Source organism: Bos grunniens, chromosome 21 (genome assembly GCF_055505025.1).
Source record: "Bos grunniens cultivar Pamir isolate PY7600 chromosome 21, Bosgru_T2T1.0, whole genome shotgun sequence".
Classification (NCBI taxonomy): domain Eukaryota; kingdom Metazoa; phylum Chordata; class Mammalia; order Artiodactyla; family Bovidae; genus Bos; species Bos grunniens.
The window spans coordinates 16,403,666-16,657,602 of NC_141185.1; the positions used below are offsets into that span (position 1 = coordinate 16,403,666).

Genomic DNA, 253,937 nt, shown 5'->3' on the forward strand with positions numbered 1-253,937 from the left:
AGACTGCCATTGGAAGCACAGCCCATGGATATAAGCCAAGACCCACAGGCTACATCTAGACAGGGTGACTGCTTGTTAAATAAAAGATTTAAATAGGACTCAGAGTCTCCTAACAAAGCAGAGAATATGTCCAAGATAAGTATCAAATCATAACTCGAATGAGAAAAGACAGTTAATCCATTAATGTCAGCACCAAGATGAATCAGTTATCGGAAATATCTGACAATGATTTTAAAACAGCTATTAAGAAAATGTGTTGACAATCAACTAAAAATTCTCTTGAGACAAATTAAAAATGTAGAAAATCACAGCCAAGATGTAAACTTATAAAAGAGAACAAAATGGAAATTATAGAACTGAATGACACAATAATTGAAATTATAAAAACTCACTGGATGAACTCAATACTTAATTAAGCATAGATAATTGATAGAGGATTATACATTCATTTTTAAAATAGTCACTGAGAATTTACAAAGTGTGAAACAGTCAGATCTATTACCTGTAAAGACCTTCAGTGAAATAGAGGAGATGGGTATTAAATAAATCATTGCAGCAATAATTACAATTGTGACAAGTGCTATGGAGGAAATGCTACAAATAAGAAGTACACACAATCATTCTCAAGGGTGTGGGATTTGAAGAGAAGATGAGGCGAACAGAAGATGATTCTTAAGGAGAGAGTTTTCTCTTTGAAGGGAATTCAGTGAGTTTCCTGCCGAGTTCCTCCTGCCTTGACCAGCTCACGATTGCCTCAGGCATCTGTTGCCAGTTCTCTTGTTAAGGCAGAGACTATCTGAAATCCTTATGCTTCTTCTTAACCTTAAGATTGTGATGAGCGGAGTTATGGGTGACTTGTAGGTTTCTGGTATGGATGATGGGGTGAATATGGCAACATTATTAAGACTGGTTGCAGAAGAAGTAGAAACAGAAATGAGGTCACTTTTGCATGCACTGAGATGGAGATGCCCAGTTATCTGTTACACCCTCTGGCAGATTTGTGGTTTGGAGGTTGGCAGAGATTGAAGTTAGTGATATGGATTTACCAGTCTTTAGCATAGATGGAGGAGAAGGCGATGGCACACCACTCCCGTACTCTTGCCTGGAAAATCCCATGGACAGAGGAGCCTGGTAGGCTGCAGTCCATGTGGTTGCTGAGAGTTGGACACGACTGAACAACTTCACTTTCACTTTTCACTTTGATGCATTGGAGAAGGAAATGGCAACCCATTCCAGTGTTCTTGCCTGGAGAATCCCAGGGACGGGAGCCTGGTGGGCTGCCGTCTGTGGGGTCACACAGAGTTGGACACGACTGAAGCGACTTAGCAGCAGCAGCAGCAGCATAGATGGAAGTTAATGCAAGGAAGAAATGAGGTCACAGGAAGAGAGTATGAGAAAATGGTCTAGGACATAAATGTAGGAATTTGGAGAAGAGAGCCTGCAAAGAAGATGAATACAGAGAAAACAGAGAGGAAATAGAAGCCAGATAATGTTAAAGAAGGAAGGAAAGGTTAATGTCAAATGCTGCATAAATGTCAAGGAGGTAGAAGGACAAAAGCAGTTTGCAATGAGAACACTCAGTGCCCTTGGCAGGAGCAGTTTCAATAATTTTTAAATGGAAAAAATGGGAACAGGACATGTAGACTCTGTTTCTGGGAATTTGGCATAGAGAGAAAAAGAAAAAGGGAGAGGGTCAAGTTAAAGATTTTGTTTTTGATTTTGCTATGAGAGCAGCAACTGGAATGTTTCCAGGTTAGGTAGAGAAGGCAAATCAGAAGGAAGAGGTTGGGACCCCAGTAAGAAAGGAAGTGACAGATGAGGTAATGGTCTTAAGTGGCCGTGAGAGCTGGGATGATGGAGCACAGGAAGGGACATTATTCTTCATGGGACGGGGAGGGAGATTCCTTTTCCAATGAGGGGAGGGTTATTCATAAAGGGGACAGGGATTGAAGTGTTATTACTTAAGCCACTTGAAGCTTCTTGTCAGGTGGAAACATTGTGTCCTGCTAAAAATAAAAGGAGAAGCCATGGCTGGTGAAAGTTTGGAAAAAATATTGGAAATCCTAAGAGGAATAAGGAAAAGGAAATGAGACATTTTCTGGGACTCACTGACTTACTAGTTGAGGTTAGAGGCATGCATGTGATGAATGCTTTTGAATATTTCTTCAGCAGGTAGTTTTGATTGTGAATGTCAGCTAATCAATTTTGGAATGGGAGTTTAAGGAAGTGTTGGCACCTAACCAAAGTTTTCAGAAACAAAGTGGAGTATTTTGTAGCATTGTTACTGTCAGTGTTTACTTCCTGGCAAACCCTGTCAGTTTACTAAATGTATCTCTAATTAGTTGATTAAAAACATGTTTTTCTTTTATTTATTGTCCTGTAGGCCCTAATCCATTGACTACGGTGTGTACAGTACTTGGTCTGTCCCAGCAGGGAAGCCTAGAAAAGTTGCATTTCCTGCTTGCTATAAATTATGTTTATTTGGAAGGAAATGATAAATAGTGCAACAATCAGGGAAGATAAGCAAAAATGAAAAGACAACTGTTATTTGTGTTAAGGCTTACTGCATATCAGACGTTGTTTTACAGAGGCAATATCGGGTAATGATTCAGACTGTGGCCTCTGGAACCAGATTCTAAACGCCTAATACATGATGGCGATTATTATCATCTGATTGATTTCACAATAAATACAGGGAATAGACATTATTATTCCCATTGTATAAACAAGAAAAGTGAAGCTAGAGGGGTTGGAGAATCTTGCCCAAGATCACGATTGAGGTAGATTAAGATTCTGATTTCTGATTGTGCCTGCATTTATTTCCACGGACTCTGTTGTCACTCAGTTCATGTATAAAGTTGCACAAGTTGTATTGTCCTTAGAACTTTTGCTTGCAATGTAGGAGGTATGCTCAGCATGTGGTGACACTAATCACAAAAATGTGATGAAAATGAGTCTTATGGAGGGATTTGTGTGTTTTAATTAGAGAAACAAAGTTAGAAAGACATTCCAGAAAGAGGAAATAATGTAAATCAAGCAACGGCCATGGGAATTACTTTCTTTTTTAAGGTCTGGAAAATGATAGGGAGGTAATTCTACTGGAGTTGACCTCCATGCATTATGAGATGAGAGGGCAAGTAACTATATGACTGTCCTAAAAATTATGTGATTTGTGAGCTTTGTTTTACTTGCCTGCCCTTTTGATATTATTGCATTGTAAGAAAAATTGTAAATAATAATTTCTTCTCCTTTCAATTTAGATCAGTCCAGTGGGCCTACCCAGTTACATGGCCGTTCTTTCCCTGTGAATCACTAACACTGAACACAATACTTGTGTACAGCAAAATTTGTACATTACTACTTTTCTTATGGATTGCCTCTTAAATACTAGGTATATTCCATCTGAATGGCTTTTGTTTCTAGGATTTCCTAACTGGCTTCTTCATTTCCATTTTGACCCCTCTACAGTAAAGGCTCTTCCCACAGCCATGGTGATTCTTGGAAAATGTAAGTCCAGTCACGTGTGGACTGCTCAACATTTCCAATGACTTTTCTATTTTCTCAAAATGAAATTAAGTGTTCTTACTCTTGCCTATACAACCCTATAGACCTTGTCTCAGGCTAGCAACCTCTCTGACATTGCTGCTGCTGTTTCTCTCTCTATCCACATTGCCTGGTTCATCATTTCCTTCAGCTTTCTGATCACATGCCATCTAATCACTGGGGTCTTTCCTGACTACTTTCTCTAAAATAATCCAGTTCTTTTCACCTCTCCTCACATCTATCCTGGCAACTTCTATTCTTCTTTACTTTGACTTTGTTAATATTGCTCATCACCACCCAAAGTATTATATATTAATTTGTTTATTGCCTTTCTCTTTTCATTTGAGATAAGCCCCATGAAAATGGGAACTTTGTTTGGTTTACAGTTCTTGGTATACTATAAAAAACAATGACATTTTTTTGTTCAGTCACTAAGTTGTATCCATCTCTTTTCAATCCCATGGATGGCAGCATATCAGGGTTCCCTGTCCTCCACTATCTCCTAAGTTTGCTCAAACTCGTGTCCATTGAGTCAGCAATGCCATCCAACCATCTCATCCTCTGTGTCCTCTTCTCCTCCTGTCCTCAATCTTTCCTAGCTTCAGGGTCTTTTCCAATGAGTAGGCTCTTTGCATCAGGTAGCCAAAGTATTGGAGCTTCAGATTCAGCATCAGTCCTTCCAATGAATATTCAGGGTTTATTTCCTTTAGGACTGACTGGTTTGATCTCCTTGCTGTCAAGGGGACTCTCAAGAGTCTTCTCCAGCACCACAATTCGAAAGCACCAATTCTTAGGCACTTAGCCTTTTTTAACTCAGTCAATAAAGAATCTGCCTGCAATGCAGGAGACCTGGGTTCAATCCCTGGGTCAGGAAGATCCCCTGGAGAAGTAAATGGCAACTGACTCCAGTATCCTTGCCAGGAAAATCCTACAGTCCATGGGGTCACAATAGGACACGACTTAGCGACTAAACCACCCATCATCACAGCCTTCTTTGTGATTCAACTCTTATATCCATACATGACTATTGAAAAATCCATAGCTTTGACTATACGGATGTTTGTCAGCAACGTGATATATTTGCTTTTTAATATGCTGTCTAAGTTTGTTATAGCTTTTCTTATAAGGAGCAAGTGTCTTTTAATTTCATGGCTACAGTCACCATCCACAGTGATTTTGGAGCCTGAGAAGGTAAAAACCTGTCACAATTTCCTTTTTTTCCCTTTTTACTTGCCATGAAGTGATGGGACCAAATATCATGATCTTAGTTTTTTGAATGTTGAGTCTTAAGCCAGCTTTTTTACTTTCCTCTTTCACCGTTATCAAAAGGCTTTTTAATTCTTTACTTTCTGACATTAGGGTGGTATCATTTGCATATCTGAGGTTGTTGATATTTCTCCTGGCAGTCTTGATTCTAGCTTGTGACTCATTCAGCCTGGTTAACTGTTCTTGATATAATACCAAGAGCATTGGCATGTAGTAGACTCTAAACTAATATACATATGTATATGCTTAGTCCCTCAGTTGTGTCCGACTCTTGTGACCCCATGGACTATAGCCCATCAGGCTCCTCTGTTCATGGGATTCTCCAGGCAAGAATATTGCAGTGGGTAGCCATTCCATTCTCCAGGGGATCTTCCTGACCCAGGGCTTGAACCTGGGTCTCCTGCACTGCAGGTGGATTCTTTACTGTCTGAACCACCAGGGAAGCCTAAACAAATGCTTATTGAATAAATGGAAAGAATGAATAAAACTATTTGTACCAGTGCTAGTATATTTAATATTTTAAATGTATATTGGGGAGAAACATGTCTCTAATACAGGAGCTATGCTGTACTAAAGTACTTCTCAAAATCATTGACTAAAACTTGTCATGCAATGCCAGAATTTGTGCCAGCAGGGCTATTTTCCTTATCTAAATACTATTTAGTACAGTGAAAGCATTTCCTAAAACAGTCATGAATATCTTTTTTAAAAAATTGAAAACCATTAATGTACACTGGATATATGTCAACCCCAATCTCCCATTTCATCCCATTACCTCCCCTTCCTCCTTGGTAACTGAAAATTTGTTCTCTACATCTGTGTCTCTATTTCAAATAAGTTGATCTTTACCATTTTTTTTCTAGATTCCACATGTAAGTGTTAATATACAGTATTTCTTTTTCTCTTTCCATGCATAAAATAAGTAGCTAATGAGAATCTACTGTATAGCACAGAGAACTCTACTCAGTGTTTTATGATGACCTAAATGGGAAGTAAATTTAAAAAAGAAGAGATACACATATAACTGATTCATTTGGCTATACAGAAGAAGCTAAAACAGTATGTACAGCAACTATATGCAGATAAAAACTAATATAAAGTTTGGATGGGGTTAACAATCCAGGGATATGAACAAACCAGCAACAACAACAGCAACAAAATTTGCATTTTTCTTTTGGCAGAGTGGTGATATTGTTGTGGAAAATCTGGGAGGGGTTATGAATGAGAAATCGAACATGAAAGTAAGTTGTACTTCAAGCCTCTCTGCTTGAGAGAATCTGAGAAAGGCTAGAGTGGTTTGTCTATATTTGAGATACAGTAGGAGAAAGAGAGTTATGAAATCCTCCTCAAACATCAACACAGTTTATGAACTTGGGTGGGTTCCCAACAAGCACTCAAGATCTGCCATTTCCCTTTGGGAATGAACCAGACTGTCTCTCCTTTTTCAGGAAGGAGTCAGGGCTTGCTGTTTACTCATCATAGTGACCTCTGGAGATGGAAGGGTAGACTATAGAACCCTCTGGGGCAAGTCAGCATCCAGGTTTGTGTCTTTCTAGGTGTCCTTGATCTAATCAGTTTAACCTATTTATCTATCTCCTGGAGTCAAATGAAAACTGGCAAACAAGAGAGTATTGTTACTAACCTCGAATTCGTGTCTTCTGAGTTTTTCATGTTTTACTTCATTGATTTACAGATGCCTAGTAGCTTAGTCAAGGCTGAGAAAAACACAGTTGTGTACTAATAATAAATTACCAAAGACAACCAGGCCAACCAGCCCTCTAGAATTTTGTGTTGAAGAGACTGGCAAATTGGCAAACAGTAGGTTTGTGGGTTGTCTCTGGCTTTTTATGTGTTGCCCATGCCCCCAAATTTCTTGTTTTGGCATGGCTGTCTTTTATAATGGTTCTATTACAAGTGAAGTTTTCAAATTTAGTATCAAGTGTATTATAGTAGAAATGATAGCTGCATGGGTTTGGTTGTCTACAAGACAAAAACATTAGTTAGAAGTTAGACCTTCTTCCCTGACACCTACGTTCTCTTGCAATCATGTAAACACAGTGTGTTGTACGGTCACAGTGGTGATATTCCTTTTTATATTTATGTTCTTAAAGAAATCTCCCTGATGGTAGAGTATATGTCAAATTCCAGCAAACTTCCAGGTTGAGAATGGGAGAGGAATTCCTGGCCCAGCATTATTGGTCAACATAGAACTCATTATGTTAAATTGGGTCATATGTATTGCCTCCAATACTTGCCAGGTTTTTTCATTCAATAATGCCAACATTGCCACTTCATCATGCAAACAAACAATCGAAGCCTCAAATATTCTTCTGCAGATACTAATGACAGCAATCTCAGAGGGGGCCTAGTTTTTGTTTCAGCACTGCTGTCCTTCAGAGCATCATGTGGCACTCTGCAAATAATGAGTTTTAAATGAAAAGTGGTCAGCTGTCTCAGTGACTGCAATTGAAGTCTTGGGATCTGGCCTGTGAGTGTCATCACTAGGATATCCGAATTCACCAGTACATTGGACGCTTGGAGAAGAGCCCTGCCTGTTACCATCTGTTCACTCATCCCATGCCATCCTCTTTTTTCCATGGGGCTCAAAAGACTTCCTTCCCAATAAGGAGAAACTAGAAGTTCAAATGTGAATAATGTTATCATGGTTAGTCATCCACTCACAGATATTTACATTTTCTGGGACCCCACTGGTGTGTGGCACAGCTCCTGCATCTTCTGTATCCTTGGCCATTACGTTCTAGTCAGAAGGCTTGCTGCTGCTATCAGAGGAGATGTCTGTACCCAAGATGCCCCTTGGGTAACTCCGTTTAACCTGTTCTCTATCTTTAAAATCTTTTACCCTGGGACAAGTAGCATGGATTTATCTCATAGGTGTGGGCGTGTAGCAGTGTTGTAGGTATATCATTGTTTTAATTTGCAGTTAAAAGATGATCAATGGTGATAGCATCTTTTCCTTTGTTTATTTTTCATCTGTATATCTTCTTTCATGAGATACTTATTCAGATTTTTTTGCTTCTTTAAAAAAGTTGGATTGTTTTTATTTTTATGCTTGAGTTTTAAGTGCTTTTTAAATATTTTGGATACCAGTGCTCTATCAGGGAAGTCTTTTGAAAACATTTTCCCTAAGTTTATCACTTATATTTGATACAACAAGCCCCCTACCTATGAACTTTCAGGTTGTGAGCTTTCAAAGAGGCGAAATACGTTCCCATGTCCAGTCATGTAAGTTCGTGTGTCTGGTGTACATTGTCACACATGTGCCTCCTCTACAGGAGGTTGTGATTTTCTGCACTTTACTGTACAGCACTGTTGTGCAACACGAGGTGCTTGCTAATGAAGACCTGATGGAACTGGAGGCCCAGAGAACGGGCGAAGAGAGACAAGAGGAAGAAAAAAGAACCAAAGAGTCTCAACACAACATGGTGAGGGGGCTTTCTTGATTTGACGAGGCACAGTTAGCTTTTGAGGCCCTGGACCCAAATGTAGAATGGTACATGGAGGTTGCAGCAGCCGTTCAGAATGTAATCCAGCGACCGTGATGAGCAGAAAAGAAGAGCTACTACCCAGATATCACTGGATTATTTTTTCAAGAGGGTAGAATGAATTGAATCCAGCAAGGAACCAGAACATGTGCCATCAATGTCAGGCGTGAGTGAAACTGTAGCCTGCTCCCTTTCTCCTATTGCTGAAATCCTTCAGCTCTACCATCTCCCACCTCTTCTTCTTCCTCCAGTCAGTAGCTCTTCTTGCTTGTTCACTCGATGGCAGCCCCTTTTATGCCAGCCATTGTACTGTACTTCTCAAGGTACTATACTGTAAGATTAAAAATGTTTTATTTTTTATGTTTACTTCTTTTTATTTATTGTTTGTATAAAAAGTATAAATCTATTACAGTATAGCACTATATATCTGATGGTGTTAGTTGGGTACCTAGGCTAACTTGGTTGGACTTATGAATCAACTGGGCTTACAAATGGGCTCTTGAAATGGAACTCATTCATATGTAGGGGACTTACTGTACTTTTAACAATGTATTTTGGAGAGCAGAGGTTTCTAATTTTAATAGAGTCTAACATCAAATTTTCTTTAAAATTCATGGATAATGCTTTTTAAGTTGTATCTATAATCTCATCACTAAACTCAAGCTTGTCTAGATTTTGTTCTGTTTCCTTCTAGATATTTTGTAGTATTTAATTTTATATTAAATCTATGACTCATTTGAAGGTAGTTTTTGTGAACGGTATGAGATATGAAGGTGTTTATACATTTATTGTATCAGTTCAGTTTAATTCAGTCGCTCAGTCGTGTCTGACTCTTTGAGACCCCATGAATCGCAGCACGCCAGGCCTCCCGGTCCATCACCAACTCCCGGAGTTCACTCAGACTCACATCCATCGAGTCAGTGATGCCATCCAGCCATCTCATCCTCTGTCATCCCCTTCTCCTCCTGCCCCCAATCCCTCCCAGCATCAGTCTTCTCCAATGAGTCAACTCTTCACATGAGGTGGCCAAAGTACTGGAGTTTCAGCTTTAGCATCAGTCCTTCCAAAGAAATCCCAGGGCTGATCTCCTTCAGAATGGACTGGTTGGATCTCCTTGCAGTCCAAGGGACTCTCAAGAGTCTTCTCCAACACCACAGTTCAAAAGCATCAATTCTTCCGTGCTCAGCCTTCTTCACAGTCCAACTCTCACATCCATACATGACCACAGGAAAAACCATAGCCTTGACTAGACGAACCTGTGTTGGCAAAGTAGCGTCTCTGCTTTTGAATATGCTATCTAGGTTGGGCATAACTTTCCTTCTAAGGAGTAAGCGTCTTTTAATTTCATGGCTGCAGTCACCATCTGCAGTGATTTTGGAGCCCCCAAAAATAAAATCTGACACTGTTTCCCTATTTATTTCCCATGAAGTGATGGGATCGGATGCCATGATCTTCGTTTTCTGAATGTTGAGCTTTAAGCCAACTTTTTCACTCTCCTCTTTCACCTTCATCAAGACGCTTTTGAGTTCCTCTTCACTTTCTGCCATAAGGGTGGTGTCATCTGCATATCTGAGGTTATTGATATTTCTCCTAGCAATCTTGATTCCAGCTTGTGTTTCTTCCAGTCCAGCATTTCTCATGATGTACTCTGCATAGAAGTTAAATAAGCAGGGTGACAATATACAGCCTTGACGAACCCCTTTTCCTATTTGGAACCAGTCTGTTGTTCCATGTCCAGTTTTCTCAATAGGTTTCTCAAGAGGCAGGTCAGGTGGTCTGGTATTCCCATCTCTTTCAGAATTTCCCACATGTATATGGGCATCCAATTGTTTCAGCACCATTTACTGAGAAGTCCATCCTTTCTACATTGTATTTTCTTCGGTCCTTTGTTAAAGAAGTTGTCTTTATTTGCATGGGTCTGTTTCTGGCTTTCTATTTTGTTCTACTGAACTATTTGTTTTCTTTTACCAACACCACACTGTCTTGTTACATTGAGTCTTGAAGTTAGCTTTAATAGTATATGTCTTCCAGTTTTGTTCTTCTTTCGTATTGTGCTGACTACTTCATGTTTCCATATAAAACTCTTAAAACTAGATTTTACAAAATAACTTGTTAGAATTTTGGGAGAAGACTGTGTTGAATCTATAGATCAAGTTGGGAATAAATTACATCTGAGCAATGTTGTCTTCCTATACATGAATATCAAGTATCTTTTCATTTATTTAGATCTTCTTTGATTTCTTTCAACAGAGTTTTGTAGTTTTTCTCATATAGAGCTTATAATATTTTGTTAGATTTTTACATGATTTTCCTGTAAATGGCATTATATTTTTAACTGAAAAATTCAACTGTTTATTGCTGCTATATAGGAATCAACTAACTTCTGTATTAAACTTTGTATCCTGAAACCTTGATATTATCACTTATATGTTTCAGGAGTTTCTTGGTCTGTTATTTGGGATTTGGTATAGACACTCATATCATCTGTGAGCTAAAGCCATTTTATTTCTTCCTTTTCAATCTGTATATCCTTTCTTATTATACTAAATAAAACTTTCAGTTAATGTCTCTTGTTTCCTATTTTAGGGGAAAGAATTCAATTTCTCTCTGTTAAGAACAATATTGGCTGTAGATTTTTGTGAATGTTCTTAAGTTGAGGAAGGTCCTCTCTATTCCTAATTGATGAGAATTTTTATCATGAATGGGTATTGGGTTTTATCAAATGTTTTTTCTTTTTCAGCCTGTTAATGTGATAGATTACATTAGCTCATTTTTAAATGTTGAACAAGCTTTGCATACCTGTAATAAATCCTTTTTTGGTCATGGTGCATAGTTCTTTTTATACATTTTTGGACTCAGTTTATTAATATTTTGTTGAGGAATTTTGCCAACAGGCAAATATCTTTGATTCCCTTTCCTATGTGAATGATATCTTGGCTGAATATTTGATTTTGGGGTGGTATAGTCTTTGCCTCTTTGGAGAATAAAGGCGAGAGATGGCAGGTTGTCAGGCTCCTTTGAAACCACTCAGTTTCCAGTTCTCCTTAGCTGCAAAGTCTAGAGTTCTTCTAAACTTTGAAGTAGGAAGTATAAGAAAGAACCATCTTTTCAGGGGTAAGTTTCCTCAGCCAAGCTTTCTCCATTAGTGCAGAGCTTTGATATTTCCCCTGAGAGCCTGCATCATTGGTCCTCAGACTGTTGTCAAGAACAATGCACAAGAGAGTTGCTAAGGGCTTCTCTCTCTCTCTCTCTCTTTCACTCTCTCATTTTCTTTCTCAGGAGAGCCTAAAGCCTGAATCCTTATTCATACTCTCCAGTCTCTCTGCCTGCTAAATCTCATCACTGCAAAACACAAAACTAAGGAAAATTAATTGGCAATTAGCGTCCAATGAAAGAGGAAGAGAACAAAGACTTATAGTTAACGCAATAACTTCCCATAATCCCTGCCACACTGTAATCTATTTACTCCTCTTTCTCTGCTTCCCAGTGTATAATAAATTTCATTTAATATCTTTTAAATGAAATAGTACATTGCATCAGACAAGCCACCATTTTTGGTGTCAGCTTCTCACCCTACCCCACTCCCATATACCTCCTAACATCAGCTGTCTTGTTTCATCACTTCTCTGGGGTTCAGTGTGCAGTGAGCAATTTTTGTGTCAGAAATCCCGTCATAACAAATGGATTTAACAAACTCAACTTACATAAAGCTGCCTGTGTTCTCTTCATATATCTGTAAAACAATGTCCCTAATTGACTATGTAGTGTAAGAATAGTTGAAGATAGACCAGAAAGACCATCCGTGGATTAATTATCCTGCCTATGTAGAAGAACAGTGATCACTGAAGAAAACTGATTAGTTGTTACTATCCAGTTTAACTTATTCAAAGCCTCTGTTATTTTATTGTATAATAAACTTGTGAATTAGTTGGAGAAGGCAATGGCACCCCACTCCAGTACTCTTGCCTGGAAAATCCCATGGACGGAGGAGCCTGGTGGGCTGCAGTCCATGGGGTCGCTAGAATTCGGACATGACTGAGCGACTTCACTTTGACTTTTCACTTTCATGCATTGGAGTAGGAAATGGCAACCCACTCCAGTGTTCTTGCCTGGAGAATCCCACGGACAGAGGAGCCTGGTGGGCTGCTATCTATGGGGTCGCAGAGAGTTGGACACGACTGAAGCGACTTAGCAGCAGCATACATAAACTTTAAACTTAGAAAAAGTATGTTACATATAGCATGGGATTCAATTTAAGCCTGAACTTTACCGATACAGACAGTACAGACAGAAGTAAAATGACTTCATGCAGCTTAATCAGCAACAGGGGCCTTGGCAGAAGTGGCTGGAAGTGAGCTGTCGTTGAAGTGGACAAGTAGAAGAGGAGGAAATGACAGAGTCAAGTGGTAATAGGCAGGACCAGTTCAGGAATACAAGTGAGACCAGTTCAGGAATACAAGTGAGACCACTCTCAATATCTCCAAAAAGAGTTCACGGTATTTTACACAAAACTGGAGATCTTATGGGGATGGGAATTTAGTAGCAAAACTAGCAAAATTCAATCACGACTTATAATATGATACCCTTTATTAATGAACACCCAAGTGTGGCTTAGGTTACTCAGGTTACCCAGTATTAGAATGTGAAGAATAACTTTCTTAACAATTATATTTAACAAGCAAGTAGATCTACTTTATCTTTTAACCCATGTTCTTTGGTCTTCAGTATCTTTTCTTTGTGTGATTTAAAGAGGAAAATTAATTAACATGTTTTAATAAACATCTCATTATTTACTTGGGGAATATGACTTTATAAAGTATGCAGGATCGCTTGATCAAGGGAAAGGAATCTTTAGATGGTCAACAGCTGCCAGTGTTCATTTATAAGGAGGCAAAACCTTTTCCTCTGTTATTTTTGCTGTCTTCCTGACACATTCAGCAGACCTTGACAAGTACAGCACATAAAGCTTATTTCTGTAGTGATAGGAGTAGTACTCCCCTCCTGCCTAAGAAACCTTTACAGGCAAGGCTTCATTCAGTTCCATGAAAATGAGCTGAGACAATCTTACAGCTTGCAAAACGTAGCTCGCTAGCCTTGCTTCATTTCACTGGGTTTCTGAAAGCAGTCCTGAACCACTGTTGCACCGAGTTATCTCTTTAATTCATCCATCAGTTTGGGGTACCATTTTTTTCTTTTTTTTGATGGAGATCGGATTGCTTAGGAACCAAGATAGAAATATTTGAAATCCAGGTCTTTGGTGCTTGGGAAGGAGTTCTTTGTGCTTTTCCTACCTGTAAACTCTTAATTTGTACATTTACAGTGTTTTAGTTTCTTATACACAAAGAATGGATTTTCCACAGTTGATGAGAAAAGTGAAGAGGAGTGTGAATTTTTGCTGAGCTTAGAGCTAACCTGCTTGAGTTACTAGGAGCATCTTAGAAATACACACTGTCAAGTTTAAGAATGTGATGTAATCTTTGGGGGAATATTGTTTGGGTTCTAGAAAGAAGGGATTTGTTTCATTTGATTTGGTAGATAGCATTATATATCTGACAGATAGTAGAGTTGGAAAAAATACAGTTTCTTCTCCTTTCCCTTGCCTTGCATAAAGAAAAGATTAAGATAAAAATAAATAATTTTAAATACTTTAAAATAACACTCTTTCCTTTAATTATATAGAATTGGAATTGAGAATGTGAACTTCATTTGGCATTTGACAACTGAGTTGGAAAATCATTGTAACTTTACTAAGATTGGTGCAAAACAGTGTTTCTCAATGTTCTGATCAGCATCATTTGGGAAATTGTTAGAAATGCAAATTCTTAGACTTCATCCCAGATCTACTCAATCAGAAGCCCTGGGGTAGATGCCCAGCCATCTGTATTTTAATAAGTCCTCTGAATGATTATGATGTAGGATAAAGGAAATCACTGGTGTAGAACACAGGTCTTTCTTAATGCCCTTGCAGATCATTTATTGCTAGGAGCCTGGAAGAAGGTGCTATCGTTCCATTTCACACATGACATGCTAATGAGATGTATATTTCCAAGATCAGTTTGATAGATAATGCTGTATCTAATTAATTCCTGCTTAGATCTTAAGTGCTAAGAGAGCCTGCTTTTGTGGAAGGGTAGATTAGAGTCAAATCTTGTGTATTGAAGGGGGAAACATAGTCACTTTATTAATAGAGAATATACATGGTGAACTGGGGTATGATATATCAGTGGAGATTAAGGGTAAACATAAGAGATGTTTTTTATGCCAGTGTCAGTCACGTTCTCAATCTGACCACCATAGGTGAAATAGCAAATGCTTTCAACCCTGTTCTGGCTATTCCTTCTCCCCCTAATCATCTCTGCTTTTTTTCTCTTCCACTTGTTACTTCTATTCTATTAATTTTCTCATTTATTATTGTTGGTGTTTATTGTCTCCCCGCCACAACTGAAGAATGCAAACTTCTCAAGGGATGGTATATTTTTCACTCTCTTGATATCAGTGATAATGAGAGAAAGATAAATAAAACAGCGCCTGACACATAGTCGCTGTTGTTTAGTCACTAAGTCGTGTCTGCCTCTGCAACCCCGCCAGGGAGAGTAAGTACTCAATAAATATTTGTACATGACTAGAATATGTAGTGTTTATATTCCCGCCACTGTAAGAGTGAAGAGTTGTGGGAATATAAGCAAGTGAAGGAGATAATTCACCTGAGGTTGATGTGGGGAAGCACTATGCTATTAGTCCAAGTTATGGGGTTTCCTTATTGCACTAATGATGTTACAATGAACCATGTCACAGGCAAATAATGTGAATCTTAATTAGGAATGGAGTAGAAAGTGTGCCAGCACGCTTGTACACTAGAGGAGGGTTAAAGCGGGAAGTTTGGGAGGATCTTTTATTGTGGACAAAGAGGTCCCAAGGACTTTTAATGAAAATAATAGGTGTATACATAAAAAGACTGTCTTATAAATAAAAGATTGTATTGGATTGTAAATTCATGAGTTTGGGGGGTCATGCATATCTGGAGGCTCACTAAGGAATCAAGACTGGAAGGTAGTGGCTTTCATGAATGATTGTTATTTTGACCTGTCTTGACTGTTTTTCTTACTCCTTGCTGCACCCAGCAGCTCACCTGAAGGGATTAGGGTGCTTAGAAGGTGAAGATAAGCACAGAGTATATTGGATTAAGATTCTATTATTACAATCTTTAACTGATGGAAAATACTTTTTAAAATAATTTTCTTCACTATATTTTTGTCCTAGGTGGTAAATGTAAGAATGTTACAGAATGCTGAGAAAGGTGGATAAATTAAATAGTTAAACACAGTTCTATAGTATCGTGTGTGTGCTCTGTTGTGTCCAACCCTGTGACTCCATGGACTGTAGCCCGCCAGGCTCCTCTGTCAATGGAATTTTCCAGGCAAGAATACTGGAGAGGGTTTCCATTTCCTCCTCCAGGGGATGTTCCTCCTGACCCAAGGATTGAACCCTTGTCTCCTGAGTCTCCTGCATTGGCAGGTGGATACCTCTAAATTACACTCCTGTCCCATCAGTAACACAAGGAATACTTTTTTTTTTTTTTAAGTTATGATTTCAAATATTTTCTTTTACTGAAGAGAATGCTAATTATTGAAAGGATGCAGTTAACTTCAGTCATATTTGTAGCCTGAGACTCACTTAGGTTGTTGTGAAGTTGCTTCAGTAACTAAAGCTAATTCTGTTAACAGTGTTTAACACAATTCACCATGGTAGATTCTGAAAAAATTAAATGAACAGCGAGCCAACATTTTTAAAACTGTTTTATGTTTATCCCTGGGCTTTTCCTGTTCACAGCCCAGTAACAATTAAGAAACATAACCATTTCCCTAAGCTGTGGCTATTCATTTCAGCTGTCACCGACACCCACTCTGGTAAACAAGAATGCCCATGAAAAGAGCCATGTTGGCTTCTGTTCTTTGGGAGACTCCAGAGACAACTTAGTACCTGGCAGATGGAAAATAAAAATAGTGGCTGTGTGCTTTACTAATTATAGACTTCTAAAACAATAGCTATGTCAGGAAAACACATGTTGAAAAAATGAAAAGCAAAGCATAACTATCCACCAGTTTCTTCAGAGGAACATTCTCGCGTTAGGTGTTAAACTTGAGTGCTTGCTAAAAAAGTCATTTTTAGCAGAAGGAAAGAAAACTGCGTCCACAAACAGTCTCTGTGTGTGCCCATGTGTATGAGTGAGGTGAGAGGTAAAGAGCAGAAGAGAGGGAACAGGAGGCAGGCCAAGAGGCCGAGAGAGGAGAAGGGGAGAGAGACTGATGGATTTCCTTGCAGGAGATGTTGATTACACTTGTTTTCCTGAAAGCAGAGGCCCACGTAGCTGGGGAGCAAAGGTTTGGGACCCATAGATCTTGAGTGACAATTTCAGTAAGAAGGGGATGCTCCAATTTTCTTTGTTGAAAGAGTAGAAGTGGGAAATTTATGCATGGGTTCAACTGTTTGCTTCAGATACCTGTTTGCTTTGAATATCTGTGTGCCCTAGAACTTGGGAAATGCCTGGATGCAAAATATTAATATATGTGGAGATGAAAGAGATGTCCAGAATTTTGCAGAACATTTGTAAATTATGAGGGGCTTTCTGTCTCCAGATAACCGTAAACTTGATCTGTATCCATGAGTTAGCTGAATCTTCAAGGAGCTAGACTGTATTTGTAACTGACAGTATAAACACACTCGATTCTATTTCAAGGTTGCATATTTTTCTGGCCAAAGTTAACTCAATGTTGAGTAAAGCAAATTAACAGTGTAAAATAGTTATTTTTCAGAAATTTATATTTTAAAATGTGACATCATTAACATTATTCTTTTAACTCTTCTATGGTATAACTTGAGGACTTGATACACATTTCATTAACAGCAGCAACCGTTGTATCTAGCTAATGGTTCTGGTAAATTTAACCTTTAGTGGAGTAAGGGAGAGGAGGTCATTAACAAAATTAGTAACAATTGCCCTTGTAGACAAAGGCCTCTAAACACACGCTGTGGATGTGGTCTGCTCTAGGGGACAAAGAACGAGTGACATGTCTTGTCTGTAGAGGGTTTTAAAAACAATTATCAAATTAGGTGAAAGTCTCTTATTTATTATCATAAAACACTCAGACAATTCTAAATTTCAATTCATTTAAGACGTTAATTTTCCTAAATAGTAGAATCAATCAGGTGGTGTGTGAGGATTACACTCATAATCAATATGCCTGAAGGCTTTCCTAAAACAGTTTGGATATTAAACTGCATCAACTTCCCCTTGGCCCCACAATACTTTTTTTCCTACTAAGTCAGGTAAAGGAAATCTGATGAGTTCATAGATTAATTTCTTTCAGATAACTCTGGACTAGAAATTTTTCCATCCTCTGTAAAGCCTTGTAGCAGCACTTGTGAACAGGAATCAAGCTTCAGATTTTTACTCTCAGAAGGAAAAATGACTCATACATCTTATACTGATTTTATTAGATCCTTGTCAGATGTGGTCTTGAATCAAAAGCAGGCATTATAGAGAAAATGCAGTAGTCTGCAATTCTTCTCCGGAGTTAAATTGGGTGGTTAGAGATTGCACTGGTCAATCACCGATAAGAAAAGGAGCTTTGTGGATTTTACACATAAGGATAGTTCAGTTCAGTCACTCAGTTGTGTCTGACTCTGCGGCCCCATGAACTGCAGCATGCCAGGCCTCCCTGTCCATCACCAACTCCCAGAGTTTACTCAAACTCATGTCCATCAAGTCAGTGATGCTATCCAATTATCTCATCCTCTATCATCCCCTTCTCCTCCTGCCTTCAATCTTTCCCAGCATCAGGGTCTTTTCAAATGAGTCAGTTCTTCTCATGAGGTGGTCAAAGTATTGGAGTTTCAGCTTTAACATTAGTCCTTCCAATGAATATTCAGGATTGATTTCCTTCAGAATGGACTGGTTGGATCTCCTTGCTGTCCAAGGGACTCTCAAGAGTCTTCTCCAACACCACTGTTCAAAGCATCAATTCTGCAGTGCTCAGCTTTCTTTATAGTCCAACTCACATCCATACATGACTCCTGGAAAAACCATAGCCTTGACTAGATGGACCTTTGTTGGCAAAGTAATGTCTCTGCTTTTTAATATGCTGTCTAGGTTGGTCATAACTTTTCTTCCAAGGAGCAAGTGTTCTTTAATTTCATGGCTGCAGTCACCATCTGCAGTGATTTTGAAGCCCCCCAAAATAAGGTCTGTCACTGTTTCCATTGCTTCCCCATCTATTTGCCATGAAGTGATGGGACCAGATGCTGTGATCTTAGTTTTCTGAATGTTGAGTTTTAAGCCAACTTTTTCATTCTCCTCTTTCACTTTGAACAAGAGGCTCCTTAGTCTTCTTCACTTTCTGCCCTAAGGGTGGTGTCATCTGCATATCTGAGGTTATTGATATTTCTTCTAGCAATCTTGATTCCAGCTTGTGATTCATCCATACCAGCTTTGCTTATGATGTACTCTGCATATAAGTTAAATAAGCAGGGTGACAATATACAGCCTTGACATACTCCTTTCCCGATTTGGAACCAATCTGTTGTTCCATGTCCAGTTCTAACTGTTGCTTCCTGACCTGCATACAGATTTCTCAAGAGGTAGGTCAGGTGGTCTGGTATTTCCATCTCTTGAAGAATTTTCCACAGTTTGTTGTGATCCACAGAGTCAAAGGCTTTGGCGTAGTCAATAGAGCAGAAGTAGATGCTTTTCTGGAACTCTCTTGCTTTTTCTATGATCCAGTGGATGTTGACAATTTGATCTCTGGTTCCTCTGCCTTTTCTAAATCCAGCTTAAACATCTGTTCATGGTTCATGTCCTGTTGAAGCCTGGCTTGGAGAATTTTGAGCATTACTTTGCTAGCGTGTGAGATGAGTGCAATTGTGCAATAGTTTGAACATTCTTTGGCATTGCCTTTCTTTGGGATTGGAATAAAATCTGACCTTTTCCAGTCCTGTGGCCACTGCTGAGTTTTCCAAATTTGTTGGCATATTGAGTGCATTATTTTCACAGCATCATCTTTTAGGATTTGAAAGAGCTCAACTGAAATTCCATCACCTCCACTAGCTTTGTTTGTATTGATGCTTCCAAAGGCCCACTTGACTTCACATTCCAGGATGTCTGCAATAGTGGTAGATATCTAGGAGATCTAAGTGGAGAGTTTTGAGGACACATGAGTATGTGTTTGTGTGTGTGTGTGTGCACATGTGTACACACATATGCATAGGGATACACAAGTGAGTAAGCATGAAATGAGAGGACTTGAGAAGCAAGTTCCATGTAGTATAATAAACTCTGAGTAACTTGTGGTTTGTGTTAGTAACCTAGGAGTCCAGGCCCAAAGAATAGGATGTGGATGAAGGGACCTGTATTCAGAACAGGGAAGGTAGAGGAAAATCCAGCCAGAAAACCAGAACCTGGTGGAGTTCCACCTTGGCAAAAGGAAAACAGGATTCCTGCTAGTGTGGAAGTGGGCCAGGACTCAGACTGCTATCACATCCATTGTGTCTTCCAGCATAAAAACACAAAACAGTTGGGAGATCAAATACATGTGGACATTTTTAGCCTTTTTTTAACTAAATATCTCTTCCATTTCCCATAAATTTCTTTTCCATGCTTTTGAAACTCCTGCTCTTATTGCCTTTCCCTTCAGAATAAAAATATAATTCCTAGTTTTTAATGAACATAAAAGTTACAGAGGGGATCTCCTTCAACTTTCAACCAACAAACACAGATTTGGCTCAGTCTACACTGACTTTAAAAAATTTCTTTCTTTCTGTTACAGTGAAATATACCTAGGAATCTCCTAATATTCTTCCAAGTTTTGCTTTTGAGCTCATCTCCTCCCTCCTCAGGGATCTTAATGTACTGATCATTTCCTCTTTATTGTGTCTTCAATTTCTCCCTACTTTCTTCTTCCCAGAAGAATTGAAAAACTCAAGTCTCTTCTATCACAAAACAAACACAAAACATCTGCTTTCTTTACCCGCCCAGTACTCTGTAACTTGCTGTAATCTGGCTTCTGTGTCCACTCAGTTACTGAAATTATTTTCACCAAGATCACCAAATGTCATTATTAAATCTAATAGATATTTTTCAACTTTTTCTAAATGGAACCACTGTCACTCTCTCTCTCCTTTAAATACTCCTTGCTTTATCTTCTAAGTTACCCACTGCTTTTTTTTTTTTTCATATTTTTCTGATAGCCACTATACATCTGCTTTGCATGGTCTTCTGCTTCTTCTACCAGCAATTTCAGCTCCACCTCTTTCCCTGCCTTCTTACTTGCACTCTTGCCTTATCCACATCACCCCTACTCTTCCTAAAATCAGTTTTGTTCTTACACACTCCAAGAAGTTTTTCCTGAATTTTGAAATGTGTGTTCTGTTCAAGTTTGTATGCTTTCATAGCACATTTTCTCAAATAGCGCTCACCATGTGGTATTGTAATCGCCTGTATACACACCTGTTTTCCTCATGTTATTGCTGCTCAAATTATGGCTCAGAAATGCTCAGCATCAGCTTTGCCTGAGAACTCCTTAGAAATGCAGAATTGTGGGCACCACCTCAGACCTACTAAATCAGAACCTGCCTTTAAACAACATCCCAGGGGATTCATATCCACATTAAAATTGGGAATCTTGGTATGGTCATAGTAGGCATTTGATAAAGATTTGTTCAGTGAAATAGAAAAATCCCTATGTACCCAAAAAATCTGGACAGAATAAAGCAAATGGGATGGATTGTCTTAAGGTTAAAGTGATATATTTAGATGGAGAAGAAAATGGCAACCCACTCCAGTGTTCTTGCCTGGAGAATCCCAGGGATGGGGGAGCCTGGTGGGCTGCCGTCTATGGGGTCGCACAGGGTTGGACACGACTAAAGTGACTTGGCGGCAGCAGCAGCAGCATGTATTTAGAAAGACACAACTTAAAAATACCGCTGAATTGAGAAGGCTCTTTTGCTCAGGTTCAGAAGACAATTGCACACAGCTGCTCTGCATCTACTTAATGCAAAGACGAGGGGGTGTGAGTGAGTGAGTGCACGTGTAACAGAGAGAGGGAAAGAGAAAGAAAGAAACAGAAAGAAGACGGAAAATAAATGTAGTTTAGCTAGTGAGCTTTGGAAATCTTCACTGGTTAAATTTCCTCTGACTGCAGAGCCCCATGGAGTCACTGTCTCAATGGAAACTGCTAGAAGATGCTGAATTCAGAAGCTCCTCCTAAGGCAACACCAGGTCTGTTGATTTTATTCCATTTAAAAAATTATCAGAACAGGTTCTGCATTTGGCTAATATTTACTGCTACACAACTTACATAACTTGCAACATGCTTTGCCATCTAATGAGAATTCAAAGGAGGGTCAGCAAACTAGGCCCCACGGCCCAAGTTCAGCCTTAGCCTGTTACTGAATAGCCAAAAAACTAAGAATGGTTTTCACTTCTTTAAAGGGTTTTTAAGAAAACAAAGAATAAAATATGACAGACCCAAGTAGCCCTCCAATCCTAAAATGCTTACTGTCTGTGTCTTTACAGAAAATGTATGATAGTCCTAACTCAAAAATTAACACCAAGATCCATAACACTATCAGAACCATTTTAGGGCACAATCACACAAGGGAAATATTCAGTAACAAGAAAAGATCTTTAAGTCACCATCTGCCATATCTCTGGTGTGAATGTACACACACCGCCCACCCCACCTCTTTCTCTTTCTCTAATATCAACCAGAAACTCCTGGATAATTATTGTTTATTTTTTGGCACAATCATTATCACAGAAAATAAGGAGAATAGAGCTCTTCTTAACAATTCCTTGCTTCTTCTTAAGAGGTAGTATTTAACAAAATTTATTTTGTTTGAAAAATACTCTTCCGTTTTCACTTAAATTTTAGAAAGAAATCATTACTCTGCCAGAAAAAACTAACTTTTCAAAAAGTAGGTGCAGTCATTTCAGAGTCTTGCACTTGTATGTCAGTTTGGGTATGTTAGTTTACAACAGCTTCTGGCTTCACTTATGCACACAGTGGTAGCAGTGCTTAGGAAAATACTTTATTCCTGTTGAGAAAGTGGATTCTCATTATGATTTGATGTAAAGATGGCAGTTTGTGCAAAAGATCCCAGATTTGACTGGGTGGAAAGGTCTCTCTATCCCTGTTCACAGTATGTAAAGAAATTTGTTTTAAAATTTGTCAATAGTTTGATCATGGGATATGTGCGCATATGAGTGTAATTTTTGACACATTGCCTATTTTTGATTAATGAAGTAAAAAATACTTTCTCAAAAGGTAAAGTGATTTTATACTATTTTTTTTTTTTTCTGTTTAGTCTGGGAATTATGACCTTGTACTGCAGTCATGAAATTAAAAGACTCTTACTCCTTAGAAGAAAGGTTATGACCAACCTAGATAGCATGTTCAAAAGCAGAGACACTACTTTGCCAACAAAGGTCCATCTAGTCAAGGCTATGGTTTTTCCTGTGGTCATGTATGGAGGTGAGAGTTGGACTGTGAAGAAGGCTGAGCGCCGAAGAATTGATGCTTTTGAACTGTGGTGTTGGAGAAGACTCTTGAGAGTCCCTTGGACTGCAAGGAGATCCAACCAGTCCATTCTGAAGGAGATCAGCCCTGGGATTTCTTTGGAAGGAATGATGCTGAAGCTGAAACTCCAGTACTTTGGCCACCTCATGCAAAGAGTTGACTCACTGGAAAAGACTCTGATGCTGGGAGGGATTGGGGGCAGGAGGAGAAGGGGATGACAGAAGATGAGATGGCTGGATGGCATCACTGACTCGATGGACATGAGTCTGAGTGAACTCCGGGAGTTGGTGATGGACAGGGAGGCCTGGCGTGCTGCGATTCATGGGGTCGCAAAGAGTCGGACACGACTAAGCGACTGATCTGATCTGATCTAATCTAATACATGTAAAATGTAAAATTATCTCTTATCACATTTGTGAAGTGATATTTTGGAAGCACCTATTGGTATTCATAATTTCTTAGGCCTGCCCAAGCTAGATATTCCAAAATTAAGTGAAAGTGATTTTTAGGGAGCTTTTGTGTATGATCATATGCAAGTTTCCCTGGGTTTCCCTGATAGCTCAGTTGGTAAAGAATCTGCCCGCAATGCAGGAGACCCTGGTTCGATTCCTGTGTCAGGACATGCTGGAGACGGGATAGGCTACCCACTCCAGTATTCTTGAGCTTCCCTTGTGGCTCAGCTGGAAAAGACTTTGCCTGCAATGCAGGAGACCTGGGTTCAACCCCTGGGTTGGGAAGATCCCCTGGAGAAGGGAAAAGGAAAGGCTAACCACTCCAGTATTCTGGCCTAGAGAATTTCATGGACTTGTATAGTCCATGGTGTCACAAAGAGTCAGACATGACTGAGTGACTTTCACTCACTCATATGCAAGTTATGGAGGGAGGAAATACTCATGACAATGGAAATTATCCCCTAACTTAGATTTCCAGATATTTGTCTTTATTTCCACTTGAATGCTGAGTGCTTATGCTTGGAAAAATAACTTTACAAAGTACATGTGTCTGTGAAATTATTTGAAAATAATTTTAATTGTTAGGGTTTCTATGATTAGACTTGAATAGAACTTATCCCCCTTCTGTTTTATACAACATATAATGTGACCCAGAGGGTGCTTTATAAAACTTAATATGTTTAAGGAATCATTAATGATGTTAATTAAGTTTGAGCTTGCCTGTAGGGTAGAACAATCTTGAAAAAATTAAAAAAAAAATTAGTTTGTGTAACATTCCAGGCTAATTTTCTCCATATTACATAGCATCCCCAAAGTTAAGGTTAGTCATTACTTTTACTGTATCAGTTTTAGAGAGGAGCATTGACTTCACATCAGGTATTAACGGTTTTTACATAACATACAAAACTGTCAGCTACCTCTCTTATTTTTTGTTTATTATCAACACTCGAGTTGTAATGACTTAAATTATACAAATACCTGTTTTATGACTAATATTTGCACAATAGCATTCAAAGCATGAATGGTAGGAAAAAATGAGTGGGTCATGCTTTCAAAGTAAATTTTATGAGGCCAGGGTAATATCATATTCATCTTTATTGAGTCAGATCATGGTACATAGTCTGTACACAGAGAATACTCATTCGATGTACATGTTGAATACGAATGAATTTGTAATGAATGTAACAGGAAGTGGATCTAAGAAAAATGCAGAATTAATCGTAAGATAATAGAAGCATGAGAATATAAGTACCTTAGGAAAGGTTCAAAGTGATGTGAGAGTTTCAGGAAGACAGTAATTACATCAGGTTACATACAAACAGACAGGAGAAGAAATGTAGGAAGAATGAATGTCAAAGGAATTCTTCAGATGCCACGGGAGGGCGGAATGGTGAGAAACGGTTAAGGGGCAATCCAGCCAGAGAGAACTCACATGAGAAAGGCCCAGAGATGGGAACACACGGCAGGTGTTAAGGGATTGCTGACTCCTTTGGATGGGCTCTACTGTGAGGTACAGATGGGGAGGACATGGGAAGATTGGGATTTAACATGCTCTGCTAGAACTGGAGAAAAAAGAGTAATTTATATCATCTAATCTGTAGGATTGTCAAAATGCTTTACAATAAAGTATTTAAACAAATCTCCTCAAGTTGACAGCAAAAATTATACATCAGCTTTAGGTAAATTGTTTGAGTTTTTAAAAGGCAGAGTTATCAAGTAAGCACCTTAAGTTAAGCCCAAATTTGCTTCAGAAGTAGAAGATGTAACTTTGATAATCCTTTTAGCAAATACATTCTAGAATTCTCTTTTGTATTAGTTTTACCTTTAGTGAATGGAATGAGATATTTTTACATCCTCTTAAAGGTAAAATTATCTTACTACTTCTTTGCTTGCTTATTAGAGCATCAAAATACTGGGCAATAAATTTGGTTATAAGACATCTTGCATTTAGTATACATGGTAAAGAATCTGTCTGCCAATGCAGGAGGTGCAAGAGATAATAGTCATGGTCTGGTTCCTCAGTCAAGAAGATCCCCTGGAGTAGGAAATGGCAATCTAGCCTGAAAATTCTGGGCTAGAAGAGGAAGCTGGTAGGCTACAGTCCATGAGGTCACAGAGTCAGACACGACTGAGGGACTAAGCACCACACAAAATATACATTTAAATCTTGATTCCTTATATTTGTTTATTCTTTGCTTTTCATATATCATTAAAAATTATTTCTTGATTATACTTTCATAGGGAGCATTTGAGAATATTTCTTGAACATTTGCATTTCCAGTATATGGCAATGCTGTCATATGGCTGTTTGAAATTGTAACAACAATCATAATGAAAGGAAGCAGATGTTCATTGCTGAGGAGGAATCCTATGTGATGCTACTACCAAAATATACATCTTCCATCTCAAAAAGATATTTTTCATTTCTCCTTTCTCGGAATTTCCTATGTATATTATTCACTGCAGGAAATAAAATGTTAGAGGGAATATCATAATAAAATTTAAGTGTCATACAAAAGAAGAGTTTTTGGAAATTAACTTCAGAGATTTGAACAACTGCTTATTTCTTCTTTTTATTTCTAGAAGGTGAAACTTTTAAACTAGATTTTCCTGAGATGGTTTTTGGGTGGCTCATATACTAGGGAATATAGAAAGGTGCAGGAATCTAGGGAGAAGAAAATATGTGTGTCTAAAAAATATGTTTAAAATTATTTCTAGTGAAATATTGTCTTCACATCTTAGTGAATTTTATTGAGATATTTTGATGTAATATTACTTTATTGAGATGTTTTTCTCAAAACTCACTGAAATAAGAATAGTTTTTTAGTACACATAGAGCATTTATTTGGAGTCAGTTTTGACTCTGAAATGCAGTACTTGGATGCAATCTCAAAAACAACAGAATAATCTCAGTTTGTTTCCAAGGCAAACCATTCAGTATCACAGTAATCCAAATCTATGTCCCAATCAGTAATGCTGAAGAAGCTGAAGTTGAATGGTTTTATGAAGACCAACAAGACCTTCTAGAACTAGCACACAAAAAAGATGTCCTTTTCATTATAGGGGACTGGAATGCAAAAGTAGGAAGTTAAGAAACACCTGGAGTAACAGGCAAATTTGGCATTGGAGTACGGAATGAAGCAGGGCAAAGGCAAATGGAGTTTTGCCAAAAGAACACACTGGTCATAGCAAACACCTTCTTCCAACAACACAAGAGAAGACTCTACACATGGACATCACCAGTTGGTTAATACCAAAATCAGAATGATTATATTCTTTGCAGCTAAAAATGGAGAAGCTCTATAGAGTCAACAAAAACAAGACCAGGAGCTGACTGTGGCTAACATCATGAACTCCTTATAGCCAAATTCAGACTTGAATTGAAGAAACTAGGGAAAAGCACTAGACCATTCAGGTATGACCTAATCAAATCCCTTATGATTTTACAGTGGAAGTGAGAATTAGATTCAAGGGATTAGATCTGATACATACAGTGCCTGAAGAACTATGGACAGAGGTTCATGACATTGTACAGGAGGCAGAGATCAAGACCATCCCCATGAAAAAGAAGTGCAAAAAGGCAAAATGGTTGTCTGAGGAGGCCTTACAAACAGCTGTGAAGAGAAGAGAAGCAAAAGGCAAAGGAGAAAAGGAAAGATATACCCAGTTGAATGCAGTGTTCCAAAGAATAGCAAGGGCAGATAAGAAAGCCTTCCTCAGTGATCAATGCAAAGAAATAGAGGAAAAAAATAGAATGGGAAAGACTAGAGATCTCTTAAAAAAAATTAGAGATACCAAGGAAATCTTTCATGGAAAGATGGGCACAATAAAGGACAGAAAGGGTATGAACCAAACAAAAGCAGAAGATATTAAGAAGAGGTGGCCAAAAATACACAGAAGAACTATACAAAAAAAATCTTCATGACCCAGATAATCACGATGGTTTGATCCCTCACCTAGATCCAGACATCCTGGAATGCGAAGTTGAGTGGGCCTTAGGAAGCACCACTACGAGCAAAGCTAGTGGAGGTGATGGAATTCCAGTTGAGCTATTTCAAATCCTGAAAGATGATGCTGTGAAAGTGCTGCACTCAATATGCCAGCAAATTTGGAAAACTCAGCAGTGGCCACAGGACTGGAAAAGGTCAGTTTTCACTCCAATCCCAAAGAAAGGCAATGCCAAAGAATGCTGAAACTACCATACAATTACACTCATCTCACACGCTAGTAAAGTAATGCTCAAAATTCTCCAAGCCAGGCTTCAACAGTATGAGATGTTCAACATGGATTTAGAAAAGGCAGAGGAACCAGAAATGAAACTGCCAACATCTATTGGATCATCAAAAAAGCAAGAGAGGTTCAGAAAAACATCTATTTTTGCTTTATTGACTATGCTAAAGCCTTTCACAGCAAACGGTGGAAAATGCTTCAAGAGATGGGAATACCAGAAAACCTGACCTGCCTCTTGAGAAACCTATATTCAGGTCAGGAAGCAACAGATAGAACTGGACATGGAACAACAGACTGGTTCCAAATAGGAAAAAGAGTACGTCAAGGCTGTATATTGTCACCCTGCTTATTTAACTTATATGCAGAGTACGTCATGAGAAACGCTGGGCTGGATGAAGCACAAGCTAGAATTAAGATTGCCGGGAGAAATATCAATAACCTCAGATATGCAGATGACACCACCCTTATGGTAGAAAGCGAAGAAGAACTAAAAAGCCTCTTGTTGAAAGTGAAAGAAGAGAGTGAAAAAGTTTTAAAACTCAACATTCAGAAAACTAAGATCATGGCATCTGGTTCTATCACTTCATGGCAAATAGATGGGGAAACTGTGGAAACATCAACAGACTTTATTTTTTTGGGCTCCAAAATCATTGCAGATGATGGTGACTGCAGCCATGAAATTAAAAGACACTTGCTCCTTAGAAGAAAAGCTATGACCAACCTAGACAGCATATTAAAAAGCAGAGACATTACTTTGCCAACAAAGGTTTGTCTAGTCAAAGCTGTGGTTTTTCCAGTAGTCATATATGGATGTGAGAGTTGGACTATAAAGAAAGCTGAGCACCAAAGAATTGATGCTTTTAAACTGTTGGTGTTGGAGAAGACTCTTGAAAGTCCCTTGGACTGCAAGGAGATCCAATCAGTCCATCCTAAAGGAAGTCAGCCCTGAATATTCATTGGAGGGACTGATGTTGAAGCTGAAACTCGAATACTTTGGCCACCTGATACGAAGAACTGACTCATCTGAAAAGAGTCTGGTGCTGGGACAGATTGAAGGGGCAAGGAGAAGGAGAGGACAGAGGATGAGATGGTTGAATTGCATCACTGACTCGATGAACATGAGTTTGTGTAAGCTCTGGTGTTGGTGATGGACATGGAAGCCTGGCGTGCTGTAGTCCATGGGGTTGCAAAGAGTCAGACAGGACTGAGTGAAATGAACTGAACTGAATTTTAATTATTTTATGATTCTTATTTGATAAGATGGGATCAAGGATCTTCTCAGTACCATCTCCTGGTGCCTTGTGTGTTGTCTTGGGTGCATCACCACATATGGGCACAAAGTTCCAATAATGTAATAACGATAAAAATATTTATTAAAAGTCAAAAATAAGAATATTGCTTATATTTGATTCTCCAATCAAAGATCAGTTGCTCTGATCTTAGCCTAGCAGAGACAATAACTAAATGATGATAATACTTTAGATTTAGACTAACATTTGCAGGTAACAATATTATTTACATTAACAATGTAACTAACAAGTAGGAATAAAAATAATATTTATATTAATGATAACTAATTATAGGTAACAGTTGTTTTAATTTGTGCATTAGGAAAGTGCTTAAGTTCTTAATCTCAGTGAGTCTCAGTTTTTCCAACTGTAAAACAGGCTTTAGTAATCATTCTCACTTGTTTTGAGTTTACGCAGCTAATGAGTATGAGAGCTGGGACTCTAATTTAGGACTGCTGAATCTGAAATGATCGCACTTTCTCTTTCGTAAAAGGTTAGTTGTCCTAAGACATGACTTTATCTTACCTATTCAAAGGCTGTTGACTCCAGCTTTCACGTTATTTTTATTGTATCATATATTTGAGCTAATTCCATGGTAGCAAACATTCAAAAATGAAAACGTTCAGTTAAGAATGCAGACGTTTTTGACTCTCTGATATTCACCACATGGTAGATGTAAAAACTCAGAATCAAGAAAATTTTGAACTAACAATTTCAAGAATATATGATCCAATATCCTCGTTCTGCTGAGGACAACAGTGGATTGATGGCTCTCTGTACAAAACACAGCAGGACTCTTCATGAACCCAACAAAAACTAAAAATGATATTACAGTAATGGTATTTTTGGAGGAAATGGTTTGCTCTTTTGGATTTTTCATTTAGATAGTCCTTTTTATATTTGGAGAAAGACGGCACTCTGTCAAACTCTTAAGTAAAGGAAAAGCAATCCAGACCATTTGTGTACACTGGAAGGCACATAAGGGCGTTAGCAATCTTGAAGGAAATTGCCGTTTGAATTCTTTTGCTCACTTTTATTACCAGATGGTTTAAGATATTTAATAGACGTGACAATGCTGATGTTATGGCCTGACAATACAAGAATATTCTATAGAAACCAGACAGTAAAAAGATAATTGGCTTTATTCTTTGTAATATATGAGTTCTCCACAATCTGGCGGGACTAAAGCATTATCACTTTAGCTCATGAGCTATGCCAGAGCCTGAGTCACTGCTCACAGAGAGGTAAGAAATGTTCCGAAATGACATCAACAGAGTTTGTGACTCATTGACAATGAAAGGTGTGGGGAGTTTCATTTTACCATATTTAAGATTTTCCCCTTTAATTTACCATATTTCACTGAATCTAAGATGTTACAATGATGCACATTACAGTTTAATGGTGTTAGCTGAAACCCAGGTTGCATTCTCTCAACTTAAATCTGTATTATCCTGAGCTGAATGAATTCTCTCCATAATAATAAAATAAAAATAATCTAGGACAGCAGAATTATTTTTCCAGTTTATGTTAGTTTATCAACCCTCAAAATATAATTGAGTGCCTCTTTCTGCTTGAGAAAGTGCTAGATATGACGACCTGGGACTTGACCTCAGAGAGCTTACAGTTATATGTGCATTTGTGAAGCAATGTGATAAGTGCAGTTAATAGTCATATACACAAGAAATTATAGCACCTGTCAGAGCATAAGTAGGGTGTGTGGGCTAAGAACAGGGTTCTTAAGTTCTTAATTACAGTAATTATTAATAATTGCTAATGACAATGTTGCAACATATACTCTTGCTATTATATAATGAATGGTTTTCTGCCCCTTTAGTTGGTATCAGCAATCAAGAATTCTCTCTTTAAAAGTAACATTTACTAGTATATTAGGTTGAATAATGTGACATTGTTGTTTCTATAGGTTAAAAATAGCTGAATTGTGGCAATTCATGTGACTCAACCTATTCATCTTGCTGAATAGAAATTTCCAAGTGAGTCTTTCATGCTGTTTTGTGCCTTCTTTTTGCAGTTGCTTAGATCTTATGAGAAATACAGAATCAGTACTTTTCAGTTTTGATGAATCTATTCCTCTTACCAAATAGCAAAATTTATATACATATTTTTTTGTAACATGTGGTTGGGAACTAGAAGAAAGAAATTTTGAATTAAAGTAGTAGATTTCTTTCCTTTAATTTAATTATCGGCCTCTAAGACAACTCTCAAAATTACCAAGAAGACATGAGATACTACCAGATCCCGTAAATAAACTTGTCCAAGTTAAGTAACTGTTCTTGGACATGAAAAACCGTCGACTTGTTCAGCATACAGTCAAAAGCAAAGTTCATACCATTTTTTGGAAGTGGCCCCCCACTCCTGTCTTAAATTCTGAGTTCTTTATGGTCATCTTTTTATTCAATTCCAGTTGGTATCGAGACTTGTATCCATAAGAAGTAACCCTACCTATTCAGCTAAAATGTTCTGAAACTTTCTCTAAGAGATGGGATAATGGAAATACTATACATATGGATCATTAGCAATTTGACTCTTAGAATTGTTTCCACTCCACTTTCTACTGTATTGCAGGATCAATAATCAAGCAATCTTCTTTCTGCTGGAAAGAAATGAAACATGATGACTTAAATTTTTTTAAATGTTTGAATCTTTGAGAGTTGTTTTGCCTTTAGAGAGTGGTTTAGAAAACTACTAAGTCTTTTGAAGCTAAAGCAGAATGATACAAAATTTTTTAAAAAATGAAAAAAATAGAAATTTTCAAAATGTATATTTTTAAATTTCAGTATGTGATAAGATTTCTTTCATTTATTTCTGGTGGGAATGTAAATTGCTACCATATTTTACAGAGGGTCATAGATAATTAGGTATAGTACCATGCAAAAAGTCAAGATATAAAATTATATACTAAGTCTCAGTTATTAAAACACTAGGAAAATTAAAATTTTCAAGAAGAAAGTATGTCAAAATATAAATAGTGATTATTCTTGGAAAGTGGGGAATGGGTTATTGAGTGGGGGAAAAAAACAACTCAGAATGTGAGAGCTGTGAAGTTCAGTTTTATTTGGGGGCTTACTGGGGACAGGAGACAGCTTCTCAGATAGCTTCTGAGGAACTCCTGCCCAGGGGAGGAGTCAGTATACATATGATTTTTTTTTTTTCCTTTTTTTGGCCTGAAAATCAAATACACATCTTGGTAAAAAGTTACTGCTAGTCACAAGAATCATGTATCTCAGTTAATATTTTTAATGCTTATCAACATATGGAAGGTGCAAGAATCTGGGCCCCATGAAATTCTTCCTTAGATATACATTCTATCTAGGGGTCATATATACAACGCAGATATATCCTGCTTTATCCTGAACTCCTTTCAGGGTGTACTTGTACAGTGATTGCAGTGGCTAATGACTTGATCTTTGTGGAACCAAATGGTGGGCAACTTTCTTTTGTTTACAGGATGTAGATGAGGAACAATAATTTTCCTTCATCCTATGGTTTTGGCTGAGCGTCCCTGTAATTAAATGACAGATTAACATTAGAAAAACAAACAGAAGTTTAATAACATTTATACTTCCTGTATGGGCTTCGCAAGTGATTCAGTGAAGAATCTGCCTGCCAGTGCAGTAGATGCTGATTCGATCCCTGGGTCAGGAAGATGCTCTGGAGTAGGAAGTGGCAATCTGCTCCAGTATTTTTGCCTAGAAAATTCCATGGACAGAAGAGCCTGGTGGACTGCAGTCCATGGGATCACAAGAGTTGAGCACGACTGAGCCACTTATCACACACACGCATACCTCCTGTACATAGAGGAGATACCCAGGAAGACTGAGTAACTCCCTGAAGTGGCCCAAGTCACCATCTTAAACACTATTTTCAGGCAAAAGTAAAATAAAGATGTTGGGGCAGGGAGAGGCTGGTCATGGGAAATTACTAGGAAAAGCAAAAATGATAAATGGTATGATTATTATGCAGATTTATGTGCCTTCTCCATTTTTCTTTTTTTTTATTTTTTTTTTATTTTTCTTTTTTTTTTTTGTTTTTTTTTTTTATTTTTCTCTTATTTTTGAATTTTTCTGACTTCATTTAGCTAATTCAATCTTTTCCATCTTTGGGTTGACTAACTGGGGATCTTGGCTATGATTGTCTTTATTAGCTTGGTAATGGCTTTATTGGGTTTAGGGGTCATTAATCGCTTGTTAATGTGTGCATATTTGACAAACAGATGCAAAATACTCCCCTTCATCCAAAATTTGATCTAAAATTAATTATAGTACGCCTTTTGGCTTCAGGGTTTGTATCAAAAGGTACACTTTATTTTATTTTATTTTATTATTATTTTTTTTTAAATTTTATTTTTTAAAAATAAATCACATGCTCCCCATCCTGAACCCTCCTCCCTCCCAACCTCCCCATACCATCCCCCTGGGCCTTCCCAGCGCACCTATGTCCCCTGCATTGGCAGGCTGATTCTTAAACATGAGACCACAGGGAAGCCCCAAACATTTTATATTTTTTTTTTAAATGAGGGATAGTGATTTCAACAAATGATATTTTTAGGAACAGTGGCATAAAAGAGATTACAGCATAATACTAAATATTCTCTGAAGCTACGTATCGGCTCAGGTAGGATAAGTTTTAAATAATTTTAAATAAATTCATATTTATGGCTAAATGAAGTGTTCAATTTAATATTCAAAATTTCTTGAGCAGAACAAGGGTAAAGTTCAGGGAATGATGCTGTCTGGTTATTATTTCACTGTAGGAAATTTCCCTGTTCCTTTCCCTTTCTCTTCTCCTTCCTTTCCTTACATATTTGTCGAGCACTGACAATTGTGGGTGGCACTGTATTAGGTGCAGAGGATATAAAAAGAGTAAACAGTCCCTGTCTTTAAGGAGTTTGCAATTAAGGGTATAAACATTCTTGAAAATTTAACTGCTTTTGTAGAAAACAAACTCAAAGAGATTTAAAAGGAGACAAGCCTTTTGAGACAGCACACACTCAAGTTTAATTATTAAGAATCTCAGAAGCAAGAATACAACTGCATTCTTTATCTCAAGTACTTAAGAGGGACTTTACAATCTATTAGCTCAACTAGGAGAGCTGTCAAGTTGCTGGAATGAAACAGGTAATCTTGTTTCTTCCTGAATTATAGAGACAGCAAGTAGGATTGGAAGACCACAGGGGACACATCTTTGAAACTGTGTCTCTGATGTCACGTTAACAACCTCTTTCCTTTTCCTTCTGAAGTGAAAATAGAGCTAAAGCAGTAGAAAAGGGGGAAATAATAAAAACAGATTTATAGTCTCTCTATATCATGTAATTCAATAATTTCAGGAAGATATTTGAAGAATTTCTTTGTCTAGTCCATATGTATTTTTTCCAAGTCAAGAGAGTTTAGCAACATGACAACATAATGAGCAGTTCAAAAACACTCTTAGGTGACCAGTTTGCAATCAAAGCATACTTTATAAATTCCTATTATTATTCCCCCTTGCTTTATGGAAAAAATAAAAAAAGAAAGAAAACTTCTGTCTCATTCTGTTTAGAGGATTTCCTTCCTCAACAGCATGCCCTTTCAGCAGTTTATTTCTATAACATCAACTGCCAATGCTAATTGCAGAAGCATCATGCATAGGCATTGAGGGAGACCTCAGGGATAACATCTTTATCTTTAAGTTTTATAGAACCCAAGACTGCTTTTATCTTTTAATTCTCTCTGCAGCAGCTGCACTTATCTTTCAGGAACAGATTTGAAATGTGAAGAAAATGTTAACAAATTTGGGAGTATGTAACCTTTCCTTTCCAATATCATTAAGGATCAGGATGAGTGACTCATTTCTTTATATGATCCTTATGCAATTGTGGTCATTACTGATCCCTTAATTATAGCTGTTAGATGCCGTGAAATTTCAAAGCCCTTTGCAACCTTCCTATTATTTGCAAACCAAGCCTTTTATTTTGGGGATACCAATATTACTGTTTCAGTGTTCAAGCATATTTCTTTAATAGGTAAATTTTGTATCCTTCTACTTATAAAGGAAGATAATATTAATGAGGAATATCTCAAATGATCTCCCCACTCCCACGACCCTCACAAAATATTCATCTTTAATTAATAATAAATAATGTAAAGAAATATACATTTCTAAAATTAAATGCCTAGAAATCAAAGTCTGCTTTAGATACAGAAAAAAAATCATTGCTATGCCTGACTGAAAATCACCATTTTTTCTTCATTCAGATAGCAGATACGTTGTTGAACTCAAATTCATGTGCCCAATGTATAGTGAGGCCAAAAAAATGTTGGGGTATGGAGCAGAGAAAGGTTTATTGCAAGGGCCAAGCAAGATGCGTATGGGTGGCTCATTCTTAAAAGACCCAAACATGCTGGTAAATTTCACAAAAGCGTTTTTATTTTTTTTTAATTTATTTTTTTTATTTTTTATTTTATTTTATTTTTTAACTTTACAATATTGTATTGGTTTTGCCATATATCAACATGAATCCGCCACAGGTATACACGTGTTCCCCATCCTGAACCCTCCTCCCTCCTCCCTCCCCATACCATCCCTCTGGGTTGTCCCAGTGCACCAGCCCCGAGTATCCAGTATCGTGCATCGAACCTGGACTGGCGACTCGTTTCATATATGATATTATACATGTTTCAGTGCCATTCTCTCAAATCATCCCGCCTTCTCCCTCTCCCACAGAGTCCAAAAGACTGTTCTATACATCAGTGTCTCTTTTGCTGTCTCGTATACAGGGTTATTGTAACCATCTTTCTAAATTCCATATATATGCGTTAGTATACTGTATTGGTGTTTTTCTTTCTGGCTTACTTCACTCTGTATAATAGGCTCCAATTTCATCGACCTCATTAGAACTGATTCAAATGTATTCTTTTTAATGGCTGAGTAATACTCCATTGTGTATATGTACCACAGCTTTCTTATCCATTCATCTGCTGATGGACATCTATAGAACTGCCTTATGACCCAGCAATCCCACTGCTGGGCATACACACTGAGGAAACCAGAATTGAAAGAGACACGTGTACCCCATTGTTCATCGCAGCACTGTTTATAATACACAAAAGGGTTTTAAAGGCAAAGTGGAAGAGGGAGTCACAGGGTGTGTGATCAGCTGGTGCACAATGCCCTGGTTGATGGATGGTGAGGTAACAAGGTGTTGTCACAAGGGTTAATTAACATCAATTGTCAGGCTCCAGACCATCTGGGGGCTGTGTGTTCACAGTTGTGCAGTTTATTTCTACCATTTCGTGGGATATTCAGTATCTGCAAAACAACTCAGGAATGGGCATCAGACACTGTTATCTATGTCCTGTAGAAAGACCAAAGATTCTATGACTTTGCTATATGGCTCTTTTATTGTTTAAATTGTTACCAGTTCTCTTGGCCCAGTTGATATTTTTTGTTACTAAATTTCACATTTCTTTTGTCATTAATTCTTGAGCCAGTTTGTGAGACTCAGGTGAGGCCTGGGAGACTAAAGTTTTTCCTACAATCAAGAGGCAGGCAGCAAACATGGGGTGGGGTCTGTCACCGGAAGGTCCCAGTAGGGTCCTGCTCAGTTACAGTAGTAATAATGGTAACAATAGTGGTAGATGACATTTATTTTATGCTTCCTCTGTGACAGCCATTATGCTGCCTTGGAATATTTCACTCATTCACACAATAATTGTAGAATCCACATTTCATAGATGAGGTCTAAAACAGGTAGAAACTGACATAACTAAGATTTGAACTTTTGTCTTCTAGAACCAGCTGCTTCTGCCTCGACACGTTAGTCACTATAGTATAATTTGTTCATTGTTTACCTTGCTATCAGATGCTCATGAGGAATAGTGCAAACTCATTTATTTGGGATGTTTCAGAGATATATTTCACATGATCATGATTTTCTTTTTTCTGTCCCCTAAACTGTTACTTTATTTTCTATCCATAAGGTCTAATGCATTTTTATGTGATTTTTTTTTTCTTCTGAGAGCATGATTGCTTATTTCTGTATTCTTTGTTTACAGTGCAGTTAGTTATGGCAAACAGAAGACATTTAGTGAATATTTACTGACTGAGTAGATTTGCATATAATTTTTATTTAAAAAATGGATCAAACTATGCATAAATTTTGCTAAAATTTATTATCCGATAACAGTTTCAGAGCACCAATTAGTAACATTATCCTAAGTCAAAAAGTTCACTTTTGATACATTAAGTAACTGATTAATTATTTGAGAAATGGCATTACTAGGTCAAAGGGTTTGTACATTTTCAGGTTGAGGTAGACATTGATAAAATTCCAAAAAGGTACACCGCGTTACATTCTCATCAAAGAAGTAGAGGTAGAATAAAAGCATGATTGGATAAAACATGGATTTGATTTACTGCTACAACAGATTACTACAAAATTCTGAGCAAGTCACCTAAACTATGTATAAGAGTTTCTTGATAAGATCTTGGATGGAGATTTCATTGCCTGTTGTAATTACAATTCAGAAGGAGGCACCAGATGTATAAAAAACACTCAAAATTCAAAAATAAGAAAACAAGCCATTCATTTCAGAGTAGAAAAAATATCTGAACAGAGATTTTAGTAGAAAAGACATAAAGATAACAAATAAGCATATGAAAACATGCTCAATGTAATTTGTCACTGCTATTATGTCACTTCAGTCCTGTCAGACTTTGTGCAAACCCATAGACGGCAGCCCACCAGGCTCCCTCGTCCCTGGGATTCTCCAGGCAAGAACAGTGGAGTGGGTTGCCATTTCCTTCTCCAATGCACGAAAGTGAAAAGTGAAAGTGAAGTCGCTCAGTCGTGTCCAACTCCTAGCTACCCCATGAACTGCAGCCTATCAGACTCCTCCATCCATGGGATTTTCCAGGCAAGAGTACTGGAGTGGGTTACAATTGCCTTCTCCAATTTGTCACTAGGAAAACAAAAATTAAAATCACAGTGAGAATAGTTAAAACAATTAAAAAAAAAAAAAGCTGACATTAGCAATTCCTGATGAAGATTCAAGGAATTAGGTCTGATAGAGTGCCAGAAGAAGTACGCACCCAGGTTCATGACCTTGTACAGGAGGCAGGGATCCAGACCATCCCCAAGAAAAAGAAACGCAAAAAGGCAAAATGGTTGTCTGAGGAGGCCTTACAAGTAGCTGTGAAAAGAAGAGAAGCAAACGTCAAAGGACAAAACAAAAGATAAACCCATCTGAATGCAGAGTTCCAAAGAATAGCAAGGAGAGATAAGAAAACCTTCATCAGCGATCAATACAAAGAAATAGAGGAAAACAATAGAATGGGAAAGACTAGAGATCTCTTCAAGAAAATCAGAGATACCAAGGGAACATTTCATGCAAAGATCAGCAAAATAAAGGACAGAAATTGTATGGACCTAACAGAAGCAGAAGATATTAAGAAGAGATGGCAAGAATATACAGAAGAACTATACAAAAAAGATCTTCATGACCCAGATAATCACGATGGTATGATCACTCACCTAGAGGCAGACATCCTGGAATGTGAAGTCAAGTGGGCCTTAGGAAGATCACTATGAACAAAGCTAGTGGAGGTGATGGAATTCCAGTTGAGCTATTCCAAATCCTAAAAGATGATGCTGTGAAAGTGCTGCACTCAATATGCCAGCAAATTTGGAAAACTCAGCAGTGGCCACAGGACTGGAAAAGGTCAGTTTTCATTCCAATCCCAAAGAAAGGCAATGCCAAAGAATGCTGAAACTACCGCACAATTGCACTCATCTCACATGCTAGCAAAGTAACGCTCAAAATTCTCCAAGCCAGGCTTCAGCAGTACGTGAACCGTGAACTTCCTGATGTTCAAGCTGGATTTAGAAAAGGCAGAGGAACCAGAGATCAAATTGCCAACATTTGCTGGATCATCAAAAAAGCAAGAGAGTTCCAGGAAAACATCTACTTCCGCTTTATTGACTACACTAAAGCGTTTGACTATGTGGATCACAGCAAACTGTGGAAAAGAGATGGGAATACCAGACCACCTGACCTGCCTCTTAAGAAATCTGTATGCAGGTCAGGAAGCAACAGTTAGAACTGGACATGGAACAACACTGGTTCCAAATTGGGAAAGGAGTACGTCAAGGCTGTATATCGTCACCCTGCTTATTTAACTTATATGCAGAGTACATCATGAGAAACGCTGGGCTGGATGAAACACAAGCTGGAATCAAGATTGCCAGGAGAAATATCAATAACGTCAGATATGCAGATGGCAGCATCCTTATGGCATAAAGTGAAGAAGAACTAACGAGTCTCTTGATGAAAGTCAAAACGGAAAGTGAAAATGTTGCCTTAAAACTCAACATTCTGAAAACCAAGATCATGGAATCTGGTCCCATCACTTCATGGCAAGTAGATGGGGAAACAGTGGAAACAGTGTCAGACTTTATTTTTTTGGGCTCCAAAATCACTGCAGATGGTAACTGCAGTCATGGAATTAAAAGACACTTGCTCCTTGGAAGCAAAGCTATGACCAACCTAGACAGCATATTGAAAAACAGAGACATTACTTTACCAAAAAGGTCCATCTAGTCAAAGCCATTGTTTTTCCAGTAGTCATGTATGGATGTGAGAGTTGGGCCATAAGGAAAGCTGAATCCCAAAGAATTGATGCTTTTGAACTGTGGTGTTGGAGAAGCCTCTTGAGAGTCCCTTGGACAACAAGGAGATCCAATCAGTCCATCCAAAACGAAATCAGTCCTAAATATTCATTGGAAGGACTGATGCTGAAGCTGAAACTCCAATATTTTGGCCACCTAATGTGAAGAACTGACTCATTGGAAAAGACCCTGATGCTGGGCAAGACTGAAGGTGAGAGAAGGGGATGACAGCGGATGAAATGGTTGAATGGCATTACCAATTCAGTGGACATGAGTTTGAGTGAATTCTGGGAGTTGGCGAAGGATGAGGAGGCCTGCCATGCTGCAGTTCATGGGGTCACAAAGAGTCAGACACAACTGAGCGACTGACCCGAACTGATGAGGATGTGAGATGACTGGAATGCTTCTTAATTGCTGATGCAAAATGGTGCAACTACTTTGGAAAACAGTTGGACAGTTTACTATATAGCTAAATGTATCGGTGCCAATAGTAGTGAGTAGTGATCGCACTACTATTTTCACAAGAGACACATAGTTTGTATGTATATCAAAACCTAAGAGTGAATGTTTATGGCAACATTATTTATAATTTCCCAATACAGAGATAATATCCTTCACCGTGGGAATGGATAAACCAACTATGATATATTCATACAATAAAGTAATGCTCATCAATAAAATGAAACAAACTATTGATACAAACCAATAATATGGATAAATCTCAAATGAATTATGCTAAGGGAAAGAAGTCAGTCACAAAAGACTATTGTATGATTTATTTTCTTGTCTCTCTCCCCCTGTATAGATATGAGATAAAGTTATTTTAAGGCTAGATAAGAGAATTTTGCATATAGAATTCTCTCTGCCCATTTGGGCCACTAACTCTTTTTAGTGTGCGGTGTGCATCTCTATTATACATCAACTAGACCTCCTTAGAAGATGCAAGAATACCTCCTCAACCAAAAAGAGCAATTTTCTTCTGGTGCCAGCAAGGTAACTCCTTAAGAGACAAGATTCCTTTCTAAATCCTGTCAGGAGTCATGATGACCCACTACTTGCCTTGTATGAGCAGATCTGGACCATGTAAACTGTCAGTCTGCTACTTTGATGTATGACCCTTTGTTTCGAAAACATGTACAGCTGTGCTTTGACTTATATCCAGCGGAACAGTCCTCAGAGCTTTCTGAAAGCCTATCTGCTGGGTTATAACCCTCAGATTGGCTCAAATAAAATTCTCTGTTTATTTCTTAGATTGACTATTAATTAATTTTTCATCAAAAATATAAACATTCTGGAAAAGGTAAAGCTAAAAGCACAGAAATCAGAAGGTTCTAGGGCTTGTGAGTGTGTGAGGTGTTGACCACAAGGGGGCAAGGTAGAAAAATTTTCTTTGACTAATAGAGTTGTTCTATATTTTAATCGTGGTGATCTAAGATTTTATCCATTCATCAAAACTCATAGACTTCTATACCAAAAACAGCAAATTTATTGTATATAAATTAATTTTAAAAAGACATAAAATTTCAAACAAATAAAAAATAGAGGAGTTTCAGAAGTGAATTTTGACACCTGCAAGGCATTGAGAAGGCATGGTGAAGTCTGGTGTGTGCAGGTGTGTGTGTGTGTGTGTGTGTGTATTTTTATTGTTAATATTATTATCGCTACCATTGCTTATAGTTTCCAGATTTCCTTAGGTAACAAGAGATGATTAGCCTTGTTTTCCTCTCTATTGTTTCCAGTTCAGACCCAGAGACAAAATAATTTAATTATTGCTAGATTTGGATTTTGTTTCTGGGAGAGTTTGTCTTGATTTATTATCCTTCTCATTTTATAAAGAGATGCTCATTTAGACTGACCAAGTAGACTCATAGAGTCTTCCAACTTACTTTGGGATCAGAATCTTTAATAGATCTAGCTTATTTATTTTCCCATTGAATCAATTTCCCTGTTTTAGCAAGGTTATATATTAATATAACTCCAAATGTATTAATGTTACTCAAAGCTTCAGTCTATGGAAATCTTTGTATTTCTTGTCATATACTTCTGAAAGTTAAAATTATCCTTCAGTTATAAAAAGACAAGGTTATCTAACTATAGCATTAATAAAATTGTATCTAGAAATTCTTTTAAGTTCCTCTGAAGAAAATACACTTTTAAATTAAGATAATATAATTACCATTTTATGCAGATCAAGTTAAACTTGATCAATTCGTGTAAGAAAACTGTTAGAAGTAAAACCATGCATCACTCTAATGTTTCTTACTTAGCTTTTGATTTTCGATTTGAATTTATATTTTGAAGTGTCATATGGCACATTTAAACTGTGGAGATTTATCAAAGTTGACCTAAAGGTTTACCAAAACCAGATTTTGTAGGTGAATGTCTGCTCATCACATGAAATGATAAGAGCCTGTTTCGGTGTGCAAATTGAGAAAACATTCTTGAGATAGAGACTTGGTTCAGGTGTTACCACAGCTAGACAAGGTACTTCCCTGGGCATTTATTAAATGCCCAGATACTGTGGAGAGGGCAAACCTCCATAACGGAACAGAAAAGTGGACGAGGCTTATTCAGTGTCATTAATGTTTAGGACAATACTCAGGTGACAGCAGAAGGAAGGGTGAGGACAGCATCACCAAAAGTGATGCTTTTTTCCCACCCTTAGAAAATGTTTTCCCTGTAGAAGCATTTTAGTAATTATTATTCCATTGCAATTTTGCTTTTTCCCTTTATTTTCTAGTTAAGAAATGAAATATAATGATAGTTTTTTTAAAATAATTTGAGGAGGTTTTAAGCTATGACATTGAGTCAGTTATTAAATCTCAAGTGTTACTGAAAAATAAAGAGATTTATCCCTCAAACTGAGCTTCCCTGTGGCTCAGTCGGTAAAGAATTTGTCTGCAATGCCAGAGACCTGGATTCAATCCCTGGGTTGGGAAGATCCCCTGGAGAAGGGAATAGCAACCCACTCTAGTATTCTTGCCTGGAGAATCCCCATGGGCCTAGGAGCCTGGCGGGCTACAGTGTATGGAGTTGCAAAGAGTTGGATACGACTAAGCAAGTAAGCACATTCCTCAAATTATACTTATTGCAATCATAGTTATTCCAACAGTTTGGATTATTTTACTTAATTTTTAGTTCAGTTCAGTTCAGTCACTCAGTCATGTCTGACTCTTTGAGACCCCATGGACTGCAGCATGCCAGGCTTCCCTGTCCATCAACAAATCTTGAAACTTGCTCAAACTAATGTCCATCAAGTCAATGATACTATCCAAACATCTCATCCTCTGTCATCCCCTTCTCCTCCTGCCTTCAGTCTTTTCCAGCATCAGGGTCTTTGCCAATGAATGATCTCTTTTCATCAGGTGGTATAGGAAGCATAGGAACTTCAGTGTATAGTATATCAAATAAATGAATGATCCAAAATAGCAAGAAGATATAGTATAGACCCTCTTTGTTGGTATGAGGAGTATCTAAAGGACATACCTTGTCAACATGATTTGATCAAAAGGAATTGTGAAAGTATATCCCTGGTCACCCAAAGACCACCTAATGTGGCACAAGAAAGCACAAAATCAAATGACATCTGGTTTCTAATGAGCGGGCCGTGGACCAAAACTGACTTCTGTGGTTTATACAAAATTTTCTACATTCTAAAAAGCTTTCCAGCCTCTTTCTACTTATATTTAGAGAGTTTTAAATTTATTAGGGTAGCTCTAGCTATGCTGAGGAGGAAAAAAAAAAAGAAACTCTTAACCTCAGTGTCTTTAAATAACAAAGGTGTACTTTCTGCTAAGGCAACAAGTTGTAGTTTGAGTTGCTGTCCCACGCAGCTCCTTTCCAGGTAGGGACTATGAGGCCCAAACATTTCCACCTTGAACTTAGTTACTTGTTCTTCACGTCCTCGGGCTAGAAGCAATGTGTCCCCAAGTACTCGCATTCTTTAGGTAAGAATTGTTCATATGATGATCTCTAGATTCAGGGAGGCTGGGAAGTGAAGCTTAGCTGTGCTTGAAAGAATATGAAATAATTGGGTGAATAAATAAGCATTGTCTCTGTTGTTAATTGTTTAGTCGCTATGTCTGACTCTTTGTGACCCTATGGACTGTAGCCTGTGAGTCTCCTCTGTCCATGGAATTTTCCAGGCAAGAATACTGGAGTGGGTTTCCATTTCTCCTTGAGGGCATCTTCTTGACCCAGGGATTGGACCTGGGATTGAACCCACGTTTCCTTCATTGACAGGTGGGTTCTTTACTGCTAAGCTACCTGGAAGCTAACTTCAGTTCAATCACTCAGTCAAGTTCGACTCTTTGAGACCCCATGGACTGCAGCACGCCAGGCTTCCCTGTCCATCATTAACTCCCGGAGCTTGCTCAAACTCGTGTCCATCCAGTCGGTGGTGCCATCCAACCATCTCATCCTCTGTTGTCCCCTTCTCCTCCTGCCTTCAATCTTTCCCAGCATCAGGGTCATTTCCAATGAGTCAGTTCTTCACATCAGGTGGCAAAAGTATAAGAGCTTCAGCTTCAGCATCAGTCCTTCCAATGAATATTCAGGACTGATTTCCTTTAGGATGGACTGGTTGGATCTCCTTGCAGTCCAAGGGACTCTCGAGAATCTTTTCCAACACCAGCGTTCAAAAGCATCAGTTCTCTGGCACTCAGCTTTCTTTATAGTCGAACTCTCACATCCATACATGAATACAGGAAAAACCATAGCTTTGACTAGAGGGACCCTTGTTTTTGTTGGCAAAGTAATGTCTCTACTTTTTAATATGATGTCTAGGTTGGTCATAGCTTTTCTTCCAAGGAGCAAGCGTCTTTTAATTTTATGGCTGCAGTTACCATCTGAAGTGATTTTGGAGCCCAAGAAAATAAAGTCTGTCACTGTTTCCACTGTTTTCCCATCTATTTGCCATGAATTGACGGGACTGTATGCCATAGTCTTAGTTTTTTGAATGTTGAGCTTTAAGCCAACTTTTTCACTCTCCTCTTTCATTTAAATCAAGAGGCTTCACTTTCTGCCATAAGGGTGGTGTCATCTGCATATCTGAGGTTATTGATCTTTCTCCTGGCAATCTTGATTCCAGCTTGTGCTTCATCCAGCCCAGCATTTTGCATGATTTACTTTGCATATAAGTTAAATAAGCAGGGTGACAATATACAGCCTTGACATACTCCTTTCCCAATTTGGAACCAGACTGTTTGTTGCCATCCAACCCAATTTGTTCCATGTCCGGTTCTAACTCTTGCTTCTTAACCTACATACAAATTTCTCAGAATGCAGGTAAGGTGGTTTGGTATCCCATCTCTTTAAGAATTTTCCATTCTGTGTGATCCACATAGTCAAAATCTTTGGTGTAGTCAATAAAGCAGAAGTATATGTTTTTCTGAAACTCTTTTCCTTTTTCCATGATCCAGCAGATGTTGGCAATTTGATCTCTGGTTCCTTAGCCTTTTCTAAATCCAGCTTCAACCTCTGGAAGTTCTCGGTTCATGTACTGTTGAAGCCTCACTTGGAGAATTTTTAGCATTACTTTGCTAGCATGTGAGATGTGTGCAATTGTGCAGTAGTGTGAACATTCTTTGGTATTGGAATGAAAACTGACCTTTTCCAGTCCTGTGGCCACTGCTGTGTTTTCCAGATTTGCTGGCATATTGAGTGCAGCACTTTAACAGCATCTCTTTACCAGGATCAGCATCATCTGGAAACTAAGCCATATATTTAAAAAATGTTCATGGCATCTTCTCATTCCTATTAAGATAAACAGATTTATTTATTTTGAAAACTGAGATAAGTTAAATGGATTGATTTTTTTATGTCCAACCTGTTTTCTAAGAATAGTCTCAGAGCTAAAATTTAGTTGTAGAATTTCAGACACCTTTGTCTTAGATCCAGTACCTTTTCACCATGGATAATTTAGGATTGAGTCATGAAATCAATTAGGAAGGAAGACATGAGTTCTGATTAACAGTATGTCTGAGATAATTAATTATTAATATATCATATAATCTATATTATTTCTAAACAGAAAATAAACTGTGAAAAACAGTATGCCTATATAAAAGAGATTTGACTGTTAGATTTCTGTGATGCCATAGAATATCTTCATTTGTATTAAATCTATTTACTATTTTGTTTATTCATCCTCTAATTCATTTATGAACTCAGTAAGATAGGTATTGAATCTCTAATAATAGGCCAGATACCCTCCCGAGTTTAAAGATAAAGATGAAAATAAATATGTTCCTTACCTTTAAAGAGGTTCTAATATTGTTAGAGTTATTTATCACTACTTAAAAAAAAAAGTAGTCTTAGTTTTTCGAATGTTGAATGTTTTTTGAATTTTGAAATAGAAAGACAAGTGTTCTGCAAAATGGGGAAATTTGCCACCCTTAAGTGTTGCCTGGTCACTGAACAGCAAGAACATGGTCCTACACTCCTTTAACTGTGTGTCAGGAAGTCACTTGATGAGCTTCTCTGGTCCTTTAACCTGGCCTCAGGTGGTCTTGTCTGAAGTGAAGAATGCTAGCATCTTCCATTTGTTGGGGGTTTTAATTCTGTAAGGAAGTCAAAGATGTTGTTTGATATGTATCCCCTGAGGTGGAGCCAGGACCCGCCCCAAGGCTGCACTAATTTTCCTTGGGGGATCCTCCCTTGTCTCTGCAGCCCTTCCTTCCCTGATTAACAACTGTCTGCATCTACCTACTGGGACTTAGGGTAGGTCATGGAGGCTGGAGTCTGCCTCCTACAAACAAGGAACGGTGCGGGGTGAGGTAAGGGGGTACACAGAAAGGCTTTCATTCCCAGGAGCCCCACAGGGTCCTACTTGGTTTCACTTACAAAAGATAACAAGTTATGCTAAATTATATTGTCTTCAGTTGAAAAACATTACTTTTCCCCTGAGGTTGTCTTCTAGTATCCTTTCTTCCTGCTTCCCTAAACTCTATGTGTTCTCTCTCAAAAGTAAAAGAATTCCTAATATCATTATATTTTATTGATGTTATCAAACATTTTACAGTCTAGCTAGGCTTATTTAGGTCAGGCTGTGGGGCAAAAGGGACAGGGCAGGTTGAGAAAACAGTGGTTCTGGGCAATGACAGACATAAGGGGAATGATACTTGTTCTTGGCTTCAGCAGTAGTCAGAGTGACGAATGCCTATTAATACGTGTTCTGAGAGCAAATGAAAAGTGAGGTGACAGAGTGTGGCATTAGATTGAAATGGACAGGACAAGTACGATACAGAGACCCCGGAGGAACAGGAGTTAGTACTAGGGCCTTCTGCTGCTGCTGCTAAGTCGCTTTAGTCGTGTCCGACTCTGTGCGACCCCATAGACGGCAGCCCACCAGGCTTCCCCGTCCCTGGGATTCTCCTGGCAAGAACACTGGAGTGGGTTGCCATTTCCTTCTCCAATGCATGAAAGTGAAAAGTGAAAGTGAAGTCGCTCAGTCGTGTCTGACTCCTAGCGACCCCATGGACTGCAGCCTACCAGGCTCCTCTGTCCATGGGATTTTCCAGGCAAGAGTACTGGAGTGGGGTGCCATTGCCTTCTCTGTCTAGGGCCTTAAGTGGAATGAAAAAAAAAAAAAGACACTACACGGTGAAAATAGTTATTTTTATTTTGTTCACTTATGTGTGTGTAAGTGTGTTGGGTGGGTGTGAATTTATTTCCTGACTTTATCAAGAAAGGATTCAAATTAATGCAACTGATAAAAATCCAACATGCCTGCTGATAAAGCTATCAGCTAACTGGGAATTGAAGGAAACTTACTTCAACTTGATAAAGACATCTACAAAAATCCTACTGCTAACATAATACATCCTGATGAAAGAAGGAAAGCTTTCCCCCAGTGATTAGGATGGAATGCTTTCCCCTATGACAGAAATCAAGGATGTTTGTCACTATTTCTATCCAGCTTTATATTAAAGCTAGTAAATATGTTTTCAGGAACAAGGTCAATTCATAAGAATAATTGTATTTTGATATCCTAGCAATAAATATTCACACACTGGAATAAGAAAAACTATGCCACTTATAGCATCAAAGTTATTCAATACTTAGAGATAAATCTGACAATGTGTAAGATATATACATTAAAACTATATAATGTTACTTAGAGAAATTAAAGAATTTTAAATTAAATAAAATGTTACTTAAAGAAAGCCTAAATAAATGGAAAGAGATATCATTTTCATGGCCAGAAAGATCAATATTGTCAACAAATTTACAGTTAAAATCTGAGCAGATTTGTTTTGGTAGAAACTGTCAATCTGATTTTAAAATTCATATTGTAATGCTAAGGAACTGTTATTCCAAGACGGGGTTTGCCTCTTTATGGATATTGAGTCAAGAGACAACTTAGTGAAAGATTATGAGAAGGGAGGCATTGTTATTTACAACAAACAAGGAGAACACCAGGGATCTTTCTCAAGTGTGTCTCCCTGAACAACAAAGTTGGTGAAGTTTTAAGCTAAAAGTACACATACATTCTGGCTTCCCAGGTAGCACAGTGGTAAAGAATCCATCTGCCAATGCAGGAAACATGGGTGTGAAACCTGGATTGGGATGATGCCCAGGAGTAGGACACAGCAACCCACTTCGGTATTCTTGCCTAGAAAATTCCATGGACTGAGGAGCCTGGTGGGCTACAGTTCATGGCATCACAGAGTTGGACATGATTGAGCACACACAAGCATACACATTCATGAAAACCAATACAATATTGTAAAGTTAAAAAAAATTAAACTATCCTACAAAATAAAAAAAAAGAAAAACATATTCAGAGTCTAAGCTTTAGTTTATTGAAATCATAAATTTCAGAAGGGTCAGAAGAGATCCCATCATCTTTCCTTCAGTTTCAGTTGTTTGGTGGTCGAGTACTTTAGGCTAACCTTTCCCAGAAACAGATCTGGGAGTCTTTACAACTGATATATTAATATTATCTTTACCATTATTAAGGCCTCCCTGGTGGCTCAGATGGTAAAGAATCCAATTACAAGGCAGGAGATCCAGTTTCGATCCCTGGGGCATGAAGATACCTTGGAGAACAAAATAGCAACCCACTCTTCCCTTGTAGTTCAGTTGGTAAAGAATCTGCCTGCAGTGCAGGAAATGCAGGTTTGATCCCTGGCTTGGGAAGATCCCCTGGAGAAGGAAATGGTAACTCAATCCAGTATCCTTGCCTGGAATGGACAGAGGAGCCTGGTGGGCTGCAGTCCATGGGGTCACAAAGAGTCAGGCACGACTGACTGACTAATACTTACTTACAAGTATTCTTGCCTCAAGAATCCCATGATCAGAGGAGCCTGGCAGGCTATAGTCCGTAGGGGTCACAAAGAGTGAGGCACAACTGAGTGAGTAACACTTTCAATATGATGATTTTTGTGTCTGAGTTCTGACAAAATGTGGTCCACTGGAGAAGGGAATTGCAAACCACTTCAGCATTCTTGCCTTGAAAGCCCCATGAACAATACGAAAGGCAAAAAGATGAATTGAAAGATGAACCATCCCCACCCCAACCCCTCCCCAGGTTGATAGGTATCCAATATGCTACTGGAGAAGAGCAGAGAAATAGCTCTGGAAGGAATGAAGAGGCTGAGATAATGTGGAAAAAACACCCAGTTGTGGGTGTGTCTGGTGGTGAAAGTAAAGTCCAATACTGTAAAGAACAATATTGCATAGGAAACTAGAATGTTAGGTCCATGAATCAAGGTAAATTGGAAGTGGTCAAACAAAAAGTGGCAAGAATGAACATAGACATTTTAGGAATCAGTGTCCTAAATCAGATATTTAGGAATCAGTGAACTAAAATGAACTAAAAGGAGAATTTAATTCAGATGGTCATTATGTATCTATTACTGTGGGCAAGAATCCCTTAGAAGAAATGGTGTAGCCCTCATAGTCAACAAGAGTCTGAAATGCAGTACTTGGGTGCAATCTCAAAAATGACAAAATGATCTCTGTTCATTTCCAAGGCCAACCATTCAATATCACAGTAATCCAAGTCTGTGCCCCAACCAGTAATGCTGAAGAACCTGAAGTTGAACAGTTCTGTGAAGACCTACAAGACATTCTAGAACTAACACCAAAAAAAAAAAAGAAAGAAAAAAAGATGTCCTTTTCATTATAGGGGACTGGAATACAAAAATAGGAAGGCAGGAGATACCTGGAATAACAGGCAAGGTTGGCCTTGGAGTACAGATTGAAGCAGGGCAAAGGCTAAAAGAATTTCACCAAGAGAACGCATAGGTCATAGCAAACACCCTCTTCCAACAACACAAGAGATGACTCTACATGTGGACATCACCAGATAGTCAATACTGAAATCAGATTGATTATATTCTTTGCAACCAAAGTTGGAGAAGCTCTATACAGTCAGCAAAAGCAAGACTGGGAGCTGAGTGTGGCTCAAATCATGAACTCTTTATTGCAAAATTCAGACTTTAATTGAAGACAGTAGGGAAGGCCACTAGGCCATTCTGGTATGACCTAAATCAAATTCTTTTTGATTATACAGTGGAAGTAACAAATAGATTCAAGGGATTAGATCTGAGAGAGTGCCTGGAGACTGAGGACAGAGGTTTATAACATTGTACAGGAGGCGGTGATTAAGACCATCCCCAAGAAAAAGAAATGCAAAAAGGCAAAATGCTTGTCCGAGGAGGACTTAACAAATAGCTGAGAAAAAAAAGAGAAGTGAAAGGCAAAGGTAAAAAGGAAAGATATACCCATCTGAATGCAGAGTTCCAAAGAATAGCAAGGAGAGATAGGACAAGGCTTCTTAAGTGAACAGTGCAAAGAAATAGAGGAAAACAACAGAATGGGAATGACTAGAGATCTCTTCAAGAAAATTGGAGATACCAAGGGAACATTTCATGGAAAGATGGGCACAAAAAAAGACAGAAATGGTATGTATCTATCAGAAACAGAAGACATTAAAAAGAGGTGGCAAGAATACACAGAAAAACTATACAAAAAAGGTCTTAAAGACCAGGATAACCATGGTGGTGTGATCACTCACCTATAGCCAGACATCCTGGAAAATGATGTGAAGAGGGCTTTAGGAAGCATCACTATGAGCAAAGCTGATGGAGGTGATGGAATTCTAGCTGTGTTATTTTGCATCCTAAAAAATAATGCTGTTAAGGTGCTACACTCAATAGACAGCAAATTTGAAAACTCAGCAGTGGCCACAGGACTAGAAAAGGTCAGTTTTCATTCCATCCCCAAAGAAGGGCAATGCCAAAGAATGTTCAAAATATCACACAATTGCACTCATTTCACATGCTAGCCAGGCTCCAACAGTACATGAACAAAGAGCTTCCAGATGTACAAGCTGGATTTAGAAAAGGGAGAGGAGCCAGAGATCAAATTGCCAACATCTGTTGGATCATAGAAAAAGCAAGGGAACTCCAGAAAAATGTCTTCATTGACTATGCTAAAGCCTTTGACTGTGTGGATCACTACAAACTGTGGAAAATGCTTAGAGCTGGGAATACCAGACCACTTTACCTGCCTCCTGAAAAACCTGTATGCAGGAAAAGAAGCAACAGTTAGAACCGGACATGGAACAATGAACTAGTTCAAAATTGGAAAGGAGTATGTCAAGGCTGTATATTATTATCATTCTACTTATTTAACTTATATGCAGAGTGAAAGAAAGTGAAAATGAAAGTCACTCAGTCATGTCTGACTCTTTGAGACCCCATGAACTATATATTCCATGGAATCCTACAGGCCAGAATACTGGAGTGGGTAGCATTTCCCTCCTCCAGGGGATCTTCCCAACCCAGGGATTGAACCCAGGTATCCCACATTGCAGGCGGATTCTTTACCAGCTGATCCACAAGGGAAGCCCAAGGCTATATATTATCACCCTGCTTATTTAACTTATATGCAGAGTACATCATGCAAAATGCTGGACTGGCTGAAGCTCAAGCTGGAATCAAGATTGCCAGGAGAAATATCAATAACCTCAGATATGCAGAAGATACCACCCTAATGGCAGTAAGTGAAGAGGAACCAATAGCCTCTTGATGTAGATGAAAGAGGACAGTGAAAAAGCTGCCTTAAAACTCAGCATTCAAAACAATGAAGTTCATGGCATCCAGTCCCAGCACTTCATGGCAAATAGATGGGGAAACAATGGAAATAGTGACAGACTTTATTTTCTTGGGCTCCAAAATCACTGCGGATGGTGACTGCAGAAATGAAATTAAAAGACACTTGCTCCTTTGAAGAAAAGTTATGACACATGTAGACAGCATATTAAAAAGCAGAGACATTACTTTTTACCGACAAAGTTACATCTAGTCAAAGCTATGGTTTTTCCAGTAGTCACATACAGATGTGAGAGTTGGATGATAAAGAGGACTGAGTACCAAAGAAAAGACTGAGTACCAAAGAAATGATGCTTTCGAACTGTGGTGTGGGAGAGCAAGGAGATCAAGCTAGTCAATCCTATAGGCAATCTATCCTGAATAATCACTGGAAGGACTGATGCTGAAACTGAAGCTCCAACACTTTGGCCACCTGATGGGAAAAGTCAACTATTGGAAAAGACTCTGATGCTGGAAAAGATTGAGGGCAGGAGGAGAAGGGGGCAACAGAGGATGAGTTGGTTGGATGGTATCCCCTAGTCAATGGACATGAGTTTGAGCAAACTCGGGGAGATAGTGAAGACAGGAAAGCCCGGTGCGCTGTAGTCCATGGGGTTGCAAAGAGTGGGACCAAGCTGAATGACTGGAGAACAACTTTCTTGTCTGAAAACAGGCAATGTTTCTGCACTCTTTTGTTCCCTTAGAGTCATTAGTTGCTGAGACCTGTTCAAGGACAAACGTTGTGACCACCTTTAGATCACAAAATGGCTTAGACCAAAAATGTCTTCTCATGTCTAGATAGCTTTGCTTTGTCCTCTTTCTCTGGGGACCTTAAGAAATACATGTCACCCCCAAATTTAAAGATGCTTAATAAAGAAAAGATGTGAATGGCTAATACAACCTGATTTCAAGGTTTATTGTAAAGCTACAACATCAAGACTGGGATATTGGCATAAAGTTAAGCAAATCAGTGGAAGTCTGATTTAAGGAGTCTAGAAATAGTCTCATAAATATGAAAAGTTGATAGATGACAAAAACACAAAGGCAATTAACTGGAGACAGGATCATCGCTTTCAAGAAGTAGCCTGGAATAATTGGATACTTCTGTGCCAAAAACAAGTCTAATCTTAAATTTGCATTATATAAAATATTAATACAAAGTGAATTATAGACCTAAATATAAAATCTAAAACCATAACACTTTTAAGAAAACAAATCAGTTACACTACAGGATTTGGACTTTGTTTTTCATTCTGCAACTCCATGTGTTTTTCTGAAGTACCTAGAAGAGGGAAAATGTACTCATTTTAGCTGCTGCTGCTGCTGCTAAGTCACTTCAGTTGTATCCGACTCTGTGTGGCCCTATAGACGGCAGCCCACCAGCTCCCCGTCCCTGGGATTCTCCAGGCAAGAACACTGGAGTGGGTTGCCATTTCCCTCTTTAATGCATGAAAGTGAAAAGTGAAAGTGAAGTCGTTCAGTTGTATCTGACTCCTAGCGACCCCATGGACTGCAGCCTACCAGGCCTCTCCATCCATTTTAGCTAGAGAAGGTAATAAAAAAAGAAGAATCTGAAAACACTGGAGCAAAACTTATTCTAAATGGTAGTCTTGATTAAGACCCTCTGTATTTACATTGAAATATAACCTCTAAGGGGGAACATTCATTTTGATAGTGCCCAAGATAGGACCTTGCAAATAGTTGGCAGTTAATGAACACATTTCTTGGATAAAGTGAAAAATTCTATAGACAATGTCAAAGAAAAATTATGCTGGACAGAGTTAAACAGGAAAGAAAGGTGTTATTCAAGGCTGTTGCAACAGGGTAGAGAGATTTAACCCAAACCTGGGAAATAGAGGCCAGAGGATTGTTAAGCGCTTTGCTGAGCTGATGGAAAAGTATTGGAGGACTTCAGAGGAGGTTGTTCAGTGTGTTAGGCCATCTGTGTTTGCTAATGGTGCTTATCAAAGATAGACTTCTATCTTCCCACAAAGACTGGGAGTTAGTATCCCTGTCCTTCTTGATGATTAAATTGCAAAGGAATGATTCCCAGGTTCTTGAGAAAGACATTCTTGAGTTGTAAAATGGGCAAAAGACTAAGAGAAAATTTATATCTCAAAGGGACAGATAAATAGTTTATGATGGAAAGCCTTCTAAAGTACTTGCTCTAAGGGAAATCAGGAGTTTATAGTCTAAACAGGGCTTAAACTGGGGGCTCCCCTAGTAGCTCAGCTGGTAAAGAATCTGCCTGCAATGTAGGAGACTCTGGTTTGATTCCTGATTTGGGAAGATCCACTGGAGAAGGGAAAGGCTACCCACTCCAGTATTCTGCCTGGAGAATTCCATGGACTGTATAGTTCATGGGGTCACAAAGAGTCAGACACGACTGAGTGACTTTCACTTACCTTACTTATCATCATGATACAAAGCAAAAACTTAATAACTTACAGGAAGAGTCTGTGATGTCTGTTTATATGAAAATACATGCAATTTTATTTGTTTTAAGGAGAAATACTGCAGCATAATACAGTAAATTCTATTTGAGTCTCATTGTGATTTTTGATGATTTGGTTTTGTGATAATGATTCTTTTCTGGACAGCTAAATGGGCTTTTTTTGGTCTTTTTAATATATCTAACTTTAATCATTAACACAGTTGGCTTTACTAGAATAGGTTAAAAAAGTTATTAAATATTTTGTGCATTTTTAATGTATAAAACTACAAGTTACATGTTAATTTCAAATTGCTATGCCACATTTTGCTAAATTATCATGTTGAAATTATATATTTGAAAAGATTTAAGTTTTGCTTATTCTTCTAACATAGGGTAGTAAACCGCAGTGCCAGTTACTTTTAAGAAAAACATTCAGTTTTTTTGGAAAATTTTGCATTAATTAGGTGTTGACTAAAAAAAAAGGTGCACAACCTAAAACTTAAGAATTATGTTTTATTTAGCAGAGATACTGAGGACTTAAGCTCAGGAAAGGAGTCTCAGATAGCCCTGAGGGACTATTCTGAAGAAGTGAGGGAGGAGCCAGAATATACAAGAGTTTTGCCAAAAGAACAAATAAAACAGGTAGTCAGAACATGGAAAGATTATTGTTAAAGAAACACCAGGCATCTCAAGTTCATGAATTTAGTAGTTTATGATGCAGGAGAGATGCAAGAGTCTAAACTCATTGAAATCATTCCTTTGATTTGCACCTGAACTATCTAGGGCTAGTATCCTCCTTTCTCCAATCTGAATCCCCTTGGATGGTGGGGGCTGTTGCAGTGGCCAATGGCTTGATGGTTGTAACATCTATTGTTTACTGATGTAACAGGCAACATTCTTTGTCCGGCATAGGTAAATTTAAGAATTAAGCTATGTAGTTAATTAGAGACAATGCTAATACATAATTATACCTTTGTTGTATTATATACAACTGTTGTAACTACAGAAGTTTCAAGGATTTTTAAAAGAAAAATGTAGATAGAGAAAAAGCTGATTTTTATTCAAATACTGTACTTATGGTAACAGTGATTTAGAAGGAAGCAGAGACACCCAAGGCAGTCACCTGAATAACTAAGAATTATTTCCAAACTCTGTAAAAGGCTAGAGAATTTTACTGAAAAGGTTGGTGATGGGATAAATATTTATCATTTTCTGAGTTCAATTTCTGCAAGAGTTCATGGGTTCAGTTTGGAATTCTCTTCCACAAGGAAAAAGAAGCTGCTCTGGTGAATTTGTCAGGGGAGTGTATGCTCCTTGGTTTTTGTCTCATCACAACAAAGATTTGGAATGATGGACATTAGAGCCCCCTCGGCATGTCACAGCTCTCGGGTCTTGGACAGACTGTGTTATAGCGCACCGTGTTATAGCTCTTAGACAAATCAGTGTTACAGCTCTATTTTATTTAGAAGATAGCAGGAAAATTTGGAGAAGGCAATGGCACCCCACTCCAGTACTCTTGCCTGGAAAATCCCATGTGCGGAGGAGCCTGGTGGGCTGCAGTCCATGGGGTTGCTAAGAGTCGGACGACTGAGCGACTTCACTTTGACTTTTCACTTTCATGCATTGGAGAAGGAAATGGCAACCCACTCCAGTGTTCTTGCCTGGAGAATCCCAGGGACGGGGGAGCCTGGTGGGCTGCCGTCTCTGGGGTCGCACAGAGTCGGACGCGACTGAAGCGACTTAGCAGCAGCAGCAGCAGCAGCAGGAAAATCTGTCTTCGAGGCGTGAGGGCACATCTATCCAAAGACGCGAAGAGAAGAGCACCCCAGAGCCAGAGAGAGAGAGAGTGAGAGACAGAGAGAGCGAGCGAGAGAGAGAGAGAGCGAGAGCGAGAGAGAGAGCAAGAGCAAGAGAGCCAGAGAGAGCGAGAGAGACAGAGCGAGAGAGACAGAGCGAGAGAGCCAGAGAGCCCTTTGGCTCCTCTTTTTATATGTTTTTTCCTTCCCCCTGGACCTGCCCTATGCAAATTGGGCTTAGTCAGGAGTCCTCACTCCAGTCCTTGGACCTTCCTTTGACCTTCCTCTGTTCTATTTTTGCGGGCTTTTCTCTTTCTTGTCTTTTAGCCATCACTATTTTGGACTCCTTTTCCCTATTCTAACTACCTACCTAACAAACTGAAGGATGAGGACGTAATACAATTATTACTGCTTTCATATTTACTTTACTACAAATTGAAGATAGAATCTGTGAGTAGCAGGATCCAGGGACAATTTTAGCCTTGCCACTGCCAATGCTCAGAGATAGCAGAATCCCTCTCCATCCACTATGACCTACCTCTGGCTCAAACTTCCAGTCACTGTTGAAAATATACTGGTGCAAAAGTCAAACTGGGCAAGCAAGCTGAGTGATACGTTGACATGGCGGCCTTCATGAAGTCTGAACAAGAAGCTGAATTAATCTCTCAGTTGCTTATGAAAATGTTGCAGGAGCCCATAGATCATCTTGGAGGGTTGTCTCAAGTGCTGAGAAAATGAGGGAAGGTTCCAAGGGCTTGAGAAAACAAAGAGAAAGGCGACAGTGAGCTCTGAGATATCTGCAAGTGATTTACTGTCTCTTTTGAATAATGACAACAACAACAACAAAACCTTCATCCCTAGTGTTTCACAAGCCCAGACGAAGTCATTTACTTGAAAATGAAAGGAGACTACTACTGTTACTTGGTTCAGGTTACTGCTGGTGACAACAAGAAAGGATTATGGATCAGTCACAGCAAGCCTACAAAGAAGCTTTTCAAGTCAGAAAAAGAAAATGCAACCAAAAACATCCTATTGTATTGGGTCTGGGCTGTAAATTCTCTGTGTTCTATTGTGCAATTCTGAACTTCCTGGAGAAAGCCTGCTCTCTTGAAAAGAGAGCTATTTTTCCCTACAGCTTTATTGAAATATAATTGACATATTATACTCTATGTTAAGGTGTACAACATGAAGTTTTGAAAAATGCATATGCTACAAAATGATTACCACAATAAGCTGAGCAAACATTTATCACCTCACATAGTTACACTTTTTTCCCTTGTGATAAGAACTTTTAAGATTTCCTCTCTTACAGCTTTCAAATACACAATACAATATTAAGTCATCATGTTGTAGATTAGACAACATGTTAGAAAATAAATATATGTTATTTATCTTATAACTGGAGGTTTGTACCAATTAACTATCTTTACTCAATTACCCTCCCCCCAGCAACCACAAGTCTGACTCTGTTTATATGAATTTATTTTAATTTCACATGTAAGTGAGATATTTGTATATAAAGATATATATATATATGTATATAAACATCTTCAGAGGTCACTATGATGACTAAACAGCAATCCCTGACTTCAGATAGGTTTTGAACCTTTATCACTTTTTCCTAAGTATTTTATCATTTGGCTATTATCAATTAGATTTTTAAAATTGAGATATAATTGACATTAAACATTAGTTTCAAGGTGTACAACATAGCAATTTGATATGTGTATATATTGTAAAACATTTACCACAATAAATCTAGTAGACATCCCTCACCATATACAGTTAATTTTTTTTTTTCTTGTGTTGAGAACTTGTACTCTCTTAGTAATTTTCAAGTATACAATACAGGCATATCTTGGAGTTTTTGTCAGCTGAGTTCCAGACCACAACAACAAAGTGAACATTACCATATAGTGATGTGAATGACTGACTCCTTGGAAAAGACCTTGATGCTGGGAAAGATTGAAGGCAGGACGAGAAGGGGACGACAGAGGATGAGGTGATTTAATGGAATCACCAACTCAATGGATGACTGGATGGACATGAGTTTGAACAAGCTCTGGGAGCTGGTGATGGACAGGGAAGCCTGGCATGCTACAATCCATGGGGTCGCAAAGAGTCGGACATGACTGAGCAACTTAACTGACAGTATTGTGTCACACAAATTTTTTGGTTTCCCAGAGCATATAAAAGTTATGTTTATACTATACTTAGTAGAGTCTATTAAGTATGCAATAGCATTATGCGTAAAAAATAATGTATATACCTTAATTAAAACATACTTTATTGCTAAAAATGCTAACCATCATCTGAGAATGAAGGGTTGCAACAAACCTTCATTCTTATAAAAAAATGTAACATCACTAGATGGTCAGTACCAAAATCAGATTGATTATTCTTTGCAGCCAAAGATGGAGAAACTCTATACAGCAAAAACAAAACCAGGAGCTGACTGTGGCTCAGATCATGACCTCTTTATTGCAATATTCAGGCTTATATTGAAGAAGGTAAGAAAAACCACTAGACCATTCAGGTATGACCTAAATCAAATCCCTTAACGATTATACAGTGGAAGGGAGAAATAGATTCAAGGGATTAGATCAGATAGACAGAGTGCCTGAAGAAATATGGATGGAGGTTTGTGACATTGTACAGGAGGCAGGAATCAAGATCATCCCCAAGAAAAAGAAATGCAAAAAGGCAAATGGTTGTCTGAGGAGGCCTTATAATAGCTGAGAAAGGCAAAGGGGAAAGGAAAGATACATCCATTTGAATGCAGAGCTCCAAAGAATAGCAAGGAGTGATAAGAAAGCCTTCCTCAGTGATCAATGCAAAGAAATAGAGGAAAACAATAGAATGGGAATCACTAGACATCTTTTCAAGAAAATTAGGGATACCAAGGGAATATTTCATGCAAAGTTGGGCACAATAAAGGACAGAAATGGTATGGACCTAACAGAAGCAGAATATATTAAGAAGAGGTGACAAGAATACACAGAACTATACAAGCAAGATAATGACCCAGATAATCACGATGGTGTGATCATCCACCTAGAGCCAGACATCCTGGAATGCAAAGTCAAGTGGGCCCTAGGAAGGCTGAACTGACTGAACTGAACTGAACTGATTTTCCCCTAAACTCCCCTCCTATCCAGGCTGCCACATAACATTGGGCAGAATTTCCTATGTTGTATAGTATGTCCTTGTTGGTAATCCATTTAAATATCAGATCAGATCAGATCGGTCGCTTAGTCGTGTCCGACTCTTTGCGACCCCGTGAATCGCAGCACGCCAGGCCTCCCTGTCCATCACCAACTCCCGGAGTTCACTCAGACTCACGTCCATCGAGTCAGTGATGCCATCCAGCCATCTCATCCTCTGTCGTCCCCTTCTCCTCTTGCCCCCAATCCCTCTCAGCATCAGAGTCTTTTCCAATGAGTCAACTCTTCGCATGAGGAGGCCAAAGTACTGGAGTTTCAGCTTTAGCATCATTCCTTCCAAAGAAATCCCAGGGCTGATCTCCTTCAGAATGGACTGGTTGGATCTCCTTGCAGTCCAAGGGACTCTCAAGAGTCTTCTCCAACACCACAGTTCAAAAGCATCAATTCTTTGGCGCTCAGCCTTCTTCAAATCTCACATCCATACATGACCACAGGAAAAACCATAGCCTTGACTAGACGAACCTTTGTTGGCAAAGTAATGTCTCTGCTTTTGAATATGCTATCTAGGTTGGTCATAGCTTTCCTTCCAAGGAGTAAGCGTCTTTTAATTTCATGGCTGCAGTCACCATCTGCAGTGTTTTGGAGCTCAGAAAAATAAAGTCTGACACTGTTTCCACCGTTTCCCCATCTATTTCCCATGAAGTGATGGGACCAGATGCCATGATCTTCGTTTTCTGAGTGTTGAGCTTTAAGCCAACTTTTTCACTCTCCACTTTCACTTTCTTTTTTTTTTTTTTAATTTTATTTAATTTTTAAACTTTACATAATTGTATTAGTTTTGCCAAATATCAAAATGAATCCACCACAGGTATACATGATCAAGAGGCTTTTGAGTTCCTCTTCACTTTCTGCCATAAGGGTGGTGTCATCTGCATATCTGAGGTTATTGATATTTCTCCCGGCAATCTTGATTACAGCTTGTGCTTCTTCTAGTCCAGCGTTTCTCACGATGTACTCTGCACTAATTTGTTTTAAATAAGGTGCTTAATATCTAAGGTATTTAATTAAAGTATTTAATATCTTATGAAATCTTTATGAACAATCCAAGCACAATTATTAAGAATGTGTATATTAAATTGGTATAGGTGGAATGAAAGAAACCCTAGGAACATGAACTCTCAATTTTTTATTTTTTACTTTTTCCTAAGTTTAATTTTAATATTAAGGAAGTATATTTATGCTTTTTGGTGTCAGCAGTTAGCTTAGAAAATACTTTCATCAAATTTTTTCTCGTGAAAATGCTTTCATCAAGTTTTTCTCATGCTTTCAGGAAATGCTTTTGAAATGAGACTGATTGTAAGATATACTTTTCACCACTCTTTGCTTTGTTGTATTTATTGATTTACAATGCTTTGAAATTTTAGTTATTCTAACAAAATAACTTTAGTACAGCTCATATAGAATCCAAAAATTGTCTTATTCATTGGTAAGGAAATAAACATGTGAGTATCCTAGAATATCTTTAAGAAATAAATACTAGACAATAAAGCCAGTAGAATTTTTAGGTCTTTATAGGATACACGGGCCTTTTTTGCTAAAGCCAGGATGTTGGTAGTAATCGCAGCAGTCAGAGAAGACCAAGAGTCTAGTAGGTCAGTTATCTCATTGGGGTCACAGAGTGTTCTAATCTGGTGTCAGAGCAGAATATGAAGAATCCTGTCCTACACATATGGATTTGTAACCAGGCTATGTTGCAAAGAATGACTAATTAGGGGCTATATGGATGATAACTTTCTGAACCATGTTTTAAATGTTTAGTTTTTTAATTGTACTTTGCTTTATTATGCTTCACATATACTCATTTTTTACAAATTGAAAGTTTGTGGCAATCCTGAGTTGTCAGATAATGTTTAGCATCTTTTAGCCATATAGTATTTTTAAATTAAGGTCTGTGCACTGCTATTTAGACAAATTACTATAGCACACTTAATAGACTACAGTATAGTGTAGACATAACTTTTTTATGCACTGGGAAATAAAAAAATTTGTGTGACTTGCTTTACTGCAATATCTACTTTATTGTGGCAGTCTGGAACTGAACATGCAATGTTTCTGAGGTATGCCTGTATTTATTGAGTGATTAACAGCCTTAGCTTTTTATATTATGAAATGTTGGGGGAAAATCTCTGACATGCCTTTGAAGATTTGATCTATGAAAATTCATACCTTGCATTACATTTTAATTGGTAGATGAGATATAAATAAATATCAGAGAGTTTTAATAAATTAAAGGACAGCTTTTTACTACAGATTAATATTGGACTTTATAGTAGAAATAATTTTATAATAAAATATGTTTATATTTGTGAGGTATTGAATATGTGAATGAAATACAGCCAGGCTATAAACAAAACATAGAATTTTGATCCACATCCTCCTAGGCAACCAGGAAAGGAAGCCAAATGGAACCCTCTGTAGCAATCAGCCCCAAAAGACAAACCTTGATCAATAACTGCCACTTCTCTGATTTTAGCCCTGCTTCTAACTTCAGATCAACCAGAGAAAACCAAACACGCTTCACAAACCAGTCACATATGGTGCCCTTCTAAGCTGACCTGTCTCCAGATTCTTCATGCTGACAACTTCCCATCAGGGTATAGCAGAAGGCGTCTCTTTTTTCCACGTTAAAGTTTTTATCCTTCCTTGACTGCCTTGAAATCTCTGCCAATGCAAGTGATGTTGGTAGACTAATTCTGAATAAAAGGCTTTTGCTTGTTCACATATAGGTGGTCTTAATTTGTTTGCACATCTGGAAATGTATGGAATATTGAGAGTTATAAAGTTCAAACTGTATCATCTGAGATTTTAAAATAACAATTTCACGAGTTGCCAGTCCAGGTTCAATGCATGATGCTGGATGCTTGGGGCTGGTGCACTGGGACGGCCCAGAGGGATGGTATGGGGAGGGAGGAGGGAGGAGGGTTCGGGATGGGGAACACATGTATACCTGTGGCGGATTCATTTTGATATTTGGCAAAACTAATACAATTATGTAAAGTTTAAAAATAAAATAAAATTGGAAGAATAAAAAAAAAAAAAAAAGAATTGTAACACCAAAAAAAAAAAAAAAAAAAAAACAATTTCAAGGTATAAATGATTTCAACTTAAATAATCTCATGATGGTAAAAATTTGGTGACTCTCAACTAGAAATTGAGAAGCAGTCAATTCTAATTTATGTACTAGCTTTTGAACAATTGCTTGATTTTGAAATATAGATTTTCACATTCACACATTTAAAAGTAACTGAGATCATCTGAAAGTTATTTTAATATATAATTTATAGTGGTCCTTGGAGTCATTAACCCGGGATCATACCTGGTGATTTAAAGTTTTATCCAAAAAGAATTTTGACTTTCAGTTAGTTGGTAAGGAATATCCAATATTTAGATAAGAAATTCAATTATCTTTTCATAGAAGCCAAGATGATTAGAGTTCAGAGAGCCAGAGGCACTATGCTGTTTCATTTTAATGTATAGCTGAACCAATTCTGTTTTTAAGTATGTATTTTATTTCAAGAAATTGGATCTGCCTTGAGAGCCATAAACTCATACAACTGCATTCATATTTATTGTTTTAAAAGTAATTATTGTGCTAACTAATACATTAAATTTGTTCTGTTAAATAATAGAGGCCCTTAAATTTGTAAAAATCTCCCTGGAGTTTTCTCCTGTACCATTATTATGTGCCAACACAAATTACTGATAAAATAGCCAAAAACATAAGAACTTTTCTCAGGGCTTTTAAAGAAGAAAGAAAAATGAAAATTTTTTTCATTGGTAATGTGTATTTCAGTTAGGAAATCTGAGGATTCACTAGTGGTTTTCAACTTTTTCAATGAACTCATTAATCCTTAAACCAATTCTAGGAGGTTAGTGTAATAATTACTTAACACTTCCTTTAAATTTATAATTTTATGACATAAATCAGTAGCTTTTATATTTTAGATTTGAATATAATTTAAAATTAAGGAATGGGAAAGAGTCATAAAGTATTTTTACCAAGTAAAGTTATAAGAAGCTACCTACCACCATCAGCACAACTACTACATACTGTCATTGACTTTTAATTGAAAAAAGAGAGTTTAACATCAAGACAGTGAGCCTAAACTCGGAGTAAAGACAAATCTTACTGAAAAAAAAAATTGCCTTATGAAATACTCATTTTATTCTTTATTTTTGTTAGATGTTTACATGGGTCAGTAAAAGCTCAACATTCAGAAAACTAAGATCATGGCATCTAGTTCCATCACTTCATGGCAAATAGATAGGGAAACAGTGGAAACAGTGGGCTTATTTTTCTGGGCTCCAAAATCACTGCAGATGATGATTGCAGCCATGAAATTAAAAGATGCTTACTCCTTGGAAGGAAAGTTATGACCAACCTAGACAGCATATTCAAAAGCATTACTTTGCCGACAAAGATCTGTCTAGTCAAGGCTATGGTTTTTCCAGTGGTCATGTATGAATGTGAGAGTTGGACTATAAAGAAAGATGAGCACTGAAGAATTGATGCTTTTGAACTGTGGTGTTGGAGAAGACTCTTGAGAGTCCCTTGGACTGCAAGGAGATCCAACCAGTCCATCCTAAAGGAGATCAGTCCTGGGTGTTCATTGGAAGGACTGATGCTGAAGCTGAAATTCCAACACTTTGGCTACCTGATGCCAAGAGCTGACTCATGAGAAAAGACCCTGATGTTGGGAAAGGTTGAGGGCAGGAGGAGAAGGGGACAACAGAGGATGAGATGGTTGGATGGCATCACCGACTCAATGGACATGGGTTTGAGTGAACTCCGGGAGTTGGTGATGGACAGGGTGGCCTGGTGTGCTGCAGTTCATGGGGTTGCAAAGAGTTGGACATGACTAAGCAACTGAACTGAACTGAAGACCAATCTGTGGTTTTACTTGAAGACGAAATTAGAAATTTTAATGGGTCTGACTAGTTGAAGCCAAAAACAATCAATTGTTTGTGAATGACATTAACAACAGTCAAATTTCCTAAGTTTTGTGTGGATAAATTATAAATTAATTAGCTAATTGAATTCTTTTTAACTTTTTTTTCAGTCTAATGACTGAACACAGTGTGAACAGTAATAGAAACAGAAGCCACACAAAAAATTGAATGCTCATGCGTGCTCATTTGTCTGTAAAATTGTGACATAAAAGTGTTTTGCATACTGAGCAGTTTATTTTCCTCATGCCTGCCAGTATGTTAGGTGGTTTCTTAGCACTTGACACTTGAGTTGGACACTTCTCCAGTGTCCTCTGCTTTGACTTTAATGTCACTGTGTCTTTGGGAATAGTAAGTGTCACATTTGAAGCTCCAGGGATTTAGAGTCTTCAAAGCATAACTCAGTGTTTTGTTTGTTTTTTTCCCAAGGATATAGCTTTCAAGTTACAGCAACTATTACTCAAAACTATCTGAAACAATATTGTGAGTGTGACAATGGAAATACCAATTAGGACAAGTTGATTTGGTTGGTGATTCTTACATAGAATTCATAGAGAAAAGCATCCTAGTGAAAATAGTTTTATAGTACATAGTAATGTGTTTGCTCTTACACATTTCATTTTATTAGAAAAAGTAGTTTAAAATAATTCGTAATGAAACATACTGTAGTGGGTTGAATTGTGTCCTCCCCTACCCCAACAAAAAAAGATATGCCCTAATTATCATGCCCAATACCTGTGATTGTGAACTTTTTGTAAAAAGGGTCTTCACAGATGTAATTGAGTTAAGGGTCCCAAGATGAGAGCATCTTAAATGATCCAGGTGAAGCCTAAATCCAATGAAACACATCTTTATTAGAGACACAGGGGATAAAGACATATGAAAATGATGGCAGAGATTGGAGTGATGTGTCCACAAGCCAAGAAATGCCAAGGATTCCTGTAGCAACCAGAAGCTTGGAGAAAATCTCTTGGACAGATTCTCCCCTAGAATATCAATAGTCAGTCAATCTTGCCAGCACTAATTTTGGACTTCTGGCCTCTAGAACTGTGAGAGGACATTTTAATTTTATTCTTTTAAGCCATCAAGTTGTGGTAATAAGTTGCAGCAGCTCTAATAAACCAGCATGTATACTTATGCATAGACTAAAATGTCAGAAAATTGAAAAACTAAAATAGGAAAGTGGTTACAGCATTTTAACTCAACAAGAGCTAAATAGAGGATTAATTCTAAATTATGGGTCTTCTGAACTTTTATCTCATATCTATATTAACAAACGGAAATAAAAGTAATTGAATTTGCAACAACTCAATTTCATGTTACATTCCAAAATCATTGAATATATGATACTATAAATGAATACAGTGAAATAAAAATTTATAAGTAGAAACTGATTAATTTGGAATCCAACCATTTAATATATTTAGGGGAAATGCTTCCTGAAACATAAATATATAGGGAGAAAGTCACTTGGGAAACCCTTAAATGCTTAAGTGGAATAATAAGGGTATTAACCAAATGGTATCAATTGCTGTGACATTAAATAACTAATAGCAGAACAACAGTCTTTATGTAAAAAGTCTTTCTAGTTTTTAGTCAATTATTATTTGTATAATTAGTAAACAGTTTCATCATCTATGCTATAGTTATTTAAAATCAAGCCAAAAAGAATTCAGTCATATTTTGGGGAGATGTTTTTATGCCTTTTAAGTTAGGCCAGCTCATAGAAAAGTGTTCCAAATTTGTCTATTTAAATTTACCAAATACCTCTTTAAGAGAACAAATAGCTGACATAATTTAGGTCATAATCCTCTTAAAACATATTTTAGAATTTTAGCATAAAGTGTTAAAAAAAAACCTCTATCTAAATTATGTAGACTCTGGATGGTTACTGTCATTGCCAAGTATTATCAAAATAAATGTATGTATATAAATGTGAGACTTTTAAATTCTTCATAACCTGCACAGAAGAGAGAGTTCTGACTAAATAAACAAAATATGGCATTAAGCCAATGGAATGAAGAGAATTGAAATCTTACTTTGGATAAATGTGTAATTAGTCACTGTGGACTAATTACTTCAACCCTTTTATTTCTATTCTAAGCTTTTCTTATGTAATACTAGAATATATAACAAATGAATATATTTTGAAAGACATTGTGTCAAAGTAAAGGTTATCTCCTGATGAGATTTTTAATTAACTAGAGAATAGTTCAGTAGAAGTCTAATGTGAAAAAAAAGTTACTGTAAATATGTTTGGTAATGCTATAATTTGTTCTGATGTGCTACTGAGTAAAATAAGTTTGTAAGATGGTATGAAAATAAGTTTAAATAACTGATGTTTTCTTTATCACCTTGTGAAAATTTTTAAGGTATACTTCTTTTTGTGGGAGATGAAAGTAGGTATTTAAAAAGGATATATTAAAGAGATATGTTTTAATGGTTTATCAGTTTTATTTTTCTTAAAACATTTTATTTTATAATGGGGTACAGCCGATTAACAATGTTGTGACAGTTTCAGATGAACACTGAAGGGACTCGGCCATACATATATTGATACACATATCCATTTTCTCCCAAACTCCTCTCCCATCCAGGCTGCCTTATAACATTCAGCAGAGTTCCATGTGCTATCCAGTAGATCTTTGTTCATTATAATGGTTCATCAGTTTTAGGTTTGATTTCCTTGTCCTACATGCTACAATACTGAATAAACTAATCAGTGCATGCAATATGCATGCACGCTCAGTTGCTTCCAACTCTTCGCGACCCCATGGACTGCAGTCAGCCTGGCTCTTCTGTCTATGGAATTTTCCAGGCAGGAATACTGGAGTGGATTGCCATTTCCTACTCCAGGGTGCTGCTGCTGCTGCTGCTGAGTCACTTCAGTCGTGTCTGACTCTGTGCGACCCTATGGACGGCAGCCCACCAGGCTCTGCCGTCCCTGGGATTGTAATCACAAGTAAATAAAGCAGATTAGGTACTCAATAAATGCTATTTATTATTACTTATTTTAAAAAAATTTACTGAAGTATAGTTGATTTACACTGTTTTATTAGTTTCTGCTATACAGCAAAGTGATTCAGTTAGTTATACATATATATGTATATATATATACTTTCATATTCTTTTTCATTATGGCTTCATACAGGATATTGAATATAGTTCCTTGTATCCACAGTAGGTGTTTACACATTCTATATACAATAGCTTACATCTGCTAACCCAAACTACCAATCCATTCCTTTCCTACTCCTCCTCCCCTTTGGCAACTACAAGTCTGTCTGTCTGTTACGTCTGTCAGTCTATTTCTGTTTCATAGATGTATCCACTTGTGTCATAATTTTGATTCCACATATAAGTGTTAGCATATGGTATTTGTCTTTCTCCTTGTGACTACTTCATGTAGTGTGATAATCTCTGCGCCCATCCATGTTACTGCAAATGGCATTATTTTATTTCTTTTTATGGCCGAGTAATATTTGATTGTACATATGCACCACAGCTGCTTTATCCATTCCCCTGTCAGTGCACATTTCGGTTGCTTCTATGTCTTGGCTATTGTGAATAGTACTGCCGTGAGCATAGGTGTGCATGTATCTTTTTGAATCATAGTTTTGTCAGTTAAATGCCCAGTAGTTGGATTTCAGGATCATGTGGAACTCTAATTTCAGTCTTTTGAGGGACCTCCATACTCTTCTCCATAGTGGCTTCCCAATGTACATTCCCACCAACAGTGTAGAATTTTCTACATACCCTCTCCATCATTTATTATTTGTAGTGTTTTTAATGATGGTCATTTTGACTGGTGTGAGGTGGTACCTCATTATAATTTTGATTTGGATAAATGCTATTTCATTTCTTCTTTACTCATCTTTCCTAGATATTCTAAATTTTGGGGGAGTAGTACCAATTCTCTTCTTTTAAAATCTGAAACAAAATTGAAGATATTAGTGGATTTTAATGAACTTATTTATTATTAAAAATGTACATATTTTTATCCTTATTAAGTAGAACATTAGCATGGGTTCGATAGAGTTCATGAGCATTCTTAAATAGTAGGATAAATAGCTGGCTGTTTCTGATATTTTCCTGAATGAAGTCAACATCAGGTGGACATATTTGTCAATATCTTTGCCTTAACATTCCTGCCCTCTTCAACTCCATTAACCTTCACTTTCATGAAACTTCAAAAACCCAGTCTCACGAACACACACTGGATTTTGTTATCTTTCAGAACTTCTACTTTTCAAAGATTTTTGGAAACATAATGTTTCCTTTGCCTTTCACTACTATTCCCCACCCCCTGCTTAATTGAATCTTTGATCTCATGAAGACTCCTAAGCCTTTAATTAACTGGTTATTTATTTATAATTATTTTTACTGATTTATTGGGACTTTCTTTGTTTCACTTTCACCTCATTTTACTGCATATCATATGCTCAATATGTGCCAACACTGTTTTTATTGAAATCAATAGAAAAAAGTTAAGCTTGATTAAGGCAAAAAAATTAATACCTACCAGAAAGGCAAGGTTTAGCTGGTGCTCATGGAACCAGATAAATGGTTCTAAAACAATTAGCTAACCAGATGGGAAAACAAACTGAAGTATTTAATTTATATTCTATTTTTACATGGAAAAGCAAATTTGTAACTCTAAAAACAATTATAGAAACATTAAAAAAAATAAAATCTGGGTAGAGAAGAATTTCTAAAAGGACAGAAGTGGAAATATTTAACATATTTCACAGCCTTAAAATTGTTTTTATATAAATCTGTAACACAATAAATACTATGAATTCTGTTTAAAGCAAGCTGTAGATTAAACTTTGTAATGCATACAAGTGATAAATGTTGATAACCAGAGTATGAAAATAATTTCTACAAATCAATGAAACAAAAAGAATGGAAAATGGGCTAAAGAATCAATCAGGGTTCAGTATAGGAATCACATGGTACATTCAAAGAAGCTTTGAAAAGAGTTTAAAACAAGGATTATTTAAAAGGTAAGGGCATGATTTAGGAAACCAGCTAGGAAGAGACTAATTCTATAGGCCAGCAGCAGAAGAAGGGGGAAAAAAAAGAAGCAGGGAAAAGAGGAGTTATCAGAACACACAAAAAGTTAAGAGTGTCACCTGACAGGAGCTGTTCAGTTCAGTTCAGTTCAGTCGCTCAGTCGTGTCCAACTCTCTGCGACCCCATGAATCGCAGCACACCAGGCCTCCCTGCCCATCACCAATTCCCGGAGTTCATTCAAACTCACATCCATCGAGTCGGTGATGCCATCTAGCCATCTCATCCTCTGTTGTCCCCTTCTCCTCCTGCCCTCAATCTTTGCCAGAATCAGAGTCTTTTCCAATGAGTTGACTCTTTGCATCAGGTGGCCAAAGTACTGGAGCTTCAGCATCAGTCCTTCCGATGCATATTCAGGGTTGATTTCCTTTAGGATTGACTGGTTTGATCTCCTTGCTGCCCAAGGGACTCTCAAGAGTCTTCTCTAGCAACACAGTTCAAAATCATCTATTCTTCTGCATGCAGCCTTTTTTATGGTTCAACTGTCACATCCATACACTGCTACTAGAAAAAGCATAGCTTTGACTCTATGGACCTTTGTCGGCAAAGTGCTGTCTCTGGTTTTTAATTACTGTTGAGTTCCTTCTAAATGCTGGGCATTATGTAGGTCCTTTATGCATCTGCCAAAATAATATGTGTAAAAGTCTCAGAACTGTGTTGGAAATATTAGTAAATGTGCTACTAATACTTAAAATCTTCCAAAAAACTATACAGAGGAAGTGAATTTATTTGGTACTGAGATATATGTTAAACTATTCACTATAGTTAGCAAAGTGAAAGTGTTAGTTGTTCAGTCATGTCTCTTTGTGACCTCACAGACTGTAGTCTGCTAGGCTCTTCTGTCTATTAAATTTTCCATGCAAGAATATTGGAGTGGGTAGCCATTTCCTTCTTCCCTTCTCCAGGGGATCTTCCTCACCCAAGAATTGAACCCAGTCTCCTGCATTACAGGTGGATTCTTTACCATCTGATTTCTTTACCATTCTTTACCATCTACCAGTAAAGCCAAAAGTAGAGTCAATCTTTGTACTTCCTGAGCACGTCATATGTGACAGATACTGATTCTAACTTTAATAATCTCTATATCATATCTTACCCAGGCAACCATCATGGGCCTGTGTAATAATTTCAAACATTAGTGAATGACTATAGTAACAGTGCTCTGGTTGATTGAATACAATGACATGTTACTAAGAAGAGTTAATAATGTAAATATTTTTCCAAGGAGAAACCTAAGGATATAAGCTTATTGTGGAAACATTATCCTGTGGCCACTATCCTAATAATGGGTCATATAATATTATATTATTACTAATTTCTCACAAAGAGCAGGATTTTAAAGGAGTGTGAAATTAGAATGTATTTCTTATTAAATTAAATAGATAATTTCTTGACTTTTAGTTGGAAGAGGGGGAAGAAAGATAACTTTTAGAAATTTGAACCTATCCTTTAAAGCCAAATTTCTACATAACTGAAAGTTACAGTTGAGAGTTTGGCCTTAAGAAGAGTTGAACGCTTTATCACGCAGGCACCAAAGCCATGATGCCTCACAATGCAAGGGTTTAGACCAGGCTTCTCAAAACAATAATGAAGTGTGTTTAGCAGCTCTTTTATTTCATTTTGGGGTTGTTAAAAGAATATTAAAGTCAAATCATGGAAATGAGACTCATCTATATAAGTACGTTTAAGTAGGGATTACATAGAGATGAGTTAACTGAAAGTATCTCCACTTCTAAGCATTTGAAGGTGGTTCTTAGTCACTTATCCCAAGTTAAATTTGATTGCTTTAGGATCAGGCTTTTATCCTGTCTTTTCAGTAACAAAAATCACACCATCATTGTGACAGCTAAAGCATCCCTGGAAATTAAGCACTTTGTTGAGGAGAAGGAAAGCCTCATAAGTAGCTCAGTTAAAGTTTTTTTTTAAACTTGTATTTTTTGTAGCTTTTGGTGGTTTTATGACTACTGGGCTATGCTGCTGAATGTGCTGCAGTGGCTCATTTAAAGTTCTAAGGCAGTTTAAACCAGCATGCATTTTTCATCACAGATAAGTTAAAAGATTTTTTAAAAAATATTCTGCTTATTCATGGGAAGCTGGAATCCAGTAGGACTGCATATCTGCCACAACTTCAGCAAGTATCAATCTCCATTTGGCCTTTAAAGGATAGTACTAGAAATTCTTTACACTTTTCCTACCTAGAAATGGACTACAAATCTTATGGCAACTTTAGCTGTGAACTCTTCATTTCAAGGCTCTACATCTTCATTTTAATATATTTTGCTGTTCTTTATTTGTGTGCCAAAGGAATACTAAATTCATGGTGGCTGTGAATGAAACAGATCATTGTAGCCTCCTTTAAACTAGAGCTACTTGTAGCATGTAAGAGCTCTTGACCACAAATTACATCATTGTAGTTTTTACTACATTCATTTCTCCATATAGACCACAGTAGATTGATTTTTTTTTTACAAAATATATATATATATACTTTTGGTGGTCTCGCTGCTGTATATAAATATGTATCCTATAACTATATTGTCTAGGCAGTGCATTGTATTGATATCAACACTGTCTCTTTATTCAAAATGAGAATGATTTAATAAATGGAGGTGTGTAAAAAAGGGGGAAAAAGATGTCAAAACAGAGAGATCCTTTGTAGAATAGAGACATTGATGTCCCCTGATGTCTTATATGATGCCTGTAGCCCCAGACCTACTGTAGATATATAATGATATGTTATCAAAAACACACTATTCAGTTAAAATGGTCAATGTCAAACTAATTCTGCTTCACCAGACATTTCTTCCCATTTATAATACTCTTTTTAAAATAAAAAAAAAAAGGGTCCACCAGTTCAGATGTGTATATAATAGGGATGATATACAATTGTACTTTAAGCTGACTGCAAGCAATCTGTCAAAAAACAAAGCTAAATTCTGAGCAATAAAATCCACCCTATGATTGATATCTTGCATTAAAGTGTAAGTTGAAGAAAGCAATTTTGTTTATGGGAAAGTCTTAGCTTGGCACATTTTTCATGTCATATAAAGATGGAAATCTTACCTTATGGTTGTAGATTACAGTTATATTTCAGCTTCTGTAATTGTAAAAGGACACACATCTATTTTAAAATAAGAACCATTTTCTTCTGATAAAAATGAGCTCATTTTAATATAGTTCTTTCTTCCAACACATATCATATTCTCCTTTGCTTTCATTCCTATGTTAACTCTTTTATGGTGCTTGATTTTACTGTGGTTTAGTAAGCAAATGTATCTTTTAAGAATTTTCAGAATTTCCAATTGCTGTGTGTTTGTGGGCACTTCATGGCATAAACTATGAATTACAGATAAAGAATTTATGTAACATTTAAGAATATTGCAAAGTGAGGAAAACTGGGTCAGTATGTTCTCATTTTTCTATGTAGAGATAAGTGGAATATTAAAAAATCTTGTATAATTTTAGAAGCTTATCACTTTTTGATTTCTTTGGATAAAATACTTTAAAACTTTCTAAAAATGTACAGTATATTATGGTTTACAAATTGCTGAAACATACATCATTAATCTTCATCTATCTGTTGAAATTGGAATTAATGTTATTATGATTTTTATCTTTCTGTTTTGCATACCAGAAAACTGAGGCTCAGTGAGGTTAAATAATCTGCCCAAAGCCAACCCTCTAGAATTTAGCAGACTCTAGTGTTCTGATGTCGTGGCATTCCAAATCATTTAAGCTCACTTGCCTTTTGATTAAAATATGAATAGACCAACTCTAGCATTGGCATTACCCTAGTTTGGCTGAACTAGAGCTCATCTAAAAAGTTTCAGATCAAGTCAGTTTTTGTTTTTGGAGAAGTGCATGAAGGCAATGGCACCCCACTCCAGTACTCTTGCCTGGAAAATCCCATGGATGGAGGAGCCTAGAGGCTGCAGTCCATGGGGTCACTAAGAGTCGGACACGACTGAGCGACTTCACTTTCACTTTTCACTTTCATGCACTGGAGAAGGAAATGGCAAGCCACTCCAGTGTTCTTGCCTGGAGAATCCCAGGGACAGGGGGAGCCTGGTGGCTGCCATCTATGGGGGCACACAGAGTCGGACACGACTGAAGCAACTTAGCACAGCATAGCATAGCATGTAGGTTTGGATAAGAGAATGGGAACTGGTATTGAAAGGGATGAAGAAGAAAATTGTTATCTCTGAAATAATAAGTATATTTTCACTATACAGGTAATTAGTGCTTAATAAATATTGAGCAAAAATGGAAATATCAATGCTACAACATGCCTGTGCAAAAATGATGAAACCTGAGCAGTATATTTTCTCTTTCGACTATCTTTGTATACCATGCAAAAATTTTTTCCTTAGAAGGTGATTAGCTAAATTTGGGTTCAGTTCAGTTCAGTTCAGTTCAGTCACTCAGTCATGTCTGACTCTTTGCGACCCCATGAATCGCAGCATGCCAGGCCTCCCTGTCCATCACCAACTCCCGGAGTTCACTCACACTCATGTCCATTGAGTCAGTGATGCCATCCAGCCATCTCATGCTCTGTCGTCCCCTTCTCCTCCTGCCCCCAATCCCTCCCAGCATCAGAGTCTTTTCCAATGAGTCAACTCTTCGCATGAGGTGGCCAAAGTACTGGAGTTTCAGCTTCAGCATCATTCCTTCACACCAGTATTTTTCAGGTCTGCATTTCTCTTTCAGATGGTATCACAACTTCATGTCTTTTTCTGCCTTTCTGATTCCATATGGGATAGGCTGGTTCTAAATGGTTCCCAGTGATTGAATCCTGATTTCTGGCATTCACATTCTTGTGTAATTCCTCTTATTTGTGTGTAGGCTGTCCTAGAACTTGCTTCTAATAAACAGAATATGACAAAAATGCCAGATGTCGTTTCTGATGTAAGGCTATAAAAGAATGACTTCTGTCTCTCTCTCTTTCTTGCGATTCCTCCTTCTTTGGCTGACTTTGATGAGTTATTTCGCTTTTCTATTTACCCAAATAAAATCGCACACATTCTGTACTTTTTAAAAATCTCTCACTCTTTCCTTCCCACATCACTCTCAGTTGATGATTTTTATATTTCTCTGAAGACAGAAGAAATAGAAACCAAGAGATATTGCCTTCTTCATTTTCCCCTTCCTCTCTTCTACTAATTTATTGTCACCTGTTCTCTCCTCCTTCTCTCCTGTTAACATGACAGGTTTATATTTGTTTCCATAGTGTGGATTGGATACTCTTTTGCCCTTTCAGGAACTAAGCTATTAAGTATTCTCTTCTCTCCTTTATCTTTAATATATTCCTCTCAGCTGAACTCTTCTTACTAGCAATTAAATATGTTGCATGGGAATATATTTTCAATTTTAAATGTAATATTTAAATGTGTGTTATACAAAGTTTATACAATATACATGTTAATTTTATTATAAATATATAAAAACATCAAAAACTATTTTCCTCTCTGCTAAGGAAAATAGTCATTCTCCTCTTCATATAAACATACTATTATCTTTCTATCTAAAACCACTTTGCTCATTTCTGCCTCCAACTATTACTCACTTCTGTCTTCCTTTCCGAGTAACACTTTTGGAAAGAGTGTCGTATACTCCTATTTCTAACTTCTTTCTCTCCTTTTCCCATAGTAAGTTAATTGTATCAAGGTTACCAGCACACATTATTAAATCTAGTGGTCACTTCTCAGTTTGTGAAATTTCAGCAACATTGGCCACAGTTGATAATTCCTTTCCTTTAGCCATTTTCACCTTTTGGCTTCCATGATGCTGTCTGGTTTTCCACCAGTTCTTTGTCTTTTCCTTTTCATTGCTTCTTGCTGAGTCCTTCTCATCTCCTTGACCTCCAATATGGGACTGCTCAAGGCTTGCTTCTTCTTGTCTTCTCTTCTCTATTTAAACTCCCTTCTTTGGAATTCTCATCAAGATTCAGTACTTTAAATATAAGCTGCCAACTCCCAAATGAATACTTTCAGCACAAATCTCTTCTCTGACCTCCAGTCTCACATAACCACCTGACTACTTGTCCCCTCAACTCAAATATGTGACATGCATCATAAACTGAACATGTCCAGAACTGAGTTCTCAGAGTTCTCTAATGCAGTAAATGGCAAATTCACTGTTCTAGTTTCACAGGACAAAACCTTGGTATCATCTTTAATGTCTCTTTTCCCTACACACACTTGATATCTTAGGCTCTACCTTTAATATATACCTAGGACACAAAACCTTATATCTCCATCTTATATATATCTTATATATTCTATCCTGATCAAAATCATAATTGTCACTCACCCAGAATCTCTTGTTTCCCTTCATCTACCTTTAACCTATAAAATAGCCAGAGAAAATGCAGTGAAACTCAAGGTGGGTCATGCTCAAAATCTTCCCAAGTTTCCCATTCCATTCTGGGAATGGAGTCCCAGTGCTCATAGTAATCCACAGGACCCTACATTATTCGTTCTCATTTAAAATTACCTCTATTTCATCATCTCTAACTTCTACTTCTTTCATAGCCCTGTAGGTCTTCAGCTCTTCCTTAAACATGTTGGCTTGCTTGAAATTTAGACTTTTCTGCTTGGCAGTGCTTCAGCCTGTGATGGTCTTTCACAAGATATTTTTGTCTTACTACTTTAATCTTTTCATTATAGAAGAGATGCTTTATTTTGTTTTCATCAGCCTTTCCCAATTAAGCATAAGCCCTATGTATTAGCTAGAGTAACAATAGCTGTTGCAACAAACAAGCCCCCAGATTTCAGTAGGCTAACATAAAACAGTTTAGTTTTGGCTCATATAGGTGTTCAGTTATTTTTATGGTCAGTGATTCAAGAGGGCACTTTGCTGCAGTTATTCATTCAGAGACCCAAGTTCTCAAAAGCCCTGTCATTTCTAATGTCATTATCTAAGGCCATACTGGAGACCATTCCTGTTTCTTAAAGGTCATAGCACAGAAATGAATGGCTTTACTTACATTCCAATTTCAATGAAGATACCCAGTAAGATAACCACATCTAGATGATAGCTTGTGGGGAATGTAGCCCCTGATTGGGCAGCTATGCTCCAATGGCAATGAAGAGCCTGAATGTTTGGTGAATTCCTATCTGTCCATGCCACATTCCATACGAGCAGTGATTTTTGATTATTTATTTACTGCTATATGTCTAATACCTAGAGCAGTTAAAGGAATAACTGAAATATAAGCAAACAAATAAACCATTTATGGATCCATAACCCCAGGCTTTTCCTTTCTCAGGCTTATCAAAATGGTAGTCCAGACTTCTAGCTTTAATAACTCTTGTGTGAAAGTTAGGGAACTAATCAATAACTGATAGAGATTTGACTGTGCAATATATATATCTTCTTAGGGGATCTGGATATGGAGTGTATCAAAAATTAGAAGTCATCTGAAACTTCCTAATGGCATGTTATTTGATGGAAAAAAATCCTCCTCTGCTAAGTGGGGGAAGCTAACAATTCCCTTTATGCCCATGCTGTTCTGTTGCTTATCAACAGCCAAAATCCAAACTTCACATTGCCAGGACATTGATGTGTAAAAGTCAGAGGAGGGAATAAAAGATTACACAGAGACAAACTTGAAAAATTTGCCAATCTGATGAGTCAAAAATCTGAAAATATCGATAGAGTTGGTCTAGAGGGTATGTTGTCAACTAAGGCGGGTGTCGCAAAATTGAATGAAATTTTATTTATTGGTATGGCTATACTTTTTTGGGTTTATGAATTTAATGGATTAGCCAGGACTTGAGCTGTTATTCTGGGTTGAATAGTAAAAACCTGAATTCACAGTTGGCCTGTGCGAAAAGAGGAATTGGCCAGGAATCCCTGTGTATTATTCAGAAGAGAGCTTGCAATCTGGGAGCCCACAGTCTGGATCTGGCCTGTTGACACGCTTTGTTTGGCCCTCATAATTTTGGCCCATACAGTGTTTTAAAAACAGCTGATTTATATGCCAAGAAACCTACAGAAAAACTTTTATTCCTACCCTTCTTTTAAAAGATCTGACAACACTGAGCTCATGTTCCTGTGTGGCAACAATTTGCTGCTGTCTACTTAAGATGGGGCAGATGTATTTCAGTTTTCTATAGGTTTATCACTTTCTATAGCAACTATTTCCATTGACTGCACTAGTTTAAATTTGATTTTGTGATCCCTGTTGATAAGGAAGGAATAAAAAGACTTTGAATAATAGAACTCTGATTAAATTTGCCCTGTATCCTACATATACACCCAGAGAGGACTGGAACAACAAGCTGATGAAGGATAATCTATTTTAAAAAATACTTTGTGACTCTCTAGGCCTGAGATACTGGTGAAAGTGTTACTGAACCAAACTTAGGTCTACTTACCCACACACAATAAAGCCAACCTTCTGACACCAGGTTGTGGTGAAGGAAAGTGCAGTGTTTATTGTCAGGCACCACAACAGGAGGCCAGGGCAGCTAGCCCTCAAAAAGTCAGAACTCATTGATGAGTTTCAGCAAAGCATTTTTAAAGGCAAGCTGAGGAAGGGGAGTCCCAGGGTATGTGATTAGCTCATGCACAGTGCTCTGATTGGTTGATGGTGAGGTAACAGGGTGGTGTCACAGGGGTTAATGTTATCAGTCCTTAGGCTCCAGTAGGTCTGGGGGCTACTGTGTTTTTGGTCATCAAGTAGATACTTTGTTATATTTGGTTGAGGTTTTAACATTTGTTAACTCAGGAAATGTGCATCAGATTCTGTTGTCTAGGTACTGCAGAGAGGAGCTACAGCAGAGAACATGGGCAAGGGGTCTCTGCTGGGAAGGCCCAAGAGTGTCCTGCTCGCCCATAGCGTCTTGCTTGGTTACAAGGGCCTGCAATCAAAATGACCCAGATTTTATCAAGAATGGAGAATCCCAGGGGGACAGAGCCCAGGGCATGGGAATAAAGTAACAGAAGAAAAAACAGAATATACCTAGGAATATGACCTAATTCAGAAAAAGGGTCATTGCAGATGTAACTAGTTAAAATGACGTCATATGGAAGTAGAGTAGACCCCCTACTCCACTGTCATTAGTGTTTTTATTAAAAAGGAGAAATTTAGACACAGACATGCACACAAACAGGCATGTGAAGATGAAGGCAGAGATTGGGGTGGTGCAGCAGAAGCCAAAACATCATCAGTGATTGCCAGCAAGCCACCAGAAGCTAGAGTAGAGACGTGGAGCACGTTCTCCTTCATACCCTGCTGCAACCTTGATCTTGAACTTCTAGCCCCCGCAGAACCACGAGAGAATAAATTTCTGTTGTTAAAGACATTCAGTCCATGGTACTTTCATTTTTGCCTTAGAAAACACATACAGTTTCAATAAGTGATTAAGAACAAGATCTTGAGACTTTCCTTCCATTCTGTTATCCAATATTCTTTGAATTATTTCCTTTTTTAAGGGAAATCTATTTCATCTTCTTTATAATTTTTTTTTCAAACACAGTGACAGACACAAATATATATGTATCCCCAAAAGTTATGAACAGGCCACTGTGGACTCATTCAGTATCACCTCCACCTCTTAATCCTTCTTATAATCCCTGCTAAATCAGACATAAGGGGAAGAGAAATCATCATCACACACACACACACCCAAAACTAGATTAGCAATCTATGTTTTTCTGCTATAGAAATATTTTAATTTCAATGAGAAATAATTATATAAATATACAATGTTGTATCTCCCCACTTGACTGAGATCTATTACAGCAGACAAGAATTGTGTTTTATATCCATTAATAGTATTTGAAATAGAGTAGGCATTCAAATATTTAGGAATAAATGAAGTGTTAAGTTTGTCTTATTCTTAAAGTCAATTATACTCATTAAATGTAATTAACAATGAAAAATCTCATAACTAATTAAGCTAAAATTTTAATATCCATTTTAAGTTCTTAAAATATCTGCCATTATTTTTTTGTGCTAGAATGTAATAGTTCTTTCAGCATTAATCTCATCCTATTTATTAATTGATTTGGCTGCATTGGGTCTTAGCTGCAGCACGTGGGATCTTTGGTGCATCATGTAGGATCTCTTGTTGTTATACATGGACCCTCTAGTTGTGGAGTGGTGCAGGCTCAGAAGTTTCAGTGCATGTAGGGACGGGGGAGCCTGGTGGGCTGCCGTCTATGGGGTCGCACAGAGTCGGACACGACTGAAGCGACTTAGCAGCAGCAGCAGGCCCAGTAGTGTGAGTGCATGGACTTAGTTGCTCCTCGACATGTGGAATCTTCATTTCCTGACCAGGGATGGAAACTGTTTCCCCTGTATTACAAGATGATAACCACTGGACCACCAGGGAAAGCACTAATATTAATTAAAAAAATTTTTTTTCTCCTCTGGTCCTTTATTCATTTCATGTGTGTGTGTATATTGTACGTATATAATAACATAGTCCATGTTTACATATTATTAGGTAGAATTGTCTGGAATTAAATGGAAGCCCCTTTTAGTGACTTAAATGTGGAAACTATCATTAATTACCACTGAGATGAAAAAAACTATAAGCCACTTGTTCCCTAATGGGAGATCATACAAATTTAAATTGATTTATCCATCTTATAACATATTGTAAAGGAAATTGTCACGACTACCCTTGTCTTGTCAAAAGCATGTCAGTGGAAAACTAAACGTGATTGAAGGAATCATCTTCAAATATCATATTAAATGCTAGTAAAAAAATGCTCAAATGCTGATTTCATACTAGAAGGAAGAATAATCCAGAAAACTACTTATAAAGCAAGCTCTATTTTATACTGCTGTTTCTACATATGTATTTATCTAAGTGTAATTCAATTTCTGTTTTGTAGATACATTCATTTGAACTCTTTTTTTAAGATTCTACATGTAAGTGATATCTTATGGTACTTGTCTCTAATAGATGAATTTGGGTAGTGAGTTTCTGTCCCTGCTTTATCTTAGGGCCCTATGCTTTGAGTCTTCATTCAAATCTTGAAGCTCACTTCATGGCACATGAACATCACTTCTTCAGTATCTAATAGGCATTAAAAATTTACATGTCAAAATAGAACTCCTGATTTCCCCTGCCTTTCAAAGTTGTTCCTATCTTTTTTGTTTTGTTTGCTTTTGGTCTCATAATTCACCCAGTGTCTCAAGACAAAAATCTAGAAGTCAGATGTCTTGCCATACTTTCCTTGATCTTCACGTCCAAACCTATAACAAGTCCTGTTGATTTTAGCTTCAAAATGTGTATTTAATATGAATAGTTCTCTGCATCTCTTTTGCCACAACCTAAGCCTATACTGTTATTTTGTCAGGCCATTTCAATAGACCACTAAGTGGTCTTCTGCTTGTACTTTTTCCCTCTTAAAATCTCTTCTCTACGTAAGAGATCATCTCACCATCAATGGCTCTCCATTATATTTAACTTAGAATATAAACCAATTATTATGGTCTTTGTATTGTTTGGGTTCTTGCTGAGATAGAGTTAAGAATGCTTAGGTTTTGGGGGAGAAACATCTTTGAAAGAAAAAGGGACAGAGCAGGATTTGGCAGAAAAGGACGATGAAGATCTAAAAGTGCCTCCCCGCCGCCCCCCACCCCCACCCCCAACCTCAACAGTTTGCTATGGAACAATATTTGCTCCCTAAATGAGTCTTGCAGTACAAGGCTTGGCCTTGTACTGGAGTCTTGCTCAGTCATTGGCCGAGACCATCCCAAAGAAAGAATGCCATTAGCTTAAAAAGTGAAGTGGATCTGAGGGTGCTGACTGCTGGAAACTATCAGTTAACCACATTCCTTGTAACTGGCAGGGAATTTTTTTTTTTTTAATTGAAATATAGTTGATCTAGAATGCAGTATTAGTTTTGGTGTACAGCAAAGTGAATCAGTTCTACATATACATGTAGCCACTCTTTTTTTTTTTTTAAGATTCTTTTCCCATATAGGCTATTACAGAGTATTAAGTGGAGTTCCCTGTGCTGTACAGTAGGTCCTTATTAGTTATCTATTTTATATATAATAGTGTATATGTGTCAATCCCAGGGCTTCCCTGGGGGCTCAGTGGTAAAGAATCCACTTGCCAATGCAGAAGACTTGGGTTTAATCCTTGGGTTGGGGAGATCCCTTGGAGGAAGAAATGGCAAACCACTCTAGTATTCTTGCCTGGGAAATCCCATGGACTGAGGAGCCCAGCCGGCTACAGTTCATAGGGTTGCAAAAGACTTGGACATGACTTAACAACCCAACAACAGCAGCAATGTGTCAATTCCAACCTCCCGACTTATCCCTCCTCCCTTCTTTTATCCCCTGGTAAACATAAATTTGTTTTCTATATCTGTAACTCAATTTCTGTTTTGTAGATAGGTTCATTTGTACTTCTTATTTAAGATTCTACATATAAGCAGTATCTTATGGTACTTGTCTCTTATAGATGAATTTGATTCCTGAGTTTCTGTCTCTGCTCTGTCTTAGGGCCCTAGATGCTTTGTGTCTTCATTCAAGTCTTGAAGCTCACCTCATGGCACCCTACCTTGCAATCACTACCTTCCAATTTTCTTGTACACCCAAAGCCCTTTCCTGCCTTAGAATCTTTGAACATTCTATTTCCTCTGGAGTATTTCTGATATGTATTAACTTACTTAATTCTAACAACAAGCCACAGGAGACATCTCTACACATGAACATCACCAAATGGTGATTTGTAGTGGTTCTGGAGAAAACTCTTTGAGAGTCTCTTGGACTGCAAGGAGATCAAACAAGTCAATCCTAAAGGTAAGCAATCCTGAATAATCATTGTAATGACTGAAGCTGAAGCTCCAGTACTTTGGCCACTTGACATGAAGAGTCAAATAATTGGAAAAGACTCTAATGCTGGAAAAGACTGAAGACAAAAGGAGAAAGGGGCAGCAGAGGATAAGATGGTTAGATACCATTACTGACTCAATGGACATGAATCTGAGCAAACTCTGGGAGATAGTGAAGGACAGGGAAGCCTGGCATGCTGCAGTCCATAGAGTCACAAAGAGTTGGATATAACTTAACAGCTGAACAACAACAAGCCTGTAAAGAGGGTATGATAATTTTTATATTTTACAGACTAGGAAACCGAGGTATAAAGAGGTTAAGTAACTTCCCCCGTGTTCCACATCTAGGATATTATAGAGCAAGACTTCTAACTCAAGACTCTGGCTCCAGAAGCCTTGCTGTCAATGATTTTAACTCTACTGTCTTTACAAATTCTCTATAGCTCAGGTTTCAGCTCAATGATTACTTTCTCAAGGAACCATTCATTGACCACCCTAGCATGACTAATACACATCCCAGACCCACTCCAGTTCCTATTTGTTATTTCTATTATGTTTTCCTAGACTTAACTCAATATAAAATTATCTTTTTGTTGTCTTTGACATTTAGTTTGTCTCACTATATGAGAATGTACACTCTTTGAAGACTGGAACTGTATCTGTCTTCAATTCACTGTGTTCTCCCTAGTACTTGTAAAAGAGTCCTGACCATTATAGAAGTTCTTTATTTTTTTTAATGAATGAGTTACCAAAGCATTCATTCTCTAGAAAAAGGAATATTAGACTATATTCACTTTGGAAATGGTTTAATTATTATATTGAATAAGTAGTTATTTAAATGTTTCATTTCCTTTTTTCTATTACCTAAGTAGGGTTTCATATCAATTCATCTCTGAAAACCATCATATTAAAAGGGAAACCTAGAAAATATTGGGGCTGTTATATCTGTTTCTTTAATTATCTATCATCAGTCATCTCTCTCTCCCTCACTTACCTATCTATACACATATGCAGACACATAGCCTACTAAGGAGCTGTTTCACCAAAATAGGAAAAATCTTGGTCAGTGGACATTAACATAACTTGAGATGCTTAAATGGAGATTCAAAGCTTCCTATCCATTTCTTACTAAGCCGGTTTGCATTGTAGGAGCCTCTGATTGAGAGTAGTGCCAGCTCCATTATATTAATAGAAAGTACCATGTAATATTGTCCAAAGATATGCATACCATTAATATTCCCCAAAACTTATCCCAAAGGAGCCTGAGGCTTTTAGCCACATTAGAAAAAAGAAAATGACAGATAATTTTAAAAAAAGAAAGAAAGAAAAACACAGACATTTCAGGGATTATTAGATTAGATTAAACTTGATCTGAACTAATAGTATTTATTGGAAACAAATTCTACATGGTTCACCAGTCAGAATGGTGAATCTGTAGGTCAAATGATAAATGAAGTTTTAGACCAAATCCATTCTGTGCTTAGTCCCTCAGTTGTGTCCAACTCTTTGTGACCCCATGGACTGTAGTTCGCCATACTCCTCTGTCCATGGGGATTCTCCAGGCAAGAATACTGGAGTAGATTGCCATACCCTCCTCCAGGGGATCTTCTCAACCCTGGGATCAAACTCAGGTGTCCCACATTGCAGGCAGAATCTTTACCATCTGAGCCATCAGGGAAGCCCAAGAATACTGTAGTGGGTAGCCTAACCCTTCTCCAGAATATCTTCCTGACAAAAGAATCAAACCACGGTCTCCTGCATTGCAGTTGGATTCCATCCTACACCAGGTTTAATGCTACCACAGAACCATCCTAAGAATGTAGAGCAAGAATTGATATAAGTCATTGGAAGAACCCCAAAATTAGTTTTATGATTCATGAAATAAAGGCTATTCGGTTTGGAAATGTCAAATAAATCCTTGGATTTGCCTTTTATTTTGTCCTACCCCTTTAATCCCAAGATAGTGAACTAATACTGCATCTTTGTGGAGATTAAGAGTTTAAATGTACCAACAAAGACCTGAAAGATGAGTGTTTAACTCTTGTTGGGTGCAAAACTAGGTTTGTGTTAGAGAATGATTGTTGATTATTACAGTTGGAGATATCATCACAGCTGTAGTTCCAGATTTATATCCTTTATTGAAGGAAATAAAAATACCCCCTGCACTTAATATGCTGCTGCTGCTAAGTTGCTTCAGTCGTGTCCAATTCTGTGTTGACCCCATGGACTGCAGCCCGCCAGGCTCCTCTGTCCATGGGATTTTCCAGGCAAGAGTACTGGAGTGGGGTGCCACTGCCTTTTCTGGCACTTAATATGCAGTTAATACAAGTTCTTTTCCCCTAATTTTATTGTAAAGATGATCAGAAGCATAGGAGAGATAGTAGATTATTGATTTCCCATAAAGCTATGCTAATTCTCTTGCTCTCTATCATATCTTTTTCCTTTCAACTTTCTAGAGTATTTATACCCATATTAATATCTTCAATGTGTTTTTTTTTTTACTGTAGTTATATTCAGTAAAAACATTGATATTAATTTTAGTGTCTTTAAATGATTTACGTCTTCCTAGATGATTATGAATAGCTATGTCTAGTTGAAGTATTACAAATTAAAATATTAATTATAATTTTAAAATGTATAATGCAGATTATTAAGAATTTTGATAATTTTTTTTTCTATGTCACTTATTGAAGGGCTCAAAAAATTAAAGAAGATAAATTTAATGGTGCAAACTTTAATTGTAATATCCTTAATCTTTCTCCCTGTGCAGTTTATGCCCTTTAACCCTAGGACCCTAATATTCTGACCTCCAAAATCATTCCTTACCCATAAGCTGAAAGATGGACTTGATCAATAAGATAGAACAGTTATTGGCCTGGGTGTATGCTATATTGTCTCTGGGGATGTAATTCAACAATCCTGGTGCCTCCAGCTTTTTCTAGATATCAGGGTACAGTTTTCTTCAATTTTTGACTAAATGGATGCTGCACAATGGGATTACAAATGAGGAACACATTCCATATTGACGTCTTTAAACAAAAATTTTAAAAATATTAAACCAAAGAGGGTTTTGGGGAAAATGTAGTAGCAATGGCAGCATATATTTTGGATCTTGGAAATTATTGCATAAAAACAGAGCCACTAGAAGTTCAGTTGCTCAGTCGTGTCTAACTCTTTGTGACCCCATGGATTGTAGCACACCAGCCTTCCCTGTGCGGCACCAACTCCTGGAGCTTACTCAATCTCATGTCTATCGAGTTGGTGAACCCATCCAACCATATCATCCTCTGTCGTTCCCTTCTCCTCTTGCCTTCAATCTTTCCCAGCATCAGGGTCTTTTCCAATGAATCAGTTCTTCACATCAGGTGACCAAAGTATTGAAGTTTCAGCTTCAGCATCAGTCTTTCCAATGAATATTCAGGATTGATTTCCTTTAGCATTGACTGATTGGATCTCCTTGCAGTCCAAGGGACTCTCAAGAGTCTTCTCCAACCCCACAGTTCAAAAGAGCCACCAGAAAGCAAACCCAAAATCCATGGGCAATATTTTCAACCGAATGATATATCCCTTCAACTCCCAAAATGAGTTGGAGCAAAGTACTAACAGCTACCAGACATGGCTGTTTTTAACATCTGTGTAAGGAAAAGCAGAGGGAGGCACTTTCTCTCTCTCTCTCTCTTTTTTGGGGGGGTGGAAGAAAGTTGTTTTGTTTTTTCTCTGTCTTTTGGAGCCTCATTTCTTCTATTCCTAGCCTGGGCTTTCATATGTATGCGCGATTAGAGTGCAGAGAGCTGAAGGCTGTAATAGAGTAGAGGGCAGTTCAAGTTCAACATCTATTTGGCTAGTGGCATGCATAGCTCAGTCAGTAAAGAATCGGCCTGCAATGCAGGAGACCTGGGTTAAATTCCTCGGTTGGGGAGAATCCCTGGTGAAGGAAATGGCAACCCACTCCAATATTCTTGCCTGAAGAATCCCATGGACAGAAGAGCCTGTGGGTCTACAGTCCATAGGATAGCAAGAGTTGGACACGACTTAGTGACTAACACTTTCACTTTCCATGATTTCAAGCTGATGGTGGCTGAGCTTTGAGGACTATGGAGCCTAGCACACCAATGCTACATTAATTCAGAGAGTTTTAATTCCTACAATACAAAACCCTGTGGGCTCAGTGGCTCAATCCAGGCTGTGGGCAGTAGAGGGGAAAAATGGGAACAGAAGTGTGCTTGGTCTGGTCTGAGGCTGGCTGCCCCCAGGCTTGCCTCTGTGTGGTGCATAGTTGTTTGAGAGTTTGGCAGCCCAGAGCTGGAAAACTCCGATATAGTCAACTTGAAAGTGAAGTGGGAGAAATTTAGGATAGCAGCTGCAACTGGGGATGAGTGTTAAGCTTTTTAAAGTGAATGTTGAGGGATTTGTGTTCAGGTCTCATGGTGTGGAGCAGTATAGCCCCAGGAACTTTTCAAATGGATATTCTAGTGTTCTTTTTCAAGACAGGACTCTACCCTGAAGGGAAAATACTACTGGGATGTAAATTGACAGAGATCCAAGTAAAAAAGGAAATTCAATCAAAAGAGAAGGCAAAAGTATCAGAGAAACTCAGGAAACAAGATGCCATATTTTTAACACTATGAAAAGCAAGAGCAGAGAGGGCTTTGTAACATTAGAAAATATCTAAATGAAATCTATTAAGAGTGAAGGAAAATGAAATTTACACAAAAATGAAATACAGAAATATTATCAAATCCCAGGTACAGTTGCCATACAAAAAATGAGTATAATGAAAAAAAGAATATTTCTACAGAAACTAAAGTCTGTGAGAAAGATTTGTTCAAAATGCAGATCAGGAGGGGAGGAGCCAAGATGGCGGAGGAGTAGGACGGGGAGAACACTTTCTCCCCCACAAATTCATCAAAAGAGCATTTAAACGTCGAGTAAATTCCACAAAACAACTTCTGAATGCCGGCAGAGGACATCAGGCACCCAGAAAAGCAACCCAACTCTTCGAAAGGAGGTAGGAAAAAATATTAAAAACAAACAAAAAAAAGAGACAAAAGAGGGAGGGACGGAGTTCCGTCCCGGGAAGGGAATCTTAAAAAGAGAGAAGTTTCCAAACATCAGGAAACCTTCTCACTGCCGAATCTGTGCCGAGCTTTGGAAGCACAGAGGGCAACATAACAGGGAGAAAAAATAAATAAACAATTTAAAACTCGCAGATTGCGAGCCCTACGGTAACTCCCCCAGCAGAGAAGCAGCGCAGACGCCTGCATCCGCCATTAGCAAACCGGGGCTGGGCAGGGAGGCGCGGCGTGGGCTGCATCGCTGAGAGTAAGAATCTGGCCTGAATACCCTGAGCGCTATCTGAGCGAAATAATTTGGGCTAGCAAACCAGACTGTGGGATACCTACCACGCGAAAAGCCAGCCCTAACCTAAGACCGCCAGGCCCGCGCACGGAACAAAGGACTGAACAGAGATAGCTGGCTACAGACCTTCCCCCTCCGGTGACAGGCAGCCAGAGCCGGAAGGGGGCAATCGCAGCCCCAGAGAGACATTATCTATAAAATTGTAAGCAGGCTTCTTTGCTAACTAAAACTTCTTGGGGGTCTGGACGGTCAACATCTGCCTGAGAAGGTGCGCCGGTTTTACATCCAGATAACCGAGTGGCGGGGAGGCGATAAGTCGCAGCATTGGCGCTCGCCTGGGAAGAGCAAATTGGCGCTCGGACCTGGGAAGAGCACAAAACGCAGGCCCAACTGAGTCTGTGCCTCTGAGGACTACCCGAGTGCCTGAACCTGAGCGGCTTGGACCTGGGAGGTGCATGCAGCCCAGGGCCAGCCTCGGATTGTTCCCGGCGGAACAACCTAGAGTCCGAGCAGTGTGGACAGGGAGGCTACACGCGCCGTGAGCGGGGGCAGACCCAGGGTGGCTGAGGCACTGCGAGCCCACGCCAGTGTTATTTGTTTGCAGCATCCCTCCCTCCATCCCCACAGCGCGACTGAACAAGTAAGCCTAAAAAAAAAAAAAAAAAAAAAAAGTGTCCTCCACCGTGCCCTTTGAGTCAGGGCGGAAACCAGATACTGAAGAGACTAGCAAACAGAAGAAGATATAACAGAGGGAAACGCCTTGGAAGCTACAGGCAATAGATCAAAACCCTGTGGTTACTACGGACTACATAGGAAGGGGCCTATAGATCTTGAGAAATATAAATCTGACCAAGGAACTAGCCAAAAATGAACTGAACCCACAACACCCACAAAAAAAACCCAAAAAAGTCCTAGATATATTTTTATTATTTTTACGATCATTCTTTCTTTTTTTTTTTTTTAACTAAAAAAAAAAAAAAATTTTAAGTCCTCTATTGTTCCTTTAATTTTCACTTTTATAACCTATTACTTTGCAAAAAAAAAAAAAAAAGACCCTATTTTTTTCTTCTTCAGCAAACTTCATATATATATATTTTATAATTTTTTGACCTTGGTTTTTTTTTTTTTGTTTTGTTTTTTGTTTTTTTCTTCTTTTCTTTAACATTGTATTTTTGAAATTCCAAACTCTACTCTAGATTTTTAATTTTCGCTTTTTGGTATATGTTATCAATTTTGTACCTATAGTTTTTTTTTATATAATTTCTGTGACTTTTTTTTTTTCTTTTTTTTTCTTCTTCTCTGTTTCTTTCTCTTCTTCTTTTATATAACATTGTATATCTGAAATTCCAAACTTTACTCTAGATTTTTAATTTATGCTTTTTGGTATTTGATATCAATTTTGTACCTGTATTTTCTTTATAATTTTTGTGACATTGTTCGTATTTGTTTGTTTGTTTTCTCTCTTTATTTTTCTTCTTCTTTTTTTTTTTTTAACATTGTATTTTTGAAATTCCAAACTCTACTCTAGATTTTTAATTTTTGCTTTCTGGTATTAGTTATCAATTTTGTACCTGTACTTTCTTTATAATTTTCACGACCTTGTTTGTTTTTGTTTGTTCGTTTTTTCTCTCTTTCTTTTCCTTCTTCTTTTCTTTAACATCGTATTTTTGAAATTCCAAACTCTACTCTAGATTTTTAATTTTCGCTTTCTGGTATTAGTTATCAATTTTGTACCTGTACTTTCTTTATAATTTTCGTGACCTTGTTTGTTTTTGTTTGTTCGTTCTTTCTCTCTTTCTTTTCCTTCTTCTTTTCTTTAACATCGTATTTTTGAAATTCCAAACTCTACTCTAGATTTTTAATTTTTGCTTTTATGTATTTGTTACCAATTTTGTACCTTTAAGGACCCAATCTTCAGGACCCATTTTTCACTAGGGAGTGAGATTACTGGCTTGACTGCTCTCTCTCCCTTTGGACCCTCCTTTTTCTCCACCAGGTCGCCTGTGTCTCCTCCCTAACCCCTCTCTACTCTACCCAACTCTGTGAATTTCTGTGTGTTCCAGATGGTGGAGAACACTTAGGGAACTGATTACTGGCTGGATCTGTCTCCCTCCTTTTCATTCCCCCCTTTTATCCTTCTGGCCACCTCTGTTACCTTCCTCCTTCTTCTCTTCTCTGTATAACCCCGTGAACATCTCTGAGTGGTCCAGTTGCGGAGTGCACATAAGGAAGTGACTACTGGCTAGCCCACTCTCTCCACTATTGATTCACCTCATCTCATTTGGGTCACCTCTAACTCCCTCCTCCCTCTTCTCTTCTCCATGTAACCCTGTGAACCTCTCTGAGTGACCCTCACTGTAGAGAAACTTATCATCTTTAATGTAGATGTTTTATCAATGGTGCTGTATAGAAGGAGAAGTTTTGAAACTACTGTAAAAATAAGACCGATAATCGGAAGCAGGAGACTTAAGTCCAAACCCTGACTCCAGGGAACTCCTGACTCCAAGGAACATTCATTGACAGGAGCTCATCAAATGCCTCCATACCGACACTGAAACCAAGCACCACACAAGGGCCAATAAATTCAGGGCAAGACATACCAAGCAAATTCTCCAGCAACAAAGGAACACAGCCCTGAGCTTCAAGATACAGGCTGCCCAAAGTCACCCCAAAACTATAGACATCTCATAACTCATTACTGGACATTTCATTGCACTCCAGAGAGAAGAAATACAGCTCCACCCACCAGAACACCGACACAAGCTTCCCTAACCAGGAAACCTTGACAAGCCACCTGTACAAACCCACACACAGTGAGGAAACGCCACAATAAAGAGAACTCCACAAACTGCCAGAATACAGAAAGGACACCCCAAACTCAGCAATTTAAACAAGATGAAGAGACAGAGGAATACTCAGCAGATAAAGGAACAGGATAAATGCCCACCAAACCAAACAAAAGAGGAAGAGATAGGGAATCTACCTGATAAAGAATTCCAAATAATGATAGTGAAATTGATCCAAAATCTTGAAACTAAAATGGAATCACAGATAAATAGCCTGGAGACAAGGATTGAGAAGATGCAAGAAAGGTTTAACAAGGACCTAGAAGAAATAAAAAAGAGTCAATATATAATGAATAATGCAATAAGTGAAATTAAAAACACTCTGGAGGCAACAAATAGTAGAATAACAGAGGCAGAAGACAGGATTAGTGAATTAGAAGATAGAATGGTAGAAATAAATGAATCAGAGAGGATAAAAGAAAAACGAATTAAAAGAAATGAGGACAATCTCAGAGACCTCCAGGACAATATTAAACGCTACAACATTCGAATCATAGGGGTTCCAGAAGAAGAAGACAAAAAGAAAGACCATGAGAAAATACTTGAGGAGATAATAGTGGAAAACTTCCCTAAAATGGGGAAGGAAATAATCACCCAAGTCCAAGAAACCCAGAGAGTACCAAACAGGATAAACCCAAGGAGAAACACCCCAAGACACATATTAATCAAATTAACAAAGATCAAACACAAAGAACAAATATTAAAAGCAGCAAGGGAAAAACAACAAATAACACACAAGGGAATTCCCATAAGGATAACAGCTGATCTTTCAATAGAAACTCTTCAAGCCAGGAGGGAATGGCAAGACATACTTAAAATGATGAAAGAAAATAACCTACAGCCCAGATTATTGTACCCAGCAAGGATCTCATTCAAGTATGAAGGAGAAATCAACAGCTTTTCAGACAAGCAAAAGCTGAGAGAATTCTGCACCACCAAACCAGCTCTCCAACAAATACTAAAGGATATTCTCTAGACAGGAAACACAAAAACGGTGTATAAACTCGAACCCAAAACAATAAAGTAAATGGCAACGGGAACATACTTATCAGTAATTACCTTAAATGTAAATGGGTTGAATGCCCCAACCAAAAGACAAAGACTGGCTGAATGGATACAAAAACAAGACCCCTACATATGTTGTCTACAAGAGACCCACCTCAAAACAGGGGACACATACAGACTGAAAGTGAAGGGCTGGAAAAAGATTTTCCATGCAAATAGGGACCAAAAGAAAGCAGGAGTAGCAATACTCATATCAGATAAAATAGACTTTAAAACAAAGGCTGTGAAAAGAGACAAAGAAGGTCACTACATAATGATCAAAGGATCAATCCAAGAAGAAGATATAACAATTATAAATATATATGCACCCAACACAGGAGCACCACAGTACGTAAGACAAATGTTAACAAGTATGAAAGGAGAAATTAACAATAACACAATAATAGTGGGAGACTTTAATACCCCACTTACACCTATGGATAGATCAACTAAACAGAAAATTAACAAGGAAACACAAACTTTAAATGATACAATAGACCAGTTAGACCTAATTGATATCTATAGGTCATTTCATCCCAAAACAATGAATTTCACCTTTTTCTCAAGCGCACATGGAACCTTCTCCAGGATAGATCACATCCTGGGCCATAAAGCTAGCCTTGGTAAATTCAAAAAAATAGAAATCATTCCAAGCATCTTTTCTGACCACAATGCAATAAGATTAGATCTCAATTACAGGAGAAAAACTATTAAAAATTCCAACATATGGAGGCTGAACAACACGCTGCTGAATAACCAACAAATCACAGAAGAAATCAAAAAAGAAATCAAAATTTGCATAGAAACGAATGAAAATGAAAACACAACAACCCAAAACCTGTGGGACACGGTAAAAGCAGTCCTAAGGGGAAAGTTCATAGCAATACAGGCACACCTCAAGAAACAAGAAAAAAGTCAAATAAATAACCTAACTCTACACCTAAAGCAACTAGAAAAGGAAGAAATGAAGAACCCCAGGGTTAGTAGAAGGAAAGAAATCTTAAAAATTAGAGCAGAAATAAATGCAAAAGAAACAAAAGAGACCATAGCAAAAATCAACAAAACCAAAAGCTGGTTCTTTGAAAGGATAAATAAAATTGACAAACCATTAGCCAGACTCATTAAGAAACAAAGGGAGAAAAATCAAATCAACAAAATTAGAAACGAAAATGGAGAGATCACAACAGACAACACAGAAATACAAAGGATCATAAGAGACTACTATCAACAATTATATGCCAATAAAATGGACAACGTGGAAGAAATGGACAAATTCTTAGAAAAGTACAACTTTCCAAAACTGGACCAGGAAGAAATAGAAAATCTTAACAGACCCATCACAAGCATGGAAATTGAAACTGTAATCAAAAATCTTCCAGCAAACAAAAGCCCCGGTCCAGACGGCTTCACAGCTGAATTCTACCAAAAATTTAGAGAAGAGCTAACACCTATCCTGCTCAAACTCTTCCAGAAAATTGCAGAGGAAGGTAAACTTCCAAACTCATTCTATGAGGCCACCATCACCCTCATACCAAAACCTGACAAAGATCCCACAAAAAAAGAAAACTACAGGCCAATATCACTGATGAACATAGATGCAAAAATCCTTAACAAAATTCTAGCAATCAGAATCCAACAACACATTAAAAAGATCATACACCATGATCAAGTGGGCTTTATCCCAGGGATGCAAGGATTCTTCAATATCCGCAAATCAATCAATGTAATACACCACATTAACAAATTGAAAAATAAAAACCATATGATTATCTCAATAGATGCAGAGAAAGCCTTTGACAAAATTCAACATCCATTTATGATAAAAACTCTCCAGAAAGCAGGAATAGAAGGAACATACCTCAACATAATAAAAGCTATATATGACAAACCCACTGCAAACATTATCCTCAATGGTGAAAAATTGAAAGCATTTCCTCTAAAGTCAGGAACAAGACAAGGGTGCCCACTTTCACCATTACTATTCAACATAGTTTTGGAAGTTTTGGCCACAGCAATCAGAGCAGAAAAAGAAATAAAAGGAATCCAAATTGGAAAAGAAGAAGTAAAACTCTCACTATTTGCAGATGACATGATCCTCTACATAGAAAACCCTAAAGAGTCCACCAGAAAATTACTAGAAATAATCAATGACTACAGTAAAGTTGCAGGATATAAAATCAACACACAGAAATCCCTGGCATTCCTATACACTAATAATGAGAAAACAGAAAGAGAAATTAAGGAAACAATTCCATTCACCATTGCAACGGAAAGAATAAAATACTTAGGAATATATCTACCTAAAGAAACTAAAGACCTATATATAGAAAACTATAAAACACTGGTGAAAGAAATCAAAGAGGACACTAATAGATGGAGAAATATACCATGTTCATGGATTGGAAGAATCAATATAGTGAAAATGAGTATACTACCCAAAGCAATTTATAGATTCAACGCAATCCCTATCAAGCTACCAACAGTATTCTTCACAGAGCTAGAACAAATAATTTCACAATTTGTATGGAAATACAAAAAACCTCGAATAGCCAAAGCAATCTTGAGAAAGAAGAATGGAACTGGAGGAATCAACCTACCTGACTTCAGGCTCTACTACAAAGCCACAGTTATCAAGACAGTATGGTACTGGCACAAAGACAGAAATATTGATCAATGGAATAAAATAGAAAGCCCAGAGATAAATCCACGCACATATGGACACCTTATCTTCGACAAAGGAGGCAAGAATATACAATGGATTAAAGACAATCTCTTTAACAAGTGGTGCTGGGAAATCTGGTCAACCACTTGTAAAAGAATGAAACTGGACCACTTTCTAACACCATACACAAAAATAAACTCAAAATGGATTAAAGATCTAAACGTAAGACCAGAAACTATAAAACTCCTAGAGGAGAACATAGGCAAAACACTCTCTGACATACATCACAGCAGGATTCTCTATGACCCACCTCCCAGAATATTGGAAATAAAAGCAAAAATAAACAAATGGGACCTAATTAACCTTAAAAGCTTCTGCACATCAAAGGAAACTATTAGCAAGGTGAAAAGACAGCCTTCAGAATGGGAGAAAATAATAGCAAATGAAGCAACCGACAAACAACTAATCTCAAAAATATACAAGCAACTCCTACAGCTCAACTCCAGAAAAATAAACGATCCAATCAAAAAATGGGCCAAAGAACTAAATAGACATTTCTCCAAAGAAGACATACAGATGGCTAACAAACACATGAAAAGATGCTCAACATCACTCATTATCAGAGAAATGCAAATCAAAACCACTATGAGGTACCATTTCACACCAGTCAGAATGGCTGCGATCCAAAAGTCTACAAATAATAAATGCTGGAGAGGGTGTGGAGAAAAGGGAACCCTCTTACACTGTTGGTGGGAATGCCAACTAGTACAGCCACTATGGAGAACAGTGTGGAGATTCCTTAAAAAACTGGAAATAGAACTGCCTTATGATCCAGCAACCCCACTGCTGGACATACACACTGAGGAAACCAGAAGGGAAAGAGACACGTGTACCCCAATGTTCATCGCAGCACTGTTTATAATAGCCAAGACATGGAAGCAACCTAGATGTCCATCAGCAGATGAATGGATAAGAAAGCTGTGGTACATATACACAATGGAGTATTACTCAGCCATTAAAAAGAATACATTTGAATCAGTTCTAATGAGGTGGATGAAACTGGAGCCTATTATACAGAGTGAAGTAAGCCAGAAGGAAAAACATAAATACAGTATACTAACGCACATATATGGAATTTAGAAAGATGGTAACAATAACCCGGTGTACGAGACAGCAAAAGAGACACTGATGTATAGAACAGTCTTATGGACTCTGTGGGAGAGGGAGAGGGTGGGAAGATTTGGGAGAATGGCAATGAAACATGTAAAATATCATGTAGGAAACGAGTTGCCAGTCCAGGTTCGATGCATGATGCTGGATGCTTGGGGCTGGTGCACTGGGACGGCCCAGAGGGATGGTATGGGGAGGGAGGAGGGAGGAGGGTTCGGGATGGGGAACACATGTATACCTGTGGCGGATTCATTTTGATATTTGGCAAAACTAATACAATTATGTAAAGTTTAAAAATAAAATAAAATTGGAAGAATAAAAAAAAAAATGCAGATCAGAATTCTAATATCTTAAAATGAGCCAAAAGATATTAAGAAAACAATTAAAAACATTCAGTTCAGTTCAGTTCAGTTGCTCAGTCATGTCCAACTCTTTGCGACCCCATGAATTGCAGCACACCAGGCCTCCCTGTCCACCACCAACTCCCGGAGTTCACTCAGACTCACGTCCATTGAGTCGGTGATGCCATCCAGCCATCTCATACTCTGTCGTCCCCTTCTTCTCCTGCCCCCAATCCCTCCCAGCATCAGAGTCTTTTCCAATGAGTCAACTCTTCGCATGAGGTGGCCAGAGTACTGGAGTTTCAGCTTTAGCATCATTCCTTCCAAAGAACACCCAGGACTGATCTCCTTTAGGATGGACTGGTTGGATCTCCTTGCAGTCCAAGGGACTCTCAAGAGTCTTCTCCAACACAACAGTTCAAAAGCATCAATCCTTCTGCACTCAGCTTTCTTCACAGTCCAACTCTCACATCCATATATGACCACAGGAAAAACCATAGCCTTGACTAGATGGACCTTTGTTGGCAAAGTAATGTCTCTGCTTTTGAATATGCTATCTAGGTTGGTCATAAATTTCCTTCCAAGGAGTAAGTATTGGTAAAACAATTAAAAACATTAAAGAACAATATAAATCTGAATTTGAAAGCCTCAGAAAGAGGAAAAAGAATTTAGGTAAAATTAGAAACAAAAGAAGTAACATTTTAGAAATGAACACTAAAGCAGAAGAAATATATGAAGGTGCAAATATTGAAGACTGGTGTCATAGGTGAATGGTGCCATCACTTCTTTTGCCTCACCATCCCTCCCCCTTTTAATCCCTGGCACATGTTACCTTATATGGAAATAGAGTCTTTGCAAATGTGATTAAGATGAGAGTATTATCCACCTTAATGGGGAGATTATCCAGGATTATGAGGGTCATGGTGGAAACTTCTGACAAAATGTGGTCCAGTGGAGAAGGGAATGGGAAACCACTTCAGTATTCTTGCCTTGAGAACCCAATGAACAGTATGAAAAGGCAAAAAGATAGGACACTGAAAGATGGACTCCCAGGTGCCCAATATGCTATTGAAGATCAGTGGAGAAATAACTCCAGAAAGAATGAAGAACAGAGCCAAGCAAAACAACACCCAGTTGTTTTGGAAGTACTGTTTTGGTGATGGAAGTAAAGTCGGACGCTGTCAAGAGCAATATTGCGTAGGAAACTGGGATGTTTGGTCCATGAATCAAGGTAAATTGGAAGTGGTCAAACAGGAGATGGGAAGAGTGAACATCGACATTTTAGGAATCAGTGAACTAAAATGGATGGGAATAGGTGAATTTAACTCAGATGACCATTATATCTACTACTGTGGGGAGGAATACCTTAGAATAAATGGAGTGGTCATCATAGTCAACAAAAGAGTCCGAAATGCAGTACTTGGATGCAATTTCAAAAACGACAGAATGAGCTCTGTTTGTTTTCAAGGCAAACTATTCAATATCACAATAATCCACATCTATCCTGACCGTAACGCTGAAGAAGCTAAAGTTGAACAGTTCTGTGAAGACCTACAAGATCTTCTAGCACTAGCACCCAAAAAGGTGTCCTTTTCATTATAGGGGACTGGAATGCAAAAGTAGGAAGTTAAGAAACACCTGGAGTAACAGGAAAATTTGGCCTGGGAGTAAAGAATGAAGCAGGGCAAAGGCTAACAGAGTTTTGCCAAGAGAACGCACTGGTCACAGCAAACACACTCTTCCAACAACACAAGAGAAGACTCTACACACAGACCTCACCAGATGGTCAATACTGAAATCAGATTGATTATATTCTTTGCAGCTAAAGATGGAGAAGCTCTATACAGTCAGCAAAAACAAGACTGGGAGCTGACTGTGGCTCAGATCATGAACTCCTTATTGCCAAATTCAGACTTAAATTGAAGAAAGTGGGGAGAACCACTAGACCATTCAGGTGTGACCTAAATCAAATCCCTTGTGATTATACAGTGAAAGTGACAAATAGATTTAAGGGATTAGATCTGATAGACAGAGTGCCTGAAGAACTATGGACCTATGGACCGAGGTTCATGACATTGTACAGGAGACGGGGATCAAGACCATTCCCAAGATAAAGAAATGCAAAAAAGTGAGATGGCAATCTGAGGAGGCCTTACTAATAGCTGTGAAAAGAAGAGAAGTGAAAAGCAAAGGAGAAAAGGAAAGATATACCCATTTGAATGCAGAGTTCCAAAGAATAGCAAGGAGAGATAGGACAAGCCTTCCTCAGTGATCAGTGCAAAGAAATAGAGGAAAACAATAGAATGGGAAAGACTAGAGATCTCTTCAAGAAAATTAGGAATACTAAGGGAAAATTTCATGCAAATATGGGCAAAATAAAGGACAGAAATGGTATAGACCTAAAAGAAGCAGAAGACATCAAGAAGAGGTGGCAAGAATACACAGAAGAACTATACAAAAAAGATCTTCATGACCCAGATAACCACGATGGTATGATCACTCATCCAGAGCCAGACATCCTGAAATGTGAAGTCAAGTGGTACTTAGGAAGCATCACTATGAACAAAGCTAGTGGAGATGATGGAATTCCAGTTGAGCCATTCCAAATCCTAAAAGATGATGCTGTGAAAGTGCTACACTCAATATGCCAGCAAATTTGGAAAACTCAGCAGTGGCCACAGGACTGGAAAAGGTCAGTTTTCATTCCAATCCCAAAGATATGCAATGCCAAAGAATGTTCAAACTACTAGCAATGTAACACTCAAAATTCTCCAAGCCAGGCTTCAACAGTATGTGAAACATGAAATTCCAGATGTTCAAGCTGGTTTTAGAAAAGGTAGAGGAACCAGAGATCAAATTGCCAACATCTGCTGGATCATAGAAAAAGCAAGAGAGTTCCAGAAAAACATCTACTTCTGCTTTATTGACTATGCCAAAGACTTTGACTGTGTTCAGTTCAGTTCAGTTGCTCAGTCATGTCTGACTCTTTGTGACTCCATGAACTGCAAATCAGTCCTGAACTTTCATTGGGAGGACTGATGCTGAAGCTGAAACTCCAATACTTTGGCCCCCTGATGCGAAGAACTGACTCATTTGAAAAGACCCTGATCTGGGAAAGATTGAAGGCAGGAGGAGAAGGGGACGACAGAGGATGAGATGGTTGGATGGCATCACCGACTCAATGGACATGAGTTTGAGTAAACTCTGGGAGTTGGTGATGGGCAGGAAGGCCTGGTGTGCTGCAGTCCATGGGGTCGCAAAGAGTCCGACATGACTGAGTGACTGAACTGAACTGATGAGGCTAAATACTAAATTCAATCACATTGTCCTAAGAGGGACAGAAAGGAATTTTGATGATATGCAAAGAGAAGGCTCTAAGGTGAGGATGAAGGTAGAGGTTAGAGTGATGTGGACACAAGCCAAGGAGTGCCGGCAGCCATTAGAAGCTGAAAGTTCAAGGAAAGGAGTCTCCTCATAAGCTTCTAGAAAAAGGTGGGTAACCCTGCTAAGCCCTTGATTTTGATGCAGTGATATAGATTTTCATTTTCAGTCTGGTCGATTTAAGACTATCAGCTCTCTGAGGGTAGTGATCATGTATGTTTGCTTCATGACCTAGCTCCATTGCCTAACATGGTATAGGCAATCAATAATATATGCAATATCCTATATGTCATAAGTAAAGCAAATAAAATTGTGCAACCTTTCTTTACAACTGATATACTAGTCACTGTAATGAAAATGTGATTTCATTAGTACCAGGTCCAGTATATTTGAGGCAAAAATATCTACCATCATTATAGAGTTGTCTCCCTAAATTCAGAAAAGCCTCGGTTCAGCAAGAAAAAAATAACTTGCTTTGTGTATATGTATTCCTAGTGGCTCAGACAGTAAAGAATCCACCTGTCTGGATTCGATCCCTGTGTTAAGAAGTTCCCCTTTAGGAGGGCATGGCAAACCACTCCAGTATTCTTGCCTGGAGAATCCCCATGGACAGAGGAACCTGACAGGCTATAGTCCATGTGGTTGCAAAGAGCTGGACACAACTGAGCGACTAAGCACGAGTACACACACGGAGGCAAAAATATCTCCCATCATTATAGCTTTATCACCCTAAATTCAGAAAATCTGTTCAGCAAGAAAAACTTGCTTTGTGTGTGTGTATGAATATACATCTATGGCAACTTGTGCACAATGTAGTAAAGCACATGTTTGGTTTTACTTCAGTATTACTACTAATTTACATGGTTTGGATAATGCCAGTAATAGTAATAAAAGTATTTGAAATGTTAGCTGTATGCTGCTTTGTGACTTTAACATTTAAGTAATTAGGCTTTAAAAATAATCTGTTATAAATTTGACTTTGTTCATTTTGCTAAGGCAAATATCTGTCATATATTTCATATTATTATTAATACTTAGATAGAGTTGTGTTTCTATTGTATTTAAAAAATTTTAGCCTTGGCTCTTAACATGAATATATCTTTATTTCATCCAAAACACTAGAGGAAGCTTTATCTTTTCTTTTTTTCACTTTGTAGACAGATTGCTTCATGAACACCGATCTTATTTTTGACTTCTGTTTCTCTTACCTCTTTCCTTCTAAGGATTGGGAACACATAGCTACCTGGCCTTGGCATTGTGCCTCTGGCCGACTACAAAGGCAAAACTACCTCGTGTGGTACTTTTGACAGGGCCCTGATATAACTAGTGGAGGACTCCAAGTTTGCACTCAGACTCACTCAGAGATCTCCAGACTCACTCAGACTCTCATTATCTAAGACAGGGACCTTAAAGTTGTGAAGATTATAAAATAAAAGAAATTTGAAACTGTTAGAGACAGTGAATTGCCCTCCTCTTATTATTTGAATCACTGTCTGTTAATCTTTGGGAGACATTTACTAACTTCACATATTTTCTAAGCGAAGAAGATGTAGGTCCATTTCCTTTTTCTGATCTAGTTTTTGCACATAAAGTAAATGCTTTGATAAAAAGCCGTGGGGGAGAGTATGTTTCATTATGGTGTCAATTCTCCAATGTAAATATTATTTCTATTTATCGATATGCTAAGCTTATAGCTCTTGGTTTCATAACAGACCAATGCAGAAAGGTATTAAGAGGCTTAGCAATGTAAATTTCTTTCTGTTGTATGGTTTGAGAGCATGCCAACTTAAATATTTTACATAATTTTGTTTTTAATTTTGAAAATATTTTCATTCATATATTTTAGGTGAAGAAAGAACTTAAATCGTACTTTGCTCTTTTGCAGCTTATTTGCATACACATTAAGGACAAAATGAGATAAAAACAAAGTCCTTTCCAATTGTTTAAGAAGCAATTTAATAGAGCTTTTTCAAATATATATTACCTTAGGTTTTTTAAAAATATCATGAGTTTCTTTAATGAGATTATTAGATTTTTTAAACTATTTTTTTCACTAATTGTCATTGTTAAATATACTAGGTTATTGAATCTTCTTAGAAAATGCAAACCCTTGTTTAGAGCTGCATAACAGTTCATATTGTGATTGTATAGTGATTTATTTAGTCAGTCTCTTATGGACTGAATCTTATCCCCTCCAAATTCATATGTTAAAATGCTAACCCTCAATATGACTATGCTTTGAGATAGAGACTTGAAGTAGGAATTTAAGTTTAAATGAGGTTGTAAGGGTGGAAGTCCCAATTCAGTAGGATTGGTTTTTGAGGAAAAGCAGCAGACATAAGAGCTTGTTCTCTCTCTCTCCACAGGAGAAAGACCATGTGAGAACGCAAAAGGGATGCACCGTGGAAGGTAAGGAGAGAAGTGTCGGACTTCTAGCCTCCAGAACTGTGAGATTAAACTTCTGTTGCTTATATCACCCAGTCTGTGACATTTTGTTACGGCAACACAAGCAGAATAATATATCCTGTGAGTGAACATTTAGTTTGTTTTATATGATTTACCAAGAATATTTTGGCCACCTGATGCAAAGAACTGACTCATTTGAAAAGACCTGATGCTGGGAAAGACTTAAGGTGGGAGGAGAAGGGGATGACAGAGGATGAGATGGTTGGATGGCATCACTAACTCAATGGACATGAGTTTGAGTAAACTCCGGGGAGTTGGTCATGGACAGGGAGGCCTGGCATGTTGCAGTCCATGGGGTCGCAAAGAGTCGGACACAACTGAGCGACTGATCTGAGGACTATTTTGCTATTATATTATGCTTTAATATAATATTTTATTTTACCAATATATTTACTATTATATTTTATGATATAGTGACTAATAATTTTACATTTTTCCTACAATGTTTTACTATTGATGTAATGGGAATTCTTGTCATAAATCTTTATGTAAATCTCCATTTTTTCCTAGTAAAATTCAGTATGTAGCAATACTGGGCCAAAAGTTACACATTTTGGTGCAAAAGCTAGGAGAAACTTTTGTTTAAAATTTTTGGTCCAAGTATGTTTTATATCAGTTTATACAGCCATCATTTGTCCATGAGAGCTCCTTTCATCACAGGCTTGCCCACACTGCGTTTTAACAACAACAAAAAAATTGCTTTCTGAAGTAAAAAGTGAAGAACTTTTTTTGTCATTTGAATATATGTTTTTGATTTTTTTAAAATTTTATATTCTTTTCATATTTGTGGGTTATTATTTTTTTCTTCTGTACTGGATTGCAGTTCATGTTCTTTGCCCATTTTTCTGATTGTGTGTCCTTTAGAATACTAATGATAAAACCAATCAAGTTGTGTTCTAAAAATGTCTCCCCTTTTCACTTCTTAACACATAATTGATGTGGAGCTTAAGGTAAAAAAACAACTACCTAAGTTACATCTCCATTAGATGTGTAAAATATTCATTTATTCACCTATCATTTAATGAATATTTATTGAATGTATTCTATATGCCTGGCAATACTCTATGCCCTAATATTAGAGACTTAAACAAAATACTGTCTTTACTTTCTGAGATTTATATTCTCATGAACAAGTGACAGGAAGCAAGCAATGTGTCAGATGGTGTTAAAAGTATAAAACAGAATAAAGAGTGTAAGAAGAGCTGAGAGTGGGGAGGGTGATTGCAGTTTTACAAAAGGTGTGCCAGGGAAGGTCTCTGACAAAGTGACTTTTAAGATCTGAAGAAAGTTCAAGATTGGGCTAAGCAACTGTCTGGAGGAAAAGCTTCCCCAAAAATGGAATATTCAAATGTAGAGACCTTGAAGCCAATGTATCCTTGTATGGTATCAGTTTTAAAAAAATTGTGTATTATTGTTAATGTCAGAGAGGGGAAATTTTTCCCTTTTGAGTTCTAGTGGCTAGACTGATAATATCATTGATATAAGGTGGATCAGCAGAAAAGGGAAAAAAAAAAAACTTGTGTACATGGAGGTCTCCTAGAAATGGGACGTAAGAAGTGTTCAAGACAGGCAACTTTTATACTTTCCGACCAAGACAGTGAATTTGTAAGGAATTGACAGGACAAAGAAACTTAGTTTTGAGTGCTTAATTAGTACAGAATTGAAACAGGATTTGGATTTGGGGTACTATATCACAGAAATAAGAAGATTTGTTTAGGTAGTCTTCTCAGTTCAGATTTCCTATCTCTGGTGATAAGGACATGTCATTCTATCTGCAAATACAGAGAGTGTACCTTTCACATGAGAGATTCATTTCCTGCTTTCAGTAAGACAGAGAGCAGGGTCAAAATGTTCCTCTTGCATTAGCTGTTTCTTAAGTAAGTTGAATTCAAAGTAATCAGTATGCCCTTGAGGGAGAAAAAACAGTCTTTTCAGCAAGTGGTGTTGGGAAAGCTGGACAGTGCATGTAAGTCAATGAACTTAGAACTCTCACTCACACCAAAAACAAGAATAAACTCAAAATAGCTTTAAAGACTTGAACACAAAACATGACACCATAAAACTCCTTGGAGAGAACATAGACAAAACATTCTCTGACATAAATCATACCATTGTTTTTTAGGTCAGTCTCCCAAGGCAATAGAGATAAAAGCAAAAATAAACAAATGAGACCTAATCAAGCTTATAAGTTTTTACACAGCAAAGGAAACTATAAACAAAAGGAAAAGGCAACCTACAGACTGGGGAAAAATATTTAAAATGATGAGACCAACAAGAGCTTAATTTCCAAATGTACAAACAGCTCACACAATTCAATAACAACAAAAACAGCTAAATCAAAAAATGGGCAGAAGACCTAAATATACATTTCTCCAAAGAAGACATAGAGATGGCCAACAAGCACATGGAAAGATGCTCGACATTGCTAGTTATTAAAGAAATGCAAATCAAAACTACAGTGTGGTACCATTTCATACTGGTCAGAATGGCCACCGTTAAAAAGTCTACAAATATTAATAACAAAAGCTGGAAAGGATGTGGAGAAGAAGGAACTCTTCTACACTGTTGTTGGGAATGTAACTTGGTGTAGCCACTATGGAAAACAGTATGAAGATTCTTTAAGAAACTAAAAATAGAGTTACCATATGACCTAGCAATCTCACTCTTGGGTATATGGCTGGAGAAAACTGTAATTCAAAAATTACATGCATCCCAATGTTCATAGCAGCACTTTTTACAATAGCCAAGACATTGCTATTGTAAATAGCCATTTGCCCATCAACCCAAATACTGATCAACAGATGAAATATAATATTCAGGAGGCCCAATCTGGTCTGTCTTATTAAGAAAGTTAATACCTAGAAACTAAAACATTCATATGCCAAAGCCTTGGCCACCTGTTGTCCTGTGCATATGATTGCTTATCTCATGAGATACCTAGGAATTATCTCAAATTTAAAGTGAAGTGAAGTGAAGTGAAAGTCACTCAGTTGTGTCTGACTCATTGCAACCCCATGGACTATAGAGTCCATGGAATTCTCCAGGCCAGAATACTGGAGTGGATAGCCTTTCCCTTCTCCAGGGGATCCTCCCAACCCAGGGATCAAACCCAGGTCTCCTGCATTTCAGGTAGATTCTTTACCAGCTGACCCACAAGGGAAGCCCAAGAATACTGAGCTATGTTTCGATAACTGATATAAACAAATGTATACCAAGAGCAGGGATTCTAACCAAATAAAATATTGATTTTGGTTCAGAGAGAACTTTGATGCTCCAGTTTTCTTGTGATTCAACAGTTCTAGAAAATACATAGGTTTATTTCCAGTTCACACATGCTCATTAAATAATTTTAAGTGAATTTAGTTAACAGGTCTGAAGACATTAATTTATTACTAGCAGCTGTTAGTATTAATTTATAGTATTATGTTCTATGCACATTAATACTGTACAGCATGATTTCCTACTTACTATTGAGTTCAACAGCCTACACAAAAGGATATTTTCCTAAAAAATTCTGGCTACAGTAGCAAATAGAAGCATATTTACACACTCTAGGGGAAAGCAAAATTTCAAAAATTCCCCAAACAAAAACTTCCACATGAAATCACAGTCCTTATTTTGACCTTTTTAGTTTAAGCTAAAAGAGATGCTTAAGATGTTTTTTAGGTTAAGCTAAAAAAGATGTTAAGCTAAGAGATGATGCACTAGTGGACAAAGAAGTTGAAAAAGAAGGCTGGCCTATTTGGATTACTGGCAGAATGCGACACCAATATGGCATCAAGCCCTGCTGTGATTCCAAGGACTTCATGACTGAATAAAGATTTTTTTTTTTTTTTTTGAGTGAGGGTGGTTAAAGTAAATTTGATCTTTTACTTGGGGAATGTGTAATATATTATCATTCCATAATGATATATGGTAATTGCTTTGGTAATCAAACCTTAAAGATCCTATTTATGGAAATTAATATAGTTATCACCTTTTAGTATTGGGCTTTCTTACACTAAGGGAAAATGATCTAAAGAGAAGTATCTCAAATTTAAAAGGCAACTCTAAATATGAAGGTGCCATTATTCAATGCTAAAACACTATTTATTTTATCATATATTTTCCTCTTCATAAAATATTTTGATTAGTTTTGGTTTAGTTAGATACATCTTTGATTTTTTTTTCCAGAAAGTATTTGTAAAGAGTGTACTTGTACACTTCCACAAATACTTAGATGCCTGAGAGTTTTGTTTACTTTCTGATGATAATAGTAGCTTGGATGGGTTTTGAAATGTTTCCTCTTTGGAAGTCCAATTTAGGATTACATCTTTATTTTTGAAATCAGATTAGAGGAAAAAGGAGGATATATTTAGTGTGCTTACTTTTCATTAATAATATTTGATACCAGGAAATGTCTTTTCTTCTGAAAAACTGAAGTTCTTTAGCTCATTAAAAATTTATTGTATTATTCTTTACTTTTTGCATATTTTCACCTCATTTTAAAACTCCTTTTTTAGTATTGCTATAGTTATTTTTTTTGGATACAGTTTTCTCTATTAGATATCGATTAAAGTATAACAAACCACTTCAAAACTTATTTTTATGAGTTTAGTTTTATTAAGATACCATGAAGAGGTTTAAATTTTGTTAGTATGTTCATTCAGTCTAGCTAAACATGGAGGGAGGAGGTAGGGGGATTCGGGATGGGGAACACGTGTATACCTGTGGCGGCTTCATGTTGATATATGGCAAAACCAATACAATATTGTAAAGTAATTAGCTTCCCATTAAAATAAACAAATTTATATTAAAAAAAAGAAAACATGTAATGTCTTTCCTTAGCCGATAATGTGCCATTATAAATATTTATTTTGTTATGCCATACAGTTTGACTTGTTGTCTTTTTTATCTGTCTTTAGAATCAACCATAACTTGGCTAGCATTTTCTCCTATTGTTGTTGTTGCATCAGTACCTAAGCTAAGTTAGCTCTCAGAAATCACCCTGGGATGGTCATCAACATTCCATGGTCACATCCTGATTCTTGCTGCCTTGGTGACCACGTGTATGGACCTTGACATTGCCTTCCCATGGACTTGTGTTTGTCAGCCCTGTGATTACATGCTTTGTGCTGCTATCTGCGAAACAATTTTCAGATGAAGATAAAGTATAAAGAACTTGAATAGGAAAAACTACCAATAGCACTTACATAGTGAGCTAGAATGAAAATTGTTTCTTTTCTTTCAGAGTTACTTAGACACATGTACCCCAATGTTCATTGCAGCACTATTTATGACAGCTAGAATTTGAAAGCAGCCTAGATATCCATCGAGAGGTGAATACACTATATACACTAGATTATTAGTCGATCATAAAAAAAGAGTGCATTTGAGTCAGTTCTAATCAGGTGCATGAACCTAGAGCCTATTATATAGAGTGAAGTAAGAAAGAGAAAAATATTGTATATTAATGCATATGTATGAAATCTAGAAAGATGGTACTGATAAGACTATATGCAGGGCAGCAATGGAAATGCAGACATAGTTAACAGACTTGTGGACACAGTAGGTGAAGGAGAGTATGGGACAGATGGGGAGAGTAGCACTGAAACATATACATTACCATATGTAAAATAGCTAGTGGGAATTTGCTGTATGATGCAGGGCGCTCAAATCTGGTGCTCTGTGACAGCACAGAGAAGTGGGAAGGGGTGGGAGATGGGAGGGAGGTTCAAGAGGGAGGGGACATATATACGCCTATGACTGATCTGTGTCTTGCAGAAACCAACACAATATTGTAGAGCAATTATCTTCCAATTAAAAATAAATTTAATTAAAAACATAATCATTGTGAGACATTGTGTATGGTAGGATCTCAATAGATGTTTTCTTCCCTCTCCACTTCCTCTTGTGGTTTTCCTAGTCTACCCTTTTACTAGACTATAAAAATCGTGCCATTATTAGGGGGTATATTTACTTAGTGAGTATGAGAATGGTTTTCATATGATAAAGGAGTGTCTTTTCCCTTTGTATGTAGGACAGTTGAAGGAAATAGTACTAGAATGAATACCCAAAGCCCTTTCTTATAAACATATACATATATTTACCATGCATGGATATTTACAAACCTTTTACATGAGCATGTATTTATAGTTTGTAGAGCAGGGCTGATGTTACAAATGGATGAATAGCTGATTACTACTCAGTATGATTTAGGGGCAGTGATTTCTTTCAAGTATCTTTACTGGCTTGAACTATAAGGAGTATAGCCTTGAACCATCTCTTGTATTTTTCATGCTGGAATTGGCTGACTCTAGAGTTTGGTCTTGGGGATCTTCCTGTTTCCCTCCAAATGATCTTTTTAAAATTTTGTTTATAATTTTAAAAATTATATAAACATATTCTGAATCACATGAGGCAGAGTCAGGACAGATATGTGACTTAAAGTTGCTTATTATTATGTTCTGAAGAATAAGTTTTTGATATAGAATCCTATTTTATCAGGTAAAAAATTTTTGACTTAAACCAGATATTATGATTTATAATAATTCAATCATTTACTTATTCAGTCATTCAACACTATTCACTGAGTGCTCAGGAGTAATCAAGGTAAGCATTTCTCTTGTCTTAATGTCTAGTAGGAAAACATGAAATAAATTATTATTGCATATTTAATTACATATCCTAGTATATTTATAGAATTTAATCCACCTGCCAATGCAGGAGATGCAGGAGACCTGGATTCAATCCCTGGGTCGGGAAGATCCCCTGGAGTAGGAAGGAAATGGCAACCCACTCCAATATACTTGCTTAAAAAATTCTATGGACATGGGAGCCTGGCAGTCTACAGTCTATGGGGTTGCAAAGAGTCAGACATGATTGAGCATGCACACACACACACAAGCTCATTGAAATTCACTAGCAGATATTAATATTTCAGAAAACAATTACATAATAAATGTTCACTATGCTCAGTCACTCAGTCATGTCGACTCTTGGTGAGTCCAAGAACTGTAGCCCATTGAGCTTCTCTATTTATGGGATTTCAAAAGCAAAATTACTGGAGTGGGTTGCCATTCCCTCCTCCAGGGAAATCTTCCCAACCCAGGAATTGATCCTTTGTCTCTTACGTCTTCTGCATTAGTAGGTGGATTTTATTTTACCACTAGTGCTACCTGGGAAGCCCCAAATATTCATTATAGAACTGTAAATAAGGACTAAATTAATAATTTGTCAGTATTTCCTTCTGGGATATTCATACATTGTCCTAAAGTAATAAAACAATTTACATATTTATTTTTGTTGAGTATGTTTTGATTATGCGTTAGTTGCTCAGTCATGTCTGATTCTTTGTGAACCCGTGGATTATAGTCCATCAGGCTCCTCTGTCCATGGAATTCTCCAGGAAAGAGTTCTGGAATGGGTTTATATGCTGTGCTGTGCTTAGTCGCAGTCGTGTCCAACTCTTTGCGACCTCATGGAATATAGCCAGCCAGACTCCTCTGTCCATGGGGATTCTCCAGGCAAGAATACTGGAATGGGTTGCCATGCCCTCCTCCGGGGGATCTTCCCAACTCAGGGATTGAACCCAGGTTTCCTGCATTGCAGGCGGATTCTTTACCCTCTGAACCACCAGGGAAGCCCAGAGTCGGTTTATATTCAGCTGCAATGGTACTAATCTTTTGAGACTGTAAACTTCTGAATAGGTGTGTATGCTGCTTCATAGCTATATATAGTAGTTAGTAATGTAATGCGAGACCTGATGAAAGTGATAATAATAATGCTTTATTTCTCTAAAAATTTGTGAGTGCTATGGAAAGTAATCAATTTAGACAATATTTTAGTTGGAAAATTGATGACTACATAATATTGAATAAATTGTTAAAAAGAAATGAATAATCTTGGTATAATGGAAGGATAGATAAAAAATTCAGTTTTATAAATAAAAATAATCTTACCCCATAATATATATTTTCAAATATCCATGGGAAATGAAGCATTTAAATAGAAGATAGGAGAAACTTAGATAATAATAGTTTCCAATTGTAAGCTTGTATGCCAGTAGGCAAAATAGTTGCTTAATTTGAAAAGTAATATTTATATCATGTTTTCACCATTCATAGTCAATGTGTATGTAATTCCAAAAAAATAAAATAAATAATTTTTTTTTGGCCAGAATGATGTCAGTTTATCAATTTGACATTTTAAATAACTAAATCAATAGGATTTTTTAATGGATCCAGTGTTCTTAGGATTCAGGTATATACAAACCAGGTTTAAGATGATTATCTCTAAGGGATTAGCAAATGTCTCTCTTCTTCCCTTGCAGTTTTAATTTAGAAAATTATCCCAAAGACTGGGTCTAATTCTATCTTCTGCATGTGGCTGGAGGCCACAGGAAACCTTCTTGCTTTCTTTTGAAATGATTCCCTTGACATATATGCAAATAAGACTTGAGAAAATAATCTCTAACAGTGGAGATCAATTATGTAACCCTGGTAAGGCAGTTACATCATATTCTTCAAGAAAGTTGCAAGAAGCTGCAGATAAAAGGTGTGTGTATGTGTGTGTGTGAGAGAGAGGAGAGAGAGATGGAGAGACAGAGAGACAAAGACAGAGATAGGGAGATTTGCTGCTGGCTAGAATTTTGCTGTTTATCTTTGTTATAAAAGACTAAATCTTTTTGTTGAGCTGCTTGCCGTGTGGTCTCTACCTTTGGTGCTCCTTTCTACACCCTTGCCATGACTCTTTTTCCCACTTATGGGTCAGGAAAAAAAACTGCTTCTTGTCATTTCAAAAAATGGACTCGGGCACAGAAATTCCATCTGAAAGTTTTATTCTCTTGTTAGGAAAGCAGTTTTCAAAGCACAAGTTTTTTTTTTTTTTATGAAATTTTTAATGTTAAAATAAAGGGAAACACAACTTTGAAAGTGTTGTGTTCCTAATGAATTATTATTTCTTAAGGGGGAAAAGTTTTCAAAATGAGTTTCATATTTTTAAGAGGTAATTTAAAATAAATGAATAAACCCAAAGGGCTTCATTTTGATTGTTGTTCTTCTGTTAACTTTGCAGTTTTTGTTGCAAACATTTTTAACATATTTCATAAAAATGTTTTTGGAAAATTTGATAACTTATGTACAGCTTAACATATCATGCCTTTCTAACAGATAGAATATTTAACTTTTTACCAAATGCACACTGTTTATGAATTACTAATTTGTCTTGGGTTAAGTACAAGAATACATTTTGGGTAGCATATCTGTTATCTAGCATCTAGACTGGGGTACAAGTTTGACTGTTAAAGTATGTTTGTCCTTCCATCATTTTACAGTAAAATTGCCTTCCATGGTGGATTGTTTTCTATAGAAATTGTCAAAAGAATTATTTCTCTCCCCTCCCCCCATGCCATGATGTACTTTCTTGGCAATGAATTTTTATTTTCATTTTTTATTGTGAGGTATTATATATGAGAGTAGCACTCTATACTAAAACAAACAGTAAAGGAATTTGCTACTGTAAACTACTCAGATTATGAAAACAAGTATCACTTATATCACTAAAGCTTCTCCCCCTCCTCCTATACTATCATTATTCTCTGTCCGAGGTAAGTTTCTTTTTCATGAAATATTTTATCACTTGGCTTTGGGCCTTTTCACTTCATCTTATCTTTGCTTTTTCTAAATCTTTGCTATTTTCTTCTCTTCCAGACCACCAAACACTGAAATGCTCCAGGTCTTGGTCCTCGGTACTCTTCTTTCCTCTATGTACAATCACTTTCTTAATGATCTAGCCCAGACTCAGCTTTTTAAAAATTATTATTACCTTGAAGATTTCCATATTTTAAGTGCCAGCCAAGGAACTTTCTTTGAACCCTAGACTCCTATATCTAATTCCCTACTCAGCGTCTCCATTTAGATGATTAAAAGCCATCTCAAATTGAAAATATCCAAAATCCAGACTTCATTTTCTAGCCACTGCTGTAAAATGTTTGCCTCTCTCATTTTCCTTAACTCTTTCGGATGCCTAATCCAAACATCTTCGTCTCTGACGCTCCTCTTTTTCTCATAACCATGTTCAATGGATTAAGAAATTGTTTGCCTCTACCTTCAAAATTAGATCCAGAATCAATTCTTACTTCCTCCAGGGAAATCATCCTAGTTCCACACCATAATTTTCTCTTGCCTGGATTAATGCACTTTCTGATTGCTTCTCCATCTCCCTCTCTTCCTCTTACAATCTCTTCTCCATATTGTACCCAGAGTATTTCTTGTAAAAGGTCAAATTAATCTGTTTCTCTGCTCAAAACTCTCCAGCAACTTTTCATCTGAGTCAGTGTATAAGACAAAGTCCTTCTAATGTCTTGTAGGCTGTAGATGATCTGGCCCCTGGTTTCTTCTCTGACTCCAGTTCATTTACTCTCTCTTCTCCACTGCCAAATTATTCTTCCCCAGCTACACAGGCCTCTGTGCTGTTCTTGGAATGATCTAAGCACACTCCTCTTTCAGAGCGTTTGTTCTTGCTTTTACTCTGCCAGTAGTGCCATTCCCTTCAGAGAGCTGTGGACCTCTTCTTCCTTTCCATCAAATATCTTTTCTAATTGTGCCTAATTGGAGAGATCTTCTGTGACTCTTGTGTAAAGCAGCCAGCCTACCTCCAAACTCACCAAATCAGTCTTTATCTGCTTTATTTCTACTTTTCCACAGCTTAACCACCATATAAAATTAACTTATTTACTGTTTCTCTTACCACTAAAATGAATACTGCATGCAAACAAGTTTGAGAACTGTTTTTGACTGAAACAAACAGACTGCAAGATATTTCTTCAGTCAAAAAAAAAAAATGACTTACTAAGGATTATGAAAGAATTGTAGTTTGGAGTCTACAACCATGGTGAGCCACCTGCAAATCCCCCACAAAAATGAAGAGAACTCTTGTATAGAGGGGAAAAGGAATTTTGGAGAACTAGAGTAAACAAAGAGTCTGTGATAATCAGTTGTGACAGTCTCTCAATGGCTGAGCTCTTGCCAGGAAAGAAGGAGTCTTTCATCTTCATATTGGGCTCAGCTATTATTATAGGGCATGAAATCTCCCCATTCAAGCCTCTCTATTTAATTGAGTTTCTTCTTTATTCATTTTTAACAATCACTTCATTGCCTTTCTTTATAATTTGCCATATTTATCGATATTAAGTTGAACCATATGAAATTTCCAATACCTGTCCTTTTTTTATCCTACAAAAATGTCAATTTCAGTTGAATAAACATTATATTTCTCTAATGTTTGTATAATACATTTAAAATTTATATAAGTTAAATACAGTGTGTTTCTCATGAGTTGCTTTTTTAATCAATGTTATGTTCCCAATATTGATCCATATTGGGTTGTTGGTAGCTGCTGCTGCTGCTAAGTCGCTTCAGTCATGTCCAACTCTGTGCACCCATAGACGGCAGCCCACTAGGCTCCTCTGTCCCTGGGATTCTCAGGCAAGAACACTGGAGTGGGTTGTTGGTAGCTATGTTTGCTCATTTTTTAAGGTTATATAATATTTGTTTGTGTGACTTCACCATGATTTATTTGTCTAGTCTCAAGGCCATGGACATTGTTTTCAGTTTTTATGCTCTTTCAAATGATGTTACCGTGAAATTTTTACACATGGCTTTGTGTGCATGAGCATTTTTGCTTTACACATGTAGAATTAATGGGTCATGAGGGCCATGTTTTCAACCTTATAAAGTAAGTATAGTTTTTAAAATTAGATTAGTGGTGATTGTACTGACTTTCACATTTACTGGCAGTTTATAAACTTACTTGTTACCCTGGATTCTTATCAGTTTTACTATTGTTAGAGGCTGTAAAATGAAATGGTGTTTTTGGTTTTAATGTTCATTTTCCTAATTGTCAATGAGATTGAGTATATTTTCAAGTGTTTATTGGCCTTTCATGTATTTTAATCTGTGAAATGCTTATTCATCCTTTGTGACCATTTTGGGGAAGTAGTTGGATGGTTTGATTGTTTTCTATTTCTTATTGGTTTGAAAGGGTTTTTTATATTCTAGGTAGAATGTCTGCTCCTTTGTGACTTCTTTTTATGTTTTTAAATTATGAAATATTTTGCGTTTAATTATTTTTGATATATATTATTTAATATATTTCTTAAGAAGCTGTTCCACATCCAAAGTCATCTAATCTAGGGGCTACATTTTGAGATTCAGTATTGTAGATTATTATAAAAATAATCAGGTTGTTGTACTAATTTACAGCTCCATTTCCAGTTGTATATTTTACTAGCACAAGCAAGCACAGCCACTAATTGCGTATATGAAATTTTCTCTCACAAATACTTATTCATCCACGCATATAATTAAAGAAAATCAAAATCATCTTACTCTTATTTGGCAGTGACAAAAGCATGTATTTATTTCTTGACTTGGGGCCCCATCCATTTGGTTGCTTTCTATCATAATACACTTGGGGAATAACTTGATAGTGTTGATATCACAGAGAATATCTGATGATGTTACATTAATTAGACCTTTCTTTGGTTATCCTGTTACTGCATAATAAATTACTTAGCGGCTTAAAACAATCATTTTAATTCATAATTTTGGAGATAAGGAATTTAGGAAGGGCTGGAACACATGATGGTTGCATTCATTCTTTGGTCGGAGATTTAGTTGTTTGAAAGCCTGCCTAGGCTGGGCATCCAAGATGATTCAGTCACATGACAGACATTGACACAATCAGCTGGGAACTTAGCTGGAGCTATAGACCAAACACCTCACATGACTTTTCTGTATGACCTGGACTTCTGACAGCATGGCTACATGGTTTTGAGAGAGAGTGTCCAAGAGGCCATGACAAAGAATGAACATTCCAAAGGTTCAAGGTAGAAGTTCTAAGTCTTCTGACTTAGCCTTACAAGTCCTACAGTATCACTTCTACGGCAGGTCAGTCACTAAGGCCAGCCTGATTCAAGGGGCAGGAAATTCAATTTTACATCTCAATGGGAGGAATGTCAAAGTATTTGTAGTTGTCATTGTCCCCCCACCTGTTGAGTTTTAAGAACCAAGGACTCTATTTACCTTAATAGGAAACGTGCATTCTGAAGGGTAGATTTTATATCTTGTAAAAGTTTGGGGGCCTGTCACATGGTTGAAATTTTTCGTGTTTATTTATTTGAGATATGTTAAAATAAGTTAGAAAAAAATTGTTTGCTCTTTACTTTGCCCACTATAAAGACAAAATCACATCTTCCATATGATCTGGAAGACAACATAAATCAACAACTTGTGGTGAGTTGTACTGGTCCAAGTTCTAGATCTACCATTCAGTTCTAGCCTGGAGTTAGAATAGACCAAGACCACCCGAGCCCAAGTCCCCCTGCTACTTGGGTGTAGGGCTTAGTATCGGGAGGATCTATGGCAGATAGAGATGTATCTGCAAAGGAAATTAGCGAAAACCATGGCTTACTTCAGTGACACCTATTCTCCATGGGCCATGGAAGACACCTCAACAGCTGACAGTAGTACTCCAAGCCTGGACTGCCTGGACTGGTTATTATGTGATTTAATGAAATATGTAATTGGAGGAGCACAATAGAATTACATTGTGAAATGTAAATGATACACACAAGACAGAGCCCAGATAGATATAAGTAAGCACAAGGTATTAGTAAATAATATAAGCTGCTGACTCAGAATCCAATCATCAGATCAGATCAGATCAGTCTGTTGGTCATGTCCGACTCTTTGAGACCCCATGAATCGCAGCACGCCAGGCCTCCCTGTCCATCACCAACTCCTGGAGTTCACTGAGACTCACGTCCATCGAGTCAGTGATGCCATCCAGCCATCTCATCCTCTGTCATCCCCTTCTCCTCCTGCCCCCAATCCCTCCCAGAATCAGTCTTTTCCAATGAGTCAGCTCTTCGCATAAGATGGCTAAAGTACTGGAGTTTCACCTTTAGCATCATTTCTTCCAAAGAAATCCCAGGGCTGATCTCCTTCAGAATGGACTGGCTGGATCTTCTTGCAGTCCAAGGGACTCTCAAGAGTCTTCTCCAACACCACAGTTCAAAAGCATCAATTCTTCAGTGCTCAGCCTTCTTCACAGTCCAACTCTCACATCCATACATGACCACAGGAAAAACCATAGCCTTGACTAGACAAACCTTTGTTGACAAAGTAATGTCTCTGCTTTTGAATATGCTATCCAGGTTGGTCATAACTTTCCTTCCAAGGAGTAAGCATCTTTTAATTTTGTGGCTGCAGTCACCATCTGCAGTGGTTTTGGAGCCCCCCAAAATAAAGTCTGACACTGTTTCCACTGTTTCCCCATCTATTTCCCATGAAGTGGTGGGACCGGATGCCATGATCTTCATTTTCTGAATGTTGAGCTTTAAGCAACTTTTTCACTCTCCACTTTCACTTTCATCAAGAGGCTTTTGAGTTCCTCTTCACTTTCTGCCATAAGGGTGGTGTCATCTGCATATCTGAGGTTATTGATATTTCTCCCAGCAATCTTGATTCCAGCTTGTGTTTCTTCCAGTCCAGCATTTCTCATGATGTACTCTGCATACAAGTTAAATAAACAGGGTGACAATATACAGCCTTGATGAACTCCTTTTCCTATTTGGAACCAGTCTGTTGTTCCATGTCCAGTTCTAATTGTTGCTTCCTGACCTGCATACAAATTTCTCAAGAGGCAGATCAGGTGGTCTGGTATTCCCATCTCTTGAAGAATTTTCCACAGTTTATTGTGATCCACACAGTCAAAGGCTTTGGCATAGTCAATAAAGCAGAAATAGATGTTTTTCTGGAACTCTCTTGCTTTTTCTATGATCCAGCGGATGTTGGCAATTTGATCTCTGGTTCCTCTGCCTTTTCTAAAACCAGCTTGAACATCAGGAAGTTCATGGTTCACATATTGCTGAAGCCTGGCTTGGAGAATTTTGAGCATTACTTTACTAGCATGTGAGATGAGTGCAATCCAATCATAACTGCTTCTAAAACCTCTCTGTCAACTCCTTTTTCTCTTTTTCTTTTCTATGTGCTTGTTGCTACCATATAAAAATAAAAATAATTTTCATTGTATATCAAACCAACTTACTTTAAATAACATTTAAATTCAATCATCTAATTCTAATCATTTCTCTTAATAGTTACATGGACATATGCATCTTAAAGTAATTTTCAAAACCATATAATTTGTCTCTTTTACTTTCCTATTATACTAACTTTGATTATATTAAGTTAGATTTAACCAAAATGATATTCAGTTCAGTTCAGTTCAGTTCTGTAGCTGTCATGTCTGACTCTTTGTGACCCCATGGACTGCAGCATGCCAAGCCTCCATGTCCATCACCAACTCTTAGAGTTTACTCAGAATCATGTACATCGAGTCGGTGATGCCATCCAACCAACTCATCCTCTGTCGTCCCCTTTTCCTCCGGCCTTCAATCTTTCCTGGCATAACGGTCTTTTCAAATGAGTCAGCTCTTCTCATCAGGTGGCCAAAGTATTGGAGTTTTAGCTTCAATACCAGTCCTTCCAATGAACACCAAGGACTGATCTCCTTTAGGATTGACTGGTTGGATCTCCTTGCTGTTCAAGGGACTCTCAAGAATCTTCTCCAAAACCACAGTTCAAAAGCATCAATTCTTCAGCACACAGCTCTCTTTATAGTCCAACTCTCACATCTATACATGACAACTGTAAAAACCAAAGCTTTGACTATCCGGACCTTTGTTGACAAAGTAATGTCTCTGCTTTTTAATATGCTGTCTAGGTTTGTCATAACTTTTCTTCCAAGGAGCAAGCATCTTTTAATTTCATGGCTGCAGTCACCATCTGCAGTGATTTTGGAGCCCAAGGAAATAAAGTCTGACACCGTTTCCACTTTTTCCCCATCTATTTCCCATGAACTAATGGGACCAGATGCCATGATCTTAGTTTTCTGAATGTTGAGCTTTAAGCCAACTTTTTCACTCTTTTTCACATTCATCAAGAGGCTCTTTAGTTCTTCTCCACTTTCTGCCATAAGGGTGGTTTCATCTGCATATCTGAGGTTATTGATATTTCTCCTGGCAATCCTGATTCCAGCTTGTGCTTCTTCCAGCCCGGCATTTCTCATAATGTACTCTGCATAGAAGTTAAATAAGCAGGGTGACAATATACAGCCTTGACATACTCCTTTTCCTATTTGGAACCAGTCTGTTGTTCCATGTCCAGTTCCAACTGTTGCTTCCTGGCCTGCATACAGATTTCTCAAGAGGCAGGTTAGGTGGTCTGATATTCCCATCTCTTGAAGAATTTTCCAGTTTGTGGTGATCCACACAGTCAAAGGCTTTGGCATAGTCAATAAAGCAGAGGTAGATATTTTTCTGGAACTCTCTTGCTTTTTTAATGATCCAACAGATGTTGGCAATTTGATCTATGGTTCCTCTGCCTTTTCTAAATCCAGCTTGAATATTTGGAAGTTCATGGTTCACATACTGTTGAAGCCTGGCTTGGAGGATTTTGAGCATTACTTTACTAGTGTGTGAGATGAGTGCAATTGAGCGATAATTTGAACATTCTTTGGCATATGTATGTACATTATATATAATGTATATACGTGGTGGCTCAGATGATAAAGAATCTGCCTGCAGTTCAGGGGACCTGGATTCAATCCCTGGGTCAGCAAGATCCCTTGATGAAGGGAATGGCAATCCACTCCAGTATTCTTGCCTAGCGAATTCCATGGACAGAGGAGCCTGGAGGGCTATCATCTATGGGTCACAAAGAGTCAGACATGATATTAGTAAGTATGCAATACTTACTAATAAATGATATTAGTAATACTTACTAATACTTATTAGTAAGTAATACTAATAAAATGATATTAGTAAGTATGTAATATCATCTGTTTCTTCTGAAATCAAGAAAGCTATGCAAGTTGGAGTGTTTTCCTGTTTCTAATTTTCATTGCACATCTTTAAAAATCCTTTTCTTTATAATCCAATTTTTGGGTGCAAAGTTCAGTGTGTGTTCATTAAGTCAAAGTTATTAATATAATGTTTTAATATTCTATGTCTTTACTCATTTTTATCTGCTTGATATAGCTGATAAAATATTTATTTGAAAATTTATAAAATTTGGATATGTGTACCTTATTTTATCAAATTCTCTTGAACATGGACAGGATCAGTGGATATAATGGGCTAATACTCCTGTTATTCAGTTACTAATCAGCTAACTTGGAATTAACCAAAGAAGAGATTGTTCTATGTGGATTTTGATTGTTCTATGTGGATATGTTCATCTGATTAAATCAGATGAGCCCTTTAAAAGAAGTTGAAGCATCAAAGAGATGCTCTTTCGATGATCTTGAAGGTACAGCTTATGACTTCCACAACTTCATAGAAATGATTCCTGCCAGTAACCACATTAGCTTGAAGAGGACTCTGAACGTCGGATGAGACTCTTGCTCCACCTATCACTTAGGTTTCAGTCTTATGAGACCTGGAGCAGAAAATCCAGTTGAGCCTTGTCTGTATTTCTGACCTACAGGAACTGTGAAATAATGAATTTGCATTATTTAAAAAACTGCTAAATTTGTGGTAGTTTGTTATGTAGCAATGGAAATGTAAAACAGCCCCTCCTTTTTAACATATTTATGAGGTCTTATATCTCTATCTCTTATCATGTTGTTTACTCTACCACTAGCCTAAAAAGGTAATCATTCTAATATATTTATTTTGTATCCTTTTATTATATATGTATTGTTGAAAAATACATGTTATTTTTATAAGTACATATTTTTATTTTATAAACTATTATAGGTCTCATTTTATCTCATAATTTTTTACACAACAGTGCTTCTATGAACTATTTAAATTACATTTACATTTAGCCTATCGCTTTCTGTGGCCTTCTAATATTCCATGGTTTGAATCCATCATGTTTTTCTGTCCTTTCCCTAGCAATGGCCCTCCAGATTGCCTCCAATTTCCTACCATGATAAGCAGTGCTGTAGAAGTCATTCCTTTTGGACCTAGTAGCAATTTCTCTAGGATGTATGCTCAGGAAAAGGAATGCTGCTATTTTTAAAGTATTTATATACTAAATCTGATCACATACTATCAGATTGCTGTCCATAATAGCTCCACAGTCTAAACTACCATCTGTACTGCATAAATATTTCCATATTCCTATGAACTCTCCAACAATTTATGCTACCTAAAATTTTAATACTTGCTAATATAATGGGTATAAAGTTACATCATATTGTTTTAATTTGATTTTATTTATTAAAAATGAGTTTAAGCATTCCCTCATATCTTTATTAGCCATTCATGTTATTTTTTCTATGATTACAAATTTAATTTTTAAAATTAATCAATATTCATATCCCCTTCACAGAAGAGTTATTTATCAAGCAGTCACATCATGTTGGTGTTTATCTTAGTCTCCCAGCATGTTGATATTATCTGTAACTTTATGACTGGGTATTTGTGAAATGCTTTTACTTTTTCTGCTTTTATTCTTTTAAATATGCCTGTGGGAATTAATCACAAATATGTTGATTTTTATAGGAAAACCATATATCTCTTTTTAGTACTGGGATTTATTTATTATTGACTCATAGAACCTCCAATTTCCACGCAGGTATCCAAGTATTACTTTTTACATTAAATTCACTTGAATAGGTACTGCAATGAATTAGTGGCCTTTAACTACCAAAAGGACATTCCCATGTCAGAAAAGAGTTTACCAAACATGAGTGGACAGTTTTTTTGTTTTTGTTTTGGTAGGAATATAGAATTTCACATGAAAAGATACCAAAAAGGAGAGTATAATAGACTGAAAATATCACTGATTCCTGTAGGTCATTGATCTTAATATTGAAGAGAAAATGTTAAATGTTCTCATAAATATATAAATCCCACTTGCTTCTTATATATCTTTATTCACTGTTCTCCACTCAGTTTTAATTTAGCAAAAAAGACAAAAAGGAACAATATTCATAACTTTTGTCCATTTCATTTTATTTTTCAGTATTTGCTCTTTTACTTTATTCAGTGCTTTACTTGCAATAGCTCATATAATCCTCAGAAAACTCCTGAGATTTATACTCCTTTTATCACTGTTTTACAAATGAGAATCTAGAGGCTTATTGTAACCAAGGGGTCAAAAGCTTAAGTGCTTTACCATGTAAGTTCTATTATGCTAAGCTGCCTTAGCTTAAATTAATGTTCTTGTCATAATGTGGAATCTGTAAGGTGGGCTCCAATCTGGGTATGGCTTATTAGCGAGTATGTGTGTGAATGATGCTGGTGTCTTAGCACTGTTGCTGACACTACTTCTTTGCTAAGCAGTCTCAAAGTTGGAGTGGCAGTACATGTAGAATTAGATTATATCTAATTAAATAAGATTTAGTGGTTCGTTGTCTTTTTAGCATTGGTGACTCTTATTTCCTTCTGACCTTTTGACCTTTGGACAGAGCTACACTTAATAGTATAAGGAAAATGGCACTAAAAAAGCAGGTATGCTGCCCAATTTTAGTGCCTGGAGAACCAAAATGCTGACATGATAAAAAAAAAATTGCTATATAGATATCACTGCAGGAACACACTGTTGCCATTATAACACAAATTCAAGATTGCTTGATGAGAGTGATCATTAAGGCATTGCTTATGTGAAATTAAACATTTGCATTTTAAGTAATATAGGGGTTCCGGGTACAAAAACCTGAATACTGGAAAACATATGGTTATATTTATATCAGTTCAGTTCAGTTCAGTCGCTCAGTCGTGTCCGACTCTTTGCAACCCCATGAATCACAGCACACCAGGCCTCCCTGTCCATCACCATCTCCTGGAGTTCACTCAGACTCATGTCCCTTGAGTCAGTGATGCCATCCAGCCATCTCATCCTCTGTCGTCCCCTTTTCCTCCTGCCCCCAATCCCTCCCAGCATCAGAGTCTTTTCCAATGAGTCAACTCTTCTCATGAGGTGGCCAAAGTACTAGAGTTTCAGCTTTAGCATCATTCCTTCCAAAAAAATCCCAGGGCTGATCTTCTTCAGAATTGACTGGTTGGATCTCCTTACAGTCCAAGGGACTCTCAAGAGTCTTCTCCAACACCACAGTTCAATAGCATCAATTCTTCAGCGCTCAGCCTTCTTCACAGTCCAACTCTCACATCCATACATGACCACAGGAAAAACCATAGCCTTGACTATATTCTGTTTATAATTACTTAAATTTGGGATCCTATATTTGCCTCTTCCTTTGGATATAGTTTTCTATCCTAAGGAAAATAAAAGAAGCTAAAGTTGTATCCTGTTACAGGTCAGTCAATATAATACTCAAAGAAGTTGAGTACTATCCAAATACTTCTCCTTCTAAGTTTTGAGAGCAAAAACAAATGGGAAATATGCCCCATTATTCAAAAGGGGGAACATTAGGAAGAGAGAAGAGGCACTATAAAAGTCTCAAGCCCCAGACATGAACTGATGTCTATGCTAGATGCAATTACATTCATCTTGTTGGATACTCACCCTTTACTTTGGCTTTAATTGAGAGAGTACAAGAGGCATGCATGAAGCTGCAGTATGTTCAGAGGAGCTGTGGAAAACATGTAAATGCATTGATTCTGAGTGGGAGACCTGTGTAAATCTTCCATTCAAGGGCCAGACATGAAATATTGGAAGCTTTTGATACTTGACATTGCTTCTGCTTTTCTCTTTTGTCCATGAACTCTCTAAATAAGCTTATTTTCCTTTTTCAAGTGCCTGCTGTTAAGAAGTGCTGATTTGGTTTGAACTGTGTGGGAGATCTAGGACAAAGTAGACCAGATTGAAAGAAAATTATTGAACATTCTGAGGCAGTTGGAAAATTTCACTTGCTTGCCATATGATATACTCCTTTTTGCTTTTAATTCAGATGTTTTGGACATTTGTTGACCTAGGACACATTTATAAACATTCTGCTTTTACTCAGTGAATTTCTTACCATATATAATTATATATACTTAGTATTTGAGATTAGCTTTGGGCAATTTTGCCACAATTTATCACTGGTCATCTACTTTCTCTGCCAAATATTTGTACACAGTTTGCCTTCCCTATCATACTGCCAACTTTAGATGCTTAGGTAATAGTATATGTAAATGGCCATGGCAAGCAAAATATGGATGCCTCCTAGACGAATGCTAAAATAGTCATTGTGGTTGGATGGTTCTTTTGTTTAAGAAAGAGGCTACCATCACACTGATACCAAAACCAGACAAAGATACAACAAAAAAGGAAAGTTATAGACCAATATTACTGATTAATATAGATGCAAAAATTCTCAACAAAATACTAACAAACCAGCTACAACAAAACATTGTGAAAGTGAAAGTGTTAGTCATTCAGTTGTGTCTGACTCTTTGTGATCCCATGTCTGTAGCCTACCAGGCTCCTCTGTCCATGAGATTCTCCAGTGCCAGGGTCCAGCCCCGGTGGATCCAGGGAGTTCGAAGCGGGAACGGCGTCGGCGAGGATCAGGAAACAATTGCTTAATTAAACGTTAATTAAGGCTACAAAGAGTGGTGAAATAAGGATAGCTCAGTGAGGAAATTCACTGCAGAAGAGAGGCTGAATAATTCAGCCAGAAGGTGAAAGAAAGAACGACATGGGGAGACCAAGTTTCGGTGAACAAGGCCCGCACTTTATTTTCCAAAGTAGTTTTTATACCTTAAGTTATGCATAGAGGATAATGGGGGAAGGGGTAGAGTCATGCAGTAAGCCAGGCTTTCTTCCTGCAAACTTATCTTATGCAAAAGTTTAGGTGATTTGCGTCATCTTCTGGCCTGGAGGCCTGTTAACATTTTAAGACCCTTTCTTCAGAAAACTTATTTTTCTCTAAAGGTGATTAGTCAGGCGCCACCCTCCAAAAGCATTAGCTAAAGTTGCATTCCTACAGGGCAAAGGTGTGGTGGGCTATAACAAGAAAAAGAATTAACTCAAGCGTCCAAGGTTACAAACATTAAAGCTACTACTTACACCAATTATATTAATCAATACACTGCCAGGGACACAGCAGGTAAGGGATATGGAGACTTAGCAGCAAACATTGGCCCAACAAGTGAAAAACCCTTCCCCAATACAATTTCTAATCAATCTTTTAACTGCTCAAAGGAATCTGTATTTAGATAGTTTAGAACATCTCATGCCTCTCACAGTTGGGAGGCTCTAAGCAATCACATGTGGCCGGAAAAACCTATTCAGGGAGGCTAGAGGACTTCCAAAGGAGTTTGTAGGTTGAAACACTATTACACCCAGGAACTTTATTAACTGGAGCTGTAAGTCAACTCTTTTTTTCAGAGAGAGGTAGTGGGGGACAGCCCTGCGTAAAGTCAGATGTGTAGGTGAGAGCACAAAGCAGAAAGTAGGCAGACTCTGGTTTTGGGGGTAGATGCTCAAGAATTTCCAGGGGGACTCCTGAGGCTCGATCCCGCCTTTGTGTATGCTGAGCCTCCTTCCTCATGACCTTTGCCAGGGGCGGAGCTCCTGCTCCCGGCATCTCCCCCTTTTTTATTTCTTAAAACAGCCAGATGCAGCTCAGTCGCGACCTTCTGAATGTTCTGCCGAAGAATCCTGACAATACAAGGAAGAATGATTATGAGAAGCAAAATTAAAGCACCAGCAGCAACATAACTGAGGATATTAGACAGAATGTTTTTTCCTGAAATGAAGTTAGAGAAAATGTGAAAAAAGTCATTAGCTGCTCCAGCGGTGGTAAAATCCAGTCGAGAGTGTTCCAGGGTCTGTATTTGATTATGAAGTTTCCCTAAGTCCAGGCCAATGTCAGAGCTGTTAATTTTTTCCCATTCATAATCTGTCTCATTTACCTTTAAAGATGTCACGCATATCCACCGGTAATCAGCGTGGCAAGACAGAGCCATTTTCACTTTTAAAGCCTGTAACTCAGTCCCAATATGCATTATTGCCTCCTCTAAGGCATCTACCCTCATCTCCAACTTTCTATTTATAGCTTCCTGTGTTGCTAGAGTTAAAGAGACATTTTTAGACATGGTATCAACAAATTGGGCAGTATGCACTTGTTGAGTCAATGATATTGCTGCCACAGTAACAGAAATAATTGTGGTTATTAAAGCTGCTATTTCCAGGATAAGCAAGCCCACAAACTGTCGCGATCGCATTAAATCCTGCAGTTGTCAATAAGTGGTTACATCATAAGATAAGGTGGACGATGTAACACTACAAAGGAGAAAACATTATATTGAGGGTTTAAACAAGATGAGCACATGCATTGTTCACAAATCACTACATTGGGTCCACCAGTGAAAGTCATATGTACATTAAGTTTTCCAGAATCGTTGGTTAAGAGAAAAATGTAAGGAGAGGGTAGACAAGCCAAAACAGAATAAGTAGAATTATTTTCTGGTTGGAGTTCACGCTGCAGCAGCCTCCTCAGTCTCGCTGGGATCTCGATGTTCATCTTGCCTTCCCTGCCGCGGGCGCCGCCCCCGCTCCCTTGCTGAACCGGCCTCCCGCGGCGGCCAAGCGAGCGCAGATGGACGCTGGCAGGGCCATTGGCTGCGAACGCTGTGCGCTGGGCCCCTGAAGCCAGCCTGGTCCGGCCTGTGGCTCCCGACACGTGGCTGTTCCGTGCTGCGGTGGCAGGGGTGGAGGAGTGCCCCTCCTCTTTTGTGATCCAAGCAATGGGGGAACCAGATGTCTGGGGGACTGCAACATGGTGAATAAGCCTGTTTGGGATCTAAATTGGAGAATCTGCGTCCTGTGGAAAAATACAAGCACATCCTCTACTGCTAGTTAATAATGGGTCAGGACCCTTGCATTGTCCTGAGAGGAGGTCCTTCCATTTGACTAACGGCTTTGCATTTAATTGCTCCAGGCACCAATGGCGAAGCGTTGCAGTAGTTCCGGCAGGATCAGTATTTAGAATAATTATTACGAAAAGAGCATGTTGCAAGATTTGATGGGGAGAACTATACTTAAACTCCCCTTCTTTTAATTTTTGAATTTGGATTTTTAATGTTTGATGTGCTCTTTCCACAATGGCTTGTCCCTGTGGATTATAAGGGATGCCTGTATTATGTTTAATTTGAAACTTTATACAAAATTCCTGAAAAGACTTAGAAGTGTAAGCAGGAGCATTGTCATTTTTCAAAGCTTTTGGCAGGCCCAAATATGAAAAAAGTAAAGAGATGTTGTATTACATCTTTAATTGCTTCTCCAGTACGAGCAATTGCAATAATAACATGATAAAAGATATCTACAGTTACATGAACAAAGGACAGTTTTCCAAGTGAAGAGACATGAGTTACATCCATTTGCCAGAGTACGTTAGGTTTGAGACCGCGAGGATTAACTCCCATAAGTAGACTATTATAAACAGTGGGGCAGTGTAAGCAAGAACACACAATCTCTCGAGCAGTCTCTCTGGGAATTTGGAATTGATATCTTAAGGCAGTAGCATTTTGATGATGAAGTAAGTGAGAGGCTCTGGCCTCCTCGATCACAGTAGCTACTGTATTTCTGGTTAACAAGTCAGCCAAATCATTAAAGGCATTTAAAGGGCCGGGCAATTTGGAATGAGCCCGAATGTGTCCAATGAAAAATATTTTATTTCTTTTCCAAATTTGTTGCTGTAATTTAGTTAACAAATGAAATATCGTAGTTTTATTTTCAGGCAAAACTGCAGTTTCAATGTGTGGAAACAACCTGACAATATACTGAGAATCAGAATAAAGGTTAAATTCCTCATCTGCAAACACAGCAAAAGCCTCTATGACTGCTGTTATTTCAGCTCTTTGAACTGAAGTTTCCTGTGTTTCTAAAACCTTTTGGTGATTTTTAGTAACTATGGAGGCTCCTGCTCCAGGCAAGAATACTGGAGTGAGTTGCCATTACCTTCTTCAGGGGATCTTCCTGACCCAGGGATCAAATCCAGATCTCCTTCATTGCAGGCAGATTCTTTACTGTCTGAGCTACCAGGAAAGCCCACAACAAAACATTAAAAGGATTGTATATCATGATCAAGTCAGATTGGTTTCAAAGATGCAAAGATTTTTTAATATCTGCAAATCAATCAACATGATATACCTCACTAACAAACTGAAGAATAAAAACTGTATGATCATCTCAATAGATGCAGAAAGGGCTTTTGATAAAGTTCAACAGCAATTTATGATAAAAACTCTCTAGAAAGTGAGCACAGAGAGATCATACCCAAGAAAATAAAGTCTATATATGACAAATCCATTGCTAGCTGAAGGCATTTCCTCTAAGATCAGGAACAAGACACAGATGCCCACTTTTATACAACATAGTTTTGAAAGTCCTAGTCACAGTAGTCAGAAAAGAAAAATAAATTAAAAAGAATCCAAATTGGAAAAGAAGTAAAACTGTTACTGTTTGCTGATTACATAATGCTATACATAGAAAATTCTAAAGACCTAACCAGAAAACTACTAAAACTCATCATGAACTTGGTGAAGTTGCTGGATGAAAGATTAATATATGGAAATCTGTTGCATTTCTAGACATTAACAACAAAGTATCAGAAAAATGAAGAAAATAGTCCCACTTATTATTGCATCAAAATGAATTAAATACTTGGGGATAAACCTACCTAAAGAGGCAAAAGACCTGTACCTGTACTCTGAAAACTATAAGACACTGATGAAAGAAATTGAGGATGACACAAACAGATGGGAAGATATACCATGTTCTTTGGCTGGAAGAATCAATATTGTTAAAATGACCATATTGTTCAAGGGAATCTACAGATTCAATTCAATCCCTATAAAATCACCAATGGTTTCTTCACAGAACTAGAACAAAAATTTTAAAAATATGTATGGAAACACACATGACTGAATAATCAAAGCAATCTTAAGAAAAAAAAAAATGGAGCTAGAGGAATCACATGCCCTGACCTCAGACTATACTACAAAGCTACAGTAATCAAAACAATATGGTATTGGCAGAAAACAGAAACAGAGATCAGTGTAACAGGATCAGATCAGATCAGATCGGTCGCTCAGTCGTGTTCGACTGTTTGCGACCCCATGAATCGCAGCACACCAGGCCTCCCTGTCCATCACCAACTCCCGGAGTTCACTGAGACTCACGTCCATCGAGTCACCATAAATAAACCCACTCACGTATAATCAATCCATTACAAAGAAGGCAAGAATATACAGTGGAGAAAGACAGTCTCCTCAATGAGTGGTGTTGGAAAAACTGGACAGCTACATGTAAAAAAATGAAATTAGAACATTTTCTAACACCATACACAAAAATAAACTCAAAATGGATTAAAGACTTAAATATAAGATCAGATGCTATAAAATTCCTGGAGGAAAGCATAGGCAGAACACTCTTTGCCATAAATTGCAGCAATTTTTTTAAATCTCTCTTCAAAGTAAAGGAAACAAAGCAAAAATAAACTGATGGGACCCAATCAAACACAAAAGCTTTTGCACAGTATAGGAAATCATAGACAAAATGGAAAGACAGCCTACAGATTGGGAGAAAATATTTGCAAATGATGAAATTGACAGGAGATTAATTTCCAAAACATGCAAAAAGCTCATACAACTTAATATCTGGAAAAAAAAACAACCCCATAAAAAATAAGCAGAAGATCTAAATAGACATTTCTCCAAAAAAGACATATAGATGGCCAACAGGTACAAGAAAAGATGCTCAATATGCTAATTATTAGAGAAATGAAAATTAAAACTACAATGAAGTATCACCTCACACTTGTCAGAATGGCCATCATCTGAAATGTCTACATATAAGAAATACTGGCTAAGGTTTGGAAAAAGGCACCCTCCTACGCTGTTGGTGGGAATATAACTTGGTGCAGCTGCTATAGAGAACAGTACAGAGTTTCCTTTAAAAAACTAATTATGTATTAAACATATGATCCAGTGATCTCTGGGCATGTATCTGGAGAAAACTATAATTGAAAAAGAAACATGCACCCTAATGTTCATTGCAGCACTATTTTCAATAGCCAAGACATGGATGCAACCTAAATGTCCATGGACAGATGAATAGATAAAGATTTGGTATAGATATACAATGAAGCATTAGTAAGTCATAAAAAGAATGACATATACCACTTGCAGCAACATACATGGACCTAGAGATGATCATATTAAGTGAAGTAAGCCATACAGAGAAAGACAAATATGTGATATCAATTATATGTAGAGTCTAAAAAAGTGAGTCAAATCAACTTATTTATAAAACAGACCCATAGACATAGAAAACAAATTTATGGATACCAAAGAAGATAGCAGGGAGTGCAGTTTTGAGAGAGAAATCAGAAGTTTGGGACTAACATACACACTACTATGTATAAAATAAAGAGTAAGGACCTACTGTATAGCATAGAGAACTATATTCAATATCTTGTAATAACCTATAATGGAAAAGAATATGATGTACATGTATGTATATATATTTATACACCTATCTATACACACAGGCATCTATCTATACACATACACATCTATCTATACACACACACATTATATATATATATATATATATACACACACATATACAAGTTATACAAATATATACAAGTATAATTTGGGCATCCCTTTTGGCTCAGTGTAAAGAATCTGCCTGCCAATGCAGGAGGTGCAGGTTTGATCCCAGGGTTGGGAAGATCCCCTAGAGAAAGAAATGGAAACCCATTCCAGTATATTTACCAGGGAAATTCCATGGACTGAGGAGCCTGGTGGGCTACAGTCCATGGGGTTGCAAAAGAGTTGGACATGACTTAGTGAGCAAACAACAAAATATATATATTTTATATATATATATAACTTATATATATATGTATTTGTATAAATATATATATTATATTATATATGTATATTATATTATACATGTATATTATACATATATAATATGTATACATATATACATACATATTATATATGTATATATAAATATATATTTATATAAATATATATATTTATTTATATATAAATGAATATATATTTATATATTTATTATAATTATAAATATATATATATAACATATGTATATAACTTAAAATATATATAACTTATATATGTATAACTGAATCTCTTCTCTGGACACCTGATACTAACACAACACTGTGGACTAACTATATTTCAGAAAAGTTTTAAAAAAGAAAGCACATCAACAGACTCTTAAAAACTTCAACCACAGTTCCTAGACTACAATTGTTTTGCATAATCCAGAAAGGATAATTTGAATTTCTTCCTAGAGAGATATGGTGATGACAAGAAATGTAGGGATGGAAGAAAGAGAAAAATATAAGGCCTAGCAAGGTGGTAATATTAGTCTGGTCAGATCAGATCAGATCAGATCAGTTGCTCAGTTGTGTCCAACTCTTTGTGACCCCACAAATCACAGCACACCAGGCCTCCCTGTATATCACCATTTCCCAGAGTTCACTCAAATTCACGTCCATCGAGTTGGTGATGCCATCCAGCCATCTCATCCTCTGTCGTCCCCCTTCTCCTCCTGCCCCCAATCCCTCCCAGCGTCAGAGTCTTTTCCAATGAGTCAACTCTTCGCATGAGGTGGCCAAAGTACTGGAGTTTCAGCTTTAGCATCATTCCTTCCAAAGAAATCCCAGGGCTGATCTTCTTCAGAATTGACTGGTTGGATCTCCTTGCAGTCCAAGGGACTCTCAAGAGTCTTTTCCAATGCCACGGTTCAAAAGCATCAATTCTTCAGCGCTCAGCTTTCTTCACAGTCCAACTCTCACATCCATACATGACCACTGGGAAAACCATAGCCTTGACTAGACGGACCTTTGTTGGCAAAGTAATGTCTTTGCTTTTGCATATGCTATCTAGGTTGGTCATAACTTTCCTTCCAAGGAGTAAGCATCTTTTAATTTCATGGCTGCAGTCACCATCTGCAGTGATTTTGGAGCCCCCCAAAATAAAGTCTGATACTGTTTCCACTGTTTCCTCATCTATTTCCCATGAAGTGGTGGGGCTAGATGCCATGATCTTCATTATCTGAATGTTGAGCTTTAAGCGAACTTTTTCACTCTCCTCTTTCACTCTCATCAAGAGGCTTTTTAGCTCCTCTTCAGTTCAGTTCAGTTTAGTTGCTCAATAGTGTCCGACTCTTCGCGACCCCATGAAGTGCAGCACGCCAGGCCTCCCTGTCCATAACCAACTCCCAGAGTTCACTCAGACTCACGTCCGTTGAGTCAGTGATGCCATCCAGCCATCTCATCCTCTGTCGTCCCCTTCTCTTCCTGCCCCCAATCCCTCCCAGCATCAGAGTTTTTTCCAGTGAGTCAACTCTTTGCATGATGTGGCCAAAGTACTGGAGTTTCAGCTTCAGCATCATTCCCTCCAAAGAAATCCCAGGGCTGATCTCTTTCAGAATGGACTGGTTGGATCTCCTTGCAGTCCAAGGGACTCTCAAGAGTCTTCTCCAACACCACAGTGCAAAAGCATCAATTCTTCGATGCTCAGCTTTCTTCACAGTCCAACTCTCACCTCCATACATGACCACAGGAAAAACCATAGCCTTGACTAGACGGACCTTTGTTGGCAAAGTAATGTCTCTGCTTTTGAACATGCTATCTAGGTTGGTCATAACTTTCCTTCCAAGGAGTAAGCATCTTTTAATTTGATGGCTGCAGTCACCATCTGCAGTGATTTTGGAGCCCCCCAAAATAAAGTCTGACACTGTTTCCACTGTTTGCCCATCTATTTCCCATGAAGTGATGGGACCGGATGCCATGATCTTCGTTTTCTGAATGTTGAGCTTTAAGCCAAGTTTTTCACTCTCCACTTTCACTTTCATCAAGAGGCTTTTGAGTTCCTCTTCACTTTCTGCCATAAGGGTGGTGTCATCTGCATATCTGAGGTTATTGATATTTCTCCCGGCAATCTTGATTCCAGCTTGTGTTTCTTCCAGTCCAGCGTTTCTCATGATGTACTCTGCATGTAAGGTAAATAAGCAGGGTGACAATATACAGCCTTGACGAACTCCTTTTCCTATTTGGAACCAGTCTGTTGTTCCATGTCCAGTTCTAAATGCTGCTTCCTGGCCTGCATACAGGTTTCTCAAAGGCAGGTCAGGTGGTCTGGTATTCCCATCTCTTTCAGAATTTTCCACAGTTTCTTGTGATCCACACAGTCAAAGGCTTTGGCATAGTCAATAAAGCAGAAATAGATGTTTTTCTGGAACTCTCTTGCTTTTTCCATGATCCAGCAAATGTTGGCAATTTGACCTCTGGTTCCTCTGCCTTTTCTCAAACCAGCTTGAACATCAGGGAGTTCACGGTTCATGTATTGTTGAAGCCTGGCTTGGAGAATTTTGAGCATTACTTTACTAGCATGTGAGATGAATGCAATTTGAGCATTCTTTGGCATCGCCTTTTTTGGGGATTGGAATGAAAACTGGCCTTTTCCAGTCCTGTGGCCACTGCTGAGTTTTCCAAATTTGCTGGCATATTGAGTGCAGCACTTTCACAGCATCATCTTTCAGGATTTGAAATAGCTCAACTGGAATTCCATCACCTCCACTAGCTTTGTTCGTAGTGATGCTTTCTAAGGCCCACTTGACTTCACATTCCAGGATGTCTGGCTTTAGATGAGTGATCACACCATCGTGATTATCTGGGTCATGAAGATCTTTTTTGTACAGTTCTGTGTGTTCTTGCCGCCTCTTCTTAATATCTTCTGCTTCTGTTAGGTCCATACCATTTCTGTCCTTTATCAAGCCCATCTTTGCATGAAATGGTCCCTTGATATCTTTAATTTTCTTGAAGAGATCTCTAGTCTTTCCCATTCTGTTGTTTTCCTCAGTTTCTTTGCATTGATTCCTGAGGAAGGCTTTCTTATCTCTCCTTGCTATTCTTTGGAACTCTGCATTCAAATGGGTATATCTTTCCTTTTCTCCTTTGCTTTTCGCTTCTCTTCTTTTCACAGCTATTTTAAGGCCTCCCCAGACAGCCATTTTTGCTTTTTTGCATTTCTTTTCCATGGGGATGGTCTTGATCCCTGTCTCCTGTACGATGTCACAAACCTTAGTCCATGGTTCATCAGGCACTGTATCTATCAGATCTAGGCCCTTAAATCTATTTCTCACTTCCACTGTATAATCATAAGGGATTTGATTTAGGTCATACCTGAATGGTCTAGTGGTTTTCCCTACTTTCTTCGATTTAAGTCTGAATTTGGCAATAAGGAGTTCATGATCTGAGCCACAGTCAGCTCCTGGTAGGACATGTCAACTGATAACTTTTTTGTAGTGGAAGTCTGGTGTGGAAAACATCTTTGATTAGTGGAATTTTTTGGAAACAAAAGAAGAGAATAGTGTTTTTGTCTGACAAAGAGTTGCAGAACCAGGAGGTCATCAAAGGAATCAAGACCAACAATAGAGCCAGGTGAAAACAAAGAGGCAGAGAACACATAGGGCTAAAATAAGATAAAAGGTATTTGAGAGTTGTAGAGGGCTTTAAAATTCCCTAACCTACCTATGTTTTTACACATGTGTATATGTATGTATCTACCTAACTACCTACCTATCTTTTAGTGAATTTGTGGCTCTGGAATCAGAAGATCATATAAACCTTCAGACAGATGACATGCTGATACTATTAGATGAAAGATTAATACCCTTATGTTCACAGAGGGAGTCATTTGCTTGGTTTTTCTACTCATCACTGCCTTAAGATGAGAAACCAAAATGAGAAAGATGGATCCTACCTTGAAAGTGGTTTTAATGAAACTGCTAATGATAGACAAGGTTATAGCTAAAAAGAGCACTTCCCAACCCAGGTATCAAACCTGATACTCTCACAGAGTATCTCACAGGCAGATTCTTTGACATCTGAGCCACCAGAGAAGCCACTGATACACCTTGCATACCAATTAATAAAAATAGTTAACCTTTAAATATATAAGGGTATTTTCTAGATTTTGAAATAAGGACTATATTTGTTTTCTATCCTTTGGTATTTTAAAACTCACAGTAGTAGAAAATCATCATACAAAGATCTCTAAGACTTTAGATGGATTTTAGGGACTGGGTTTAAATAGATTTCTGTGATTCCTTAGGTCTTTTCTTTAACCTCTTCCCCTTGCCCTTTCAAAAGGTCTTCACTATAGATTGAAGACTTTTAGACTGAAATTGGGGAAACAGTATGTGCATGGAGGTGAAAAACACACGTCATTTCAAAAGAATGGAAGATGACAGAAGGTTACCTTGAACCTCAAAATTTCTCTCCTTGGCAAATGAGCTATAAAATGATTTCTTCAATATGAGCCCAATTTAGCACAGTCCTAAATTTCAATGACCTCTGGATTTTTGAGGTCAAGAAGAATGGAAAAGTGGGTTCCCTGTGATTATCTCCTATAGAAATTCCATGTCTGTGATCCAAAAGGAATTTGAGGATATCAGCATGTTTTCTTTTAATCTTGACAAGGTGTCAAGAAAAATACGAGTGATAAAATCAATTATAGCATACATACTAAGATATTTTTTGTTTTGTTCTGGTCTGTTATTCATTTTTTCATCAAAGTTAGAATTGAACCGAGCTAATCTATTTCTCATCAAGAAAGTTTATACTGTGTTTGGGAGAAGTGGAAATCAATAATAGTAATAGACAGTTTAAAAAAAAAATCACTCCAGTTGGTTTGGAATGTTTTTAGTAGGTTTTAAAAATTGACATGAGATTAGTGGATTTTACACAATAGCTGAATAAGGAGCTGCATGGAGTGACATAGAGGAGGAACTTCTGAATGAATGTCACATACTACCTTACATAAAAGTTGGAAAGCTCAATAGGAATTAATTTCTTTAAGCGATTTTTATCTATTTAAATGTCCTATGGCCACAACTTTTTATAACCCACTCTTGTTTAATTACTGAAACTCTGTTCTCACTGGGCCCATAGAGGATGCCCATTTCTTGCTATCTTTTCATCTACTATTAGTATCTTTTTTCCTTAATTTTAAATATCATTTTCATCATGTTAATGCTTCTCTCACTGAATCCTCTGAGACCTTGTATCACTATGACTCCATTGCACTAGCCTGGAAAACATCAACCCTAGATGGATCTTGTTTTTTCTGGATAGTTCTTTGACATCTAAACACTTCTCAGAAGTGTGGCAGATTTTAAAATCACTATCTCCAAATTAATTTGGTCTGTCAAGATGTCCATAAATTCTCCTATGTATTATCTAGGCAGATTAAAAAAAAATATTTTAACACTTCTCAACTTGCCTCAAAATTGATCTCTTCCCATCTTGTCTTTTTATAGCCTCAGCTCATCACTGAAAAAAATCTCATCTCTTCACTGAAAAAAATCCCTCAATTCTTGTTTACCTACTGTGAAATAATAGAAAAAATTTTTTTTATTAATCTCTGCTTCCAAGTTTATGGCACATAGCTCCTAAAATCCTTGTAATTTCCCAAGAGAACTAGGGGCATCTTTTGTTCTAATATTTGGTCTTTGGCCTTGTTCCTGACACAAAGTTCCTACATCCCTTGGAATTTCCTGGGGGAATAGGAGTATGTTTTGTTCTGAAGAGGTGACTCTTGATTGGTTCATGTGTAACTTCAGGATGGGAGCTGGTGACCACAAAGACAAAACCATGATTAAAAGCTTGGAACTTGCAACTCCACTCTTCATCCTCAGGGAATGGAAGAGGGGCTGGAGATTGTGTTCATGATTGATACCTATATGATAAAGCCTCCATTAAAATACCCTAAAGTGTGGTGTTTGGAGAGTTTCTAAGTTGGTGAACACATCTATGTATTGGGAGGTGGCACACCCTAACTACAAAGGAACAAAAACATCTATGCTTAGGACCTATCCAGACCTTACTCCATGTATCTCTTCATCTGGCTGTTCATTTTTATTCTTTCTCATGGACTTTATTATGTAATCAGATAGCAAATGTGTTTTCCTGAGTTCTGTGACATGTTCTAGCAAATGATTGAACCAAGGAGGGGGTCTTAGCACCCTCTGCTTTGTAGCCAAGTTGGACAGATGTTGTAGGTAACCTAGGGACCTATTGCTTGTGATTGATGACCAGAGGCACGGGCACAAGTGTGGAACTGAGCCTTTAACCTGTATGGTCTTCACTAACTCTAAGTAATTAGTGTCAGAGTTTCGTGGTATGGAAACCTATAATTCTGCTCTTGTAAATATGGTAATGTTGTGGGTGTAGTAGCGGTGTGATAGTTAAGGTAAACAGTGAGTTTTCTTTTTTAACGCAGTTACTGACTTACATGCACTGTACCCAATATTTTCACCTGACGATGGATTATAAAGAAAAACGTACTTCTTTCCTTTGAAAGAGAACTCTTCTGTCTCTACTCTGACCTCCATCTCATCTTAGTTTTTTAGGGATCTCATTCTCGGATTATTTCTTTTCCTGTATGTTCAATATTCTCTTCTTAATAGCACCTTTACATTAGATTAGAATTTTAATATGCTCAGTTCTCTGCTGTCTCAAAATAATTATTTTCTTCTGCCCCAACTTTACAAATAGTAGTGAAAATGAGAGAAGTGAAAAGCAAAGGAGAAAAGGAAAGATATGCCCATTTGAATGCAGAGTTCCAAAGAGTAGCAAGGAGAGATAAGAAAGCCTTCCTCAGTGACCAGTGCAAAGAAATAGAGGAAAACAATAGAATGGGAAAGACTAGAGATCTCTTCAAGAAAATTAAAGATACCAAGGGACCATTTCATGCAAAGATGGGCACAATAAAGGACAAAAATGGTATGGACCTAACAGAAGCAGAAGATATTAAGAAGAGATGACAAGAATGCACTAAAGACCTATACAAAAAAAGATCTTCATGACCCAGATAATCACGATGGTGTGATCACTCACCTAGAGACAGACATCCTGGAATGTGAAGTCAAATGGGCCTTTGGAAGCATCACTATGAACAAAGCTAGTGGAGGTGATGGAATTCCAGTTGAGCTATTTCAAATCCTGAAAGATGATGCTGTGAAAGTGCTGCACTCAATATGCCAGCAAATTTGGAAAACTCAGCAGTGGCCACAGGACTGAAAAAGGTCAGTTTTCATTCCAATCCCAAAGAAAGGCAATACCAAAGCATGTTCAAACTACCACACAATTGCACTCATCTCACATGCTAGTAAAGTAATGCTCAAAATTCTCCAAGCCAGCCTTTTACAGTAAATGAACCGTGATCTTCCAGATGTTCAAGCTGGTTTTAGAAAAGGTAGAGGAACCAGAGATCAAATTGCCAACATTTGCTGGATCATAGAAAAAGCAAGAGAGTTCCAGAAAAACATCTATTTCTGCTTTATGGACTATGCCAAAGCCTTTGACTGTGTGGATCACAATAAACTGTGGAAAATTCTGAAAGAGATGGGAATACCAGACCACCTGACCTGCCTCTTAAGAAACTTGTATGCAGGTCAGGAAGCAACATTTAGAACTGGACACAGAACAACAGACTGGTTCCAAATAGGAAAAGGAGTACGTCAAGGCTGTATATTGACACACTGCTTATTTAACTTTTTTGCAGAGTGCATCATGAGAAACACTGGGCTGGATGAAGCACAAGCTGGAATCAAGATTGCGGGGAGAAATATCAATAACCTCAGATATGCAGATGACACCACCCTTATGGCAGAAAGTGAAGAGGAACTCAAAATCCTCTTGATGAAAGTGAAAAAGGAGAGTGAAAAACTTGGCTTAAAGCTCAACATTCAGAAAATTAAGGTCATGGCATCTGATTCCATCACTTCATGAGAAATAGATGGGGAAACAGTGGAAACAGTGTCAGACTTTATTTCCTTGGGCTCCAAAATCACTGCAGATGGTGACTGCAGCCATGAAATTAAAAGACGCTTACTCCTTGGAAGAAAAGTTATGACCAACCTAGACAGCATGTAAAAAAGCAGAGACATTACTTGCCACAAAAGTCCATCTAGTCAAGGCTATGGTTTTCCAGTGGTCATGTATGGATTAGAGAGTTGGAGTATAAAGACTGCTGAGCGCCAAAGAGTTGATGCTTTTGAACTGTGGTGTTGGAGAAGACTCTTGGGAGTCCCTTGGACTGCAAGGATATCCAACCAGTCTATCCTAAAAGAAATAGTCCTGAATATTAATTGGAACGACTGATGCTGAAGCTAAAATTCCAATACTTAGGCCATCTGATGCAAAGAGCTGACTCATTGAAAAGACTTTGATGCTGGGAAAGATTGAAGGCAGGACAAGAAGGGGACACAGAAGATGAGATGGTTGGACGGCATCACCAACTCAATGGACATGAGAGTAAACGCTGAGAGTTGGTGAGGGACAGTGAGTCGTGGAGTGCTACAGTCCATAGGGTTGCAAAGAGTCAGGCATGAGTGAGCGACTGAACAGAACTGAACTGCCCCAACTTTGTTCAGAGTTGACAGGTGTTTTGTTTTGTTTTTTTTTTCCCCCCACATCGAGGATTCTTTAAAGAGTACTCACTCTCTTTCTTTCTCCTTTATGCCCTCTTTGCCTTCATTTCTTTCTAATGTTATCAGTCAACTTTGTTGCAGTAACAAATAACCCCCAAATCTCAGTGGTATAACAACAGACATTTATTGTTACAAATCAGCTACTGGTGGTTTTCTGCTATGGCTCTTTTCCCTGTGTTATTATTCTGGGCCTCATTCTGAAGAAGAAACCCTTTGGGAAGTGCCTTTTTCACGGCAGAGAGCAAAAGGTTAAGAGTGGTGAAAACACCTGATGCCCTTTAAGCAATACTTGGAGCTGGCTGAGCTCTAATGCACAAACGTTTATGATTATTGGACACATTCACCTTTTGTATGACGGTATAAACAAAGAGATGCATAAAACCATTTGCCTGGAGTTCAAGGAAAGTCAATAATGAGAATAAAAATTTAGGCATATAGGTTATTCTGTCAGTGCTGAGCACCATATCCCAAGAGACAGAGGTGCATTTTAACACATTTATTTTTTGTGTGTTCCTAATATGTGAAACTCAGAGTGGGACTCTTTGGTCTGAGCCTTATGGTGGTTTCCACTTGGATATTCTGTATTAACCTTTAACCTAACTCAACATGAATGAATTTTTGGTTTCAGATCTGATCCTTCTCTGTGGGTATGAGGGTAGAGATAATGTTCTTTCTCTTAGGCTATTCATTTTGGCAGTTTGAACTAGGAAAATTTATACTTTTGCCTCTTACGTTTTTGCAGCATGTGCCTATCACTAACTTATTTATACATCAATGTCCTATTCATCAATTAGGTCTCTAGTTAGATGTTACCTTTTCTGTTGAACCTACGTGATTACCACACATAGAATTTTGTATGCCTTTCCTTGTTTCTACTGAAATCCTCTTATATAATTAAGATGAAAATATTTAATTATGCTATCTTATACAATTTGTGGCACAGGCTGGAGTGCTATGTATATGTTTGATTTAGTCACTAAGTCATGCCTACTCTTTTGCGACCCTATGGACTGTAGCCCACCTGATTCCTTTGTCCATGGGCTTCTCCAGCCAAGAATACTGGAGTGGCTTGCCATATCCTTCTCTAGGGGATCTTCCTGACCCAGCGATTGAACCCACGTCTCTTGCATCTCCTGCATTGGCAAGCGGATTCTTTGCTACGAGTGCCACCTGGGAAGCCACATACATGGATATATTAATCTATATCCATGTGATTCATATGTTGCCTCTCTATATATAAAATAGGATATCAATATACATTTACTAAATAAATAAAATGTTCTTTTCAAACATATTTTTCCTAAACATTAAGAGATAATCTTTGTTAAATTTGACGTTTTTCTAAAGTAGACAATCATGGTCCAAAATAAGAAATTTGAATTTTTAATGTATCTTTCTTGTCAAAATAATTGGTTTCAAGTGAGAAAACTTATGTTAATATATAAAGCACACACATGCTTGAAAATTTCAGATTCTTCTCCAACTATTCAAAGATATTAGAGATATATTCCTAGACTATGTCTGACTCTGCCATTGTTTTCCATGTGAATTACCTGAGTGGTGAACAATTTAGGAGGATAGGTGAGTCTTAACAAGACTTACAACATGTTGCCTCTATTCTTTTATATTACTTTGGGTTCCCAACAAGTTTTATCTGAAACATTGCATTTGTTTCTTAAACTGTTTACTTACCCCCAGTCTCCCTTCTTTCCCCTACATTCTTTAGGATGATTTGTTAAAAATATAAATCTAGTTCTTTTTAGCTAAAAACAATAACTTTGTATTTCCTATATTCATTATAGACACCTCCATTTTTTTCATTCTTCATCCCCGTTCAATCATCAAGCTTTATAGATTGAACTTCCATATCATCTATCATATCTAGTCTTTTCTTTTTATCCCTAGAGCTACTGATAATTAAAGCATCTATCATATTGTGCCTGAATTACTAGAGGAGTTTCAAAATTAGTCTCTCTTCTTTGAGTTTTGTATTTCTCTAACACATTCTCTGCTGCCAAATTGATTTTTTGGAAATGAAAATCAGATCATATCAGACACAAGCTAAACTCTGTCATAATATTAGCACACAAGAGCTCTGCCTTTATCTTCTGATTTTTCTTTTTTTCATGTTAATAACACAGACCTTTCCATATGGAAAACCCTTCTGTATCATCCTTCTGTAAAATTATTTCAACACTGAGTTTGATCAGCCTTGTCTGTGAAGTCTTTTCTGTACATTTTGCTACCTCCAGTAGGTAACTCACCATTCCACTCCATTCTTGGTGCTCTTTTTTTATTTTGTTAATATTTCTTTAATGATCATTGTAAGGAGAAGGCAATGGCAACCCCACTCCAGTACTCTTGCCTGGAAAATCCCTTGGGTGGAGGAGCCTGGTGGGCTGCAATCCATGGGGTTGCGAAGAGTCAGACATGACTGAGTGACTTCACTTTCACTTTTCACTTGCATGCATTGGAGAAGGAAATGGCAACCCACTCCAGTGTTCTTGCCTGGAGAATCCCAGGGACAAGGGAGCCTGGTGGGCTGCCGTCTATGGGGTCACACAGAGTCGGACATGACTGAAGTGACTTAGCAGCAGCAAATCATTGTAAGACTCAATTTGCCTTCATATACATGCCTATACTAAGTATAGTTATGCATTTTCTTATTTAATCTTTATTACATCTCAGAATGAAGTTATATTCCCTGTTTTATATACTTATTATTTTTACATGTATATTTACTCATCATCTATTATGTGTCAAGTATTTTCATAATGCATTGGAATTTACACTGTTAGAAAGGCATATTTCCTATAATAGAATATTTGAAAACTGAGGCCCAAAACATGTAAGTAACCAAATGATGCACAGTTGCAGATGCCAGTAGATTCAGTTCTAGTTTTCTGAGAGTATAAACGACATGTACTTGTAATTTTGTCACTAATACTTTGTACAAATCTCACCCATTCCAGTGGAGTAAGTTACATAGTGAAATTTTCTTACTTTTTAAATGTTACTACTTCATATGAGCCCAGCTCATTTACTCTTGAAACTCCCTGGAGTATGTTATGTTTCATACTCCATGTTTCATATTCCATGTTTCATACTCCAGCATGAAAACATTTTGAAAAATGTACCAAGTTATAGATATTAAAACTACTACTCTGACATTTGGATATTTAATTTTCCATTTGCTTTGTAGTTGTATATATATATATATTTATGAAAAATTAACTGCAATATGAAAGAGAATGTGAAATATGCTTGAACTGTTATATTAATCAATATTCATTGATAACTTCCTATTAGGTCTTTATTATGGCTACCAAGTACCCTTGAACTTTCAGTGTAGTGGGAAGCATGGGTAAATAAATAGACAATTATAATATAGTGTGAAAAGTGTTACAACTGAAACATGGTTGAATTTCTACTTAAATATAGTTTAATGAGGAAAGATTTGGGGAGGAGATAATGCTCAAATTTAGACTTAATGTGTGTGTAGGAGTTGGCCTGACAAATGGTGATGTGTAGATAATTTCCCAAGAGAGGAAACATCCTGAGGAAAATACTTTGAGAAGATAGTCATGTCCTTCAGTCACGTCCAGCTGTGACCCTGTGGGCTGTAGACTGCCAGGCTTTCCTGTCCATGGGTTTATCCAGGCAAGAATACTGGAGTGGGTTGCCTCCTTTAGGGGATCTTCCAGACCCAGGAATCAAACCTATGTCTTTTACATGAGGCAATGGCACCCCACTCCAGTACTCTTGCCTGGGAAATCTCATGGACGGAGGAGCCTGGTAGGCTGCAGTCCATGGGGTCGTGAAGAGTCGGACACGACTGAGCAACTTCAGTTTCACTTTTCACTTTCGTGCATTGGAGAAGGAAATGGCAACCCACTCCAATGTTCTTGCCTGGAGAATCCCAGGGACGGGGGAGCCTGGTGGGCTGCCGTCTATGGCATCGCACAGAGTCGGACACGACTGAAGCAACTTAGCAGCAGCAGTGGCACCAGCAGCACTGGCAGGTGGGTTCTTTAACACTAGTGCGACCTGGGAGACCCAAGTGGTGAGTAGGAAACTTAAAATTTATCATACAGTCTGTGAGAAACTTTGGAAATTATCAAATCTAATAGAAACAAGGTTAATGAAATACTTTATGCAAGCTGCATGGTAACCCCAAAAGAAAAATCTGTAGTAGATTCATGAACAATTATTATGAAGAAGTCAAAACATACAGCCTCAAATATCATAAAATCAGAAAGGAAGACAGTCATGGAGGAATAAAAAAGAACCAAAAAACAGTCAGAAAACAATTAAGAAAATGGCAATAATTACTTTAAGCATAAGTGAATTACATTCTCATATCAAAAGATATAGGATGGCTGAATACATTACAAAGAAAACCCCAGAATCCAATGAGATGCCCCCTGTAAAGTGTCATTAAATAATGATAAAGGAGTAAATTCTTCAGGAAGATACAACAATTGTAAATATTGTAGGCACCCAATATTGGAGCACCAAAATACTTAAAACAACAACTAACAGAACTGAAAAGAGGAATAAACAGTTTTATGTCTGTCTGTCTATTTATCTATCATCTACTTATCCATCATCTATCATCTACCTATTTATTTACTTTTGACTGGAGCCCTTGGAGTCTCTCTTGTACTTGAGCAGTTGAGATTAGCCAAGGACTTGAGCAGTTTCACTTTGAGGTTCTCTTAGGTTTTCTAGTTGAATTTTCATCTTATCTTTTCTCCCTACTCTGTTCTTTGCCATCGTAAGCCATGCTGCTAAATCTATTCTTTTTCCATCTCTGTAGCCATGGAGATTGAAGAATTCCCTGGGTAAGAATGTTATTGCAGTTCTTTGTTCTTCCTTTTGCAGTTTTCAAGAGTCAACTTTTCTGGTTCTATACATTGGGATCCTTATGGTGACTTTGAATATATTATTATCATAAGTTTTTTAAATTAAAGAAATTTTTTATCCAAGTCTAGTTGATTTACATGTCATTCATTTCTGCTGTATAGTTTCTTTACCATATTTACATTTTCAGTAGGCATTATTCTTGGATTTTTTTAAAATTTTATTTTATTTTTAAACTTTACATAATTGTATTAGTTTTGCCAAATATCAAAATGAATCCGCCACAGGTATACATGTGTTCCCCATCCTGAACCCTCCTCCCTCCTCCCTCCCCATACCATCCCTCTGGGTCGTCCCAGTGCACTAGCCCCAAGCATCCAGTATCATGTATCGAACCTGGACTGGCAACTCGTTTCTTACATGATATTTTACATGTTTCAATGCCATTCTCCCAAATCTTCCCACCCTCTCCCTCTCCCACAGAGTCCAGAAGACTGTTCTATACATCAGTGTCTCTTTTGCTGTCTCGTACACCGGGTTATTGTTACCATCTTTCTAAATTCCATATGTATGCGTTAGTATACTGTATTGATGTTTTTCCTTCTGGCTTACTTCACTCTGTATAATAGGCTCCAGTTTCATCCACCTCATTAGAACTGATTCAAATGTATTCTTTTTAATGGCTGAGTAATACTCCATTGTGTATATGTACCATAGCTTTGGATTTTTTTTATAGGTGTCAATTAAAAAAATAGAACAGGTTCATAAATTTTCATCCTGATGTGAACTTATTTTATTTCTCTAGGTGAAAAAAATTATTTTCATCATTTTAACATATAGAATTGGTGGAAATAATTTTTTTATTTAAATTTATTTATTTTAGTTGGAGGTTAATTACTTTACAATATTGTATTGGTTTTGCCATACATCAACATGAATCCGCCATGGGTGTACACGTGCTCCCCATCTTGAACCCCCCTCCAGGTGGAAATAATTTTGAACGTTTTCTGTTTGTCTTCACTCTCTCAAAATCTGCTTTAAGTTCTGTTTTTCAGTTCATTAATTTATATTGTAAATTAGTGCCTTCAGGCTTTCTAAAAGTGACTCACTTAACAAAGGCTGAAGTATTCAATTTTAAGAAGATGATTCTATGAATGCAAAGTTATTCTCTAAAGCGAGTCAGAATCTATCAGTATATCTATTTAATACGCCTGCCTAGACACCATATTAACACAATAAGGAGTTAAGTATAAAGCATTTCAGTGTTAAGAGTTAAGTTCATCAGTTGTTCCCTCAAAAAGATGTTTCTTTGACTCTCAAGACAACTGCCTGAACATAGAATTCTGAACATATTCTCTGAACATAGAATTCTGGCACAAATAAACACCTAAACTCTGAATACTCACTTACATTTTATGTCACAATCGTAGTGAACATTTATGAAGTAAAAGCAGATTAAGAAAAATTCCAAAAGTATGTATTTAAACAGGGATTATATCTCTGAGATTTTGCTAGGATTTATCAGACCAATTTTCCAAGCTGTTTTATTTTTCTCAGTTCATTTGCATTCACATACTTTATTTTTCAAAACAGGATACATTTGACATACTAAAGAATACTTCTGCATGTATTTTTCATTATGATTGATTATTATTGTTACTCAAGATGACTTTTTTCCTTAGGATTATGTTTTTGAATCAAAATAACACTTCCCAATCTTTTTATTTGCCATAAAGATTTGTGGATTATTAAATGTTTTACTTTACATATCTCTGAATACTGACATGTGGAAGTCAGTGGAAGAATGTAATATGATGGAATATTAGCAATTTAGAGGATTAGAAAAACCAAACTATTAAGAAACAGCTTTATAGTAAATGGAAATCACTTTCATTTCCAATAGGCTTAGTAGTATCTCTTAATTTTGAGGTCTCACTTTAGACTTGAAAGGCAATATGTTGATGAATTTTGGTGGCCAATTTAATCTAAATTTATATATTTTTAATGAAAGCCTTTATATTGAGGAAATGTTTTAATAACTGGTTGTGACTTATGTAGATATATGTATTAATGAAGCTATTTTTATATATCTCTAAATATATATAACATATAAATATATATCTGAATATATTATATATTAATATATCTCTGAATATATATTCAGATGCATATATCATATATATGAATATATGCAAATATATTCAGGGATATATGAGTATATCTCTGAATTATATTTTCCCATATTTCTTAGTTTATTAATTATCTGGACATTAGACTAGGATTTGTTCAATCATTTAACAAATGCTTGCTATAAGATATTGTTAGCTGCTGAAGAGAAAATAGGAAAGATTCAGATTAAACTCTTCCCATGATGGATTTATGTTTTAATAAGGAAATAGTATAAGTGTGTGTGTTTGTGCTCAGTTGCTCGGTCATGTCTGACTCTTTGCAACCCCATGGACTGAAGCCAGCTAGGCTCCTTTGTCTATGGAATTTTGCAGGCAAGAATACTGGAGTGGGTTGCCATTTACTTTTCCAGGGGATCTTACTGACCCCAGAGATGGAATCTCCTGTATTGGCAGGCAAATTCTTTACCATAGCACCACCCGGGAAGCCCCAGTGTAAATGGGTAACGAGCCATAATATGAGGTCAAAAGTGAAAAGAGTCATAAGTGAGCTATGACTGTAAATTTCAGACAAGGAGGTTATATCTGGCTAAGGATGATTAGAAATGGCTTCATGGAGAAAGTAGCATGCAAAGGCATGTGAAGGTAAGATTTGGATATGTAGAAATGGGAGGGAGAGATTTCATAAAAATCAGAGAGCATTAGCAAAGACATGGAACTGGAAAAATTTAAGGTGGTATGGGAGGATGGTGGGTTGGATGGAAGATGAGGTACCTAAAGGCAAATAAGGAGCCTGGAGGGGCTACAGTCCATTGGGTCGCAAAGAGCCAGACACTACCGAGTGACGGACACACACACACAAAGCAAATAAACTCTATAATAGTTTAATTACTTATTCCTCAATAATTCTTTTTTAATTAATTCATTTATTTTAATTGGAGGCTAATTACTTTTACAATATTCTAGTGGTTTTTCCATACATCAACATGAATCAGTCTTGGGTATACATGTGTCCCACCATCCTGTACCCACCTCCCACCTCCCTCCCCACCTCATCCCTCTGGGTTTTCCCAGAGCACCAGCTTTGAGTGCCCTGCTTCATGTGTCAAACTTGCACTGGTCATCTATTTTACATATGGTAATATATATCTTTCAAGGCTATTCTCTCATATCGTCCCACCCTCACCTTCTCCCACATAGTCCAAATGTCTGTTCTTTACATCTGTGTCTCTTTTGCTATCTTGCATATAGGGTCATTGACACTATCTTTCTAAATTCCGTATATATGCATTAATATACTGTATTGATGTTTCTCTTTTTGGCTTACTTCACTTGTCTAAAGTGAAGGCTCCAGTTTCACTTCATTAGAACTGACTCAAATGTATTCTTTTTTTATAACTGAGTAATATTCCATTGTATAAATGTACCACAACTTTCTTATCCATTCACCTCTTGATGGACATCTAGGTTGCTTCCATGAACTAGCTATTGTAAACAGTGCTGCAATGAACATTGGGGTACATGGGTCTCTTTCAATTCTGGTTTTCTCAGTGTGTATGCCCAGCAGAGGGATTGCTGGGTCATATGCAGTTCTAATTCCAGTTTTTTAGGGAATCTCCACACTGTTCTCCATTGTGGCTGTACTAGTTTGTTCTCCCACCAACAGTAGAAGAGGGTTCCGTTTTCTCCTCACCCTCTCCAGCATTTATTGTTTGTAGACTTTTTGATGGCAGCCGTTCTGACTGGCGTGAGATGGTACCTCATTCTCTGATAATGAGTGATGTTGAGCATCTTTTCATGTGTTTGTTAGCCATCTGTATGTCTTCTTTGGAGAAATGTCTTCTTTGGAGAAATATATTTCATATATACAAATATATTCAGAGATATATGAATATATCTGAATTATCTTCTTCTCCTCCATTTAGCCACATCTGCTATCTAAATGAAATATCCAGTTGTAGCTTTTTATAAATTCTAAAATTTTAAGCAGGAAGTGTAAGCTGTGTTTTGAAGGAGACTTTTTTGAGTAACTTAATCTTCACTCTGCTTTTTGGCGAGTTTGCCAAAAAATCTGATAAAAGCAATACTTTGCCAATAGCTAAGAATAATCCAGATAATTTTTCAAATATTAGAAAGAAAAAATGTTTATTTTATTCCTGTTAATTGATATTATACATACATTCACATTATAGTAAACACAAATATGTTTTTACTGAAGACAATACATTAAAAATGATCAAAACATTGAACAAATAAATAAAATAAAGGTAGAGAAAAGCAGAAAATTACAGCTCTTCCTGGATTTACACTGGGATTACCTCCCAATGTCCAACAGACATTTGGACTATGTGGGAGAAGGTGAGGGAGGGACGATATGAGAGAATAGCATTGAAAGATATATATTACCAAATGTAAAATAGATGACCAGTGCAAGTTCAATGCATGAAGCAGGGCACTCAAAGCTGGTGCTCTGGGGCAACAAACCCATCATAAACTGAAAATATCATTATATTGAAAATGCATTTAATGCATCTAACCTACTAAATAGTACAACTTAGTCTAGCCTACTTTCAAACATGCTCAGAACACTTACATTAGCTTTTGTGGTGGTGGGTTTTTTAGTAGCTAAGTGTCTGACACTTTTGTAACCCCATGGACTGTGGCTCACCAGGCTCCTCTGTCCATGGAATTTCCCAAGCAAGAATACTGGAGTGGGTTTCCATTTCCTTCTCCAGGGAATCTTCCTGACTGAGGGATTGAACCCAGGCTTCCTGAATTGGCAGGTGGATTCTTTACCACTGAGCCACCAGAAAAGCCCTACATTAACCTACAGTTGGGGAAACTCATCTAACACAAGCCTGTTTAATAGTAAAGTGTTAAATGCCTCATGTAATGTATTGAATACTGTATTGAAAGTGAAAGGCAGAGTGATTGTATGGGTGTGTAATAGTTGTAAGTATGCTGGGTGTTTACCCTCATAATCTTGGTGCTCACTGGTAGCTATGGTTTTGCTACTGCTGCCTAGCATTGTAAGAGGGTATCATACCATATGTCAGCCTGCGAAAAGATCAAAATTTGAAATCTGAAGTACATTTTCTACTGACAAAGTACAGCTTTCACATCATCATAAAATCATAAAGTTGTAATTTGAACAATCCTAAATAAGAATGTATACCAAAAATTCAATGAAGAAAACTCTAGGATATAATGAGCAAATTTAGCTTGTTTTCTAAAAAATTGATTTATTTTTTATTGAAGGATAATTGCTTTACTGAATTTTGCTGTTTTCTGAAAACCTCAACAGGAATCAGCCATTAGTTCAGTTCAGTCACTCAGTCATGTCTGACTCTTTGTGACCCCATGAATCGCAGCACACCAGGCCTCCCTGTCCATCACTAACTCCCAGAGTTCACTGAGACTCATGTCCGTAGAGTCAGTGATGCCATCCAGCCATCTCATCCTCTGTCGTCCCCTTCTCCTCCTGCCCCCAATCCCTCCCAGCATCAGGGTCTTTTCCAATGAGTCAACTCTTCGCATGAGGTGGCCAAAGTACTGGAGTTTCAGCTTTAGCATCATTCCTTCCAAAGAAATCCCAGAGCTGATCTCCTTCAGAATGGACTGGTTGGATCTCCTTGCAGTCCATGGGACTCTCAAGACTCTGCTCCAACACCACAGTTCAAAAGCATCAATTCTTCGGTGCTCAGCTTTCTTCACAGTCCAACTCTCACATCCATACATGACCGCAGAAAAAACCATAGCATGACTAGACGGACCTTTGTTGGCAAAGTAATGTCTCTGCTTTTGAATATGCTATCTAGGTTGGTCATAACTTTCCTTCCAAGGAGTAAGCGTCTTTTAATTTCATGGCTGCAGTCAACATCTGCAGTGATTTGGAGCCCCAAAAAATAAAGTCTGACACTGTTTCCACTGTTTCCCTATCTATTTCCCATGAAGTGATTGGACTGGTTGCCATGATCTTCGTTTTCTGAATGTTGAGCTTTAAGCCAACTTTTTCACTCTCCACTTTCACTTTCATCAACCAGCCATAGGTATACATATATCCCCTCCCTTTTGAAACTCCCTCCCATCTCTCTCCCCATCCCCCAGCAATCCCACTCCTAGGCATATACCCCTAGGAAACCAAAACTGAAAGAGACACATGTATCCCATTGTTCACTGCAGCACTATTTACAATAGCTAGAACATGGAAGCAACCTAGATGTCCATCGATAAATGAATGGATAAAGAAGTTGTGGTATATATATACACTGTGGAATATCTCTCAGCCATAGTTCAGTTTTATAATAACAAGGAAAGATGGAAATGCAGCATTTGTCATGGGAGTATGCATACCAACAAATTTAAAGAAAATTTTTTTATTGTATATAGTAAAAAAAAAATAATTGTTTGAAATTTTTGAAAGGAGACCAAAACAAAAAGCTTATTGGTTTTGAAAGAGTTACCTGCAAAGATTTAATCTAAGATAGTGTACATTTTTTTAATATTGTATTTATTTAATTTTAATAAAAAAGTAGTTTTCCATTTAAGAATCATTCTAGAAAATAATATGGCCATATTATAATCTTTGAATTTTAGTATGTCTTAATTACAAAATCTCATATGACTGTCAAATGACTAGAAGAAATGCCTATTATGTGATGCTTATTTTTCATAAGAATACAAAATTTGCAAAGTGTGTCATTAGAAAAGACAAAGTTTTAATTGCTTTTAAAACTAACCAGTGAAGAAAGAAATAGGTCCTCACATATAAGGATGATATATGAGAGTAAGCTATTTTTTGTTATAAGAGGTATAATAAATCATGGGACACTAAAATGTAAACCAATTAATGTATTGGTGTATTAGAGTTTGTACAGTTTTACCTTTCCCAGAGAATACCAATATACATTTTAAAAGGGTGTAGTAATTTACTCTTCCATTGAGTGTATTTGATACCATTGCTCCACATCCTTACCTATAAATGTGATATTGTCACTCTTTATCTTTTTTTTTTGTCAATCTGATGCTTGTGAAATGCCATCAAATTGGTTTAAATTTGCATTATTAGGATGATTAATGTAGTTGAACAGTTATCTTTAAGTTTAAGACATTTGTATTTTAATTTCTACAACCATTTTTCATGTTATGTTTTCATTTTTCTTTCAGGTTGTTTGCCTTTCTCTTATTTATTAAAAATTTTATTCTATAAATATATAATATTATATATTCTAGCGGCAAATATTTTGATAGTACTATATATATGGCAATAAGAAGTTCATGGTCTGAGCCACAGTCAGCTCCTGGTCTTGTTTTTGCTGACTGTATAGAGCTTTTCCATCTTTGGCTGCAAAGAATATAATCAATCTGATTTTGGTGTTGACCATCTGGTGAGGTCCATGTATAGAGTCTTCTCTTGTGTTGTTGGAACAGGGTGTTTGTTATGACCAGTGCATTTTCTTGGCAAAACTCTTAGTCTTTGCCCTGCTTCATTCCATATTCCAAGGCCAAATTTGCCTGTTACTCCAGGTGTTTCTTGACTTCCTACTTTTGCATTCCAGTCCCCTATAATGAAAAGGACATCTTTTTTGGGTGTTAGTTCTAAAAGGTCTTGTAGGTCTTCATAGAACTGTTCAATCCTCCCGGCCACCGCCCCTGGCCTCGGGCTTGGGGCATGGGGTAGCTCCTCCCAGCCGTCGCCCCTGGCCTCGGGCTTAGAGGCATGGGGTAGCTCCTCCCGGCCGCTACCCCTGACCTGAATATCTCCTCTCAGCCGCCCCCCCTGACCTCGAAGAAAGTAGGGAAAACCACTAGACCATTCAGGTATGACCTAAATCAAATCCCTTATGATTATACAGTGGAAGTGAGAAATAGATTTAAGGGCCTAGATCGGACAGATAGAGTGCCTGATGAACTATGGAATGAGGTTCGTGACGTTGTACAGGAGACAGGGATCAAGACCATCCCCATGGAAAAGAAATGCAGAAAAGCAAAATGACTGTCTGGGGAGGCCTTAAAAATAGCTGTGAAAAGAAGAGAAGCAAAAAGCAAAGGAGAAAAGGAAAGATATAAATATCTGAATGCAGAGTTCCAAAGAACAGCAAGAAGAGATAAGAAAGCCTTCTTCAGCGATCAATGCAAAGAAATAGAGGAAAACAACAGAATGGGAAAGACTAAAGATCCCTTCAAGAAAACCAGAGATACCAAAGGAACATTTCAAAGATGAGCTCGATAAAGGACAGAAATGGTATGGACCTAACGGAAGCAGAAGATATTAAGAAGAGATGGCAAGAAAACACAGAAGAACTGTACAAAAAAGATCTTCACGACCAAGATAATCACGATGATGTGATCACTGACCTAGAGCCAGACATCCTGGAATGTGAAGTCAAGTGGGCCTTAGAAAGCATCACTACGAACAAAGCTAGTGGAGATGATGGAATTCCAGTTGAGCTATTCCAAATCCTGAAAGATGATGCTGTGAAAGTGCTGCACTCAATATGCCAGCAAATTTGGAAAACTCAGCAGTGGCCACAGGACTGGAAAAGGTCAGTTTTCATTCCAATCCCAAAGAAAGGCAATGCCAAAGAATGCTCAAACTACCGCACAATTGCTCTCCTCTCACACGCTAGTAAAGTAATGCTCAAAATTCTCCAAGCCAGGCTTTAGTAATATGTGAACCACGAACTTCCAGATGTTCAAGCTGGTTTTAGAAAAGGCAGAGGAACCAGAGATCAAATTGCCAACATCCGCTGGATCATAGAAAAAGCAAGAGAGTTCCAGAAACACATCTATTTCTGCTTTATTGACTATGCCAAAGCCTTTGACTGTGTGCATCACAATAAACTGTGGAAAATTCTGAAAGAGATGGGAATACCAGATCACCTGATCTGCCTCTTGAGAAATTTGTGTGCAGGTCAGGAAGCAACAGTTAGAACTGGATATGGAACTACAGACTGGTTCCAAATAGGAAAAGGAATTTGTCAAGGCTGTATATTGTCACCCTGTTTATTTAACTTATATGCAGAGTACATCATGAGAAACGCTGGACTGGAAGAAACACAAACTGGAATCAAGATTGCCAGGAGAAATATCAATAACCTCAGATATGCAGATGACACCACCCTTATGGCAGAAAGTGAAGAGGAACTAAAAAGCCTCTTGATGAAAGTGAAAGTGGAGAGTGAAAAAGTTGGTTTAAAGCTCAACATTCAGAAAACTAAGATCATGGCATCTGGTCCCACCACTTCATGGGAAACAGATGGGGAAACAGTGGAAACAGTGTCAGACTTTATTTTTCTGGGCTCCAAAATCACTGCAGATGTTGACTGCAGCCATGTAATTAAAAGACGCTTACTCCCTGGAAGGAAAGTTATGACCAACCTAGATAGCATATTCAAAAGCAGAGACATTACTTTGCCAACAAAGGTTCATCTAGTCAAGGCTATGGTTTTTCCTGTGGTCATGTATGGATGTGAGAGTTGGACTGTGAAGAAGGCTGAGCGCCAAAGAATTGATGCTTTTGAACTGTGGTGTTGGGGAAGACTCTTGAGAGTCCCTTGGACTGCAAGGAGATCCAACCAGTCCATTCTGAAGGAGATCAGCCCTGGGATTTCTTTGGAAGGAATGATGCTAAAGCTGAAACCCCAGTACTTTGGCCACCTCATGCGAAGAGTTGACTCATTGGAAAAGACTCTGATGCTGGGAGGGATTGGGGGCAGGAGGAGAAGGGGACGACAGAGGATGAGATGGCTGGATGGCATCACTGACTCAATGGACGTGAGTCTCAGTGAACTCTGGGAGTTGATGATGGACAGGGAGGCCTGGTGTGCTGCGATTCATGGGGTCGCAAAGAGTTGGACATGACTGAGTGACAGATCTGATCTGATATATATGGCATATATGTTTTCCAAGTATCTCTTTTGTCTTTCAGTGTCTTTATATAATTTTTGATTGACAGGGGTAATTTTTAGCTCAGTAAAAATCTCTATTCTCTTTAATCTTTAAATTTCTTCAAGTATTATGATTCTAAGATCTAAAAGATGTTGTTATATATTATCTTTTAAAAGTTTATTTTTTTTCTTTCACATTTATTTCTTTGGTTCTTGGTATAATATAAGGACATCCTTTTTTTTTCTCTTAAGGATAGTAAATATCTTAGATCTATTTATGGAAAAATCAGTCATTTCTCCATTAATATGCAGTGGGATGAATTAAGTGTCCAGTTACATATGTATCCATTTCTAGGCTATCTATTTGATTCCATAATAAATCCTGTTATTTAGTAGTACAATGTCTTATTATTTTTCTCTTTTAAGAATATGTGTTGGCTGTTATTAGAATTTTGCAGTTGACTTTGAATTTTATAATAAGCTTCACAATTGTATAATAAAATCCTTTTGACTTAAATTATTTAAATTGTAGTTCAACTTGACATTTTTAGAAAACTGAGTCCTGTATTCTACAGAAGTGGAAATTTTCATTTATTCATGCCCATTTTAATATATTTCAGCATATTTTAAGGTTCCTCCACAGAATATTTACAATTTTTATTAGATTTATTTTCAAGTATTTTGAATTTCTGATTATATATATTGATATACATAGAAAGAAAGACTATGATTTTATTATAAATGTTGTATTTTCATTGTAAAAAATATCATACTGAAATTATCAAAGTATGTCTCTTAAAGAATAATTTAAAATGAAGCATCTTTACTACTAACATAATAAGAAAGAGAATATGTCACTTTCTAAAAAAAACTGTCTCTTAAAAAATCCCTTTATTTCCCTCCCTGATTAAAGGCTTAGAGATCTCTTCAAGAAAACTAGAGATACCAAGGGAACATTTCATGCAAAGATGGGCTTGATAAAGGACAGAAATGGTATGGACCTAACAGAAGCAGAAGATATTAAGAAAACGTGGCAAGAATACACAGAAGAACTGTACAAAAAAGATCTTCATGACCCAGATAATCAGGATGGTGTGATCATTCACCTAGAGCCAGACATCTTTGAATGTGAAGTCAAGTGGGCCTTAGGAAGCATCCCTATGGAAATCCTAAAAGACGATATTGTGAAAGTGCTGCACTCGATATGCCAGCAAATTTGGAAAACTCACCAGTGGCCACAAGACTGGAAAAGGTCAGTTTTTATTCCAACCCAAAGAAAGGCAATGCCAAAGAATGCTCAGACTACCACACAATTGCACTCATCTCACACGCTAGTAAAGTAATGCTCAAAATTCTCCAAGCCGGACTTCAACACTTCAACACAGTCCTACAAGTCCTTGGTGCAGATCCACGAAAAAAATGGCTGGTACACACCCCCACGAAGGAAGATGGCTAACCCAGGAGTGCCATCCCCTTCCTCCTTCCCCAGACACCACTGGACCAATTACCTTTGAATGCTGTATTTGGATCTCACGCTGCCTCTGTGGTTCCCTCCCTCATTTTTCCTGGACGTGATAGCTCTGCCTATTGCAGGACAATGATGGCTATTCTAAACGCTAAGGAAAAAAAAAAAAAACAAACAAACACACACACACAGAACTGTTTCAAGTACTCAAGACTTGAACTATGAACTTCCAGATGTGCAAAATGGATTTAGAAAAGACAGAGGAACCAGAGATCAAATTGCCAACATCCGTTGGATCAACAAAAATCAAGAGTTCCAGAAAAGCATCGATTTCTGCTTTATTGACTATGCCAAAGCCTTTGACTGTGTGGATCACAACAAACTGTGGAAAATTCTTCAAGAGATGGGACGACCAGACCACCTGACCTGCCTCTTGAGAAATCTGTATGCAGGTCAGGAAGCAACAGTTAGAACTGGATATGGAATTACAGACTGGTTCCAAATCAGGAAAGGAGTATGTCAAGGCTGTATATTGTCACCCTGCTTATTTAACTTATATGCAGAGTACATCATGTGAACTGCTGGGTTGGATGAAGCACAAGCTGGAATCAAGATTGCCGGGAGAAATATCAATAACCTCAGATATGCAGATGACACCACCCTTATGGCAGAAAGTGAAGAGGAACTAAAAAGCCTCTTGATGAAAGTGAAAGTGAAGAGTGAAAAAGTTGGCTTAAAGCTCAACATTCAGAAAACTAAGATCATGGCATCTGGTCCCATCACTTCATGCCAAATAGATGGCAAAGCAATGGAAACAGTGACAGATTTTATTTGCAGGGTTGGGGGGGGGGGCTCCAAAATCACTGCAGATGGTGATTGTAGCCATGAAATTAAAAGATGTTTACTCTTTGGAAGAAAAGTTATGACCAACCTAGACAGCATATTAAAAAGGAGAGACATACTTCCCAACAAAGGTCCATCTAGTCAAAGCTATGGTTTTTCCAGTAGTCATGTATCGATGTGAGCGTTGGGCTATAAAGAACACTGAGCATTGAAGAATTGAACTGTGGTGTTGGAAAAGACTCTCAAGAGTCCCTTGGACTGCAAGGAGATACAACCAATCCATCATAAATGAAATCAGTCCTGAATATTCATTGGCAGGACTGATGCTGAAGCTGAAATTCCAATACTTTGGCCACCTGATGCGAAGAACTGACTCATATCAAAAGACCCTGATGCTGGGAAAGATTGAAGGCAGGAGGAGAAGTGGAGGACAGAGGATGAGATGGTTGGATGGCATCACCAACTCAATGGACATGAGTTTGAGTAAACTCTGGGAGTTGCTGATGGACAGGGAGGCGTGGTGTGCTACAGTTCATAGGGTTGCAAAGAGTCGGAGACCACTAAGTGACTGAACTGAACTCCTTACAAATGTAGCCACTATTTTGAAACATTTATAATTATTCTCTTGCTTTTCTTTATAGTTCTTTATCTATGTAAGTACCTCTAAACTACTGAACTACATAATATCATTTGGAAATTACATAAAGGGTCATACTACATGTATAATTTTTTGACTTTCTTCTTTCACTAAAAATTATTCTCTTGAGATTTTATCCATGTTCAACCAGATTATTCTATTGCAGGGAAATACCATAGTTTATATAACTTTACTGTTAAGAGATTTGTATTGTTTCCAATTTGTTACTATTGTTAACCTTTCTGCTATATGCATTCTTGTGTGTGTTTCCTGGTATAGTCATGTTGTGAAAATCTCTGGATCCAAGGAATAGAGTGCTGTGTTGCAGGATATTTAAATAATTATGTTATCAGAGAATACCAAAGTATTTTTAAAAAGAGAGCCAATTTGCACTAACTCCAGCAATATCCAAAGTTCTTAATATTTTACATCAATATATGGCATTATCAAGGTTTTGAATAGATACGAATCAGATGTATTTTAATCTGTCCAATTAAATTTGTATTTTCCTGAGCAATTTTTGTATTTTAGCCATCTATAATCTCTTATAAAACATCTACTCAAATTTTTTAAAAAATAATTGATTTATTTGTAGGAATGCTTTGAGTGTTTTGGATATGAGTGTTGTGTATACTATGATTGTTACCCATGTTCTCAGAATTTAATACTGAATCTGAGCTCAGCTTCCCACAGAACTGGTAATACCTCCTTCTGTCAAGGAAATTGCAATTTCCATTGGTTCCTAAAATCTGGGTTTCCCAGACATCACCAGCAAAAACTGCTAGCATTAAATAAGACTGGCTGGCAGAACAAGCTATTTAACCAACAACTGACAGGTCTGCCTTGTTCATTTCCACTTATTAAAGTACAGCTTACTCTTTATACCATAATACAAGATGTTGTGAAATTTGCCTCAAACTTTGTTGATTGGAAAACAATGTGTCTTCTGTAGCAATTAGACACTATGTTTTAAAGATATGTTTTAAATCAGGCTTATTGTATTATCAATTTTTCTTTATTCTTAAGTTTTTTTATTTAATATGTTCATATTTAGAGGGCTACATGAAAGTAACTCACAGTACTTGTGGATTTACCTACTTATCCTTGTGCATCTATCAATTTTAAACTATATTTTGAGACTTTGAAACTATTACCTTAGGTGAATACAAATTTAGAATTGTTATGTCTCTTTAGGATTTTAATATTTTATTATATGTACTGAAGCATCAATAAAGTATTGAATGTTTCATCAGTGTATATTTAGGGGAATTTCAAGGTCAACCACATATTCAGACTCACAGAATCAGAATAGGGTGCACATGGCATTAATTTAAGCAGAGAGACAGAGTCAGGAAGTACAGACTGCCAGCAGTGTAGCATAGTCTTCAGGGGATGTGGTTTTTGCATCAGTCTTTGCAATGGTCTATGCAGTCATTCAGGAGCTATTTCCTTTGGCCTCCAGATGAGAGCTCAGGAGCAAGAGACCATTCCACATTTGTAAACATGGGTTCCACATTGGCTCAGACTTTTATGTGAGTAGAGCCAATATCTCTTGTCACATGTCTAAAGTATATATTCCAAGGTACCCATAAGAGATAAGCACTGTACCAAGATTACTATCCTCAAGGAATCTAAAGTTATGGTTTTCTATTAGGTTTTTAGCATCTATCCATACTTCTAAGGTCAAAAGCAATTCACTAATCTTGCCTGGTAACACAGCTGACATGCAACTTTTGTTATGTTTCTGGGATTTTCCCAGGTGGTCCAGTGGTTAAGAATCTGCCTTGCAATGCAAAGGATAAAGGTTTGATCCCTGATCGGGGAATTAAGATCCCACATGATTGGTGTCCTTCATGGTTCAAATGATAAAGAATCTGCTTGCAATGTGGGAGACCCAGGTTTGATCCCTGGGTCAGGAAGATTTCCTGGAAAAGGGAATGGCTACCCTCTCCAGTACTCTTGGCCTTCCCAAGTGCTGCAGTTGATAAAGAACCCATCTGCCAGTACAAGAGACATAAGAGATGTGGGTTTGATCTCTGAGTTGGGAAGATCCCCTGGAGGAGAAAGTGGCAATCCACTCCAGTATTCTTGCTTGTAGAATTTCATGGACAGAGGAACCTGGAGGGCTACAGTCCACAGGGTCGCAAAGAGTTAGACACAACTGAAGTGACTTAACACACACACTTGTGTGTTCTAAGTCAAATGCAATTCACTAATCTTGCCTGGTAACACAGTTGACTTGCAACTTTTATCGTGTTTAGGGCAATAGAGACAGAAAGTTAGCTCAAGGTCAACTGTGTCCTTAGAAAAGAAGATGAGGTTTTGTTATCCTTTACTAACCAGTGACTGTTTTCTTTAGCAATTCTTTTTCCTCAATGTATATAGAATCTGATATTACTGTAGTTATACCAGATTTCTTTTTTTTTTTTTTAAGCTGGGACTAATCTTCTATTAAGGTTTTAACATTAACATTGTGTCTTTTTTTTTCTCATTCAGTCTTTTTAAAATTGATTTCTGTTGGAGTATAGTTGCTGTACAATGTTATAACCTTACTGTCATTCTGTCGTACAGCAAAGTGAATCAGTTAAACATTTATCCACTCTTTTTAGATTCTCTTCTCATCCAGGTCACCGCAGAGCACTGAATAGAATTCCCTGTGCTATGTGGTAGGTTCTCATTAGGTTATCTATTTTATATATACTAGTGTACATATGTCAATCCCAATCTCCCAATTCACTCTGTCCCCATTTTCTCCCTTGGTAGCCACAGATTTTTTTTCTACCTCTGTGACTCTATTTCTGCTCTGCAAATTAGTTCGTCTGTACCATTTTGTAGAGTCTACATACAAGTGATATTACATGATAATATCACTCCATATCACAATCTCTAGGTTCATCCATGTCACTTCAAATGGCATTATTTTGTTCCTTTTTATGGCTGAGTTATTTCCATTGTAGATATGTACCACATCTTCTTTATGCATTCCTCTGTTGATGGACATTTAGGTTGCTTCCATCTCTTGGCTATGGTAAACAGTGCTGCAGTGAACACTGGGGTATATGGATATTTTGAAATTATGGTTATCTCTGGGTATATGCCCAGGGGTTCTGGGCAGTCCCAGATTTGGGAGTTGATCCTTCTGCAATTTTCCTCTGTATTCAATGACACCCTGGTAGCCAGTGTTCTTTAGCCATAGCTCTTCTCATTCATATTTTTATCCCAAGTACATAATGTGCTTATTTTCAAACCTTATTTACACTTTTGTCCTCTCTAGTTCTGAGATATATGCTCTGTCACACCTCTTGAAAGTTCTTTATGACTTCTGTGTGAAACTAAGAGTACTGCCTTCTGTGGGTTTTTGTTTGGAAAGGCCACTTGAATTTTCCTACCAGCAGTGCCTTCTTCAACTTTTTGATTTTAAACAGTACAAGAACCAAAACTCCCAGATGTTCAAGCTGGATTTAGAAAAGGCAGAGGCACCCAGAGATCAAAATGCCAAGCTCTGTTGGATCATAGAAAAAGCAAGAGAATTCCAGAAAAAAATCTACTTCTAATGAGGTGGATGAAACTGGAGCCTATTATACAGAGTGAAGTAAGCCAGAAGGAAAAACACCAATACAGTATACTAACACATATATATGGAATTTAGAAAGATGATAACAATAACCCTGTGTACGAGACAGCAAAAGAGACACTGATGTATGGAACAGTCTTATGGACTCTGTGGGAGAGGGAGAGGGTGGGAAGATTTGGGAGAATGGCATTGAAACATGTAAAATATCATGTATGAAACGAGATACCAGTCCAGGTTCGATACATGATACTGGATGCTTGGGGCTAGTGCACTGGGACGACCCAGAGGGATGGTATGGGGAGGGAGGAGGGAGGAGGGTTCAGGATGGGGAGCACATGTATACCTGTGATGGATTCATTTTGATATTTGGCAAAACTAATACAATTATGTAAAGTTTAAAAATAAAATAAAATTTAAAAAAAATTAAAAAAAAAAGGAAAAACAAATCTACTTCTACTTCATTGACTACACTAAAGCCTTTGACTGTGTGGATCAAAACAAACTGTGGAAAATCTGAAAGAGATGGGAATGCCTCCTGTGAAACCTGTATGCAGGTCAAGAAACAACAGTTAGAACTGAACATGGAATAAACACTGATTACAAATTGTGAAAGCAGTATGTCAAGGCTGTATATTGTCACCCTGCTTATTTAACTTATATGCAGAGTGCATCATGAGAAATGCTGGGCTGGATGAAGCACAAGCTGGAATCAAGTTTGTCGGAAGAAATGTCAATAACCTTAGATAAGCAGATGATACCACCCTTACTGCAAAAAGTAAAGAGGAACTAAAAAGCCTGTTGATGAAAGTGAAAGAGGAAAGTGAAAAGCTGGCTTAAAACTCAACATTCAGAAAACAAAGATCATGGCATCTGGTCCCATCACTTCATGGCAAATGGATGGGGAAACAATGGAAACAGTGACAGACTTTATTTTCTTAGGCTCCAAAATAACTGCAGATGGTGACTGCAGCCATGGAATTAAAAGATGCTTACTTCTTGAAAGAAAAGCTATGACCAAACTAGATACCACATTAAAAATCAGAGACATTAATTTGCTGACAAAGGTCCATATAGTCAAAGCTATGGCTTTCCAGTAGTCATGTATAGATGTGAGAGTTGGACCATAAAGAAAGCTGAGCACTGAAAAACTGATGCTTTTGAACTGTGTTGTAGGAGGAGACTCTTGAGAGTCCCTTGGACAGAAAGATCAAACTAGTCAATCATCTAGGAAATCAACCCTGAATATTCATTGGAAGGACTGATGCTGAAGCTGAAGTTTCAATACTTTGGCCACCTGATGCGAAGAAGTGATCCATTAGAAAATATCCTGGTGCTGGCAAAGATTGAAGGCAGGAGCAAAAGGGGATGAAAGAGGATGAGATGGTTGGATGGTATCAATGACTTGATGGACATGAGTTTGAGCAAGCTCTGGGATTTGGTGATGGACAGGGAAGCTTAGTGTGCTGCTGTCCATGGGGGTCACAAAATGTCAGACCCCTGTGAGAGACTGAACAACAACAACAAGACTGGGTCCATCTTTCTCAGGCCTATTAAAGTTTCAGAATTCAGCTCCACTTTACCATTCACAATACAGAAAATTTCTAACCCACTTATTTGTGGATCTTCTCTTGCATGGAGAATCCCAGGGATGGTGGAGCCTGGTGGGCTGCCATCTATGGGGTTGCACAGAGTCAGACATGACTGAAGCGACTTAGCAGCAGCTGCAGCAGCATGCTTTTTAAGAAATGTTGTTAGAGCAAGCCATACAGAATCACTTCAAGTTTCCATCTCTTTATCTGGTACATGAAAGAGTGTACTAAATGATAATGGCTCTCATTCTTTCCGTGGCTTGCTATAACTTCTAGATTTTACTTCCCTAACTGAGGGAATATAATAGAGATGGCCAGAATTCCCTCTTCCTGGATTCACAATGAATCCTTGGATTGTCTTTGATTTATAACTGTATATTTTATACAGTTTGAAGAAGTCTCTAAATATTTGTGATATAAGGTAATAACATTCAGTTCAGTTCAGTTGCTCAGTTATGACTCTTTGTTACCCCATGGACTGCAGCATGCCAGGCCTCCTTGTCCATTATCAATTCCTGGAGTTTACTCAAACTCATGTTCATTGAGTTGGTGATGTCATCCAACCATTCTGTGTCTTTCCTTCTCCTCCCACTTTCAATTTTTCCCAGCACCAAGGTCTTTTCAAATGAGTCAGTTCTTTGCATCAGGTGGCCAGAGTATTGGAATTTCAGCTTCAGCATCAGTCCTTCCAAAGAATATTCAGGACTGATTTCCTTTAGGATGGACTGGTTGTATCTCCTTGCAGTCCAAGAGACTCTCAAGAGTCTTCTCCAACACCATGGTTCAAAAGCATCAATTCTTTGGCACTCAGCTTTCTTTATAGTCCAACTCTCACATCCATACATGACCACTAGAAAAACCAAAGCTTTGACTAGATTGGACATCTGTTGGCAAAATAATGTCTTTGCTTTTTAATATGCTATCTAGGTTGGAGAAGGAAATGGCAACCCACTCCAGTGTTCTTGCCTGGAGAATCCCAGGGATGGGGGAGCCTGGTGGGCTGCCATCTCTGGGGTTGCACAGAGTTGGACACGACTGAAGCAGCAGCAGCAGGTCATAACTTTTCTTCCAAGGAGTAAGCATCTTTTAATTTCATGGTTGCAATCACCATCTGCAGTGACTTTGGAGACCAAAAACAAAACAAAACAAAACAAAATCTGTCACTGTTTCCATTGTTTCCCATCTATTTACCATGAAGTGATGGGACCAGATGCCATGATCTTAATTTTCTGAATGTTGAGTTTTAAGCCAACTTTTCACTCTCCTCTTTCACTTTCATCAAGGTGCTCTTTAGTTCCTCTTCACTTTCTGCCATAAGGGTGGTTTCATCTGCATATCTGAGGTTATTAATTTCTCCCAGTAATCTTGACTCTAGCTTATGCTTCATTCAGCCCAGTGTTTCTCATGATGTGTTCTGCATATAAGTTATATAAGCAGAGTGACAATATACAGCCTTGACATACTCCTTTCCCTATTTGTAACCAGTCTGTCGTTCCATGTCCAATTCTAACTGTTGCTTCCTGACTTGCATACAGATTTCTCAGGAGGCAGGTCAGGTGGTCTGGTATTCCCATCTCTTTCAGATTTTCCATAGTTGTTATCTACACAGTCAAAGGTAGGTTCAGTTTTGGGTTTCCATGTTCTTTTTCCACCTGTTCTTTCTCTTCTCTGTTCCCTCAGTGTTGATTTTTAAGGACAAGACTTAGTAGAAGCATGCATTTATAACTGCTGCCTTTACCAGAATTTCTGTCATTGTACTTAATAAATCACTACTTTTTTCCAAACAACTAAAGATTATCCATAAATATTTAAATATTGAGTTATAGAAATAAGGAAAACAATCGAGGCTATTTATAAATTTATCCTTTATTTCTAACATTTGTCGCTCTTTATGCATTGATTACAATGACTATGAATATGTTGACTCAAATTGGCTCCCTGATGTGAAATTCAGTATAATTCTATTGACATCTCTATTTATGGTAAGAATGAAAAATAATTTATTCATTTTCCAAATGCTAGTGCCTGTTTCAGATTTTCCTTGGTACACATTTTTTTTTTTCAGTGTACCCCTTTTCCTACATCCAGGAAAGGTCCATTTCAACTCTGACTGCTACTTTCCAAAGTTTTCTTTATACTTCCTTAACAGATTCAGAGGAAATATCAAAGTCACTATCTCAAATGTCCTTTTTTCAGTAGTACGGTCACTCTCTGAAACTCAGGTATATGCTCACAGAACAATCTATAACTACTGTGGGCCATCTGGGATCCATCTGAAACATACTATAGCAGAAAATAAGGTATAAATATTACTGTTGTTCTGTAGTGTCAAGTGTGGGTTTGTAAACGTAAGAGAAAATTCAGATCTGTATTAGGATATTGATTATAACTGGATTCTTGTGTAAGGAAGGGAAAATTCCACTGATTTACTTGAATAATAAAAGTTGTGAAGTATAAGAATTATATGTTCGAGGCTCCAACATGATTCAATTTTATATGTTCTTTCATGACATTATGGTGATTTTGTAAGCTTAGTGTATGTGTTTCTAGTCTCCATAGGATAGTTTTATACACATTTTATTTCTTTAAAATCATTCAGTTGCACTGAAAGTTGTGCACAGTATTTTCTGAAATGACTATTATGAGCATGTATGTAAGACTCGGCAATATGGTAATAAACTAAATTTTAAAAACTTTAAATTTTAGAAGAGGTAGAAAAACTGTACAAAAATGCTAGCTAGCTAAAAAATGTTTTTTGAAACAAAGCATTCTGCAATTTGATGTAGTTACTTTCATATACTTTTACACGTATACATTTAACTTAGAATATATTATTTCCCTGGGTCAGGAAGATCCCATGGGGGAGGGCATGGCAACCCACTCCATATTCTTGCCTGGAGAATCCCCATGGACAGAGGAGCCTGGTGGGGTACAGTCCATGGCGTTGCAAAGAGTCACACATGACTGAGTGACTAAGCACAGGGCCTACTTAGTTTAATAATATATTATAAAGTTTCTATATGTTTTAGGTATATATTGTATACTATCATTGCTGTATATAATAATCAACTATTTGATTATAATATTGCTTACCTAATAATTAGTCATTATTAAACAATTTTTCCACTTTTTTCTTAATCCACACAGTGGTGAATTCAGCAATATAGTTTTTTTCCCCCCTACATCTGTTGAGGGCCTACTGCTTCTAGGGCATTAGATGAGGTATTACCGATAGTAATCAGATATTATTTTGGCCCTCAAATCACTTAAAATCTAGTTGGGGAAGCAGCCTTTAAATGATCACACAGCAAATGTTAATTTGTGAATGTCTCAAGTGTTATAAATGAAAAATACCCAGGACTTTAGGATCTCATAATTAGGACATTTCCTTGGAGGAGGGCATGGCAATCCACTCCAGTATTCTTGCCTGAATAATCCCATGGACAAAGGAGCCTGGTGGGCTACAGTCTATAGGGTCGCAAAGAGTCAGACACAACTGCAGTGACTGAGCACACACACAATTACGATATTTAACTACCCAGGCAGGTTGCAGAAAAGTTGCCAAGGATGAACTAAAATATTGAAGAGTCAATTAGGTGAGTAATGAATAGTAGAGCCCAGACTCTGAGTGTGTGGGAGACAGGAGGATCTGAAGATGGCCAGTGAGGAAAAAGCAGTGAGAGCAAAGAGCAGTTTTATTTTATGGAGGGAAATGGAAAGGCAGGAACTGCAGGACCTTGCTGGCAACATTTATAGTTTTAATTTTTTTCTAAGTCTATTGTGGTGGAAGGATATGAAATGACCAGACTTGGATTATAAAAAAGAGAGTGCTCTGTCAAGGTAGATACTTATTTCACCAGTTGGGTTGTTAAAGTTGGGGTACAAGAGATCACTGAAGCATTTAGGATTAATGCACTAGTGTTAACAATGGGAGAAAAATGAGAGATTTAAAATATAGTTGGGGGGATAAAATCTTTATTATTTAGCTTGGGGAATATCAAGGATGGTTATAAAGAGAAAATATTTACACAAATGAGTGACTGATGGCACCCCAATATTTCAACATCAGTAAGCATTAATCATATAGAGGGGTGGGAGGAGCCAAACAGTATCATACCTTTGTCACTGGGCATCATTCATTTAAAAAAAAATAGTATTGGGAGACAGTTATCCACAGGTCTGCCACATTTCTTCAGGTTTGTTTGTCAAGGGAAAGACGGGCTCCTCCTTGTTTCAGTCTATCTTTTCAAATATATTTGTACAGTAAAGAGCTCTGAAAGACACAGATGGCTCTGAAGGAAAGTGAAAATTTGTGTACAGCTTTGTAAAATAGAGACAGCATCTCTTTCCAGGGAAACCGCAAGTATACCTACCTATCATGATAAAATAGTCGGGGTCCTGAAGCTCAGGGACCTTTCCCTGTAATGCAGTCCGGAGTGTGTGCAGGTGTCATACGGCCTCTTTATGTCACATGTGTGGGTGCTGGGGTGCAGGGGAATAACATTAGGATGTTGACATTCTGTCCATTGTTATTGCTGTGATAATAAATCACTCTTCATCTGTGATTCCAGAGCATTCCCTCAGCATCAGGAACACAATGGGAGGCTCACTGTATGGTTAAAATATCAGACCCTTCAAAGTCCTTGACAGTAGGTTCTATTTGACACATAAAATCAAAGAGCTATGTATTAATCTCAACTATAGTACCATTGTTTAACATTAAAAAAAAACAGAGTTGAGAATTTTGAATGATACATTTTGATTATTTCCTTCAAACATTGATATACTTAATAACATACATGTTCCTCAAGTCTATCTTCACATCATAGTATTATAAGTTTTTCATAGCACAGCCTATTTTTGATATTTATAATTTAACACTTTTGATAAATTTAAAACACACGTGTATGTGTACATGTGTATCAGTCAGTTCAGTCTCTCAGACATGTATGACTCTTTGCGACCTCATGGACTGCAGCATGCCAGGCCTCCCTGTCCATCACCAACTCCCAGAGTTTACTCAGACTCATGTCCATTGAGTTGGTGATGCCCTCCAACATCTCATCCTTTGTCGTCCCCTTCTCCTGCTGGCTTCAATCTTTCCCAGCATCAGGGTCTTTTCTAATGAGTCAGTTCTTTGCGTCAGGTGGCCAAAGTATTGGAGTTTCAGCTTCAGCAGAAGTCCTTCCAAAGAATATTCAGGACTGATCTCCTTTAGGATGTACTGGTTGGATCGCCTTGTAGTCCAAGGGATTCTCAGGAGACTTCTCCAACACCACAGTTCCAAAGCATCAATTCTTCAGCACTCAGCTTTCTTTATAGTCCAACTCTCACATCCATACACGACTACTGGAAAAACCATAGCCTTGACTAGATGGACCTTTGTTGGCAAAGTAATGTCTCTGCGTTTTAATATGATGTCCAGGTTGGTCATAACTTTCCTTCCAAGGAGTATGCATCTTTTAATTTCATGGCTGCAGTCACCATCTGCAGTGATTTTGTAGCCCCCCAAAATAAAGTCTACCACTGTTTCCACTTTTTCTCCATCTATTTGCTATGAAGTGATGGGACTGGATGCCGTGATTATGCATATACACTGTACATGTATATAGTTATAATTTAAAATGTTTTCCAGTTGATTGTTCTCTTTGGAAAATCTGCATCATAAACTTTCTACTTCTCCCTCTTGTTCATTGTTATGCTGTTGTAATATTCCTATCCACATCTGTGTATTTTGGAGACATTTATATTGTAATATTAAACCCAAACTTACTTTCTTAGAGACATGGGTTGGTTCCTAATAGTTATTCTAATCTGACTGATCATCAGTAAAGTATGTTATGGTAGCTTTGATTAGATTTCAAACTATAAAATTCAATGTTCTGAACCTTAGTCTTCCTTTTGATTTGGATCAGGTTTTCTGAATACTGTATGCTATTTTCTAAAAATTCAGAAATGTTATTTTAAAAGTTGCTTCCTGATTGACCTGTGCCAGGCACATGTTACTAGGATTTTCATTTTATTGCTTTAAAAAACTAGTCTTAAACTTAACAAATACACATATTTTCACCACAGATTACAGTGGCATCTTATGTTGCCTACTGGAAAGTGATCTGGTTCATGTTATTTGGTAGAATTATCAGTATCCTTTTTAGGTGATTGTTTTGAATATTTTTTCAGTGAAAAAACTCATTGAGTTCTTATACGTACAATGTTTAACAATATTGCAATTAAATCAATTAGAATGTGCAATTTATTACTGTTTTTTGTTTAGGAAAATCATTCACATATTGAAACATATATGGGATGCATCAGTACAAAGATTTCCCCAATCATTTTAATGAAACTTCAAAAATTAAGTAAAACTAAATTTCTTTTTGTTTTAACTTATAGAGAGGTTGCTTTTAGCTACCTAACTTTCAGGTAATCCAAATGTAGCATGGAGACATATTAAATGTTAGAGTCTTGGTTTTTTTTTTTTTTTAGTACAAAAAGAATTCAGTTCTTATTTTCCCTTATCTTTGTGAAATCGAAAAATAACATATTATCTTTCTGTTTTTATTTTCTCAGTTGTTACTGAGCTGCTTCTTCTTTAGTGAATGACTATAGCTTTCATGAATTTGTAGGAGGAATAATAAAAGAGGTTTATGTACAAAATTTATAGCAATATATTATTTTTTCTTGCATAAGAAGTGATGTGAGAATACCAAGTGACATACCTGTAATTCAAAATTTATTCTCACAAATGTGTAAAAGAGATATTTGGAAATACAATTCATGATGAGTGAAAATGCATTACTTATGTCTTAGAAATGTGTATCAGTGAAATGAATACCAGTCTAATACCTGCCAACTTTCAAACATCAACTTATATATTAGGAGACTGGTTGACACCATCAAAAATAATAAAAGATCCAGGCTGTGTCTACACTCATGACTTTCTTTAGATGTACTGCTAACTGTCTATCCCACCTGTTGGCATATCAGAAAGTTAATTTTTAATTCTTCTAATTATTTGAATAAAGATAGAAGAGAAAAGTCTAGGTATTTTTTCAGTAGAACAAAGACACTGAGGAGAAAAATAAAATGCAACATTATTTTGGGCCAGGACAAATGGTAAAAGAGAATGGCTTCCAAAGTTTTTCTGTTTTTAAAATATGTTCATATACTTCAATGCGGGAGGCAGATGGGAACATCTTGGTAGTGTTTTAAGTGTGGTATGAAAGACACTGCTCTTTGACTCCTATCTTTTGTAACTGGGCAATATGACCAGCTAAAATAAAGTGTTTTCTAGTTTTCTTTTCTGGTAGGTATATGCATATGTCTGACTTCTCACCTATTATGATGAAAGGGTTAATGTTAGATGGGACTTCAGAGTAGGTTCCATAAATGGAAAGGGCTCAAACTCATTTTTCCTCTTACTTCCTCCTATCCCTCCAGAGCAAGGGTGTAATCACTAGAGATTTAGTAGATATCTTTTACAATGAGGTGACTTTCAAGATAGAAGCTAGGCTCTTAAGCATCAGATCAGATCAGTCGCTCAGTCGTGTCCGACTCTGCAACCCCATGAATCACAGCACGCCAGGCCTCCCTGTCCATCACCAACTCCCGGAGTTCACCCAGACTCACGTCCATCGAGTCAGTGATGCCATCCAGCCATCTCATCCTCTGTCGTCCCCTTCTCCTCCTGCCCCCAATCCCTCCCAGCATCAGAGTCTTTTCCAGTGAGTCAACTCTTCGCATGAGGTGGCCAAAGTACTGGAGTTTCAGCTTTAGCATCATTCCTTCCAAAGAAATCCCAGAGCTGATCTCCTTCAGAATGGGCTGGTTGGATCTCCTTGCAGTCCAAGGGACTCTCAAGAGTCTTCTCCAACACCACAGTTCAAAGGCATCAATTCTTCGGTGCTCAGCCTTCTTCACAGTCCAACTCTCACATCCATACATGACCACTGGAAAAACCATAGCCTTGACTAGACGAACCTTTGTTGGCAAAGTAATGTCTCTGCTTTTGAATATGCTATCTAAGTTGGTCATAACTTTCCTTCCAAGGAGTAAGCGCCTTAAGCATAGAACTGTAGAAAACTAGGAGACTGAGTCCCTGATGACCTTGTAAAGCTGTACATAAGCTCTAAACTGTTTTTTTTACAAGAGGGAAAATTACCTTTCATCTTTATTTTAAGTCACTGGCTTTTAACTTGGCTGCAAACTGGAAATACTTGGAGAGTTTTAAATACTTGAGATGCCTGGATTCTATTCCAAGAGATATTGATTTAATTTATGTAAGATGCAGTCTGGGTATTGGGAATTTTCAGAACTCCCCAAATGATTCTAACATGCAGGAAAGTTTGATAACTATGAATTTAAGTTAGTTCTGTTTTTTTTTCTTTGTGTGATAGCAGAGGAGTTCTGTTACAGCTAAAGACAATTACTAACTGATACATCTACTGTACACAGTTGGATTTAGGTATTATTCTTTTGATTTACAATAATCTATTTGATAAGTTCAAATGAACCCACAGGGTACAGAATACTATGTAAATTTTGTTAAAACTAAACTAATTGCTTTATATACTACAGTTAGGAATAGTTTAGCATGTTACTTATAAATACAAAAATACTATATTTACAGATATTTTATTAATATATCTGGCAAAATATTTCTATAGTAAATATGAGTAGCTAATAAAATCAAAGTATATTTGATGTTTTATGTTGTAAGAAAGATTATTGGTAATAAATACTAGGGAATTTAAATTTAATAATTTGATTATTTTGACTGAATTTAAATTATGGGGAATTTAAGTAAGATTTATGATCTTTTGAAAACATTAGCATTTTGAAAAATTGTTGAGGCAGAAACTAATTCTCATAATAAAACCAAGTGCTTGTATTTTATGTTAATACTAGAACACTGCCCCAATTTCATCATTGCCCCAGTTTCTTTTTTTTTTTTTGCAAAATTTTCTTTTTGAAATTGTTAGAATATGAGGGGTTAGACTAATTTCTCTGAATGAGACAGAATCAAATAAATAAAAGCTGAGTAAGGACTACTGGGCCATTTCAGAACCCTGAAAACTCCAGTGAATCTATTCACTTGTTAGCTTTTATTCACTGATCTCTGCCAGGTACTCAAAAGAGACTAAGAAAACAGTATTCATCTCCCAGGATCCATCTAACAAATGTAGTGTTTCAATACATAATATTGTTTACATCAGACTCTACTGTTATTTTATGACCAAAGTCTGGCACTTGAGAAAAATGATGAGAAGTAATATATTATTATCCAGAGAAACATGCAGACATAGAGCTGGCCCAGAAAGAGATACAAAAATGACCCAGAATTTTTTTTTAATTAGCAAATTTAGTCATTTACTTTACTTTCTAATAAGAAAGTCTCAAATTTTTTTACTTACAATGATTATGTTTTACAGGATTGTGATAGGCACTCAGATGTAAACACAGAGTCCCATTGGCCCCAGGAACTACTTGGTGAGATGCTTTTGCACATTAAACAATAATTAAGTGAAAGTCAACACAGAGAATGCAGAGACCTACCTTCTCAACTCACCTCCTCCTCAAGTTCCTTCCCTAATTTGGCTCAACAACTACATCCACCAGGTAGAAAATCAGAAGACGCCACTGTTGTTTTCGGAATACTTTTTCCCTTAAGTGTATCCTATTATTTCATAGATGTTTGATATCTTTTTTCTCTCTCTCTGAATATATTAGTTTATATATGTGTGCCTGCTAAGTTGCTTTAGTGGTGTCTGACTCTTTGCGACCTCATGGACTGTAGCCCTCCAGGGTCCGCTGTCCATGGGATTCTCCAGGCAAGAATACTGGAGTGGGTTGCCATGACCTCTTCCAGGGGATCTTTCCAACCCAAGGATCGAACCCACGTCTTGTCTCTTATGTCCCCTGTGTTGGCAGGTGTGTTCTTTACCTTGGAAGCCTGAGTTTACATATATTGAACCACCTAGGCTCAATCCCTGGGTGGGGAAGACCCCTAGAAAGGAAATGGCAACCCACTCCAGTATTCTTGCCTGGAAAATCCCAAGGACAGAGGAGCCTGAGGTCGCAAAAGAGTGGGACCAACTCAGTAACTAAACAACAACAACACATATATGTAATATGTATGTATAAAGTTTTCATGGATTCCCTTTATTGTCTTTGTTTTGTCTTTGTTTTTCTGTGTTTATTTCCCCCCTTCATTTTGACTTCTAATTTCCATGATGACATCATTCTCTAACATGAACAATTTGATTTTCTATTTATATTGAACAATTAAGCAATACTGGACGTTTAAAAAGAAATCTGAGACTTTTCAGCTGGTGGAGTATTTTCATTGGGGGACATGATACCAGTTGTTTCTAAGTCATTTCCCCAGAGAGAAATCTTCCAATCTTCTGGCTGGAGGATATTCAGCCAAACTAGGAAAGGAGCCTGAGGAGTAGCTAGGTGGAGAGAGAAAGTCTCTGCATTCTTGTATATACTATCACTTAATCACTGTTAGTGTGCCTTTGAATATCCAAATAATAAATCTCATTATTTCTGCCAGAGTTTGTAGGTATAGTCAACACTGATACTAGGTTGTAAAGCCTCTTGTTATTGTTGTTTAGTCACTCAGTCATGTCTGACTCTTTGCAACCCCATGGACTGCTGCACACCAGGCTTCGCTGTCCTTCACCATCTCCCAGAGCTTGCTCAAACTCATGTCCATTGAGTCGGTGATGCCATCCAACCATCTCATCTTCCTTTGTCCCCTTTTCCTCCTGCCTTCAATCTTTCCCAGCATCGGGTCTTTTCTAATGAGTCAGTTCTTTGCCTCAGGTGGCCAAAGTATTGGAGCTTCAGCATCAGTCCTTCCAGTGTATATTCAGGGTTGATTTCCTTTAGGAATGACTGGTTTGATCTCCTTGTAGTCCAAGGGACTTTCAAGAGTCTTCTCCAACACCACAGTTCAAAAACATTAATTCTTCAACACTCAGCCTTCTTTATGGTCCAACTCTCACATCCATACATGACTACTGGAAAAATCATAGCTTTGACTAGGCAAACCTTTGTTTGCAAAGTAATGTCTGTGCCTTTAGAGGGGCTTATTGCCTCTCATACTGGAGCTTCACCCAGAATCTATAGCTTGAACCCATATTTTCCCCCATTAGATGGCCCTTGTATACTGAAGTGTTAGTTTTATGTGCTTTGTGAAGTTCCCCCTCACCCATTTACTTTCCAGCTTCCATGATTTTCATACCCCATCAACTTTTTTTGTTTCCTTTCTTCTTTTTTTGTGGAAGCTTTTAAATCTTTTTATTCTCATTTCATGGGTGTTTTAGGAGGAAGTTTATTTTTAACCCAACATATTTAACCAGAGTCTTTCTAGACTCATTTCCCACTTTTTCCACTTTGGGAGGGTATTATCTTATTCTAAGTGAGTTTTATAAAGTTACCTTGAATGTAAGGCTTCCTTGGTGGCTCAGATGGTAAAGAATCTGCCTGCAATGCAAAAGACCTGGGTTTGATCGCTGGGTGGGGAAGATCCCCTGGAGAAGGAAATGATGGCTCATTCCAGTATCTTGCCTGGAAAATCCCAAGGACAGAGGAGCCTGGTGGGCTACAGTCCATGGGGTCCCAAAGAGTTGGACACTACTGAGTGACTAACACCTTGAATGTGTGTGTGAGTGGGTGTATATTAAGGTGGAGAACACCAAATCTTAGAGAATCCGCCATAAAATGGAAGTTTAGTTCATTATCATTTTTAATGATCATTATGCTTTGGGACTTTTTTCTGTAGTCTTCATGTTTTTCAATTGATTGTTTTGTCTTTCTGTTTTGTTAGCATTTTCCTCCTACTCCTGGGCTGTTTGAGATATTTTATCCTCTTTTCTCCCTCCAGCTGTATACAGTTCCACTTGTACTTCTGTTGCTGTGTTTATATAGGTTACACTTAAAAGTTTTAAATATATATTTTAGGTTTTGTATTTTTACTATTGTTCAGATTTATTTCCTATTTCTATCCTATGTTAAATAATACAAAATTCTTCTTGCATTTCACACTTTCCCTTTAAGATCATCTCTGATATTTCTTCCAGAGTTTTGTATATTTTAATATTACAAATCAATTATGATGTTGAAGTTAACTTCAATTACCATATTTCTCAACACAGTTTCTTATAAGAATATTATATATTTATAATATTTCTTATGTATTTATATATATGAAATATATTTATAATATTTCTTATATATTTCTATTTTATTTATCTTCTTAAGTTTTCTTTTTTTTTTTTGGCTATGTATACTATACCGAAGGTGGTAAAATATCTGAGGACATCACTTTCTAAATTTCAAATTTTGTCATTATCCTTAGCTAAGGAGTAGAAACTTATAAGTAAATAAGTATACTAGCCATTTCATCAGCTCAAGGTCCTATTTCCATTTTCATATATCCTTTGTCAGAAAAATTTAAGCCTTTAGCTTGTCAGCAAATCATGAATCATGATATCAGCAGCTCGTAATTTTTTTTCTCTTCCTTCTTTTCTTCCTCTCCTTCTGCCTTTCCTTTTTCCTTTCTCCCTTCTTTCCAATTATTTTCCTCATGCTAGTTTGTGGATAACCAGTTTCTTCAGGCTCTAATCTGATTCTTTAGCTTCAAACTGAATCTTAAATTATTTTCCAGAGAAATCTTTCAATTTTTTTAAGAGCAGAAGTTCTCCAACTATCATATCATAATAATTACCTGGACAATAATTATAATTCCTATTACAGGAAATAAACTCCAGAAAAGGAACTTGGAAATGTGAATTGTAAGAGATACCTGATATTTTTATGTATCAGAAGATAAGTCTTCAGAATTTTAGCCAGAGAGTAAAAGCTACTGTTTCCAGTTGTTTAATATATATGTGGGGATAGTAAGAGCTTCTTTGAATCAGTTATTCTTAAGCAATTGTGATTACACTGAAAATTACTCTAGGAACCCTGTATATTTTAGATAGCTGTTGATTGCTAGCTTCAAGTCTATATGGGACTTTGAAAGGAAGGACTGCTTTTAGTTTTGCAAAACTGTTGTTCTTTCTTCTGCTTTGAATGCTCCAACTGAGGCCGGTGCAACCTTTCATAGAAAGAGTATTGAGAACTGATGAGAAACAAAACCAGTTGTATCCACGGCAGAGCTAAGAGCAGTGGGAGGTACACTTGAAGTGAAGATGCAGCTGCCTATTAGGAGAGCTCAAGGATGATAGAATGTCTCTATTCCCCAATAGTAGAGAGGGATTTTTCTTAGGATGAGGCTGACCTTTGGGATGCTAGTGCAAAATTTATCAGGTTATTTTCTAAATGACTAGATACTATATTAGAAAATCCTCTAGGAGTAAAGAAAATAATAGCAGAGGGAGCATTATGGAATGAGACAACTATCATGCCTTCTCCTAGTCTACATATATTGAATCTAGATTAATAGTCTAAACTGATTAGTAAAGAGAGATTTCATTACCACTGAGTTAGAGTAGTAGTACTTTCATGGTCTCTGAGTAGAGACACAGCTAAAACTAATAACATAATATAAAATACAGCAATGGCACTCTTTTTTTAATTTCCTGATGTAAGATTGAACATATCATCCTAACCCTGGATATTTCTTTAGGATGTGCTTACACTTTAAGTATTTGTTAGCAAGTAAAATGATGTGAATATATTACATTTCAGAGAGGCTATATTACTCTCATGAAACATGTAGAGTAAACCAAGACCTAGTCTTTATCAAAATAAACTCTTTACTAAAACAGTATCATTGTTAGTTACCCTGTGTGTGTGTGTGTGTGTGTGTGTGTACGTGTATGCGCATGCACTAAGTCACTTCAATTGTATCTCTTTGCAACCCTGTGGACAGTAGTCCACCAGGCTCCTGTGTCCGTGGGATTTCCCTGGCAATAACATTGGAGTGGGCTGCCATTTTCTTCTCCAGGGCATCTTCCTGACCCAGGGATCAAGCCCACGTCTCCTTTGTCTCCTGCATCTCAGGCAGAGTCTTTACCACTGAGCCACCAGGGAAGCCCTATGTAGACCTATGTAGGAAATCTATGTAGGTACTATAAACAATGAATAGATATTTTTAATAATCTAAAAATATTTGTTTTAAACACAGTAGGATAGTTTTTTTTCTGATTTATCTCTCAGTACAGGTAGTTGATTAGCTTTAATGTTAAATTGGTTTTGAAACTCAGCTTGTAACTTTCAGCAAACAGTCAGTTCTAGCTCTAGGCTTATTAACCTTGCACAGGTCTGGCTGCTTCATGTTGACATACGTCTTAGCTGATTAGAAGCATCCATGTGTTTAGGCCTGCTGTGTCTTCACCAAGGGTTCTTTATTTGGTGCTTCTGTTGTGTACCATAGATAAACTCAAGTTCTCAAGCCTTTTCTCTTTCTATATTCTCACTTTCTAGACCTTTCAGATTTTCTTGCTTAGTTTGAGATTCTGATTTCCAACTCAGGTGTGTAGAAAAATATCCTTTTCACTGTGGAGCACCATTCTTGATTACTGAACATCATAGTATACTTTTGGTTCTGTTTTCATATATCTTCTTAGCAGGGAATACCCAGCACACAGATGCCATGTGATAGAATCCCTCTCTTACCACATGGCTATCATTTAGCTTGTTCTAATAACTTTTTTCCCTAAAACTAGCTTTCCTATATACGATATATCTATTCTTATTGCCATAATCCCCTAACTTAGGGGCAATGGTTTTACTTGACTGATTAAAAAATATTGGAATTTTAACATTCTTAAAACTTATTGAACATATAGACCTATGTCTTTCTATATATACATTCTTCTCCCACATTAATAATAGCAATCTTTGAAATTTCCTTATGATTAATGTCATCATGAAGAAATTTTAAGACAAAATAGGCTTAATGACTCTTACAAGTCCTTTCACTTTTCACTTTCATGCATTGAAGAAGGAAATGGCAACCCACTCCAGTGTTCTTGCCTGGAGAATCCCAGGGACGGGGGAGCCTGGTAGGAAGCCATCTATGGGGTCGCACAGAGGCGGACATGACTGAAGCGACTTAGCAGCAGCAGCAGCAACAGCAGAGCCATAAGAGGAAGGACCCCCAAATTAAGCAAATTGATTTTGAAACATAAATACCAGAATGTAAGTCCAACTTAGAATCTTATCACCAGTCTCTCTGGGAGAAGCAGTTGGAAAACAGGATATTTAGCCACCAGAACAGTTACACTTAAAATTAATATAAATATAATTATACACTATTGTAATTATCTGATATATAACTTGAGTTTTCAGATTGTAAATGCAAATAAAAACCGGATCAACACTGCAAATTCTAATTAGTTATCAGACAGGAACATAAGATGAAAGAGTTCAAACCAAAGAATTTTTAATGTCAGCAAATTTAATTATCTTGTTATTTTGATCCTGAACTGGAGGTTACTTTTTGCTGTTGTATGTCATTTCTCCCTTAGTGTTTTTCAATTATTCAATAATTTCATGAGCCTATGGGAAATAGATGGGGAAACAGTGGAAACAATGTCAGACTTTATTTTTTGGGGCTCCAAAATCACTGCAGATGGTGACTGCAGCCATGAAATTAAAAGATGCTTACTCCTTGGAAGAAAAGTTATGACCAACCTAGATAGCATATTCAAAAGCAGAGACATTACTTTGCCAACAAAGGTTCATCTAGTCAAGGCTATGGTTTTTCCAGTGGTCATGTATGGATGTGAGAGTTGGACTGTGAAGAAAGCTGAGCACTGAAGAATTGATGCTTTTGAACTGTGGTGTTGGAGAAGACTCTTGAGAGTCCCTTGGACTGCAAGGAGATCTAACCAGTCCATTCTGAAGGAGATCAGCCCTGGGATTTCTTTGGAAGGAATGATGCGAAAGCTGAAACTCCAGTACTTTGGCCACCTCATGCGAAGAGTTGACTCATTGGAAAAGACTCTGATGCTGGGAGGGATTGGGGGCAGGAGGAGAAGGGGACGACAGAGGATGAGATGGCTGGATGGCATCACTGACTCGATGGACGTGAGTCTGGGTGAACTCCGGGAGTTGGTGATGGACAGGGAGGCCTGGCGTGCTGTGATTCATGGGGTCGCAAAGAGTCAGAGATGACTGAGCAACTGAACTAAACTAAACTGAACTGATGCTTATTTCTGAAATGACTTACAACATTTCTTCAGAAAATTCTGTAAGTGCTCATATATGCTTAGTTAATATTCCAGTTGTGAAGAATCTCAATACTAGATCTTCTCTCCAATTATGATTGAGTAGGGAGGGAATAGTTAAGTGTAATGGTGAAAATACTATTCAAACAACATGATATTATAATTATAGTGTCTGCACAAACATTAAGGCATGCATATGTCACAACACTGCATATGGAATAGTCTTCTGGAAATTACCCATCTATTGTTCTCATCTCTTTGTCTGACCATATGAAGGATTTGCTTACTAGAATCCTTTCAGTTAGTTAGAGCCATAGCCTGTAATTGGAAGCAACATTGCCATTTTCTGATTGGGGTGTTTAATTTTTAGTAAGAAGTTCACAAATGCATGATAATGTGACTACAGTATAGTGTTGTCTTGCAGCCCCTGTGTGACTATGGATTAGCCCCTGATCCATACAGCTCACCAACCACAGGTCACACATATAAAGAGAAATAAATCTGTATTGCCTTTAACTGATGAGAATTGAAGGTTGTTTCTAACAGAGCATAACTTAGCCTTTTCTGATCAATATGTTATCGCATTTTTAATTGCCTTAAACAGCCCAACAAATTTGTGAGATATTATTCTCCTTTTTCCCTGGAGTAAGAAACGGCAGCCCACTCCAGTATTCTTGCCTGGAAATTCCATGGACAGAGGAGCCTGGCAGCAAAGAGTCAGACATGACTGAGCACCCATGCATGTATTCTCCTTTTGCAGATAAAGACAAACTCCAGACATACAAAGGACCATTTTCTCAAGGATTTTGAACCTGTTAGAACAATAAATGGGAGTTAATTCTAAGCCTGGTGCTCTTCCTACTATTCCAACTGCATTGCAAACTCAGTGGTAAAATAACTGCCGTGTGTTTTCTATCAGAGCTGTATTGGTTTGCTGGTTTGTTCAGGAAAGGCAGGGGACAGAGCTGCAGTGATTTTTAGTATTCAATTTTAGTCTATCCAAAGAGAAAACATCTGCTGCCTTCATTGCTGCTATAGCTGTTGGAGGTGCTCTCCTTAGGTTGAAGCCTGAGGGGAGAAAACCAGCAGAATGGGCTTGGAAGGACTTTTTTCCCCTTAGGTTTAGAAGGTTACATGGGTATACTCTCTATCATAGGGATGCAGATGGAAAGGAGAATGAATTTAACATGGCTTGTTGCTTCATGTTACTCAGTTTATGTGACAATGTCATTTTTAAGATTCTCCTATCACAGAATGTGTGGTCAGATCATGTTCTGACATTTGATCCTAGAGAGAAGATCACAGTAAGCATATTTCAAATGATATGTTAATTTCACATAGTGAATATTGTTTATTGGCGGAGTCTAAGAACTAGAGAATTTTTGAAGTGAAAATTTACCCTACGTAATTGAGAATAGTGATTAGATATGCAGAAGCAAGAGTCAGAACACTTACGAGCCAAGCCAAACAACCTTGAAAAGTTATGTAACTTTTATTCAGATAGCTGTTGATTTCCTTGGTGGCTCAGATGGTACAGAATCCTCTCACAATGTGGGATACCTGGGTTTGATCCTTGGGTTGTGAAGATCCCCAGGAGGATGGGCATAGCAACCCACTGCAGTATTCTTGCCTGGAGAATCCCCGGGGACTGAGGAGTCTGGTGGGCTACAGTCCATGGGGTTGCAACAGTCAGACATGACTGAATGACTAAGTACACAAAGAACAATAACATTTGATGAATTTTCTTATTTTTTTTATTAGAATTGCTTTACAATATTGCATTAGTTTCTGCTGTACAAAAACATGATTCAGCCATATGTATAAATATATCTCCTCCCTCCTGAACCTCCCTCTCACCTCCCCTGTTCACCCCTCTAGGTCATCATAGAGCACTGAGCTGAGCTCCCTATGTTCTTACAGAAGCTTCCTGCTAGCTATCTATTTTATACCTAGAGGTTTGTTGAGTTTTAATGGGATGATAAGCTGGAGTCAAATTTGCCAAGAAAAATATCAATAACCTCAGACATGCAGATGGTAACCACCCTTATGGCAGAAAGCAAAGAGGAACTAAAGAGCCCCTTGATTAAGGTGAAAGAGGAGAGTGAAAAAGCTGGCTTAAAACTCAGCATTCAAAAAACGAAGATCATGGGATCTAGTTCCATAACTTCATGACAAATATATGGGGAAACAGTGGAAATGGTGACAGACTTTATTTTCTTGGGCTCCAAAAACAATGCAGATAGTGACTGCAGCCATTAAATTAAAAGATGCTTCCTCCTTGGAAGAAAGCTGTGACAAACTTAGCATATTAAAAAGCAGAGACATTTCTTTGCTGACAAAGGTCCATCTAGTCAAAGCTATGGTTTTTCCAGTAGTCATGTATGGATGTGAGAGTTGGACTGTGAGTCTCCACATGATGGCTCTGAAATCTTCTGCTTAGAAGTGGCACAATCATTATCTGTTATAGTTTGTTGAATTTAGAAAGTTAATGGCCACAGTTTAGTTCAGTTCAGTTCAGTCGCTCAGTTGAGTCTGACTCTTTGTGACCCCATGAATCGCAGCACGCCAGGCCTCCCTGTCCATCACCAATTCCCGGAGTTCACCCAGACTCACATCCATCAAGTCAGTGATGCCATCCAGGCATCTCACCCTCTGTCGTCCCCTTCTCCTCCTGCCTCCAATCCCTTCCAGCATCAGAGTCTTTTCCAATGAGTCAACTCTTTGCATGAGGTGGCCAAAGTACAGGAGTTTCAGCTTTAGCATCATTCCTTTGACATCAATAGATAGGAATATAAAATACATTCAGTTGGTAAGAGTAGTGAATATTTTCATAATGATGTAGTTTACTTGAGTCCCTTTTGGTCACAAACATTTGCTTCTGAAATGATGTCAGTGCTATTTCAAAAAAAATAATGCAATCTACCTCATCTATCTGTTCAGACATGATCTGAGGAACTGAGAAATTATAGGACTTCTCCATAGAGTAGGGATCTCTGTCTGAAAGTTCTTGACACACGAAAGAGGGATAGATGGGAAGAAAACACTCTGTATTGAGGCAGGCAGCTCCAACAAAGAGACAGAGAGTCAAAGGCTGGGTTATACCTGTGCAGGGACCTGTCATATCTTGGCCCCACAAGGAAGCATTGAACAGTTACCTGCATTAGTTCCTTCTTTGATGAGGAGGAGTAAAAGGAAAAACAAAAATGATACTCCAAAACTCTTCCTCTCCTGGAGTGGAGTAGAAGGTCCTTACTCTTAGGAAAGCATGTTTTCCTCTAGTCCCCAGACTGTTTTTCTCTTATCTCATTGAACCTGACAGTTAAAGTTATGGATAACCAGCTTTAGGTTTTCTCCTTCAGTAGAGAGGTGCCCCTAGCACAGCTCATATGTGCTTGATCCTATTTCTATCAAGATGCCTCCTCAATAGCAAGAAATACTCCTTTATATGTTTTCCTTAGGATCCAGGGTGAGCATCTCTGCTGTTTCCCCAGATATCTCTGAAATGGGTTCTAAAAGAGACATCCACAAATTACCTGAAACATACATGTGCACATGTGCGTTAAGCTGCTTCAGTCATGTCCAACTCTGCGACTCTATGGACTGTAACCTACCAGGCTCCTCTGTCTATGGGATTCTCCAGGAAAGAATACTAGAGTGGGTTACCTTATTATTAATGAAAAATTTGCTGCTCACTTTTATTTCCTACCTTAAATAATGCCTAGCCAAATTGTTCAATAAAACTGAGTTAAGACTAGGCAACAAGCTCAAATGTCAGCATAAGTCATAATATACTGCCAGGAATGTAAAATTATCTATCTATCTGTCTACACACCAAAATCTCTTATTAAATCCCCACAAATTAAAGTATAAAATCCTGCCTTTTCCAGTTTCACATTCTCCTCATTTTCTGTCTAATATAACTGATTCAGATGCCTGGGTGGAAACGGATGTCAGTCAGCAGCAGCTTGGGCTTTATCTCTTCATTTTGAATGGATGTATTTTGTTTGTATTTATAAAGGTACATCAACCCAACCTGAAGTCTCTCACGGGACTCAGTTTTCCAAAGAGTTAGTCAAGAGGACACAGCAGAGTATTAATACTCTAGCTATATTCCCATAGGAAAATTTGAAAATAAAACAGCCCATCAAGTCATAATATTACCCCAATTATGCCAGTACACTTTAGAGCCATATGACTCTGGCCAGTCAAAACTGTTAGCAGAAGGTTAGTTATCCAGAGGAAAGGAGTAGGGAAATGGGGAGGAAGGAAATAGGGAAAAAAGTGGGGCGGGGGGAAGAAAAGAAAAAGAATGTGATTTTATTCTTGCAAAATCTATGTGATTTTTTGTGAATCTATTACTGAAATACTTAGTATTAATTGGATGAAGTGTCCCATTCAAAGGATACTTATGATTCTACAGTTATCATAAATCACATTTTGAGGAAAACTCCAAGATAGTCTAATGGCCTTCTTTTTAAAAGTGTGATATTCGAATACTCCTGCTTTCTTGCCAAATTTTGAAATATGCAGCAGTGACACCTACAGTACCAGGATTTTCTTTAGTTTCCATTTCCCAATTTACCTTTAGGTTTGATCTCTCGATTTTTATTTCTCCTTTAAACCTTGGATTCCTGACACCCAACCAAGGATGGGTTTTCTCTCCCTTTCATGAACAAAGTGCCCATATTTTTAAGAGCCCACCAAGCTTACAAATCTGTATTCATAGCCTTGTATTTTTCTTTGACCCATTCTCTTAAACTCCAGCCATGTATACTTTTGGTAGAATGTCTGAATTTCTCCATCCTGGAGATGACCACGCTGTACTGAAAAGCCCTTCTTGTCTCAGCGTTTCTAAGTTCACCAATACTGAAGTTCCAGTCTGGCCCTGTATCATGAGTGTCAGCATTTTTTCACAAAAAAATTACAGAAGAGGAAACAGGTGATCTTTTATGGGTCACTGAGAGATGGAGAACTAAGAACAAGCCAAGCTGCAGGTTTTGCCAGAGATTGTCAGTCAATGCCTTCTCTCTAGAATTGAAGAAGTTTAAAATTTTCAGTAGCAATGGCATTACTATACTGACCAATTTTCTGGAGGACCAGAGTTTGGGAGAGTCATTTAATAGTTTCAAAATTGGTTTCGGTCATTTGCAAGTTACTGTGCTATTGCATCAGATTTAGTAATTCTTAGAGCTATTAATTTTACTCCTTGGGGAAGTAATATTTTGTCCATTGTTTGTCTCAGTTTGGAATCATGGTCATTATTTTTTCCTAAGACTTTATCTTCAGGATCCCAGTTAGTAGAAACATTTAAAATAAATATAAATCAATATCTTATCCTTCTTCATAATTTTGAATTTACAAGTAATGGGGATATAACTGATATTATTTCATGTAGTGGTTGAAGTACTTGTACTTACCACTTCTTTCTATGTAGCAATGGAATATGCCTCTATTATTCTACTTATGTATACTCTTCATCATTTACAATAGTTCAATTTGTGTTTTAAAGCTTTCATGTGTTAGATTATTTACTGTTTTCTATTTCTACCATGTATAAGGCTAGGATATAATGTCTGCTTTCCGTTTTACCCCTTTGCTCTTGGATCCACACATTTGTTTTCCTACTACATTTCTCTATGCTTTCTGCCGATGTTCCATGATGAGTTATAAAAGCACTTAGGCATAAATCTTATCAACTGTTTGACCATCATATTGGATAATTCTATAAAGAATATAACCTAGACCAATATTATCAATTTTTCTCTATTATGGATCTTTGTAACATGGTTTATCTTCAGTGTGTCTTAGAGCTCTAACTTTATAAATTTTCTGACCACATTCCCTCAAGAAATATGTACATATGCTTTCTCAGATAGAAGCAAAAGTACCACAGACAACAAAAATAGTAACAACAAAAAGTATTACCTTGAAATTATCAAACATTTCTTGAAGTATCTTAGACTGATCTTAATTCTGCCTTCTGAAATCTTTCTGAATTTTCTTCAACCACCTGTCTGTGTCTGTTTTCAAATTGAGGGTTCCCAATTGCACTTGTTTCAGACTCTCTATCTGCAGTTTTGAGTTATTTTCAACAGTTTTTTAGATCTGAATTGTCCCTATGAGCCTAATTTTATTTATTTTTTTCTGTGATCTTGTTTCTCTTTCTTTGTCTCTTCGGGCCCCACACCCTCCATCATCTGTTAATAACATAATATACACAAGTCTGACTTTATTTCCTTTTATTGGATTTCACCATCCCACTGTTCTTGTTTTAAGAGCAAAATTCAATCTGATTTTGAACTACTATAGGTTCTTATTGATAGTCTGAGCAAACCTGCATTCTGTAGTTGGCGATTTAAAACATGTAATTACTAATAATGATTTTATTTTTTCTTTTATCTGTCTCAACCTAAGAAGAATATCTCAATCAAAAAAGAGTCTGTGCTTTTCAGCTGGCTGACAAAGCCAGTGACTCTACTCTGATCGCTGCAGTGCCCAGGTCTCTAAAATCAAAGCCTTTATCAAGGCTTAATTAATTAACCATGATGAACCAATTTGAGACTATTGTCTAGAAGTCAGTTGCAAACCACTTTAATCTAAAAAAAATCAGAATCTTTAGTTTCTTATTTGTTCATTTACAAAGGGACAGCAATTGAAGCAATATTCTATGGTGTTAAAGTTTAAAAGTGGTGATAGATTGCAAAATCACCAAATTTCTTTACCCCCCTGCAACTATATCCATATGCTGTTTGATTTTGCAGTTTTCCTCAGTAGAGTACATATTTTATTTGCCCTTTCTTTGAACTTGGACTTGTCTTTTAAATTATTTTGGCTAATAGAATGTTGTGAAATTAATGGTGTACCAATTCTGAGTCTTGGCATTAAGAAAGCAACTTCCTGCTCCCTTGGGCCCCTGCATCTAATATAATAATTCCACCTACTTGAGGGGTTAGAAGTGCATCTAAGAGAGATGAGGCCATCATCAGACCAGCCAACAGCCCATCTCCAAGCACACAAGAGAACCCCGTCAAAATTATAAGTGGGTCTGCTTTATCTATACCTGATACAGACCTATGAAGACTAGGGTGAGATCCTAGCTGACCTCCCCCAATTCTATAGATTCCTGTTAAACCTACTGGTTGCTATTTAAACTGTTGACTTTGGGGTAGTTTGTAATACAGCAACATGGTGATGGTTGATAATTAATAGCATCAACCAGGGTCCTGTGGTCTGCCGAAGTATGTGCAATATGCCCATTGTAATTAAAGCTTTGGGACTATAGTCCTCATTAAAAATAGAATACAGTAATTTCATTAAGTAATACCTTAAAAACCAGTATACAGAATCTCTGCCAATTTCGACATCAGCCTTAATTGAAATTAAATAGACTATCTGCCTCAACCTCATCTTCAATGTGAGAAAAGGCCTGGTTGTGTTAGAGGTATGGTCAGATCCATGCCTAATTTTCTAGCAATGAATAGTTCTTCTTTCTGAACGGTGCCTCTATTGAAGACAGATTCACGCCTACAGAAACCTACATTTCATCATAAAAGATGCTTAATTCTCTATGTTATTTAGACCCTTAATTTCCTTCTTTATCCCTATTTATAAGATTATTTTCCCCCATATTTTGGTCATTCTGACTCAGGCTAAATAATCATATCTCTAGTGAGTGCTCAATCAACATACAAATAGGGGACAGGTAGGAATTAAGATATGTCTAGATTGAATAATGTAACTTGAACATAAAATAATATTTTATCGTAAGATATGCTTTAATAACTTGCAATTGGGATATGAAGAACACAAATATGTAGATGTGGAGTTCAGTAGTGCTGTTTTCTTGACATTGAATGGCACCCCCTTTAAATTGAGTTTAGTTACATTTTTTTATTTGGCCAATGAAATGTGAGAATAAGTGATATTGCATTCCTTCCCATCTAAAACCTTTTAGAGCAATGTTTTGGGGGATTCCTCAAAGCATGTAAAAACATCTATCTGCTATCTGCTAAATTCCCTGATGGAGTAAATCCTTCTAATGAAACACTGAATATGTAACCTGAGTAAGGTATAAACCTTTGTATAAAGCATGGAGACTTCAGAGTTGTCACTGTGGGGTAACCTGCATTGTACTTTTTTTTTTTTAAATCCCATAAAATATCTGAAATGATTATAAATGACTAATGTCATATGTTTTTATTATGTTAGTATTCACTTACATGGTTTTAGTTTCTTGTTACTGGAGGCTGGGAAGATGGTATTCCAAGATTTTCATCTGAATAATAGAACAAAAACTGCAGCTTTGCTGTAACTTGGAAGGAAGAGAATGTACTTAATGAGAATTAAAGCAAATACATTTGGATAAAGTAGTGGTATATATTAGTTGTTGACTGCTTTTGAGAAGAAACTACAAAAAAGAAATGAGTCCAGAAACTGCTATTATCTCAAAGGTTGGTGAGAGAGTAGAGAGAGAACAGAAATTTTGGGATTTGTAGAGGTGAAAAGGTAACTAACTGCTTCTTAAACTCAAATAATAAAAGATAAAATGGAGAAATTCTTTGACCAATAAAGACAAATGAAATCTCAGCCACAAGGCAATATTGACTCAAGACAATGACTGATAGATTCATTTTGTTAAAACTTTTCATTCCAATTTTATTTTCTGTCAACTAAGCTGTCTCAGTGTAAAGGCCCAACTAAGAAGATAGTTTCAACAAATCTTTTTAATTAGAAGAAAAGAAACTCAAGGAAAATAGACAATACATGGTTCTTCCACTAAAATTTGATAGGTGGCAGAGAAATGCAATAAAATTGAGAGAAAGAGTTAAGGGTATGAGAAAGCAAAAAGATATTAAAAACATCTGAGAAGCCTAGAAAAGGCTGTGTGTGCAGTAATTGATATATGAGATAGATTTGATTCAACTATATAAGAAGCCCATGGAGGTTTTAAGAAGACTGTCAGTCAGTTCAGTTCAGTTGCTCAGTCGTGTCCAACTCTTTGCGACCCCATGGACTGCATGCAGCACGCCAGGCTTCCCTGTCTGTCACCAACTCCCAGAGCTTGCTCAAACTCATGTCCATCGAGTTGGTGATGTCACCGAACAGTCTTGTCCTCTGTAATCCCCTTCTCCTCCTGCCTTCAATCTTTCCCAGCATCAGGGTCTTTTCAAATGAGTCAGCTCTCTGCATCAGGTGGCCAAAGTATTGGCCTTTCAGCTTCAACATCAGCCCTTCCAATGAACACCCAGGACTGATCTCCTTTAGGATGGGCTGAGTGGATCTCCTTGCAGCCCAAGGAACTCTCAAGAGTCTTCTCCAACACCACAGTTCAAAAGCGTCAATTCTTCGGCATTCAGCTTTCTTTATAGTCCAACTCACATCCATACATGACCACTGGAAAAACCATAGCTTTGACTAGACGGACCTTTGTCAGCAAAGTAATGTCTCTGCTTTTTAATATGCTGTCTAGGTTGATCATAGCTTTTCTTCTAAGGGGCAAGCATCTTTTAATTTCATGGCTGCAGTCACCATCTGCATTGATTTTGGATCCCCCAAAAATTAAGTCTGTCAATGTTTCCATTGTTTCCCCAAGTGTTTGCCATGAAGTGATGGTACTGGATACCATGATCTTAGTTTACTGAATGTCGATTTTTAAGCCAGTTTCTTCTCTCTCCTCTTTGACTTTCATCAAGAGGCTCTTCAGTTCTTCTCTTTCTGCCATAATGGTGGTGTCATCTGCATTATCTGAGGTTGTTGATATTTCTCCCAGCAATCTTGATTCCAGCTTGTGCTTCATCCAGCCCGGTATTTCACATAATGTACTCTGCATATAAGTTAAATAAGCAGGGTGATGATATAAAGCCTCAACATACTTCTTTCCCAATTTGGAACTAATCTGTTGTTCCATGTCCAGCTCTAACTGTTGCTTCTTGGCCTGCATACAGATTTCTCAGGAGGCAGGTAAGGTGGTCTGGTAGTCCCATCTCTTGAAGAATTTTCCACAGTTTGTTGTGATCCACACAGTCAAAGGGTTTGGTGTAGTCAATAAAGCAGAAGTAGGTGTTTTTCTGGAACTCTCTTGCTTTTTTGGTGATCCAGCAGATGTTGGCAATTTGATCTCTGGTTCCTCTGCCTTTTCTAAATCCAGCTTGAACATCTGGAAGTTCATGGTTCACATACTGTTGAAGCCTGGCTTGGAGAATTTTGAGCATTACTTTGCTAGCATGTGAGATGAGAGTAATTGTGCTATAGTTTGAGCATTCTTTGGCATTGCCTGCCTTTGGGATTGGAATGAAAACTGACCTTTTCCAGTCCTGTGGCCACTGCTGAGTTTTCCAAATTTGCTGGCATATTGAGTGCAGCACTTTCACAGCATCATCTTTTAGGATTTGAAATAGTTCAACTGAAATTCCATCACCTCCACTAGCTTTGTTCATAGTGATGCTTCCTAAGGCTCACTTGACTTCACATTCCAAGATGTGTGGCTCTAGGTGTGTGATCACACCATTGTGGTTATCTGGGTCATGAATATATTTTTTGTACAGTTCTTCTGTGTATTCTTGCCACCTCTTCTAAATACCTTCTGCTTCTGTTTATTGTTGTTAGTCACTCACTTGTGTCTGGCTCTTCTTTTCTCAGCTATTTGTAAAGCCTCCTCAGAGAACCATTTTGCCTTTTTGCATTTATTTTTCTTGTGGATGGTCCTGATCATTGTCTCCTGTACAATGTCATGAACTTCTGTCCATAGTTCTTCAGGCACTTTGTCTATCAGATCTAATCCCTTGAATCCATTTGTCACTTTCACTGTATAATTGTAAGGAATTTAATTTAGGTTATATCTGAATGGTCTAGTGGTTGTCCTTACTTTCTTCAAGTCTGAATTTTGCAATAAGGAATCCATGATCTGAGCCACAGTCAGCTCCCAGTCTTGCTTTGCTGACTGTATAGAGCTTCTCTATCTTTGGCTGCACAGAATATAATCAATCTAATTTCGGTATTGACCATCTGGTGATGTCTATGTGTAGAGTCTTTTCTTGTGTTGTTGGAAGAGGATGTTTGCTATGACTTGCATTCTCTTGGCAAAACTCTGTTAGCCTTTTCCCTGCTTCAAATTTGCCTGTTATTCCAGGTATTTCTTGACTTCCTACTTTTGCACTCCAGTCCCCTGTGATGAAAAGAACATTTTTGGGGAATGTTAGTTCTAGAAGGTCTTGTAGGTCTTTATAGAATGGTTCAACTTTAGCTTCTTCAGCTGAGAGATATACCAAGGGAACATTTCATGCAAAGAAGGGCACGATAAAGGTATAGACTTGGATTACTGTGATACTGAATTGTTTGCCTTGGAAATGAACAGAGATCATTCTGTCATCTTTGAGATTGAACCCAAGTACTGCATTTTGAACTCTTTTGTTGACTATGAGGGCTACTCCATTTCTTTTAAGGGATTCTTTCCCACAGTAGTAGATATATTGGCCATCTGAATTAAATTTGCTCATTTCAATTCATTTTAGTTCATCGATTCCTAAAATATTGATTTTCACTCTTGCCATCTCCTGTTTGACTGCTTCCAATTTGCCTTGATTTGTAGACCCAACTTCCCAGGTTCCTATGCAATGTTGTTCTTTATAGCATCAGACTTACTTCCATCACCAGTCACATCCACTACTGGTTATTGTTTTTGCTTTGGCTCCATCTCTTCATGCTTTCAGGAGTTATTTCAGAGGATTGTGCTGCCAAAGAAACCACAAGATAGAGTAAGATATTCTCAATTCTCTTTCCAAGACTTAAAATGGCTATTGGATCCCCAGCATTTTCCAGGTAGTAAATAGGATGCAAACATTATTCAGCCTACAAACGTGTCTCCTCCCACCAATGTCTGATATATGTGGCTAAGTAGAATAATGAGAATGGAGTTATTACCCAGAGGGCAGACTCGCAAATCAATGACCAATCTCAGTAGAGCAATGAATGGAAAGCTCTTCCTAAGGAGCAGATTTGTGAGCTAATTAAGAAATGTTTTCCATGCTGCAGGAGGGAGTTCACGAATATCTGCCCAGAAGGATTTCAGGGTATTACAGCAAGTGGCTATAAGACATATTTGCCTTTCTTCTATTTTCCAAGCTGAGTCTTTATTGTAGTTGTACTGTGTCTTCCTCCAGTGTATACCAAGTGCATCAGTTCAGTTCAGTCACTCAGTCGTGTCCGACTGTTTGCGGCCCCATGAATCGCAGCACGCCAAGCCTCCCTGTCCATCACCAACTCCCGGAGTTCACTCAGACTCATGTCCATTGAGTCAGTGATGCCATCCAGCCATCCCATCCTCTGTCATCCCCTTCTCCTCCTGCCCCTAATCCCTGCCAGCATCAGAGTCTTTTCCAATGAGTCAAGTCTTTGCATAGAGAGCCCTTATTTGGTTTAGTTTTCCAGATCAAAGAATGTGAATGATCCCATCCTCACACCATATATGAATTAAAGAACCAAACTTTACAATAAATTCTATTTATATTGAGATCTCTATTTTTTATCCAAAATTCTCAAATTAATAAGAATTTGACTTTGGATATTTTAAAGGGAACATTCTGAAGATAGGGATCAAAGGGATAAGTAATTGACTGTTGGGATTAATGATGCTTGCTCACAGCAGTGGCATGAGTGATGTGGTACAGGAAAATAATTAGTCCCTAGAGTTAATCCTAACTCTTTTAGGTCCCTAAATTCATCAATCATTGTTTAAATTCACCAGCTAATTTCCAGCTGGGTCAAAAAAGAAGTTGACCTAGATACTGCATCATTAAGTATGTGGGGGATAAAGTAAGGGGGATGTGATATACTTTGAAACACTTAATATTAAACATCAGGAAGTGGTAGATTGAATTTATGCTTCATATTTATGCTTCATATACCCTCAGAGGATGAATTAACATAGAAGTATGTTTAGAAATAAAATATCAACCATGATATAGTTTTACAGAAGCCATACGGAAAAAAGAAAACTTGTAAACACTGTGCTAATGACTTACACACAAATTCAGATTTAGACTACAAACATCTGCTTTTGGAAAAAATCAACCTTAAAGAGGTTTATGCTTTGATTGCCTGAAGCCAAATTATCTTGCTGCAAAGCTCAGGGAAAAAAATAAAGTAACATTTTGTAGGTATCAGCATAACTTCTGGCATGTTAATCTGGCACCAAGGCTTGAATAAATGTCATTTGATTCTCTGTTGGAGATTATGATAGCCTTTAACAGAAACATGTTTAGATTAGACAAACCAGAGGACACGAGTATACAGTATGTTGAAATAGAGTCTGTTTATGCTGAAAATATTTCCATAAATGGAGTAACTATAGGTATTTTGAGAGCTTAAACCATTCTGTTTTAAGGTCCCAATGCTATTATATTTTCTTTAGCAGTCAGAAGAGTTTAAAACAAAAATTTTTTTTTTTTTTAAGAACAAAAGCTTAGCCAACATTTAGATATACAGTAGAGTCAAGTTCTCAAGACGACTCAAGCCCTGCTCTTTCAGTTCCATTTGTTCCTACTATTCTCTCTTTTTCACCATCATTTATTCTCCTTCATGGAGAAGGCAATGGTACCCCACTCCAGTACTTTTGCCTGGAAAATCCCATTGATGGAGGAGCCTAGTAGGCTGCAGTCCATGGGGTCGCGAAGAGTCAGACACGACTGAATGACTTCACTATCACTTTTCACTTTCATGCATTGGAGAAGGAAATGGCAACCCACTCCAGTGTTCTTGCCTGGAGAATCCCAGGGACGGGGGAGCCTGGTGGGCTGCCATCTGTGGGGTCGCACAGAGTTGGACATGACTGAAGTGACTTAGCAGTATTCTCCTTCTGGAAAACTCCCAGTATTGTACAGGTATGTCATAATATCTCATAACTACATTTAACATATCCCTTCAGCCACCTGTTTCTTTGCTCATCTTTAAAGCAAAATTCCTCAAAATATCATCACTTTCCTTAATCCATATCTATGTACAAAAACTGCTGGTTTCAAGGTCATTAATAGATTCCATGTTGTTAAATCCAATGATAAGTTCTTGAAGTACATCTAACTGGATTTATCAGTATTATTTGACACAAATGACTATCACAACTCCTCTTGAAACACTTTCTTCACCTATCCTCCAAAAAACAAACAAAAAAAGAGTCTCTTTTTTTCCCTTCTCTCTCACTGAGTACTCTCTTAAAAGAGATACCAAAATATCCTTTTTGGTTTCTTCTTGCTGATCTGACCTCTAAGCGTTAGAGTGTCAAAATGCTAAATCCTTGAATATCTTTTCTTTATCAATAGGAATTTTCTAATTTATTTCTTTCAGTGATATGCATGTACATCTCATCTGTATACTGATAACTCCCAAATTTATGTTCTCAGTGTTAACTCTTCTGACTTCAAACACGTAAGTTCCACTTGCAGTCTTATAGACATCTCAAACTTAAAGCATCTAAAACAATTCTTGGTTTCCACTATGAAACCCTTTGTCATTCTCAGTCCAAAAACAGAAGCTTCATTCTTCTAACTGCTCAGACTAAAATTCTAGAGCAAGTCTTAACTATTCTTTATGTTTCATGAACCAGCATGAACTATTGTTTTTTTCCTTAAAATAGATCAAAATCCAACCATGTTATCCCACCCCCAGTCATTGTACCCCTGTCTGGGCCACCACCATCTATAGTCTAAATTACTGCAATACTAATTTTCCAACTTCCATTTCTCTTGATCTGCATTCTTGTTCCTTATGTTTGTCATTCTTTGCATCTTTTCTGTGTCTGAAAAGGGGAAAATCTATATGACTCAGCTCCTGACTTCCTTTAACTCTTTAATCAGATGTCTCATTGTTAGAAAGAACTTTCTTTACTCCTCTGTGTAAAACAGTTTTTGACATAAGCTTAACCAACATTTAGATATACAGTAGAGTCAAGTTCTCAAGACGACTCAAGCCCTGCTCTTTCAGTTCCATTTGTTCCTACTATTCTCTCTTTTTCACCATCACTTATTCTCCTTCTGGAAAACTCCCAGTATTGTACAGGTATGTTGTACAATCGGAGAAGGAAATGGCACCCCACTCCAGTACTCTTGCCTGGAAAATCCCACGGACGGAGGAGCCTGATGGGCTGCAGTCCATGGGGTCGCTATGAGTCGGACACGACTGAGAGACTTCACTTTCACTTTTCACTTTCATGCATTGGAGAATGAAATGGCAACCCACTCCAGTGTTCTTGCCTGGAGAATCCCAGGGACGGTGGAGCCTGATGGGCTGCCGTTTATGGGGTTGCACAGAGTCGGACACGACTGAAGCGACTTAGCAGCAGCAGCAGCAGCATGTTGTACAATATTTACTTATTTACTATTACTCTTACCTCTTTACTCTGCTGAAGTCTCATTATAGCACTTTTTACTTCCTGAGATACTATTCATTCATTCATTTGAATTTTGTCTGTCATATCCCACTAAAATGTAGACTCCACAGAGAGACAGAATTTCTCTGTTTTGCCCACTGTTGTACTTGGAACACTGACTGGCGCATAGTGTGTTCGTGCTCAATAAATATCTATTGAACCAATCCCAAACTTAACTTAATTTCCAGTGATTTTCAGTAAGTTCTAGTCACACAAAGCAGTATCTAAAATTATACTTAATTTTAATGCTCAATATCCTTTAGAATTCAACTCCCACAGTCTGTATTTGTCTTTCATTATACGTTTGCACTGTAACCTTGAACTCTGCTGGAAGGGGTTTATGTGGGATGGATAAGACGACCTTGTAGAGACAGTCAGACTGAATAACCAGTATGGTTATGTGTTGCAGTCAGATGACAGTCAAAAACCACAATTATATCTCTGCAACAACAGAGAATGCCAAACTCTTCTTTCTCATTTTTTTTTGGGTGAACAAAATGATTAGTTATTACAAAAAGAGAGAAATCATGTAAAGAGTTATAAAAACCTCTGATAAATACATTATGGAACTATTTCTTCAAGAGGGTATGGTTTTGTATCAATGTAAATATAGCTTCTATAGATTTTTAAGCTGAATATACAGTTGATCAAGATTGGTGACCTATTTTCTTTCTGATTGTTATCTATTCTAAAATCTGTACAGGAGATACTGAAAATGCTTTCTCCCTACCCCACCCCCCAATCCTGTAAACCAATTTTTAAGAATCAGTTTCTTGAATAAAATACTACATATTAATTTTTATTTTAATCTCTGTAACTACTCTTAGTTTTGTTTACTTATCCATATATCTACTCTCTATGGTTTTCTTATTTAGAGACAGCTTTATTAAGATATAATTTATATAACCATATATTTCACCAAAGTGCATAAATCACAGAATTATGCAACTATCACCACAATCAATATTATGACACATCTACCACACAATATGAAAGTTATGATCAACCTAGACAGCATATTAAAAAGCAGAGAAATTACTTTGCCAACAAAGGTCTGTCTAGTCAAGGCTATGGTTTTTCCTGTGGTCATGTATGGATGTGAGAGTTGGACTATAAAGAAAGCTGAGCACTGAAGAATTGATGCTTTTGAACTGTGGTGTTTAAGAAGACTCTTGAGAGTCCCTTGGACTGCAAGGAGATCCAACCAGTCCATCCTAAAGCAGATCAGTCCTGGGTGTTCATTGATAGGACTGATGTTGAAGGTGAAACTCCAATACTTTGGCCACCTGATGTGAAGAGCTGACTCATTTGAAAAGACCCTGATGCTGGGAAAGATGGAGGGCAGGAGGAGAAGGGGACAACAGAGGATGAGACGGTTGGATGGCATCACCGACTCAACAGACATGGGTTTGGGTGGACTCCGGGAGTTGGTGATGGACAGGGAGGCCTGGCGTGCTGCAGTTCATGGGGCCGCAAAGAGTCGGACACAACTAAGCGACTGAACTGAACTGAACTGAACTGAGCTGAACCACACAATATACCTATTCTGATCATTTCATAAAAGTTAAATCATGAAATATCTGTTTTTTTGTGACTGGTTTCTTTTAGTTGGCATAATGTTTTTAAGATTCATCCATGTTGCATCATGTATCAGTATTTTATTCCTTTTTTGATGACTAATATTTCATCAGTATACTACATTATATTCATCCATTAATTCATTAGTGGACATTTGGATTATTTCTAATGCTACTGTAAATACTTATGTACAAGTTTTGTACATATATATATATTTAAATTTTATTTATTTTGTAACTGAAGGATACTTGCTTTACAGAATTTTGTTGTTTTCGATCAAACCTCAACATGAATCAGCCATAGGTGAATATTTATTTCTCTTGGATATATATTGGGAAGTGAAATACTGGGTTATATAGTATCTCTGTGTTCAGTCTTTATAGAACTGTCAGACTGTTTATCAAAGTGACTGCAACATTTACATTCCTAGCAATGCACAATAGTTCCAGTTTCTCTCCATACGCTCCAAACTTGTTGTTATCTATCTTTTTAATATTCATCCTAGTGGGTGTGAAACGGTATTTCATTGAGGTTTTGATTTCCATTTCTCCAGTGGTTACTGATTTTGAGCATCTTTTTATGTGCTTATTGTAAATTGGTATTTTCATTGAAGAAATGTCAGGTCCTTTGCACTTTTTAAATTTTTTTGTCTTTGTATTATTAATCTGTAAGAGTTCTTTATATATTCTGGATACAAGCCCCTTACAGATATATGATTTGTAATTTTGTTTTTCCATCCTGTGCACTCTCTTTTTACTTACATGAATATCCTTTGAAACACATTAAAAAAAGTTTTTTTGATTGATAAAGTCAATTTATTTTAGTTATTGTTGCATCAAAGAAGTCACTGCTTAATCTAAGATTACAAATCTTTGTGCCTCTGTTTTCTTTGAAGATTATTATACTTTGGGTCCTTACATTTAGGTCATTGTTCCATTTTGAGTTAATTTTTGTATATGGTGTGAGGTAAGGGTCTCTTTTGCATGTGGATATCCAACTGTCCCAAGACCATTTATTAAAAAGACTATTTTTTTCCCTTCCTATTGAATTGTCTTGGCATCTCTGTTGAAAATTAATTGAAAGATGAAAGTATAAAAAAGTAAAAACCATAAGAAATAGACACTGGATATCAGATATCATAAAAATTACAAATGGATTAAACTTGATTGCTGAGACAAAAATAACCATATGTGTCAAAAAGGTCCAATTAGGTAGACTACGAAGAAACTCACCTAAAGCATAACGTAGAAATTTTGAAATAAAGAGCTAATATATTCTGAACAACACTAATCAAAGGTGAAAATCTATAATGTCTGTATTACTTTCATACAAAATATTAAGGAGATATTTTGGATATTAAGGATATTAAAGATATTTGATATTAAGGAGAAATGCAATTGTTAAAGATGAAGAAAGTCATTTTTTTATTATAAATAAGGCTAGGGCTAGATGAAAATCCTAAGTTTGAAGTATGAAAATATGACCATGTATAGGTCTGTGATAGTGTGTTGACAAATATAAGTACTGTGTGTGTATATATAAGTATGCTGCTGCTAAGTCACTTCAGTCATATCTAACTCCGTGTGACCCCATGGATGGCAGCCCAGCAGGCTCTCCCGTCTCTGGGATTTTCCAGGCAAGAACACTGGAGTGGGTTGTCATTTCCTTCTCCAATGCATAAAAATGAAAAGTCAAAGTGAAGTCGCTCAGTTGTGTCCGACCCTCAGTGACGCCATGGACTGCAGCTTTCCAGGCTCCTTCGTCCATGGGATTTTCCAGGCAAGAGTACTGGAGTGGTGTGTCATTACCTTCTCCATATATAAGTATATATGTATTAAATTAGAAAGAGAAATTTATAAATTCGAGATCATATTGGGAGATTTAAATAACTTTTTCTGAAGTTTAAAAATCAAACTAATAAATAGCAATGTCATGAATAAAATCGTTAGCAAACTTGTTTTATTGAACACTAGATATCCATCAACTAGAGTATAATTATTTTCAGGTGCATATGACATAATTACAAAATTGACCAAGTACTAGCCACAAAAAAGTCTTAAAAATAGTAAAGAATTTATAGCTTAGAGAACACATTCTTAGACCACAGCAGAATCTAATAAAAAGACAATAACAGTGCTAATGAAAAGAAAGCAATAACAAAAATAACATACAGCATTTAAAAAGTAAATAACTCATTGTTGAGAGAAATCATGAGGTCAGTTAAAAAATATTCATAACTGAATGTCTATAAACTATAAACATCAAGACTGCTTTGAAGGAGAAGGATGTGTGCACTAGCCTTAACAAACATCAAGAATTTGATGGTGCAGAATAGTCAAGTAACATAATCAGGCAGAATAAACAAGCATAGTATATGGAACTTGGAATAACAAAACTCATAATTGGGAAATTAACATATTATTCAAAAAGGAAGAAGACATAGGGACTGTGTATGGAAAAAGGATAAAAATAGATTTCTACTTTAGACTAAATATTTAAAGTCTTTAAATTTGAAAAGGTAAACTTTAAAATTTTTAGTGGAAATTATCAAAGAATAATCCTACTATATCTGTTTTTTCAAGGTAAGGGAGCATTTTATAAATAAGATATAAAAGCACAAAGAATAATAGGAAAGATTTATTTGAGTAATTGAGTTCATTGATATTAAAATTCTTTTATAACCAAAGTCTTCAAAAGAAGTTAAAAAACAAACTATATACTTGAGGAAAAATAAAACTGTAAAGATTAAATCACAAAGGGAAACACTAAGAACCCTTATGACTGGGCAATGACCAACCCTGATGGAAAAAAAAAAATGTTGGGGGCAGAGGCTTAGGCTATATTGTGAAAGGAGAGCTAACATTTCTGCTAGTCAGTTATAAATTAATAATGAAATACCATTTTACATCAATTAAGTTGGTGAATTTTTAAATTTAATAAGACTAAGTGATTTTAAGACAGGTGTCAACTACAAATTGGCACTTACCAAGAGCATTGCCAAGGACTGAACAACATAGGTGTTTGCCATCTTCTTCTACCGAGATTGAACCCCATGCTGCTATAGCTGTTGACCTTCAACAACTCCTGAGCGAGTTCAGGGTGGAGCGAGGCACTCTGTGCTCCAGGGAATCTGGTGGGACAGGTCTTTAGATAGCTGGAGGTTTTTAGGAACAGATTTTATGATCTTAATCCTCAATCTCCTCATATCTAGAGAAGCACTAAATCCCTTCATGGTGACATCAGATCCTCAGGATTAACAAAAAACCTTTTGTGAAATGAGTGCTTTGTGGTATTGAACTCCCCCTTTACTAAAACCTTACACATTGACTTTCCCCCACAGCCACTTTGGAGCAGTCTCTCAGAGCTACCTGAGATGCTGTCTCCTGGGCTGCAGTCCTCATTTTGCCCCAAATAAAACTTAACTCACAACTCTCAAGTTGTACATTTTTTTTCAGTTGACACTGGAAAAGGTCAGTTTTCATTCCAATCCCAGAGAAAGACAATGCACCAAAATGTTCAAACTAGCATACATTTGCACTTACTTTACATGCTAGCAAGGCAATGTTCAAAATCTTTCATGCTAGGCTTCAATAGTACTTGAACCAAAAACTTCAGATGAACAAGTTGGATTGAGAAATGCAGAGGAATCAAATTGCCAACAACAAGAAAAACAAGAAAAAAAACAAGGAAATTCCAGAAAAAATATCTACTTCTGCTTCACTGACTATGCTAAAGCCTGTGAGTTGTGGATAACAAGAAACTGTGGAAGTTCTTGAAGAGATAGGAATACCAGACCACCTTTCCTGCCTTCTGCTAAACCTGTATGCAGGTCAAGAAACAACAGTTGGAACCAGACAAGGAACAATGGTCTGGTTCCAAATTGGGAAAGGAGTATATCAAGGCTGTATATTGTCACTCTGCTTATTTAACTTTATGCAGAGTACATCATGTGAATTGCCAGGCTGGATGAATCACAAGTTGGAATCAAGGTTGCTGGGAGAAATATCAACCAACAACTTCTGATATGCTCATGATACCTCATGAAAAAGATGGCTTAGAACTCAATATTCAAAAAACAAAGATCATGCATGTGGTCCCATTACTTCATGGCAAATAGATGGGGAAAAAGTGGAAACAGTGACAGATTTTATTTTCTTGGGCTCCAAAGACACTGCAGACAGTGACTGAAGTCACAAAATTAAAAGATGCTTGCTCCTTGGAAGAAAAGCTAAGACAATCCAAGACCGCATATTAAAAAGTAGAGACATCACTTTGCTGACCTAGGTCCCTATAGTCAAAGCTATGGTTTTTCTAAGTCATGTATGGAGTGAAAGTTGGATCATTAAGAAGGCTGAGTGCTAAAGTATTGATGCTTTCAAATTGTGGTGCTGGAGAACACTCTTGAGAGTCCCTTGGACAGCAAGGAGATCAAACCAGTAAATCCTAAAGAAATCAACCCTGAATATTCATTGGAAGGATTGATGCTAAAGCTGAAGCTCCAATATTTTGGCTACCTGATGTGAAGAGCTGACTCATTAGAAAAGATCCTGATGCTGGGAAAGATGGAGGGCAGGAGGAGAAGAGGGTGACAGAGGATGAGATGGTTGGATGGCATCACGGACTGGATGGACTGAGTTTGAGCAAACTCAGGGAGATAGTGAAGGACAAGGAAGCTTGATGTGCTACATGCAGTCCATGGGGTTGCAAAGATTCATACAGGACTTAGTGAGTGAACAGCAGCAAGATGTTGTAAATAGAACATCCTGCTTTTAAAGACCCAGTAGGAGTTTAAATTAGAATAACTATTTTGGATACCAATTTGGCAATAACTAGATTTGCAAAAACCTGTATCTCAGTTTTTTCACTTCAAGGATCTTTTTCTCTGTATCCAGTCTCTCTGTCTCTGTCTCACTCTTTATCTCTTTCTCTGTCTCCATTTCTCTATCCCTTTCTCTATTGAAACACACACACTCAAACACTTGCATATGAACTCTTTTCACAAGGAGGCTTATAGGGAATAGTTATTAAAGTACTTTTATCACAGTAAAATATTACAAACAACTTGAAAGTAACAGTACAAGAAGAAAATAAGTTGTGGTTTAGTTGTAAAATTGAATACTGTGAATAAATTAAAATAAATAAATTAGATGCTTAAATTTCATAGAAACCTTAAAATAATAATGATTAATGAAAAAACAAGTTACGGAATGATACATATTATATGATATAGTAAAGTTACAATTAAAATTTATACTATGTACTGTTAATGGATACAATACATACCTATATCAATTTGAATGAAAGACAGCTTCAGATAGAGGTTGTTTTTTGGTAAAATGGGAGCAAAAATGACATGGGCGGTGGATTTTGTATTTATCCTTTAAATTTTACTCTTAAAAAACATGGAAATCTTAAACAAAGATGACAAGATGGTAACATTTGCTAAATTTTTTCTGGTTGATAGACATGCTAATGCATGTCTACTACATTTTTTTTTTTTTTTTTGGCTCTTTCTCAGAAATATGTATTAAGCAAAAGGAAAATCTCTAATGAAAATTGAATTTTATCTTATCTACTTATAAACCTCTCTTGTCTTGCTATTTTCAAATGAGATTACTATCTGGTCCATATTTACATCTCTGAACTGTAGGGCACTTTAGCCATGGTCTGAGATTCCCAGTATATACTCGGACCAGTTTATACTGCAAACTACAAATTGGCACTTGCCAAGAGCATTGCCAACCACTGAACAACAAGAGCATTTGCCATCTGCCTCTGCGCAGATTGAACCCTGTGCTGTTGTAGCTATGGACCTTCAACACCCACTGACGGAGTTCAGGGTGGAGTGATGCACTCTGTGCTCCAGGGAATTTGATGGACAGGTCTTCAGATAGTTGGATGTTTTGCAGTTTCAGTTCAGTTGCTCAGTCCTTTCCGAATCTTTGCAACCACATGGACTGCAGCATGCCAGGCTTCCCTGTCCACCATCAGCTCCTGGAGCTTACTCAAACTCATGTCCATTGAGTCAGTGATGGCATCCAACCATCTCATCCTATATTGTCCCCTTCTCCTGCCTTCAATCTTTTCCAGCATCAAGGTCTTTTCCAGTGAGTCAGTTCTTTGCATCAGGTGGCAAAAGTATTGGAGTTTCAGCTTCAGCATCAGTCTTTCCAAGGAATATTCAGGACAGATTTCCTTTAGGATGGACTGGTTTCATCTCCTTGCAGTCCAAGGGACTCTTAAGAGACTTCTCCAACATCATATTTCAAAATCATCAATTCTTTGGTGCTCAAATTTCTTTATAGTTCAAGTCGTACATCCATACATGACTCCTGGACAATCATAGCATTGACTAGATGGACCTTTGTTGGCAAAGTAATGTCTCTGCTTCTTAATATGCTAAGTTGTTCGTAGCTTTTCTTCCAAGGATCAAGAGTCTTTTAATTTCATGGCTGCAGTCACCATCTTCAGTGATTTTGGAGCCCAGAAAAATCAAGTCTGTCACTTTTCCATTGTTTACCCATCTATTTGCCGTGAAGTGATGGTACTAGAGGCCATGATCTTAGTTTTCTGAATGTTGAGTTTCAAGCCAATTTTTTCTCTCTCCTCTTTCACTTTTTTTTTTTTCTTCTTTCACTTTCCTCAAGAGGCTCTTTAGTTCTTCTTCAATTTCTGCCATATTGCTGCCATAATAACCTCAGATATGCCATAATCTGCATATCTGAGGTTATTGATATTTCTCCCAGCAATCTTAATTTCAGTTTGTGCTTCATCCAGCCCAGCATTTTGCATGATGTACTCGGCATAGAAGTTAAATAAGCAGGGTGACAATATACAGCCTTGATGTACTCCTTTCCCGATTTGGAACCAGTCTATTGTTCCATGTCCAGTTCTTACTGTTGCTTCTTGACCTGCAGCTCAGATTTTCTGGTATTCCCATCTCTTGAAGAATTTTCCACAGTTTGTTGTGATCCACACAGTCAAAAGCTTTGGCATAGTCAATAAAGCAGAAATATATGTTTTTCTGAAACTCTCTTGCTTTTTCGATGACCCAACAGATGTTGGCAATTTGATCTCTGGTTCCTCTACCTTTCCTACATTCAGCTTAAACATCTGGAAGTTCACGGTTCACGTACTATTGAAGCCTGGCTTGAAGAATTTTGAGAATTACTTTGCTAGTGTGTGAGATGAGTGCAATTGTGTGGTAGTTTGAGCATTTTTTGGCATTGAAATGAAAACTGACCTTTTCCAGTCCTATGGCCACTGCTGAGTTTTCCTAAGTTGCTGGCATATTGAGTGCAACACTTTCACAGCATCATCTTTTAGGATTTGAAATACTCCACTGGAATTCCATCACCTCCACTAGCTTTGTTCATAGTGATGCTTCCTAAGGCCCACTTGACTTCACATTCCAGGATGTCTGCCTTGGTGACTGATCACACCATCATGGTTATCTGGGTCATGAAGACCTTTTTGTAGAGTTCTGTGTATTCTTGCCACCTCTTCTTAATATCTTCTGCTTCTGTTAGGTCCATGCCATTTCTGTCCTTTATTGTGTCCCTCTTTGCAGGAAATGTTCCCTCAGTGTCTCTAATTTTCTTGAAGAGATCTCTAGTCTTTCCCATTCTATTATTCCTCTATTTCTTTGCATTGATCACTGAGGAAGGCTTTCTTATCTCTCTTTGCTATTCTTTGGCACTCTGCATTCAAATGGGTATATCTTTCCTTTTCTCCTTTCCCTTTTGCTTCTCTTCTATTCACAGCTATTTGTAAGGTATCCTCAGACAACCATTTGCCTTTTTACACTTCTTTTTCTTGAGGGTAGTCTTGGTCATTGCCTCCTGTACAATGTCACAAACCTCCATCCATAGTTCTTCATGCACTCTGTCTATCAGATCTAGTCCCTTGAATCTATTTGCCACTTTTTCTGTGTAATTGTAAGGGATATGATTTAGCTCATACCTGCATGGTCTAGTGATCACATGGACTCTGCTGGCTTTATGGTGGGGTTAATGGTGACCTCCTCTAAGAGGATACAACTAGATATTTTTAGGAACAGATTGTATTATCTCAATCCTGTATCTCCTCATATCTAGAGAAGCACTAAATCCCTTCCTGGTGACATTACATCCTTGTGACTAGCAGAAAACCTTTATAAAATGATTGTTTAATGGTAATTGGACTCCACCTTCCCTGAAACCTTATGCATTGACCTTCCTCCCACTGCCTCTTTGGAGCAGTCTCTCAGAGCTATCTGAGGTGCTGCCTCCTGACTGCAGTCCTCATTTTGCCCCAAATAAAGCTTAATTCACAGCTCTCAAGCTGTGCATCTGTTTTAGTCGACAATACTTATATTCTCTTTCATGCTTAGAAAATAAATTTGAAGAGGAAGGTATAATCTGTATAGACTGGACAGTGTTTGCCATGAATTAAAGTAAAGTAAAAGTGTTAGTGGCTTAGTCATATCCGACTCTTTGTGACCCCAAATGGACTATAGCCCACAGGTTCCTCCATCCATGGAATTCTCCAGGCAAAAATACTGGCATGGGTTGACATTTCCATCTCCAGGGAATCTTCCCCACCCAATGATCAAACCCAGGTCTCCCACATTGCAGGCAGGCTCTTTACCATCTGAGCTACCAGGGAAGTCCATGAATTTATGTAACGTGTATTTAGTAACATAGACATAATGTAGATAACAAAGTAATTTTTAAAGGGAAGGCGAGGACAATGCTGTTTATATTTCCATATTTTCATTTTATATGTTTTTTATTGATTAAGTAATCAAAAAAGGAGTCTCTTGACTTCTTAAAAGATCAGAGATTCTGAAGTTCATACCAATTAAAGACCTTGAGCAATAAGGGTCTTTCAGACTACTCAGGGGTTTTGGCATAAATGCATCCCCCCAAAACAGATAGCATTATTTGTAAAATTAAAAAAAATAGTATTTGTCAGTCTTGTGATGACATATTTCAATTTGCATGTTTCAGTTTGGTCTTTAGTACTGATTTTTTCTTCCAGTCACTCTTTCCCAATCATTTTTAATTCATTTGTGCTTCCAGTTTGATTAAAATCAAGTTTGCATTTAGAATTTACAGCTTTCATACCTGTACTATTTTAAAATTCTTAATGACTTGAAAATGAGGCAATTGCATATATACAAACATACTCTGATTATATTAATTTGTAGCTATGTACCTATAAAAAATTGCTTATTCAAATTATTACTAACAAAACTGTCAAAGCAATAATACCCTCCAGTTCACTTCAGTTCAGTCGCTCAGTCATGTCCAACTCTTTGCAACCCCTTGAACCGCAGCACGCCAGGCCTACCTGTCCATCACCAACTCCCAGAGTACACCCAAAACCATGTCCATCGAGTTGGTGATACCATCCAAACATCTCATCCTCTGCCATCCCCTTCTCCTCCTGCCCTCAATCTTTCCCAGCATCAGGGTCTTTTCCAATGAGTCAGCTCTTTGCATCAGGTGGCCAAAGTATTGGAGTTTCAGCTTCAACATCAGTCCTATCAATGAACACCCAGGACTGATCTCCTTTGGGATGGACTGATTGGATCTTCTGATTGGATCTCAAGAGTCTTCTCCAACACCACAGTTCAAAAGCATCAATTCTTTGGCGCTCAGCCTTCTTCACAGTCCAACTCTCACATCCATACATGGCTACTGGAAAAACCATAGCCTTGACTAGATGGATCTTTGTTGACAAAGTTATGTCTCTGCTTTTTAATATGTTCTCTAGATTGGTCATAACTTTCCTTCCAAGGAATAAGCATCTTTTAATTTCATGGCTGCAATCACCATCTGCAGTGATTTTGGGCCCAGAAAAACAAAGTCAGCCACTGTTTCCACTGTTTCCCCATCTATTTCCCATGAATTGATGGGACCAGATGCCATGATCTTCGTTTTCTGAATGTTGAGCTTTAAGCCAACTTTTTCACTCTCCTCTTTCACTTTCATCAAGAGGCTTTTGAGTTCCTCTTCACTTTCTGCCATAAGGGTGGTGTCATCTGCATATCTGAGGCTATTGGTATTTCCCCGGCAATCTTGATTCCAGCTTGTGCTTCCTCCAGCCCAGCGTTTCTCATGATGTACTCTGCATAGAAGTTAAATAAGCAGGGTGACAAATACAGCCTTGACGTCCTTCTTTTCCTATTTGGAACCAGTCTGTTGTTCCATGTCCAGTTCTAACTGTTGCTTCCTGACCTGCATACAGGTTTCTCAAGAGGCAGGTCAGGTGGTCTGGTATTCCCATCTCTTGAAGAATTTTCCATAGTTTATTGTGATCCACACAGTCAAAGGCTTTGGCATAGTCAATAAAGCAGAAATAGATGTTTTTCTGGAACTCTCTTGCTTTTTTGATGATCCAGCGGATGTTGGCAATTTGATCTCTGGTTCCTCTGCCTTTTCTAAAACCAGCTTGACTCTGTGGTAGAGGGAGAGGGTGGAATGATTTGGGAAAATGGCATTGAAACATGTATAATATCATATAAGAAACGAATTGCCAGTCCAGGTTCGATGCAGGATACAGGATGCTTGGGGCTGGTGCACTGGGATGACCCAGAGGGATGGTATGGGGAGGAAGGCAGGAGGGAGTTTAGGATGGGGAACACATGTACACCCATGGCGGATTCAGGTTGATATATGGCAAAACCAATACAATGTTGTAAAGTAATTAGCCTCCAATTAAAATAAATAAATTTATATTTTAAAAAAAGAAAAAAAAAGAAAATCAACTTGAACATCTGGAAGTTCACGGTTCACATATTGCTGAAGCCTGGCTTGGAAAATTTTGAGCATTACTTTACTAGTGTGTGAGATGAGTACAATTGTGCGGTAGTTTGAGCATTCTTTGGCATTGCCTTTCTTTGGGATTGGGATGAAAACTGACCTTTTCCAGTCCTGTGGCCACTGCTGAGTTTTCCAAATTTGCTGGCATATTGAGTGCAGCACTTTCACAGCATCATCTTTCAGGATTTGAGCTAGCTCCACTGGAATTCCATCACCTCCACTAGCTTTGTTCGTAGTGATGCTTTCTAAGGCCCACTTGACTTCACATTCCAGGATGTCTGGCTCTAGGTGAGTGATCACACCATCATGATTATCTGGGTCATGAAGATCTTTTTTGTACAGTTCTGTGTATTCTTGCCACCTCTTCTTAATATCTTCTGCTTCTGTTAGGTCCATACCATTTCTGTCCTTTATTGAGCCCATATTTGCATGAAATGTTCCCTTTGTATCTCGAATTTTCTTGAAGAGATCTCTAGTCTTTCCCATTCTATTGTTTTCCTCTATTTCTTTTCATTGATCTCTGATGAAGGCTTTCTTATCTCTCCTTGCTATTCTTTGGCACTCTGCATTCAAATGGGTATATCTTTCCTTTTCTCCTTTGCTTTTCACTTTCCTTCTTTTCGCAGCTAATTGTAAGGCCTCCTCAGACAGCCATTTTGCTTTTTTGCATTTCTTTTTCTTGGGAATGGTCTTGATTCCTGCCTCCTGTACAATGTCACGAACCTCCATCCGTAGTTCATCAGGCACTCTGTCTATTAGATCTAGTCCCTTAAATCTATTTCTCATTTCCACTGTATAGTCATAAGGGATTTGATTTAGGTCATACCTGAATGATCCAGTGGTTTTCTCCACTTTCTTAAATTTAAGTCTGAATTTGGCAGTAAGGAGTTCATGATCTGATCTGGAACTATCAAATATAAAAAGAATCAGAAAAAAATGTATCCTCTCTACTTATAAAGTTGTTTTCTACTTAAAATATTTATATACAATGTGGCAGTTCATTCACTTAAGATGATTCAGTGAATAATTTAGTGACTTCAGGATTTGTTTACTTTTCTTATATTTCACAAATATAATGATAGATATGAGAAGGTATTAAGTATGCTATTTAAATTTAATTTACTTACAGTAGACTTGCAACCCCTGCAAACAACCATTTGTACCCTTTTAGTCATAGCAGTCTTCAAAATGTCCTACATTATACTGGCATTTTTAAAAAGGATCTGTGATATTACCAATTATATAATCTACTTTTTAATATTCAGAATATTAATATGTAACTTACTTCTTGCAGATTTTAATTTGTAAAACATCAGTATGTCTCTTGCTTTTATTATTCATATTTGGGATAATGATTTGATGTAGACTGAAATTTTGCCAGTAGTAAGACTAAAGTTCTTTAGTGAGTAGTCAAAGGTTCCAGACTCTCTAAGTCATTATGACATATCTTTCCCTCTTTCCTAATTGTAGGTGGTGATAGATTAAATTTAACTTAGTTTCTAGACCTGGCAGGGAGATAGCATGGAGACACATGCCATAAGTTATTCATCCCATGGAGATAACAAATGGTTCATTAAGTATAACATATTTAATTATGAAATTATGGAGTGGAAGAAATTTTTGAGTGCTTCTAGTTTAATCTTTCTTCCAATTCAGGAACTTTGGTTAACATGCCAGATGGATGGTTATTTAGCCACTGCTTAAACATGTGTGGGGCTGTAGACAGCTTTTAAGAGAAACTGCTCACATTTGGGACTAGGAGAATGATTACAAAATTCTTATTAATATTTGTCTAACAGATGCTCCGTTTAAACTCACTCTCTTGGCTCCTAGTTGCACAACACAGTATCTGTTAGTTTTTTTCTTTTACTTAGCAATCTTTTTACATACTTTTAGTCTGTTATTATATATTTTCTATTCTCCAAATCAAGTCCTAAAAATCAGCTTGTGAAAATAATGTATTTGATTACATAATGATAAAAAATAAAAAGAGAATCACAATCAGGAAAAATACATGATTTTAAAAGCAGTGCAACAATGGTAAGGACATCATGGATCTATATGCCATGATGGTTTCTATGGTTGATCTTCTATTTGGGTTCTGTACTTTCTAGTAATCGAAGTGAAAGCAGATGATATTATCACTTATACTAAGTTCCTCAGTGTAATCAAAAGTTTTCAACTGACAAATTCTGAAAGGATATATTAGATGGTAATCCGTTTGTAAATCTCAGTGTTTTTTGTTTTTTTTGGTATTCTTTCAATACCCAAATTGGGTATTAAATTTTTAAGATTGAAGTATAGTTAATTTACAATGTTGTTTTACTTTCTGGTGTACAGCAAAGTGATTCAGTTTTTTATATGTATATATGTATAATTATATATGTACATGTATGTATATATATATATTTTTTTTCAGATTCTTTTCCATTATGGATTATTATATGATATTGAATATAGTTCCCTGTGCTAAATAGTAGGTCCTTGTTGTATATCTATTTTATTTAAAAGTACATCTCTATTAACCCCAAACTCCTAATTTATCTCTCCCTACATCCTCTCCGCCCACCTCTGCTATCATCTTTGATGACCATAAGTTTGTTTTCTATGTCTGTGAGTATATTTCTGTTTTGTAAATAACTTAATCTGCATCACTTTTGTATAGATTCCACACATTTAACTCAGTATTTTAATGAACAATGTCCTCAGTAACATTCCTTCAACAATCGTATTATAATTATTCCTATGGCATTTGTCTCTAGAACTTTCACAACCTCTGATATATTCGGGGGGGGGGGGAATTGAAATGTGTCTCTCATTTCCATGTGAATTAGAAAAAAAATGGACAGTGGACTATTCATTTAATAAATCTTGACATGCTGTCTGATGTGTTTCACAATGTAGGTTACAAGGATGCTGCAATTCCCCAGGATGAGCCATGTCAAGAAATACACTTAAACATCTTTGAAAGACTCAGTAGGGCATTACCAGGTACTAAGATGTCATTCCTTCTCATCAAAGTAGTAATAATAGGATTCCTGCTGCTTGCAACCGTTTATATATCTTCATTAGTGCAAACGAGTATAGATTGTACCTCAGAAGCCTCAGTGTTTTCTTGAGAAGGAAATAGCTACCCACTCCCGTATTCTTGCTTAGAGAATCCCATGCACAGAGGAGCCTGGCAGGCTGCAGTCCATATTGTTGCACAGAGTCAGACATGACTGAAGTGACTAAGCAGCAGGAGTGTTTTCTTAGGAATGAAAGTACTCGTTCCAAAAGTGCAGTCTAGTTCTAACAAATTAAAATTTATTTTTTTCTCCTTTTTTCCTTTTATCCCTACAATGGGGTCAAGAAATTAAATTGAAAATTAGATGATTTTTTCTTTTTAATAGCTCCAAAGTGACAGAAATAGTTTTAAAAATATTTGTTAGGGCAAAACTCATCATTTCTGCATCAGTCTATTCATAGAGGGCAAAACTCATCATTTCTGCATCAGTCTATTGATAGAGTGTGTTTATTCATAACATGGCTGATTTTGAATTGATGGGTAATGTACTCATTATGCATCAGAGCCTTCTAACCATGTGTCACTTGTGATTGCTGCAAGCTGACATTTCTAAAGGTAAATTATAATCCTTATAACAATAGTTTTGTATTAGGAGATATTTAAGTTAGGCTCTCCCTGATATTCTCTTATGGTGAAAATAGTAAAATGAAAATTATTTGATAGAAAGTCCTGTTTAATCTAAACAAAACAGCTATGCATAAAATAGAACAAACATAATTATATCTTCTCCATGTCCCTGTGATGAGTTGCTTCAGTTGTGTCCAGCTCTTTGCAACCCTGTGGACTGTAGCCCACCAGGCTTCTCTGTCCATGGGATTCTCCAGGCAAGAATTCTGGAGTGGGTTGCCATGCCCTCCGCCAGGGGATCTTCCCAACCCAGGGGTCAAACCTGCATCTCTGCATTGGCAGGTGGGCTCTTCACTATTAGTGCCACCTGGGAAGCCTAATTGTATCTTAAAGAATATTAAATTTAAAAAAAATTGCCAGCTGTGTTGCTGAAGAAAATGTAAACAATTAATTGAAAATAACCAAGTTGATTAGAAATTCAGCGTAGTTGAGGTTTACAAGAAAGCTCTGCCATTGTTTTTCTTGGTGCTTGTGTAGAAGGCCAGCACTCACACAAAAAGAGTGATGTGAAACTGCTTGGTTAATGCCTCCATAGAGACAAATTAGAACATTTAGCCTCCAGAGAAAATTGTTCAGTTTGAGTTATCTGGTTCGTCTCTTAATTTTTTGCTGTCTCTTTTCATCTGGTCTTTTCACATGCCTTTTCTTCAGGCTAAAGATAATGAGCCCTGACTGTGATTTCAACATCTCAGCATAAACAAAGAAATAAGTACCCAGAGACACTTTCTCATGTTTGTTTTCTTATTATGTATCTGATACTTAGTTTTGCAAATGGTAGTCTATTCAAGTCAGTACTATGATAAATTTTAGCTAGTCAAGCAATTATAAAATACTAAGCTGCATAATAGGAATTATTCATGTTAAAGTTAAGTAATAACAGGATGGATTCTGCAGCCGTTTTCTGTCACAAGAGGCTTCTGCCATGCTATTCAAGAAGGCAGCTGGAGATCAGAGGTTGGAGGTGAGGGTCAAACTTTACAGGAGTGGTTCTAATCAGTTTCTAGTGTGAAGGGGGAGAAGCATGTAGGCTATAGGCAGGATCTTAAATTCTTTACACTGACATTTTCCCTTCAGAGATTCTAACTGCAAAGAGGATATGTGTCCTCAGGAACCAAACCAAGTCCCTTTGGTACTTCAAGGCTTGGAACCTTTGATGTGAAGTCCCTGAGTGTCCTGGTGCAGAGAGAACTCCCGGAATGCTAGAAGGAGGAACACAGTTGGAAATGTGCAGTTTCTACATTGGCAAAAAATTAAGAGGTGTGAAAACTGAGTATCTGGGGAAGTTCATGGTTTGGAGTTTTGATAGATAAAAAGGGAGAATGGAGTGAATTCAGTTTACAATATGTCTTTTAAAAGTTGTATTTACTTCTCCTAGTGTCCTTGGCTTCAAATAATGAATGCTGTGAAGAGGCAGTGGATTAGACGCTTTTAAGAAGAAACATGCCGTGCACAAAGCACAATCAGAGCTGTGATAGATAAGTTCAGCTCTGTCTAGTGCTCTTGGTTTATTGGTCCCTCAGAGCCTGCCCAGAAAGTACCACAGGAAAGATGTTTTTAGGCTCTAGGCAGTTGAAGTGCTATAGTGAGATCACTTATTAATCTTTAAACAGTACTATCTGCTATTGTGTGTGTATTTTAGAGTCTAATTTATCTTACTTTCTACTGCTGCTACAGGCTATAAGGTCACATTCATAAGAACAATCAAATAGCACTGTAACAAAAGGTGAAGAAAAGCTGCTAGAAGTACTAAATCTTTGACCAACTGCATAATTATAAATTAAACTGAAGTCCACTGTTAGGCTAATAAACTGTTCACGTGTGTATGTGTTCTACCCTATATTGCAAATATTATCACAGGATAATGCACACTTGCATGACTTGAAAACAATATACAGAAAAGTCACTGGTCTGACTATGGACAAAAATAAATTTTCTTTGGTTTAAATTTTTCTGGTTCATGAAAAAGCTATCATGGAGGACATGTACATTTCTAGTAGAATTTGAGTATCTATGTTATTATCCTGTGTTATCTAGAAGTCTTCCCATATTTTACAAGAGAAAAACAAAGCTATTAGACCTCAAAGTTAGATGCATAGTGTACTTGGCTTAGTACTCTGGTACATGGTACACACACAGGATGCGTGTGCACATGTGTATTTTTGTAAGGAGTTTTACCCAGTGTGAAGAAACCCCATGGGATGCTATTTTAATTTTTTATATATCTTTTCTTACCAGTGACATGGGGAACTTCTAGAAAGCATGAGAGACAGACTTTCAGATTTACAAGAGATGCCTCACAAGTTCCTCTGTATATGGAACATGAAGAACTTTCTGAAGGGAGTCTAAAAGTAAAATGCTACTACAATTTTTAATGAGAATAATACAGATATTATAGAATTTCCCACAAAACAAAAATATACTGTTCACATTTGCATTCCATCATCACTAATATTCAGTGGTTTATCTAGGTATAACTTTGGCCTTAAGTTTAGCAATGTGTATGATGTGATGGGCCATGAGATGCAAAGTCCAAAGAAATCCAACTGTATTCAAATTATTCTACTAAGTATTTTAATTCAGATTCAGAGACTGTGTCCTCAGTCATATCTACAGAAAACTAATGCTCAAATATTTAACTGTAACAAATGGAACAATGGAAGGAAGTGGAAGTATTTGTACCCCAAACAATTATATCACATTATACTATATAGAAGATCACATGAAATGAAGTGAAGGTTCCGATATAGGACATTACTAACTTGGTTTTTGCTTTTTGGGAAATTAGTGTATTCCTTTTTTTATCATTTGTAAGAGCTCTTTTTATGTTATTGAAGTATCATTGATCACAATTTGTGTTAGTTTCAGGTGCACAGCAATGTGATTCATTTACACACACACACACACGCACACACACACATATTTCAGATGCTTAGGTTAGTACAAGACATTGAATACAGTTCCTTGTGCTATAAAGTAAATCATTTATTTTATATATAGTACTGTACATATTTTAATCCCCAACTCCTAATTTATCCCTCTCCCTTCTTCCTTGGTGGCTCAGATGGGTAAGGAGTCTACCTGCAGGGTGGGAGACCTAGGTTCAATCCCTGGGTTGAGAAGATCCCCTAGAGAAGGAAATGGCAACCTACTCCAGAATTCTTGCCTGCAAAATCCCATGGGCAGAGGAGCCTGGTGGGCTACAGTCCATGAGGTTGCAAAGAGTCGGACACTACTGAGCCATTTCACTGTATCCTTTGGTGACCAGCAGTTTGTTTTCTATGTCTGTGACTCTATTCCTGTTTTGTAAATAAGTTCGTTTGTAATATTTTTTATATTCTGCACATAAGTGATACCATAATATCATTCTCTCTCTGACTTAGTTCACTCAGTATGATAACTCTAGGTCCATCCATGTTGATGCAAATGACAGTCTTTCATTGTTTTGTGTGGCTTAGTAGTGGTCCATCCTATACATGTATCACATCACCTTAATCCAATCATCTGTTGATGGGCACTTGCATTGCTTTCATATCTTGACTATTGTATTAATAAAGAGTGCCACTACACCTATTGGGATTCATGTATCTTTTCAAATTAGAGTTTTCATCTTTTCTGGATATATACCCAGAAATGATATTGCTAGATTAGGATAACTCTATTTTTAATTTTTCGAGGAAGCTTCATATTGCTCTGATATGAACATTGTTCTGATGTTGAAGCTGAAACTCCAATACTTTGGCCACCTGATGCAAAGAACTGACTCATTTGAAAAGACCCTGATGCTGGGAAAGATTGAAGGCAGGAGGAGAAGGGGACAACAGAGGATGAGATGGCTGGATGGCATCACTGACTGGACGGACATGAGTTTGAGTAAAGTCTGGGAGTTGGTGATGGGCAGGGAGGCCTGGCGAGCTGCTGTCCATGGGGTCACAAAGAGTTGGACAGGACTGAGTGACTGAACTGAAGTGAACTGAACATATTGTTCTCAATAGTGGCTGTACTAGTTTATATCCCCAACAACAGTATAGGAGGGTTCCCTTTTTTCCACACCCTCTCCAGCACAAATTGTAGACTTTTTGACAGTGGCCACTGGACCAGTGTGAGGTGATACTTCGTTGTACTTTTGATTTGCATTCCTCTAATAATTAGCAATATTGTTATTGTTGTCCAGTAACTGTCATGTATGACTTTTTGTGACCTCATGAACTAATCTAGTATGCCAGGCTTCCCTGTCCTTCACTATGTCCGACAGTTTGCTCAAACTCATGTCCATTGAGTTGGTGATGCCACCCAACCATCTCATCCTCTATCATCCCCTTCAATATTGAGCATCTTTTCATGTGCCTAGTGACCATTTGTATGCCTTCTTTGGAGAAACATCTATTAAGGCCTTCTGCCCATTTTTGATTGGATTGTTTTTCATTTTTTGATGCTGAGTTGTAGGAGCTATTTGTATATTTTGGAAATTAACGCGTTGCTGATCACATCATTTGCAAATATTTTCTCCCATTCCATGTGTTGCCTTTTTATTTTATTTATGGTTTCCTTTGCAGTACAAAAGCTTTTAAATGTTACTAGGTCCCATTTGTTTAGTTTTGCTTTTATTTCTCTTGTCTTAGGAGACTGATCTAAGGAAATGTTGCTATGATTTATGTCAGAGAATGTTTTGCCTATGTTCTCTTCTAGGATTTTTATGGTGTCATGTCTTATGTTTATGTCTTTAAACCATTTCAAGTGTATTTTTTTATATTGTGTGAAGGAGTGTACTAACTACATTGATTTACATGAGGCTATCCAGTGAGAAATTGATATATTTCACCGTACCCCTTAGGTAGAAACATCATCTGACTTTATGAAATATATTGCTACATATTTTCCATCATGGAAGAGAGGGACATATGCATGCATTTCTTTCCTTATTATTTGGAAATGTCCCACAATTCAGACTTCATCATCCTGAATATCTTTAAGGAGAAAGGCAGAAATTCCATTGTCGTGAGGCAAACTATTGCTATCTATTTCATGCTTCTCTATAATACATTCCTTCTGCATTTGATTTAGAACAACAGCATCAGCCATTTGGCCACCAAATCATGCTGTGGCTTAGGTACACTGTGGAGATTAGACTGCATTTCCAGCAGCAGCAGAAACCTGAGCAAAAGCCAAAAAAAAAAAAAAAGCATGCCCTTTTATTGAACCCATCAATCTTAGAAGTGTGTATGTTGCTGTCTCTCACTGATTAGCAAATTTTAATATTTGTTCAGAGAAGTTAATACAGTTCATGGAGATATTGTCATATGAGCAACTATTTCAGTTAATGATGCATTTGTTGTCTCAATGAAAGTTGGTGTGGTGGGTTTGGTTTTGTTTAAACTTTTTAAATCGAACTTGGTTTATGATTTCAACAAACCCCTTAAAAACTAATATCTGATCACCTATTTCCTGTCTTTTCTCAATATTCAGTTCAGTTGCTCATTTATGTCCGACTCTTTGCGACCCCATGGACTGCAGCACGCCAGGCCTCCTTGTCCATAGCCAACCCCCTGAGTTTACTCAAACTCATGTCCATTGAGCCATTGATGCCATCCAACCATCTCATCCTCTGTTGTCCCCTTCTCCTCCAGCCTTCAATCTTTCCCAGCATCAGAGTCTTTTCCAGTGAGTCAGTTCTTCACATCAGGTGGCCTAAGTATTGGAGTTTCAGCTTCAGCATCAGTCCTTCCAATGAATATTGTCAATCTTATTGATCACTTATAAACCATCATAACTCTAATACACTTTACCCATGTAAGAATGTAATGGCTTCTGTGTGTGTGTGCTTAGTCACTTGTGTCTGACTCTCTGCAGCCCCATCGACTATAGCCTGCAAGGCTCCTCTGTCCATGGAATTTTCCAGGCAAGAATACTGGAGTGGATTGCCATTTCATACTCCAGGGGATCTTCCCAACCCAGGAGTCGAACCTGCCTCTCTTTCATCTCCAGTATTGGTAGACGGGTTCTTTACCACTAGCGCCACCAACAGATTCTATCACATGATAAATTGCATATTGCTTTTCTATTATACGTGTTTGTAAGAAATGTATTCTTATATATTGTTTTGTTTGTTCAGTCTGTAGTTTTCTTCTACTCTGAACTTATACACTTTGCACATCCCTGTACTGTTTATTTCACAACTAAGTTTTTTAGCAGAAAGTCCGCTCTTAGCTGTTTAGAGACACGATGCCATATGTTGCTTTCTGCAGTACAATGATGTCTGCACCTCTGTGATGAAGTCTGGACTTCTTCCAAAGAAGGAAAGTGATATCACCCTTCTGTTGAACTATGAAGTTCTCTGCTTGCACAGCGTCTTCCCCAGCAGAAAATGAGCATTGTTCACGGACAGGTTCCTTTAGATAAGGTCTAAGCGAAATGAATCAATTGGAGGGATTCAATTCAATGCCAATTTCAATTTCAGTGGCAGGCTAATTGCTAGCTCTGTACGATTTTTGCACTTTTTTTTTTTTTTGAGAGGGGAGATAAAATTTCTAGCCACATACCCCAAAGCAATTCATATGTTACATTCGGTTATTTTTCAGTGTTGACATGCTTGTGTTGGTTTCCATAAACACTCCCTTGAAGAATCAGTGTGGTTTTTGGCAGCATCTTTTTAATTACACAGGAATCGAGGCAGGTGCCATGCTTGTGGTCACTCTGGTTTTCATTGTTTATCTTTGTACTGATGGAAAAACCCATGAACATAAGAAATATTAGCTCTTTTGAAATCAGACATATGTAATACATCTCACACATTTACATTTGTCAGGCTGCTTCATGAGGGATGGTAATTTGAAGAAATATTTCCTGTAAAATTTTAAAATGGGGTTGAAAATTATACCACACTGCTTATCAGTATGTTGCATATGTGGTAGAAATAATAGGATAGTGGTATCTGATAATAAACCAAGCACTAGTAGCATAAAACAAAAAGAAGCCACACACCCTTCATAGCACACGATGCCAGGTATTGCTATGGTCACAGCAGCACATGGAAATGCATTGTTGCAGAGAATCCTTTCAGTTCCCTGGGCACTGATGTTTTCAGAAGAAAAATAATGATACTAATCCTCCTCGGATATGTTTCCTTTGAAACATACCACAGAGTTTATCAGTAACTAAGAAATGCTGTGTAGTCTGGGGGAAGCCCAGAACTTTCCAGAGTCTTAGAGTTCTTTTGTAGAGCTATTGTCCATGGTGTTGGGAGGATAGATTTCCCTCTGTGCATTTGACTTATTAAGGCATATATAGATACTTGTTTATTCATTTTTATTCTCACTTCTGTTTTTATGTGACAATTCACTTTTGCAATTTTTGTCTTTATTTCATTCAGATGGTTTTAACTAGAAAAGATTTTATTTAAAAGATGCTTTTTGTCCCCTTCCTCATTTTCCATTCACTCTTTAAATACAGTTTTTTTGTTTACACTTGTTTTGGCATTGTTCTTTCTTGGAATGAGGTTGGGAATGTTCAAGCACTGCAGAGATATATAGAACTGGTTTTGAATCTGAATTGCAGCACTTAATTGTGGGCAATACTTAAGGTTGGACTGCTTATTTAAATTCTTCATACCCCAGTGTTTTTAAGTGGGGATGCTAATGATATCACAGAATCATAAGAATTGAATGCAATAATTCTGTGGCAATAAATAAACCCAACACAGAATAATTATTTCCTAAACAGGTATTTTTATTATTGTTGCTGAACTACAATTCTGATGGACTTTCTTAACTGCTACTGTCATTATTTAATTCTTTTTAAAATCTTCCCCTTGCCTTAATGTCACACAGACTCTAAACTAGTGCTTCTCCAATGCTGGACACACTGTCTCTCTAGACTCTGCTCACAAGTCTCTCACCACCTCTATGTGGTCCCCCAATCCCAAGTGCCCTGCCCATTGGTCGCTGGTAGATAGTGCACATTGGAGCATTTTGTGGCTTGCATTCTTCAGAGTCTTCCTGGGACTTTCTTGAAAGATCAGATACTTGCCTTTCCTTAGACCACCTCCATTATGGTGCATTAATCAGAAGAGGGTAATTGTTTGCATATTTGTCTCTTCCACTTGATGGTGAACTCCGTGTTCACGGGTGCAATAAGTATGGTGCTGGTATGTACACAATATTACTTGAACAGACTGGGAAAACATTACTTAACTTTAGCAATCCTTCCGTCTCTCTGAGAACTCATCTGGCTCCTTTCTGTGTTTCCATCCCCAAGTACAACAAATTTTTATAAAGTTTTGACTTCCAGTTTTTTATTCTATCCACTCCATCCTCAGTCACATCTAGTCATTGCAAAGGCTTCAGATGATCCACTGGTGCCATTCCCTAATCATCCTGACCATTCTGGCACCAGAATCTCTTTACATCCATCTGCTAAATATTTCAACAGTAATAAAACCAACATCATCTTAGGCTCTGTTTCCCCACTCCAAATTCTTCCCTTTCCATTTTATTCTCATCCAGTTAAAATGTTTTTCCTACAGCAACATTTTTCTTTCTTTAACTCATTCCTGAAGATTATAAATTATTATGATTTCATGTCACAGTTTTATAGAACTCCATTGCTTACAAAGCTCTTTAACAAATGTTATTTCATTGTATCCTTTAAAAGCCCTCAAATAATATTATTACTTAAGATTTATTAAATAAGCTATCTTTTCCAGTTACATAAAACTTTCCTGCATATAATTTATAATAATAGCAAGAGCTATTATTTATCTCTGCCTAATTTTACTTTCCTTATATTTTTGAATTCTTGCAATAATGCTCCAAGGCTGTTGTTTCCCACAAAAGGGCCATCTGAATTTTTAGAAATTAAAAAAAAAAAAGCTTGACAGATCCTCTTAACTGAACTGTCTCCAATTTATTCCTCCCTTCAGTTCTGCTCAATAAATAGTTACTGAGTCGTTTTCCTACTATGCTGTTTGTATGGTATCACTCAGCTCATAACATACTTTAGGAATAGCCACTGCTTACTAACACTGCCTACAAATAGTGGATATTTCCTACCATGACATTTAAAGTCCAGGATAAAATGGTCCAAAATTACATTTCAAGGCTTATGGCAGATTTTCCAATATCCTGCAAAATGTTATATCTAAATCTAACTTTCCACTATAATGTCCCCACACTTTACAACATGAAGTTTTACTCATGCCAGCATCTGTCTAAAAGAAATTCTTCCCTGTATCCTTCTGTCGGCTTCTAGACCTGTCTTTAATATACGTTTCACTGAAGAATCTCTAATACATCAAGAAGACATGGTAATTTCTTCTACTGAATTCTCAAGATATTTGCACTTCATGAAGTTACCTTGAAGATCATTATCTTTTCGTCTTAAATTTTTGCTTGTCTTATTCCTAAGTTATTCTTTGAATGTTTGATACTATTGGGTAAGTTAAGTCACATATAAACCTCTGTTACAGAAATGACCTAAGTCCAGTAAAATTAACTTTTAAAAAATATTCAGTTTAAAAAATCCAGAACTTTAGAGTATATAATACCAAAGTTTAGCTCAAATGTAAGTATTAAAGTGAGAGGAGTTAAAATAGAAGTGAAGTTCCTTCTGGAGTTTAGGCACTGAATCTAATTGATAAAGGAGAAGAGAAGCAAGAAGAGTACAAAGCATTTCTAGAGATGGAAAAGAATGAAAACACCACCCCAGTTCCACTCTTTTACTATGTATGTGATCTAAGGGGGGCGTACACACAGCACCATGTCTGCCGACATCCATGTCAGAATTTCCTTAACGTTGTCCAGCCAGATGACAATAACCTGCACAATGTGAAACATGACAACATTCTCAGAGGACTTCTTATAAAATCCACGTAAAGTTTTTGTCTTTGTCATTGAAAAATTTCAAATACCCAAAGGCTATGGTATCTTGCTAGGAACTACAGGCACCTTTACTTTTTGATCCCTGATGTTAATATTAATGTAATATCTAGCTCACAAATCTGTATAGTCAAATCAGGTAGAAAATGATGTGAACAATTGGCACATCCACGTTTGTTTTTCTTATTATTGTTTGAGAACCTTATCTCTCCCCTCAGGTGTTAGAGAACATTATCTCTCTATATGTATATATCTATATATCTGTATCTCTATATGTGTGTGTGTGTGAGAAACTGTAGCATCTAACTTATCACCTTCCTTTACAACAAATTTAACAAAAAATGCAAATACATTCAAACTGAAGTGATATTATTACTTTGATCTTTGTTAAAATAATGTAGTATCCTCTCATGTTGGCTTTAAATCAGCTCTTTTTTTTTTTTTTTAATTTTTCCCGTTGTAATCCATCTTTGTAAAAACTAACCACAATGATTTTCACAAAACAGCAAAATAGCTTAGGAAAGAGAATACAATGGAAAATAATTTTGTTTGCTACACCCGCCCCCAAAGTAGGATTGGCATTGTCCAAATCTGTGCATTTTATTGTTTAGGAAATTGGTCCTTACATCAGACATCCTTAATGACTGGAATTCTGATGACTTGACTGATACATTTTTGGGAGAGTTTAGAGCTTAAATTACTTCGTGGGTAACATCGGGAAAGCAGTAAATACCTGCATATACTCTCCAAAGACATACAGGTTTCTTTTCCTCTAGATCCAAGGCAAGTTTCCACACAAGACCATGATACCATTTTGCTATTCTGAGTGTAGAATATCTGTGAGTCTTGAGAGTAAAGAGAAAGATTTTGATTGAGAACAGCTGAACACTTGTAGCATAGGTTGGTCTTGAATGCATTGGTTCTCAAGCACTGTGCCTCTCTAAAGATATTTTCAGCTAATCATGGGCTCTGTATTAGATGTACATGTGAACAGCGATGCGGAACAACATCCACCCCACAAAGCACCTTGAAAAATTATCTACTTAGGTAGGATACCTATCTTCAGACTGATCTCAAAGGGGCAGGTAGGGGTCCTGGGAGTACTGTAGCTATTTCTTTACTAACTCAACTTCTAACTTGGGCTAGATTTCCTAAATTTATGATTGTTTTGTTTTATTCAAATGCTTCTCACATATGTTAGTATTTTCAGGAATTTTATTTCTAACTGTACTTCAGTTGTATAAAATAGTCAATTGCTACTTTAAAAACACACAATGCTCTAATTATAGATATCAATATGTGAGTATGTCTAAGTCTTTATCCTACTAGTAAAAAATGAGGCTACTGAAAATTATACTTGATCTAATTAAAAAGAATTTTTTTCTTGCAAGCCAACCCAGCCCCATGGATAAATACAAATGTGTTGCAGGAAGCATAGGCTCTGGCAGCAACAGGAGCAAGAGAGAACTCAGGAGTGAGGAAACTGTAAAGTATCTTGGTTTATTTAAAAAAGCTTTGCACCCCGGATTGTTCTTGCTATCCTTCTTGGCCTGCTTCACTTGATTCTAGGTGACCTCAAGACATTCTTGGTTTAGGTCAAAAAGCTGGATGTGTTCAAAATGGCTCTTTCTTTCCCATGACTCCCTTCCATATTAACCCCCATGTGATAACCATAATCAGTCCCCTTCACTTGAATTTGAATTCCTATGCATCTGTATTCCCGTGTCATAGCTATTAATATTATAAAGAAAACAGGTGACATTTGCTCCAACAACATAATGATCAGAGCTGACAGCACAAATATAAACAGACCTAGATGACAGAGATGATTCCTTCCCCCTGCAGCTGGCTTTAATCATTAGTGCTGACTGTATGTGGCGGGCTCAGAACTGCCACTGTGGAGGGGAACTGTGTTATGGCACTGGAAGTAGCACTTATAGGTCAATTACATCAGTTGCTTACAGTGAAAGATTGTAAAAGAAAATGAAATGTGCAAATTATTAATATTAACAGAAGATTGGCAACAAAATATAAATTACTACGAGCTGATTTAATAATTCTCATTCAGTTCAGTTCTGTTCAGTTCAGTCGCTTAGTCATGTCCAACTCTTTGTGACCCCATGAGCCACAGCACGCCAGGCCTCCCTGTCTATCACCAACTCCCGGAGTCCACCCAAACCCATGTCCATCGAGTCCGTGATGCCATCCAGCCATCTCATCCTCTGTCGTCCCCTTCTCCTCCTGCCCTCAGTCTTTCCCAGCATCAGGGTCTTTTCCAATGAGTCAACTCTCTGCATCTGGTGGCCAAAGTATTGGAGTTTCAGCTTCAACATCAGTCCTATCAATGAATACCCAGGACTGATCATCTCCTTTAGGATGGACTGGTTGGATCTCCTTGCAGTCCAAGGGACTCTCAAGAGTCTTCTCCAACACCACAGTTCAAAAGCATCAATTCTTTGGCACTCAGCTTTCTTTATAGTTCAACTCTCACATCCATACATGACTGCTGGAAAAACGATAGCTTTGCCTAAATGGACCTTTGTTGGCAAAGTAATGTCTCTGCTTTTAAATATGCTATCTAGGTTGGTCATAACTTTCCTTCCAAGGAGTAGGTGTCTTTTAATTTCATGGCTGCAATCACCATCTGCAGTGATTTTGGAGCCCAGAAAAATAAAGTCAGCTGCTGTTTCCACTATTTCCCCATCTATCTGCCATGGATTGATGGGATCAGATGCTCTGATCTTTGTTTTCTGAATGTTGAGCTTTAAGCCAACTTTTTCACTCTCCTCTTTCACTTTCATCAAGAGGCTCTTTAGTTCTTCTTCACTTTCTGCCATAAGGGTGGTGTCATCTGCATATCTGAGGTTATTGATATTTCTCCCAGCAATCTCCATTACAGTTTGTGCTTCCTCCAGCCCAGCATTTCTCATGATGTACTCTGCATATAAGTTAAATAAGCAGGGTGACAATATACAGCCTTGACATACTCCTTTTCTTATTTGGAACCAGTCTGTTGTTCCATGTTAAGTTCTAACTGTTGCTTCCTGACCTGCATACAGGTTTCTCAAGAGGCAGGTCATACCATAAATAGGGTATTAAAAATGCAAAAAGGAAGAAATTAAAACTCTACTGACACTGTCACCTTCAAGAAGAAACCAATAGATAAAATAATTTTTAGTATTGATAATAAGGAAAATATGGGTTTAAGTACAATTATTTCTTGAAACTTAAAGGATCCACTTATAGACGAACAAAAACTATTTTAGAAAAAAAATCAATAAATCGATGACCAAAATAAAGAAATAGAAACAGCTATAAAAAGTAAATATGGTATATTGATGTGTAAAATAAACCACATCAGAAAGTTATGACCAACCTAGACAGCATATTAAAAAGCAGAGACGTTACTTTGTCAACAAAGGTCCATCTAGTCAAGGTTATGGTTTTTCCAGTGGTCATGTATGGATGTGAGAGTTGGACTATAAAGAGGGCTGAGCACAGAAGAATTGATGCTTTTGAATTATGGTGTTGGAGAAGACTCTTGAGAGTCCCTTGAACTGCAAGGATATCCAACCAGTCCATCTTAAAGGAGATCAGTCCTAGGTGTTCATTGGAAGGATTGATGTTGAAGCTGAAACTCCAATACTTTGGCCACCTGATGCAAAGAGCTGACTCATTTGAAAAGACCCTGGTGTTGGGAAAGATTGAAAGCAGGAGGAGAAGGAGACAACATAGGATAATATAGTTAGATGGCATCACCGACTTAGTGGACATGAGTTTGGGTAAACTCCAGAGTTGGTGATGGACAGGGAGGCCTGGTGTGCTGCAGTTCATGGTGTCACAAAGAGTTGGACATGACCAAGCAACTGAACTGAACTGAACAAATGGTGTGAAGATAGCTGATCACAATAAAAATTTTATTCCCTACCAAAAATTTAAAAGAAAATAAAATCTCTAGGTTAAATACTAAAGCATATGAATGAAGAACTAAAAATGGGAGGTATTGCAAGTAAATGCATAATTTTGTAGTGAATTACTCTTCCAAACAAAATGTAAAAATCTGAAAAGGTACTGGAAAAATCAATAGATGTGTAGAATATCTATAAATATTTCTATAAACAAAATAAAGTAGTAAAAGCAAGATAAACATATAAAAACAGTTACTGTATAACTGTTAATCATATGTATATGTACAATAGGTATATTATGATTATATGTATATGTATATATCATATGTATAACTATTAATCATATGTATAGTAACTATCTAAAAATTATAATAAACTTTCCCCAATTAATGTTTTAAAGATTTATGATTTTAGTAGGGTTTTGGGGAACAGAGCCTCTTGTAGGTTTATTGTTACTCACAGGTATAACATTTCTAGAGAACTCTGTGACCATATGGGTTGATATTGATGGAAGAAATTATGAAATTTAGCACATTCAAAAATTTATTCCAGGAATTGATCTTAATGAAACTATCATAAATATAGACAAAAATTTGCAAGAGTATTCATTATTCTGTCATTTCAATAGTGTCATATTGGAAATTATGTTTATGTCCAGTAATAGGAAACTGGTTAAATTAATGTTGGTCCATTCATTAACAGATTCATCTACTGTAAAATTATTAAAATATATTTTCTAATAATAGCTACTGAATTGGAACTATAAATGATACTTTGATTGTTGTTTAGTTGCTAAGTCATGTCCAGCTCTATGAGACCCCGTGGACTGTAGCCTGCCAGGATTCTCTTTCCATGGGATTTTTCAGGCAAGAATACTGGAGTAGTTTGCCATTTCCTTCTCCAGAGAATCTTTGCTACTCAGGGATCGAACCTGTGTCTGCTGCCAAGGCAGGAGGATTCTTTACGGCTGAGTCACTAGGAAAATTATACTTTTAGGTGCTATCAAGAAGAAAGGAAAAAAATGGCAAAGTTATCAACCTTGTTCTTATTTTGTCAGTCATTACATATTACTGACAGTTTTTACAAGTGCTGTATATTGGTTTTCACAGCTCTCCTGCTTTATGAATTCTAGCTTTGTTTAATGAAGAGGACCTGATATTGTTTACAGACATTTTAAATCATTCTCTTTAGCCATAAAGTTTAAGTCTAGATGTCCTAGATGTCCATCAGCAGATGAATGGATAAGAAAGCTGTGGTACATATACACAATGGAGTATTACTCAGCCATTAAAAAGAATACATTTGAATCAGTTCTAATGAGGTGGATGAAACTGGAGCCTATTATACAGAGTGAAGTAAGCCAGAAGGAAAAACACCAATACAGTATACTAATGCATATATATGGAATTTAGAAAGATGGTAACGATAACCCTGTATACGAGACAGCAAAAGAGACACTGATGTATAGAACAGTCTTATGGACTCTGTGGGAGAGGGAGAGGGTGGGAAGATTTGGGAGAATGGCATTGAAACATGTGAAACGTCATGTATGAAATGAGATGCCAGTCCAGGTTCAATGCACGATGCTGGATGCTTGGGGCTGGTGCACTGGGACGACCCAGAGGGATGGTGTGGGGAGGGAGGAGGGAGGAGGGTTCAGGATGGGGAACACATGTATACTAATTAAATAATTTTCTATTAAAGAAAAAAAAAAAGAAAAAAAAAGTTTAAGTCTATAATCATAGATGAATAGATAAGGATGAAAGTACATTAAAAAAGTTTTAATTTAATTTAATAATTTTATTTTAAAGAATCACATAGGAGAAGAGTTGCTATCTGGTAAGATAAAAAAAAAATATGATAAGGACATAATCCACTTTCCTGGAAGCTCACTAAAAGCTCACTAAGAGTTGAAAACACAGAATCTTATTTATAAGAGACAACCTGAGATGGATGATATAATGATATAATAAACAGATAACATAGGGGAATGAAGAAGAAGTTTATTTTGACAGTAGGAAGTGATATCCTACTTCACTGATTCTAAGTAAGTCACATTTCTCCTTAACTCCCACTGCAGTTTAAGTGCTCTGAAATTGGAATTAAACCAAATGGGACTTTACAGCCATCATCAGCCATGGGGAAGTGATGACATGATTGACACACTTTTAAATTCTGGAAAGATCAGGAAAATAGTTTCTTAGAGGCAATGAAGCTCTGAAGAATGTATAAATAGAAATGGTGAAAAAAACATTTTATTTTGAAAGTTTAGAAATTGCAGTTTTTTTCATAGATTATCGAAGCAAGAATGGATCATGTACATGCATGGTAAGTCCCTTCTGTTGTGTCTGACTCTTTACGACTCCATGGCTTGTAGCCTGCCCAGTCCCTCTGTCCATGGGATTCTCCAGGCAAGAATACTGTAGTGGGTTGCCATGCCCTCCTCCAGGGGATATTTTCCCCACCCGGGGATTGAACCTGTGTCTCATATGTCTCTTGCACTGGCAGGCAAATTCCTTACCACTATTGCCATTAATTCACTTTCTTCATTTTATAAGTGAAGATACAAAAACGTAGCATTGTTAAGTGGGTCAGCCAAAGTCATAGCTCAAAGTGACAGTTAAGAGGCAGATTAAGTTAGTGACAAACTCACAACCAGAGGCAAAGCCTTTGCTGTTTGGAGAATTGTGAAGTTTAGAGCCTGTGACATAGCAGAAGGAACATGATTAGTTGAAATAGCAGGTAATTTGGGGAAGGTGGGTGGTGGAGTAACTAAAATTAATAGTGAATTTAACTATGGAAACTTAACTGGCACCGTGAAAAATTTACCATGTCTTTCTACCTATTTAACAAACTGACGTAAGAGGAAAATATTGTCTACGTAATGGTGACAGGATGTGGGGGAGGATTATGCAAGATGTTTTTTCCTGTGGATTTTAAGTCAAGGTTTGTCTCAGACCCTTTTTTCTTGTCTGTGTTAAACATGATTGATATCTTTTTGTAGTTACTGCTTTGAAAGTGGATCTGATACAAAGTTTAAATTTTAAGGAAAAAAAAACCAAAATAAATTGGAAATGAGAAAAAAATGTCATATTCAGAATATTCTAAATTAGATTTTTCTAATAAATTATATATGGTATCCTTCAGGGTAAATTTTGAATGTCTCCTAGCTTAATATTCCTCCAGAAATTTGTAAGTATTTTAGTATCTTCAAAAGTTTAAATGTGATAATGGCACTTTTTAAAAGATTTTAAACTTGTATAATTCAAATTCTAAGTCATTTCTGAGCATATAAGTGGAAAATATGGCCTACTTAGAAATAGTGCAGGGTAAGTGAAGAAAATGCTGGTCTAAAAGTTGGCATTGGGATCTATTTTGAGTTCTTTTAACTAGTTCTCTAAACTTGGAAAAGTTTAAAAATTCTGTTTTTCAGTTTCCTCCATTATAAGATACATAATCAGACTAGAATTATGATCTCCACAGTGCTGATTACTTACATGGTTTAAAAATTGAATCACATTACATGAATTAATTCTGTGAGTAAAATTAACTAGAAAATCCCTTGAGGTTTCTTTGAAACTGGCCAATATTTGACTAGTAGATATGTTGGCTGTTTATACAATTTAACCTAGTAACAGTAAAATCCCAGGGACAGTGGAGCCTGGTGGGCTGCTCTCTATGGGGTCGCACAGAGTCCGACACGACTGAAGCAACTTAGCAGCAGCAGCAGCAGTAAAATGTGAATTTGCTCACCAAAATTTTCATCAGACAATATGTAGAGAGAAATTTAATTCGCAAATGTCAGCATCCAAAGAATGAAAAGAAACAGGTATCTCTGATACTGAGACCTATTATATAAAAGTTTGTGGGAAGTGAGGATTTTCCCATAGCCTTTATACAAAAACAAACAAACAAACAAAACAACAGTTATAATAGCTGGTATATCCTTGATAATATCCCTATAATAAATACAAGAAAGTCTTTAATACCATGGTTTCTGGTGGAAGTCTTCAAACTGATGGGTAATGCCAAAGAGCAATTTTTAGCAAATATAATTTTTTTGAGGATACAGAATATAATGTATTTCTAAGAAAATAGTTTTGATTTGATCTAAAACTAAAATTCAGAACAAGGGAAATTTATATTTATTTCTATAGAAAACTCCCATAAGTAGTATTATCTTCATAGCTGCACTTTTGATAAAGGTGGGGTTTTTTGATAAAAAAGATGATTTCATCTGTCATGATCTTGACGTCCTTGTATTATTTGTTGCTAATTAAAACAGTCACATATGATTTGACATTAATTTTAGTAAAGATTGTAGTTACATAGTTGAGGAAAATTGTGGAACTTAAACATGATGGGTTGTTGTTATTGTTCAGTCGCTCAATTGTTTCTGACTCTTTGTGACCCCATGGACTGCAGAATGCCAGGCTTCCCTGTCCTTCTCCATCTCCAAGAACTTTCTCAAACTCATGTCCATTAAGTCCATAATGCCATCCAAGCATCTCATCTCCTGTCACCCCCTTCTCCTCCTGCCTTCAATCTTTCCCAGCATCAGGGCCTTTTCCAAAGTGTTGGCTCTTTTATCAGGTGGCCAAAGTACTGGAGCTTCAGCTTTAGCATCAGTTTGTCCAATGAACATTCAGGGTTGATTTCCTTTAGGATTGACTGGTTTGATCCCCTTGAAGTCCAAGAGACTCTCAAGAGTCTTCTCCAACATGCCACAGTTCAAAAGCATCAGTTCTTTGGCACTCAGCCTTCTTTATGGTCCAACTCTCACATCCATACATAACTACTGGAAAAACCATAATTTTGACTACATAGACCTTTGTTGGCAAAGTGATTTCTCTGCTTTTTAATACTCTGTCTAGGCTTGTCATAGCTTACTTGGGATGAGTACCTGAGTGAAAGAACAAAGAATGACTCAAGTGCGTTTCTAGAGTCTTTTTCATGAAGCTTATTTGGGTCCATCACAACACATGGATAAATGGATAATTCTATGCCAGGAATTTTTGCCAAAGATTACAGATGTAGCCCTTTTATCTTGAATTGATTGTATCCACATAGATTCCATTAATGGTCACCATGAACACAGAAATGTTTCAAATGCTACTTCGTTGTCTAATTTTAATATAAAAGAGTGAATTCTATGAGAAAGTACATTATAACATGTATATCTAGATTAATGATTTTTTTTTTAACTGACAGAGTCATTATATCAGAAAGAGCTGATTGGATGTTGAGAAATTTTGTTAAAAATTGATAGGATTTTACAGCATTTGACCTTAAGCCAGATTCAATCATCAAAGTCACTCCTACTGCCCTAATTCACAAATCATATAGCTTTAAGAACATTTGAATTTCTATTCTCAGTAGCTGGGAGTACATATGCAGTCTGTAGTTTCAAATCAGTAAGGAGTGAAATAAAAAATAGTGGGTTACAAAATCCATCTCTATTTGATAGTACTGTAAGTGAAGTGTTCTCTTTGTCTAGAATAGTTCTACTGACCCTGACCTTGTTAAGGTATTAATATGCAGGTTCACCTTTTGATTGGGGCTACTCTGATGGCTCAGATGGTAAAGAATCTGCCTGCAATGCTGGAGTCCTGAGTTCCATCTCTGGGTTGGAAAGATCCCTTGGAGAAGGAAATGGCAGCCCTTGCCTGGAGAATTCCATGGACAGAGGAGCCTGGTGGACTATAGTCCATGGAGTGGCAAAGAGTTGGACAGAAAGTAGTGACTAACACTTTCACTTTCATCTGAAATTAATTTCGATTTGGAAAGATTTCACTCCAGGGAGCCAAGGGCAATGAAAATATCAATAAAGCTAAAACAGATATTTTATCTTATGTCTAATAGATTTTTTTTGACAAGTTGGCTAAGCAGGACTAGGGTGAGGAAAGTGAGTCACCAAAGGGCACCAAATTTCAGGAGGCATTGGCTTTCAGCTGTGGACAAGTGAAGAAAAAGGAGTATGAAATGCAGAGGTAGAGATGAAGGGCTCTTTGCCTCAGATACAAGCACTCAGTACTTCAGTGGAGGAGAAGAACATTCTGTCAGTGAGCTTAGGGAGCTCAATGCAGGGATGTATTTTAGTGCTCTTTGCAGAGGTGGTAGAGGTGATTTCCACACTATTCTTTATGGTATAATTAACTGAAATGAGTACCTAGTAATGTACAGGGAGGTCTCTCTTTTTAGCCAAAGTTGAAGTAACTCTTCCTTGATGATTCTGCATTCTTCAAAGCTGACTGTACAGAGATAACCCTCTCATAACATATGTGAACAAATAGTTATCTCAAAAAATTTAGCTCATTATACAAAGAAGGAGCTTGGATGTTTTAATCTTACATGTTTTAAACAAACTGACGTGGAAGGGAAGTCATATTTTGTCCTTCCAAGGAAAAGGGATCCGGGCATCTAAGCCTAGAGTGGCCCCATGTATCACTAAGAAGAGCTATTCTTTGACTTATATGTACATGTCTTATTCTTTCCATTTTAGATTCTGTATTTTGTGAGCTCATGTCAGAGTGTGATAGTCACACTTTCCCTAAGGTATTACTTCATAATTCAGGTTATTGGGTATGCAATTAATCATAGCCCTCCTCCCCATTAGCTTCTAGACCAATAGAAAACTAGACCAAAAACACATGGGAAATACAGGATGAAGTTGGTTTAGAGAACAGTATGCCAGCCCAAAGTCAAAAGGGAACCTTTCTGATGCTTCTCCCACCCCAAATCTAGGGACCCAGATCTGCAAAGATGACGCTTAGCCAGGCAGCCAGTGGGCAGGACAACACTCACACAGCATAGAGTAATAGACTGGCCCAGTAAGGACCTGGACTCACCAGAAACAGGTATGGGAAGGAAAATCCGTTTTTCTTGCTGGCTGTCAACTGAGAGCAGGAGAGAGGGATAGAAGGAGAGAGTGAGAAATCTGGTTCACACAAGATCATTGTCTTTATTTCAAGATTATCTGTCAGTGTTAATCTCATAGAGAAGAGTATTGAGAAGTGGAGAAGAGACTAAAAGCCTGTCCCCTAGTCCTTCCCTGAGAGGGGAGAAATAGCACTAAAAATGTTCCTATATTTTTTTCAAAGCAGTAACTTGTGGAATGGGAAAGAAGAATTTTCCCAGTGCTGTGTCTAAGTACTGAGAAAGCATTTTAAATGTATTATCCCTTTTTATACCTGCAAGAAACCTGTGACAGGGGGCATTTATTTTCACATTTTACAAACTCAGGACGAGGTTTGATGAGTTTGAGTGACTTGGTCCATGTCACATGATGAGTGTAGAGAGAGCTGGGACTCAAATTGTGCTTGGAAATACTGCATGGCATTCTGCTACATAGTCTTCTATGGCTCAGTCAGAATATCATCTTTCTGAGATGCTTCCTTTGTCCCTTCTATCTGATAAGTATTCTACTCTCAACATCTTCATATCTCCTTAGTACTTCTGTGGGTCTCTAACCACTCTAAGAATTGTGATCATTTATTTGGGTGCAAATGTTATCTCCTTTACTTGAGTTTAAAGCTCAGTGGGGAGGGGTTTCCATCAATCGTTCTGGACTGTCACACATAGGATCTCACAAGTGCTTGTATGGTGATGTCAGTTTTGCTTTTGGAAATTGAATAATTCATTTTGTTTTGGCAGTTTAGAAATGGTGAGAATTTGGCATTATAGATTAATTTCTGTATTCTTTCCCTTAAAATAACATTGATATTTTGATGTGTTGGACTTTAACTTCAGTTGTATACAGAATTGATCTCTCCATATCAAAATCTTCAATTTGAATTATTTTCTTTAGCAAAAAAGCCATTTGGCAAGAAATGTTCTTTTGAACCCCATAGTTCTTGAATTAGTGCCATCGTGTTAAAACCCCTAATGCTCTTTTGTACCATTTGAATTGGTACGTAAAAAGAAAGCTATTGTTAACCTGAAACTCGTTTTCTCAAGTAGAATTCTGCCTGGGGTCTGACAGGCTTTATTTTAAACCCTACTTCTTATATGAGGAGTTTGCACGCAAGCCCTGAGATTTTGAAAGCTAACAATCATGGTATGTGCATGAAATTTTGAGTCTTTTCTACATCTGTTATCTGTTTGAAAATTCTGACCTGAAGGCACAAAGCATTTGAATTACAGACCATATGGAACATCTGGAAATTTCTCATTTCCATTTGGTGGGCCATAACTAAAACCCCATCTCTTTCCTAGTTCATTACTTCACTCACTAATGATTAGTGCTACATCAGGTCTGTTTCAATTCTCCTTTCTGGCTCAGTAGTTCTTTATGCCTTTTATTTCCTGCTGTCTTGAACTCCGCCTCACTCGCTCTCCTCCATCTCATTTACTATAATGATAAGCCACCCTCCACAAATTATTTTAGTTCAATTAAGTATCCAAGAAGCCCAGATACTAATAACACTTTATTCCTCAAGTTAAATTACCACTTGTCTTGAGCATACCTTATTTCAGAGTGTACTTATGATAGTTTCATTCATTAGACTCATGATCATGTAAGGAACTATGAAAAACTTTGTCAATATATGTGTATATATTTACTTTCCAATCTGATACAGATCCAACTGCTGTTTTACTCTTTATGCTAAATTTTTCTCTCATTTATTTAAGGATGACAATATTACAGTAAGGATGTTACCTTTAAATAATTTTTATACTTTATATTTTTATAGCATTATATATTTTTCATTTATTTAAAGATGACACTATGACAGTAAGGATGTTACCTTTATAGCATTTCATTTTAACTCACTAGTTTTAGGAAGAGGTTCAGAGAGAGAAATATTATTCAAAACCCTTCTCTTTTTATTATTTTGCTCATTATTTTTGTGCTTACTCTCCACTCTTCAGCAAAACTTATCTACTTCCCACCCAGGTTTCATCACATTCACTGATCTTCCTTCCCTTAAATATGTGATACAGTTTTAGAGGATGAGTGATGGCTTTGAAGGTAAGAGCCTCCTTTGGAGGGAACAGGGCAAGAAGGTTGAAGAAAACACTTAAAATATATGCACAGAACTATATATAATATATAACTTTGAAAATGAAATTGTACTTTACTTCAGATCAGATCAGATCAGTCGCTCAGTCATGTCCGACTCTTTGTGACCCCATGAATCGCAGCAAGCCAGGCCTCCCTGTCCATCACCAACTCCCAGAGTTCATTCAGACTCACGTCCATCGAGTCAGTGATGCCATCCAGCCATCTCATCTTCTGTCGTCCCCTTCTCCTCCTGCCCCCAATCCATCCCAGCATCAGAGTCTTTTCCAGTGACTCAACTCTTCTCATGAGGTGGCCAAAGTACTGGACTTTCAGCTTTAGCATCATTCCTTCCAAAGAAATCCCAGGGCTGATCTCCTTCAGAATGGACTGGTTGCATCTCCTTGCAGTCCAAGGGACTCTCAAGAGTCTTCTCCAACACCACAGTTCAAAAGCATCAATTCTTCGGTGCTCAGCCTTCTTCACAGTCCAACTCTCACATCCATACATGACCACAGGAAAAACCATAGCCTTGACTAGACGAACCTTTGTTGGCAAAGTAATGTCTCTGCTTTTGAATATGCTATCTAGGTTGGTCATAACTTTCCTTCCAAGGAAAGTTTACTTCCAAGGAGTAAGCGTCTTTTAATTTCATGGCTGCAGTCATCATCTGCAGTGATTTTGGAGCCCAGAAAAATAAAGTCAGCTGCTGTTTCCACTGTTTCCTCATCTATTTCCCATGAAGTGATGGGACCAGATGCCGTGATCTTCGTTTTCTGAATGTTGAGCTTTAAGCCAACTTTTTCACTCTCCACTTTTACTTTCATCAAGAGGCTTTTGAGTTCCTCTTCACTTTCTGCCATAAGGGTGGTGTCATCTGCATATCTGAGGTTATTGATATCTCTAAGGTACTTTACTTAGAGATAATCTGTAATCTTTTGTTTTGAGTAGCACATATAGAAACACGTTTTATATACTCTATAATGCTGTGTGACTTTAAAAGAAAGGAAAAAACATGTCCTTGATGTTGTAGGAGCTTTAGGGCATGCCAACTGAGTATATTCTTCTCTCCTCTAAGCACTGAGCCAAGTGAGAACTGGACACAGAAACTAGAATAAAAATATAGGTTTCATAACTGCTAAACATTAAAATCAGAGAAGGCAATGGTACCCCACTCCAGTACTCTTGCCTGGAAAATCCCATGGATGGAGGAGCCTGGTAGGCTCCAGTCCATGGGGTCGCACAGAGTCAGACAGGACTGAAGCAACTTAGCAGCAGCAGCAAACATTAAAATACAGCTCTCCTCCACCACACCCTCCCCGTCCCCCACCATTAGCCTTGGGACTCACATTTGCTGAGAGGTGTGCTTTCCTCACACACATTGGGAAGGAGTAGAGAGCACAACATGATGGCTTATGATGAACGATGTCCCATTCGTGATTTCCGAAGAAGAAGACTTAGCTTCAGGACCAGGGACCAGGGACCAGGCTTGAACACTCAAGGGTGTTTGTGAAGCAGAGCTTTATTAAAGTAGGAAAAGGGACAGATAAAGCTTCCGACATAGACATCGGAAGGAGGATGGACAGTGACCCCCTCGCTAGTGTTAGCAAGGGAGTTATATACTTTTTAAATTGGTTATTACATTAAATCAAAAGAATGTCTCAAGGTTGTAAAGCTCTTACTAGACCCACTCCCACAATTTACATTTTAAGATGACAGGACTAGAACTAAAAATAGAAAGGTCTTACTAAATCCCACTCCCATAATATACATTTTAAGATAACATTATTAGTCAAAAGGTTTTCAGGAAGGAGAAACTGTCCTCAAGCAGGATACATTGTTGTTATGTAATCCTTCAGTCAGTTCAGTCCCTCAGTCGTGTCCGACTCTTTGTGACCCCATGAATCACAGCACGCCAGGCCTCCCTGTCCATCACCAACTCCTGGAGTTCACTCAAACTCATGTCCATCGTACAAGCAAAATGGTTGTCTGAGGAGGCCTTACAAATAGCTGAGAAAAAAAAAAAGAAGCAAAAGGCAAAGGAGCAAAGGAAATGTATACCCATTTGAATGCAGAGTTCCAAAGAATAGCAAGAAGAGATGAGAAAGACTTCCTCAGTGATCAATGAAAAGAAATAGAGGAAAACAATAGAATGGGAAAGACTAGAGATCTCTTTAAGAAAATTAGAGATACCAAGGGAACATTTCCTGCAAAGATGGACACAATAAAGGAAAAAAATGGTAGGACCTAACAGGGGCAGAAGATATTAAGAAAAAGTGCAAAAATATACAGAAGAACTATACAAAAAGATCTTCATAACTACCACACAATTGCACTCATCTCACACACTAGTAAAGTAATGCTCAAAATTCTCCAAGCCAGGCTTCGGCAGTACGTGAACTTCCAGATGTTCAAGTTGGTTTTAGAAAAGGCAGAGGAACCAGAGATCAAATTGCCAACATCCACTGGATCATGGAAAAAGCAAGAGAGTTCCAGAAAAACATCTACTTTTCCTTTATTGACTACACCAAAGCCTTTGACTGTGTGGATCATGATAAACTGTGGAAAATTCTGAAAGAGATGGGAATACCAGACCACCTGCCTCCTGAGAAATCTGTATGCAGGTCAAGAAGCAACAGTTAGAACTTGACATGGAACAACAGACTGGCTCCAAATTAGGAAATGAGTACATCAAGACTGTATATTGTCACCCTGCTTGTTTAACTTATATGCAAAGTACATCATGTGAACTGCCGGGTTGGATGAAGCACAAGCTAGAATCAAGAATGCCAGGGGAAATATCAAAAACCTCAGATATACAGGTGACACCACCCTTATGGTAGAAATCGAAGAACTAAAGAGCCTCTTGATGAAAGTGAAAGAGAAGAGTGAAAAGTTGGCTTAAAACTCAATATTCAGAAAACTAAGATCATGGGATCTGGGTCCCATCACTTCATGGCAAATAGGTAGGGAAACATTGGAAACAGTGAGAGACTTAATTTTGGGGGGATCCATAATCACTGCAGATGGTGACTGCAGCCATAAAATTAAAAGACGCTTGCTCCTTGGAAGAAAATCTATGACCAATCTAGACAGCATATTGAAAAGCAGAGACATTACTTTGATAACCAAAGTCCATCTAGTCAAAGCTATGGTTTTTCCAGTATTCATGTATGGATGTGAGATTTGGACTATCAAGAAAGCTGAGCACCAAAGAATTGATGCTTTTGAACTTTGGTGTTGGAGAAGCCTCTTGAGAGTCCCTTGGACTGCAAGGAGATCCAACCAGTCCATCCTAAAGGAAATCAGTCCTGAATATTCATTGGAAGGACTAATGCTGAAGCTGACACTCGAACACTTTGGCCACAGGATGCAAAGAACTGACTCATTTGAAAAGACCCTGCTGCTGGGAAAGATTGAAGGCAGGAGGAGAAGGGGACACAAAGGATGAAATGGTTGGATGGTATTACTGACTCAATAGACATGAGTTTGAGCGTGGTCTGGCAGTTGCTGATGGACAGGGAAGCTGGGTTGCTGCATTCTATGGAGTCGGAAAGAGTTGGACATGACTGAGCCACTGAACTGAGCTGGCAGAGTTTAAGCTGAGGTGGTATTGTGTAATCATCAGTACCAGGCTTAAAGAAAAAAAAAAAAATGTTTTATGTGACTAAGACTAAGTAATGTAGAGTTAAAAAAAAAAGGTGCTTGTCCTTTCCTCCTCCTTGAGAAGTACAGACCCCTCTCTCCTCCTGAAGAACCCCAGACCCTTCTCTCCTCCTCAGAGACCCCAGTCTTCTTATCAATACCCAGAAATTGACTCTCAAAAGGAGACCAAATGAACTTAGTAAGTACCTATTCAGTAGGAAAGATGGCACTGACTGACAGGTGGCAGCCTGTCTCCATTTACCAGCCAGGGCAACCCACCTGCTTCCTCTGGCAGTGGGCACAGAAGAAAGGGCAAAAGCTTCTTCAGTATTTTTAGAAGGTTAATGGCTGTAAAATACTACTTGGTAAGAAAATGGGATGGGGGAAGTACATAGTTCTCCTTACTAATGACATCTCTACTAAGAAGAAATCCATATTGCTTTCATCTTTACTATTTTGTATACAAGTTAAGTTTTTAAGCTTGAAATTTAATTATATGCCCTAGATACTCTTATATTTTAAGTGTTATGACATAGAATTGTTACTAGTTTGCTAAGTAACCATAGATTTCAAGGTAATAATAATCAGAAAATAGTTTTTAACCTAAGAGTAGTCATCAATCTTGGGGCAGAGATATGACATGATAAGATTAGAGAGTGAGAATTCTTGGGGCAGAGGCATGAATGGAAAAGAAAAAAGTAGACAATGGAAAAAAGACCATGAAAAAGAAAGAAGAAAAGCAAGACAAAAAGTAGTATAGTTTTTTTTTTAATTGGCTTTATTTTTTAAAAACAGTTTTAGGTTCATAGCAAAATTGAGCAGAAAATACAGAAATGTCCCACATGCTCCCTGCCCCTTATATACGGACAGTCTTCTCTACTGTCCACAACTCACACCAAAGTGGTTCATATAATACAGTCAATGAAATTACATTGTCACATCATAATCACCCAAAATTTGTAATTTACATTAGGAGTCACTTTTGGGCTTATCCAATTCTATGGGTTTTGGAAAATATATAATGACACGTCCACCATTAGACTGTAGGGGAGCAAAATTTGCCACCTGCAAATGTGTCTGTTTGGCTTGATGATTAATACAAGTTGATTATTTTAAGAAACAGAAGACTCAAGAAGTTTTTCTTGTTACCTCCTCCTTCACTGCCTAAAAGAATTGAGATAAAGGACCTGATTCAGAATAGAGCTATCACTAGAGAATATCTGGTAACATAGGTGAATAGGGGAAATTTCAGCAAGGTCTAAAGCTCAGAGTCTACTTTGGGTCCCTCTGTCTCTGCAAGGCCTACCAAACATTTGTTAACCAAACATGTGCTTTTCCATCTCCCAAGACTACTACCCCCATACCCTCTTTTGTCTTTAGTTGAAGATGGTGTTTAAGGTGAGAATTTTGGACATTTTGGCAAGTCCCTCAGTTTTCTTAGGGTCTCTCCCATATATTGTTATTGTTATTTAGTCATTAAGTCTTGTCTGACTCTTTTGTGACCCCAGAGACTGTAGCTAGTCATGCTCCACTGTCCATGGGATTCCCCAGACAAGAATACTGGAGTGGGTTGTTATTTCCTTCTCCAGGGGATCTTCCTGACCCGAGGATTGAACCTGCATCTCCTGCATTGGTAGGCAGATTCTTTACCACTTAGCCACCAGGTATTAAATTTTTTTTTGAGATTTTTCTCTTGTTAATCTCTCTGAACACCAAAGAATCGATGTTTCCAAACTGTGGTGCTAGAGAAGACTCTTGAGAGTCCCTTGGACATCAAGGAGATCAAACCAGTCAATCTTAAAGGAAATCAGCCCTGAATATTCATTGGAAGGACTGATGCTGAAGCTCCAAAACTTTGGCCATGTGAAGAGTTGGCTTTGATGTGAAGAGCCAACTCATTGGAAAAGACCCTGATGCTGAGAAAGATTGAGGGCAGGAGGAGAAGGGGATGACAAAGGATGAGATGGTTGGATGGCATCACTGACTCAATGGAACTGAGTTTGAGCAAACTCTTAGAGATGGTGAAGGACAGGGAAGCCTGGTGTGCTGCAGTCCATGGGGTTGCAAAGTCAGACAGGACTTAGCAGCTAGACAGCAACAACAATCTGCCTCATGTCAATTTAATTCTTAGACCAACCAAAGAACTTAGAATGGTAGAAGAAAATTTCTTCCTCTCCAATAATATTATACTCAAGGAAGAGTAGAAGGAGGTTAGTAAAAATACAAGTAACATGTACTTCCCGCCCTGAAAGTGTCTTAGTCTAGTAGAGGAAGACAGACATAACCCAAAGATACACATGAGTGATTATGGGAATTACATGAGATGTATTGTTTTTGTTGTTCAGTCGCTTAGTCATATCTGACTCTGAGCTACACTAATATAGGCTGTTTTGGAAATACCTGATTTCAAGTTTCCAAACCAGAATACTGGGAATCCAGTGTGATATGATCACTCTTACTTAGTAGTTAAGTACACATCTTCGATTCAGACAGGCTTAAGTTCTGCAGTAATTTATTCGTTGTTTTACCTTGGGCAAGTAATCAAGGATACCTTGTTTTATTGCACTTTACTTAAGTGTGCTTTGCAGATACAGTATTTTTTTCAAATTGAAGGACTGTGCAACCCTGCATTGAATTCCACCAGCTCAATTTTTCCAACAGCATTTGGAAATGCTCTTCATGTGACATTTTGATAATTCTCAAAATATTACTGACTTCATTATTATTATATTTGCTATGATGATCTGGGATCTGGGATCTTTGATATTAATATTTTAAAACAATTATGACTTGCCAAAAGTTCAGATAATAGTTAGCATTTTTTAGCAATGAAGGGTTTTCAAATTAGGGCTCCCCAGGTGGCTCAGTGGTAAAAAATCCACCTGCCAATGCAGGAGATGCAGGAGAGGTGGGTTCCACCCCTGGGTGGGGAAGATCCTCTGGAAGAGGGCATGGCAACCCACTCCAGTATTGTTGCCTGGAAAATCCATGTAAAAAGAGCCTGGTGAGTCATAGTCCCTGGGGTTGCAAAGAGTTGGACACGACTGAGCACAAGCACAACGATAAAGATTTTTTAAGACATAATGCCATCGCACGATTGTGCACTTAATAGACTACAGTATAACGTAAGTTCACGTCCATTGAGTCGACATCACTGATTCAGTGGACATGAGTTTGAGCAAGTTCTGGGAGATGGTGAAGGATAGGAAAGCCTAGTGTGCTGCAGTCCATGGGGTCACAAAGAGCTGGACGTGACTGAGCGACTGAACAACAAATAGTGTAAACATAACTTTTATATGTACTAGGGCACCAAAAAAAATGTGACTCACTTTATTGTGATATTTGTTTTAATGCAGTGATCTGGACCCAAACCCACAATATCCCCAAGATATGCCTGTGCTTCATTGCTCTAATTTTCACCTTTGTCATTTGGAAAATGAGAATAATAGTAATATATGCCTTTAAAGATTAATGTGACCAATAAAAATACATATTTGGTATTTAGCGTAATACTAACAAATACACAGTGTATACATGTTGAAAATAACTTATAATTGTACTATGTTAATAAATGTCAATCCTAAAGGAAGTCAGTCCTGAATATTCATTGGAAGGACTGATGCTGAAGCTGAAGCTCCAGTACTTTGGCCACCCAATTCGAATAACTGACTCATTTGAAAAGACCCTGATTAGAAAGACTGAACTGAACTGATTAGAAAGATTGAAGGTGGAAGGAGAAGGGGACGACAGAGGATGAGATGGATGGATGGCATCACTGACTTGATGGACATGAGTTTGAGTAAGCTCTGGGAGTTGGTACTGGACAGGGAAGCCTGGCCTGCTGCAGTCCATGAGGTTGCAAAGAGTCGGACACGACTGAGCAACTGGACTGAACTGAACTGAACTGAACATAATGAGAATGATGTTAATGATGAGAATAACATCATGAGAGTCATTCATTTCATCAGTGAATGGTAAAACCTAGACAATGCATCTTGCTCTAGAACTGTGACCAAATTCATCTCCTGGACCTGTGCTAGGGTCTCGGGGACTAATTTGGGAGGTTCTTTTTCCGCTCAGATTAGCATCACCAATAAAAAACTGTTGCTGAGACTGGAACAGCACAAGTTAATTCACTGGCCAAAGCATGGAGAAGCCTGCTCTGGCTTCTGAACCTAGTTCAAAAATCAATTTCTCAACCCGATTAAGGCTGAGACATCATATATACAGGAAGGTTGAGGTAATTGGGAAGAAATTGGGTGAAGAGAGGAAAGAATATTTATAACTTATCTGAGAACAGGGGTATGGTTTGTGGATCAAGTACCGAGGCAACAATCCCTTTCAGTCCTTATTTGTGCTCCTCTGATTGTTGCCATGGTAACTGTCAATTGTTGTGATGCTGGTAGGTGTGTCACTTAGCATGCTAATGTGTTACAGTGCGTGGATAATGAGGCTCAAGGTCTACTGAAGGTCTGGTCTTTGCCCTCTTGTGCCTAGCCTTCTAATCAGTTCTTGCTTGTTTTTTTTTTTTGCAGCTTCCTCCTTCAGAAAAGAACAGTTAATTTCCATTCCAGGGAAGAGCAGCTATATGATTCTGGGTGCAACACCTGTTAACAGAAATAGGAGGGCAGGTCAAATATTGAGGGATTTTTTTTTCTTCTCTTTTCTCTTCTATTCTTTGGTTTACCTAATCATAAGGAATCAAAATAGTAATATTTATTGCCTTTGCTAGAATATACTAGAACTGGACATGAATATCTTTCTTCCTACTTTCAGATTAAGCTTTCATGTGTAGACCTGAACTTGATCACCTAGTCAGGAACAGAGCATGCTAATTTGCCGACTCTGCCATGGACATTTAAAAACTTACCAACAATTTGAAAGGGAGATGTTCCTCCAAAAATTTTTATTCGCTTACTAAAATATTTAAGTAATATAGTTTGAAATGTATTTATTTACTTAGCTATAAAATAGTGAAAAAATAAATAGCTATAAAATAGTATAGTATGAAAGTGAGGTGATCAATAATTATCTGCTAAATTTAACAGTAATTCCTTGGCTTTTATTATTGATTCAATTAACTGCTTGCTCTGAACCATGAGACAAGTTCCACAGCATATGGCGACAATTTTAATTTACCCTAGCCATTTGTTGCAATTTAATATACATCTATTGATTTTGGCACTTAACTGTTGTAAACACTAATAGTTTTCATCATTTAGGAGTTATAGCACCCTAGTCTGATAGTTAAATCTCAGGGAGGAATGCTTCATTTGGGTGAGAAGCTTTTTATGTCAACATAAAAAGCATCATGACTTACTTTTACTTAAGGCTATTGTAGTTACGATAGATTAGGGAAACAGCATGAGATTATAAAGCACATTGTGTATTCATGTATTCCTCATTTATACTCGTTCAGGAGTAGGAAGTATTATCTGTCATTACAAGTTATTTTAAGACTTTGAGTATGTTATTAGTTTCAAATTTTCCATAATTACATCTTAGATATACAACAGGGAGAATATAATGATACTATTAAATGCACACTCTCTTTTCTAATATCTGTCACTTAATGAAAAGCAAGAGCTTAAATCATTGCACTTAGCCTGAAGTATAATGAAATGAAGTGTTCTTGCTCAAATAGGAAGAATAATAAAAATCTAGTTAGGCAATTAACATCTTTATTTTTTGCTCTATTCCATACTTTATGACACCCATGTCTTTATCTTTGAATAAACTGGTAGGAGAAGCTGGGTCTAGGAAGCTGGTAAACTGCTAGATCTCTTCACATATCAAACTGTAGAAGACTTGGATGAAGTTTTATTGCCTGTATTCTATAGTTTGATCTTCTTGTCTACTCTTCCTTAGAGGATTGTCAACAACCCTTTGGAGTGTGTAGTGTTCTGTCCATGTAGAAATGCCAGGTGGATCCAGTTCCTGATGACATCTTCTTATAGTATTTTGTGTGGCAGGCTCCTTGCACAGGACTGGAAGGAGGAATGATTGCTCTGAAGAACATATTCTGAAAAAGTGCAACACAATAGAGAAGACCTGCCTCAGAGACAAGGGAATGAACTCTTTTTAGCCTACATTTGTCTCCATTTGTTAAATGAACAAAATGATTGTCTAACTCAATTTTTATAGATGGCAAATATTTTACTAAAGAAAAAACATGAGAATTAAGATAATTAAATCTAAATAAGTTACATAAAATTAAAAAGCAACCACTTTTGCTTCAATTATCTAGATATCAAGATTTTTTTTGTTTGCTTTGCTTAAATTCCTCATGTATCTTCTTCATGTTTTTATTTTATAATGTAGTTTCCTTGTCTTTGTTAGTATATATTCAAAATAACCGGTTTTAGTCATTTGTTAAGAAACCTTGAAAATGAATGCATAACTTGAGTAATAAAACTTGAAATTTTAAAAATCAATTTTAAAACTAATAATTGTATCTACATATGACTAATTGTGTTATATAAGCTTAATAAAGATTAGGTGAGTAAATAAATATAAATACAAGACATTATAAGATTGATTATTATTCATTTTATGGGCTTCCCTGATAGCTCAGTAGGTAAAGAATCTGCCTGTAATGAAGGAGACCCCGGTTGGATTCCTGGGATGGGAAGATCGGCGGAGAAAGGATAGGATACCCACTCCAGTATTCTTGGGCTTCCCTTGTGACTCAAGTAGTAAAGAATTTGCCTGCAATGCAGAAGACCTGGGTTTGATCTCTGGGTTGGGAAGATGCCCTGGAGAAGGGAAAGGCTACCCACTCCAGTATTCTGGCCTGGAGAATTCCATGGACTTATAGTCCATGGGGTCGCAAAGAGTCAGACATAACTGATGGACTTTCACTTTATTCCTTTCATATTTCTTTTCAGTGAGAGTGGACATTTGTGCTATTTTTGCTTCATTATAATGAACGACTTCTCTCCTTCTTCAATTTTCACCGTTTGACTACTTTCAGTTCAGTTCAGTTCAGTTGCTCAGTCGTGTCTGACTCTTTGCGACCCCATGAATCACAGTACACCAGGCTTCCCTGTCCATCACCAACTCCCAGAGATCACTCAGACTCATGTCCATTGAGTCGGTGATGCCATCCAGCCATCTTATCCTCTGTCGTCCCCTTCTCCTTCTGCCCCCAATCCCACCCAGCATCAGAGTCTTTTCCAATGAATCAACTCTTCTCATAAGGTGGCCAAAGTATTGGAGTTTCAGCTTTAGCATAAGTCCTTCCAAAGAACACCCAAGACTGATCTCCATTAGGATGCTCTGGTTGGATCTCCTTGCAGTCCAAGGGACTCTCAAGAGTCTTCTCCAACACCACACTTCGAAAGTGTCAATTCTTCAGCACTCAGCTTTCTTCACAGTCCAACTCTCACATCCATACATGACCACTGGAAAAACCATAGCCTTGACTAGACGAACCTTTGTTGGCAAAGTAATGTCTCTGCTTTTCAATATGCTATCTAGGTTGGTCATAACTTTCCATCCAAGGAGTAAGCGTCTTTTAATTTCATGGCTGCAATCACCATCTGCAGTGATTTTGGAGCCCCCAAAAATAAAGTCAGATGCTGTTTCCACCGTTTCCCCATCTATTTCCCATGAAGTGATGGGACCAGATGCCATGATCTTTGTTTTCTGAATGTTGAGCTTTAAGCAACTTTTTCACTCTCCACTTTCACTTTCATCAAGAGGCTTTTGAGTTCCTCTTCACTTTCTGCCATAAGGGTGGTGTCATCTGCATATCTTAGGTTACTGATATTTCTCCCGGCAATCTTGATTCTAGCTTGTGCTTCTTCCAGCCCAGTGTTTCTCATGATGTACTCTGCATAGAAGTTAAATAAGCAGGGTGACAATATACAGCCTTGACGTACTCCTTTTCCTATTTGGAACCAGCCTGTTGTTCCATGTCCAGTTCTAACTGTTGCTTCCTGACCTGCATATAAGTTTCTCAAGAGGCAGGTCAGGTGGTCTGGTATTCCCATCTCTTGAAGAATTTTCCACAGTTTCTTGTGATCCACACAGTCAAAGGCTTTGGCATAGTCAATAAAGCAGAAATAGATGTTTTTCTGGAACTCTCTTGCTTTTTTGATGATCCAGCGGATGTTGGCAATTTGATCTCTGGTTCCTCTGCCTTTTCTAAAACCAGCGTGAACATCAGGAAGTTCATGGTTCATGTATTGCTGAAGCCTGGCTTGCAGAATTTTGAGCAGTACTTTACTAGCATGTGAGATGAGTGCAATTGTGTGGTAGTTTGAGCATTCTTTGGCATTGCCTTTCTTTGGGATTGGGATGAAAACTGATCTTTTCCAGTCCTGTGGCCACTGCTGAGTTTTCCAAATTTGCTGGCATATTGAGTGCAGCACTATCACAGCATCCTCTTTCAGGATTTGAAATAGCTCAACTGAAATTCCATCACCTCCACTAGCTTTGTTCATTGTGATGCTTAAAGCCCACTTGACTTCACATTCCAGGATGTCTGGCTCTAGATGAGTGATAACACCATCGTGATTATCTTGGTCGTGAAGATCTTTTCTGTACAGTTCTTCTGTGTATTCTTGCCACCTCTTCTTAATATCTTCTGCTTCTGTTAGATCCATACCATTTCTGTCAGATCCATACCATTTCTGTCCTTTATCAAGCCCATCTTTGCATGAAATGTTCCCTTGGTATCTCTAATTTTCTTGAAGAGATCTCTAGTCTTTCTCATTCTATTGTTTTCCTCTATTTCTTTGCATTGATCGCTGACTACTTTAGAGATTTGTTGCTATTAGATCACACATGACTTCCCTGGTGGCTCAGATGGTAAAGCGTCTGCCTACAATGTGGAAGACCCAGGTTCCATCCCTGGGTCAGGAAGATCTCCTGGAGAAGGAAATGGCAACCTACTCTAGTATTCTTGCCTGGAAAATCCTTGTTTGGAGGAGCCTGGTAGGTTACAGTCTGTGGGGTCACAAAGAGTCAGATATGATGAGTGACTTCACTTCAGATCACATATATTTTTTTTCTTAAAAAATAAACATACTGTATCTTTAAATTATATTTTAAAATTGTATTGTTTATGAGTCATTTTCTTTTGTAGATGCAGGATATGTTTCTATGAGATGGAAAGGAGAAGCATTTAAAATTTAAATTGTCTTGCCTTGTTTTTACTTTGATAACTGTAGAAAAAAAGCTCAGTCATATTGATTTCTGATCACCTGCCTCAGGAAATGAAAGTGATGTTAAGTCTCTTCTTATTTCCTACTCTCTTCCCTCTTGAGTAATTATGGTTGAGAATCACTGTTGCTAATGGAAGGCTGCTTAATTTAATAGTGCAGAATATATCTGGGGAGAGCAATTTTGCAATTGTGAAATGTAGAATGGGATCTACTTGTCAGAGTTAGAATTAAAACAATAAAGAGAGCCACCTAATGAAACACATTTTAGGACACATGGGAATAAGGATGGACTTCCTTAAATCACTGACTGTTGAGGTATTGCAGGCACAATGAGGGCCAGGCCAGAGCAGAGGCATTGTGGCAACTTTGCTTCTTTATATATTTTCATGCCTCTTTTCTTTGGGTATGTGTTTCTGTGTTGCTTTTCTATTAGATGAAACACATCAAAAGAATTTTCCTGTTATTGATACTGAAATCCAGAAATAACATCTGGCACATGGTCCTTTCAAATTTGCATCTGTTTATTTGTATTATGTTCTTGATACCTAGAAGTAGGATTGATTTACCATAGAAGTTCAACTTTTATTTGAACTTTTTTAATGAATAAGAAATAAATGAATGAGTGAAAGGGATAGTTGGGGAGGATTTATATTAATAAAGAACCACATGTAGGGAAGGCTTCTTGGAAGAGATAAGACATGAGCAGAGTACAGTAAAGTGAAGAAGAGAGCTGTATGGGTACAGTTTGGATAAGTGTGCTTAGGTAGCAGGAACAGCAAAACTTTGTCTCTGAGCCAAAACCATAGTGTGTGTTTGAGAAACAGTAAGGAGGCAAAGGGGGCGATGGCAAAAATGGCAGAAGGTGTCATGGAGAGCTTGCCAGGACCTGAGTATAAGCAGCCCTTGGAGACTTTAGTAAAACCTTTGAGTGTTATTCTGGGTGAAGTGAGAAACCATGAAATGGTTTTTGGCAGAGCAGTGATTTAGTTAAATATATATTTTTAAAGCACCTTCTGACTGTTGTATGGTGACTGGTGTATGAAATGCAAAGGGGAAGGCTGGGCTGCCAGTTGAAACTGCAATTCATGCATGCGCAGTCACTTCAGTTGTGTCCAACTCTGTGCAGCCCCATGGACCATAGCTCACCAGGCTCCTCTGTCCATGGGGTTCTCCAGGCGAGAATACTGGAGTGGATTGTCATTTCCTACTCCAGAGGATCTTCCTGATCTAGGAACTGAACCTGCCTCTCTTATGTCTCCTGCAGGCAGGCAGGTTCTTTACCGCTAGCGCCACCTGGGAAGCTGACATCAAAGAGGATCATGGCTTGGACCATGTCAGGAGCCTGGGAGGAGATGCTATGAAGTATCTTTTGATGTACAAAGAATTTGATGACATGTGTGTGACAGAAAGATAGGAATCAAAAGGGCTACAGGTTTGGGGTCCTGAGTAAAGGGAAGATGGTGGTGTCACATACAAAGTTAGGGATCCCCTGAAGGAAGAACAAGTTGTGATTAGAGTTTGTAGTTGAGTTCTGTGGACATGTTTGAATGGATTTATCAAGTTTGGAGAGATTATAAGCAAGTATCTAGGGTATATGTTCTGGTCCAGTGGAGACTGTGATTGCATGAGAGTCACTAGAGGAAATAGGTATGATCAACAGAAGAACTGATATAGACAGAGGAAAGCTCTAAAGACTTAGGTTTGGGGTGGTATAAATTAATACTCTTTGTTTTTGTAATTTTTAAAATGAGCAGTAAAACTTTATTAATTTTAAATAATTAAATTTTGTTGTTGTTTCTCATTCACTAAGTCCTGTCTGACTCTCTGACTCCATGAACTGCAGCACAGTAGGCTCCCCTGTCCTTCACCATCTCCCAGAGTTTGCTCACTCAGGTCCATTTAGCCTGTGATGCCATCCAACCATCTCATCCTCTGTCACCCCTTTCTCCTGCCTTCAGTCTTTTCCAGCTTTGGGGTCTTTTCTAATGAGTTGACTCTCTGCATCAGGAAGCCAAAGTATTGGAGCTTCAGCTTCAGCATCAGTCCTTCCAAAGAATATTCAGTGTTGATTTCCTTTAGAATTGACTGATTTGATCTCATTGCAGTCCAAGGGACTCTCGGGAGTCTTCTCTAACACCACAGTTCAAAAACATCAATTCTTTGGCGCTTAGCCTTAAGGCTTAACTCTCACATCCATACATGACTCATGGAAAATCATAGCTTTGACTCTACGGACCTTTGTCTGCAACGTAATGTCTCTGTTTTTTAATATGCTGTTGTATTGCTGTTCATCCTGCCAACTACACCAATTGTCTTGCTGACCCTGTTCACAGCACCAATTGTCTCACTGTTCATACTGTCTGCACTGTTCGCTGAACCCAGGGTAGGCAAGATGCGAGCTAAGAGGCTGGAAGAAGACTCAATGGTTTATTCACTTCTGTTATGGCAGCCACAACACAGCTTCTTTTCTGGCTGAGGCAGCGGCCATAGCAGCAGCCATAACAAAACCATAACACAGCCAAAACATAACCATGATGCTGCTCCAATGGTGAAGTTCATATAGGCGTATCATACAGAGTAGTCTCCATTCCAGCCTGTGCTTCATGTAGCTCGGCATTTCACATGATGTTTCAGCATATAAGTTAAATAAGCAGGGTGACAGTATATAGCCTTGACGTACTCCTTTCCCAATTTTGAACCAGTTCATTGTTCCATGTCCAGTTCTAACTGCTGCTTCTTGTCCTGCATACAGGTTTCTCAAGAGGCAGATAATGTCGTCTGGTATTTCCATCTCTGTAAGAATATTCTAGTTTGTTAAGATCCACACAGTCAAAGTCTTTAGCATTGTCAGTGAAGCAGAAATAGATTTTTGGGGGGGATTCTCTTGACTTCTCTGTGATCCAGTGGATGTTGGCAATTTGATCTCTGGTTCCCCTGCCTGTTCTAAATCCAGCTTGTATATCTGGATATTCTCAGTTCATGTACTGCTAAAGCCTAGCTTGAAGGATTTTGAACATAATCTTGCTAGCATGTGAAATGAGTACAATTGTATGGTAATTTGAACAGTCTTTGGCACTGTCTTTCTCTGGGATTGAAATAAAAAATGATCTTTTCCAGTCCTATGGCCTGTATTTATATAAATATATATTCAATTTGTCGGTATTTTTAATTCTTTCCCTCCTGCCCCCCACCAAAAAAAAGGATGCTCTGTACTGCTCTTGAGGAAGTATAAGGTTGATTGCCTTACTACCAGTGTTTTAGTGGGGCCAGAAGGGAAAAGCAGGTAGGAATTTCTTTCCTCTGTATCTTGATTTCCATTTAGCCCCATGCTTAGAGTTTGGTATTTGTGTCCACACACACCCGTGCCTCTTCTTACTGTCCAAATCTGGTCTTCTGTCTGAGTTTATATCTTTATCTGTATCTATTTCTGCTGCTGCTGCTGCTTCTGCTAAGTTGCTTCAGTCATGTCCAACTCTATGCAACCCCGTAGATGGCAGCCCACCAGGCTGCCCCGTCCCTGGGATTCTCCAGGCAAGAACACTGGAGTGGGTTGCCATTTCCTTCTCCAATGCATGAAAGTGAAAAGTGAAAGTGAAGTCGCTCAGTCATGTCCGACTCTTAGCGACCCCATGGACTTCAGCCTACCAGGCTCCTCCATCCATGGGATTTTCCAGGCAAGAGTACTGGAGTGGGGTGCCATTGCCTTCTCCAGTATCTATATCTGTAACCCTATATTTCCATCCTTTAGTTGTTGTTTAATCACTAAGTCGTGTCCAACTCTTTGCAACCCCGTGGACCTTAGCCCTCCAGGCTCCTCTGTCCATGGGATTTCCCAGACAAGAATACTGGAGTGGGTTGCTATTTCCTAATCCAGGGGATCTTGCTGAACTAGGGATTGGACCCTGATTTCCTGCCTTGCTGGCAGCCTCTTTACCATCTGAGCCACTGGAAATTTCTGTAAATCTGTACTGCTAGGCCTAGGAGTAGAATTTCAGGATCATAGATTATTGCCATATTCAGACTTCAGTAGGTAATCCTAGATTTTTTTCTGAACTGGTTTGATAAATTTATACTTCTGCTAGCATTATGGGAATATTCATGTTGATCCACACCTTCACCACTACTTATTAAGAAGACAAATAGACATGTGATATTTATACAAAATATTAAATAATATTAGTATGAATATATTGAACATATTACATATATTTAATTTTTGACAATTGGAAGGGTATGAGATTGAGTCTCATGATATAGTTTTAATATGCATTTCTCTACATTGTGATAAGGTTGTGAATGTTTTGATACATTTGTTAAGCTTCTGTTTTTTCTTTGTTAAGTGTTTGTTATAGCCTTTTGACTTGTTTATTATTTCTTGATTTATAGGCATTTTTTATACATTCCAGATACTTGTCTCATCAATTATATGTATTGTAACATCTTTTTCTAGCATGTGGCTTATCTTTTTATTTATGGAATGATACTTTTTTAAAACTAGATGTGCTTAAATGTAATGCAATTGACTTAAGTAATTTAGTTTTCTTATTTATGCATTTTGAAATCCTACTTCAGTTCAGTTCAGTTCAGTTCAGTTGCTCAGTCGTGCCTGACTCTTTGTGACCCCATGAATCACAGCATGCCAGGCCTCCCTGTCCATCACCAACTCCCGGAGTTCACTCAAACTCACGTCCATCGAGTCGGTGATGCCATCCAGCCATCTCATCCTCTGTCGTCCCATTCTCCTCCTGCCCCCAATCCCTCCCAGCATCAGAGTCTTTTCCAATGAGTCAACTCTTCACATGAAGTGGCCAAAGTACTGGAATTTCAGCTTTAGCATCATTCCTTCCAAAGAAATCCCAGGGCTGATCTCCTTCAGAATGGACTGGTTGGATCTCCTTGCAGTCCAAGGGACTCTCAAGAGTCTTCTCCAACACCACAGTTCAAAAGCATCAATTCTTCAGCGCTCAGCCTTCTTCACAGTCCAACTCTCACATCCATACATGACCACTGGAAAAATCATAGCCTTGGCTAGACGGACCTTTGTTGGCAAAGTAATGTCTCTGCTTTTGAATATGCTATCTAGGTTGGTCATAACTTTCCTTCCAAGGAGTAAGTGTCTTTTAATTTCATGGCTGCAATCACCATCTGCAGTGATATTGAAGCCCAAAAAAATAAAGTCTGACACTGTTTCCACTGTTTCCCCATCTATTTCCCTTGAACTGATGGGACCAAATGCCATGATCTTTGTTTTCTGAATGTTGATCTTTAAGCCAACTTTTTCACTCTCCACTTTCACTTTCATCAAGAGGCTTTTTAGTTCCTCTTCACTTTCTGCCGTAAGGGTGGTGTCATCTGCATATCTGAGGTTATTGATATTTCTCCCGGCAATCTTGATTCCAGCTTGTGCTTCTTCCAATCCTGCGTTTCTCATGATTTACTCTGCATATAAGTTAAATAAGCAGGGTGACAATATACAGCCTTGACGTACTCCTTTTCCTATTTGGAACCAGTCTGTTGTTCCATGTCCAGTTCTAACTGTTGCTTCCTGACCTGCATACAGATTTCTCAAGAGGCAGGTCAGGTGGTCTGGTATTCCCATCTCTTTCAGGATTTTCCACAGTTTCTTGTGATCCACACAGTCAAAGGCTTTGGTATAGTCAATAAAGCAGAAATAGATGTTTTTCTGGAACTGTCTTGCTTTTTCGATGATCCAGCGGATGCTGGCAATTTGATCTCTGGTTCCTCTGCCTTTTCTAAAAGCAGCTTGAAATAGATTACTTAAAATTGTGAGATGTTATCTAAAATACTATATAGTTATAAATGTGCTGCATATTTTAGTCACATTTTTATTATTATTTTTTAAATTATTTGGTTGTATTTTTAATGCCCTGATCATAGCTACTTTTTATAAACTTTTCCTCAGTACATGAAAATTTATATACCATTGTCTTAACTTGTGTTTTTTTTGTTTGTTTGTTTGGTCTATAATTTTTTTTCTTTTTCAATTTTGTACTTTCTTGATCTTTGATAGAACTATGTTTTACTTTGTTTCAATCCATATTTTACCTTTATTAATTTTGATGTTATAAATTATATGCATATAATTTTTGTTATTATAGTAGCCCCAGCCTTATCTCCTACTTGAGATCAATTAAATTCCAGACTCCCAATTAGATTTAGAAAATTGTCTCAGGGAGAATAGTGGCTTGGGTGTCTACTCTCTTCTCTTTGTAATGTTGCTTCTTTATCTCCTCTGTCCTCTAAATGTTTTCATTATTGATGTTTTAAGATGGTATTTTAAATTTTAAGACATCATTTGTATATTTAAACTGATAATGTTTTTATTACGTATCTTATCAGGTTGTTGGAAATAGGAAATTGATTCTTTTTAAAAATAAATTTTCTAGCAGTTCAAATAATTTGAGGCCATTTAGGATTGAGACATATGAATTCAGTCAGCCACCCCAAGGCATTCAGTTAATTGGCTCTGTGTTTTTCTGCCTCTTCAAGGGTTCCCAGATAATGGTCAATGATATGCCTAGTTTAACCTTCATTGCGTTATATGAGATACTGAGATTGTTGAGTTCAGCATTTCTGAGATATTTTTCATATTTCAAGGCAGGCAGCAGAGCATAGTTAGGCAGAAGAATAAGAATATAAGCTCTATTTTCTGAAGACCCTGAGTTCAGACAATACTTAGTAGTTAGGTGGCTTTATGCATAATACTTTAGATACTTATTTTGGCCTCAGTATCTGTTTCAGAAAAGGAGGAGCTTGCTATTCAAGTTAAGTGTTTCAATGATGATTAATTAAGATAAGATATATTTACTAATGTCCTTTTGTCCCTTCTGATCCATTCCTCACATTTCTCAGCTACTCTCTGCTCTGGGAGGCCTGCCTTTATGGACTATATCCAATAGACTACTCCAGAAGAGACATAGTATGTAAATAATCTGATGCAGTGAATTACTTAGAGAGGCATTCTTGAAATATTTGTTGAATAAAGAATGAGCTTTTGATTACTATTGACTAATAATATTGACATTAAATAGATACATTAAATTAAGATTCGGTCATAATAATAACTTTCAATGACATTGTTACAAGACTTGTGGTAATCATTTTTCATACATTATAGCAGTGGTCAGCAAACTACAGTCTATAATCCACATCTCATCTGTTGCCCATCTTTGTAAATAATATATTATTAAAACACAGCCACCCACACTCTTTTGCACATTGCCTGTAAATGCTTTCATCCTATAGCACCAGCTCTGAGGCTCTGAGACTGAATCTACACAGCCCAATGGTAGAAGGTATTTACTATCTAGCTTTTTGTGAAAAAAGTTTGCTGACTTCAGCTTTATAGCATTGAATCCTCATAATGACCCCAGGAAGAAAATATAATTTATATTCCCATTTCATACCTAAAGAAACCGAGACTAAAAATGTTAATTAGCTTATAGATGCTACTGTAGAACAGATTCAATATCATTTTAATTGATTTAAGAGAACCAGTTATACATTTATCCAATATCCCAAGATGTTTTCAGTAAATAATATACTCTTCATACAGCAAACTCTACAGAGAAAAAAAGAGGCTTATTAATTTGAGATATATTCATTTGGATAAAAATGAAAAAGAGAAAAGTGGTACAAATTGCTCATACTCTATTGCCTCTATCCTTGGTTTTGGGAAAATATTATTTCTTAAAATCCAGGCATCTTCCTCAGAAAGGTGCTGGTAGGATGTGGTGGTCCTCAGCTGACTGCTTTAGGGTATCTATTTTGCACCACTTAATCAGGACCTATCATTATTCCTGAGGGTCTCAAAACATCTGAAGAAGGACAGTGTGTCTTCCAGAAATCCCAGCCCTGAGTGCACCTCGTCCATGTCATACCTTCCTCCTTAGTTCCCATCCATGAGATACTGGGTCTTTACAAGTGGTCTTGCTATTTTTTGCTATTCTGGAAGTAGTGGGAGATTGTGTCTTCCTGGTTTATTCTCTACTCATGCCTCATTTAAAAGAATGAAATTTTTTAAATTAATTCTGTTCATTTTCATTACTTAGGGTGAACAATTTACTAATATTAGAAACCAAAACTTTTCTGTCAGATAATATTTGAGTGCAAAGCTCTTGATAACTCTGAGATCATTTAAAGTGAAAACATACTCACTCTTTTTAAAACTGACATTAAGTAGATTTGTTTGATTTCCAAACAGATAATCATAATGATATTTTAGAAGCGAATTTACCTTTCTTTGTGCTTTTTGTTGGAGCATCATAGACACTTAAAAAAATCTCCTCTGCACCAAGGCCCCAAAATTGGAGATTTAAATCATCATTGAATTGATTCCAGAGTTTCTGCTGCTAGTTGCAGACTTTGTCTTTATCCCTCATACAGGTTCATTTATTATTGTTATTACTAGTAGTAGGAGATGTGGGTTTGATCCCTTGTCAGGAATATCCTCTGGAAAAGGAAATGGCAACCCACTCTAGTATTCTTGCCTGGAGAATTCCATGGACAGAGGGGCCTGATGGGTTATAGTCCAAGGGGTTGCAAAGAGTTGAACATGACTTAGCAACTAAAAAACAACAAACAAGTATTAAAATAATTTTATATATTATAAAATGATACAATACTATAATGAGGTATGTATAAGATATTGTTTATGTAATAATTATCATTATTATAATTAGTAATGACAATATATACATGTGTATATACCACTAATATTATATAATATTAATATATGTTAAACTATTATATAATACACATATACCTATATATTATATATGTATAATTATAGAGAGTTGCAAATATTTATTACTATCACAACTAATGTTTATTATATATGCTCTTGGCTGGATAATCACAGCAATAAATAGTCTAATGTATTAAAATTAAAACTTAAATGATTATCTTAATGCTCTTTAAATTAGTAGTCAGGAGTCTTATTGTAGAAAATTTTAGTACAAGAGAAATACACCTTTAACAGCCTGAAAAATAAGTTGATAAAGTCATTATAAGTTAAGCTGATGAATTATTTTTAATTTTACCTAACTCATGACAACTGTCAAAAGGCTTTTATAAACTAAATAATTATTGTATGTTTTATGTCTTATTTGTTAAGCCCAGGGTTTGATGGTAGCTCAGGTGGTAAAAAAATCCGCCTACAATACAGGATACCTGATACCTGGGTTCAATTCCTGGGTCGGGAAGATCACCTGGGGAAGGAAATGGCAACCCACTCCAGTATTCTTGCCTGGAGAATCCCATGGACAGAGGAGCCTGGCGGGCTACAATCCAAGGTGTCCCAAAGAGTCGGACATGACTGAGTGACTAACACTTTCATTTTCACTTTTTCCTGCACTGCAGGCAGAGTCTTTATCATCTGAGCCACCAGGGGAGCCCTGATTTAGTATATGATCTTTTATTGACCCATAAAATAAGATTTTAAATTTGATCATTTTTAAAGCAGGCAGCGTTTAGCTGAGGGAGTAGCTTATCCCATTGCTATGTGAATACTTCAACTTACTGAAATAATGATAAATGTGTGAATAGTCTCATACATTTTTTGAATTATAATTTAATGGTTGGATAAAACTATTCCTTTATGCTGCAAAACTCAGATATTTGAAGTTATGGCTATCTGTTTACTGGAATTTTTTCCCCTGAAGTTTCAGAGACATATTCCATTTCATTGGTTTTAACAGCTTTATGATTTCACATACGTTTGCCAAAGTTCTATTTAAAAGAAAACAAAAATATTACAGCTTTCACAATTTTTCCTTTATATAATAAAGTAACTAACTAGGGCTTCCTTGGTGGCTCAGATGGTAAAGAATCCACCTGCAGTGGGGGCAATCTGGGTTTGATCCCTGGGTTGGGAAGATCCCCTGGAGGAGGACATGGGAATCTACTCCAGTTTTCTTGCCTGGAGAATCCCCATGGACAGAGGAGCCTGGGGAGCTACAGTCCATGGGGTTGCAAAGAGTCAGACATGACTGAGCGACTAA

General features: G+C 37.5%; 1 long non-coding RNA gene and 1 pseudogene across 6 annotated transcripts; both read left to right on the top strand.

Annotated features, from left to right (window-relative positions):
• Nucleotides 1-21,364: 21,364 nt before the first annotated feature.
• On the top strand, nt 21,365-241,908 carry LOC147349183 (uncharacterized). Of its 6 annotated transcripts, none has more exons than XR_015149500.1 (4): nt 21,365-21,585; nt 101,067-101,109; nt 239,281-239,376; nt 240,614-241,908. It is a non-coding gene; the product is annotated as an uncharacterized LOC147349183 (long non-coding RNA). The 6 variants fall into 6 exon arrangements; XR_015149501.1 differs by having other exon boundaries at nt 240,718-241,908; XR_015149504.1 differs by lacking the exon at nt 21,365-21,585 and adding an exon at nt 86,743-86,906.
• Nucleotides 24,483-57,062, top strand: LOC147349184 (14-3-3 protein zeta/delta pseudogene; annotated as a pseudogene).
• Nucleotides 241,909-253,937: the final 12,029 nt, after the last annotated feature.